The 247,376-nt window shown below is 42.0% G+C and overlaps 4 protein-coding genes across 17 annotated transcripts; 2 read left to right on the top strand and 2 right to left on the bottom strand.

Moving 5' to 3' along the window:
* Positions 1 to 8,229: 8,229 nt before the first annotated feature.
* On the bottom strand, positions 8,230 to 34,308 carry LOC115659129 (alpha-N-acetylgalactosaminidase-like). Of its 7 annotated transcripts, XM_030578958.1 has the most exons (10): positions 34,074 to 34,133; positions 30,342 to 30,420; positions 27,649 to 27,770; positions 26,782 to 26,950; positions 22,834 to 23,008; positions 21,578 to 21,755; positions 18,128 to 18,222; positions 16,956 to 17,117; positions 15,357 to 15,554; positions 8,230 to 10,041 (listed from the first exon to the last, which is right to left on the bottom strand). In XM_030578958.1, exons 4-10 carry the CDS (start codon positions 26,934 to 26,936, stop codon positions 9,772 to 9,774), a joined length of 1,233 nt encoding a protein of 410 aa, XP_030434818.1. In that variant the 5' UTR covers positions 26,937 to 26,950; positions 27,649 to 27,770; positions 30,342 to 30,420; positions 34,074 to 34,133; the 3' UTR covers positions 8,230 to 9,771. The 7 variants fall into 7 exon arrangements, 6 of the variants coding, with proteins under 6 accessions (XP_030434818.1, XP_030434821.1, XP_030434819.1 ...); XM_030578961.1 differs by lacking the exon at positions 27,649 to 27,770 and having other exon boundaries at positions 34,074 to 34,127; XM_030578959.1 differs by lacking the exon at positions 30,342 to 30,420 and having other exon boundaries at positions 34,074 to 34,120.
* Positions 34,309 to 34,416: 108 nt separating this feature from the next.
* ZC3H7A (zinc finger CCCH-type containing 7A) lies at positions 34,417 to 84,594 on the top strand. Of its 3 annotated transcripts, XM_030578955.1 has the most exons (23): positions 34,572 to 34,660; positions 50,349 to 50,452; positions 52,193 to 52,232; positions 53,144 to 53,341; positions 54,643 to 54,801; positions 56,487 to 56,567; positions 56,651 to 56,692; positions 57,554 to 57,587; positions 58,598 to 58,890; positions 60,160 to 60,367; positions 61,503 to 61,558; positions 62,406 to 62,592; positions 64,301 to 64,462; positions 66,134 to 66,330; positions 66,590 to 66,684; positions 74,442 to 74,623; positions 77,854 to 77,930; positions 78,564 to 78,700; positions 79,034 to 79,139; positions 80,162 to 80,270; positions 81,318 to 81,448; positions 82,334 to 82,497; positions 83,660 to 84,594. In XM_030578955.1, exons 2-23 carry the CDS (start codon positions 50,385 to 50,387, stop codon positions 83,847 to 83,849), a joined length of 2,916 nt encoding a protein of 971 aa, XP_030434815.1. In that variant the 5' UTR covers positions 34,572 to 34,660; positions 50,349 to 50,384; the 3' UTR covers positions 83,850 to 84,594. The 3 variants fall into 3 exon arrangements, with proteins under 3 accessions (XP_030434814.1, XP_030434813.1, XP_030434815.1); XM_030578954.1 differs by lacking the exon at positions 50,349 to 50,452 and having other exon boundaries at positions 34,417 to 34,660; positions 58,598 to 58,884; XM_030578953.1 differs by lacking the exon at positions 50,349 to 50,452 and having other exon boundaries at positions 34,417 to 34,660.
* Positions 84,595 to 87,818: 3,224 nt separating this feature from the next.
* On the top strand, positions 87,819 to 201,069 carry TXNDC11 (thioredoxin domain containing 11). 4 transcript variants are annotated; one of them, XM_030579048.1, is made up of 12 exons: positions 87,819 to 88,076; positions 96,617 to 96,833; positions 101,026 to 101,123; positions 103,492 to 103,621; positions 115,835 to 115,928; positions 153,216 to 153,328; positions 170,061 to 170,261; positions 174,877 to 175,666; positions 182,160 to 182,305; positions 184,781 to 184,890; positions 188,503 to 188,583; positions 199,177 to 199,294. In XM_030579048.1, the coding sequence occupies exons 1-12, from the start codon at positions 87,925 to 87,927 to the stop codon at positions 199,235 to 199,237; spliced, it is 2,193 nt and encodes a 730-aa protein (XP_030434908.1). In that variant the 5' UTR covers positions 87,819 to 87,924; the 3' UTR covers positions 199,238 to 199,294. The 4 variants fall into 4 exon arrangements, with proteins under 4 accessions (XP_030434908.1, XP_030434906.1, XP_030434907.1 ...); XM_030579046.1 differs by lacking the exon at positions 199,177 to 199,294 and adding an exon at positions 199,940 to 201,069 and having other exon boundaries at positions 87,832 to 88,076; XM_030579047.1 differs by lacking the exons at positions 87,819 to 88,076; positions 103,492 to 103,621; positions 199,177 to 199,294 and adding an exon at positions 199,940 to 201,069 and having other exon boundaries at positions 96,747 to 96,833.
* SNN (stannin) lies at positions 200,639 to 227,769 on the bottom strand. 3 transcript variants are annotated; one of them, XM_030579051.1, is made up of 3 exons: positions 227,571 to 227,636; positions 212,857 to 212,925; positions 200,639 to 203,704 (listed from the first exon to the last, which is right to left on the bottom strand). In XM_030579051.1, the coding sequence occupies exon 3, from the start codon at positions 203,609 to 203,611 to the stop codon at positions 203,348 to 203,350; it is 264 nt and encodes an 87-aa protein (XP_030434911.1). In that variant the 5' UTR covers positions 203,612 to 203,704; positions 212,857 to 212,925; positions 227,571 to 227,636; the 3' UTR covers positions 200,639 to 203,347. The 3 variants fall into 3 exon arrangements, with proteins under 3 accessions (XP_030434911.1, XP_030434910.1, XP_030434912.1); XM_030579050.1 differs by having other exon boundaries at positions 212,857 to 212,909; XM_030579052.1 differs by lacking the exon at positions 212,857 to 212,925 and having other exon boundaries at positions 227,571 to 227,769.
* Between the last annotated feature and the right edge of the window lie 19,607 nt (positions 227,770 to 247,376).

The following is a 247,376-nucleotide window of genomic DNA, read 5'->3' as shown; positions in this document are numbered from 1 at the left end:
CAAGTGGTAATGTGAATCCTCCAGGTCCCTAGGTAAGTTGTTCCAGTGGTTAATTAGCTTCACTGTTAAAAATATGCAACTTATTTCTAGCCTGAATTTGTCTAGCTTCAGCTTTCAACCACTCGATCACACTATGATTTTTCTGCAAGATTAAAGAGCAATCTAGTATCAGAAATTCCAGCCCCCCACACACAGGTACTTGTAGGCTGATCAAGTCATCCCCCTAACCTTTTCTTGAATTGACCAGATTTACTTTCATAAATCTCTCACTACAGGACATGTTTTCTCAGACCTCAAATAATTCTTGTATCTCTTTTGTAAACCCTTTCCAATTTTTTATTGTTCTTTTTCAAGTGTGGACACCAGAAGGGGATTCAGTATTCCAATTCAATCATTAGAAAAACAAACCAAACCTGTTAATGCAGAGTTCAGGTTGCTTGGTGGTGTCATTCCCTTGCACACATATACCTTTACTCTGCCAGTCCTACAGCTGCTGAAATATACAAACTCTTCACTGCTTTTTGCAATCACTCTCTCACCCATTGAGGCCACATCTACACTACAGCATAAAATCGAAATTATTAAAACCGGTTTTATAAAACTGGTTTTATAAAATCGATTTTACGCATCCACACTAGGGCACATTAATTCGGTGGTGTGCGTCCTTGGTCCTAGGCTACCATCGATTTCCAGAGCAGTGCACTCTGGGTAGCTCAGTAAAAGAATGAGACCAATAACTTCGATTTCTGTCCACACTAACCCTAAATCGATATAGTAATATCAATTTTAGGGTTACTCCTCTCGTTGGGGAGGAGTACAGAAATAGATTTTAAGAGCCCTTAAAATCGATTTAAAGTGCCTTGTACTGTGGACGGTTACAGGGTTAAATCGATTTAACGCTGTTTAAATCAATTTAACGCTGTAGTGTGGACCAGGCCTGAATTTCATCTAACACTATTAAAGGACAAAAAGGAAAAAAAAAAAAGTTGCCCACACCACCTTCCCGCTACTCTTTGAGCAATGCCTAAATTTGCATATAGATTTTTCTCAAATGACCAATCCAAGGCTTGCCTACCACCTGTCCTCATTTCCCAACCTCTCTGGAGCTGCACACCTCTCCTCCCTGTCCCCTCCCGCTGTTCTTCCCTGTCCTCTGGCTCTGGCTCCTCCCCACAGGATATAATACATTTTGACATGCATCTGAGGAAGTGGGTATTCACCCACGAAAGCTCATGCTCCAAAACGTCTGTTAATCTATAAGGTGCCACAGGATTCTTTGCTGCTTTTACAGATCCAGACTAACACCCCTCTGATACTTGAATACATTTTGGTTAGATCATCTGCAGACTATTCTGCTGAGTTCACAGTAAGCCTCCCCCATACAAAAAATCATGTTGTAATTGAGAACTTGGATGAAGCAACATGAATTATTAAATCTTTATCTTCCAGCAAAGTTTGGACTAGAAATGTCAGTAGCAATGTGTTCACCAATGGCAATAGTATTGGCACATTCCCATGAACTACCCAGGCAATCATAAAGTGGCTGCATAGAAATGTTCACTTTTTGTTGTTGTTCTTTATTGCTGCATGCATACTGTAATCTTCCAGATTACATGTCTAAGCAAGCAAAGCAGTGAACATATTCTTAAACATCATTCCCAATTTGGGTCCATCAAAGATTTAGTGCGTGTCATGCTCTACCTGGAGTAAAACTCAACAGATTGAGACCATTTTAACCTTTATCGCATCAATAGTTAGATCTCTAGCTCTGTGCAAAAATCTCCACCTAGAAACTTTTGGGGGGAAGTTTTTTTTTCCCCAGAATTTATATGTTCACAGCCCCATCTCAAATTATCCTAAATACGATGTGACACACTCAGATGTTCTGTGGATCAGAAAAAGAAGACAGACACATAACACAACACTGATCAGTGTATTATTTAGGTCTGGCCTACACTACAGACCGATGTCAGTATAACTATGTTGCTCTGGAGGTGAAAAATCCACACCACTGAGCAATGTAGTTATACTCGCCTGCCTAGATAGTGCTATGTCAGCAGGAGAACTTCTCTCACCAAGATAACTTCCGCCTCTTGGGGAGGTGGATTAACAACTCTGACGGGAGAGCTGTCTCCCATCAGTGTAGAGCATCTTCATTAAAATGCCACAGCGGCACAGCTGCACTGATGCAGCTGCGCTAATGCAGCATTTTAAGTGTAGACTTGCCCTTAAACTCTTCAGAATAGGGACTATCTTTCTCTGTGTTTGGAAAGCACCTCACACCTTTTGGGGTGCTATTGCAATATAAACAATATTTTAAAATAAATTATACACCACCTGTAATTATGAAAGGTCTAGGCCTCTATTTCTTTGCAACACATAAATTTATCACAAATTGTTGGATTAAGGGCATATTTCTGACTTTGAGACTAAGCAAGACAACACTGATAGGAATCCTATTCCTTTAAAAATGATCAGCCATGGATGACAACATGGACATCCTGGACTTTGGTGAGCCTTGGGGGCTCTTTGTAGACTCCTAGCTCAAAATAGCTAAGAAAACAGTGCAATCTAGAGTCACTGGATATGGTGACTTGTCCCCACATATCTTGTAAATATTATGGTACTCGGGACTGATAATTCATAGCACTTACTGTGCACATTAAAGCTTCAAAGAGAGGTACAGACATTGCATAAGATTGCTATTTTGCAGACCAGGAAAACTGTGTCATTTGGTGGACTAAACAGGCACTGGTCATTCTTTGTTCTGTATGCCATACGCATGGTCTGACACAAGTACACACAGGGTTGAAAAGGAAATTGTTCCCAATGGTTCTATGGGATTTGAGTAAAATGGGGAGAAATTTAAGAAAGGTTTAGTCAACTGGGTAGAATATGGGACTGAGTATCTGGCTTCCATTACAAGCTTTTGCCATTGGCTTCTTGTGTGAGTTTGGAAAGTTACTTAACTTCTGTGTGGGGGTAAAATTGGGGTATTATATACTGTTTTAAGTTCACAGAGGTACTGTGAGGCTTCAGTAACATTTGCAAAGTGCTTTATAATCCTTACATGAAAGATCCTTGTGATGTTTTCTTGGGGTGCTTAGGACTGAGAGTCACTTTCTTACCCCGTCTCCACAGAGAGAGACTTGCTGGGCTTAACTGGGTGTCAGCTGCCTGAGAACACCAGCCTGTTAGCTACCCAGTCTTCTCAGGTTCTTGCCAGCCCTCACTTTGCTTTGCAAGTTAACAGTAGGTGGACCCCCGTCCCTAAGATCTTTGATATCCATTCCTGTCACTGGCTACTCTCAGAAATACCAGGTTTCCTCTCCCCAGGCGTACAGTATACACACCAGGTTTGTTTGATTCACCCGAGGATCAGCTCCTGCATAACTCCACAGCACTGACTTCTATTAGAGTGAAAACCAAGGGGTTAAAATTCAAGAGAGAGCAAATAAGGATAATGGAAGCAGAAAAGTTGCCTATGAAACAAAATCAGTACACGCTTGCTAGCCTGTTAAAGTTAAGTTTAGTCTCTATCAGTCTAAAGCAGTCTTCTCTCACCCAAAGCCACCTTGCAGCATTTCCAGCCAAGGTTGGTTGGAGTCCTGTTTTCATTAATGTAATCACACTACCTGATTGCTTCTTGAGGTGTAGGATAAAGGTGTGTCTTTTTGCCCTTCCCTTAGATTCCCCCAAATAATTTTTTGTCCCTAGAGTCAAGGTGACCCTCATGTGGTTTATTCCCTGGTGTGCTGACTCCCTGTAGACTTCACATCCTTATATTGACTTTGTATGCAAACAGGCTTGCACGGTGTTGCTTAATTTACACGTGAACCAAGGCAGACAGGTGAACATACATTCTTTGTCTGGAAAAAAACTTTTGTCCGTCCTGCCCTGATTTAGACTTTAGAAACACATTTATTTTCTCCCTCTCTCTGTCTCTGTGTGTATGTGAATACACACATAATTTCTTCCATGGTATTTGTGTACACATTTCACAACACTATCAGTGACCCAGGCTTTTATTAGATGCTTTGTGGATAAATGTGAAAGCCATGTGTCAGGTGTAGTGAATTTGTCAGTTGCTCTTAAGAATCATGAACCCTTTGCCAGTGAAGAGTTCTTAGGGTCACAGTGCTGTGCAAGTTAAAAATATCCTCTGACTTCTTACTGGCTAGCTTACTTGGCACACAGCTTGTTTTGGTTTCTCAGTGGAGACTATTTAATTAAACATAAGGTGTAAAGATTAGTGGTAATTTATGAGGATTGTTTGTCAGCACTGCTTTCCGATTTAAAAAATGCCAAATACATGTCCCTTGCTGTGGACGAATCAAGTGCGATTTTTAAGTGATACTACCCAGCTATCACTGTCTATTAGATTTTATTAAAGTGAAATTTTTAAGGAAGAATCTTTGTGCTCAATACCATTAAACCTACACCACAGGAGAGAGCATTTTTTAAAAGTAATGTAAGGATAAGGCCTTTTCTTGTAACCATATTGTAAGGCCTTTGTCTGTGGCCATATTAGGAGAGCAGCAGTCAGTAGCCAAGAAGCAGGAAGTCACATCCTGACATTGCATCTCAATTACATTAAAACAATGTAATGAGCTGTTAAGAAGGAGATCCTGTTCTCATAGCACCCACTATCACCAGATAAATAAACAGAGCTTAAAATGATTAAAGAAAACTTAGTTTGGGCGCATTCTGTCTGGCAAGAAATCACTTATCAGTAGTTGTGGTTATGAAATTCTCATTTCTTTATTGTTTTATCTTTATGGTCCCTACTTATCTGTTGTTTGTCTGTATGATCTGTCTGGTTCTTTGATTGTTTGTCTGTTACATAATTAATTTCCTAGGTGTAAATTAATTAAGGTGGTGGGATATGATTGGTCAGAGAACTTTGTTTAATTTGTTAGGATTGGTTAGTAATATTTTAGTAAAATGATTGGTTAAGGTACAGTACAGCTAAGCAGGACTCAAGTTTCACTATATACCAAGTTCTTGGGAACCAACTCCAGGACACAGCCCCAAGATCAGAGCTGCCAGAACTCAACTCTGCCAATGACACTGTGCAGAAACTGGAGTCCCCCAGATGACCTGATCCTGACTGGTTCATCTGTCTTATCGGGAGTGGTGAGCACTGTATGTGTAGCATGTGCATTGTTTTAGTGATCGTTAATAAATAGAGGTTAAGTAGGATATTTCACTGGTAAAAGACCCCGTAAACCCCCAATGGATTAAACTCTGAGACCACAGGGAATGGGCATTTGCCTAGAGAAGTAGAGTCGGAGCCCACGAAGGGGTAAAGTTGGGTGCTTTTTGGAGCCCTAGGAACTGGGAAAAGGGGTGCCTAAATTAACCAGGTTATACCTTGAGCCCTAGAAACTGGGTAGAGGTGGGATGTCCTAGAGTGTGCGAGTAACAGAATTTTGTGCGGGTAACAGTAAATGGCTTTTTGGGGGGTGGAGGGAGTTTAGATCTGCAGAAAGTAAACTTGCTTGTTGCAGATGGAGGTCCCTTCATGACAGGGAAAGAGAAGGGCTTTGCTTCATGTTTGGCAATGATACACCCTTCATTAAATACACTTAATTGCATCATTCACCAGACTGTCCTGTGCATGGATCCTTGGAGGGGAAAAAAAAAAGGGTACTTTGATGAGATTAGTGATCTACATATGCTCAATTTCTGTCTTGCAACATCATCTTGCAGCTTTAACACTTCAGCCATGGCTGTGTTATTTGCTGCTGTTCTCTCCCACTTCATTGTGTAAAGGGGCATAACCTGTCCTTGGTTTTCTGTTTGCTTCTAGTATTCTTGTAAAATGCTTTGTTACCCTTAATACCCTTAGCCAGTCTAATTTTGTTTTGTGCCTTAGCCCAGGGGTCCCCAATGCAGTGCCTGTGGGTGCCATGGCATCTAAGTGCGCCCGCGTACTAGCCGGGGGACGAACATCCGCTGAAATGCCACTGAAATTCAGCAGCATTTCGGCAGTGACACCTCTGGATGATGCTGCTTGTCGGCGGATGCTCGTCTGTCGTCATGGTCCTTGGTGGCTCGTTGTCTGCGCCTGCCAGATGAAGAAGGTTGGGGACCACTAGTCTGTCTAATCTTGTCCTTACATGTTTGACCTAGTTTTCACTTTTCATAGGACTTTCTGCGTTTCCGATTGAATATCTCCTGGTTAAGTCAGAGTGGTCTCTTACCCTACTTCCTATGAAGAAGGTAGCTAGGGGCATAAAGGGTAACAAGAAAACGTTTTATAAATACCACATTCTGCCTACTTGTTCTTTAGTGTATTAAACATTTCAGCTGTTGAGGTAATATTAAAATTAACTAAAAACCAAGTCCCAAAAACCAGTGCACCCAAACATTTGTAACAGGAAAAACATTGATTTGACCATACACAAGAACAAACTGTTCGGACTTTGAGTGAAATAAAATTCTCTTGACAAATTTGTGTTTGCAGAACATAAGAAACGTTGACATTAAAGAATCATACTGTGCCCTCTAAAATTCCCCTTGTAATAGATTAAGGGGGAGGATAATATACACATACTGATCTATACATTACAATTGGGGGATTGCTATTGATAAGATTAAAAGTTGTTAGCTATATTTTTTAATAACTTGTAATTATGAATAGTGAGTAAATATAGCTAAAGTAGCATGCAGGCCAAAGCTTTGCCTGACATGAGTGTTTTTGTTTCTCTCAAATTTGCTGATTTGTTTACTTATCTTGCCAGCAATATTACTTTAACCTGTTGTTTTGGAAGATATAAGCAAGAGATACAAACATGTAATGATAAATACCCTTCTGCCCCTCCCCTCACAAACTCAGAAACAGGATGACCCAGGGCAATGTGATCCAGAAACTACAAATTCAGCAGTAAAAATGTAGATATTGGGTAACTGAAGCTTGTGTACACATAACATGTGGGTTAGGTAAAAATCAATAGTTAATGTGTTGAATGGTGGTTGGAGCAAAATTGTGAATATTAAAAGCTTTAAGAATCCAAGTGAAAAATGAGACCAAAACTGGAGAAATGCTAGATCAGTAACTGAAGTATGGGACTGAAAGACGAGACTAGGAGATGAGGAGAAGTGATGACCATGGAGGAAGGACTTCTTGGCATCCCGGGATACAATAACTTGGGTCCATTTACCTATTCAGTCTTGTCAGTTGTCACTTGTGTCTGGACATACATTTATGCCAGATAAGTAACAATAATTCTATTCTGAAATTGTATTAAAGACGAAAACTTATTAAAACTAAATTGGATGGACTTGGGACTGGGTTTCCCACTCTACGCTCCCAACAGAGGGAGCTATTTATTAGCCTTCTCAATCTCTGTCCTGGGTTTCAGATATGATACAGAATATCAAATTCACCAGCTGAGTATATGGGTAGAGCTCCATTATCTTCCAAGCAGTTGTGACCACTTACATAAGTGCTGTAATTGGCCCTGTAGATTGAATAAACTCAAAGTAAGTGGTCTGAAGCCCAAGTTCTAAAGTTACATCTTCCTCTTTCCTTCTTTAATTCTAGCAACTGGTCTCTGGTATGTGACATTTCCCCAGTAAAGGTAAATCTGTCAATCTCAAACATTTCAACTAAAATCTTTTGGGTGAAGAACATGCCAAAAGCTGAAGTGAATAACTATTGTACTGAAAGTTTTCTCCATATCTGTATGGAGTTAGCAGTTACCCTAACTTTCAATAGTAGATAGCTGATCATTTTGTACAATTAAAACTTTTTCCCCATTTGATTTAATCAGAGACACCATTAGTTTTTTCTTTTTCTATAACAATCTTAATTTAAATAGAAAGCAGTATTTATACTATGCACTCAATAATAAAATACATGAGCTAAGGTTGTGTTTATAAGTGGTTTTAAGAACTCATGCACATTACTGTAAATGTATTTCACACACATTCTGATTGGAAGAATATTTAATTTGCATACATTACACATCACTACTTTAAGTTTAGTGTCTTTCTAAATGAATGAATTCTGAGAAGTGACCTCATTGCTTTAAGAACGTTTTATTTGTTCCATTCAAAATAACTGTGATTATGACTTTTCATTACCAGGTTTGTTGATTTACAGTTGAACAATAAAAAAGGGAGCAAAGAATCCTGTGGCACCTTATAGACTAACAGACGTTTTGCATGCATCTGAGGAAGTGGGTATTCACCCACGAAAGCTCATGCTCCAAAACGTCTGTTAGTCTATAAGGTGCCACAGGATTCTTTGCTGCTTTTACAGATCCAGACTAACACGGCTACCCTCTGATAATAAAAAAGGGGTTTCTTGACGCTAAGTATAACAAGATGAAATGGCATAAAATGAAAATTAAAATATTTAAACTGGCTACTAGTAAAACTTTTAGACATGAGTGAATAGATACAATGAGGAGTAATTACTATAAGCCAGATTCTTCCCTCAGCTAAACCAGTACTATGCTATTAAGTCTGGACTATCTGAAGGGGAAATACATAAAATTAACTTATCAAAAGCCTAAGAGTCAAAACTTTACAGAGAAAGTGCATTTTAATTTACCTGAAAACAAATCAGTCCTCACTACAATCCTGTGAGGTAGGAAAGCATTCAGAACTATATTTTACAGAGGTGGAAACTGAGGCACAGATCAGTTGAGGCCACAAAGCATATCTGGGGGTAAAGCAGGGGTAACAAGTTCCTGGTTCTCAATCCCGTGTTTTCAGACCACTAGAGCATGTTGCCTTTCAGTTTATTATACAGAGAATAATAATGCTGTAATTTTTTTAAAAAGATGCTCATCAAAGTTGATAGGCCCAAAATAGAATGCACAGCCCATCCCACTGCCAAACAACTTGTATTCTAAATACCCTGTTATTAACAAACCTCCATAAATACCAGTGCTCCAGAAAAAGGTCTGCATAATCTTAAACTGCCTGTCAGTCCCTGTGTTTTCTTGGCTCACGAGTATGGAGCTGGCAGGAAGGGAGACTATGGAGGTACAAATGTCACATTTTGTTATTTAAATACATGTTGCAGCAAAACCCTAGCATCTTAGCTTTGTTTTGTTTGGGTCACATGGCACAAAGGCCAAAAGTATAAGGACTATATTCTTCCTTAGGCTGCACATAGGTGGTTCCTATTAAAATGAGAGCCACATATGTTCATTTAGCCCCAGCGGGATTGCAGCCTCAATTATGAAGTACATAATTTCTTCACTTTCTGTTGGGGAACATTCTGAAACAAACTCACTTAAGGAAAAGAAGGTGAGGGGAAAGGAGAGGATATCGTATTTCAGGGCTGACTGCCTTTGTGGTCTCTCTATATAAAGTTATACATACCCTCTATATTTGGGGAGGTCAAAGGAAAGGTCTGTAGCATTCAATGTGTTTTTTTGTAAAAAGAGAAATCTCATTTTCAAAACAAGATGTTTCTGAAAAAACAAAGATCAGCCACTTGGTTTGTACTGCTTTGGAAGTGCTGTTTTTCTTCCTTTCTGCAGGCTCAACCTCAACATACTCCTCCAGGTATACGCGAATATAGAACCCACAGTAGCAGTTCAAACAGCTTCCAGATCTTATTTGTCTAGTGACAGCTGAAAGATGACTGCCATTTCAAATGTATTTTAGATAATACACCTGACACCACATCTCTCTGATACAAAGCTCCTGTACCTTAGCTCCCATCCACAGTGAACTCCATTGTAATTACCCTAGTTAATCTTTTTATTGCAGTTCAAGTGCTTAGGCTCTCAAGATTGGTTTTGTACATTAGGTGAAAGAACACAGAGGCCTGAGGAACAGCAAGACTACACCCGTTGGAGTAACTTGTATGTTAATAGTTCTATTGAGTGCAAAATCTCCTAAGAACGCTTGCTCCAAAACATCATAGATCTTGTATCCCTCCTTGCAATCTAGGATACCTAGTAATGCTAAATTGGTTGCGAAATGTCTTGGCATTCCATCCGTGCCATTGTTCATAACCGCTATGGCAAACTGTCCGTTGAACAGAATTCTCTTCCATACTTCAAAATGATGCCACTGTCAAATAGAAGTATATTGTGGGGATTAATTTTCATTGTTCTTGCATCATCATTTCTGACACTGGATACATGGAAGTCATACACATCCCTTTGTGCTTACAATACTATTCGCAGAAACTGTCACCACTATATTATTAACTTAAAAGTAGCACTATTATTAGTTTGCAATTAAGCTGAATGAAATCCCTGTGAGATAGATATGATGGGGGTACAGACCTGATGCAGATGAACAAAGTATGAGCCATCTCTCCTAGCTATTAATTCCCTCAGAGAATAGAAGTGAGAGGTGCTGCTTTAGGGATTCACTGGATTCCAGATGTTACTTATACTGCAACTAAAAGTATCTGAGGGGATGTCTACACTGCAAAAGAACACCTGGGCGTGGCCCAGGCCAGTTGACTCAGGCTCACAGGACTATCAAATTGCAGGGTAGATGTTTGAGCTCGGGCTAGAGCCCAGGCTCTGGATCCCTCCTCCCTTGTGGGGTCTCAGAGCTCAGGTCCAGCTTAAGCCCAAAAGTCTACACTGCAATTTTACAGCGCTGCAGCCTGAACGCTGCAAGCTTAAGTCAGCTGACAAGGGCAGTGGCTGGAGTTTTATTGGTGCAGACATTCCCTTAGGTACTGTAGACAAGTGCCTACCATGAACGTCTTACAGTAAGTAGCCAAATAAGACTGTCTTAAGAAAATATTACATCTTGCTGTGTTTGGCAGCATAAATCTGCTCCCATTTTTACATCACAACAATGGAAGGTATGCGGGAACCAAAATGCTGACTGTTCCAGGTGTTTTAAAAATGGAAGCAAGCTGTTATCGATATATCTTTTATAATCTTCTGAATTTGTTCTGTGATGGACACTTATGCTTATTAATAAAGAGCATCTTTTGTTTATATTTTGGGGGGGATAATCTATAATTTTCTCCCAGAATAGGTGAAGGTGCAATGTAGTAAAATGAGTAAATGATCTCTGATTCTGACAGACTAGACTTAAAAACTTGAAGCTATGGCCAGATAGCTTTGTGAAAGAACTGAATGGCACACACTGATCTTTATATGTTGTCCAGGTTGACCCAAATGTTCTCCCAATCAGTAGGTGTTCGTGCTGCATGCCTGCATGCGCCAATATTCATTTCTAGTGTTGCTGATTTTGTGCATCTACTATGTTTTGCAACAGCATCAGTGCTGGTTTTGTGCATGTTTTTTGCAACTATCTTACATAATGATCCTGCTTTTTCTACATTTAAAAAGTTTTTTTGCCTTTGTAGAACTAGAAAATTGCTAAAAAGAGGGAAAATAGATTACTTCAATTTGAGTCCCACAAGTAAGTTTTTTACCTGGAAAAAAAAATCCCATTGAACTAGAGCCTGTATCTATTCCAATGCTGTTAAGGGTTACAATTTTTTTTTTGACAATGTGCCAATTGTATGAAGTTCCTTGGTTCTGCTTTGTGCCTGTGCAGCTACATCAGAGATGGGCAAACTACGGCCCGTGGGCCACATCCAGCCTGTGAGACCGTCCTGCCCAGCCGCTCAGCTCCTGGCCTGGGAGGCTAGCTCCAGCCCCTCTCCCGCTCCCCCGCAGCCTCAGGTCACTTGCTCCGCCGCCAGCGCAATGCTCTGAGTGGTGGGGCTGTGAGCTCCTGGGGCAGTGCAGCTGCAGAGCTTGGCCTGACCCGGTGCTCTGTACTGCGTGGTGGGGCGGCGGTGACCTGGTCTAGCTCCAGCCAGGTGGTGCGGCTGTAGCGCCACCAGCCACTGGTGCTCCAAGCAGTGTGGTAAGGGGGCAGGTTGGATAGAGGGCAGGGGAGTTCGGGATGGTGGTCAAGGGGCAGGGGTGTGGATAGGGGTTGGGGGGGTTGGTGAGGGGAACAAGAGGTTGAATGGGGGTAAGGGTATGGGGGGGCAGTCAGGAGGGGGGGAGGGTAGGGCAGCAGGGGGCAGTCAGGGGACAAGGAGAAGGGATGATTGGATGGGGCAGAGGTCCTGGGGGGGGCCGTCAGGAATGAGAGGAAGGGTTGGATGGGGTGGCAGGGGGCAGTCAGGGGCAGGGACAGGGGCAGAGGTTTTGGGGGCAGTTGGGACAGGCAGAAGGGATGGTTGGATGGGTTGGTTAGGGAACCCAAGGGGGCTGTCAGGAATGACAGGAGAGGTTGGATGGGGCAGTGGGGGTCAGGAGCAGGGAGTGGGGGTGTGTGGATGGGGTAGGAGTCCCGGAGGGAGACAGATAGGAGGTGGGGTCCGGGCCACAACCCTCTTCCCTAACTGGCCCTCCATACAATTTACGAAATCTGATGCGGCCCTCAGGCCAAAAAGTTTGTCCACCCCTGAGCTACTTGGTAGATACAATTCTATACTTAATCTGTAAGAATATGTTTATACTTTCACTTCATCCACTGTTGTCAATTATATAATTACCCACTAATCTTTCTAGCAGTTCCAAATAATTTCCATAGTGAGTAAAACAAATCAAAAGTTCCGCTTACTTCTAATCTCTTTCTACACATGGGTCCTATTTATCCAGTGTCTCATTCAAACTATCACATAAGACATGTTTCTTGATGTGATTCTAGGCTCCTAAATTAATTTGCCATTCCAGAAAGTCAGGACCAAACTCTGCCCTATATTCTATTGTACTCTATTGTTAAAGCCCTACATATCTCATCTGATAAGCAGCTAGAGCAGGGGTAGGCAACCTATGGCACGTGTGCGAAAGGCAGCACGCGAGCTGATTTTCAGTGGCACTCACACTGCTCGGGTCCTGGCCACCGGTCTGGGGGGCTCTGCATTTTAATTTAATTTCAAATGAAGCTTCTTAAACATTTGAAAAACCTTATTTACCATACATACAATAGTTTAGTTATATATTATAGACTTATAGACAGAGACCTTCTAAAAATGTTAGAATGTATTACTGGCACGTGAAACCTTAAATCAGAGTGAATAAATGAAGACTTGGCACATCACTTCTGAAAGGTTGCCGACCCCTGAGCTAGAGTGTTGCCTAGATTGTTTGCTGCTGATACTTTTGTTTAGAATGATGAAGGATCCCTAATAGCTAGAAAAAATGACACAACCCAAGAGCCTGCTTTTACCTATGCAAATAAGCAACTCCAAATCTCTGTATATCCTGAAAGCAAAGGTGCTCTATATGAAAAGCTCCAGCAGAATGGCACGCTTACATTTAAATTTAGAAGATGCATTTTATTATTCCTACAGTTCAACCAGGGCATAGATATCTGAGAGTAGCTTGCACTTAGGAAAAGCTCAGCATAGTTCTTACACAGTCAGCAGGACAGATGTGTAACTCTAGTGCAGTTGCACTAGCATAACCATGGGAAGAATTTGGCTTAAATAGTTAGGACTTTGTCTGCTCTTAGGAAGTTTCTCTTCAAACCTCACAGCCTTAGCCTATCATATGCAATATCTGGGGATAGAGAGTGCAGCAGGGTGGAGACATCAGCCTGGGAAGGCCACAAGGTATGACATTGGCTCCAAAGGCCACATGGTCTCACCTTATCATATGAGCCCAAGGCCCATCACCAAAATCTCAGGTCTTTTATTTCTCGGAACCATTCATTTTATTCTCTTAACTGCACTGAAAACCGGCTGCAAGTTGTGATGAATAACCAATACCACAGTTAGGAACTAAATGCATTCCTACTTAACCCACTCTGGCTTGAAGATGCTGCAAGGAAGGCAAAAAACTCTCTGGTCCTCTGCCAATTGACCCATGGGAGAAAAAATTCCTTTCTGATCCCCTAATCAGGTGATCGGCCAGAGCCACAGCATCTGTCAGGCTGGGTTCCCAATCTCATTTTGGATGGCTAGAGTGGGCTGCTGGAATGGAGCTGAAAGAGGCTCCACGTGGTCCCTGCACTGGGCTAAATGGTGGAAGATGAGGAATGCTGGCCAATCAGCACCCCTCTCTCCCAGCTGGTCAATGAGTGCCAGAGACTCCCAATAGGAGGAGCTAACTATTGTTCCTTGGCAAGTGTCTGCCTCTATTGCTATTGAGACTGTCCCCCTTTCATTGTGAGTCCCATCAATTTCTCCCACCCGTTGATGTGGATGGGTGGCATTTTGCAGCAGCTAAAGATTGTGTAATTCCATTCTACTGCAATCATGTAACACCACTGTGTCAACTCTATTAAGCTCAGTGGGATTGTTTACTTAATTGAGAACACCATGTGACAGTGCATCTGGTAAGATCATAGTAAGTTTCCAGATACCTTTTCACCCCTGAAGAGAGAACATGTATGTGTTTAAGGAAATCAACTCTTAAAATTGACAAGGCTAGAATGTACACATATCTTGCTTTGTGCAACTGTCAAGAGATTGAGACATCTCAGTCATGTGGAAATCCTGAAACAACTGTAGTTTTACCATTATGGCAGGATGTATGGGCAGAGACCAACCTAGGCAGAGGTGAAAAGTATTTACCATAGCAGCATTTGCTGATGGTTATGCTATAAAATACTAGTTTTCCCATTTTATGTGTGGCCCTCATGCTGGTTATGATGAGAGTTCAGGCTCTCTACTGGATATGATGGTAAAATGAACTGACCGACTTTCCCCCATCCACCTGTTGAGATTCTTGGGATTTTCCCTAGAGCCCAAGAGCTCTCTAAGCATGTATTGCGATCAACTCGCAGATCTAGAGGAAAGTCAAACAAATAAGGACAAAAGTTACTCGGAAGCAGAGAAACTCAATAAATTGCCACTTGAATTACACTGTTCTTGAATCCAAATTGATACTGAATGAAGTGACGTTCTCAGCCTCCAAGAAAGGAAAACATTATATGAAGCCTAAATGGCTGTATACATTAGCACAGAAACTGATAGAATAAAAAAAATGCTAACAAAATTCAGACTGGATGCAAGCTGGTGCAAATCTTGTGGAAGTGTCTTGACCAAATTCACTAGTGATGTAATTGGCAGTGTAAGTTACTTATGTGTAAACTCATTCATGTGTATCCAGCGAATGTGTAACCTATGTATGCAGAGAGGGAGGGGGAGGAGAGTGTGGCAGGAAAAGTAATTAATAATAGGAATGTGTAGATTAACACATCTTTCCTCAACCTTTCCAGCAACATTAAATAAATGATTAAAAACAAATCGCTACAACTTACGTTACTTACCAAAGGACTGGAAAGGCTGTTTTAAAAATGAAAAATTCTGAAGCTTCCTTTCTTGGGAAAATATAAGATAAAGTGTGAGTTTCTGGCAGAGCTTGGTGATGAGGCATAGCAGAACCATCATTTAAAAATAAAAACAAACAAAAATAGAGAGAGGAGATAACTAGCAAATTGGGTACCTGCATAATGCGCTGTCCCTGAATGCCCAGAGAATCTTGATTTATATAAATCAACAGCTTGTTTTGCAAGATGTACTTGGCATCCTCAGAGATTGTCCTTAAATCACTGGACATAAAGAGAGGGGCTGCCAGGATTGCCCACAATGCCATCTGCACTTTTGACTGCTCATAACTCAGGCCAAAGTTACCAATAATCAGCTGAAATAAATCAGATACTGTTAAATGAAACTGTCTGTATTGTAGTAGTGTCTAGGAACCCTATTCACAAACCAAGATCCCAGTGTCCTGGCACATGCCATGTGACTCTCTTAAAAGAATGATAATGTACACCAAAAGCCAACTACGTTACAATTTAGCGCATGATCCTGCAAACTCTTTATGTGCAGAAATCTTACTGAAGTTAATAGTTGAAAGCTTGCAGAACTGGACTGTTACTTGTATTGTCTTTTATACAACATTTGTCCCAAAATGCTTACAGCATTAATTTGGTTTCAGAATGAACCATATCTTCTCCTTCATGACAAAATCCTGTTTCCATAATACCTCTCTACAGACTTGCAAAATTATCTTAAATTTACCAGCCCGTCAATAAAATGTACTTCTTTCCCTTTAGCGTGAGCAATTCAGATTTTGAAAGGCTACTTAATTGCCTCCCTTTGACTGTAATATGTTTGTTTAAATGTTTACCAAGATTTTTCCGCTAGGCTGTTTTGGAGAGCAGTTTTTGGTAATTATGCGTTAACCACTAGTGTGCTCCCAGCCAGGGTGACAAATAGTTCCATTTTGCCACCCTTCTTCTTAAACGTGTTTGTGTCACAATCTGAAGAGATCATGAAGTATCCTGGACGTTCGTGCCATTGGCACTGTGATTATTGTTAAGGGTAGGATTCTGCCACAGAGATATTTATTTTGAATATAGGTAATGAATCCAAGGGCCCCAGTGAAGAGGCATTATAATTTTAGTAAGAAAAGCTTTTTTACCACATTAATACTTGGCATTCATGTAGAATATCTTTCACTAGATGATCTCAAGGCACTTTACAAACATTAATTCCTAGAAAAAAAGTTAAGGTAGCAAATATGTACCTACTGCTTTAAACCACAAATATTAGAACATTAGTTATTTACAAAATGTTTAATAGGAAATTCTGAGTTAAGGTTAAAAAACCATTTTGGCTTGAGATCCATGTGTAATTTCTGGATGAATTTTTTTTTCCTAAATAGTTTAGTGTGAACACTGTCTATATCAGATTTAAATTCAAAGGCAGTGCAACCTTAACTACTGAGCTGCCACTACTTCTCTATACTCATCTCACGCTATAAATACCTCTAATGGTATTATACCATTTTGAAGATGGTTAAGTTGAGATAAAAAGAATGATGCACTGAGTCAGTGACAGAGGCAGGAGCAGAACCCAAGAGTTCTGACTCTGTCTCCTGCTCCAACTGCCGGACATGTTTTCTATGCACAAGTGCATAGTATCAGTCTTGTCCATTAGCTGTTCACAGCTGTCTTTTAGGAAATCTTGTCAAATTGCCTTTTTATCAGGATCTATTTAAATTTCAACAGAAAATAAAATATTAAAAAGATAACAATACCATATCTGGATCATTCCATCTTCCTGGGCCAGCTGCAGGTTGCAGTTTATCCTGGTTATTTCCATACCACTCAATAATATTTAGAACACTCTCCCAGGAATCCTGGATGTCACCAAAATTTCTCCAGAGGTTACAAATTTCACCAAGTACGGTATAATTTACCTTAATAAAAATATAAGTAATATATTTATATGTATACTACGTATGTGATCATCACATCCACGAAAGAAATTCTTCTATTTCTACAGCCATTGAATAAACTATATTTATTCTGCCCCTTTGTCCTCTGTGCCAGGACTGCTACTACCATTATAAATCTCTGAGCAACTTCGACAGCTCCCATTCTCGGCTGCCTCCTGTTCTCCCTCTTCCCTCCCTTCCTCCTTTACCCTCTTGTTCTGCTGCTTTCCTCCCAACACTAATTGCTGAGTGGTGGGTCTGCAATAGCGGAAGTCAACTCTCCCCATTATGACACAATCATCTGGTACAAAATTAACTGGATCACTAGGCTTCAGAACTGGAACCACTAGGCTGTTAAGTATCACATTATGAGCTCTCAGACAAACAAAAGTAGGTGGGTGAAGGACTATGTATATAGATACTGTTTTGTTACGGTTTATGCTATATTTAAGCGGCATTTTCCATCACCAAATTCACAAAGGTATTGATATAAAACATTTTAAAAAACCAATAAGCTGACATTCTCCAGAAAAGCAAATAGGGTTTCTAAATTTCTAAAGGAGTAAAACGTACCCTAGCACAGAACATTAAGCTGTGTTGTTCTCAAACAATTTTTTCCAAAGGAAAAACAACTGATTTTAAGACAGTGGTTTAGTTGCCATTTGTAAACTGAGAAGAGCAGACACCTTTGCCAGGCTATTTTATTTTCAAATGTCATACCCATAATCTGAATAGGAGAGATTGGTATCTACAATGTACAGCTTTTTCCTATAAGCATCTGAAAATCAGAAGACTTTGGTATTTCATTAGTGCAGTGAGGTTGTTCATCTAACAAGGTGGTGCCTGTATGGAGAAATGAATGGAATAGAATAGGACTAGCCTGGCTGGTGTGCAGTTCATTCAAATAAGTTCCAGCCATTTGTCAAGAGGTCCCAGTTAGCTAAATACTGTCAGCTAAAGAGTAATAAAATAAAATCAGACAGTGGAGATACCTTTGGGGGAAGCCCTCCTTCATAGGCTGGCCAGCTACATGAGTAAGCAATAGGTCTTCCTGTTTTATTCAGAGCAATGCTCATCTTTGGGTAGCCTAAACAAAATTAAGCATTGGGTAGTAATGCAAGGTAATATTAACATATTACATAACAATAGTAGTAATAATCTAGTTTTTTCACTTGCTATTGTTTTACAGAGGTAAGAGTGGAGACTCTTCTTTGGTGAATTATATAGGGAACAGGAATTATATATGGAACATAGCTAATTACAGGTTTCCTTTACAAAGAACGTATAGTTACAATTTATGATCATGCCTGCCCCAAACTGACTGCAGATGTAAGAAAAAACATTTTTTGTATATTCCTGTTTTCAAGTTCTTCAGCAAGAGGCAGATTTTTTCCAAAATAGATGTGGGATTGGAATAACCTTATAGTTCTGAACCAGTGTTTAAGAAAAGAGCTGAATGGCGTAGTAGCATTGTACTGTGTTGCCATTAAGGAAGTCTAGGTTTGGAAAAGAACCAAGGACTCTCCTTCTTTAAACCAGCAGAAAACTGAACATCTTGAAGAGATTATGTTCCTGAAAACCCTTACACAAGTGAATACGTGTTTTGGAAAAGAGGTGCTGCATGTACAGGAGCTTGCCCCCTCAGTATCTTTCATTGCTAAGCACCTACTGCTAAGCACCTACTATGACAGTCTGGGAGCAGAGTCCTCTTTATCCTATCTGAGACTCACCTATTTAAAACAAATCAGAGTCACAATTTTACAGTCTCCATTAGCACTCATTATATACATACAGAACGTAGGTTTCAGAGCAGTTGGCTTTGTAAGACCTATTTTCTTGTGCTTATAAAACTTTATAAAAATGTACTGTTGTAATAATTTGGCCTCCAAACTCACTCTAAATGAGAGCTCAATTGTAAGAAGTGAAAGTTCATAATCTCACAACAACAACATATACAGCAGAACCTCAGAGTTAGGAACACCAGACTTATGAATTGACCAGTCAACCACACACCTCATTTGGAACTGGTAGTACACAATCAGGCAGCTGTGGAGATAACAACAACAAAAAAAGCAAATACAGTACAGTACTGTGTTAAAAGTAAACTACTAATCAAATAAAGGGAAAGTGCATTTTCTTCTACATACTAATGTCTCAAAACTGTATTAAGTCAATGTTCAGTTGTAAACTTTTGAAAGAACAACCATAACATTTTGTTCAGAGTTACGAACATTTCAGAGTTACGAACAACCTCCATTCCTGAGGGGTTTGTAACTCTGAGGTTCTACTGTAACAATAAATGGTGATGGGAAAAGGTGCAAAAGGGAAACAGACAGTGTTAGTTGAAACAAAAATGCTTACACTGATATAATCCAAGGACTGTGTTAAGAACATGCCTCACAAACAAGAGAAGTGTGGAACTGGAAATAAATGGACCAAAACTTGTGTCAGAAATTATGCCTGACTGCTGGACAAAATAATAAGGGGATGGGCTATTTCACCCTTCATTCCCTTTTCAAAAGAAAAGACTTTGGGGGAAAAACTGCCTGCAGGCTAACAACCACTGCTGACTGGTAGATGAGAGGACTGGAAGAAGCAAGCTTTACCATCAAGGCTTTCTCCTGGGACTTACTGTTACACCACTGATCCTTCATTGTCCTAATCCCGAGGGAGCTCATGATGAGACAGGGCCAGAGAGACAGGGACCCAAAGGACATCACCACCTACACTAACTAAATCTTGAGTATCACCTGGGATGTGAGGCTTTGTCACCTCTGCCCATATCCCGTTTCTTCTCTTTCCTAGTCTCTTTCTTTTGCCATCTGTCTAATAAAAGTTTGGCTTAGCTGGCCAAGACCAAATATTTTGCAACACTGCTATAAGCCTGTGACCAAAGAGGCAGATGAAAGCAATGCAGTAAACAGGGTGATGCTGGTACAAGCTTGCCAGGTCACAAAGTAGCTAACTAGACATTTGCCATGCCTGTGTTTCTCTAGGAGTGAGATATGAAGTGAGAGTCAACACCAGGACCAGAAGCTGCATTTTCTGCCTTTCTTGTTCTTTTCTCTCCTCCTTTGTGTGTGTTTGTTTTGTTTTTCAGAAAATGGGATCTGACTTCAACAACAACAGCAACAGCTCTAGCCCATTTCAACTAACTTTTTCTTGTTTCCCTAAAAGGACAGTTTTAACTAAAAGACTTTCAAACTGTTTTTTTTTTCCTTTTAGTAACTCTACAGCTAAAGGGAAAGGGAATAAGGGATATTGTTACAATAAAAGATTTATTTCATAGTTTACATAACTGTGTTCCTTCTTTTTTTAAATCTTTAATAAAAGGTTAAAAAGATTTTATTGGTATGTTTGTCATGGTAGTAGGCAGGCTGAGGTCTCTGTATTCCAAACCCCCAAACTATGTTAACTGTTTATGTTGGACAGTGACAGAGTCATATTAACACCCTTGACACTCTGGACCTCTTTATTCCCTCAAAATTAATACAACAGAACCTTAACAGACAAAAATATTCAATGCTTCATAATTGCCCCCAAACTTTTTTATTTATATTTTTGGAACTCTAGCAAAATCCCTTCATTCATTCTGTGTTATCAGTGAGTGGAAAAAATATATTTTTCTGTTGTCTTTAAAAAAAACAAAAGCCATCGACAACACTTTTTGAACAGGGCTTCAGCACAAAAGGTTGACTTTTACAACTTGGAAAGCAGGCCCTCAGTCTCACTGAGGACTAGTATCTTTGCTTTGTTTGAGAAAGTTGAATTTGGTTGAATAAATTTATGACTATTTTAAAACTTACTAGGCTGCAAGCACTAGAACACTATGCTAAGGCTGCAGATCTGAACTTAAATATAGGGAGATGCACTGCACATCTTTTGAGGATGCTCAGGATCTGTTATGTGGAGTTTTTAAAATCTTTCATCTGAAGCATCATTTATTGGCTGCAATTTCAGGCAAGATACTAGATGTGATGGGCTGACATGACCAATATTCCTATTAAAATGCTATATTGAAAACGAGAAGGAGATGGAGAGGAGAGATGGGGAGGCAGTAGGAAGAAGACTCAGAATGAGAGGGGGCACAATCCTGTTGACTTCCACTGGAAGTTTGAGTGCTCAAGGACTGCAAAACAAGGGCCCTATTTTGAATCCTGTTTCTTGAGTAGTTACTTAAAATGAGCTAAAAGCTGCATTACGGAGCGGATTGGTGGAAACTTCATTTAGATAAAGCAAGATCATGAGACATCACAACTCAATACTGAGCTTAACGAATCTAAATTTAGATGAAAAGCAAACCTACTACTTCACAGAACTTGAAGATTTCACAGGCTTTTTAGAAAATGGATTATCCAAGTTTAAGAAGCTTCATTTAAAAATAAAACAAAACTCTTGAGCCAGTCTTTCCCTTGTTCAAAGATTAATCCTAAGAAACAAACCTATTGCTTTAACAGATGAGTTGGAATAGCAGCCATCAAGCTTCAGCATGTCAACTTCCCATTCTGCAAATGTTTTGGCATCTGTATCAATGGTGTCCAGTGTTGTCCCAGGGTAGCCCTTGCAGGTGTAGTTACCCATGTCACTATAAATTCCAAATTTCAGCCCTTTGGAATGTATCTGGTAAAGCAAATGAAAGTGATTCTGATTAGTTTATGATTCCAGTGTATTTGTCTTCTAATACCCATTGATACTAAATCTCTTGTTTGTTAAACATCTTCTTTACTTTTCTGAAGTTAGATTTCTCTTCGATGCTTTCTTGTGAGGTCTCTGCCTATTTTGGCAATGATGTTCTGAGAGCCTTTGCATATCAGAGTCCTAAAAAGCTGATTGTTGTGCAGTAATGGCTGCTTTGGATTCATGATGAAAAATATCGTTAAAAGGTTAATTACTTGGAGTAATATGTTGCCTTTCATGCAAGGATCTCAAAACAATTCACAAGGATTAGGATATAGGTAAGCATTGTTATACACATTTGGTAGAAACAAACCAGAACTGTTAAGTGACTTACCCTATGTTGCACAGTAAGTGGCACAAATAGGAACAGAAACCAGGAATTGTGGCTCCCAGTTCTCTATGCTAACCATTAGATCCCTGCCTCTCTGCAAAATATGGCTTTCATTCCAAATACACACTATGGCTCCATCCTGCAAACACACACATGCTTATCAGTGACTTCAGTGGAACTACCCAAATGTGTAAACTGGTAAGCACACATGAAACTCTGCAGGACTGGGGCTGTGCTGGGTTCCACTGTACACAACCACATTGTGTAACTGACCAACTGCACAGAATAATGCATCTTTGCTCATTTGTAAATATATCTACCTTCCTTTCAATTCTAACTCATAGCATGTTAATATATTCCTAAGGAATAATGTTGATTAACCCTAAGTGTCCACTGGTCATCATCCATATGTGCAGGCACAATGAAAATCCAATATGTATTTCCCTTAGAGATATGCGTAGAATCATTTACATATATTACAATTAAGCTGTTCCCTGTAATTTTTCCAGCTAAGTAGCTTGACATTTATTAGTTGTCATTTAAGTGAATTTTGCAGTAAGTTTTATATATGCTTTTCTAATAAGTTTCTTTAAATAACTAGGTTCAAGGAAAATTGTAATTTTAGCACCTACATCTGAGATACCACAGTGAGAAACTTGTGTTTAAGTACATGTATTTTACTTAACTTACATAATCAGCAAGGGCTTTAATACCACTTGGAAACCTATCTGGGTCTGGCTGAAGCCTGCCCTGGGAATCCCTTTCCTTTGCAGACCAGCAGTCATCAAGGTTCACATATTCATAACCCAGCTCTTTCCATCCATCTTCTGCCATCTTGTCTGCCATACTTTTGATCAAGTACTCACTGATTAAAAACAGAAGATTGCATTAACAAAATTGTTGAAATGTTACATTTTGCTTATTTGTATGTGTTTGCAGGGACCTCAAAGGGTCAGGACCTCACCTTTACATCTCCTCAGGAAAATGGCAATTCCAACCGAACAATGCCACTTCATACCTTGCTGGCTAGCCACTGATTCAGTCACAAGGAAAATGGCTCAATTCTAGTTCACCAGCACTACTTCCTCCAGCTCCTGAACTTTTCATTAAAGGTATCCCTTTCATGTATTTAGTAACCTGTCCCTCCTTAGTCTATAAGAGTGGTCACCAACCTGCTGATTGAGATCGACTGGTCGATTCTAGAGACTCTCCCAGTCGATCCCGATCTCTGGTGGTGTAGCAGGGCTGCTGCTAAGGCAGGCTCCCTCCCTGCCCCAGCCCCACGTCGCTCCTGGAAGTGGCCAGCGTGATCCCGCAGCCCGTGTGCTGCTCCTGCCTGCAAGCACTGCCCCTGCAGCTCCCATTGGCTGGGAATGGCCAATAGGAGCTGCAGGGGAAGTGCCTGCAGAGAGCAGCAGTGTGCGGAGCCATGTGCCTCTCACCCCCACCCCCCAGGGGCGTATTGGTACTTTCTGGGAGTGGTGTGGGGCTGGGGCAGGCAGGGAGTTTGCCTTAGCTCACTGCACCATCACCTGGGATCCGCTCGAGGTAAGTGTCGCCCAGCAGGAGGCTCCACCCCAACCCCCAATCCTGAGCCCCCTCCCGGAGCCAGCACCCCATACCCCCTCCTGCATCCCAACATTCTGCCCCAGCTCGGAGCCCCCTCCTGCACCCAAACTCCCTCCCAGAGCTTGCACCTCTCATCATCTCCTCCTGCACCTGAACCCCCTGCCCCAGCACTGACTCCTGCTCAGAACCAGCATCGCGTAACTCCTCCTGCACCCCAACCCCTTGCCCCAGCCCAAAGTCCCCTCCTGCACCCAAACTCCCTCCCAGCACTTGCACTCCTCACCCCCTGCTCCAGGCTCAGCCCAGAGCCCCCTCCCACCTTGCAAACCCCTCGGCTCCAGCCCAGAGCCCACACCCCGTCCCAAACCCCAAGCCTATGCTCCAGCCCAGTGAAAGTGAGTGAGTGGGAGAGCAAGCAATGGGGGGGAGGGAATGAAGTGAGTGGGGCTTCAGGGAAGGGGTGAGATAGATCCTCGATTGCCCTTAAATTAAAAAAGTGAACTTGGGTGTAAAAAGGTTGTAGACCACTGGTCTTTGAGATCTGAAGAGGTCAGTCTAACATGGTATGTAAAGGGGATAGAACAGGAATTGATCTTAGACTAGTGCAGTCTACGCAATGTGTAGTTCAGAGTATTTATATTGCTTTTAGATGGACGCCTATCAATAGATGGGATTCTAAGAATAATTTTTAACTTCTCAATAGCTAAAACATCTTTTGAAAGGATTATCCCCAGGATTATCGGGGTGCTTGAAGAAACATTTTGGAAATCAAAAGTTGTATTTAAATTTATATGATATGGTATAGTAATCTCATAGTACCCTGCCTTATAATAATTGGATTTAGAAACCTTTCCATTTTAAAGATCAACCATTGTTTTAATTACTTAACAGGTAGAAAAAATAGGCCTTGGCCAAAAAATTTCCATCTTCAGTTAGGTTCTTTGTCAGGGTTATAGAAGCGGCCAAAATATTTGTCTCCTTGGCTACTGCTGTGCAAACATTACCAAGTTGATCATAAAACATTTCCTGTTCTGTGAATTCTAGGAAAGTACTATGATCTTAACAATGTTAATACACTTAAGTATTTGACATACTTAGCCTTTTTAGTGTCAAGTCTAAAGTTCAGCTTGCTTTGCTTGTATTTATTAATACAAAACAATGAAGAACAGTCTCTCCCTCAGTTAATCTGAAGCAGGCTCTTAACAATAACATTTCTGAGCTATAACAGTAGAGGGAGTTCTCTCAATATTTTCTAGCTGATTCTGTTCTGATTCTAGTTGTGTACATGAACATTATTTCCTTCCTGTTGCAGAAACAGCATTTCCAACTTCCTTTTTTAGACAAATTTAGGCCACCTCCCAAAATGGCAGCAGTGAAACACTATGGTTTTGTCTCAATACTTTCAAAATGGGAAACACAGTGATCTAGCAAAAACAGCGAGGAGTCCTTTTGGTACCTTAGAGACTAACACATTTATTTGGCCATAAGTTTTCGTAGGCTAGAACCCACTTCATCAGATATATGAAGTATAAAATACAGAAGCAGGTATAAATACATGAAAGGATGGGGGTGCTTTACCAAGTGTTAAGTCAGTCTAACAAGATAACATCAACCCAGGAACCAAACCCTGCTACAGACCCCGGTGCCAACTCTGTCCACATATCTATTCAAGGGACACCATCATAGGACCTAACCACATCAGCCACACCATCTGGGGCTCGTTCGCCTGCACATCTACCAATGTGATATATGCCATCATGTGCCAGCAATGCCCCTCTGCCATGTACCTTGGCCAAACCGGACAGTATCTACGCAAAAGAATAAATGGACACAAATCTGATATCAGGAATCGTAACATTCAAAAACCAGTAGGAAAACACTTCTGTCTCTCTGGTCACTCAATAAGAGATCTCTAAGTGGCAATTCTTCAATAAAAAAACTTCAAAAGTGTGAAGCTGCAGAACTGGAATTAATTTGCAAATTAGATACCATGAGATTAGGCCTGAATAAGGACTAGGAGTGGTTGGGTCACTACAAAACCTAACTTAATTTCCCCAATACTAATCTCGCCCTACTGTTGCTCACACCTTCTTGTCAACTGTCTGTAATGGGCCACTCTCTTACCACTTCAAAAGTTATTTTTCCTCCCTTGGTATCCTGCTGTTAATTAATTTATCTCATTAGACTGACTTAAAATGTGGTAAATCACCCCCATTCTTTCATGTATTTATACCTGCTCCTGTATTTTTTACTTTATACATCAGATGAAGTGGGTTCTAGCCCACGAAAGCTTATGCTCAAATAAATTTGTTAGTCTCTAAGGTGCAACAAGAACTCCTTGTTTTTTTTTTCTGATACAGACTAACATGGCTACCACTGAAACCTGTCACAATGATCTAGGAAGTCCATGAAGGCTTCCACAAATGAGATTTTAAAATTAAAGAATAAAAATTGGTATATACAATAGGGACAATAATATAAACATCTCTTCATAAGAGAATGTGGAAGGGGGGAATTCTTTGAACAAAAGACAGATGAAAAAAGGGGAAGAAAAAATATAAAAAACTTTGTAAATTGTGCAGGGACTAGAATTATTGTACTTGAGACCACCTTACAACAGCTATTCAGCCATCCTTTTGAGAAGTAAAGTATTACATTTCTTTTGTAAATAAGCTCATTAAAATAAGTGAATTGTGATTTTTTTTATTCAAAACCTTCTTCTAATCTAGAGTAACTGACTGAACCTGGATTTATTCTTATCCTAAAATCTTACCTAAATCTATGTAGGCATTTATATTACTCCATCACCATGGCATCTAGACACCAACATTCTATGTACTTAATATTATTAGAAGTGTTCCTAAGGAGGCACGACTCTCACAAATGTTGTAATAACATTATATTTGTACCAACACTATGCTTGTGGTCTTCTTTGTCTTTTTTATATGGGGTGAGACAGACAAAACCTGAGCAGTTTGTTCAATAACCTCTTAACGCTAGCACAGTTTGAGAAGTTTCCTAACTGATATTTAGAACTCTTTTACAGCCATTCTTGATCAATTATCTTACCTGATGCAGTTTCCAGGATCAGTTTTGCAATCGGTATTGCATCTAAAACGTTCCCAAGGCAGCCATCCCATTGGTGGAGTCCTCAATAAACCATTATCTAAGGATGAACAGCAGGCAGCCAATCCCAACAGGATGCTCAGAGGAGGCAGCAACATGATTAACAAGACAACTATAAATCAGAAGAATGGATCCAATTAATATTTTCACCTTTAGCACATCTGTTGTTCAAAAATAGTCCTACAATTTGACTTGTTTTTAATTGCTAGTTATCTGTGTCTTAGGTATTTCTGGGGCTTCTAGCAACCAGGTATCTGAAGGACACCAAGGCACAGGAAATACAAAGATTTCAAAGGCTGATCATGATTAAACATGGACAAATCTAGATATACAGGGGGACTTTTCCAAACCTCCGAACAATTATTTATTTGTCTCTTTAATTATCAATAGGAAATTTGCAGCTAAAACCCATTAATCACATTGAGAATATATCATGATAAATATAATTGCACACTTCAAGGATCAAACACTTCTTCCAAATATTAATACATTAAACCCTTCAATATCACTTTTGAGTAAACACTATATTGCCATTTGTTTTCCATTAAAATGCATATAAAGCTTGCATGGGTAGATTTTTTCTACAAGATTTGTCAAAAATGTATATCAGTATACAACATACAGTTTTAATCTTGGCTGCTGGATCTCTCTTTCACCTTACCATTCAGAGACTGACCTGAGGCAATGACCTTACCTTGGGTTGAAGATGCAAAATATGCAACTCCTTTGGGATAAACTATTTTCAGTAACAAATTTGTTTTAATGAAAGTGGCATCAGGCTTAAGAAAGGGATTGATTAAAATATCTCACACTTCTCACTTGCTCCCAGGTCTTCACTGCTTTTGCTATCTCCAGTTTAGATGCTGGTAATGAAATCCTACTCCCGGGGTAGGATTGCCATCATCAGTGATGCTTGAGCATAAATGGAATCACTACAAAGACAGAGTGATAGTCATAGATAATTCCTGGGACTCTGTATATTACAGTATCAGAGGGGTAGCCGTGTTAGTCTGGATCTGTAAAAGCAGCAAAAAATCCTGTGGCACCTTATAGACTAACAGACGTTTTGAAGCATGAGCTTCTGTGGGCGAATACCCACTTCGTCAGATGCATGTAGTGGAAATTTCCAGGGGCAGGTATATATATGCAAGCAAGCTAGAGATAACGAGGTTAGTTCAATCAGGGAGGACAAGGCCCTCTTCTAGCAGTTGAGGTGTGAAAACCAAGGGAGGAGAAACTGCTTTTGTAGTTGGCAAACCATTCACAGTCTGTGTTTAATCCTGAGCTGATGGTGTCAAATTTGCAGATGAACTGAAGCTCAGCAGTTTCTCTTTGAAGTCTGGTCCTGAAGTTTTTTTGCTGCAGGATGGCTACCTTAAGATCTACTATAATGTGGCGAGGGAGGTTGAATATCTGATTTGTGTCCATTTATCCTTTTCCATAGAGACTGTCCAGTTTGGCCGATGTACATAGCAGAGGGGCATTGCTGGACGTGCAGGTGAATGAACCGTTGATGGTGTGGCTGATCTGGTTAGGTCCTGTGATGGTGTTGCTGGTGTATATATGTGGGCAGAGTTGGCATCAAGGTTTGTTGCATGGATTGGATCCACTGGCCATCACATACAGTCCCCAGCTAAAACCCCTCCAATGCATCATCAGAGATCTACAACCCATCCTTCACAATGATCCCAGACTTTCACAGGCCTTGGGTGGCAGGCCAGTCCTCGCCCACAGACCACCTGCCAACACGAAACATATTCTCACCAGTAACTGCACACCATACCATAGTAGCTCTAGCTCAGGAACCAATCCATGGAACAAACCTCGATGCCAACTCTGCCCACATATCTACACCAGCGACACCATCATAGGAGCTAACCAGATCAGCCACACCATCAACGGTTCATTCACCTGCACGTCCACCAATGTAATATCCGCCATCATATACCAGCAATGCCCCTCTGCTATGTACATCAGCCAAACTGGACAGTCTCTATGGAAAAGGATAAATGGACACAAATCAGATATTAGGAATGGCAATATACAAAAACCTAGGAGAACACTTCAACCTCCCTGGCCACACTATAGCAGATCTTAAGGTGGCCATCCTGCAGCAAAAAAACTTCAGGACCAGACTTCAAAGAGAAACTGCTGAGCTCCAGTTCATCTGCAAATTTGACACCATCAGCTCAGGATTAAACAAAGACTGTGAATGGCTTGCCAACTACAAAAGCAGTTTCTCCTCCCTTGGTTTTCACACCTCAACTGCTAGAAGAGGGCCTCATCCTCCCTGATTGAACTAACCTCTTTATCTCTAGCTTGCTTGCATATATATATCTGCCCCTGGAAATTTCCACTACATGCATCTGACGAAGTGGGTATTCACCCATGAAAGCTCATACTCCAAAACGTCTGTTAGTCTGTAAGGTGCCACAGGATTCTTTGCTGCCTGTATATTACAGAACATTTGACTTCCTAGGAGGAAATGGTTGATAAAAAAAATCTTTTTCTAATAACTGTAAGGGTAATTGACATCCTTCTACATCTCTGTGTGTGTTTCTTTTACTCTCTGCCTGCTACTATCAAAACTACATTGCAGTCTTAATTGGATGAGCACTTAAAAACAGATTTTCTTCTCTATTGGGTTATTAAAGGCCCCTACATAACAACACACGTTTCTCCCAATATTCTTGCCTAATTTTTTCCTTAGCCTCGTCTGTTGTGAAGTGTGCTAAACTGATTGATTGAAAGAAACAGCAGAACCTCAGAGTTACGTGCACCAGAGTTATGAATTGACTGGTCACCCACACACCTCATTTGGAACTGGAAGTATGCAATGAGGCAGAAGCAGAGACAAAATAAATAAATAAAGCAAATACAGTACAGTATTGTGTTAAACATAAACTACTAAAAATAAAGGGAAAGTTTGTTTTTTAAAATGATTTGACTAGGTAAAGAAACTGTTTCTGTGCTTGTTTCATTTAAATTAAGGTGGCTAAAAGCATAATTTTTCTTTTGCATAGTAACGTTTCAAAGCTGGATTAAGTCACTGTTCAGCTGTAAACTTGCGAAAGAACAACCATTATGTTTTGTTCAGAGTTATGGACATTTCAGAGTTACAAACAACCTCCTTTCCCGAGGTATTCGCAACTCTGCAGTTCTACTGCAGGTGCATTTCGTATACGTATACACATATAAAACATATAACTTTATCAGCTATACATAGCAAAATGTTATTAATGAGTTACATTGAAGAGCAAGAACTTGTTATAGAAGCGGGCAGCTTACAACTATGTATAACATGCAACAATACAAACTGAAACTTCCTCATTTTGTTCAAAATAAAATTCCTTGCAACATTTTTTTTCTTAACTATGGAAGTTGTTACTCTTGCCACATGAACTATAATTACACAAGACGCAATTTAGAGGCATCAAAAGTGAGAGAGAAAACATAATTACCCAAACGTTATAGAAGAGTTAATGATCAAGTACGTATCTCACCTATATCAAAAGCAGGCAGGCTGACCGATCTGTTCCTGGAGAGATCGTCTTCATTAGAAAAAGAAGACACGTGATCCCCCTTGTTTTAAATGGACATTAAAAAAAATTATTCACAGATCTGTTTTGTATAATTTATTCTTTTGATTTCTCTGGATCACATCTCAGATTATTGTACTAACTAAGTTATATTTAGTGTAATATCTCCCCCCTCTCTGAAGGTACAATAGAACATTCCAACAGCTTTCCATCTGACATATTTGCTCTCCTAGAAGGAAGCAGAAAAGGAGGAAAAATTCTTTTATCAATCTTAGGGGATTCTACAGAGCCCAGCACGATAGTATCTAAGTGCTTCAGCAGTCAAAGATCCAACTGAGCCAGCACCAATGGCTATTGCGCTAACATGTGTGTTGGCCCCAACTGTATCTCTGAAATGGAAACTATTACTAAACACAATAATCTAATTCCAGCTCTCATAGTTGCATTATTTCTCTCTTTTATGGCTGCAGTTGTCTTGGCCTAATGGTACCACAGAGAATGAGGGTCTCAGAGCTGAATGCTGACCCATACCTGGAGGAAAGGAAATCCCTAAACACAGGATAACTGTTACCTTCATATGCACCAGGGTACCTCAAGAAGAGAACTGGTCTATTCAGTGTCTTGTTTTCATATTCAGGATCATTCAGTAAGAGTCAGGAATCTGACCAAATGACAGATTACTGCTATTTCTGCCCATTGTTTCTCTCTTGCCCACCCTCTTTACTGTGTCTCTCCCTGTCTGCATTTCCCTCTCAAAAAGTTCCCATTTTCCATTCCTTCCTGTAGATATTATTTCCTTCCCTCTTACATGTGCTAAAATAATAAGCAATGAAATAATTCTTACATTTAAACTGTTATAAGTAGTTTTAAGCATCAGCACCTAATTAGATTAATCGGGGGTAGGCAGATCACTCCTATAAATCGTTGTTTTGAGCTGTCTGCAGATTCATTGTAATGGTTTATGCTTATGTCCTCTCTACACTATGGAAATTTTATTTGCATCTCTATATTGATGTAGTTATGCCACTGCAAGTCTCTAATGTAGACACACTGGGTTCAGGGCAATTTACTGATGTCAGCCCCAGCTTGTGCTGGTGCAGCATGTCTAAATTAGGGACTTGTAGTGGTATATACCAGGGGTCAGCAACCTTTCAGAAGTCGTGTGCCGAGTTTTCATTTATTCACTCTGATTTAAGGTTTTGCGTGCCAGGAATACATTTGAACCTTTTTAGAAGGTCTCTTTCTATAAGTCTATAATATATAACTAAACTATTGTTGTATGTAAAGTAAATAAGGTTTTTAAAATGTATAAGCTTCATTTAAAATTAAATTAAAATGCAGAGCCCCCCTGAGTGGCGTCCAGGACCCAATATGAGTGCCACTGAAAATCAGCTTGTGTGCCATAGGTTGCCTACCCCTGAACTATACTGATGAGATTTTCCTTAATGTAGATGTTACACTTACAAACCCCAGCCATCAGCAGGCAGGATCGAACGTAGGACCTCTGGAACTAAATACATGAGCCTCTACTGCATGAGCTAAAAGCCAGATGGCTATTAAGCAGACTCATTAATGTTTTCTAAGTGGTCTCAGTGCCACTAGCTAGGACAGCTAGCGTGTTATACATAGTTGTAAGCTGTCCGTTTCTATAACAAGTTCTTGCTCTTCAATGTAACTCATTAATAACATTTTGCTATGTATAGCTGATAAAGTTATATGTTTTATATGTGTATACGTATACGAAATGCACCTGCAGTAGAACTGCAGAGTTGCGAATACCTCGGGAAAGGAGGTTGTTTGTAACTCTGAAATGTCCATAACTCTGAACAAAACATAATGGTTGTGTGGGTGACAGGACCTCAGTTTGTATGTATAAGGTATATTTTAGTATTTGGGATGAGTTTCAGTTGATATGTTTTATTTGCATTTTGATTTTCATAACAAAATCAGAAATGGGAAGAAAAACAGTAGCCACTGGAGTTTGTACATAGTGATGTGCCATCACACAGGAGTATAGCCTTTTATAACCCTGACCCTATGGTATATGACTGAGGCTATGAAATAAAAAAAAATTAGCCTTGCAACAGTGCAGTAGGTATCACGCTCTTATTACTCCCAAGACCAAAGCCAATAGCATCAAAGAAGCATTGGCCTAAGTGCTCGATGTACTCCACTTATATTTAATTGAACATATTATCAATGCTCAGAGTGTGTGGGAGTGAGGTCAAAGATTAAATATGTACAAATCTAGATACACAGGGGGACATTTCCAAACCTTCAAACAATTATTTGTCTCTTCAATTATCAATAGGAAATTTGCAGTTAAAACCCATTAATCACATTGAGAATACATCATGATAAATATAATTGCACACTTCAAGGATCAAATACTAATACATTAAATCCTTCAATATTACTTTTGAGTGAACATTATATTGACATTTGTTTTCCATTTGCGCTTCCTTAACATTTGAGGTCAATGAAAGGCAAAAAGCGCCTCTATTTTTAGTAGTGGATTGCTATCAGGGAGGTGCAGGACTTTCTAGCAGAATCCTGTATGAAAATAAAATGCTCATTTTAAGCTTCAGAAACCTAGGGGGGAAAAATTAAGATAGACTGACTCAAAAAGACTAAAACTGAAATGTATTACTTCCTACATTAGCTCAGACTATTTGTCCATCCAGTCAAGCATCCCACTTCCAGCAGTTATCAAAACAATATTTCAGGGGATGTGAAACTCCCTTGCAGAACAAACAGCCAGTTGTTCAGTACCACAGAATCCTTTCTGAGTGCTGCAAGCAATCACTCTATGCCACAAAAGGTGTTAGTTGGTTTGATTGCACCAGAAGCATGTGTGTGTGTGTATAGCTCTCACTGCATTGTAGGTAACAAGGGGGAATCATGCAGGATATTGCTTTCCAAACAAGTGAGTGTGAGGGCTACTCACTTTGTTTGCAGGATGGAGAGTTATACTTGCCCTTATTTTTAACCTATTCACATACACGAGCGGGTTACCATGCAGGACCACGCATGTGAAATGAAGACGTTATAGTGAAGGCTGCACACTTCAAGCCCAGCATTGTCACTAGCTGTGAGACACCATGGGCACAGTTTGACACTTGTATCTGCCAGTGCCATGCCGTGGGACCGCACAGTGCCCCAGCCCTATCCCTGTGCAAAGCATGGCAAACAGCATCAGGAGCCAATGCCTTGGAGACGTGATGCTGCGGGACGAGACCACCCCAAGCCAGGACAAAGGCCTGACGCCACTTGGGGCCCTCTGGGTGATGTCATAATGACACGTGCCGCATGCTGACCACACCGAGGTATCATGGCGGCAGCCCCACATCCTGACGACACCGTGGCTGCCACGTTTATGCCACAGCACAAGGCAACCTTCCCCCGTCACTGAGGTGCACCCACGGTGGCAGGACACCGTCACGCGGAAGACCGCTCGAGTCTCTTCAGGCCCCACCCACGATCACGTGGTGCAATGGCGTGTGGAAAGCAGAGCGAGAACCCGCGAAAGGGGAAGAACCCCCCCATCCCGCGCACGCGCAGTGCTGTCAGTGTCTAGCGAAACGGCTGCCACCCCCCCACATCACAACGACAACTGGTGGGGTTGGCGACGAGACAGGGCTCGGAGGCGGAAACAGTACCTATTGGGGGGGGTGGCCCAAGCGCACTACTAATTACCGTGTGGTGTGGACACTCTGGCACCCCATGCTGCCGCCCGCTTCCTGAGGGGGCGGTGTGATGGGGAACGTAAGCCAATCGGAGACTCAGAGACTGCAGGCCTAAGCCTATCAGGAGTGGTGTGTCTCCTGGGTGGCAGTTGAGAAGCCAATTGGAGATGGAGATGTTGCCCTCTCCTGTGAAACATTCGCACCCTGGAGGGAGCGATACAGAGACGCATAGTTTGAGTAATCAGCCAATCGAAGGAACGGAGAGGCAGGAGGGGACATATAGAGCCAATCAGAAGCAAAGAATCTGTTGGCTTCAGCCAATCAGAGGAGCTGGTCCTGTCCTAGGAATTGTGGAGCCGATGTGAAAAGCAGAAGAAATATGCCCACAGCTGCTAATCGGGAGGGGCTGTTGTGCTTGAGGCGGCTGATTGTGGCGCTGGCCTCCCAGCGGCCGAGGGCGCAAATACAAGCGGGCCAGGTTTCATCAGTGCAGCTGCCGAGGCAGGAGTGGAGACGCTGCTGTTGTTGTCGTGCTGAGAGCTTGCCGCTGCCTCCACCTTCTTCCTCAGCTGCGCCGTCGCCGGACCTAGCGAGCAGGTAGGCGGGGGGCTCATCGAACGGGGGAGCTGGCGGCTAGATCCCCCACCCCAGTGGGGCAGGCGGTCCGTTGCTCCTCACCGCCCCCGGTGGCGGTGGCGGTAGCGGTGCTCTCGGCCCACTTCCCCCGCCACTCCCTCGCTAGGGAGGGTGCTGAGTGTTGCCCCCTCCCCGGAGTGTCGAGGTTGGGTTTATTCCCCCTAGCAGCCGGGTTACCCTGGTGCCTCCCCCCTCCTCAGCTCCTGTTAATCTTGTGCTTGGCTTGGTGAAGACCCTCGTGGGTGGTTCTGCGGGGGGCTCGTGATGGCTCGGTGACGGGGGGAGGTGAGAACACACGACAGGCAGTGCTAAGTGCCTGTTGCCCTTTGGGGGTGATCCCTCTGTGGTGTGAACGGAGCGTGTGTGGAACCTCTTCCAACCGCTGACAATCCCTGCTGAGGCTGGAGGGCCCCGGTGAGGGTGGGGGGGGAGGTGCTGGGGGACAGGCCGCCTCAGCCTGTCAACCCTTTCAGCCTAATTGTGACTTGACAGAACTTCAAAAGCACCTATCCACTCAGTCTGGTCAGTTTTAAACAATGATTTACAGTAAGGGCAGTCGCTCCCGAGTATGTCAGCTGTTTTTTGTGGTTTTACAACTGCATTTTTCTATGGCTTTTAAAATGGCAGTTTTCTGCCCCTGTTGTTGTGTGATGAGAGTGAGAGAAGAAAAAATTAATTGGCAAAGGAGGCAAGGTGACTATAAGAAACTCATTATTCAGAGTCTGATTGTACGCAAAGTGGTGTCAAATACACCAAGTAATAATAATGATAAAATGCTTTTCAGGTACACCCTAAAGAGTAGTAATGAACCGTCACTAATGTTACACAGTCTGTGGTGTGAGTTACCTTTTCCTTTTGTATATGATATTCTTTATTTCCTGTATGTTAGGAATGAATGTTTGTTTATAATTGGTATGAATTAATTTCTACAAAGTTAAGAAAAACACCTTAATATATGCAAAATGCTATCACATTCACAAATTGAGCAGTCAGGAGAAATACAGATAAATACTTAATCTTTCAGTTATAGTAAATGTTACTTGGAAAGTAATAGGCCAAAAAAGAATACAGAAGTGATTTTAAAGTTGGTATCTCTATAAAGACACATTGTCAGTTGTAGGCATCAGATTTAATTGATTAGTTGGGTGAAACTTCTATTAATATCATTTTCTTTCTTAATACTTTTTCTGTCTAAACAAATATTTTAAGCGTCTTTATTAAAAACGAACCTCAAACACCACCCCTCTAAAACAGTCTGAACTTCTTGGGAGTGAGAAGTAACTTTGCAGTGCTGATATCTTCTGTTCTAAGTTTTCATGGGGCTTTTAAAAATGACAGGGGAAGTGTGACAGCATAAAGGAAAACAAAACATGATTAGTGTCTTGCCTTGTCATAAGTGGAAAGAATCTAAACATGCTGTAACAAAACACTACTGATACACTCATTTTAAAAATTATTTATTATTCAGCACTTGACATTTAGCTTATTTTCTGTTTCACTTATTATATTTAGATGTTTCCTCATAAACACAGTTTAATTTAGTTTCAGTTAACTACAAACTATTGCAAATAAAGTAGGGGAGTTGGGATATTGCAGTTAAGAGGAATTTTATTAAACGACTCGTCATGGCACAGGACAGTTCACTAATGGTTTCTTACTACTAACTTAAATAATCTTAAGCTTAATCACTGTGTTTAAAACTAGTAAATAGAGATTGTATTTTAAATAATGCTAAATGATTTTTTTTCTGCATGGAATGCAGTTTTGATGGTACTGGGAACAGTGGAGACATCCCTGGGTATATGTGGATGAGATCTCAACCTGGAGTAACTAGGACAGTGTTCCATGTGCTTCCCTCTTCACCTTCCATTTGCCGTCAGTGCTTGTGGGGGGTTGGTTCTCTTCCACTCCCCCCGCCCCCCCCGTGCTGCCAGACGTGGGAAGGGTATCGTGTGCTGAATCAGGGCAGTGGGCCTGGCCTGCCCATCACTGGGCTGCTGTTGGTGATGGGGCCTGGTAACGAGACCAAGTGATTGGCTTCTGCCTACAGCAACTGGATAGGGAGAGAGGTTGCTACTCTGTGCTGCCTAGGTGAGTAGACATTTTGGGCTCCCAGTTTCAGCCCCACTCTGAATTGAGTTGCTTGATCTCTTTTGATGCCAGGGGCTAGGCTGATGACCAGTTCTGGGATCTAGATGGGGCTTTTTCTGATATTGCAAAACTGGCAAACTGCCAGCTGGAGATCTGGTTTGGGGGATTTAAATTACAACTGCCACAACTTTGGAAAGTTCCAATGTAATTGGTGGGTTAGAAAGTGCCCACTTGAGGCCCCATTAACTCAGTGATTCTGGACACAGCAATGCACTGTGAAGGGATTTGCCTCTATATCTTTTGCAGCTTGTGGCACCATTCATTTTATCACTTCTACCTCTGGCAGAGCATAGAGGAGGATAGTGGGTTGGGGCTCAGGCTTAAAATCAGGGTCCCATGGGTGGCCTGAGGATGTGGAGGGGCATAGCCTTGACACCCACTTTAAGGTTTATGACACCCAGGCCATTGGTACCAGTGGAGAATGGCACTTGAACAATCCTGCCATGTAGTTTACAGTTTTCCCCGAAATCTAGAAAATCACATACTATTCATTATGATAAGCGTATGTTCTGAGGTTTTCAGCTTTCTAATGTCAGCTGTTTTCACTGTAGTGGTGCATGGAGGGGAGAGAGAGAGAGAGAGAATTGTTTTCACAAAGGGGGAAGGTTAGTGTGTGTAACTGATATAACTGGTTGGAATTTTGTCAAAAATAAGACACCCCCCCAAAATATAAACCCCCATAGTTCTTGGGGCAGACACCAACCTAGAAGATGAACATTTAAGAATTATAATCACACTTTGTACTTGCTTATAATTTTCTTAACCTTTGCAGAAGCAGTCGCTAGAGCTCTAATAATCTGAATGAAAACTGTGTAGCTTTTTAACAATTTTGTTATTCTTCATCATTGAAACTGAAGTACAGAGCAGTCAATTTGAAAATATCTACAAAATTGTTTCCTAAAATCCACTCCAAAAGAGACTTTTTAAGTAATGTTTTTATCTTACAAGGTCATGATGTGAAATTATTTTAGTAAATAAATTATCCTTGCTAGCTACTGCGCATGTAATGCATAGGGCGTGCCATATTATAAGAAGTCTTTTTTACAGTTCTTCACTCATCTATGTCAAGAGAGAGAGATCCCACAGTGCTCTGCAAAGCTAAACCTAGCTTTTGGCATTAGCGAATATAAAACCTGTCAAAGGCAAGATACATTTGTTCTGTGTCCTAGTACAGGTACCTTCGCAGTATCCAAAACAGAAATAAGGAGAAGTACAGAACAGCAAGTTAAGGAACTGATACAAACTGGTGGGTAGGATCTTAGGTGACATAAAATGCTTTATAACTTGTAAGCAATTGTGCTATAAATATAAGTGGTTGGTGGAATAATTCTAAGCACCCCCACTGTGGAACAGCACTGCAAGAAACGCTTCTGAGAAGGATTGATATCTTATTAACTCTTTCCTTTCTGTATTGTACTGCTTTTTTGAGGCTATGTTTGGTTGGTTGATTTCTTAAGCGTTCTTAATAATAAACCTTATGTGTAGTCAACTGGCTACACTTTTAGACAATATTTTGCAGTGTTCTGTTGGGGTCTTTGACAGTTTTATCCTGTTCAAACAATCAAAAATTGAGAGGAAGTTAATAAAGCTAGTCTTATTGTTAGCAACTGTTTTCTTTTAATTGAGGTTTTCGTTAGCTTGACTTAAAATGACTTTTTTAATACTACAGTCTGAGGTTGCATACATAGGTCTTACAGTTTGTGATATGCTAATTCTTGAAACTGGTCAGACCAGCTGAATTGTGGGTATTGCACCTAAATACAGTTTTTTGCAACTCTAGTATCTAACATTTCCATTTTATAATTAATGTTTCTGGCTAACAACAGTTTTCTTGCTTCAAAGAGTCTTTGTGCTAACCTAATTTGTGACATTGGGCAAGTCACTTCACTTCTGTATCAAAATTTCAGTTTCCCCATTTTGCAAAGGGGAGTAATGATACTTACCTTCCTTTGTAAAGTGCTCCAGGATCTCTGGAAGAGAAGTGCTATATAGAAAATGTGTGGTGCTGGTTATTGGTTTTGAGTTTTAGCAGTTGATCAAAGTGATCTACTTTCACTGACATCCGTAATATGGATATCAAAGGTGGCTGCATATTTGGTGATAATGCAGTTCTGTACATTTCATGTGGATGGATTGTACCTTATTCTCATGAAGAATTTCTTTCCTAGATCTTCATGACAGTTTTGTTATTGTTGAGTCCAAATCTCTTGTACCTAAAGAAAAATCTCTGGTACATTCTGGATGTTAGAGCAGACCTTTTAAAATGTTCACTGAGTGCATTGAATATTGCAGAAAATAGAAGAGACTTCTGTCTTGTCCAATGGTGGAGGGAAAGAAAGTGTCCAAGCCTTTTACATCAGGATGAGTCAAATGGGCTATTGAGGGTAAAAAGTGTACTTGCAAAATTTGGTGAGGAAAACAACCACAAAAATTTGGTGACAGCTTGGAATATTTAGTAAAAAAGAAAAATCTGATAGTACAGCTCAGGAAGGAGAGGTTGATGCTGCAAACCTCACATACTACGCTGCCTTCCATTAATGACTTTTAGGCACAAGTTGGCCTCCCTCCAGAAGGGCATTCTACCAGCAAACACAATGGGCATTGTCTAGGTTTTTCATCAGTGGTATAAGGTCTTTTTCTGTAAAACAGGATGAATTCTTGTCCTTCATGGCAAAGATGACCATCTGTTCAAAACAGTTTTGATAGTCAAGATTTAGTAACTGAGGAGTAACTTTTTTTATTTTTTTGCTCACTTTCACAGCAGTAGTTCAGGAATTTTATTCTCTAGTCAGGCAGGGCTTTGGAGCTGTGCTCCAGCTCCAGGCCAAAACCTGCAGCTCCTCTGCTCTGGAACTGCTCCATGCTCCAGCTCCGGGCTCCGCTCCAAAGCCCTGTAGTCAGGTTCCAAGTGGATCTTAAAGTAGTGGTGCTCCAACCTGCAACCTTTACATTTCATCTATTCTTCTTCATTGGATTGCAAGCTCTGGAGAATATTATGGAATATGAAGGCAATGGTTTTTAACCATCTGTGGTTATAAGGTCTTTTCAAACTAACTGTTCACTGGTTCTATGGAAGAGCAACACTGTCCATCACAGCTTTTGGAAATCTGCTCTCTGGAGACATCTTTGTGATGTAGTCCTTAGATAGGGAGATGGAAAAGTTCTGATCTTTGTCAGAAATGGTGTGTGGACTAGCAAAAGTTGTGGGTACCTCTGTTGTCCTCCTCTAGGCCACTTGGATCAATGAACATCTGACCGTGCAAGTCAGACTCAAGGTAACTTTGCTGAATCTCATGGTAATAGTGGATATGAGATTTTGTGCCAGTCTTGAAGATGTCATCTGACTGTACCAGGTGACTTGAATACTTGCTCAATGTTGGGGATTTAATTATTTATTACAGTAACCCGTCGCTTAACACTAGTTATGTTCCTGAAAAATGCTACTTTAAGCGAAATGAAGTTAAGCAAATCCAATTTTCCCATAAGAATTAATGTAAAGAGGGGTGATTAGGTTTCAGGGAACGAACCCACACACACTATACATTTTAAACAAACAATTTAATACTGTGCACAGCAATGATGATTGTGAAGCTTGGTTGAGTGGAGTCAGAGGGTGGAAGAGAGTGGGATATTTGCCAGGGAATGCCTCCCTGCTAAATGATGAACTAGCACTCGACTGAGCCCTCAAGGGCTAACACATTGCTAATGTAGCCTCACACTCTACAAGGCCGCACAAATGAGGGGCGAGGGGGGCGGGGAGACAGCATGGCAGAGAGACAGGCACACACGCCGTGTGTGAGAGAGACGTGCATTGCCTCTTTAAGTATGCTGACCCCTCTCTAAGTACGCTGCCTTTTTAAGTAGATCAGCAAGTTCCCTTGTCCTGAGCCCTGTAGTGTCCCCCCCTGCTCTGTGGAGAAGGGGTGCAGGAGTAGGGGGGCACCCTGACATTAGTACCCCTCTTCTTCTCCCCCCCCACAGCAAGCAGGAGGCTCCGGGGAGTAGCTCCAAGGCAGATGGTAGGAGCAACACACGGCAGTGTGGGGAGGGACAGCTGAACTGCCTGGCAATTAATATTCTGCTGGGTGGTTTCTGCACAGGGAACTTAGGGGAGCTGATGGGGGGCTGCTGGTCCACCATGGTTCCAAGCCCCCGGGAGCAGCTCCAAGGCAGATGGTAGGAGCAACACACGGCAGTGTGGGGAGGGACAGCTGAAAAGCCTGGCAATTAATATTCTGCTGGGTGGTTTCTGCACAGGGAATTTAAGGGAGCTGATGGGGGGCTGCTGGTCCACCATGGTTCCAAGCCCCCAGCAGCTAGCTCCAACGGGCTGCTCTTTCTGCAAGCAGAGGATAAAGCAGATGGCTGCCAAACAACATTATAAGGGAGCATTGTGCAACTCTAAACGAGCATGTTCTCTAATTCAGTGGTCCTCAACCGTTTTGTCTGGCTGGCACCAGACAAAGGACTGTGGTGGCTGTCAAGCATCTGCCAAATTTCTGCAGCATTTCAGTATTTCGGTGGCAATGCTTCTCGATGACATTGCTTGCAGAAATTCGGCGGCATTTCGGCGGGTGCTCGACCCCTGGCCAAGATGCAGGCACATATAGATGCTCCCACGGGCACCATGGTGCCTGCAGGCACCACATTGGGGACCCCTGCTCTAATTGATCAGCAACAAAACAGTGTTAACCAGGATGACTTTAAGTGAGGAGTTGCTGTACTTATTTGTATTATGGTAGGCAGATAGGGGCCTCAGGTGACTGTCTGTCTAAACATGTCAAAGGAAGTGTTCCTTGCCTCAGAGACCTCACAATCTAGGCTTTTGACAAGATATAGTAGGCAAGTGAAACAGACAAACAGGATTAGGGAGGAAATGAAGTAAGTTTTACACACCAGGCAGTAGTCTCAATTCACCACCTGCCTAGTAGTGCCAACTCCAGTGTCCTTTTTCATGGATCAGTGCATCCAGGTTTGGCTGGGGTTGGGGCAATGTTTATGATGGTGCAAAAAGCTCAAGCTTTCACGCATTTCAACCATGCTTGCTGGTGAAACCCCTTCTGACTGGCTGCTTTCCCCAGTGTCATGCTTCCTGGGGAAGAGCAGCCAATTAGCAGGCAGACAGAGTACTCTCTATCTCCCTTCAGGAGCAGACACCATTCTTATAGGAAGAAGTAGGGTGCAGAAATAGCCCAACAGCTCAGGGTGGCTCTTTTCCTTCTGCCTGTCCTGTGAGCAAGTGAATGGTTCATCAGGTGCTTCCCTACTTTACTCTCCTTCACTGCAACACCAGGTCTTAGAGGGGACAGGAGTGGGTGAAGAACTCCAGGTGCTGCCTGCCAGCCAGGAAGGGGAGATGGGAGACCCTGCTGCAGCTCTTCTAGGCCAGGGAGTGGTGAGTGAAGAGCCCCTGAGGTGCAGGAAGAACAGAGATGAGGCTGGGTGGGGCAAGGGATAGAGAATTAATAGGGTAGTGGGTAGACAGAAGGGATGGGCAGATGTGGGGCTGAGAGCTTCTTTAGCGGATACCAAAATCATATTAATAAATTTGGCAGTAGTGGCAACCTTAATTGTCTCTTAAATGCATACTGGGGGTGGATGGATAAAGTCAAGGATTAAAAGATAGACATACCTCAACATATTCTCTGCTTTTAAAAATCTTGGGTTTTTTGGGGGGCCAATCTCATTTTTTAGGGTTCAAATAATTGATTTTTGACTTTTGGGCTGACCACAGTGCTAAATATCTCTGTTCAACAGTGGCTCTGATGCACAACAGCTCTGGCAGTTGTATGGGAGAAGAAAAGCAATCTGGATAATGCTAGGATTTTCATATCAGACTGTTCTGTGGTATACATGCTAGAGAACTCAAGGAGTTCATCCACGGTCAAAGAGTAATACTATTGTCACTCCACCTCCCTTCTTCTCTGTAAGATTGTGATGTACTGAGGAGCCTGGTGGCATGAACTATAACAGAATAAAACTGGTCCTGTCATTTGCCACGGTCTTGATATATGCAGAGTTGTATGTACACCACAGAACAAGGGGTGAGGTGGACAAGATCAATCTGTAAATAATGTTGGTATTGTAAACTGCCGTCGTCATATAAGTTGTCGTGAGCCTGAGTTTTGGGAAGTTACCTCTTTTTGTGGGAAGGTGGTGGCAGGTATGTCCTGCTTGGCTTTGATGTTTCCCTACATGACAGTTTCCTATCTCCTCACACTTACTGTGACTGGAATTTGGAAGTTTAATCCAGGGAGTGGTGAAGATGGGAAGCAGAGATGCTCCATGCCCAGATAGAAGGATTTGCATGCTGCCTTTTGGCATGTGTGCTTGGAATTGCTCACAATTATGCCATGTGCTTCTACTATACAATACTTTACAAAGTTTATTTTGTATCTGTCTTGCCTGTATCTCAAAACACTAGAGAAGTGAGTGATAAAGACATAGAAAAGAAATTTAAATATAAAACGGTGGAGAAAATGTTAAAGTATGTTGTCCTAGACTTTTATCATGTATTTCCTATCCTGGAAAAGGATCATTGAAGGTTGCCTTTGTACCCAAATGAATGAATAAACTTTGAGCAGTTTGTGTCAGTGGCATATTCTTAATCTTAGCTATAATTGACTTTCTATTTTATCTTTTTGGTATCAAGAGCCACAATAGGAAATTCTGTACAGTCAGTGGAACGGAGAACTGAGGTCCTTCCATTAACTTTCTGTGTGACTTCAGGGACTCTTTCAACTATGTGCCTACATTTTAGGCATGGTTAAAATAGGAATAATTCTTATACCTTACAGTGATGATGTAGCTTTTTAAGATCCTTGGATGACAGGCATTAGAAAAATGCAAGGTATTAACAGTAAATGCTTTAGGGTTACTTCTAGATTTTAATAAAGTTGCTCATCGGGAAAATCTACCTTTTTGGCTGAAGTGTCTTGTGACCTGGAATTTTCTCATCCTAGAAGTGTGTGTGTTTAAAGTTTGAACAAATTATCTTCACCTGTTCCACAGGTTGGGTTTATAGGTTGAGCATGGTAAAGGTCAAAAGTGGGTAAATACCAGATGACTGTTTTTTGTTTGTGACTGGTGTCCTTTGGGAACTTCATCAGAGAACAAAATGTTATTCATGGTTGCTTTCTCTTTTTTTCTGAGCAGTCAAGAACATTTGTTTAGGGTAGGAATCCATTTCCACAGTCCTCATTCTCTGTAGAATAGTTCTTCAACTGTCAGCGTGTACAGTTAGAGCTTTTTGGATGAAGCTTTGAATTGGCTCTAAATTTTCATTTGAACTGATTAGTATAGATCCATGCTAGTCTAAGGCCATGTCTACATCTAAAATTTTGCAGCGCTGGTTGTTACAGCTGTATTAGTACAGCTGTATAGGGCCAGCGCTGCAGAGTGGCCACACTTACAGCAACCAGCGCTGCAAGTGGTGTTAGATGTGGCCACACTGCAGCGCTGTTGGGCGGCTTCAAGGGGGGTTCCGGGAACGAGAGCAAACCGGGAAAGGAAACCAGCTTCGCCGCGGTTTGCTCTCGCGTTCACCGAACCACCCTGCAAACCGCAGGGAAGGAGACCTGCTTGCTCGGGGTTCCGGGAACGAGAGAGCAAACCGGGAAAGGAGACCAGCTTCGCCGCGGTTTGCTCTCGCGTTCCCGGAGCCACCCTGCAAACCGCAGGGAAGGAGAACCGCTTGCTCGGCGGTTCGGGGAACGAGAGAGCAAACCGGGAAAGGAGACCAGTTTCGCCGCGGTTTGCTCTCGCGTTCCCGGAGCCACCCTGCAAACCGCAGGGAAGGAGACCTGCTTGCTCGGGGTTCCGGGAACGAGAGAGCAAGCTGGGGAAGGAGACCAGCTTGATTACCAGAGGCTTCCTCCTTCCACGGAGGTCAAGAAAAGCGCTGGTAAGTGTCTACATTGGATTACCAGCGCTGGATCCTCTACACCCGAGACAAAACGGGAGTACGGCCAGCGCTGCAAACAGGGAGTTGCAGCGCTGGTGATGCCCTGCAGATGTGTACACCTTCAAAGTTGCAGCGCTGTAACTCCCTCACCAGCGCTGCAACTTTCTGATGTAGACAAGCCCTAAGATTATTGGCCCAGCCTGAGAGGCTTGCTCCCATGGGCTCCAAAATGCTGTGTAGACATACCCTTAGGCTCCTAAATTAACTCAAATGCTTTTGAAATTTTCTTTAAATGTTACAGTACAGATATCCCAATTACAGGGAAAAAATGCATCCATGCATTAAAGAGGAGTGAGACCAGCTGATAAGGGCATGAGAGAGGCCATACTGGATCAGACCAGTGATCCATCTAGCCCAGTATCCTGTCTTCCAATAGTGCTTTAGCGGGATTGAACAGAATAGGGCAATTATTGCATGATCTATCCCATGTTGTCCAGTCCCAGCCACTGATCTATGGATGCACTTAGCATTTTCCATTGCCACGTTAGACGACTTTTCTAATAGCTGCACACACACTTTATAAACACATCATTATTAAATTCCCAAAATCTCTTTATCATAAAATAAACTTTTGGGGAGAAATATATCCTTTTACAACTATGCTGAGTGAAATAAATAACTTTTTAAACTATGCATTACAAATATCTTAAGTATTTCACTTTCAACCAACCAGTACAAATTACTTCCTTTCCACATTAACACTTGTTGGACAATGTGTTCTTAACTTATCAGAATCCTCCTTTCTTGGTTGTCTGAATATGATTTTTCCTCAGAGCTATCCTTCCGTTATTAGGAACATTTAATTAAATAAAATGGGAAATTGATAGAAATATAGAATCCCTTAATTTATTACATACAGTTTGTAAACTTTATACTTTTTTTTAAAACAAAATAAATTCAGCTCTATTTAAAAGATAAAACAAAAACACTTCCTTTTCCTACAGAAGGAAGCACAGTTTAACTGTAAACTTATATGGTAACTTTCAGCATTGAGCAAGTTCTATTCTAGGAGCAATCTTACTCAAGCATAGTTTGAAGAAATATATCTTGCTGTTAATTCCGTCGTTTCAGAATCAGCATTGCTCTTGCTTTGCAGTTGGAGGGCAGATTAAAATGCATTGGCTATTGGGCCACACTTAGGGCATTTTTGTATTGAAACTGGTGTACTGGATTACTTTTTTTGTCCCTTTTTATATAAGGAGTGACTTGCATTATTTGTGTATTTTTAAGATTGTCAGGAACACCAAGAGCATTGAATGTAGACACTCCTTTATTGTAATGGTGGGGGGATGAGGAGAAATAACTTGATGATCTGAACAAATGATTGATTAATGGTCCTATAGCCATTAGAGTTTAAACAAGATCATAAGATAAATGAGTTAAATTGAATGATTTTAACTAGGGAAATAAATTATTAAATGGTCAAACGGAAAGCATTAGTCCTACCTTTAACCGATTTAAAGGGAGAGGGCCTGGGGCCACTCCAGCCAGGCCAGCCCAGGGCTGGGAATTGAATGATATAATTTTAATAGTTTTAAACATATAACTTTTTAAAATTATATTTACATCCCTAATTTCAACAATACCTCTTGTTTCCTCCAAGGCTTAATCAGATTAATTTGTATTAAAGCTATGACACAAGACAAATATCTACACTTGAACTCTTTCTGGGTTTGTCAAAGCAAAGCCTAACATTGTAATGGGTTTTAATTAATGTGTGTTGATCACAAAACTGAGAGGCTTACTAATTAGAATCCAATTATCTTTTAATTCTGTTAGCAGTTAGGAGATGAAGATACGAAAACATCTCTCTAGATTGTCTTTTTATATGGTATCCTTCATATTATAGAGGGTGTTCCAACATAATTTTCAGTAATACATGAAACAGTATTACAAGTTTATTTCCCCTGCAGGAAATACAAGAACAATTATTGGTGCACAATATTTTGTGAGCATCTGTTGGTAGTTTAGCAGTAGTGCAATGAATTTGTTTTTTGAGAATAGGGTTGAGCATTTGACTGGTCCAAAAATCTCCTGTAAATGTAAACAAACTTGTTTGTCTTAAGTATCAGAGGGGTAGCCGTGTTAGTCTGGATCTGTAAAAGCAGCAAAGAGTCCTGTGGCACCTTATAGACTAACGGACTTATTGGAGCATGAGGTTTCATGGATGAATACCCACTTCGTCGGATGCATGTAGTGGAAATTTCCAGGGGCAGGGGTGTGTGTGTGTGTGTGTGTGTGTGTATATAATATGCAAGCAAGAAGCAGGCTAGAGATAACGAGGTTAGTTCAATCAGGGAGGATGAGGCCCTCTTCTAGCAGTTGAGGTGTGAAAACCAGGGGAGGAGAAACTGCTTTTGTAGTTGGCTAGTCATTCACTATCTTTGTTTAATCCTGAGCTGATGGTGTCAAATTTGCAGATGAACTGGAGCTCAGCAGTTTCTCTTTGAAGTCTGATCCTGAAGTTTTTTTGCTGCAGGATGGTTACCTTTAAATCTGCTATTGTGTGTCCAGGGAGGTTAAAGTGTTCTTCTACAGGTTTTTGTATATTGCCATTCCTAATATCTGATTTGTGTCCATTTATCCTTTTTCCGTAAGGACTGTCCAGTTTGTCCGACGTACATAGCAGAGGGGCATTGCTGGCATATGATGGTGTAGATTACATTGGTGGATGTGCAGGTGAATGAACCTGTGATGGTGTGGCTGATCTGGTTAGGTCTTGTGATGGTGTCACTGGTGTAGATATGTGGGCAGAGTTGGCATCAAGGTTTGTTTCATGGATTGATTCCTGAGCTAGAGTTACTATGGTGCAGGGTGCAGTTACTGATGAGAATATGCTTCAGGTTGGCAGGTTGCCTGTGGGCGAGGACTGGCCTCCCACCCAAGGCCTGTGAAAATGAGGGATCATTGTCCAGGATGGGTTGTAGATCCCTGATGATGCATTGGAGGGGTTTTAGGTAGGGACTGTATGTGATGGCCAGTGGAGTTCTGTTGGTTTCTTTCTTGGGTTTGTCTTGGAGTAGGAGGCTTCTGGGTACATGTCTGGCTCTATTGATCTGTTTTCCTTATTTCCTCATGTGGGTATTGTAGTTCTGGGAATGCTTGGTGAAGATTTTGTAGGTGTTTGGTCTCTGTCTGAGGGGTTGGAGCAGATGTGGTTGTACCTCAGTGCTTGGCTATAGACCAGGGATCGGCAGCCTTTCAGAAGTGGTGTGCCGAGTCTTCATTTATTCACTCTAATTTAAGGTTTTGCGTGCCAATAATACATTTTAACATTTTTAGAAGGTCTTTTTCTAAAAGTCTATAATATATAACTAAATTATTGTTGTATGCAAAGTAAATAAGACTTTTAAAATGTTTAAGAAGCGTCATTTAAAACTAAATTAAAATGCAGAGCCCCCACACTGGTGGCCAGGACTCGGGCAGTGTGAGTGCCACTGAAAATTAGCTCACGTGCCGCCTTCGGCACCCGTGCCATAGGTTGCCTACCCCTGCAGTAGACAATGAATTGTGTGGTGTGCCTGGGATGGAAGCTGGAGGCATGAAGGTAGGCATAGCGGTCAATAGGTTTTTGGTATAGGGTGGTGTTAACATGACCATCACTTATTTGCACCGTGCTGTCTAGGAAGTGGACCTCCTGTGTAGATTGGTCCAGGCTGAGGTTGATGGTGGGGTGGAAGCTGTTGAAATCATGGTGGAATTTTTCCAGAGTCTCCTTCCCATCGGTCCAGATGGTGAAGATGTCATCAGTGTAGCATAGATAGAGAAGGGGCGTGAGTGGACAAGAGCTGAGAAAGCGTTATTGCAGATCAGCCATAAAAATGTTGGCATATTGTGAGGCCATGCAGGTGCCCATAGCGGTGCCACTGATCTGGAAGTATATATTTGTCATCAAATTTGAAATAGTTTTGTGTGTGAGGATAAAGGCACAGAACTCGGCAACCGGTTGTGCTGTTCATCATGAGGGATACTCTTCCTGACAGCTTATATTCCATCTAATCTGTGTGTGGGATGTTTGTGTAGAGCTCCTCTACGTCCCTGGTGGCTTTTAGGATGGTGTTTTCTGGTATTTTTGTCTTAGCAATTGGCTGAACAAGAAGTAGGACTAAGTGGACTTGTAGGCTCTCGAGTTTTACATTGTTTTGTTTTTGAATGCAGTTATGTAAGAAAAAATCCCTAAGTTGCACTATCATGATAGAGATTGCAGTACAGTACACTGTATGAGGGGAATTGAAAAATACTGTTTTGTTTCTCATTTTTACAGTGCAAATATTTCATAAAAATGTGAGCACAGTACACTTTGTATTTTGTGTAGATATATTTGAAAATATGGAAAAACATCCAAAAAATATTTAATAAATGTCAGTTGTTCTATTTTTAGCAGTGCGATTTAATCACAATTAACTTTTTTTTAAATTGATTTAATATTTTTTTTTTTTAGTTTTTTGCCCCAGATCCCTAAATGGCCTCCTTGAGGATTGAACTCGCAACCCTGGGTTTAGCAGGCCAATGCTCAAACCACTGAGCTGTCCCTTCCCCCTCAGAGCCCAGCAGAGGATGCCCCCCTCCCCCCAGCCCAGACACCTTCCCTCAGAGCTCAGCTGTAGGTTCTCCCCAGCCCCTATACTTGCACTCCCTCCTCCCCTAGAGCCCCGAGGGAGTAAAAGCCTGATGCTGGGTACTAGGCTTGTGTGGAGTTTCCTGCACACCGTCTCCTTCCTTCAGAGCATGCCAGGAACTGCAGCTGCTGGGAGTCCTCCATCTCCTTCTCCTCCTCCCATCCCCCTTCCCACCCCGGTGTCTTCTACTCACAAGCTAGGCTCTTCTGGGTCCAGTAGACCCTAGTGGTGGCCAGCATCTCTGTAACCCATTTCTGTGGGAGAAAAAGGAAATCCTGCACTCGCAACATGAATTTCTGCGCAAATTCTGCATCACTGCACATGCAGAATTCCCGCAGGAGTACTTGATGCAATCAAAGAAGTAGCCATAACCTGTGTTAGGGCATTCTTGCTGGAATATTTGACCAGGGTTGAATAAGTGTTCGACTGATGGCTTGCCAAGCTTGTTTGAGACTGTAACATGGTCCTTCTCCATCTAGAGTGGACAAGTCCATAAATAGCCAGAGCACTTACTACTATTTGGTAGTGGTTAGCCTGGCTATTTTTGCAGAGACACTGACACACTTCACTTATAAGTCTATCTAGTCCTTTATGAGTGGAGGAATAACATTCTCAGCAAGTGAAAGGAATAGAAATAGAGATTGGCAGGGAAGTGCTCTTTGAAACTGTTGCATGCAACTCAGGAGGTGCGGGGGAAAGAGAATGTTGGGTTGGACACTCGGCTTATGCCCATCCCGGCTTATGGCAGGAACTTAATTTTAATGCATTGTCTGGAAAAAAGTCTTCTCATTCCTACTTCAGTGCAGTATCAGCATTGTTATTGAACCTCGCCCTGGTGTGAGATTTGACCCTTCTGGTCTGGAGGCAAATATGCTAGTGAGTGGGGCATGTTAAAAGCCTCTGTTTGTTCTTTCAGAAACTGCAGAATTAAAAAGTGGATGTGGAGGGTAACATGTCCAGTGTACCTGAAGTCAGAAGTATCAGACAGCAGGACATCAAGAAAGGATTGCAATTTATACAGTAAGATCTTAGGACAGATGTTCTTATGGGTTTTTTTTGTGTGTGTGCGTGCAATCCTACTTAAAATGTGGTTAGTCCTTCAATTTATACTGTCTTTAAAGAGTGAGATAAGGGTGAGTATTTGGCCAATTCAAACTTCATTATGTATGCACATACTCCTTGTTTTACATGTTTTGGGACTCCAAATTGACCCTCTTTTGCTTTAACAAAAGTAGGAGATATGTCTCCTGTTTTCATGTGGCATTGTGTCACTGGGGTAAGCCAGGTGGAGCACTCTGAAGAGCGAAGACTGTTACTCCAAACTGCGGTTGCCAAATATGGGGAGACAAAGAACACACCTGTATGTTTGAGGAAGCTATGGGTTTAGTGCAGATGGTGAAAGTGTGCTCCAGAGGAGCTCAGCAGGCTATTTGTAGTAACATCTACTGACCTTGAATATTAGAGTTGGTAGGGCAACTCCCACCTTTTCATGTTCTCAGTATGTATATACACCTTTAGCTCAATATAATGTGACCTGATATAACACAAATTCAAATATAGCAGTGCTCCTGGGGGGGCGAGGCTGCGCACTCCGGTGGATCAAAGCAAGTTCGATATAACACGGTAAGATTTTTTTTGGCTCCAAAGGACAACGTTATATCAAGGTAGAGGTGTATATATCTCCTTACTATATGTTCCGTTCTGTGCATGCGATGAAGTGTGCTGTAGCCCACAAAAGCTTATGCTCAAATAAATTTGTTAGTCTCTAAGGTGCCACAAGTACTCCTGTTCTTTTTTTCTTGAATGTAGAGTTCATCGCCCATCTATGTGCCTAAAAGCCCTTTTAATGTAATACTGGAGGAGAAATGGTGAGGGCCTGTGTTTTCCCTTCATACACAGCCCCTTCTCAAAGCGGGATATTTGCCTACTCCACCCTGGAAATGGAGAGGCCTTGTAGAGCAGAAGACACGCAGGCTCTCCTCTCATCACAACATGGCAGTTCAGAAAGGTTGCTGGGAGAAAGAGAGCAGCTCTTTAAACCTTAGAGAGAGGAATGGGGTGCTCCAGTCTGGAAGACTTGTTTCCCTGCAATTGGCCTACTGAACTCCTTAGTCCATTCCAGCTATCACTATTTTCAGGGGAAGGGAAATTCTTTCCTTTCCCACTTATAGACTGCCCCAGATTCTCACTGGAGCAAAAATAAGGTGATCCTTCCTGTGCTCCTCTACCTCCCAATATTGTTTGGCTGCAGTTTGAAGCAGAAATGGTCTTGTTTCTCTTCAGTTCCCGGGGCAGCACTGCTGCCTGAGGCAGTGATTATTCACCCTCTACTGATGTTCAGAATGTATCTGATCAGGGTGTGGGAGTTCTACACTGATAAAATTACAGAAGTGGGAGGGAGTCAGGGCCCCCAAACTTTTTTTTTTCTCTCTTTCTACCTGTCCCGTGTATGTAGGGTTGCATTTTCAAAGACTACATTAAGGTTGCTAAATCAAGCACTTGGAAGTTAGGGAATGCCAGAATTAAGACTGACCATACACCCTTAATTTAGGCTACTGGTCTATAAGCATTACAGTAGTGTGCAATCATGTAACTAACAGCTACTCTTTTTTTCTATGACTCCTGTCTCATAAGTATACAAAATGGATGGTGCTCGGGGAATGAATTAGTGTTTTGTCTATAGCACTCAGAACCCTTAGATTGTTAAAAACAAATATTCAACTTATTCATTTACAAAATTTGCTTATCTTTAATTCCTAGGTCTACTTTGCCCTATCCAGGGACGCAAGAACAGTATGAGGTAATGAAGTTATTCTCTGAAATGTATGATTCTATAATGGGTGGAAATCTCTTCCTTGTAGTGCTCTTTAAAAAAAAAAATAAAAAATTCAGTTTTTCTGAGGGTCTAAGTGACATTTTTTACTAGTTTTTAATAGTGATAAACTACAGTGGTATTTACCTTTCACTAGCTTGTCCCACCTGCTATGTGTATAATACAGTATTTGAATGTACAGAAATAAATAGTAGCTCAGAGAGAATTTTTTGACTGCCAGTTCACTCAACCTTGGCTACAAATTTAGATCCTACAATTTCAAGAATCAAGATCATGTTCTATTTTCAGTAAAGTTAGTTTAGCACCTAATTGCTGATCAGGAGAAGGTAGCTTCACCATGTGAATCTACCAGGCATCTTTCTGCAGTTGTAGATAACTGGTAATTGGTTTTGCAGCTCGCTTTCTGTTGATATTAAAACTCTCCTTTCTCAGTGGCTTGAGTCTTGGACATGAACTGGCAGCTGGTCGGATCCAAACATTTCCCTTCTGAGATTTCAGTGTGAAATACCTGTGGTGGGGGTGTGTGTGTGTGTGTGTATGTATGTATGTGTATATATATGATAATTTGTGTGTGTATTTTATTTCTGCAAAGGATAACTATTTCATACGTCATGCATCTTTCATGAGCTGCTTTGTCAACAGTTGTAGCCCTACATTTATGCCTAGGTTCTTCGGTAATGGGTACCTTTAGAAATGCCTAGATAATACACTACATAAAAGTAGCAAGATAAGTATTTTCTTTTAACCTGGAAACCAAATCTTTGCATTCAATTTTTCCCCCATTAACTTGTTGCGAGAAAATTGTGAGTTGTTATATATTCAGAAGTATGAAGTGTTTGCAGAGAGTTCTTCTGTTCAAGAGTGTTTCTTTGTTCTAGTTATTCATACGAGGGCTTGTTAGAAATCTCTTCAATGAAGGGAATGATGCATACCGAGAAGGTGCTTGGGGAAGGTCACTGAGCCACTATACAGAAGCTTTAAACATATCAGATTATGCCAATTCTGAAGAAATCCACGTTTCCAATGAAATACTAGAGAAGCTGCATGTAAACCGGATAGCATGTTACTCAAATTTGGTAAGTTATTTTTATTTAAGATTTTCTACTTTTCAGGTAGAGTACATAGAAAATTCAGATAAAGGGCTCTTGGTTATGGTTTGAGAATTGTCAAAATGATTCAGAACTTGAAGATTCTCTATCTTCTCTCTTTAAATATGTAGGCATGTGTCTGGATATTTTTAGACAATAATACTAGAAGTATCCTACTAACGTAAAATGGTCATACCAGGCTCAAATGCTGATAAAGCAGTAGGTTCGTCCTTCAGATAAGATTTGTACAGCTAATATACCCACTTCCCTACTGTCTTTTTGCCTGTGGGTGGACATGGTTCTTGGGGGGGGGGCATGGAGGGGGATCTTAATGATGCCCCCTATTTTCACTGGGCTTAACACTAAGGTCACCCTGGTTGAAAAGGGCCACGTGTAACCTATGTAGGGAGCTTAAGTATATATAGTACCAGTGCTGCTCCTTAACTGTCTAGAAAAGTTGCTAATGAATGAGGCCATATACTTCTTCCTTACACAAGTAATCTGTGGTGCCTCTTCTAAAATTTTCCATTAGTCATTTACCATTAGAGTGATCCATTTACTGCTATCAAATATAAAGAATTAATGAACCAAAGGCATCATTACTGTTTCTTTCCTTTCCAACTACATAAAGAAAACCCTGTCTTATTTCCAGAATGAATTCAAAATAAAATCTTAAACTTATACTACTTCTACCTTGGATTTATCTAGAACCTGAACTAACCAGAATATGTACAAGTAATAGAGCTGTTTGTCTTTCTGTGAGCCAGATACACTGCACTTCTGTCAAATAATATAAACTAGGATCATGAGGCTTAGTACAATAAGGCTTTAGTACTTTTGCTGCATGAACTCTCACTTTTGTAAGGTAACTACTCTGCCGTGCTACCTGGTTCAGTGATTTTTTTCATTAAACATAGTAAATAGTATCCTTGAAATAAATACAAACTTTTTTTATTCTGTCAAGATTGAATTATGTTTTAGGTGGACTACAGAGAGGGTTCTAGCATACTTGGGTAAAATACTGTCTTCATTTGTAATCTGACTACATAGCATTCCATGCTGATAGTAAGAACAATAAACAGCTGGTGAATTTTGGGTCAGAGTTACTCACTTTTGTCCAGAAGTAAAACAGTAGGAAAGAATAACATCCTAAGGAGAGACCCTACTTAGGAACTGTACAGTTTTTCAGCACTTTCTTTGATTTTAAATATAGGCTATTTGAATCTACTGCTCTAGTAACAAACTATTTTGTTGAATAAGCCCTTAAACTTTTTTTGCCTTTCTCACAGAGATTGCATGATAAAGTTCTAGAAGATTGTGAAATAGTTTTAAGATTAAATGAAAACAATTTCAGAGCTCTGTATCGGAAATCCAAAGCCTTAAATGAATTGGGAAGGTATAAGAAGGCTTACGATGTTGTAGCAAAATGCTCTCTGGCTGTACCACAGGTAAGTAAATTATATGTTAAGTTTAATTTACAAATAATGTTCTGGAAATAGCTGGTACTTTATGTAGTACAGTGTTTTCTCGAAAACTTATTCATTGTACAATAACTCCTCACTTAAAGTCATCCTGGTTAACCTTGTTTCATTATGTTGCTGATCAAGTAGGGAACATGCTTGTTTAAAGTTGTGCAATGCTCCCTTCTAACGTTGTTTTGGCAGCTGCCTGCTTTGTCCACTGCTTTCAGGAAGAGCAGCCTTTTGGAGCTAGCTGATGGGGGGGCTTGGAACCAAGATAGACCGGCAGCCCCCCATCAGCTTCCCCTGTCAGCTCCCTGCTCCCTTAAGTTCCCTGTGCAGCAGCTGCCAGCAGCCTAGCAATTGCAGCTATCCCTTTCCCCACTGCCATGTGCTGCTCCTGCCCTCTGCCTTGGAGCTGCTCCCCAAGCCGCCTCCTTGCTGTGTGTGTGTGTGTGTGTGTGTGTGGGGGGGGGTGCTAATGTCAGGTTGTTCCCCTCCTCCTTGCTCCTACATCCTGCTTACCCTTTCTCCATATAGATCAGAGTGGGAACACACCGACAGGGGAGAGAGAGCGAGCCTGGGGCAGCAGCTGCTGTCTCAACTTCCTGATCCACTTAAAAAGACAATGCACTTAAGAGTGGTGTAAATATTCCTTATCCCAGTAATGTAATGGCAGGTGTTATTACTAGTTGAATATTCTGTTTGTGATGGATTTTATGCTGTGCTTAAGACCCGTGACTGTTTTATCCTTGGCATTCCCCCTTCTGCCTGGTTTCAGGTGGCTTCTGTCACTGACTAGTCTCCATAATGGATTTTTCTTTTGCTATCTATGCTGTGGAGTGAATGGTTACTTTTTCTCCATTTTATTCTAAATATCGATGAATATATATCTTTAATCTGGCACCCTGTTCAAAATGAATCTTTAGAAGGCATGACTGTGAATTGTAAGACGCTTTTTTTTTTTTTAAATTTATTTTTCAAGACAAAATCTTTGGCAAAGTGGCCAGAAAATTTAAAAGTGCTGGGCACACACGACCACTTCATTTGGCATTTCTCTTCTTAGTACTTCTAAAAACTGGACCACTTAGCTAGGTGTCTAAATTTTCAATTTGAAAGCCTAACTTTCGGTACTCCAGTTTTAATACTTTGGCCCTAAGGTTTAAAGTAGATCTGCCTTGATTCTTCTTGTAACTTTGTTTTCAGAATGTCATACAAACTGTAAATTGTCAAATATTCTAAATGCTGTCATCTAAAATATGAATTAACTAGGACAAAGTGAAATATGACTTTTAACACGATACTTCCAGATACAACAGAATATATTCCCAAAACCAATTTAAATATTCAGTGATGTTCTTTAATAGATGACATGCTAATAGAAGTGTGGCCTTCAGTTTGTAAAACTACAAAAAATACTCAGTGTAGAATCTGTAAATCCCACTTTAAATTGGCGAAGGCCTTTGTCTTTATGGATCTGAACTCATCTTGGGTAAAATGATAGATACCTTGGAACTCAGTTATTGGCAGATGTTTATAGTTTTTATTTAAATGTAGGGTCAGAAGCACACTATAATTCCTGTTTACTTTTCTCATTCCAAACAGTTGTATCACTTTGCCTGAGGGGTGTGTGTGTGTAGAAATATATAGAAATGTATATGCATTCCTTTTAGGATGAAAGTGTGATAAAGCTGACTCAAGAACTTGCTCAGAAACTAGGATTAAAAATAAGAAAAGCATATGTCAGAGCAAAGGTAAGGAAGATTTTTATTTTATTTAACCTCATTCTGAGTTTTTAATGTCAACTATATACTTACAATGACCTCTTTAATTGCAGCCAACTTCCTCAAACTCAGTTTCTGGAGAAGTATTAATTAAGGTAAGGTTCCACATGTTCACAGTATAAATTGATGTTGAAAGAGCTGTTTTCTGTATTCTTACAGTGAAGTGAAACTGTCCAGTTAACATTTGGTTAAAGTTTCTGTATCTTAGGCAACGGTTAGGATTCCTGACTAACGTTATGCTTGGTTTTCCCATGAGTATAAAATGTCTTACTCAATCACATCATAACTTGGATAAAAGTGATCTTTGTCAAAGAACTTCCTTGAATAAAAGATACAGTTAAAAATGCTGTCTTTACTCTGGTCTTATTAATTATTTGCGAGGTCTTGCTGCATTGATAACCATTGCTTTCTGTACTTAATGACAACTTAAGTACTACAGATAGCCAAGTGAGTAATATGGTTCACATAGGTTAAGGATAGCAAGTTGAATGCAACTCAGACACTAGTAAAGATGTACTATGAGATCTGCACAGATGCAAGTCTTTAGAAGTATAAAGTCCACCTGAATTGTAAACCGATGTTAGCTAAAATTGGTAGAACATTACATTAGTAAACAGGAACACTTTTTAAAACTGTTTATTTAAATCTAAACAGTAAATAAAGAACTTAGCTTATTTTACAAAATGAAAATCTATTAAGTTAGTCTCTCTCTTGTTAATTTTGGTTTCTTATGGCTGCAATGCTTGGGTTTAACACAATGCAAGGAATGTTTTGGTTTCTTTTTGTTTGAAAAGCCAGTTTTCTTTTATCTTTAATTGTGGAAATCTCCCGAATTCTCGTAAATTTTACAAAAGCTAAATTTTAGGTCAAACTTAGATTGATAAGGTCAACTTAAAAATGTATGCTTGAATAGTCTTGTTGCACCTCAAGTTAATTGATGTTTTACTTATTTACAGAAGCCAAATTCTTGTGTAGAAGATATTGAGTCAGGTGAGTCTCTTCCTGGACTACAGTATTGTTTTGTTAATGAAAGGAAGCTAGATACAGAGTGCAACACTGATGTGTTTGTCATTGTTAAAAATTTGTAAACTTCTTTTATCTGAATCATGAAATGAGCTCTTCTGAGTTTGACTTCTGTAAAACTGGTATTTTTCTTGGGGGTGTATGTGTGTGTGTGTGAGAGAGAGACATACAAAGAGCATAACAGCCAGGAAAGCTACTTCCAAAGATGACTTCAGCAGTGTTTTTCTCCCACATCACTTGTCATAGATTATAAGTAAACCATAGTGACTTGTAAAGGTGACAGTCTCTACTTCAGAGGGTTAAAAAAATATTTTAAAAAATACAATAGATATAAAGGCCGATTTTAAAAAAAAATTTCTCAAATCAGTCCAAGAAATAACTTCACATCACTTCTTAGAACAGTTTTTAAATTTGACAGCAAACTAAACTTAATAGACGGTGTGTAGGGAGGGTTTTGAGGGATTTGAGTGAATGTTGTTATCCTGTATTCTCTTATGCATATACACACAAGGTGGCTATGCAAACTTTATTTAAATCTCCTGACTTTGTTATTGTTCCCTCTTCTTTTTTTATTTTTTTAATGTGGTGTTCTAATATAACTTCTGTAATTTGGAAAAAATAGGGCTGAGGGGGTAGATGTAGGGAGGCAGGATAAAGCATAGCATGTAATAACTTAGGCCACAAGTCTCTGACTCTTCTTGCTTGCTTAGTATGTCAAAATATGCAACATTCCAATACATATCTGCATATTTCCAATATGCAATACACATCTGCATATTTTCTTTTTAAGTTAATTGGTTAATACAAACCAGTTGTGTGCTTTTCTTAAGCATCTATATCTTAATTAAATTTCTTTAAGGCAAAACATATTTGTGCCTGATTAAAAGTGGTAAAATTTTTTTTAATTTTAATTTTTATTTTTTTTGGCAAAACATTGACTAAAAGTTTTGGTTTCTTTCCCAAATTACCTGTTTCAGATTTATCAGAAGAGAAACAAGAGACACTTTCTACTGTTTCCTCAGCAAACTTTGTCCCGGAAATGTCAAGTGACTTGGCTTCAATACCTGTGCAATCCATATCTTCCATCATGCCTCTTCAAGTGGAAAAGAGTTCTCTGCCTTCTGTAGTGCTGGCAAATGGGGGAAACGTTTCTTTCTCTATGCCAGAAGCATGTTTAGATTGTGGAGATGGAGATGATGATGATATTAGTATTGGGGAAGAACTTGATGAACTACTTGATTCTGTACCTGGCTCAAATGAAAATGTAACAGTAAACTTTTTTGTTTTTAATTTTTTCTGGAGAGGAATCATTTCAATCATTTAGTTTGAGTAAGCAGGCTCACAACTAAGTGTGTAAACTATAGTAATGCCTAGTCTATCAAATTGCACCATGTCTGTTTTGACTCTAATATGAACTTCCCAGAAATGTCATGGTTTTCAGTTTCTTCTTAGAATAGTGACAGCATTATCAGACCAACACTTATCCGGTAATAAAGATGAAGCAGTGTCAGAGATTGAGGTGTTGAGAGGGGGTTCTGGAACAGACAGACAGATTAAATAGCAGATCACTTGGATCAGATGGTGTATATCTGACGGTTCTAAAAGAATTTGAAAATGAACTGCTGAACTAACACAAATATGCAGTCTCTCATAAAATTATTTACTCTCTGATGTCCAGTTGGGGTGGGAGGTGGTAACCTGCCCGTATGTTGACATGTTAACTGTAGCATATAGCATTATTCTTGAAGTAAGGAAATGAGATCATGCTAATTCCTGAGCAGATTGTAACTGTAAAATGAATAATAGTTCCTCCCAAATCAGCGTGAATCTAGTCAAGATAACACTATTGGTATAATTTACTAATGAGGCTATAGGAAATAGATTCTTCATGCAGATTTAGTGGACACAATTTAGAATAAGGTTCAATTTTGAGACGTGTGTGAGATGATTTTCTATCTTAAAGTGCTTTTTAAAGCAACATTATTTAGAAGCCTTACTCTGAATATTTAACTTCCAGTATTTTAAAATAAACTGAGAAATGTAACTGCAATATCTATTTCAGAAATTTAGGAAAAGTAAAGAAGTTTCAGGAAACAATCTACCATGTTAGAATAAGACTTCTTAAAATTCCCCTAGATTTTTTTTTAGGCCTCTTTAATTTCTGCTGCCTCTTTTGTCTATGTATTTAAAGTTACTTAGAAACTAAACTTTCAGGTTCTTGTCCTGCAAAAGTTTTAAACCTGTGCTTAACTTTACGTATTGTGATTAGTTCTGCTGAAGTTAGTAGGACTATACACTGTGTATAAAGTTAAACATGGTTAAGTCTCTGCAGCATCAGGGTCTGAAATAATTTAGCCTGAAGGACTGAAGTTCAATATATTCTTCATTTTACCTTTACCTGTGCAGAGATAGGGTTTCTGTACTAAAACAAAGCAAATTACTGAAAGCTAGACTTGAAGACCACTTAACCTTTTTTTTTTGGGGGGGGGGGGGAATTCTGAATATTGAGTAAAAATATTTCTCTTCTTTTTTTTTCCAGCAAACGACAGTAGTCAGAGGACCCATTCCATCAGCTAGTGTAGCTCCTAATATAGCCTTCTCCACAACTTTGTTAGGAACTTTACCAGTTGGTGCAGGATTTGTTCCAGCAGCCTCATTTTCAGAAATGTATTCACAGCCTCTGGCTTCTTCTTTGGAAAATTTTTGTTCCTCTTTAAATACGTTTCCAATCAGTGACTCAAAAAGAGGTAAGGAATGAGTCTCTGTTTAATCTTACTTTCACAGACTTCTCTCACTCCCTATTAATGACAGCTGACTTCTCACTGCCAATTAGTTTAAACATTAAAGGTTTGTAGTGAAACTTTCAGGCAGTTTGACTTGCCTCTGTTTTAAATGTATCAAATTATATAGTCAATATATACTGTTATCAAGAATTAAAAATAAAGCAACTGTTCATGTGGCATCTACATAAATGTGTTCTGGGTGCCCTCTGCTGGATCATCATGAACTGTTAGATAGGTTTTCCTAAAGTTGTTTTGATCCTATTGGTATCCAGGAACTACTTAAAGGACCTCCCCCCAGCCTAAGGGGAGGATCCACAGGTCTGTGATACCAAATAATTACGTGGGACAACCAATGAAAAAAACAGGATCGGGAGTGAGGTCATAGGGCTAAACCAAGGGAACTAAAATGGTTTTGATGCTGGGCATGTAAAATTAACCTGAGGGGGAAATAAATTTAAACTCCATTTAAAAATCGAGGTGGGGCTGGGGATTTAATATGTGCCTGAGTGAAATGGGAGTAAATAAATGGGACAATTTTTTTTAATCACGAGATTCTTAAATGACTACACAATGGAGCACACACACTGAAAAAAAAAAGCAAAGACCCGTTAAGCAAATTTTTTTAACGCTGAAACTAATTAGGCGTAAGTGATTAATACTGAGATCAGTAATGAGCTAAATAGGAAATATGCAATAAACACCCTTATATCAGTCAAAAATCTTGTAGTTGTACATTCTTTGTAGAAGAATGGCTATTGCAAAATTTTGGTAGACTCTACCTAACCATGTCCACAACCAGGGATTTGAAAGTGAACTGTTGCCTGTTTGCCCACCTTCTACATCTGGACCTCTCTCTCTTCAGTCTGTCCTTACGGTGACTGCCTCAAAACACGTTCTGTGAGGCTGCTATTAAAGGTAATTCACTGATTGAGTAACTCAACATGACTTACCTTGTTTTTCTGTCCAGAGACCACAAGGCACTTGCATATAGTGGGAAAAGACATTGACCCCTGTCACCTCTATAGCAGGTGCAATTCTTACATCAATAAAATGTACTGGGAGGGGAAATAACTGAAATTGTTTCTTAATCACTGTCCAGATCTGTCCAGAGATGGAACACCAACACTTACCAGCAATAATTCCTCTCTTTTACTTGTAAGTATCTTTGTTTTCCTTCATGGATTAAAACTTTTTAGTATTTAGTCACCAGGGCTTAAGGAAGTTTCTATTTTTTTAGTGTTTTAAAAATGCAGAGAGAGCTTCATCCACCATTAAAATGTAGCACCTGGAGTGGGAAAACAGTAGCTGTTGAATAGGACACAGCAACACTCTGAAACAGAAAGTTTAAAAAAAAACAAACCTCAAAACCAAAACTATTTTCTGAAAATCCAGGGGAAATTTTAAATGAGGAAATTGTATTTACTAGTGTCCTATCCAATTTTTTAATTTGGTAAACTTTTTAGCAAAATGCATCATGGAAGCTTAAAATGACCACAAGTGGTCACAACTATCTGAAATGTTATCTTTTGTGAGTTTGCTGTCTAGCCACCTTGCAGTCCAGACAAAATAAGGGGCTGTATGGAGCTGCAGTGGTCCACAAGCAGGGCAGTAACAATATTGTGACTAAGACTCTCAATCTGATCTGTATTGTATTTGCAGCTGAAGCTCATGTATCTTATTTTACCCAAATGCCTACTCTACAGTGGCTGGCTGGTGTATAGGTGGAGTACAGTGGAGCTAGTGATTTGCATACTCTCAGCCCACCAGCTACTGCACTTCTCCCAGTGCCAGTGTGGGGTCTGGCAATGTATACAGCCTGTAATGGGGATATGGGCTCCTTATCTCCCTTATTCCCCTGTGTGGATACACAGCCAGGCTCACAGTTGAGCCCTATATGAAGACAATCTGATGTTATGAGGAAAACTTGCACTAACTAAGTTCTAGTTGTGGAGATATTAAAATGAGGTTGACAGATAAAGTTAAATCTTGTTTCTTCTGGCAGATAAATGGCCCTAATACTTTCTTTGGGACTGAGGATTACATGGGAATTGCAGGTCAAACTAGGAATGACTGTTCACATATTTTTAGCAGTGGAACTGCTAACATAGCTGCATCACTTGTTGGAAGAAACCCGTTGGAAGGTACACATGAACTAAGACAGGCCTGCCAGTTATGTTTTGTCAAAACAGGTAAGGAACACAGGAAAGTCAGTTTGATAATTAAATACATATTTACTATATCAGTGTCATAAATTAAAATGTTGTTGGTTTCTAGAAGTGCTCATTTCTGAGTTGTGTATCATTTACAAACAGAATATGGATCTGAATAATGAGTCACAAAAAATGTTGCAACCATTTTTTCTACCTTTTTTCTTGATTTTTGTGGTCTTGTCCTAATGAGTTCTTAATTTCTAAAACCACCACCAATCACTACATGCTTTCCTCACGCTGAAGGCTTACTGTGTAAGGTCATTCACGTTCTGTATTCACTTTCCTCCCAACCCCCAGGGTACTCTGAAGAATGACACCTTTGCTCAAGACTTAAAAACTTGCAATACTCACTCTGATTGGTCATGGGGAATTGAACTGCAATTCAAAGTACCTGGTAACCTTCACATCCCATCTGTTTTATTGTTCTTTCATACTAATTCTAAATCCATTATCGTGATGCTTCCAAACCTTAGCAATAATTATTAACTTCACTTTATTGACAGAGGGTCTTGACCTATTTTGAGCCATTCAGACAACTAATCTTTGAGGTCTGAGCTGTTGCTGTTACACAGATGTATTCTAGAAGCAACTTTTTTTCATCAAGACTAATCTTAAAATCAAGCACTATTCTTCAGGTTATAGACATTCTGAAATGTTAGAGCAATAAAACATATTACACTGACGTAACTAGGGAATGGTTATTGTAGTTTATTATCTGTAGTTTAAAACTACTTTTTGTTGTGTAAGGAGGATCAGCGGGTGATTTTGAAATGGCACATATACATGATTTTTAATAAAAAGCAGCAGTTTGAAAATGCTGAAGGATGAACTTTAAGATATATCCATTAGACTTTAGCAAAGCATTGGTTTCTTCCCTTGTTTCTCTGCATCCCTGCTTTTCCTACCCATTTCTGAAACCACACAGTTCCACCATGAACTTTTTGCTCAAAGAGAACCGGACAGGAATGCACCAGACTCTATTCTTAGTGGGTTATTGTAACTTCTTTTATTGACTAGTATGGACACTGAGCATTGGAAACTTTTAAATTCCACTTGCTGGTATACATGCATTCTGAGTATTTGTGGCTTTGGAAGCAAAACAGACCTACTTTTGAACCCTGTATTTAGCACATGACAGTTAAAAAAAAACTACCAACTAGACCATGGGGCTGGTATTGTATTCCTACAGAATGCAAAAGTTGACTTTTTACTTGAGGTTGTGTTCTCTCTTTGAATTCACTCTTCGGCTGCTGAAGTTTAATAAAAATTAAATATTTAGTTGACTGAATTTGGGATTTTAGTTGCATGGTTCTCAGTGACTTATTAGAGATGAGCAATTAGAGGCCCAAAACAGATTTATGAAAACTTACCCATTTGTGCCTGCAAAAACAGAAAAATACAGATGGTTATTCCCATGCAGAAGCAAAAGAAGACTGTAAAATCTTCGTAAAATTACCTTCTGTTTTTCTTGTTGAATCTGGTCTTGTAAGTATTTGCATATTTTCCTTCTACTCTTTCTCCCCCCCCCCCCTTTTATTTAAGATTACTTTGGCTCTTCAAATTTATTAGTGCCAGTAAGAATTCTTAGGTCTGTTCACGCATTTCATATTTGGACATGTGCCTGATTACAAGTGCCACAGTTACTTGTAGCTTATGTAAACGATAAACAATTTTTCTGTTATTTTAGGGCCTAAGTTACTGGATTTCACTTACCATCCCAATTTAGAGCATAAGTGTAAAAAGGATATTCTAATTGGTAAAATAAAGAATTCTGAAGATAAATCATGGAAAAAAATACGTCCAAGACCAACAAAGACTCAATATGTAGGACCATATTATATATGTAAAGGTATGTTTTCAATATGGAAGTTATATAGTTTTTACTGAATTAACAAGGAAATTTAACTTGTTTGAATGCAAAATTAATTGCATTACTTTATATTCAGTATAGGTATTAAAATCTTGCGTGTGCATTTTTGTTATAAAATGTAGAATGAAGCTCCATTGTTTTTGCTGATTAACGAAAACAGTTTATAGGTATTTTTAATATTTCCAAAGAGGTTTAATATTTCCATCATGGAAAACTAATGTGATTATTTAGAGCATATTCTTCCTCTAATTATAATTTATTTAAAAAACATGAAAATATATTGGGCTATTTCTAAATAGAGCAGACTCCTAGTATCCTTGTGATCTTGGAGGTTCTGGACACTTAATGTAAAAGTAAGCATTGCTTCATAGATTCTCGGTATGACCCTCTGCTTATGACTTCAGGGAGCTGGTTAGTTTATCACAAATATGCACAAATTAACATTTGTACTCCTAGCTACAGAGAAGAGAGTGGATATCTGTGGAAATATTTTTCTGTTTTTGGCATGAAATACAAAAGGGGCAGCTGGAGGCTGTGAGGATAATTGAGGTATACATACAAGCTCTAATGGACATTCCACATCTTCTGAGGAGTTCTAAATGTAGTAAAGTTATTTTCCAGCTATACTGAAAGGAGGACAGGAGACTCTTGATATGGATTTAATTAGGCCGCAGCTTTATTATTAGATATCTGGGACTACCTGGCAGATAAGTGTACAGTGCAGGCAACGCCATGTTTATTCAAATAACTGCCGGGGGCTTCCAGGTAGTTTCATCCAGGTCCCCCAGCCAATCCACGGCTTGGGCCTTGCCATCTACCCCTGCTTGTAGGAGAATTAAGGTGGGCTTTAAGAAAGGGGTTTGGCTCCTTGCCATACCAATCATAGGAGTTCCTAACTCTCCCTGTTCTGTTCCTTTAACCAGCACCTCCTTTTAAGTCTTTTTTTTTTTTTAACCAGGCCATTTACCTGGTCACTGGGTGCCTTCTTTGTGGAGTTACCTGCACTGGACATCCACCCCACACTTACAAAATGAGTTGCAGTATATAGCCTAACCACCTTTCCTGCACACCAGAAAAGGTCCACCCTGATACCCCTTGTGGAGAATGTAGGGGGGAAAAACACCTCACTCCACTGAAGTTAATATGGGGGTGAGGGAAAAATTCCTTCCCAGTCCCCGTAAAAAGGAGTGATTAGCACAATAGCCACAGCAGGTCCTAACCCAACCTGATATTTGCACCTTTAGGGAAGGGAGGGTGAGTGCTGCCGTGCCTGCTGGGTGAAGAAAAGGCTTCCCACACCCAAGGCTTGCACATTTAAAGCCTTCTGCCCCTTACATTTCCTGGGGGTGAGTCAGCACCACAAAGCTGATGACCACTCACCTTTTTGTGGCAGTTTCTGACCACCTGCCTCCCACCATAATGCACTGCTACCTTAAGCCTACACAATGTTCCCGCTGCTTAAAGGTGTGGTGCGGTCATTCAAAGTGAAGTCTTGCAGAGAGGAGTAAGACCAGAAGACTAGATAGATTCATTTACAACAGAGGTGGCTTTTCATCAGACTTTCTGAAATGGAGAGTTAAGATCTAGTGATGATAAATGTGGCTGTGTAAAAGTGATGTCAGATTTAACTTTGATTTCATGTCATCCTAGATGTTGCTGCTGAAGAAGAGTGTAGGTATCCAGGCCACTGTACATTTGCGTATTGCCAGGAGGAGATAGATGTGTGGACTCTAGAGCGCAAAGGAGCCTTTAATCGAGAAGCTGTCTTTGGAGGAAATGGAAATATCAACTTTACTGTATCCCAACTCCTTCAAGAACACCATGGACTATTTATGTTTCTTTGTGAGGTGCTCCTTTAAAGGCATATTTGACTGCTTGTTTCTTAAAGATATAAAACAATTTTAAACAGTTTTTTTCATTTGACAGCTTTGCTAGATAGTAAGGTGAACTGCTTATGGAATGATTTGATTCATGATTAACTTGTAAGCATTGACGTGCATTTTAGATAAGTTTTCACAGTCTACATCCCTAGTAGAATCTTTAAAGTGATTTCATATAAGAAACATATATTCAACTTTTCTTTAATCCCTTGTTTTTGTATTTCAGAAATGCTTTGATCACAAACCTAGAATAATAAGCAAAAGGAACAAGGATAATTCTTCTTGTTCTCACCCTGCCATGCATGACTTTGAAGATAACAAGTATGTTTGAAATATACTCAATATAAGTTTGATTAAAAGTACAGTAGAACCTCAGAATTACAAAGGTTATTTGTAACTCTGAAATGTTCGTAACTCTGAACAAAACATTGTTTTTTTCAGAAGTTTACAACTGAACATTAACTAAATACAGCTTTGAATCTTTACTATGTGGAAGAGAAATGCTGCTTTTAAACAGTCACAAACGGTTTCCTTACCTTTTTTCAATTTTTTTAAACTTACCTTTTTATTTTTTTAGTAGGTTATTTTACAATAGGACAGTACAGACGACCCCCTAGGTTACACAAACCTGACTTAGGCAAATCTGCACTTATGGAAAAAGTTCCATACGCTAGAAATAGGAGGGTGGGGTTTTTTGAATAATTGTCAGGTATACATTTCTGACTTATGCAAAGTTTGAGTTACGCAAGGCGTTCTGGAATTTTGGTGGATGCTCGTCCGCCGGCCAGTACATTGGGGACCTCTGATTAGACCCTAATTCTGTAATCTGCAAAGTGTGTGGCCCTGTTCAGAGTTCCATTGGTTACAGTGGGGCTTCACCTGGTCTTAAGCATCTACCTGCATCAATGGACTTGCAGGAACAGGACTTGACTTTGGAGAGCACTTCATTCAGATTTCTTTTATTGAATTAAACCCTATAGTATAAAATTATTGACTGAGGGTGTTTCCAGTGGAGTCCTGTAGTGATCAGTTCTTGGCTCAATGCCAGTCAGCATTTTATCTGTGATCTAGGAGAAAATATAAAATATTGCTGGTAAAATTTATAAATGAAACACACAGGTTGGTGAGGTAGTAAATAAAGGCCTGCGTATAGTGAGATTTAAAGTTTTAATTTCTTCCAGTTCTTCTCTGAGTGCTTGCTCATATCGATTCTAATTAGGTGTGCTGCGCCGCGTGCACAATTGTTGGAGAAAGTTTCTACCTAGCAACACCCAGTGGTTCGGCTGTGGAGCCCCCTGGAGTGGCGTCTCCATGGCGCTGGCTACAGGCGAGTCTCATCTTATGTGGGGGTTCCGTTCCGCGGTTAGCACGTAAAGCAAAAACCGTGTATAGTCAAAACTACATTGAGTTGAATGGTGGGTCGAATATAGCCCGCACTACAGAAACAGTATTTAAATTATTATTTTTTGTTTTGTTTTTGTTTTTGCCGACTGTGTAAAACTGAAATTGTGCAATGTTAAATGCGCGTAAGATGCGACAGATCTGTATATACCTCAGCCTGCCCAGCGCCCCCTCAGTTCCTTCTTACCGCCTGTGACTGTCGTTGGAACTGTGGAGCGTGGCTTTGCTGTTTTCCACTTTCCCTAGTGTTCTTTTTTCCCATAGTTTGTATAGTTTATTATAGTTAGTGTAGTTTTTAGTTAGTTATGGTGTACATAGCGTTAGAATAATGGGTTGGAAGGAGCCTTTCCCCTCCTCCCCGCCTGCTGCTTGGGCTCATGCCCAAGGCTCTGGGCTTTAAGCCTTGTTGTCATAGGCTTAGAGCAGGCTGAACGGATGACCCCCACAACTGCTGCTTCAAATGCCTCAGGGTGTCTTACCAGGCTAACAAGTGCAAGATTTGTAAAGGGTTCTGACCCCGGACCAAAAAGGAGCGGGACTTTCTGTTGAAGCAGCTCTTAATGGAGGCAGCTCTTAGCCTGGATCCTCAAGTGGCGTGTTGAGACCCAGCACCGGGTGCTTTGGTGCGCAGCGCCCTAGCAACAGCAGCAGGTACTGCACAATGGATGGACTCTAACAGAGATCTGTGGCACTGGACTTCCCTGGCATCACAACCGGTGCAGTTGGTCCCGTGCCCATCTCTTGCCTGTCCAGAAGCAGCACCACAGGCCAGAGGTGATGGATCCACATCAGCAGTTGTCGGTATCCCTGAGGCCAGCCTTGGAGCCGCATCCAGTTACGGAGCGACAGTGCGCAAGTGCCAACGGTGGCACCATTGACTCCAGCACTGAGGGAGGAGCCTTTGAGTCCGGTGCGCACAGGCTCCCCAATGCATACCAAGCTCAAGGAGTACCATCAGGGACCTCCCATTCAACGCCTTGGGTGCCAGAGGTCACCATAAGCCATCCTGCTCCAGGGGGGTATGGAAACTGCAGCCCCGACCTCTGGACAAGCTCCAGGCCCCGGCATAGAGGATCCTGGGCAGCAGGACCCATCACAACAGAAGATGCCACTGGACCATCTAGGCCCTGTGGTGGCATCCTCGTCTTCGCCAGATGAGGCAGTGGCGGGGATAATCTCTGGTCCTCTTCCAATAGACCTTTGTGCCCATCAGGACCTCCATGTAGGGTGGCACGTAATATGAACCTCCAAGCAGAGGAGGAGGTGGAGCTGGAAGACCCAGTGGTGGACATCCCGATCAGCAGAAGCCCTGTCTCAAGTGGGTTTGCCCCATATACGTATTATCGACACCACTGGCAAAACAATCTGGCAGACGCCTGCTTCCATCCCTCCAACGGCTAGAGGAGTGGAGAGGAAATACTTTTGTTCCCTCCAAGGAGTGTGAGTACCTATACACTCACCCTCAGCCATATTCTCTAGTGGTGGCCTCGGTGAACTAAAGGGAGCGGCCTGGGCAACAGGTCCCGGTGCCCAAATCAAAGGATGCCAAGTGCTTTATTTGTTCAGGCACAAAATTTACTCCTCTGGGGGGCTGCAGCTCAGCGTTGTGAACGAGCAGACACTCCTGAGCTGCTATGACTAGAACTCATGGAACTTCATGTTTAAAATTCAAAGAACTAGTGCCTCCAGAGTCCAGGGACGAGTTTGGAGCCCTAGTGGAGGAAGGCAAAAAGGTGGCTAGGACCTCCTTATAGGCCTCCTTAGATGCTGCAGACATTGCTGCCAGGACCCTTGCATCTGGCATAGTCAAGCACCGCATATTGTGGCTTCAGGTGTCGGGCTTGCTGCTAGAACTGCAGCAAACCCTGCAGGACCTTCCATTTGAAGGGCAAGGTCTTCTCAGACTAAACAGACTAGGCTCCAGAGTCTCAAAGGTTCCAGAGCTATAATGTGCTTCTGAGGAATGCACACATTGGTCACCCAGCATAGACCCTTTAAGGCGCAGCCTCAATGGTCCTACCCTCCTCCTTGGCCAAGGCAGGATTTTTATAGGAGGTGTGGGAGAGGTGGCAGGAAAAAATCCACCAGCCCGGTCAGAACCAAGACCCACCCAAACCACAAGCGGACCCCAAACAAAACTTTTGAAGGTGCGACCAAAGACGATGTACTAGCCACCATCCAGGATCCTTTCCCTCCATTCCAGAATCATCTCTCCTGTTTCCACCGTGCGTGGGCGCTCATAACTATGGACTGTTGGGTTCTTCGCATGGTGAAAAAGGGATCTTCTCTCCAATTTTCTTTCTCCCCTCCCATCCTCCCTCCCTCGTTTTTCAGGGACCCCTCTCACGAGCATCTCCTTATACAGGGGGTCCAAATGCTCTGGACCATGGGAGTGATCAAGGAGGTTCTAAGGGGCAGGGGTTCTTACTCCCATTACTTCCTAATTCCCAAGGCAAAGGATGGGCTTCGCCCTATCTTGGATCTGTGCAGACTCAACAAATTCATGGTAAAGTTGTAGTTCCATATGGTATCACTGGGAACCATTATTCCTTCCTTGGATCCTGGAGACTGGTATGTCACCCTCAACATGAAGGATGCATACTTCCACATAGCGATTCATCTAGTGCACAGCTATGTCCTTCACTTTGTGGTCAACTGTGAACACTACCAGTTCACAGTCCCTTCTTTCGGCCTTTCCATGGCCCCTAGAGTATTCACCCAAAAATATGGCTGTCGTGGCAGCCTTCCTTTGTCGGCAGCGGATCCAAGTATTTCCATATCTCGATGATTGGCTTATCTGGGGTTGCACCAGGGAACAAGTGTAGGTTACATAGACATGTTTCAGGTTACCATAGACATGTTTCGTCAGCTGGGCCTCCTGCTCAACATCGAAAAGTCGACTCTGGAGCCAACCCAGAGAATAGAGTTCATCGGGGCAGTCTGAAATTCCAGACTGCCCTGAGCTCTCCTTCCGGAGGCCCACTTCCAGTCGTTGGCAAACCTCATCTAAAGCCTTCAAAGTTTCCCAGCCTCAATGGTGAAAACATGTCTGAGCCTTCTGGGGCACATGGCCTCTTGCACATATGTGACCAGGCATGCCAGACTGTGGCTCCGCCCACTTCAGGCCTGGCTATCAACAGTATATCTTCCAGGTCTAGACAGCTTGAGTATGGTGGTCACTGTCCCAGAAGTGGTCCTAATCTCTCTGCTGGTGGTTGGTTCTCAGGACTGTATGCAAAGGGGTCCCATTTCATGCCCCTCAACCATTCTTGTCCCTGGTTACAGATGCTTCGTCCCTAGGATGGGGCGCCCACCTAGGGGACCTCCAAAAACAGGGTCTAATGGACCGCAGCCAAGCTATCTCTACACATCAATGTAATGAGAACTGGTGGCAGTGTGCCTGGCATGTCAGGCATTCTGGGAGCATCTACATGAGCATTGCATAGCGGTCCTCACAGACAACACCACAGCCATGTTCTACATCAACAAGCAAAGGGGAGCCTAGTCAGGAAGCCATTTGCCTGTGGGAGTTCTGTATAGCCCACTCTATCCACCTCGTGACATCCTTTCTCCTTTCTCCTGGGGGTCCAGAACACACTGGCAGATTGCCTCAGCAGGTCCTTCTAGTCTCACGAGTGGTTGATTCATCCAGATGTCATCCACTCCATCTTCCTCAGGTGGGGATTTCCCCGGGTCGATCTGTTCGCCTCACTCAGCATTTGAAAGTGCCAGATGTGGTGTTCTCTCCAGTGGATTTCCCGGGTTCACTGTCAGACGCCTTCTTGATCCTGTGGAAGGTCCAGCTGTTCTACACCTTCCCTCCATTCCCACTAGTCCAAAAGGTCCCGCTCAAGGTCTTCAGGGACAGAGTGCGTCTGATTCTGGTCGTCCCAGCATGGCCCAGGCAACACTGGTACACCACGCTGCTGGAGCTATCGGTAGATGCTCTGATTCCACTTCCTCTTTGTCTGGACCTGATCTCACAAGACCATAGCCCCCTCTGTCACCCCGACCTGCAATCCCTCCATCTCACAGGATGGATACTGCATGGCTAACTCAGTCGGACCTACTCTGCTCACACTTGGTGCAGCAGGTTCTGATAGGTAGCAGGAAACCCTCCACCTGAGTCACGTACCTGGCCCAGTGGAAGCGTTTCTCCTGCTGGTGCGCTCAACACCACACTCCCCCCTTTGCAGGCATTGGTGCCTCTCCTCCTAGACTATCTCCTGTCCCTAAAACAGCAGAGTCTGGCAATTTTTTTTATCATCTGTTAGGGTGCACCTGGCAGACAGTTTGGCTTTCCACCCAGGAGAACATGGTCGCTCTGTCTTCTCCAACCTGACAGTAGGTTTCTTAAGGGACTGAACTGTCTCTACCCGCAGGTGCAACAACTGGTCCCGGTGTGGACCTTAACCTGGCCCTTTCCAGACTCATGGGACCCCCGTTTGAGCCGATGGCTATCTGCTCACTTCTCTACCTCTCTTGGAAGACAGACTTCCTTGTTGCCATCACTTCAGCGAGGCGTGTATCTGAGATCAGAGATCTCACGTTGGAACTTTCCATAAAGACAAGGTGCAACTTTTGCCCTCACCCTGCCTTTCTTCCCAAGGTGGTGTCAACTTTTCATGTCAACCAGGACATTTTCTTCCCAGTCTTCTATCTAAAGCTGCACACTACACAGAGGGAGCAATGGCTGCACTCCCTCGACATTCATAGGGCCCTTGCCTTCTATATTGAACGTACGAAGCCGTTCAGAAAGGTGATCCAGCTATTTGTTGCTGTGGCTGACAGGATGAAAGGCCTCCTGGTCTCCTCACAGCGTATCTCCTCTTGGATCATGTCCTGTATCCATGCTTGTTACGACCTGGCTGGCATCCCGGCCATGCACTTCACCATCCATTCCACAAGGGCCCAAGCTTCATCAGCTGCTTTCCTGGCACAGGTTCCAGTTCACGAAATTTGTAGAGCTGCTGCTTGTTCATCAGTGCATACTTTTGCCTCCCACTATGCAATAGTCCAGCAGTCCAAAGACAATACTGCATTTGGTTCAGCAGTTCTGCATTCAGCAATATCTCACTCCGACCCCACTGCCTCGGTAAGGCTTGGGAGTCACCTAATTGGAATCGATATGAGCAAGCACTTGGAGAAGAAAAAACGGTTACTCACCTTAGTAACTGGTTCTTCGAGATGTTTTGCTTATATCCATTCCAAACCTGCCTTCCTTCCCCTCTGTCAGAGTTGCCGGCAAGAAGGAACTGAGGGGGCGCTGGGCTGGCTGGGGTATATATCCAGCGCCCTGAAGGTGCCACTCCAAGGGGCTCCACAGCCGACCACTGGGCATTGCTAGGGTAGAAAATTTCTCCAATGGTGTGCGTGGCGCATGCACACCTAATTGGAATGGATATGAGCAACGCTTCTCGAAGAGCAACAGTTACAAAGGTGAGTAACCGTCTTTTATCAAAGAGTAGGTTAAGAGAGAGCTATTGTGGTCTACATGCACCAGTACAGGGAAAAGATTTCTGATATTGTAGAGTACTCTTGAATTTAGCACACTAAGTGACTGGATGTTGAAGCTAAACTAACTGAAAATGGAAATAAGATGCAAATTTTTTAAATAATGGTAAATAAGCTTCTTCGTACATTTTGTGCTTGTAGTACCTACCACAGTGGTCAATAACTGGGGGGCTTCAAGGAGCAACTGCAACATAAATTATCAGTAACCATTGGAACAACTTTCCTGGTAACATGATGGGTTCTTCATCATTTGGAGACTTTTTAAGGGCATACCTACAAGGAGCAGCAATGAGTGCCTCGGGGGCGTTCTTTGTAAAGTGCACTAATGTGTTTGTGCTCTAACTGCTCGGTATAGACCCTGTTGGCATGAACAGAAAAGTTCTCAAGTGCGTTTCAACAGCTTTGAAACAGCACTATGTTAAAGCAAACCAGGGAACTTTTAGTCTATGCCGGTAGGATCTACGTGGACCAGTTAATGGGCAACATGCTAGTGTGCTTTAGAAATCACCCTCGTGCGCCAACAGTGCACGTTACAGCTATCTGTAGACAAGCCCAGCATAATTTCTCCTTAAGCTAGAGACAGATAAGCTTGATACAAAGGTTACTGGGGTAAAATCCTATAGCCTGTGTTTTATGCAAGAAGTTGGATTAGATGACCTTCTTGGTCTCTTCTAGTCTTAAAAATCGGTTTGTGACAAATGCTGCCCTTAGCTGTACATAATCTACTCACTGACTTCTGTAGGAGTTGTGTGTACACATACATCAGAGGAAGGAGACTGGGTGTCTATATAATTCCATGGCAGTTTCCATGACAGTAGAATCCAGGAGCACAAAGGGCTGTGAATACTGCCCATTTGTTACTTTAAAGCTCAAAGTTACCAGTTTGTAGTGCATACTGATTATATAAACTCACATTTTTCCAAAGTTTTAATTCCTTAAGTGGAAAGACCTCAGTCACACACACACTGAATTTGCTTGTAAATATTACACAAACAGTAGTGATCTAGGATTACTCTGCCTAGCAGTATAGAAGATATTTTAAAGAGCTGTCAAAATTAAAATATATAAGGTGGAAAGAATGGTCAGGTTGTGTGTTTTCCATATGCACAAGGAAGGTCAGACTTTACAGAAAGCTTAAAATATTGATTTCTTTTCAAAAACAGGTGCCTTGTCCACATTCTGCGAGAAACTACAGTAAAGTATTCCAAGATCCGTTCTTTTCATGTTCAGTGTCAGCTTGACCTGTGCAGGCATGAGGTGCGTTATGGCTGTTTAAGAGAAGATGAGTGTTTTTATGCACACAGTCTTGTAGAACTCAAAGTTTGGATAATGCAGAATGAGACAGGTATGTTCAGATTTAAATACTACCCCTACCCTCAGTACAAAAAGATGATAAATGCAATTAATTGACCCACTTGTCAGCGTCTTCTGCTTACAACCTCCTGTAGTCTTCTGTATATCCAATAAACAATTGGTCAGTTTTACTAGCTAGTGGGTATTGAGTAAGATTGCTAGACATATAAAATTAGGAAACTAGCTTTAACTCAAAACTAAGTTTCTTAATCATAGGACTGGAAGGGACCTTAAGGTCATCTAATCCAAGGATTCACAACCTTTTTCTTGCTGAGGCCCCCCTCAACATGCTATTAGAAACTCTAGGGCCACTTGAGAGCAGGTGCGGGGCCCTGTACATCGGCATAGTTTGACTTCTATTTTGCGGGGACAAGGGCTGGTGGGGCTCAGTTCCGCACAGTGGGGTCCAGGGATGAAGCACCACCTCCAACCCCAATTCACCTCAGCAGACCACCCAGGCTGTCTGGGTTGTGGGAGGCCACAGCTAAAACATAGAACTGAAAGTTGGGGGCTCAGTTCAAAAAGTCTGAAAACCGCTCAGGGTGCAGGCAAGGGGTAGATAGGGGCTGTGTGCAGGCAGTGGAGTAGCTCAGGGTGCAAGCAGGGAGTAGCTAGGGGCTGTGTGCGGGTAGCTCAGGTTGCAGGGAGAAGGATATCTAAGGCCATGTGCCAGGAGGGCTCCCTCTGTGGTGGTTGCTCCCTGAGGGCTCTGCCAGAGCTGGGTCCCCACATCTGGGCGGCTCTTACTGGCTGTGTAAGCAGTCAAAGGGGGCTGGGAGCTGAGAAGCAGCAGCAACCCCAGGCACCAGCAGCAGATGGGAGAATGCCATGGCTGCCTGCTCCATGGCACCACCAACCAGAGGAGCAGCTGCCCTGCACTGCCTAGCTCTGGCTTTCCCACCTACAGCCTTACCAGAGGGGTGGGGCTGGGGGAGAGGAGGAGCTAAGGGGGTGGATCTGCCCCCACACTGCCCCACTCTGAGTAAGGCACTGCGGTTTGGGGACTGAGAGGGCCAAACACTTGTGCTCGCACCTTCCAACTCTGCCAATTGGCTCAGGGCTTCTGCCCGCGGGAAGCACCAGGGCTCAGGGCTTTGGGGGAGGAGGGGAAACGCAGGGGCTGCTGGCTTCAGCACTGTGCTACTGCTGGCTTCAGCCCCACAGAAGGCGCTGGGGTTTGGGGCACTGGGTTTCAGCCACAGGGCCCCACGGACCCCTGAAAGGGCTTACAGACCCTGGTTGAGAACCACTGATATAGTCGAGTCTCCTGCACTGATAGCAGGACTAAGTATTATCTATACCATCCCTGACAGGTGTTTGAGGTTTTTAGCTTTCGTGTTTTAGTTTTATTACAAAATTACTTTGACTAGAAATTGAGATATTTACTTTGAAGGCAAAGGAGAATGAAAGACACTGATCAGGTGTATCTTTTTGTTACAGGTCATTGACCCAGTTTTGATTTTTTTTTAACTTGTCTAGTGTGTTTGTTCCTCTAGCTCTAAAATGGCTTAATGTTGCTACAAAATTTCCTTATTGTTAAATTGAGGGCTGCTCCTCTTTGCCTCATTGTGGTAGTCAAGTTTTTTGGTATGGTTTTGGTGGTCCCTCCAACCAACTTGCAGTGGATCTCACTGCTACTCTACCTTGCTGTGAGGGAACACTGCTTTTAATATTAGTTGAGTGATCATCCTAGGTGGCAGCGATGCCCAGAAAAAGGGTAGTGTGAGCATGTGGAGATGATATGGTGTCCCATAGTTGGGTCCCTTTTTTTGCCCAGACTTTCACCATGAATCTGCTGCTTCCGTGGAGAAGGAGCATCAGATCAGCTCCGCTCTCTCTGTCTGGAAGTGTATTGGCCAACTTAGGATGACCCCAGGCCAAGAAAAGTTTCAGAGGAAGACAGTCATGTGGAGGTGTACAGAGTCCCCCCCAGTTTTCTGTTGCTCTAGCCCAGGGATTCTCAAACTGGGGGTTGGGACCCCTCAGGGGGTCGCGAGGTTATTACATGGGAGGGTTGCGAGCTGTCAACCTCCACCCCAAACCCCGCTTTGCATCCAGCATTTCTAATGGTCTTAAATATATAAAGAAGTGTTTGGGCTTTTTTAATTTTATAAGGAGATGGGTTGCACTCATAGGCTTGCTATTTGAAAGGGGTCACTAGTACAAAAGTTTGAGAACCACTGCACTAACCCATTTATCTCTACTTGGCCTTTGAGGATTCCTTTTTGTGGAAGGAAGGACGGCTGCTCTCCTTTCCTTTGCTGCCCCCCAAAATGTCTAGGTTCAAGGGTAGCTGCTATTTCCTCTTAACCCTATAAACTTCCTATTAAAAGGGTTAGGCCATCCCACAAACATGAGTGTCCATGTGAGTTCTTCTCTCCTACATGTGTCCAGACATAGTCAAGGCCCAATTGATAATTTATAGACTCTGAGGGTTGGAGGACCTTAAAGAAGGGGAATGCTCACCTGAATTGGAAGCCCCTTCCTGCCCCTGCTCCAAATCTAGGCACAGACCTATTTTTCTTTTTAAGGACTCTGAAATTCTGATAGTGTTGATGTCTTTAGTCTTCAGCCTCTCCATGGACACTGGGGAGAAGAAACCTTGGTGAGACTTCAATTATATGGAAAGGTGTGCAGTAAAAGTCTGTATCTCTGAGGACTTTGAGATTATTAAAGAGCCTGAGAGGAAAAGTGGTTGCAAGAATGGCTATCATTAAAGGCAATGTGACAGTCTTTTACATCCTGCCTATGAGTCTTGCAAGTCTTTGGGGGAGTCTCTCTCCTGAGTAACGCTGATCTGTACATGGAGGGTTGTTATAGGAGCCTTGTGAACATAAACTGGAGTCTCATTTTTGGAAAAATGATCTGGTTTTCAAGAGGATTGCAGCTAGCTTGCTTGGGGTCATTTGCACCAAGGCCTTAGGCATCTGGCTCCAGGATTTTGAAAATGGGCTGTTTTGGAAGATCCAATTAAACAGAAAACTTAGGCGATACTTTGGTCCATCTGTGAATGTATTTGTGTTTATGTGGACAGTGTAGGATTGGAGGATGTCCTTAACTTGTTTTAAGTGCTTGCTTTTTGTAAATCTTGTGGTAGGTAACACCAGTCTCTTTGGCAACCTCAGTTGTTTTTTGGGGGGATTCAGTAGCACTTGAACATGTATATGAATAAAACTTCCAAATATTCATAATTGTCTAAGACCTTTGTTTTCTCCTCTGTAGGTATCTCACATGATACTATTGCTCAAGAATCAAAGAAATATTGGCAGAATATGGAAGCAAATGCACATGGAGCACAGGTATTTCCAGTCACATCTTTCTCAGGAAGCAAATTTTATGTGGGACTAGTGTGATTGGTGGTGTACTGGTTTTGATGTCAATGTTTATAACATGATTTAACTGTTAGTTTATATCACAAAATGGTTGTCCCGAGTATATGCCCCAAATGATTCCCTTTTGTCCCCCCCCGACCACTTTAAAAAAAGTCTGATTTTTCCTAATTCCAGATTTCTCGTTACACATGTGCAGTTACTTTTTTCCACTTTGCTTATTTTGTCATAAGCAGAATATAAACCTTCAAAAATATATTTCAGATTCTTTCTTCAGCTGAGGATCTAGCATCAACCCTTTTTTAGTAGTTTGTTCTCATTTACATTTTCTTTATACAGCACATTGTATGCCAATTGCCACAAGCTCTGGGTGTATTTATGCAACCTAAACAAAATTAACTAACATGCTGTCATTAACAGAAGCTTCTAGTTTTTAAGATTGCAAATCTAGGTCTTTTTTGATGTACTTATAAGCTCTCTAGTATATAACACATCTAGAAATATTTTATAATCCTTTCTTATCTTCGGGGGTACTTAATGATTTATGTATGGATTTCTCTGCAGATGCAAAACACCATTTTAATTTTTTTGTTTTAATTTAAGATTCTTGGCAACCAAATGAAGCATGGATCTCTAAATTTGAAAATGAAGTTTGTGTGTGCCCAGTGCTGGAGACATGGTCAAGTTAGCGAGCCAGACAAAAACAAAAAATACTGTAGTGCAAAAAAAGCAGGACACCCGTGAGTAACAGAACTTCAAATACATAATGTCTCTCAGTAAACCATTGTGTAAAATCTTTTGGGTGATCTGTACTTGGGCTGAAAGGCTGAAGACTTTAAAGTGTGTTGTTAATCAAGAATTAAAAAATGCATGTTACACACTTCAGTTGGCAGTTTATACTAACTTTATTTTTCCTTTAACTCCCAACCATGGTGAGTGTTTGAGGCTTTAAATAAATTGCATTAAAACATATGGCTTTGGGGCTCTTTAGATCCAATCATTATCTTTACAATTGACAAATAGTATGGTATGTAGATGTATTCTATATATTTGAATGCTTCCGTATTCCTTAGATGGACCAAAGATCGTCGTGTGGTGCTGGTGATGTCTAATGAGCGTAAGAAGTGGATGACCATTCGCCCTCTTCCCACGAAGAAACAAGTGCCTTCGCAGTTTGATGTATTTGTTTATCTAAAATGATCTTTTTAATTAAGACACTTGAGTCACTGGAAAATACTAGTAAAGGGCAATTTCTGCAGCCACTGGGTGTGAAATGTCTGAAATCAGTGGGAGTCACTGGAGCAGCTGCACATCCAGGTGCTAGGAAGGACTGAACTCATTTTTTTTATTGCTGAAGCTCCTCCAAGTCAGTGAAACTTCAGTAATAAAAGTATAGAAGGTATTAATATAAAGTATTAAGTAATCTCATTTGAAGTCTGTAAAATATGTATATAGTTCTCATAAAACCCTAATCAAAAGAGTGCATAATAGTTTGAGAGTGAGACACACTCCATACAATATTGGAAGAGACCTGGAATTTCATTTAATCTTGTGCAGTTGTCAAGATGAGTTTGCAAAATCCTGCTTCCTGAGTTCTGACAACTCATTACCTCAAAAGGACTCTGTTTTCAAAGAGCATTGTCTGATTTATTACAGTGAATGGGAGGCATCCAGCTAATAATGTAATGCGTAAATTTTACATTACATTTTTGGAGTACTGTCAAAAGTAAATAATTTGAATTCCTGTATAATAGAAATACAGCACAAACCTAAAATGTTATGTTCTAATCATGGTGTGATTTCTAAGTCCTAACTGTCTGCATCCAACCTATATTTTCTGCTACCTTTGCAGACTGAAGAGCCCTTCTGTAATGAGTGCTTCATAAGGTGTTTTTAAGACTAGATAAGATCAGTATGTTATATGGGCTGCATCCAATACTACCCGTATGGCCCTGAGGATGTCACATGGTCCACAGCTGTGTGCTGATTGGGCCACAGGCCGCTTGTGGCCCACAGATTGAGAACCACTGACTCCTCTGACAGCTTATTTGGAAGACAGCTATTTATTTGAGTTATAATAGTAGTAGCTTGTCTGCTTATCAGAATGCTAATGTGCCTGAAGTAAAGCTACGAAGATCTTTCATCACCCATCATCACTTAACATATATGCCTAAAATATATATTTTTTTATTCATATCTAGTTGTGCAATCATATTGCTTCAGGCAAGAAATGTCAATATGTTGGAAACTGCTCCTTTGCTCACAGTCCTGAGGAGAGAGAGATGTGGACCTATATGAAAGAGAATAGTAGTAAGTAAAAATGTGTAAGGGTATTAAACACATACATGCTGTAAATCTTGGATTTTCTCTTGTTTTCATCTCTCTTACAATAAATACCTCTGTCAGTTTTCCTCTAGCCTTCTGTAGGCAATCTGGTGGGTAGATTTTTCTTCAAGTAAACCCAACCTGCCTCTCATTATGCAAAATTACTGTCTAATACATAGTAACACCATTTTAATATGGGTTCATATAAATACTAGGTGACCCATTATGTGTCTGAAATTAGTAATTACTGTCAGTGCAGTTTTTAGCTTTGAAGATTTTTGAGTAAGTAGAAGAGTTAGTTGAATGCAAAAGCACCGTTTTCAACCATTTATGAGTGTACCAAATTCTTGTTCAGATCAGCTGTAGTTGTGTTTATCACTTTTGCAAATTGGGTTTTGTTTGTATATAGGGGGCTGGCTGGCTGCAAAAGTACCAGTGTTTCAAATGTAATCAAGAGTATTCACTATTCTTTCTTGGGTTTTACATTTGTCCAATCAGGGAGGTTATTAGGGAGAAATAATACCATGTGACTGATCGCAAAGAACAAAGATTGAATAACTTAACTGATACTAACATTTGTTTGCAAATGAAACGACAGGATAAATATCAGGAAGTGTGTTTTGTAATGCATTTGACGAGCTCTAATAACAGGATTAATGATAAAATCACAGATCAGCATAATGGGGGCCCAATTGCAATTGGGGCCTTGGGTGATAGCTAATATAAATATTTGCTACTCATATTAGGTAAACCTTAATTTCCCCTACCGAGATGTCTTGGAAGAAAGGTGGGTCATGCTAAGAAGCCAAAGATTCACATAGCTCTCATTATTAGCTTCTCTCTCTCTCTCTTGCTCTCTCCCCCCCCTCCCTTCAGGTCTGCAATTTGTTCTTTCTTTTTCTGCTTATACTACATGGGGCCTAAAGAGATCTGTGTGCCTTATTTCCAAATTGTCTGCAAACTCCAAGTTACATATTGTACTCACTCTTGCCTTAATTGCTGAATACTTATTTTAGCGTCTGCTCTTGTTAGTTCAAGACATGGAGCAGTTGTATGAAATGTGGCTAAAGAGTCAAAAACCAGAAAAAGAAGATACAGCTACTCAAGCAAACAAAGAAAATGGGAAGCAAATTCATATGCCAACTGACTATGCTGAAGTTACAGTAAGTAATGCAGGTTTAGTAACGATCCTAAACTCTGGAGTTCTTATTGCAGTTAATACCAAATACTGTGTTCCTTGCTCATACAACAGTCACTGAAATCCTCGTATGCAGTATGGTGGCCATGTCAGTCCCAGGATACTAGAGACGCAAGGTGGGTGAGGTAATATCTTCCATTGGACCAACTTCTGGTTGGTGAGAGAGATGAGCTTACACAGAGCTCTTCCTCCTCCTGAAGAAGAGCTCTGTTAGTGAGAGAGCAGCTTTTGAGCTTACACAGAAGTTGGTCCAATGAAAGATATTACCACACCCATCTTGTGTCTCTGAAATGCTTGTAGTTAGCTAACATGGAGTCATGCTGTGGACCGAGCATTAGTGCTACTCTTCAGAATCTACAGAGCCTAGGGAAGGGGTTAAAAACCTCAGCTGATGACTCCATATAAACAGACTTGAAAATTATTGCTGTATATTAGCCTATAAGAGTATGTCTTCACTACCGGCCGGACCGGCGGGCAGCAATCAATCCAGTGGGGATCGATTTATCACATGTAGGCTAGATGCGATAAATTGATCCCCGAGTGCTCTCCCATCAATTCCTGTACTCCAGCTCGGCGAGAGGCGCAGGCAGAGTCGATGGGGGAGCGGCAGCAGTCAACTCACTGCAGTGAGTAGACACCATGGTAAGTCGATCTAAGTACGTCGACTTCAGCTACGTTATTCACATAGCTAAAGTTACGTAACTTAGATTGATATCCCCCCCACCCCACACCCAGTGTAGACCAGGCCTAATTGTTTCTTTACCTAATCCAATATTAAACTGTGTTAAGGAGCAGTTCTATGCATGAAATATTGATTTTTCTTAAATTTTTTTTAATGTGTGTAAACCAGGTGGACTTCCACTGCTGGATGTGTGGAAAGAACTGTAATAGTGAGAAACAATGGCAAGGTCACATCTCTTCAGAAAAGCATAAGGAGAAGGTATTCCACACTGAGGATGATCAAAATTGTTGGCAGCATCGGTTTCCAACTGGATATTTTAACATTTGTGATAGGTATGTAGCATTTATATTTGAGATGTCAGAATTGCTCACTCACAATTGTACTATAGCAAATATAGGTGGATGCTATAGTTACTGCAGTTACCTAAGATGGTGAACATTGTTGTGTTTTTGTTTTTTTTTGACACCCACTCTATTAGTGTATGCATTCTTGAAATCTTATGCAAAGCAAACTGTTAACTATCAGTATTTTAACAGGAATATCTGAGTGACCAGATATTTAGTGTATTTTAATATGTGGTGAGAAAGTTTGGCTTTGAGTGCCAGATGTGGAGCCATGTGGAAAGGTTCAAGCCTTTTTGTGTTAGGATAAAACTTCATTTAAAGAATAGCATTGGTACAATGTTGTAAGTACACTGTTATAAATATACCTCTCTATTTTCCTTAATGAATTACCTGTAAAATACAAGAAATGTATGCAGTCCCACCCACTATTCTCATGTAGCAAAGTATCTTGAAATTATGGGGGTGTTCTTTGCAAATCAGATATTCACTTGTCAGAGAAAATACTGTCACTGGAAGCTATCTGTGAAATTTAGGTATGTTCCAAAGGGCCCTACAAACCAAACTGGCCTGCTGGCTTTCTCAATGCTGGTTAGTAGACTCTACTAATCTGTCTTGTATTCCAGTTTTGGAGGACAGAGCCTTTGCACACAAGCCACTTGGCCTCAGGTGGACGAGTTAACATGCTTTAAATCAGTGGAGCCAGTCTGGCTGGATTTGGGATATAAGGTTGGAGCTCCAGAGTGCAGGCATTTTCTGTGGCAATATTAAAATCTTCATTTTATTGATAAAGAGAAAAGCTAATGGTTGTCACAGACAGGGATTCTAATGATTTTTGGAACAAACTGAATTTAATTGATAGGTTAATATATTTTTTGGAAGAGGGTGTGTTTGAGCAAAGTGGAGAAATGAGGGATGGAAGGCCAGAGCTCTGGCTTCTGTCCTCCAAAGACTTGTTTTTCCTTACATGGTTCTCAAAGACTATTAAAGAGGGTAAACTTAACTGATGCATCTTCATTTTAGAGAGAAGAACATCTCTCTTAGATAATTTGTGCTAGTAGAAAATATTTAAGACCTTTTAAAATCAGATAGTTAGTTTGTTTGTGATACTTTTGTGAAAACTATAACACACCAATTTAATTTTTTTTAACAGATATATGGCTGGTACTTGCATTGAAGGAAACAGCTGTAAATTTGCACATGGAAATGCGGAGCTCCGTGAATGGGAAGAACGAAGAGATGTTCTAAGAATGAAGCTCAGCAAAGCAAGAAAAGACCATTTGATTGCTCCAAATGATAATGACTTTGGAAAATATAGTTTTTTGTTTAAAGATTTAAACTAATACTAAAATGATGCATTCATGTTACCTTATGGAAGCATAAACCAGAAAATTTTGACAGTAATCAAAAGCACGTGACAGAAAAGCAACAGGTTTTCTGCTTATATTGGCATATATTGTTCCTCCTGAACAGCAAAATATAGTAGATGTAGGGGGATTCAGAAGACCTGTCTGTGCTCTCATGAAACAGAATGGTGAAGTAATAAAAAAATATATATATAAGTATTACATGCTTATTCGCCTTCTGTTGGTCAGAACATTATGAAAGAGGCGAAGGAGGAGGGAGAGGTTATAATATGTAGGAAGCCCCCCTACTGTTGGTCCTTCAGATGAAAACTTTATGGTAAAATTACAAAACACACTGGGTGTTTTGGGCTAAGAAGAAAATTATGGATGAAAATTCTTTAAATGTTTTAATGAAGAGGATTTCTTTAAAACAGAACTTTGCTATTTATCTCTATGTAGGTTGTTAAAGAGGATTTTCTTATTAAAAAGGATTTTAAGCAAAATAACCATTTAACTACAATATACGTTGAATGGGTATTTTTTCTCTATTTGTATATTTCAATATAATTTACTGAAAAGGATCTTGGGAGAAAAATGTATTGATTTATTTTGAAAATCAAGTAGTTAAAATTCTGTTTCTTGGTCTTTGCTGTTTAAAGGATGATTTTGAAAGATTACACTTGTATGTCAGTATTGTGTATTGTATGAACCAATGTTACCTGTAATAAAGATAACTTTACATAAAGCTACTTTCTGCATGTTTCTTCTATTTTGACTTCTATTTTGCATGAAACAGTTACTCGCCTATTAGAAAAACCTTTTGAGCAACTAAAATCTAAACAATTATGTTTAGTCTATCTTCAAGTTATAGCTGATTTCTTGAAATAGTTTGCTTTGGACCTGCTGCTGACAATCCAAAACGGGCAAATGTTAGGAATAGGTTTTCTACACTGTAGACCGAGTGGTCATTTGTACCGCACATTGGGCAACACTGATTTAGGTCAAAGTGCATTTTAAAAATAAAGCAGTAAAGCTTGTGTTAGCAGATTATTTTTAAGTGTCCACCCCCAGAGGAATGGGACAAAGTGCTGTCAAGTTTAGTATTAGAAGCATATGGTTCCCAGCCTCTTGTATTGGAGACTCTCTCTCTTCTCCCTCTTTTTTTCCTCTCCCCTCCCACCCAAGTGAATCATACTTCACAACCCACTTCAGAGATAGGCCCCATCCAGCAGTGAAAGACCAAAAGAGTTATACTTCGCTCTGAAATGTCATTTCTGAACAAGGTTACCCTCTGGGTCACAACTATTAAATCTCTTTTCTTACTGCATTTTGTCTTTACTGCAGATCTGTCTGCCCGCTTCATTCCTGACATTCATTTGTGCTTTTCTTAATCCCACTCCCCCCAAAAAAACCCACTTTCTTTTTAATTTGCTCCTGTCATCTGTTTCTACTGGGAAAGCTTTTAAGAATTATTTCAATGGCTTAAATGTGATTACTGGGATTCAGGCCATAGTTTAGTTCCATACATTTTACATTATGCAAAATCAGCACGTTCATGTACTTGCACACTAAAAACAAGCCTGGATATTGATCTGTCTCTTGTGGTCCATGAAATAAAAGTACAGTGGATTCAGATGATACCTTTAAAAATAGAACATAAGCCCTTGCATGATAAATACACTTTACTCTGTGTCATAGAGAAATTACGATAGGGTATACCAGTAACATAGAATATTTGGCTTGACCCTGAACTACCAGTTGTTGAAACACTAATCTTCATTACACTTGTCTTAGTTTGTTTTAATCAACTTCTAAGACTGAAATAGAACTTCTCTACTGGTCCTGTTCTTTCTATTTGGCAAACATTCCTGCCTCTTTTCTCCTTTCAGTTAACTTACCTACCACCCACATCAACAAGCTGTACTCCTGGTGCTTAATCAGTGCTTAGGCCTCTCCACCCTTTGTACTCCCTGGTGCATACTTCAGGAGGTAAGGATAGCCTTGTTGCCTGTGTCCCAGGTTTACCTCAAGTGGGTCCTGCGGGAGTGTGCTCTCCACCCACCTCAGGTCCTCCGGGTCTCTGCATAGAGTACTTGCTCTATGAGCCCCCTTGGCTTTCCTACCCACATACCGTGATCCAGCAGGGCAACCTGCAGCTGGTTTGCATTTGAACTGCGCCAAGGGCACATCTGTGCATGCTCGTGCTCCATACTCTCCATTTCCTCACCCTTGTGTCCTGCCCCGATACTAAGTAGCAGGACCTATTGCCACATATTGAGGGTGAGGAACCCTGGTGGGCCAGCTTATATTCCACCTTGGTCCCATAGTCCACTGGGCATATTAGTTGACTACTTCTTCAGGTGGCATGGTTCATCCATTCTCGATACTTGTCCCTTTTGCTGGGTGAGGGAGACCCTGGCACATGTTTACCTTGAGTGTGCCAGGCTGAAGCCCCTTTTCCAGCTCCTTCTAGACCTACTGTGGCATTTTTGCCTACACTTCTTTCCCCCCCATCACATATATGCACACCTTATCCGTGGCCCCACAAAGCCATGGAACCTCCTTGTCAACCTCCTCCTAGTGATGGCCAAAGTGGCCGTCTACGATACCAGGGAGAGGATGGTGGCTGAGGGGGTTTTCTGCAACTGTGGGGCCTATTTCCGATCATCCGTTCACGCATCTGGGCAGAGTTCCTCTGAGGGGCATCTGCCAGCTCCCTTGACACCTTGGAGCTCCGTGTCCTCTTCGAGTTTCCTACTTTTGATCTTCTGAACTTCACACTTGTCTCTTTTTCTGTTGTCCCCCATAATTATTTCAGAGTCCTGGGCTCAGTGAATCCTCCCCATAGGCTGGGGAAGGGTCCTTTAGCGGTGAAACCTGATAGGACATCAATAAGCTGTTGTTTCTTTTATTGTAAGTTACCTTGGATAAGAGAAACAACATGAAACAAGGTTGTATAAACAAAACCCCTTTACTGTTAAAAGCCTCCAACTTTCCTTAAACATAGCATGAGTTCATTTTTTGTGGACAGTACTCAACAGGGTAAACACTTCACAGAAGGGTGTGGTTGGATTCTTTTCACTTGTCCTGGATTTATTAAACCTGTAATATACTTACAAGAATGAAACAAAGAGGACTTGAAAATTTAGCAAACATCTACTATGCTGAGACCAGTACAAAAAACCGTGTCCACTTTTCCCACATTGTTGCTCACAGAGGACTAAATAGTGGCTATGGAAAAGGATCAGGCACCAGAGCTGGCTGAAGATTCAGAAGACGCTCAACTTGCCTGTGTACCAATAGGTTTCATGCTTGGGAAGGGTAGTTGCAAAAGCACAGAGGTTAGATGTTTAGCTTATATTTACAAACAATGCAAGAAAACAAGCATTTGGTAAGAGTTTCATGCCACAGCAGGGGAGCTGGAACAATTTTTGTAGCCAGGGTTGCTGAGAGCCATTGACCCAAACTGTAAACCCTTTATAGGATGGAAATCACTTCATGTCAGGGAGTGGTGCAGCACTAGTTCCAACACCTGTGGGCTGCAGTGTCTGGCCGCAAAGTCTGTCCACACACCTCGCAGCTTTCCTGGAGAGTCCGTTGTGTTTTGACCATTGTCAAACGGGAAGGAGGCCTCGCTGGGACCGCGGGCACTGGATAGGACCCTGGGCTCTGCGGCGACGTGCCCCTCATGCAGCCCCCGGCGTGCTCCTAACACCCGACCTTCCCCACCCATTTCTACTGACCGAGGAGGCCTCGGGCGGGGGGGAAGGGCGTGAGGCTCCCTTCCCCGCGCTCTCTCAGCGGTTCAGGCGCAGCCTGCCAGGCTCTGCGCTTGGCTGCGGGCAGGCCTCAGCCAGGCGCTTCCCGCAGCGCGGGGCCGGGCCTGCGTGCGCCTGCTCTGGTGGCCGGGGCGGGCGAGGAGACGTGGCGGCGTTGGGTTCGCTTGTGTGTGGCAGCCGCCCCCAGCCGTCCCGCCCCAGGAGCCCCTGACAGGCCGGGGTAGGGAGACGTGTGCGAGCGCCAGCGGCCCGGCCTCGCCCGTCCGGCCCTCCCCGCCCCGGGCTGGGAGGTGATGTCGTTATGCGGAGGCTCCGGCCACTCCGCTGCCCCTCGGCCTCGGCCCCAGCCCCGTGCTGCCCAGATGTCCCGGAGACCCGAGCTGGTGTGCGGAGCTGCTATCGTGCTGGGCTGCGCCCTCCTGGTCACCCTCAAAGTCACCTCCAGGTAACCCCCCCGGACCTGGAGATTCGCAAGGGGGCTTCATGGGGCGGGCCGTGGGCTTCCGGCACTGGTGTGCACTCCGGGGTGCTATGGGCTCCCCTGGGCGCTGGCGTGCACCCCCGGACGCCTTGCTGGGAGAAGGTGGAGGTGTTGGGGGCACCCTGGGCACTGGCAGTGGCATGCACCCCGGGGAACCTCGCCAGGAGAACATGGGGGTGCTGAGGCTCCTGGGGGCACATGCACCCCACGGGCCTTAGTATGCAGAGTTGGGAGGCTCTGAGCTGTCCTCAGGGGACTGACATATACCTCGAGGCCTTCAATGGAATATATTGAGATTTCTAAGCAGCCTCATTAGTACAGATGTGCACCCAAAGGTATCTAATGGAGGACCTGGGTCATCCCTCAGATCTTGCACTGGAAGGACATTCGAGTTAACTGTGCTAGGATACTGACAGGCACCAATGATTCCTTAATGCAGGGGTTCTCAAACATTTTCCTGCTATATCAATTTAAATATATAAAGTAACGGCAGGGAGGTAATTTTATTATGCTGTTACCAGAAAAGAAAGTGCAAAAAAGTGTTCAAATAATGTAAATGTGACTTCCATTAAAAAAAATTATTTGTGTTTAAATTGATACATGGGAAAGTTGCAGCCTTTACAGTGCCAGAAACTGTAGTGTTCTATGCAGAGAACAGCACAGACAGTGGCACTGTAGAGTATTCCTTACATCTCTCCCAATGTACTTTAAATTTGACCTGGAGGACTCAACATGGACCTCTAAGGTTGAGATGGTAGTTTTTCCATGTCTGTTTACTCTCTTGTTTCTTTTCTAAGAAGTTGCCAGCTGGTACTAACTGTGATCATGGTTTTGACGATGAAGACTTTCAGATCAATAGACAGTGGACTGAGACTTCTAACTTCTTTTTTTACTCAGATGATGAATGCTTTTGCTCACTATTTCTGAGGATTAAAATTGCATGGGGGTAGTATATTTCATGGCCACCACTGTTACCCAGCCTCAGGTTTTTTTTTTATTTTTTTTTAAATTCCCCTATTGGTAGGGCCCTATCAGATTCACAGCCATGAAAAATACGTCACGGACCATGAAATATGGCCCACCATGAAATCTGGTCTTTTGTGTGCTTTTACCCTATACTATACAGATTTCATAGGGGAGACCAGCATTTCTCAAATTGGGGGTTCTGACCCAAAAGGTAATTGCAGGGGGGTCACAAGGTTATTTTAGGGGGGCTGCCCTTACTTCTGCATTGCCTTCAGAGCTGGGTGACTGGAGAGTGGTGGCTGGTGGCTGGAGAGTGGCGGTTGCTGGCCAGGTACTTAGCTGCGAAGATGGTGCCCCACTAGCAGCAGCACAGAAGCAAGGGTGGCAATACCATACCAGGCCACCCTTACTTCTTCACTGCTGCCTTCAGAGCTGGTGGCCGGAGAGTGGAGGCTGGTGGCCGGGTGCCCAGCTCTGAAGGCGGAGCCCCATGTTATCCTTACTTCTGCACTGCTGCTAGCGGTGGCTCTGCCTTCAGAGCTGGGTTCCCGGCCAGAAGCCGCCGTTCTCCAGCTGCCCAGCTCTGATGGCAATGCTGCCAGCACTGCAGAAGTAAGCGTACCAGTACTGCAACCCTCCTACAATAACTTTGTGACCCCCCACAACTCCTTTTTGGGTCAGGACCCCTTCAATTACAACACTGTGAAATTTCAGATTTAAATAGCTGCAATCATGACATTTACCATTTTTAAGTTCTTATGACCAATGGACCAAAATTTACCTTGAATTTGGTAGGGCCCTATCTATAGGAAGTTTTTCTCAAGGAAGGGTGCACAGATGCCTCTTCTGAGGCTTGCCGTAGTGCAGTGGTTCTCAGCCTTGGGGGATCATGGTCTCAAGATAGGTCTCAAAGCTACTTTCTGGAACTACAGATTGTAAACATTTTTTCTCAGAACTTACACTTTCAATTAAAAACAAAAATATTTGTAGCTCTCTGGCTGCAGAGAAAATCTTTGTAAATAGCTGTAGAATTTTAATTTACTGTACAGGAAGCTGGCAGTGACACCTATATTTAAGTTGCTTATCACCTGTCTTGCGACCTTTACCTTCTGAGAATCTTCAGACCTCCATTGTTTGCTGCAGAACTTTGATGTTCAGCAGGCAGATAGCCCTGTGGGTACAGAAGTGCTATTTTTGTCCTTTGAAATTCTGTTAAGCTTTTGTTGAGATATAAACTATTAAAAATAACCATTTATTTTCTCTTGCCCTCTTAGGAAGACTTTGGCAGCATGCCAAAAGAATAACTAAAAAAAATTATTCTAAGCCTGGCCCACCACACACTGTTCTGAAAACATCTGGGAACATCTGGAGCTGCTGTAGCAGGGTAGAGAGAAAGAATGAGCTGGGCTCCTCTTCTCTCCCTCTCACAACCCTTAGCCCAATACATGGCTCATGTTCCCCTCTTGGGGCATTACAAATAGCAGGAACCTCCTACCTCCTCCAGGAGAAGAGTAGAGAGAGAGCTGGATGGACTCCCTCCAACCATTCCTGGACCTGGCACGTGGCTGGGGATGCCACATGGCACAACAGTTTCCCCCACAACCATTGATGTAAAAGGTGGAGGGAGGAGACCTCAGCTAGGCTCCCCTGGAACCAGCACCTGGACACAGCAATCTATCCCCTTCTGCTGGTGCCCACTATAGTATGTGGTCCTGTAGCTCAAGTGGTAGCAATCTGTGCTGCAGCACTGCAGGCACACCTTTCAAATCCTCTTGCTGATGCATAGTGGGGAGATTGTCATAGTTGCACGTGAACTTGTTTTTACCTTTATTCATTTAAAAAACACCCAAGTGCCTCAAACCTAGGAAATCGCAAATGAAAAACTACATTAATAGAATGTTACTTAGGATGCAAAATTAAGCATTCAGAAGTTAGGAAATGTCAGATTTCTGGGTAATCTTGAATCTGTTCCCTTTTGTTGATGTTTTATGGTACAGTCTTTAATTATAGCTTCACATGCTATTTTTTCCACAGGACTGCGTTTCAGTCAGTGCAGCATTTGGGTGTACGAGGATGAATTAAAGTTGCACAGACAAGTATAAATCTGGTATTTCCTAATCTTTGAGTGCTTGACTATGCAACTTAAATAATGTTCTTTTCATGTATTTTTGTATACATGGAATATATATATGTATATACTTGCTTTAGAGAGTATGCAAGTCATGAGATGGTCAGTACTAATGTAGAAATTGTATTTTAAAATATATTATAAAACAACTATACTGAATATGAATGCCAACTTTGGTCATATATGACAAACAAAGATTAAAAATAATGTGTTAGAACATAGTGCTGGTTTTTGTACTGAAACAGTACACATGGCAGTAAAGTTAATCACGTGCTTTTTTTCAGGATTAAAGTCTAAATGTACGACTATAGATATTAGGTGGATAAAATGGACCTTTAAACAAACAGTTTAAACTGATTTTTATGGGCTGATGTTTGTGTAGCAGTTCATCTAATATTCCTCCATATACCTCATGCTTATTATAAATGTATAATCTATGCTTGTTCAGGTCCAACCATTCACTTACCGCCTCACATTGGTACTAACATTTATTGTTATCCTTTTGATGCAGAAATGGTTGTGGATCCTGGCTCTCCTTTTCCCTCTAGTAGTTTGGAAATGGTTAAAATTGAGAGCAAATAGAAGTTACTTTGCTATGTATTCAGAAGCCCATGAAGCATTAGTTAGAAAAAATCAATATAAAAGCTGCCGGACCATAACTTCTTTCATTGACTTTTTTTTTTTTAAATTACTAGTTCTCCCCCACTCTCAGTTGGAGGCTGGTCAAATATTATTCCTTTGTTAGTTAAATTTAAAATTGTCTCACAGTTTAAAACCTTTCCTGCACCCCATTTGAAGAGAGAAATCTTATCAGTTAATATGTTTTTCATAGTAAAGCATCTTCTATTTAGATTCTTATTTGTGGCCATTAATCTGAATTTTGTAAAGTTCTTGTTTAAAATTCCAAAACTTTTGGAATTCTAAAGCCTAAAACTTTCTTTTAAATAAAAATTTAGGATTCCTATAACTTTAGAATATTTTACTGAGGATTATTACTAAATGTTGAACTCCAATACAAATGAGTGAAGAGCCACAGTCTTGTGCAGAAAATTTAGGATCTGTTTCATAAAAGCAAGCAGAACCATTCATACACTTTTGACAAATCAAAGTGAGTGTAGTCTTGAAGTGCTAAAAAAAAAAAAAATCAACATTTTTGCAGAGCAGTTGTGATCATGAAAAGAGTTTTTTTGCATGTTAGTGTGTTGAGGGCAAAATAATTTTATTCCAGGGTTACTAAAATTGTGGCCTGGAGAAACAAAGAACAGCTAGACTTAATTACTAATAATTATTTTTCATCATGATATTAGATGCGCATCCCTCTCCAGGCTCTTACTATAGATTAGAGGATACCATGACTTAGGCAAGAAAGACAACTTTACAGGCCAGGTTCTGATCTCATTTATACCAGTGTAAATCTGTAGTAACTCAATACATTTATTTTGCATTTAAGCCAATGTAAAAGAGAGAGAATCTGACCCTGAGAATTCTTACAGTACAGTAAGAATCTAGGCCACAATCTTGCAAATACTTACAAACGTGCTTCATTTTATGACCGTGAACAGTCTGGGAATGCACAGGAGTAAAGTTGAGCATATGCAGTTTTTGCAGGATCTGGATGCTATATGTGATAGCATTAATAACTACTGTCCAGAAACTATTTATTCTATGAGAAAAACAACAACCTAAAACAGTGTGTTCCGTTCCACTGCTATCTCTTTTGTTATTTCTCTCTTGTGGACAGTTTCTAATAAGAGATTGCATCTCCTACGTGAGTGAGATCAGCTGCCTGTAGAATCATAGAATATCAGAGTTAGAAGGGACCTCAGGTGGTCATCTAGTGCAACCCCCTGCTCAAAGCAGGACCAATCCCCAGACAAATTTTTACCCCAGTTCCCTAAATGGCCCCCTCAAGGATTGAACTCATAACCCTGGGTTTAGCAGGCCAATGCTCAAACCACTGAGCTATCCCTCCCCTCCTGTAGGGAACATTCTTCTCTAGGAAAGCTAAAGCAGAAGTTAATATACCGACAAAACAATAGGACCACCATGTGTATTTATTACAGATAATCCTGATAGTGTGTTGTTGATGGAAAAGAAATATTGTTTAAAGCAGAGGTGAAAGTAACTTAAAGGACTTACCGGTCACCTGAGTGGGAGCGGGGCCTCAACTGGAAGAGGCGTGGCCTCAGCCGGAAGAGATGGGGCCTTTCAAGATTTAAAGGCCCTGGGGCTCTGGCTGGAAGCCCCAGGGCCTTTAAATCACCCTGGAGCTACCAGCTGCAGAGGCGGCTGGGAGCCCTGGGGCTCAGGGGAAAATTAAAGAGCACGGGCCTCTGGCCGCTGCGGAGCCCTGCTCTCTTTAAATCACCTTGAGGCGACAGGGCTCGGGCAAGGATTTCAAGGGCCCGGTGCTCCTGCCACAGCGGGGAGCCCCGGGCCCTTTAAATCGTCTCCGGAGCCCTGCTATTTCTGGGGTAGTGGCGGCAGGGCTACTGCAGGGATTTAAAGAGCCCAGGGTTCTGGCCGCTGCTGGGAGCCTGGGCCCTTTAAATCCCCGCCGGAGCCCGGCTGCAGGGTCCCCGGGGCTCATACTAGCTTACTTTCACCTCTGGTTTAAAGGTAGGTGAATCTTGTTTCTTTTGTCACAGATCAACTAGATCAGTTTATAATAGACAATGGTAAATACTATGAAATTCAGTAACTGAAAGGAGAGCTTTTATTCAATCATTGAAAACAAGCTACTTTAATTTAAAATCTCTTTTAAACCCTCACTTCATTTAATGAGTGATCTGTTACAGGTAGTTAATTAAAATTGAGAACAGATCCTCAATTATAAATCAGCATAGTTCTATTGAAGTCAGTAGAACTATGCTGATTTACATCAACTGAAGACCCAGTCCAAGGATCTTAAATTAAAAGGTTTAGCTTGGTCAGCAATACCAAGAATATGATGTTCAGGTATTCAGAGTTTAACGGAAGAAGCTATTAATAAACATCAAGATCCAACAATATGTCAATACTGAAGTAAAATAAATTTCAGTAATAAAGTTAACCTAAGCCTTGTCAGTGTTTGTGCAACACTGCATGCATCAACTAAAACTTTAGGGTTGGTGATGGAATCTTGCAGGGTTTAATTTTTCTTCCTGGCTTTTGGGTTCTTGCTGTTCCTTGCTGTGGGCTGCAGGTACTGCTGCTTTTGCTCTGAGCATCTTTCATTCTGTAATGCGTTTCTCTCCTTCTTCACTGTGTGTGTTTAGTCCTCTGGTGTGGTGTTTTAGCATCTGTGTTGTAAATTGCAACAGATGTGAAGGCAATTTTTAACCACTTTCTCGAAGTTAAATTGCTCAAAGTTAACACATCTCTTAAGAGATGTTGTTAATCACTTCTTTACTGGTTTATCGCCTTATGTGTTGGACTCAGTCGCTTCTTTGGCTCATGCCTATGTAATAGGATTCATCAGTTCATGTCAACATTTGTAATGCTGTGTCTTGATAAAAATAGCTTTTAAGATCTCTTTGAATATCTAACATTTGTCTTCAGTCCATTTTCTGAATATCAGTTTAGTTCCAAAAATATTTGGGTACTTGAAAGGCTTTTTTGAATGAGTATAAGCATGTAGGTATAGAATCACAGCTGGTTTAAATCAGCATTACTGAGTTATTATTAGTCTAGTATTAAACTAGTCTCTCCAAAATGTGGCTTCTTATATGAAACCATTTTTCAGGACCGTTTTTGCATCTTCTAAGTATGGTGAGTTAGTTGCATTAGAATGGTAATTAATTCCCATGTTAATATAAATATCTGTGTATTCAAGCAGCTTCTGAAGTTTTCAATAACAAAAACTCTAAGGAGATGTAACATAAAATTTTTGGTACTGTGTTTTTAGCTAGAGTATGTCATTTTCTACTTTATAATTCCTTAATACTGTTTTAATGAAGAATGTGTGTTTTTAGAAATGAAACACTTGCAATCAAAAGAATAACTTACAAATCATGAAGGATAACACAAAGTAGTATAAGTATTATGGGATAAATAGAAAAGGTTTTCCGCTTTAGTTAAAGGTATGAGCTGACAGTAAACTCTAGCGTGCTTTTTCTTATCTTTAATATTCTGCTTGTGTGTTTCTTTTTTTTAATTCTTGTAAAAGAAAGGTTTTGCAAATTAATCAAATGCTCAATATAAACTTTATTCTACAATAATTCCCAAATAAGAGAAAGTATAATGTACATTTTAAATAGAGATTTGTCAATATAAGAGGAAGGGATGAGAGAGCCCAGTTATGTGATTAGATTGCTTGGTTGTTTGCTTGAGAGAACTGTTTGCTGTGTATTTTTACTCCATTTAAAATGCTATTTTGGGTCAAACACAGTTCTCTTTAAGAAAGTGAATTTGGCTGTTATTTTCTTTAAATAAGATTTGTGCCCAGACAGTGACGTGTTGACAGTACCTTCACATTTAAAAGGAGATGTGTCTGTTTTGCCCTAAATGAATTTTGGCCTCTTTAATGATTAGTTCTGAGTTTGCAATGAAATAAGCTATAGCAGACATTTTACAAAATACAAAGTTGTAATAAGTAAAACATATTAATTACTCCTTCATAATACAATATAGAATAAAGAAATACTGAACACTTAGAAGACTAGCTAACTGTAATATTTTTACAGACATAGCTTTTATTTTACATCACTAAACTTTGACTAGTGTTTGTTCTCGTATCACCTAAAGTAGAAGAGTTAAAACAGGAGGAGGCCAGGGAAGAATTCCAAATAAACCTCTTATGCTGGCTATTTCTCATGCTAAAGAGAGATACTAAATTTGATAATTTAAGTGTTTGTGTCTATTAGGATTCATTCTGTGCTATATTGGTTTCGTAATTTGATTATTAATTGTGTTTGTGCAATAATTTGGTCAAGTAAGTTATTAATACTAGTTTATACTGTTGTCAGTTCCTTGATGAATTCATCTGATCTCCATTATAACCTCAATTTGATTATTGCATTGTTTAGTGTCTTAGAGAAGTGTAGCAAATTAATTAGCTTTATATTTGCTTGTTTAATTTATCAAAAAATTCATAAAAAGTAACCAAATTTTCTCTCAAGTGTCTGTGAGGTCCAAACAACCTATAAGGATATGAGGCCCACTGACACTCTCCTGAATTATGCTCCATTACCACTACAATATAATGCACAAGAATATGTCTGATAGAGTTTATTTCGTAAGGCCTATGTTTTATGACATGTCATAGAACTAAACCAGGTAATATAAATTTTTGTCATTTGTATCAATTTTGAAGATTTTTGTCATTGCATAACCTTTGCTAGGCTTCAGTAAACGAGTGTTTTGGAATGTTTACATATTTTTTTTGCTGCTGTATTATGTTGTCTAAGTACTGTCTTTTTCTTTCCCTTAGCCGAGCAAAAGATGTAACAATGGCAGCGAAAGTTCCAGTTAATTTCTTCTCCTCAAAATCTCCAGTCCTTGATCTTTTTCGGGGGCAACTGGACTATGCAGATTACATTCGCCAAGATTCTGAAGTTGTACTGTATTTTTTTTATGCCCCATGGTGTGGACAGTCCATTGCAGCAAGGGAAGAAATTGAACAAGTGGCAAGCAGATTGGCAGACCAGGTAATTCCAGTAAAGATGTTAATTAAAAAATGGCTTAGTTGGCCTTCACCCATTTCCAAACACTGCCTTTTTCTGATCATCTCATGGGATGTCAGTGGGACCTGGATGCTTATGTTTAGCCTATCCTCTTTAAATTAAATGCAGAAAAGCCCTGGTCTCCATTCTCTCACATATGTGTTATTCTCATTTGTAGGAGGGGAACTGTGTGAATTTCAAAAAGTAGAATTTTCTCATTATTCCTGAAAGGGGCTGGGGTTGCCTTTGTGCAGAAGTGGCAGCTCCTAACCTCCCAAATGCTTGAATCCTACGGGATCCACTGGCGGGACAGGCATACATATAGAGGTCCCTCTATCTTCACAGTGCTGCCCAGCTTCTGGACACTTCGGCCATGTCTACATCTAAAATTTTGCAGCGCTGGTTGTTACAGCTGTATTAGTACAGCTGTATAGGGCCAGCGCTGCAGAGTGGCCACACTTACAGCAACCAGCGCTGCAAGTGGTGTTAGATGTGGCCACACTGCAGCGCTGTTGGGCGGCTTCAAGGGGGGTTCGGGGAACGCGAGAGCAAACCGGGAAAGGAGACCAGCTTCGCCGCGGTTTGCTCTCGCGTTCCCGGAGCCACCCAGCAAACCGCAGGGAAGGAGACCTGCTTGCTCGGGGTTCCGGGAACGAGAGAGCAAACCGGGAAAGGAGACCAGCTTCGCCGCGGTTTGCTCTCGCGTTCCTGGAGCCACCCAGCAAACCGCAGGGAAGGAGACCTGCTTGCTCGGGGTTCCGGGAACGAGAGAGCAAACCGGGAAAGGAGACCAGCTTCGCCGCGGTTTGCTCTCGCGTTCCTGGAGCCACCCAGCAAACCGCAGGGAAGGAGACCTGCTTGCTCGGGGTTCCGGGAACGAGAGAGCAAACCGGGAAAGGAGACCAGCTTCGCCGCAGTTTGCTCTCGCGTTCCCGGAGCCACCCAGCAAACCGCAGGGAAGGAGACCTGCTTGCTCGGGGTTCCGGGAACGAGAGAGCAAACCGGGAAAGGAGACCAGCTTGATTACCAGAGGCTTCCTCCTTCCACGGAGGTCAAGAAAAGCGCTGGTAAGTGTCTACATTGGATTACCAGCGCTGGATCACCAGCGCTGGATCCTCTACACCCGAGACAAAACGGGAGTACGGCCAGCGCTGCAAACAGGGAGTTGCAGCGCTGGTGGTGCCCTGCAGATGTGTACACCTTCAAAGTTGCAGCGCTGTAACTCCCTCACCAACGCTGCAACTTTCTGATGTAGACAAGCCCTTCATGCCTACAGCTGTCCTAAAACTCCTATCAATGGGTTTCATGCCACAGTATGGGAAATGAGTGCAAATTACTACAGACTTAGGGCTTGTCTACACTAGCACTTTTGTTAGCAAAGCTTTTGTTGGGATTTGAAAAAAACACCCCACTGGCAGACATGAGTTTCACCAACAAAAACGCCAGTGTGGCTAGTGTTATATTGGTGGGAGACGCTCTCTCGCAGACATAGCTACCGCCACTCGTTGTGGGTGGTTTAATTATGCCAGCAGGAGCGCTCTCTCCCGTCAGCATAGATTGACTACACAGAAGAGCTTACAGCAGCACTGCTGAAGTGGTACAGCTGTGCTACTGTAAGGCCTGTCATGTAGAACTGGTAACTTTGGGCTCACGTGCTCCTTAATTTTGTGGGGAAGTGTGAGAGAGTGCTCTAGACTTTTTCTGAAGGGTTTTAATTGTGTGTGTGACTGAATCAATCTCCCAAGTGCATATTTTTCTAGAGGCAACCTCTGTGCCTTCAAGATGATGGAGAGATAGTGTGGTTCTCCTATCCCCTAGAGAAGTCACAAAGGAGGTTTCATTATGAGGAAGGGATTTTGGACATTTGTTTAATCTTTCAGCATACTAAGCCTTGAAAATTTTGAGCTCCAAGAGGTGAATTTTTCCTGAAATGAATATCATATGAAAAGAAAGAAGTGGTTTAAAATGGAACATTGTTTAACCTTAACTGTAGTGAACAGAACCAGGTAAACACGATGAGGGCCTGGTCAGCTTAACTGAAAACCAGTCAGTGATTGTGTTGGTTATCTGCAAAGCACCTTTTAATATGTACTAATGTCTTCTTCCGTATACTTTCCTTCCAGTTGAGTGCTGTTTCTTCTCCTTTTTTTTTTTTAAAGTTTAATTACTACCTTTCTACTTTGCTCAGAATGGTCTAGAAATGAGTCACCATTTCTAAATTTATTTAAACTGAAAACAATATCAATACCTAAAATCCAGTTCTTTCTTGCTTTGGATCATTCCCTTTCTGCCTTTCCAAACACCAAGAAATAGGTTTTTTTAAAAGAGTATATTTCACCTTTTTGGAAACTTCAGTTGGTGCGCCTCTGAATCAGTCAGGTTGTTTGACCAGTTATAGAAGTAAAAAACTAGCACACAGCATTTTTCAGAAAAGAAACAGGAAATCACATACCACATCTGTTTTGGATTTTGGTAATTATGTTTGAAATTTTTATTTGATACAGTTAATTATTATTATTAATAATATTTATTGCAGTAATGCTTAAAGACCAATCAAGAATGGCATAACGTACAAACATAGTGAACAGTCTTTTCCCTGAAGAGCTTACAGTCTAACTCAGTGGTCCCCAACATGGTGCCTGCGGGCACCATGGCGCCCGCCTAGTGCTCAGCAGGGGAAAGAAGCCGCAACTCTGCGGTTGCCAGGGACAGAGAACTCCAGGGCTTCTCTGTCCCCAGCAGGCGCCGGGCTGTGGCTTCTTCCGGCCCTGCGCCTGCCAGGGACAGAGAACTCCAGGGCTGTGGGCTCAGGTGCTCTCTGTCCCCGGCAGGCGCAGGGCCGCACCTTCTCCCCAGCTTCAGAAGCCAGAGAGAAGCTGCGGCCCTGCGCCTGCCATGGACAGAGAACTCCAGGGCTGCGGGCGCCGGTAGTCTCTGTCCCTGGCAGGCGCAGGGCTGCAGCTTCTCTCCGGCTTCAAGAAAAGAAGCCGTGGCCCCGTGCCTGCCAGGCACAGAAAACTCTGGGGCTGCAGAGAAGCTGCGACCCCGTGCCTGCCAGGCACAGAGAACTCTGGGGCTGCAGAGAAGCCGCGGCCTCGTGCCTGCCAGGCACAGAGAACTCTGGGGCTGTAGAGAAGCCGCGGCCTCGTGCCTGCCAGGCACAGAGAACTCTGGGGCTGCAGAGAAGCCGCGGCCTCATGCCTGCCAGGCACAGAGAACTCTGGGGCTGCAGAGAAGCCACGGCCCCGCGCCTGCCAGGCACAGAGAACTCCAGGGCTGCAGGCGCAGGTGTTCTCTGTCCCCGGCAGGCGCGGGGCCCACCCAGTGCCTAGCAGTGGGGAGATGCCAGGCCCCCCCGCCTGCTGGGGACAGAGTACTCCGGGGTTGCAGCCTGCGCAGTTTCTCTCAGGCTTCTCACTTCACTGCCCAGAACTGCCACCAAAAAAACCCCAAAACCAAAACTGCTCCGCCTCTGCAGAATGGACCGAATGTTGCCCCGTAGCATATGCTGACACAGGCACCTGCTTGCTCTACTGGTGCCTGGAGCTGACCCTGTATGTGAGTATTCTTCCTGCGCTGATACTGCTGTTTTCTTGTGCTTTGCAATTTATTATTTTTTTAACATTTTGCTCCAGAATGAGTGGTTCAAATAAGACACAACGTACGTATTGTTTCAACCCAGAGTGGGAAGAATATTAAATATTTTTTTTGTATTATTTAATGTACAAATACAAAATAAGCCTTGAAAAATTGTTGGCACTCGCCACACTCTTCTGAAAATATGAATGTGCTACTGGCCACAAAAAGGTTGGGGACCACTGATCTAACTAGACAAGACAAAGACAGAATGGGAGAAGGGATATAATAAGAGTGAACATATGATGGCAGCAAATGTTATGTCAGTTTCTTGATTTTTATTTTTTATTTTATTTTTGTGTGTGTATGGATTTAGTTAGAAGAAGATAAGATAAATGGAAAGAAAAGTGAAGAGAAAGGGGACATAGCAGGAAAAGGTGAAGGGGAATAGAAAAGAGGGTAAGAGGGGCAGTTGTGGGGTGAACCTGAGATGAAGAGATTTTGGAGGGCAGGGGAGAAAGAGGGTTGTAGCAAACAGCTAATCGGCACAGGATAGAGAAAGTCATGGTGATGTGTTTTGTACCTTTGGTCTGTTCTGCAGGTGCTGTTTGTGGCAGTTAACTGCTGGTGGAACCAGGGGAAATGCAGGAAACAGAAACATTTCTTTTATTTTCCTGTGATATATTTGTACCATCGGAGGTAAGAGTTTCACAAATGTGATTTATCTGCATTTTAGATTGCTGGTAGAAGAATATCATGGAAATATCAAGAATACAGTTTGTAATACCAGGGCTGCAGGATGAAGTTCATCCCTGTGCAGAGGCCCTGTAGAAAACCTGTGAACTATTTACACCCCCACAGGCCCTGAATGGGATTTAAGTGACTCAAAGGCCTTATGCTGCCCTTTGTACTTGGCTGAATTTCACCTCTTGTGAATAGTCACTTAGCCTGTCCATTGTTTTGTCCTTAAGCAAAATTCCCATTGACTTCCATGGGAATTTGCCTCAGATGAGGATTCAAGAATTTGGACCTATATTATTTGTTTTATTTTTAATATTTCCTGCTTGCTTTGGGGGTGGGTAGCATCGTTTGGTCTCAAGTCAGGAAAGCACCCCTACTGGGGACAGCACTTATGTGCTTAAGTCCCACTGAAGTCAGTGGGATTTAAGCATGTACTTAAAATTAAGCAGATGCTTAGGTCTTTTTCTGAATTGGGGCCTGTACAATGTTAAGCTGTGAAAGTTTGGCATCCCTGCTGTCCCTTTACATCTTTTCTTTTTTTGATTTTTGTCTGAACTTGAAAATAAGGCACTGAGCATATAGCCTTACACTAGTTTCAGTGGAGGCAGGTGCTGTGCAGGCTCCCACATACATTTCTACCTGTGCACTTTAGTCCTGCACTGTGGCTCCCTATCTTTTCCAGTCCTGCATTTCTCCCTTGAGTAGTCAGCTAGTCATGTAAACTGTGCAACATTGTTTTATTTGCACATGTTTAGTAATGCTTCAATTCTCAACTCATTTTTTGTAGATGAGGGGAGAATGCTGAAATTTGCTGTCAGCTGAAATGCAGGGCTTGTCTACCTACACAGGTTGCACTGATATAACTTAAAACAGTATAAGAACTGATTTAGTTAAATCAGTGCAAATTCTGATGTTGACACACATCATTGATTTATCTCAAGTCTGTAAATTTTTCAGTACAAACTAAATCAATATAAGCCAAGTTTAAATTGATGTGAGGGTCCATGTAGAAAGTTGCACCAAAATAATGAAAGGTTTCAATTACAACTGATTTACTTATTTCACTTTGTATTTACCAGCCCTCAGATAGTTACATGTTAAGCTCTAAAGCATATTTTTCCACCAGTATGATTTGGATTATTGTGGTCTTTGTGCTTAGGAGGGTGCTAAATTCCTTAATGTAGCAGATTTTTGCTTAGACTCTTCATTTTATGTATAAATGTGTATTTAAAAATAAAATTCCCAAACAAACAACAAACACCACTCTATAGGTCATTATAAACTAGTGTGCTTGAATTGCTTATGCTGTGTAGATGGACTCCTCTACCTCTCCCAAGGTGTTGAACTTCTAAAATTGTATATTGTGCATGCAGAGTAATATTTTTCCATAAATTTTTCTGACCTATGCATTACATAATAATGTTCCTGTGTATTGATATAATGCATGTTGCTAGCAATCCAAAGAGCTGTAATAATACCAGTTGACATGATCCAGTGGAATGCCTCTGAACCAATTTGATCTTTATGAATACATGGTATCTTTTAATGCAGAGTAATATTTTTCTTATAATGTTATATATATTACATATAAATATGTGCAAAACTACATCAAGGTTCTAAGTGACTCCCACAGAGGGAATACGAATGAGAGAGTTAAGACTACACTTTATGCTTTTAATTTGATTTTATGTACTACACCTAACTTTCTTTTGATTGATTTATTTCATTGTGCAGTGTGGTGTTAAATCTAATCAGATGACAGTTAACAGATTCCCACCTGTGAAAGCCTACTTCATTCTTGCATCATTCATGTGTGATGGAGTAGCAGTATTTGCACCTGTCTAGTTTAATTCTTTCTTGTTTTCTTTTTTAATCCTCAAGGATTTTTTAAATCTATATCTTTGCAGTTGTGTGTCTATTGAAGTGTATGGACAAAGCAGAACAGCCTATCGCTCCACATGCTAATTAGACCATTTTGTAATTTTTGCCTGTCTTTTATCACTTTTTTTTAATAAGACTCAGAGGTTGTCTTAATTCCCAGATCCTTACTATCACACACAATCATAGACTCTTTATCAGAGTCTCTGTTATTTCAGTAGGTAAATTCTTAATGGGTCTCCCTTCTAGTCACTTAATACTGATACTCTATCAGTTACAGAAGTTACTCTTATTCAGCATTAGGAACATCCTCTGCTCTCTAGGGACTGAGCATGGTGTCTCTGTATTACTTTCAGCCTCTGCCATCTCAACCAGGGACTCCATTGTTAATTTAGTGGTCGCAGCTTAACCTTCAAATCTTAATGTATTATTATTTTTTTGGTACTAGTTTTGGACCAATTGAATACAAAGGCCCTATGAGTGCTGTTTATATTGAAAAGTTTGTTCGCCGGGTGATGACACCACTACTCTACATCTCGTCTCGATCAAAATTACTAGATTTCCTCTCAAATTATGAGGTACTTGTCTCTCTTGTCTAGTATTACCATTTGTGGTTTTGAAAGGGTTTGATTTGTTTCAGGATTAAATCTGACCTTCTCCAAATCAGTAGGTTCTTTCAGGGTCTCAGAAACCTGCAGTGCATCTCAAGTGTTTTTACAATTATAACACATGTGAAATGACAGACCAATAATACCAGTTCCTAATACACTGGCTACATATTTCCTGCATTATACGAATTTCAATGTTTCCCTAGTTTATGATTATTAATTTGTTTTATAGTAGTGTCTAGAGACCACAACCAAGAATGTGACTCCTCTGTATCAGGTGTTGTATAGTTTCTGCCCCAAAGGATTTACAGTTTAAGTTTGGAATGCAGTCAAAGGATGAATAATAGAATTAATGTTTAAAATAAAAGTCAAAGTAATATTACAAATTTCTAATAAATGAGAATATCAGTCAAGTAAAAGCTCACATTAAATCAAATGAATTACTGGCTTCTAGAGACATACTACAAATAAATACAGGTTATCGAATTTGTTTAACGTCACACTTTTAATCCACATCAAGGGATGTTGCATTGTGTTTGACTAGCTTTCAGTTTCTGGTGTGTACTTACACTGTGGCAGTGCCCAAAATGGGGTAGGTTGCTTTCCAAACACACATTAAAATATGGTCTCTGCTTTGAAGAGTGTGCAATCTAAAAAGAGAGACAAATGAAGGCCAGGGAAAAGAGATACCACATGCAAGCAAAGTTATCTGGGTGCTGATTGGCACATGTCATTTTAGTTGCATTTTTTTGTTTCTGTATATGGAAAGATTGTGGAAGAGATGAGGACTGATAAATAGAGCATAGATTTGATGTGCATAGGAACAAGAGGAATGATGGACAGCAGGGAAGTCTGAGACTTAAGTGTGGGGAGAAAGAGGAAAATGGAGATGGGAAAATAGCGAGTGGGATAGTTTAGATGGGGTGGGGAGCATGGTGGCCAGAAAGTAAGGTCCTAATGCGAAGGGGGTTTGGTCAGAGAGAAGCAAGAGCAAAAAACAGTCAACAAAATGTGAAATTTGACTAGTTCAAATTTGAAGTTTCCAGTGAGATCAGGAGACAGAGGTGTAAGAAGTCCCTGCTAATGCTGCTGTTCCTCCTCTGAATTGCTCTGAAGTGCCTCTGACTAATGTGGAGCCCCCATATGTTTGTTGTGTGTGTGCTGCCACAAAATGGGAGCTGCTGAGCCCCCCTCTCTATTGCAGCTGCCACCTTAGTTTCTCTTGCTCCCAGCAGGATCCAGTTTTTGACTAATAAAAGGCTGCTTGTCCCTGCTCTCCATCCTTGTCTCAGCAGGTACTTGAGGTGTGGCTTAATCTTGTGACCATGATGCCTGTCTTCCCTCACTACCAGTCCACCATTATGGTCAGTGGGTTACAGTAAAACTTAGGGCTACATTCTCTTCTCAGTCCATAGTGGAATGTCATAGGGAAGTTTTGCAGAGATCAGGGTAGTATGTGGCTTTTATGTAATAAGTAAACTTTTAGTTATCATTATTTCTATTTGTTCAGTTCCTTATTGTCACATTTGGTACCACTGAGTGGGGAAAATGTACTCCCCTTTTAGGATTATGACTGCTTCTGCCGTTTGATTATCTTCTTTCCTCATTCTCCTTTTTTCAGTTTCTTTCCCTTTTTCTTTGTGTGTTTCCTTTTGCCTTCCCTCTGTATTTTCTTCTCTGCAGCGACATTTTCCACACTATTTGGGTTTTGCTCCCACAGATGGTCAACAATGAAATGTTTAATGTGGACAGTAACATTTCAGTGAGTTTTAGCACTTGTCTCAATGAAATTAATGGCTGATGGGGATTCACAACTCTCATCCTCATTTTTTCAAGTAGTCCATTGATTCAGGTGGACATAATAGCTTCTGCTACACTTGATTCATGTTTGGAAGATTTTCTTCACAACCATGAGGGCAAGAGGTATTTTTTTTAATTAAATCTTAGATTATTAATATGCCTCTGGTTTCAAGTTTCAGATTTCAGTACGATCAATAAGGATCAAATCCAGTCAGAATTCCTTTTATCACATCAAGTAGTCTCTGAACAATTGAATGCCTTACCCCTTATTCAGGCCAGACTCTAACTGAAGTTAATAAAAGATTGTCCTATGCAGTGAATATGAGAACAATCCCGAAGAGCTTGGAAGACCATGATATCAGTGTATATTGTACATACAATATGGGGTAGGGGGAGGAGAAAATAATGTGGACTAGTACTTTTAACAAGTAGATCTCAAAAATGACAAATTGTGAGAAGTGGTACCTCTTGTGCATACTTTCTTTTATATGGCCATTATGTCTGCGCAGCTGAATAACATACCTTCCAAGATGTGATAATGTACTTTAGCTGGGTCTTGCTGCCTCTGAAAACAGTTCTCAAAGAGAAAGTGGAACAGTGATGCATGGAAGTGTGTGTGTGTGTGTATATTTTCTGGGAAAGATAGTTTTGCCAGAGTCACTTATATCTACAAAAGGAATTAAATTTAGAGTTCAACCTACCCTCTTTCCTTAACTCACTCTGTTGTACTTAGGCCTTTTAGGGGAATGCCAAAAGATTGGACGCAGCTATATATATTGTCTGTTCAGTGTTGCAAAACTTATTTTTCTTGCTGCTATGGGGTGAGTTTGTGATTGCTTGAGGATTGCTTTTTTTGTTTGTTTTTTTGCTGAATTTCCTTGTTTTATTAATTTAAATCCAACTTTTTATACATTTAATTTATTGTAGTCATGTGATTTAACACAGTGGCTCTCAATCTTTACAGTATACTATACCCCTTCTAGGAATCTGATTTGCCTTGCGTCCCCCCAAGTGTCATCTCACTTAAAAACTACTTGCTTACAAAATCAGACATAAAAATATAAAAGTGTCACCGCACACTATCACTGAAAAATTGCTTACTTTCTCATTTTACCATATAATTATAAAATAAATCCACTGGAATATAAATACAGTACTTACATTTCAACGTATACTATATAGAGCAGTATAAACAAGTCATTGCCTGTATGAAAATTTAGTTTGTGCTGACTTCACTAGTGCTTTTTATATAGCCCGTTGTAAAATGAGGCAAATATCTAGATGAGTTGATGTACCCCAGAAGACCTCTGTTTACCCCCAAGAGTATGTGTACCTCTGGTTGAGAACCACTGGTTTACCATATCTCATCTAATATTAAGGACAAGAAGACTTCATGATTTAACAGTCTTTACAATGTAGTAGCATCAGAAATGGATGGAGATTGTGAGTTAAGCCAGTGCTAGTGTAACTCTCACACCGCCTGGGTGTGATGTTCTGTCCCATCTGGTGGCACCAAGAGCACTTAGAGAGAGTTAAATGAGTCTGCTCTCCAGCCTCAGCTCATGCGGTAGAGGCTCTCATGCACTAAGTTCCAAGGGCCCCAGGTTCAATCCCACCCCACGACCAGGGTCTGTTGGTGTTACAGGTGGGGGCTTGTCTGGGATTTGAACTGGGAAGTCTCTGAAGCTCGGGACGCGCTTCCTCAGCTAGGGGAAGTATGTAACCCACAGACCCTGGGTGTGATGTTCTGTACCATCTGGTTGCTCCAAGACCACTTAGAGAGAGAAAATGAGTCTGTTACACTAGCTGCTGTGCATGCATACTAGCAAGAGCTTTCCTTTTTTTATCTCTGAGACATCTTCCTTTTTGGTTAATGAAAGTGATGTAGTACATTCTTGAGGACTGTTGTCACAACTATATAACTAGCAGTTTTTCACAAATATACATCATGAGATATTAAATATATTTAAAGTGAAGCGAACCTGTCAGTAGTATATATTACAAAGGTAGATAAAGCAGTTGCATTTCTTTCATGCAAACGTGTAATTTCATAGCTACTTGACTGATTAAGAAGTGTATCTCTGTTTGTGATGTTTGATTCTTCTTTTGCTTTTTGGGGTTACAACTGGCAAACTTTTCCTTCTAGGTGAGGGCATCCAACATCCTCTTAAGAATAGCTATAAATTGGTAAGGTCTGATAAACGTATGTAATATTCTTTCTAGAAACAAAATGGGCACTTGAGTTCTAGGATACTGATAGATGCTCTTAAAATTGGGCTGTATTTAAAAAATAACTTATTCTATTGAGATATCGTTTGTGATCGTTTCTCTGAAACATAAAAGCAGCCTCAGGTAGCCATTGCTTATATCAAAATGCAAGGTTGTGCCAAATGTGTTCCAAAGTTCAGACAAATACAATTGTCAAATAATTTAGGTGGAGAACAATTTTCTGTTTTGCAATCTGGTATGTATAAGAAAGAAGCTGTATGCTACAAGATTGATTTCTGGGGAAGGATCTTCAGCTGGATGAGTTGAAATTGTATTTTGAAGAATGTTATATCTTCAAAACAAAGAATGATGCAACTTGAAACATGAGGCAAACAAGTTTCAGAGTGGTAGCCGTATTAGTCTGTATCAGCAAAAAGAACAAGGAGTACTTGTGGCACCTTCAGCAGGAGTCCCCAACGCGGTGCCCGTGGGTGCCATAGCGCCCGCGGGGGCATCTAAATGCACCCGTGTCCTGCGGTCGAGCATCCAGAAATTTGGCAGCATTTCGGCGGATACTCGACTGCTGCCACAGTCCTTCGTCTCACGCCTGCCAAACGAAAAGGTTGGGGACCACTGCCTTGGAGACTAACAAATCTTTTGAGCATAAGCTTTTGTGGGCTAAAGCCCACTTCATCAGATGCATACAGTGGAAAATACAGTAGGAAGATATATATGCATCTGATGAAGTGGTCTTTAACTCATGAAAGCTTATGATCAAATAAATTTGTTAGTCTCTAAGGCGCCACAAGTACTTCTTGTTCTTCAAGCAAACAAAGACTTTTGGATTACTTCTGATTTGTGGCACCAGGAGATGTCATGAGGAAGAGCCCAAAGCCTGAGAAAGACAGTGAAAAGGAGGAGGGTCTATATGGTGTCTAGGTCCCATATTGTTTAAGGGATTATACATCAGGAAATAAGGCCCTCATCTTGTAGAGGGATTGCTACAAGCAGATCCACATGTTGACATGAATTCCTTTGCAGAATCTAGGTTTGTAATTTATGGGTTGGTCTAAATGGCAGCCACTGCCAGACATGCAAGGTGGGCATAAGATATTTTCTAATGGTCACTTCTGGTAGCAGACATGCTGTGACATTCTGCACTGGCTGCAAGACATAGGGTTGCATTGTGACAGCCTGGAATAGGGGGAATTGCAGTAGTTAAACTGAAATGAGAAAGCCTTGGGTGGCATTGGTGAGACTGAACTTTGGTGGCAAATTCTTTTCTTCTGTTCTGACAGATATGTTAGTTGCACTTTGTGAAGGATTATTTTCCTTTTAAAAGGACAAACTGCTGTTTTTGAGCTCCAGTTATTGTATACACACAGATTCTTATTTGTCTTTCTCTTTTTTTGAACGTTTTATTTACAGCTTTATGCAGTAAAAATGATAATGCGACAGTGAGAAATGTACATTGATTTTAGCAGACATAGTCTATATAAATGAATAGGGCTATTCTTTTAACTTTTAAAAGGTGATTTATCTTGACTTTTGATTGTGATGACTGAAAAAATTTAAAGAGTTTTTATTTAAAAAGCTTTCCCCCCTTCTCTCTTTTTTTTAAATTTTTTTAGGGCTAATATCGTTTTAGACTTTTATATTCATGCCTAGCAGTGTTGCTTTGTGGTTTGAGCAAAGAAATGATGGTCAGGAGTGACTGACTTCTATTCCTGTTTCTGCCCCTGATTTGCTGTGTCACCCTGGACAACTCTTTTTGTCAATTCTGTCATTTTGAAATGGATACTAATTTTTACCTACCTCCTTATGGCTTCTGGGATTTATTTAATATATGTAAGGTGCTTTGATATTCTCCAATGGAAGAAGCCATAGAAATACAAAGTATTCTTTTTAAAATAATAATATTCAGCAGTTAAACATCATTTATATTTTCAGTGCACATTCAAACTCTTTTTCTCTCCCACTCTTCTATGTCCTTGCAAAGTCAGCAACGTTAATTTTACATCTGGCACATTCTCACATTCTGTTTTTATAGGACAGTCTCTTATATCAGAGAAAACAAATTCTTGTTGGTTCCAGTGTAAAGGGGACCAAAAAATAGGTCTGCTTTGTCTTCCTGCCCTCACTCATTTATGGCTAAATGTATGTTCTCCAAGCGCTATGTCAGCTGTTCCATGACTCCTGCCGGTACTATGGACAACTGTATTATGGTAAAGAAGAGGAAGAGGGGGAAATATCAGCCAACTCCAGAAATCAGAGCACCAGTGAGATTGAAGCTGCCAGCCACAAGTGGGAGAGGCAAGAGTAGAGAAGAAGGGAATTGGGCAGCTGTGCCATAAGTCTAGGTAGTGGGGAGAGAAAAGGACCCAATGGCTGGGCAGCATTTGCAGTGGAGAGGAAACCCAGAACACAAGGAAATGTCCAGGAAAGGAGAGGGTGAGAGAGGAACAGATCAATTAGGAGGGGAAGATAGGTTTAAAAGCAAAAGCAGACAATGTGATTCAAATTTTGCCATATTAAAAAGCAGTAAAATATATATATAATTATTTTTCTAAAATTGCTTTTCCGTGTAAGCCCAGGGACAATGTACAGCTGTGGATGGGAGAGGATGTGGTCCCTGAAATAATTTCTGAATTATGATGATGTTCACTGTGAAAAAGTTGGAGAATCTCTGTCCTGAGGCATAGGTGTTTTGGATTGGAGAACAGGAAACATGAGCAGATTTCTATGAACTTCCTCTCCAACAGTGCACTATTTTTTTGTCTAGCCTCTGATGTTGACCCTCATCTTTTGCATGCTAAAATGATAATATCTTATAGTAAGAAGAAACCAAATATTTACCATGACTGATCAGCAGTCATTTTGATTTCCAGCTTTTTATAGATAGACCAAAACCCTACAGTGTGTACATTGTGATTTCGTGTGTTTGGACCAGGGGAGAGGTCTGTGAAAAGACAGTTTACTGTGAATTATTCTTGTAGTGATTTCACTGATCTTATTTTTGGGATTCTTTGTTTGTGAGAGACATAGGAAAATCTCAGAATACCATTTGGTTTCTTAGAATATTTAAACTATTTCTGAGCAGAATACTTCTATTTTTTCTTATTGTGTCAGGGGACACATTTTGTATGGGACTGAAGTGATATATTTGGGGAAATTAGCAATTCATATTTACAAGTGTCCCTGTTCTTCCTCAGACATTTACGCAGACAAAAAGTACATCAGAAGTGATATTCTTCAAAATTGAATGTACAAAACATTTTTGATCATGTCGGAAAGGATGTAGAGAATTTTGATCAACATTTGACTTCATTTTGACATCTTATCTATCTATTTATATTTCTTAGAATTATTGATGAGTAGAATGTTTCAAATCCTGTAATTTATGTGAAATTTAAGATGAAAATAGCAAATTGATGGGAAAGTGACACACTACTGTATAACAAAAATAGATTAGTAAAGATATTAATAGACTGCAAAGCTATACTTAATGCCACAAGAGGGCCACAAACCCTGTGATAAAATACCTAGTTGAAAAATGTCTTATTTTCTACATTTGAAAGTGCTGATTCTTCTCTCCTTAACACTAGTATAGAACTCTATTGAAGGCAGCAGTGAATGTACATCATTGTAAAAATGGTATGAGATCAGAATTGGAATTGCTTGAGAGATGCAGGAAAAATTGCAGAATAGTATTGGGGGTTTTAGACAACTGCCTCCCCCTTCCAAAAAAGATTTAAATTACTTCAGGAGTAAGATATACTGCTTCTAAGAAAGCTCTGGGTCTGTGTCCAGACTGCCTGTGTTTTTTGAGTTAGAACATCTAACAGTTATTTTAACAAAATGTTAATCTCTGACTCAGTTTTTCAGCTGTTTAACCAGATTATTCAGGAGCAACATCCTCCATCTGAGGTGCTTAAGCAGCAGACTTTTTCCTTCAGTAGTGTGACGTGAGAGGTCTAACTGGCCTAAGAAGAGTAAACAAAAGACACAAAGGTGCACAGCATACTTGCCCTCTCCACATCTAAGGGAGACCTAGCTGGAAGGAGCTCTTCGTAACACCAGCTCCCCCTTTTGCTCCAGCTCCGGGAAAATACCTCCTGATCAGTGCAAGTTGAATGGGTCATTTGTTCACCAGCTGCTTAGGAAGCTGGCTCTCATCTCTGCTACAGCAGTGCCTAGCTTGAGAGCAGTGGTAAGGGAACAATCTCCATCGTAGCCTGTGTCTGTCTAAGGAAAATTGAACTATACACTTCAGGAATTAGTCAGAATTCTCCCTCCTTTTCCTTTCTGCCACGCTAGGTCAGTAGCAGGGAGATGTTCCCACTGGACAACTCAGCTCGCTGTACACACAGGAAAGTGGACAGCCTTCATTTCTGTGAAGCTACCTCACCTCAGTCCTCAGTTCCTTCCTTAACTTTTAAGAGCCTTAGCTGATATAGGACATATAGTGCTTATCATTGGTGATTTTGGGCCCAAAAGATAAATTTCCTCTTTAAAGTGTTCCTCTCCTTAAGAACAATGAGGAGTCTGGTGGCACCATAAAGACTACAAGATTTAATTGGGCATAAGGTTTCATGGGTAAAAAACCCCACTTCTTCAGATGCATTGAGTGAAAATTACAGTGGGGTTTTTTACCCACAAAAGCTTATGCCCAAATAAATCTGTTAGTCTTTAAGATGCCATCGAAGTCCTCATTGTTTTTGTGGATACAGATTGACACGGCTACCCCCTGATACTCCTCTCCTTAAGATGCACCACTGTTCTCCTGAGGGTGCTCCTGGACAGTGCTTAGGAACTTCCATCTTAATGGACAAAACAGTGCTTGCTCTCTCTCTTCCCATCCCCCTAATACTGCCACCTATCTCTGGTACTTACTTCAGGCCTTAAGAAGAAGGATAAATTCAGCCAGAGTGGTGCTAAGTGACTTTGCATATGTCTATGCTTCGACCTAGGACAGCTCAAGGGACATATCCACACTAACTCTGATCATGCTAGTGTGCTAAAAATAGAGAGTAGCTATGGGAGTATGAGGGGTTAGCGGCCCTGAGTGTCTGCCTAGCATCTTGGATGGTAAGTTCTCGGGATGGCTAGCCCCTGGCGCCACTGTGGCTACCCTCTATTTTGAGCATGCTAGCTTGATCAGAGCTAGTGTAGGTATGTCCGCTCAAGATGGAAATCTGACCTTGGAGCTTGAAGTATACACACATCTTTTGATTTTACTAGTCCCAGAAAAGTGAGGTAATCCCTGGTGACTCTGTCTCCCTTTCTCAAGAAGGGAGAAAGAAAGCATCCTTCATCAGACAGCAGTATAGATCCTGTCACTGCTCTAGTGCTGAAGAGAAAAACCCAAGACCATGGAGACATACTTCTTCCTCCCAATGAGATTGGGGGCAGATGGGTGTAAAATAGTTCAAGCAGCAGGACAAGACCAGATTGGAAAAAATCCAGAAGCCCTGAAACAGTCCTCATTCCCCAGTTCTTCCTCATTCACAGAAGAAGGGGAACTTTCAGAATCAAAACCAGCCAGTTTCAGAAGAGAGAGAGAAATCAAGAGGAGTTCCAAAGCAAACTGTCCATTTTACACCACACTAAAAAGAGAACTGAGAGCCCAGGGTAATTCAACCTCTCAAAAAACCTAGAAGAACAAATCTAGTAAAATAAGGCAAAATTAAGAGAACATTTCCCAGTATCTTCTAAGTAGCAGCTGTGTATCCACCTTCATTTGACCCTCCCCAGAATCAGTGAGTGTGTAGTCCATGAATCCCAGAAGTGACCAGAGATCCAGAACTTTTACACACTTCAAAAGAATGTCAGACTTCATGTTTCTTCCCAAAGTGGGAGCAGTGTGACTTCTTTTGTTTAAAGATACAGCTATACCTCTAGGTAACTTCCTTTGTCAAATTATTGGAAAAAGGCTGGAAGCTAGTTTAAGATTTTGTTTTGAAGCCTCCTTTGTGCTTCTTTGATTATCTGTAGCTTCTGAGTAATTTTCCGGAACCATTCTTGTCTTGATGGAGGATGTAGTTTGTTGGTAATATCTCACTATCAGTTGCTATGGAGGATCACAAACTTCATGTAGAAAATAAGGTAGAACATATTTTAGTAAAACTGTGATGGTATTTTATAATCCATATTTGAATAATTTATCATGCAGAGACAAGAAAATCAAAGCCACCTTACGAAGTATCTCACTGGTTGCTTCTCTTGCAGTGGATGCTTCTCTCAGCTGCTTACATTTCATAGTTCCAGCAATGGTGGGCAATATAGTAGTAAGTTGAAATATGTGGCTGGGCTCTTAAAGTATATCTTCTTTGAGATGGGGCAACCAGAACTGCATGCAATATTCACGGTGTGCGTGTACCATGGGTTTATCTAGTGGCATTATGATATTTTCTGTCTTTTATTATCTATCCCTTTCCTGATGGTTCCTAACACTGTTAGCTTTTTGGCTGCTGCTGCACATTGGGCTGGTGTTTTCAGAAAACTATCCACAATGACTCCGAGATCTTTTAGCTAATTTAGATCCCATCATTTTGTATGTATCACTGGGACTGTGTTTTCCAATGTGCATTACTTTGCATTTATCAGCACTGAATTTCATCTGCCATTTTCTTGCCCAGTCATCCAGTTTTGTGAGACCCCTTTGTAACTCTTCACAGGTTGCTTTTCCAGTCATGGGCCTTGTTTGAGTAGAGACTGTCAGGCATGCCAAGTTGTCTAGTGTGGGGTTGTATGCTTGTGTGAGAGAGGGAGAGTATATGTGATTTGGACAAATGTCTGTGTATTTGGGACTTGGACAAGACTACTGAACTCATTTTCAGCTGTACTTTAAGGCAGAATTTGAAATGTGACAAATTTATTTCACTAGGAAAAGTGAATGCAGAGAAATCTTCTTACATCATAGGACAGTGAAAGGAACAGTGAAAGGATAACCATCCACATTTACAACAAATAAAATTCAGTATTTCATGTTAATGTTATCAAGTTGCATTTAGTGTTCATTTTTAAAAGATAGCTTTTAAACCTACTTTCTAGCTCTTTGTCCAGACAGCAGTGCAGTTATCAAGAAAATGAAGTGTGAATAAGAGTCCAACACCTGAGCTCCAGCTCTAGGACTGTTCCTCCTGATCAGTGCAAGTTGAGTGTATGATGAATTACTTGTTTTATCTGCAAATGCAAATATAAATAGTTCAAGGAAGGCTGTCTTACATTCTGATCTGTCTGCTCAAGTATTTAAGTTCTAAGAATCACTGTTGTACCCCTACACTATTATCACATCTTGAATGTCTACAAACCAATTCAAGTCTCATTAACGTAAAATATCCCTAAGTAATTTTTTAAAATAATTGTATATTCATCTCAGTAAAATTCAGGGTTTATCAACCCATTCTCGATGGACAAAAATTTTGTATCTCTTTCTAGAGATCACAGATCCTTTAAATCTCAAATTACCTGGTTGCCCAGGCCAACAAAATAGTATATTTTCTTTTTGTGGAAATGCAAATAGGATCTGTGTTTCTCTCCTTTGTTTTTACAAAATCAGTCTCTCAGTGATTTCTCTTGCAAGAATCTCATATGACTGATAGCTTACCAGTGTGATGTAGACTGGCAGTCATGCAGAGGCTTCAGATATAGATGTGAATCATGCACAGTATAGTAAAAAGTTAAAGAAAGCCAAGTATTTTATCTTGAAAATGGGTTACAGTTGACTTCATTGTACATTGACACATTAAATCCCAAATCTCAGTTTCAAAAGAACCCAGTATGGTGCTATGTAAAAAATCAAGTATTCCATCAACATGGTGGTGCTGAAGCTTGACTCCTGCAATTATTTTAGATTATTACCATTTGCTTAGAGAATAATGTAACAACTAACATGGGAAATATGTAACTGTGAAATTATAACGTTTCTACAGATATACAGATTTGGTGTTGTGCACATTTTCCAAATTATAGTATTGGCTGATTTTCCCCCCCGTTCGTTTAAGATCCGCTTTTCTTGCAGAGTAAAATGGCTAGTTTGTTTTTCTAAAAAAAACAAAACAACCCATCAATGTTTAATCTGTTATGTTTTTTTACTATAGTTAAATAATTGCAGTGTCCCATAAATGTGTACTTTTGTAATAGCTTAGCTAACTCTAAATCTTATTCTTGCAGCCTGGAGTTCTAGGATATTTTGAGTTCAATGCTTCACCTCAGCCTCCTGGTTATTTGATATTCTTCACATCAGCATTACATTCATTAAAGAAAGGTAAAAGCTTAATCTTAAGAATTTAAGGCACCTTTGCAAATAGTTTACATATGTGAACTTCAGTTCTCATCTGAAATATTTTGTAATTTGAGAATTACAGCTCTTAGTATTGGTCTGACGACTAAGTTGTATTCCTTTGTTAATAGACAATGAATGGATTAAGGAGTAAAACGTTTTTGTTTAATTAATTCTTATTTTATATATCTTGTGGACAGGCAGAGTGAAATAAAATACATAGTGCATTTATCCTTTGTCATATTTTCATAGCATAATAAATGTGATCTTCATTTTATATACGGTTTACTGAATATATCAAGCAAGTCTTATTTGCCAAGTCTCTCCACTTTATTGAAGGAACTGCAGTTCATGTTTCATGTCACATTTCATCTACTATTTGGGTGCAGAAGTACTCAAAAGTAAATATAATTTTTGTAGCCAAATGAAAATGAAGCAAAATCACAAGTCTAAGCAGTAAAATTATTGAGTGCATTCCTGTTTTTAGGATCTGATCTTGCAAAAAGTTATGCTTGAGTGGCTTTTCTCACATGAGCAGTCTCTTCAAAAACATAGATTTGAGACTGCTGATTTGCGGAATCCATGGTATGTTTGTCTATTTTTCAGATAAGTTTTGTTTTACAGTGGAGTCAGAAGTCTGGTAGTGCAAGACATAACACTGGGGCTCATCCTCAGGTCTTTCCTGTCACTTTGCTTAATTTAGCTTCTGCTTTTTCACTTTCCTCATTTACTTACTTAATGTTGGGAAACATCTTGTAAATCTCTTCAAGTTGCCTTTTCCACTGAAAGATGCTAAACAAAGAAATATTTACTTCCTTGGGAGTGATTATGGTAAAACCAAGATAGATTCTTCTTACACAGAGCTTAGGTTAGACAACTGCTAACAAAAGAAGATGCGCCTCCCACAGTGGTCACTTAGAATCAAGAAATTTGACCCCCCCGCCAAAAAGGTTATGTATAAAGAAGAACTAAATCTTTCTTCTTTTCTTTTTTTAAGGGGGAAAAGTAAAACTCTGAGAGTGGGCTCAGTTGCTGACTGATGATCATTGGTTTAATTTATGTCTGATTTAATGTCTAGTAGATAGATATTCATGCTGATGGGGGTAGGCTGACTATCTAAGCAAAGGACTTATCTGTATTTTGGAGAGTTTTATTCCAGTTTCCAAATTAAAGGAGAACTAAACTCCAAAATGTTTCATGTTTCAGTGCATAAACATAAAGCATAACATATTTATATGCATTTTGAAAGGTTATTTTAAAATGTAATTGTGTTCCTTTTGTAGCTTTTTTAAGTGCTGAGCATTTTTCCACATTTCCTAGGAGCAGAAGCAATGATGTCATAACTTAAGTGGTTTACACACCACTGAGCTGGCCTCCCCAGTTATGCCATCAGTTTCTTAATTCTGAGTATGTTGCAGAGAAAAGTGCACAAAACGTTCCTGCATTTAAAATGCTTCATCTCTGAAACAAGCACTCGTACACCAAGAATAAATACAGTGTAAAATATAATTACAAAAATATCTTAAAGAACATTTCTTATTTTCATGTTTGCAGCCTGTAAATGTCATAATTTTTTTAGGTGTAATGAACATGGTATCTAGATAATTTCATGCCAAATGTTGCGGAAACACTAAATAATACAACTTGTATACCTTCTTTTATCCAGTTTGTTGCATACATTATATTCATTCTCACAATACTCTTGTGAAAAGAGTAATTATTATTGACCCCATTTCGTAGGTTGGGGACCTGTGGCATAAAGAGATGGAGTAGCTTGCCCAGGATAAGTGAGTCAGTGGCAAAACTTGGCAGAACAGAGTAGTACCCACTTTGAGTTTGATGTATTATTAAATAGTTGTCCTTTGAGACCCAATCCTTATTTTATGTTTTTTATTTTCCTTAGTTATGCAGATTGATAATTTGTTTTAAAATGCTGAGGAAGACAAGTTGTCTTATTTTTGCGGGTTGAGTAATTCTTTTGTCAACTCTCTTATGTGTTTTGTCATATACATTAAAGCAAACTAGATACCTTATAGTTTGCACTAGCTGAGTCTATAAAGGGCAGCTTCAGCACAGCACAGTACATTAGAGCACCTTACAAATTACTCCTTGAATGTGCTTTTCTGTGACATGTAGACAAATGCTTATACCAGGGGTAAGAAACTTATTGCACGCGTGCCAAAGCCGGCACACGAGCTGATTTTCAGTGGCACTCACGCTGCCCAGGTCCTGGCCACCGGTCTGGGGGGCTCTGCATTTTAATTTAATTTTAAATGTAGCTTCTTAAACATTTTAAAAACCTTATTTACTTTACATACAACAATAGTTTAGTTTTATATTATAGACTTAAAGAAAGAGACCTTCTAAAAATGTTAAAATGTATTACTGGCACGCAAAACCTTAAATCAGAGTGAATAAATGAAGACTCGGCACACCACTGCTGAAAGGTTGCTGACCCCTGGCTTATACTCTCAGATTGTTCAGAAGACTTATGCTGCCATCTTTAACACATACTAGCCCAGGAAGATTTAATCTGTAAGGTATTTATTATGATGGGAAAGCAGTGTAGGAGGAAAAAGCTGAGTGTTGCTCTATGGCATGAAATAAGTAAGGAGCTGATTCTAGAAAGTACAGAGCATTGATGTCAGTGGATGCAGGTACTTAGCACCTTGTAGGGTCAGATCATTAGTGAGGTAAATTATGAACAATTGCTTTGTTGTGACATCACATTTTTGTTCAACTGAAAAATGAACTTTGTGAATATTTTTCATTCTCTGAATGTGTAATTGTAGCATTCTTAATTTTTAGTTCCTCTTCATGTAATTGTCCACATGGATTCAACTATTTGTTATTGCGTGTCATGCATCCTGATTCTTTTGGCCAGTAGTGTCTGTTCAGGCTGTGCCTGTACCGTAGCTGTCCTTGCACATCGCCGCCCAAGGGCAATAAGGATGGAATGGGCCCTACTAACCCTCAGTATCTTCTTATTGATCATGCCAGTGAGACTGAACTCCTGAAGTGTTCCCCTTTTTCTGTGTGCACTGTGCTACTGACGTTAGTTAATAATCTTACTATTTAGGTGATTGTTAGTTAATTTATTGTTATAGTTAGATGTTGCCCATTGGGAGGAAACAAAAATCTAATCTTTTCTTCAGTACGTTTCAGCTTTGGTACAAAGTGCTTTGGTGCATGGAGCCTTGGTACCTACCACCTCTGTACCCCTAGTGGACAGTCATCAGTCTGTTGTAATTGGATCCGACCTTTGGACCACATGCCTCCAAGCCAGTTGGATCTGTGCAGTATCCAGTCACTGTTCCTAATTCTGAGCCTCTAAGGCACACTTCAGGGTGCAGACCTCCTGTATGGCCCCTTGGGATGTAGGGCTCTGCAATCCAGCTGCCCTAGATCCTTAAACCAGTATTGTGACCCCCTGCCAAGCCTCCCCATTTGCTTATGCATGCTTTCCTCAGAGTCCATCTCAGTGGGCATTCCAGTTTATAGTTTAGCTCTTTTTGGGGACCACATGGCAGGTAAAGCAAGGAACACAGGCTTCGCACAGGGGTTTCTAAAACCACAGTAACAAAGCATATGAGAGTTACGGATCTTCAGACATAACAACAAAAGCCTGTACACTTTTCCCTTGAGTCTGTGTTCACCCCTTCTGATGAGTCCTTAAGTCCAGTCTGTATGTCAGGCAGGTTGGCCCTTTCAACCCTCTGAACCATGTATTCCTTCTGTTGTTTGGCTGCTGAGAAAGTGAGGAACTGAGCAAACCCTGCTCTTAAAGTTTCTGTCCCCTCTCTCATGTGACTCCCTGACCAACTTCAAAACCCCAGTTAGGTATTTAAAGTCCTAGTTTCCCCTGCAGACAAACTGGAAGAACCAGTTTCCTTTAATCTGGCCGCTCTTTAGCAAACTCAATTGTTCTGACAGTCACCATGGCAACTCTTGTGTTAGTCAGTTCATGGGGGTGACTGGCATTAAAATAAGTTGCCTTGGTCTATCCTTGCAATCTCTAGGCAATCATAGCTACACACTCAAAATGCAAGTCATGTTCTTCAAAATGGTGGTGTCAAGGAAAGGTCACAATTTGATACAGACATGTACAAACATATATCAGTCCATCACACCAACCTTTTCCCCCCAGAGACAAGACAAGACCCAGATAGAATGGCCCATCCCTTAGATGACATTTACTGCTCCTCATCCCCATCTAGAAACATCAGGGAGTCCTCTTCCATTCATCTCCCCTCGGGTGTGGCACAACGGAATCAGGAGGAGACTGAAGGGGCAATTCCATAAGAGGTAGCAGGAAAAGATCTATTACTCATAGGGAACATCCCTCCTGATACCCCCCCTTGGTACTCATATTCCTGCCAACTACAGGCTGTCCATTATATGTGATGATGACATTACAACATCGCATGTGTTCTTGTGGCTGTATAGTCCAACCTGTGAGTAGCAAAGAGACCAGATATGTGAAGCTCAGTCCACACCTTTACAAGACACTATTCTTTGGTAGAATCTTCCAGTTCAGATCCCTGTTTCGGTAGGGCTGTCTTGCTGTCATTGTTCGAGGAGGACTCCTACAACCCACCTTCAAGCAAACTGACAACTGCTTGTTAGTCACCAGCAGTGCTAGACACTCACTTGAAGAAGAAATAACAGTTGCATACCCTGCAGTAATTGTGGTTCTTTGAGATGTGTTGCCCACATGCAGGGCTGGTGCAAGGATATTTTGCGCCCTAGGCAAAACTTCCATCTTGCGCCCCCCCCCCAATCACATACATTATACACAATACACGGTCACAGAGTAACATGTTATAATTTAGAATTTATGTTTCCGCGCTTTAAGTTTAGCAAATTTAGAAACAAGTTCCTCCAAGTCAATGCTGTGAGCAATGTCATGTTCTATTGACAAGGTAGATAGCCCAACAAGTCTTTGTTGCAACATTGATGTTCGCGTATATGTTTTTATCAACTTGAGCTTCGAGAAGCTTCGCTCACCACTGGCCACAGAAACTGGGAGAGTCAAGAGGATGCGAAGAGCAATAACTGTGTTAGGGACACTATCTGTCAGCTTATTTTCCCATATGAAGTTCAATACATCTTGCGGTGATGAACTCCTTTGGACTCATCTTGCAATAGCTTGCAATTCACTGCACAAGTCAAAGGCATCAATATCTTTGGATTCACCATGTTGCAAAGCTTTCTCCAGATTCAAGCAATGTTCCATAATTTGCTTTGGTGTTTTATTTTGCAAACTGTAAACATCATATATGAAGCCAAATACTGAACTAATTTGCTGCATCAATGTGAATCTTTCTTCAACCGAATGTATTGCTGTGTCATTGACTGCAAAGTAAAAGTTCACTTTGAATTTTTCTTTCGGATCATAAATAGGTTCGTCATCTGCTTCATATGTGAACTGCTTCCTCTTCTTTCTAATACGGATTGGATCTGGTTCAAAAAGTGCCGGTACATCCAACTCCTCCGCAAGTTCACCTGCATCTACCAATGTTTTCTCAAAGGCTGCGTCACTTCTGCGGCCCACAAGAAACTTCTTAGTTTCTCCAAGTTGATTAATGGCATCACATATATCAAATTCTTTTCCCTGAAGTTGTTTACTAATTATGTTGATCTCAAACAATATGTCATACCACAAAACAAGAGAAACAAGAAACTTGAAACTAGAAATGGCTTTTGTAAGAGCCTTTGCATCAACTCATGATGTATTGCCAGATGATCCTGTCAGAGTATTGTCTTCATAGATGTCTACCAGAGCATCACAGATGTCACCAATGAAAGCAGGATGGAAAAGCTCCCCCCCAAGAAGACCTAAGACATGATTGATGGATACATAAACAGACACCTGTCCCTCACAGGCACTACCTCATAACATGCCAATTTTGCTCAGGATAGAACATCATAGAGGAATACTATGCATTCAGTGGTCTCTACACTGGCCAAGCAACAGCATGACAACTAACCTAACCAGTCCATCCAACTTTTTTGACTGCTTCTTGGGCACTGGTGAGGGGTAGCGGTGCCAGACTGAGCCCGGTGATGGGTGCAGTACAAATCTACAAACTGAGGCAAGGTGCTGGGCCTAGAGTCCTGCGGAGACTGCTGTCCTGCACCAAGTGGAGCACAGCCTCCATGAGGAGAGAACTCAAACAAATATCACGCTCCTTCTGCATAATTCCCCCAAGCACTTCTTCAGGCAGCTGCTATGGGGGTCACTCACAGGCTTAGGCCTGCCTGTTGCAGGCAAAACACAGCAGCAGGGCTTAAAACTCAGACAGGGCTGCCCAGAGGACTCAGGGGGCCTTGGGCAAAGCAAAATCGGGGGCCCCTTCCATAAAACATTTGCAATATTATAGTAACATGTATTAGGAAATGTAAAAAATAACTAGTGAAATACATTCAAAAATTAATTTGTAATAATTTGAAAATAAACTAAATACATTATTTAAAAACATTAAAAGCTGTAATGGTATGTATACATTTGCAATTACATAATGGGCAGTTGCTGGGTGATTGTGATAGTTGGTACCAATGGGCTGTCGTTGCCTGTGGGTGGTGCTGTTGTTGCCCACGGCTGGGTGGGGAGCTGGGCTCTGCGTTCACGGGTGCCCAGCTCACAGGGGCTGGGCTCAGGGATGTGGGGAGATAGGGTCAGGGGGGTTTCCAGCTCAGAGTGGCTGGGCTCACAGCTGGGGGTCAGGGCTGTTGAGGGGATGGGGTCAGGGGGTTTCCAGCTCAGAAGGACTGGGCTCGGAGCTGGGGGTCAGGGCTGTGGGGGGAATGGGGTCGAGGGGGTTTCCAGCTCAGAGGGACTGGGCTCGGAGCTCGGGGTAAAGGCTGTGGGGGGCTGAGGTCGAGGGGCTTTCCAGCTCAGAAGGACTAGGCTCGGAGCTGGGGGTCAGGGCTGTGGGGGGGATGGGGTCAAGGGGGTGCCTGGGGGCACTGGGGCAGCTCAGCTCTGCAGGCTGCTTTTCTCTCCAGCCGTCCAGGCACAAGGGGAGCAGGAGCAGGGACCAGCCAAGGACCAAGGGGGCAGGAGCACAGGCACCTGAGGCCGACCTGTGGGGAGGCACTTGCATACCTTGCGCAATGCATGAGCGTTGGGGTCCTCTTTCTTCCTCCGCTCCATCAGACCACTGCTGAGGCTCTTTTCTTCTCCGTGCCCCTCGCTGGGGCTGACGTGGAGGCTGAGCCAGGGGGCAGCGCGGCTTTCCTCCAGAAGCGAAGCCCTGGTGTTGTGCCGCTGTCGCAGGGCCCCTGCCACGTGGCCTAAGCAGAGCTGCGCAGCTCTGCCCAGCCGTCGGCACCCCCGCCGGCAACGAGAAAAATTGCAGAAGCTGGAGCCCCTGCCCTGGGAGGGAGAGGGATTCTGAGCCTCTGCCTGCAGCTCAGGGATTCCCCTAGGTCAGCGCAGCCGCCGTCAGCCCGAACCTCTGGGCTGCTGCGGCGGCGTGCTGACCACGGGGGTGCCCTGGGCTGCCGGGCTGCCGCAGCGGCTCCCTGACCCCGGGGGCGCCCTGGGCTGCCTGGCTGCCGCGCCGGCGCCCTGACCCCGGGGGCGCCCTGGGCTGCCAGAGTGGCTCCCTGACCCGGGGGGCGCTGTGGGCTGCTGGGCTGCCGCAGCAGCTCCCTGATCCTGGGGGCGCCCCAGGCTGCTGGGCTGCTGTGGCGGCGGCACGCTTATCCCGGGGGCGCCCTGGGCTGCCACAGCAGCTCCCTGACCCGGGGGGCGCCCTGGGCTGCCGGGCTGCCTTGCCAGCTCCCTGACCCGGGGGGCACCCTGGGTTGCTGGGCTGCCTTGCCGGCGCCCTGACCCTGGGGGCGCCCCGGGCTGCCGGGCTGCCTCGCCGGCACCCTGACCCCGGGGGCACCCCGGGCTGCTGGGCTGCCGCAGCGGCGGCGCGCTGACCCCGGGGGCGCACTGGGCTGTCGGGCTGCTGCAGCGGCTCCCTGACCCGGGGGGTGCCCTGGGCTGCTGGGCTGCCGCAGTGGCTCCCTGACCCCGGGGCGCCCCGGGCTGTCGGGCTGCCGCAGCGGCTCCCTGACCCCGGTGGCGCGCCGGGCTGCTGCAGCGCGCTGACCCCGGGGGCGCCCCGGGCTGCCGTGGCGGCGGCGCGCTGACCCTGGGGGCACCCCGGGCTGCTGGGCTGCCACGCCGGCGCGCTGACCCTGGGGGCGCCCTGGGCTGCCGGTGGCAGGCAGCTCAGACTACCTCTCCAGCAGCAGCAGCTGCCACCATTTAAAAAAATTCTTGGGGGTGCCGCTTTTTGGCGCCCTCAAATCTTGGCACCCTAGGCAACCGCCTAGTTCGCCTAAATGGTTGCACCGGCCCTGCCCACATGGATTGCACAACTTGCCCTCCTTCCTTGCTCCTTTGGCGTTCTCCTCCTCCAGGATTCTTTGTTGGTGAAGGAACTGAGGGATGATTGGATTCACTCCACCCTTTATGCTTTCCGGTAGTGGGTGGGCGAGGACAAGAGGTCAGACTTGATGATCTGGTGGTCGCTTCTGGCCTTAAACTCTGTGATGCCTAAGATGTAGGCATGGGCCCAACAGATTTTGCTGGCCAAAAGAATCTGATCTCATACCCATGGGGCACATATGCACCAAGAGTGGAATTGTGTGGACAACACATCTTGAGGAACAAAAGTTACTGTAAGCTAAGTAACTATTCTATTTGTTTATTAAACAAAAAGCCAGGTATGCTGTAAAAAGGATAACTGGTGTATGTATGTATGTATGTGTATATATATATATATATATATATATATATATATATATATATATATATATATATATATATATATATATATATATATATATATATATATATATATATATATATATATATATATATATATAGCCTCCTCAGACTCTCAGCTTCAAAAGAAGCATTACTCTGCACCATAAAACATTTTACCCATATTGTCCACTGCTGAATGAAACTGTCTACTATCATGAATTCCTACTCTATTCTGTATTATATATTATTTCACGATGTGAGATTACTCTGTGACTCTACATGTTAGCACTAGGTGTCCTGTGACTATCAGGAAAAAAGGCTCCAGTAATGGTGCACCCTGACAGGCACAGTTGTTCACCTATTTCATAAATATTTTTTGTTAATTAATTTTGTTAAACATATCTTTAGTAAAGAACAGTATATTTGCCAAAAATGGCAAGTATTAATTTTTAAAAAGTTGTTACAAGTTATGCTGATGGAAAGATGAGTGCTTGAGAAACCTTGCGAGTGAGTGTTTGCAAAATATTTAAAATGGTTAAGAATTTTGAATTGTTACTTTTTGTCATGTGATATTATGGCAATGAACAGAAACCAGAGATGTCAGAGGCAGCTGTATTTGCAGAGAAATACTCCATCAGAAGCTTGCATATGGATGAAAAGTTACATTTCATGTAATTTAAGCAGTGCAAATGCTGGCCAAGTTGCAGAAGGTCCTTACTTGCTCATCCAGTCAGCCATACTGAGTGGAGTAGGGAATTCTTGTTGGAGAACTTGTGTATTGAAATTAATCTCCCTTTTTAGTTAGAAAATATTTTGGCATTTGTACCACAGGAAAAGAATTATCTTTGTACAAAAGTTTTAGGATGGCTATTTTTTTTGAACTTGTTCTGAATTTCTTAGATTTTTATTATTTCCATTTTTTAAAAAAGTGTTGTTCTGTCTGCCTCTATTTGACTAGTGCTGTGACATTGGCTGGCTTTGTCAACAGCTCTGTGGGTATCTGTTGGTATTTTTGTTATCCTCATGGTTCAATTCCTGAGTGACAGTGAATTCCACTGTATCCTTCTGCAATCTATTGTTTCTTCTTCGAGTGATTGCTCACATCCATTCCAGTTAGGTGTGCGCGCCGCGCGTGCACGTTCGTCGGAAACTTTTTTTTACCCTAGCAACTCCAGTGGGCCGGCAGGTCGCCCCCTAGAGTGGCGCCGCCATGGCGCTCTATATATACCCCTGCCGGCCCGCCCGCTCCTCAGTTCCTTCTTACCGCCGTGTCGGTCGTTGGAACTGTGGAGCGCGGCTTAGCTGTCCTCCACGTCCCTAGCTCTCCTAGTTTTCAATCGCTTATCTCTAGTTCTATATAGTGTTAATTAGTGTTGTTAAGTAAATAGTTTAGTCAATAGTTGTTAAATAGTTCTTGGCCGGGGGCTTAGCCCTTCCCGGCACCCGGCGCCAGGCTCATGCCTGTTTCGCCGGGCTTCAAGCAGTGTGCGGCCTGCAAGAAGCCCATGCCCACCAGCGATCCCCACGAAGCGTGCCTGAAGTGCCTCGGGGAATCGCACAGGTCTGACAAGTGCCGCATCTGTAAGGCTTTCAAGCCGAGGACAAAAAAGGAGAGAGATCAGAGACTCCGAACTCTCCTAATGGAGGCGGCACTTGACCCGTCGACTTCGCGGACCGTGGTCTCGGCACCGGCACCGGATCGCTCCGGCACCGAGAAGACTCCTCGGCACCGACCTTCTCCGGCACCGGAATCACAGCCTAGGCCGTCGAAGTCTGCTACTCCGGCCAGGCAGACCCGGCTTGAGCGCCCGGCCTCGACATCGGCCGCGGCACCGCCGGCACCGTCAGCACCGTTGACTCCGGGCCAGGCGGGTCCGTTGAGTCCGGTGCCGCCGAGCTCCCCCATGAGATCTGGGGTTGAGATAGTGGTCCCGTCAACACCGGAGACCTTCGCCTCGGCTCGGGACCTTATTGCCCTGACGGAGCCCACTCGGCTGCCACCCCCGGTACCTCCGGTGCGGGTCGTGTCCAGGGGCAAGCCCATGATGTCGGCGCCGCCCAGAGACAGTCCTTCGCCATCTAGGTCCCGACGTCTTGGGCGCTCCAGATCCCGACGCCGCTCGCAGTCCCGGCACCGCTCCCCTCAGCGGCACCGGTCGCACTCGCGGCAACGGTCGACCTCCGGACGGTCGCGGTCAAGCTCCAGTCGGCGTCACCGGCACCGCGACTCCAGGAGCAGGTCCCATCGCTACTCGCCGCACCGGTCGACCTCCCGGCACCGAGCTGGTGGCAGGTCCCGGTCTCGGTCGACCTCCCGGCGCCGAGCCGGTGGTAGGTCCCGGTCGACCTCCCGGCACCGAGATGGTGGCAGGTCCCGGTCTCGGTCGACCTCCCGGCGCCGAGCCGGTGGTAGGTCCCGCTACCGAAGCGACACCCGGTACCGATCAGGATCCCGGCACCGTGACAGATCCAGGTCCCGGTCCCGATCCCGGCACCGATACGACTCCCGGCACCGGTCCCCGGCACCGAGACGATCCTCCGTGCCGACCCGCGCCGGCCCGTACCATCCGGGGTCGGCCCCGCCGTGGCCCTCGAGACAGCCGTCCGTATCTTCGCAGGCGGACAGTGCGTATGCGCTCGGCACCGACCGGCAGGCGGCGCTCTTCGGGGATCCGCCGCTGGAAGACCAAGGCCCACCACAGTGGGGATTCTGGACACCCTGGGCATACCATCAGGCCCAGGGCCCCCAGCAGCTCCCTCCCACACCGGCGAATGCGGAGCGTAGGGCCCCTGAAGCCTCCTTGTCTCGCCCCCCTCCCTCCCCGGAGGCGGAGGAAGGGTCCAAACAGCAGGACTCCGCTGTGGCTCCGGAGGTAGAGGCGAGGGCTGAGGAAGACCCTCAGTTGGACACTATCGTGCCTGGGGTCTCCTCATCCTCCTCCCCGGATGAGGCGGTGGCGGGTACCTCCTCCAACAGTCCCCCCCCGCTGGATCTCAGGGCGCACCAGGACCTCCTCAGGCGGGTGGCCCAAAACCTGAGTCTGCAGGCAGAGGAGGTCTCGGAGATAGAGGACCCGATTGTTACCATCCTCTCTTCGGATGCTCCCACCAGGGTCGCCCTGCCCTTTGTACGGACCATTCAGGCCAATGCCAATACTATCTGGCAGTCCCCGGCCTCCATCCCTCCGACAGCGAAAGGAGTCGAGAGAAAGTACATGGCCCCTTCCAAGGGGTATGAATACTTGCACGTTCACCCGACTCCCGGTTCACTGGTGGTGCAGTCGGTGAACGATAGGGAGCGTCACGGCCAGGAGGCTCCGGCCCCCAAATCCAGAGAGGCCAGGCGCATGGACCTCCTTGGCCGTAAGGTATATTCGGCTGGGGCCCTGCAGCTCAGGGTCTCTAATCAGCAGGCCCTGCTGAGCAGGTACGCTTTTAACTCCTGGGTGGCAGTGGACAAATTTAAAGAGCTGCTGCCACAGGATGCTCGCCAGGAGTTTACGGCCATCCTGGACGAGGGCAAAAAGGTCGCGCGCACGGCCTTACAAGCATCCTTGGACGCTGCGGACTCGGCTGCCCGTACCCTCGCGTCGGGAGTTACGATGCGTCGCATCTCCTGGCTGCAGGTTTCCGGCCTTCCGCCAGAGCTCCAGCACACGATACAGGACCTTCCTTTCGAAGGCCAGGGCCTGTTTTCGGAAAAGACAGACCCCAGACTCAAGAGTCTGAAGGACAACCGGGTCATTGCGCGGTCCCTCGGGATGCACACCCCCGTGACGCAGCGTAGACCCTTTAGGCCACAGCAGCAGCCGTACCGTAGGCCGTTTTCCCAGTTCCGCCAGCGGCAGGACCCTTACAGGCGCCGCGGCAGGAACGGCAGGCGCAGGCAGTCTGGGAACCAAGGGGGGCAGAACCAAGGCTCCTCAAAACCCCCGCCTGGTCCTAAGCCTTCATTTTGAAGGTGCGCCCGAGGGCGCTGTAGCAGTTTCCCCTATGGATCCTTTCCCCCCGTTTTCAAACCGCCTTTCGTTTTTCCTCCCGGCGTGGTCCCAAATAACATCGGACCGCTGGGTCTTAAACCTGGTGCAGACGGGATACCGCCTGCAGTTTGTTTCGTTTCCTCCTTCCCGCCCTCCTTCCTCGTCCCTCTTCAGGGACCCCTCTCACGAGCAATTCCTTCGACAGGAGGTGCAGACGCTCCTCAGCAAAGGAGCCATAGAGGCGGTTCCGGAAAACGAGAAAGGCAAGGGGTTTTATTCCCGCTACTTTCTGATCCCCAAGGCCAAGGGGGGCCTCAGGCCTATCCTCGACCTGCGAGAACTCAACAAATACCTCGTGAAGTTGAAGTTCCGCATGGTATCCCTGGGGACCATTATTCCATCCCTGGATCCGGGAGACTGGTACGCCGCCCTCGACATGCAGGACGCGTATTTCATATTGCCATTTGGCCGCGCCACAGACGCTTTCTCCGCTTCGTTGTGGGGGCTCTTCATTATCAGTTTGCAGTCCTCCCTTTCGGCCTGTCCACGGCCCCAAGGGTGTTTACAAAATGCATGGCAGTTGTCGTGGCGCATCTTCGACGCAACCGTGTCCACGTGTTCCCTTATCTGGACGACTGGTTGATTCGGGGCACGTCGGAGCAGCAGGTCAGCAGCCATGTCCGCCTGATCACCGCCGTATTTACAAGTCTGGGCCTCCTGATAAACACAGACAAATCCACTCTGAGGCCCACGCAAAAGGTGGAATTTATCGGGGCGGTCTTGGACGCCACGATGGGCAGGGCCTCGCTGCCTCTGCAACGGTTCCAGACCATGGCGGCGATCGTTCAGCGTTTGCGGTCAGCCCCGTTGACGTCAGTAAGGACATGTCTAACCCTGTTAGGCCACATGGCAGCGTGCACTTTTGTGACCGGCTACGCTCGGCTCCACATGAGGCCTCTCCAGCTGTGGCTTATCAGCCGTTACAGGCCGCAAAGGCAACCTTTAGACATGTTAGTCACAATCCCCCAGAAGGTCTTGGACTCTCTCGGCTGGTGGTTGGACCAGTCCGTGTTATGTGCGGGTCTTCCCTTTCACCCCTCTCAGCCATCGGTATCCCTGACAACGGATGCCTCAGATCTGGGCTGGGGGGCCCACCTGGGGACCCTGCGGACACAGGGCCTGTGGTCCCAGGAGGAGGTGGGGCTCCACATCAACATACGGGAGTTGAGAGCGGTCCGCCTTGCTTGTCAAGCGTTTTGTCATCAGCTTCAGGGTCGTTGTGTCGCCGTGTTTACGGACAACACGACGACGATGTACTATATCAACAAGCAGGGCGGCACCAGGTCCTCCTCCCTGTGCCACGAGGCGATACGTCTCTGGGACTTTTGCGTAGCCCACTCCGTTCACCTCAGGGCTTCCTTCCTCCCTGGAGTACGGAACACTCTGGCAGATCGACTGAGCAGATCCTTCCTGTCGCACGAGTGGTCCCTTCGCCCGGATGTCGCTCTCTCCATTTTCCGGAGGTGGGGTTATCCCCGGGTGGACCTCTTTGCGTCCAGGGGGAACAGGAAGTGCCCAGCATTCTGCTCCTTTCAGGGCAGGGAACCGGGGTCGATAGGGGACGCCTTCCTCATCCGGTGGTCGACCCACCTGTACTATGCATTTCCCCCGTTCCCTCTGGTCCACAAGGTCCTCCTGAAGGTGCGCAGGGACAAGGCGCTCGTGATCATGGTAGCCCCGGCGTGGCCCAGGCAGCACTGGTACACCATGCTGCTGGACTTGGCCATAGCCGACCCAGTTCCCCTGCCCCTTCATCCGGACCTGATTACCCAGGACCACGGGACCCTGTGTCACCCAGACCTGCAGTCGCTGCACCTAGCGGCGTGGCTCCTGCGTGGCTGACTGGCCCAGAGCTGCGATGCTCCACGCCTGTGAGAGAGGTGCTCTTGAGCAGCAGGAAACCGTCCACAAGAGCCACGTATTCAGCGAAATGGAAGCGCTTCTCCTGTTGGTGCGTAGAGAGAAATCTCCGCCCTATGGAAGTTTCGGTTTCCGAAATATTAGACTACGTTTTGTCCCTCAAAGGGCAAGGTCTGGCCTTATCGTCGTTGCGAGTCCACCTAGCTGCTATCTCCACCTTTCACCCGGGTGCGGACGGTCGCTCCGTTTTTTCTCACCCGACGGTGTCGAGATTCCTTAAAGGGCTGGAACGTTTATTCCCTAACGTCCGTCCCCCTGCTCCCACCTGGGATCTTAACCTGGTGTTGTCCCGACTCATGGGGCCCCCCTTTGAGCCGTTAGCTACTTGCTCCCTGCTCTACCTCTCTTGGAAAACTGCCTTTCTAGTGGCTGTCACCTCAGCTAGACGGGTGTCGGAGCTCCGAGCTCTTGTGGTAGACCCCCCATATACGGTCTTCCACAAGGACAAGGTGCAGCTGAGACCACACCCTGCTTTTCTGCCCAAGGTGGTCTCAGCCTTCCATGTCAACCAAGAGATTTTCCTTCCGGTTTTTTTCCCAAAACCTCACTCCTCAGGCAGGGAGCAGCAGCTCCACTCGCTGGATGTCCGTAGGGCTCTCGCGTTCTACATAGACAGGACTAAGCCCTTCCGAAAATCCCCCCAACTTTTCGTGGCGGTAGCAGATCGTATGAAAGGTCTTCCTATCTCCTCCCAGAGGATATCCTCTTGGGTTACGTCCTGTATCAGGACTTGTTATGACTTGGCCCATGTCCCTGCGGGCCGTGTGACTGCGCATTCTACCAGGGCGCAGGCGTCATCGCTGGCTTTCCTAGCCCGTGTGCCCATCCAGGAAATCTGTCGGGCAGCAACCTGGTCATCGGTCCACACTTTTGCTTCCCACTACGCCCTGGTCCAGCAGTCCAGGGAGGATGCGGCCTTCGGAACTGCGGTGCTCCGGGCCGCGACTTCTCACTCCGACCCCACCGCCTAGGTATGGCTTGGGAGTCACCTAACTGGAATGGATGTGAGCAATCACTCGAAGAAGAAAAGACGGTTACTCACCTTTGTAACTGTTGTTCTTCGAGATGTGTTGCTCACATCCATTCCACACCCGCCCTCCTTCCCCACTGTCGGAGTAGCCGGCAAGAAGGAACTGAGGAGCGGGCGGGCCGGCAGGGGTATATATAGAGCGCCATGGCGGCGCCACTCTAGGGGGCGACCTGCCGGCCCACTGGAGTTGCTAGGGTAAAAAAAAGTTTCCGACGAACGTGCACGCGCGGCGCGCACACCTAACTGGAATGGATGTGAGCAACACATCTCGAAGAACAACAGTTACAAAGGTGAGTAACCGTCTTTTCTAGCAACTGCTGTGCCAAGGTGCAGTTGCTACATTCTTGTGCTAGTACCTATTATTTTGATTTCAAGATCTGTCCATTTCTTAAACTTTTGTTCTCTATTTAGTTTGTGCCCTTCTTTTTTCTCTTCTATGCTGCATATGTGTATCTCATCTCTTTTTCTTCCCCACCCCGCTTTTCCCTTGTTCCTATTGTCCCTTCAGGAAGCAGTCAAGAGCAGTTGAAGATGAACAGTGATCTTGCAGCTTACTTGTAAACTGTGTGATATTCTTTTCTAAGAAGAAAAAGAGCAGAAAATGCAGAACGCCTGCCATCATGAGCTTATTTCTAAGCCTTGCTTATTTACTCCGGATCTGATAATTTACCCCTGTGTTTCTGTGGCTTCCCACTAGTATGCCGCTCTCATCGAAGGACTTTTTTCTTGTTGGAAATGTGCATTAGACCGCTCCTTGCAGGACTATGGTTAGTGCCAAACCAATACTTGCAGAGTACAAAATACCAACAACTAGGTCACTGACCTTGGGCATAGTATTTACAGGCCTCAGAAGGGTTAAATTAGTAATACTTGTGTTTTTACATCTTCCATGGAACACACTTTTAGAAGTTTAAAACCATTATTTATTCCCCTTTTTTTTATTACTTATTATTTGTGTTATTGTAGTGTGTAAAGGTTGGGGGCCCATTGTGCTAAGCACTGTTCAAGCACAATACAAAGAGTCCTTGCCTGAAGAGTTTACAATTTAAAAGACAAGGCAGACAGATCTAGATTTATATCTAGATAGATATAGATATAAAATATAAGCAATAATATATTATTTACATTCTTATAATTAAATATTTACTTGTTTATCTCCCCAAAGACATGAGCATCCTTTCATCTTTGAAGTGTTCTGCTAAGCCCTCCAGTAGTTTCTAGTGCACTGGGATGTAGTTCTGTAGAAGGTACTCAAATCTGCATCTTTTTGATATGAATAGATTCAGGCTTCTTTAAAAAATGATGATGAAAGTGAGAGAGTCTGGGTGGGTTGTTGTTGAATAATAGCTGAACTGCTATATATGTTTCCTGTTATAAATAAATAAAGGCAGACATCTCTCTGTCTCCATGACAACAAAAGCAGCCACCTCACAGTACTGCTGAGAAAAGAGATAGAATTCTGTAGAAACAGGTTAGAAAACATACATGGTGATAATGTGCAGCTTTCTATATCTGTTTTTCGGTTGATATGGCATCTATTTAATACTCTAGGTGCTATACATCAGCAAATATAGAAATATAAGTGTATATATATGCATATATATATTAATGTAAAGGTTAGAGACTCAGTCAACTTGATTTTTTTTAAAATGACAAAAACATCATTTTCTGATAGAGCACCCTTTGAATAATACATCCTGATTTTTGTAATTCTTTAGTGTTTTTAATACATATTTTTCTTCTCTCCTGTGCATGCTTGACTATTTTCAATAAGGGAGAAACTGACTTATCAGGGGAAAGAATGATGCTAATTGTAAACAAAGTACTATCAGATGGATGGAGTAAACAAACTGGAAAAATAGAGAAATATTTTTTCCCCACTTCTGTTAGTTATTTTAATCTTACGTGTTACCTTTAGCTGTAGTATGCACAAAGTTTTCAGACAGAAATGTGATTTTTGAAGTTTTGTCCTTAAAAAAAACCAAACAGAACTTGCTTTCATCTGCTCACTCAAAGGAAAACCCTCAGATAATGATATTAGGAACCATAATTTAGGTTCCCTACCCTTCACCCATCAATCCAACATTTAGGATGATAATATAGACTCTTGATTCAGCAAGACATTTAAAGACATGCTTAATTTGAACTTTAACCATTCATTTCAACACCTCTAGTCAAATGCTCTGCACTGTTAGCAACACTGCTGGTCCCATTGGATAAAAGAGGAGGATTCTGCAGTTGGATTTGTGACCCAGGCAGGTAAAACCTTACTGCAGCAGAAACAGTTCAGTTAAACCAAAACTTGAGGTTGGTACGTACAGACGGAGCTCAAAACCGAAGATCTCAGTGAAAAATGAAAGGAAGCAGAGATCTCCAGACATCAAATGCTGACAAGAGGCATTTGTAACAAGAGTAGGCGCATGGAATGTATGAACTTTGTGTAGTATGGGAAAGCTGGCACAAGTTACAAAAATATGAAAAAAATTCCATCTGAACATACTTGGTGTCAGTGCAATGAGAAGGGCCGGGAGTGGCAAGATATCTGGTGGTGCTACAATTTTATACTTAGGAGAAGAAATGCACAAAAGAAGTGTAGGAATTATACAGGATAACATTCCAGCAAAGACTCTGCTGTCTTGAGAACCAGTGAATGGCAGAATAACAGCCTGTCTGCAAACAAGACATGTCAAATATACAATAATCCAAGTGTATGCACCAACAAATTCAGCAGCCAACCCTGAAATGGATGTGTTCTTTGAGCAGGTACAGCACATTTCGGATGATGTGCCTAAGCATGACACCATAGGCACAGCAGTGGAAGGCATCCATGCTGATAATAGCAAACAGCTTTTGATTCTCTGTGGCACAAACCCTCTAAAGATAGGAGACAGTCTCTTCGATCATAAGAGGATTCACAGGCTCACATGGAGATCACCAAAGAATGCAACTGTCAGCCAGATAGACCATGTGTGTATCTCAAGGATGAGCATCATCTTTGAGGAATGTCCCTACCCAGATGTTGGCTTGGATCATGATCTTTTAGTGGCCACGTTACAGTGTAAACTTAAAAAAATCATAGAGGCAGACACAAAGAGTGTTACAGCAATACCAAAGTTCAGTGTCAAAGAAATACAGATCAGATTGCTTTTAGTAACAGTTACACTATTTTACAGGCTCAGGAAAGTCTGGAAGACAAATGGTCAAACTTGAAGACAGTAGTCGAGACAGCTGGGCCTCAAAAAGATGTAAAAGAAAGATGCATGGATTACATCTGGAATATGGGCAGCAATTAACAAGCAGAAAGATCTGAAGGCAAAAAAGAACAGAGCAAGACACAGGCAGAGCTTTTACAGGGAGATACAAGATGTAGAGAAAAAAACAAAAAGAGAAGCAGGCAAGATAGAAATGCCTGGGTTCAGGAGAAGTCTGTAGAGGTACAAGATGTACCACTGAGAGAGACTTCAAACAGCTCTACAGAATAGTGAAGGACCTCTCAGGAAGAACCAGACCATCACGGGTGCTGCCCATCAGGGACTTTTATGGACAGATGTTGAAAACATGTGAAGAACAAGCCAGATGAAGGGGAAAAAAATGTCCATTCCATATTAAACTGTCTAGAGCCGCAGTCATGCACAGGTTGCAGAGGAATGCCTATGTTAAGTTAGAAATAGAAGAGGGACCAATAAATAACACCCAGTGAAATTAAAGCAGCCATCAAAGGCCTCACACAGGGGAAAACCTTTGAAGTTGACAGAATTCAAGCAGAGGTACAGTAACAAGAGGATATTGAATGCGCTGGTATTATCTGGAAAGGCATACCGCGACTAGCGCACACACATAATCAATGCAGGAACTGGATTGGCCAGTGTGCCAGCAGCACAGGAGGGTCTAAAGTTTAAGTCGCGTGCTTCCTGAATGGCACAATAATGCTAATATAAAGTAACTTGATAAACAATTTTTATTTCCTGTTTTTTTGCATTAAGAATCCAAAATGCAAAAGATTGTTCTGATGATTAAATATGCAATGCTTGTAAGGTTGATAAATTAAGATTTGTGTTGGATATTCTAGTTACATTCTGCCTACTGAGGTTTGCTCTATTGCCTTATTTTATTCCTTTTATATTTCACTTGTAATGAGCAAATACAGAATGTTGAACATTGGGGAAATAACCTCGTGTCTTCACTGCATTTACATTATAATATAAAATGCTTCTTATAAACAGCATATGAGACTGTAAGAGAGATTTGTTTTCGCAGTCTCAGTACACAGATAGCTTCTTATAAAAGGTGTATTTCCTGGAGGCAGTATTTTTGTGTATGTGCAAAAAAATCTTGAATTTGGCTGTGTTAGTTTTTGATGTATATAAGAGTTTTCATGGCTTGTTTCTTTGAATAGCTTTTATTTAGGAATGTAATGTGTGTATTAATAATTCCAATGCTTTGTACTTAAAACTTTATTTGAGGACTAAAATAATGTTTGTGGAGTACTTTAAGTCCAACAATATTCCTGTGAGGAAGCAGACATCATTGTACTCATTTTACAGATTAATAAACTGAGGAACAGATTGATGGAGTGACTTACACAATAGGTTTTACTTGAAAGTCATTTATTTTGAGGCAGCTTTCCGTTGCAGTAGTAGTTTTAAAATCCTTGTGTACATGTGGGCAGGCAAGTAAGCATTCTGGAAATAAATGATCTGACATACACTTTTCCCCAAAAGGCAGGCTGGAGAGATTAACAAATACAGTTGTTTGTCTGATTAACTTTAGACTTCACTGATGTATTAAGGCTGTGATTGGATTTTTTTTGAAAGATACAGAATAATTGATGATAAGATAGCAGTATCTGTAATGGTGTTGTTTGTTTCCACCAAGACCTTGCTGTTCAGTATTACATTCCTGAAAGCATACCAATTCTGATGACTTTCTGCCACTTGAGTCTGGCTAGAATTTAAATGTTTTGCTGTTGTAAGTAGCTAACTGTGTGAAATTTGATCCTTGTCTATCTTGAAATGCCTATAATGTATTCCTGTTTTATTTGTTAGGAGAAGTTGACGTTGGGGAGTTGCTTGCAGTTCTTGACACTTTCTTTCTCTGAAAAGAACGCTTTTTAAATTCAGTTTGGTGAGAGTATGTTCTTTTGGCTATTAGAGAAGGGATAAAAAAAATCTCTGTATTTTTGAGAGAGAGACTTTGAGTCTGCTGTACGTTGCTGCTTTGCTTGTTCCAAACATTGCATCAAAACATTAATAATAAAACTAGAAATGTCATAGACATTACTTGTAAAATCTTATTTGTCAGACAGAATTGATTATATAAACTATTTAACATTCTCTTCTTTAATATTTCACTGTAAATTTCTGTGATCTGTAATTTCAGTGTATATACCTATAGGTAGAGCTACGATTTTGTCACGAAAATCACAGAATCTGTGACTTCCAGAGACCTCCGTGACTTGAGCCCGCAGCGCCTGAGAGCTGCAGGGTTCCCCCATTGCCCGTGGTGGCTGGGAACTGTGGGACCCTGAGATCCCAGTCACTCTGGACAGGGGAGGGAGTGCCCCAGGAACTTCCAGCTGCTGTGGGCGGTGAGGGTGCTCAGGGATGCCCCAGAACTTGGAGCTGCGGTGGATGGCCAGGGTGCCCTGGAGCTTGGAGCCACCACAGGTGGCTGGGGTGCCCCACAGCTTCCGGGCTGCTGCGGGTGGCAGGGGTGCCCCACAGCTCCCAGCTGGGACCCCAGGGTTGGTGTGGGGACCTCGCAGCTTCCCATTTTGTCATGGATATTTTTAGTAAAAGTCATGGATAGGTCACGAGCTTCCATGAATTTTTCTTTATTGTTCAAGACCTGTCTGTGATTTTTACTAAAAATATGCATGACAGAATCTTAGCCTTACTCATAGGCCCTAATACTGCTTGCGTTAAAGTCAGGTTCTTAATCTGGTTGTATTTGTATTCAAATTAAAAGTCTGCTCCACTACCTGTTTGTTTTTTTATCATGAGATATGTGTACAATCCAGTGGGTGAGTAGTTTCCTTGATTCACCCTTACAGAATTTCCACTACATTGATGGGAACGAAGCATTGAAGGGGAAGTATATGGCACAATGAATTGTTATATATGTACTCCACTACCTCAGTATAACGCCACCCTATATAACACAAATTTGGATATAATGCGGTAAAGCAGTGTTCCGGGGGGGACGGGTCTGCGCACTCCGGTGGATCAAAGCAAGTTCAATATAACACAGTTTCACTTATAACGCAATAAGGTTTGTTTGGCTCCCAGGAACAGCATTCTATTGAGGTAGAGGTGTATTTTATTTGTCCATTTTATCACAAAGAATGAGTATCAGACAAGAGCTGTAAACCTTCCTTCTGGCAGAGTCCACATGCAGCTAGAACTCTCATAAAAGAAGGTGCTGCTACTGGCAAGGAGAGACCTGATTCACTACCTCGCCTTTGTTGCTTCCACTAGCGGAACTTCATCCTGGCCAAAAGTAAAGCTGTGCTCCCAAAGCCATGCCTCATAGTGTGAATTCCCTGGGAAATCAGAAGGGTCTGTCTGGTTCAGGGAAGTGCATTTTGCAAGGTAACTCTAGCTCTATGGCTGTTGATTTGAGTTAGAGTAGCTAAGCTAATAGCTGAATTTCAGCTTTTTCCTACAGTGTTTAATAAGTGTCTCACTAAGGTGAATAATGTAATGTTAAATCAGTGCTCCAAACCTCTGAGTAAAAAGACACATGATGAAATCATTTGTACTAGCAATATTTGTAATCTCATAGATCGACACAGCTTGTTTTGCTTCATATAAATTGTAGTGTGAATGTTAATGTTATTGCAAAACAGACTGTTACATTCTTTCAACTGTGTACAGTACTTGTTTGGTATGGTCCAGGTTTTGACTGATTTGTCTGTTGTAAAATGTGCAGTTTAAAAGGTTGACTTGGAAATTAGCTCACTTAGGTATCAAGTAATTATATTACAGTCTTAAAATCATGCTCTTGCATTGTCTGTGAATTGAGACTGTTTAATCTGCTGAAACTGGCACACATTAGTGCAAAAAATTAGTAATATTTTACCATAGCACAGATCAAATTATATGTTTTCTCTCTCATTGCTTTTACTCGTTAAATTTACGCCAAATTCTGCTGAGATAGTAATTTGAAATATTCTTGCTCCAAATCTTGGATCATAGAATACAGATGTCATACGAGATGTAATATGCTCAACTGGACTAAATTTTTACTAAACTATTTTCTGCTACTTTTTAAAAAATAATCAACATTTGTTTTTATCAGATTACAGTCTGAAGTTTTTATACGTCAAATTAAGACATCTGTCTCTGTTAGAGTTGTGTGAATATTGCAAACAGCAGATTCACTTTAACAGAATTCAAAATCCTTTTTATTTTCTTTAAGATGTTAATTATTCTCCATGAGTAATTTGCCCATTCCAAGTCTCTGTAAAATATTCCTTGGGTGTGAGATATTTGGGCAGATTCACTACGCTTATGAGTGGGCAAACACCGCTGTGGAATTGTGCCCACTTATAATAGTAGTAAATATGTGTTTATAAAACTGCTTTTAATGTCAGACTTCTTCAAATGCCATTCATACTCCACCTTTATTACACACTGTGCTAGAAATACACAATTTTTTTGAGTCCACAGTAAGCTAATGTAAACAAGTGGCTCTCAGACTTTATTGGTTAACACACTGCGTTCTTAAAAAAATTGTGAACTGGAAGGATGGAACATCAAGCTCATGTACCACAATTAGGGAACCCCTGATCTACACTGCAATCATGTACTTCCCTAAAGGTTGAAATTGCTATCTATGTAGCAGAATGGAATTGTATCATGAGAATCTATAAGGTCACAATATTTATGTGGCTTTTAATTGAGATTTAATCAGGAAAATTTTTCCTGAAAAACTCAAGACTCACTTCTCCTTTTGGAGAGACCTCTTAGCTGAGTGGAATAATATGTATCCCTCTTACCAGAGAGTATGATCGTTGTCATTCCTAGCTTGATTTTATAATTTGAGGGAACTAAAAGGACCCTGGAGGCATATTATGTTTGCTTGCTCTATTCCTGTGTTAGATGTGCTCTGGCAAATTTTCCTTCTTATAAATCTTTGCACATTTTTTTTTCTCCAAATCATCCCATCACTGTTTGTCTTTCATGCACTGTACTGTTTTGTCCATTGCGTTAGTCTTTATACTTTGTCTGGTTTTGGCTTTCCATGATTTATTTGTTTGCTTTTTTTCCTTTTATTTTCTTTATAGTAGTCACCTGCATTGAATTTTCCATTGTTTTATTATATAAAATTGTGTAATTTAAATCTGATGACTCATGTTTTATTTTTATTATAATTCAGTCTAGCATAATATATTTGAAACTACAGTAGAATCTCAGAGTTACCAACACCAGAGTTACAAACCGACCAGTCAACCACACACCTCATTTGGAACCGGAAATACACAATCAGGCAGCAGCAGAAACCAAAAAAAAAAAAAAAAAGGCAAATACAGTACTGTGTTAAACATAAACTATTAAAAAAAAAGGGGGGGAAAGCAGAATTTTTCTTCTGCATAGTAGTTTCAAAACTGTATTAAGTCAATGTTCAGTTGTAAACATTTGAAAGAACAACATAATATTTTGTTCAGCATTATGAACATTTCAGAGTTACGAACAGCCTCCATTCTGGTGGCGTTCATAACTCTGAGATTCTACTATATTGAAAACTGAGTACAGTAAGAACTGTTTTAAGTGAATATGCAAGAGACAAGCCAAAACTGAACATTTAATAAAGGCCATCTTATTCAGTTTGCACACGATATGATGATTTTTTAAAAAAAATGAACTGTAATAAATGTCAGAGTGGGGTGAGAGAAAGGAAGCATGGATGCAGCTAAATCCACACTAAAGGCTGCCTCAGAAGCATAGCCCATATCTCCAGTCTCTGCTTTAAGCTTTATTGAGGTATGCTAATAAAATTTTGCATGATCTTTTAGTTAAATATCAGCACTACTCTCTCTCTCTCTCTCTCTCTCTGTATATATATTTTGCTGGTCACTTGAATTGCTACTAATGACTTGTTTTGTTGTTGTTAAACTAGAAAGAGTGTGAAAAGGAATGAAATAATATGATCAACCTATTTGGGTTGGTTTATTGTTTTTTGTTTCTCAGAGACTGTTCAGGTGACCACAGAAGAACACGTGCATATGATAGATTTCTGGAATAACTGTCCAGATAACTACGATTACTGAAAACGTTTGTTTTTCATTCATTTATTCTTCAGACCTGTTTATCGTTACCTGCAGTACTTAAGTTTTGGATAAGTAAAATGGGTTTACTTCCTTTGACCCAGCTATGGCTGCATCTGAATTCTGTATCCTCTGACGTTGCACTACTAGGGTTGCCAGGTCTCCGGTTTTAGACCAGATCGCCCATTCAAAAAGAGACCCTGGTGTCAATAGCTTATGCAGGGTCACACCAACCAACATTTTCAAATTAATTTCAGGGAGTGTCCTACCCCACCAACACCCCCACTTCTAGCCTCACCTTATGCCCCACACCTGCCTCTGCCTCGTGCTGCCTGGAGTCCGGGCCACCATGTTGGCCCTGCAATTCAAATCTACCCCCACAACCTACAGTTGGTTACCAAAACCACACCTCCTTGCAATACCGAAGCAGAGCAGAGGTCAAGTACATTACCCAGAAACTTGAGTGTCAGCCACACACGCACATTAGTCTCTCTCACTGACTCAGAGAGAGAGGCTGATGCGTGTGATTCTGAATAATATAGATTTTATGCAGGAGATAACATTATTAAAATGGGAGTTGGGAGTTTTCTGTTTGAAATGGAAATCTCCTTGATGTAGCAGGAGACTTGGTCAGTCTGTGCAGGGCAGCAGCAAAATGTGAGATTGCTTTTACTTTTGAATAGTTTCTAAAAATGTTTCCTTTAAAACTTGAAACTTTGCTTATAAGTATTTCAGAAGGGGGACACTTGGTTAATATTTTTTATTTTAATAGAACAAGTAACTCTAAAATATAACAGATACGACATGGTAAATACAGTACAGTTATGATAATTGAAATAATTAGCATTAATATAAGTTAACATAATTGAGGGGAGTTCTCAGTATTGTGGAAACAGGACTAAGATTCACATAGAATCATAGAATATCAGGGTTCGAATGGGCCTCAGGAGGTCATCTAGTGCAACCCCCTGCTCAAAGCAGGACTAATCCCCAACTAAGTCATGGGTAAAGTAATAGATAACCGAAGCTTGGGCAATCAGATTAAAATGCATCAAGGTCAATTGTGACAGATATCGGAACCCCATGCAGTAGTTTTCAGGACCATTGTATAAAATTTATGAATGGTTGATGTATGATTGTGTTCTGCTCCATGCAGGACGGTTACCACAGCTCCTCCAAGAGCTAACAACAAAGAGCAGTGATTTAACGCAAGCGGCTGAGAGTGTAAACAACTCCAGAGAGGTACCACCCTTGGAGGAATTTGCATATACTGAGTCAAACTGGGTTTTCAGAGACAAAGAGAAAAGCTGAGTGAGGAAATTAACATGATTTTTTGTCCAAGTGGGGTGCCAGCCCTTCCTAAAGGGTTAGAAAGTTTGTGTGCCTGCCTGGCTCCTAATGTAGAAGATGGGTGATTACTGGTATATATAGTGTGCGTTTATTGTTTTTATATGTTTTCTCTGTGGTGGGTTGTCCTTAAAATAAATGTACACTTCTGAGAAAGCTGTGTGTTAACTTGTAATTGCTGACATACAGTGGCCATAGCCTTTGGAGAGAGAGCACAGTGCAGGTGCAGGCCTTGAGGCAGACTGGCTTCTTGGGGATATCACAGTGTGTGGCAGGAGGCTGTGCAGTCTTAAAACTTGAGGTCAGAGGGAGTGCGATGTGACAGTCCCTGCCCACAAAGAGGTAATGGCTGAAGGCCTGAGACCTAACTGGACATTCCTGGAGTGGACCATGGAATGTGAATACAGGTATATTTACCTTGATAACAGTGTGTGAATATTAGTTGTCAGGGTCTCAAGAATTTATTCGGTGAATGCTTATGCACTGCTTGCATGTAACAGGTTTTAATTATTTATAAATGTTAATTACCAAGTTCAGCCATGCAGCATGTTTTGCTTCAGCTGTGGTCACTGATTTAAGTATCAGTTTTGTATTGTTGCCACCAAAAGATCCATTAATTTCTTTCCATGAGTTATCCAAACTACTACTACTAAGTATAATTATTTGAAGTTAAAAAGTCACTTGTTGGGTTTCATAATGAAGATAAATATTAAGTTTCAGATCAAAATGTTTTTCCATAATGCAGTGAAATACAGTGGGAAGTTCAGTTTATTGTGTCTTTAGTAGCTTCACAGAACTAGCATTAATCAAAATCTCTTTGACTGGCTTTGTGCTTCTTGGCCTGAATTCAAAGGGTTGTAAATGACATTAAAGTCTTCCAGGAGGAGGAAATGAAACCATTCTGTGTGGTGCTGATGATGTAACATATCCAAAACTGTGGTTATGTTTGTTTCATTGTAGCAAAGTCAATTTTGTAGTGAAATTCAAGTTTTGTACTCACCTGCCTCTTTTGCCTGCTATGGGTCTGATCCTGATTTTTCAGCAATGTATAGCCCTCTGGTAGCATAATTCAGATTTAATGTTTTTAGGTAGGTATAGTTTAGTAAGAAGCTACAATTATAAACGGATTATTTTAGCAAATCGTATATATGGATAGTGGTTATCTATCCTTTAAATTGTGTGTGTGCAGTTTACCAAAGAAGGTATCCTAAATTAAATAACAATTTTACAGTAATTAGCAATTATTTATTATAAGTAACTCTTTCATATAATCTAATATTTTTTCAATGAAGAGTGCTATATACCAGAGCTGCTGTTGAAGTTTTAGGAACACCTTGCACCTCTCAACATTCCATCAATTTTCAAGTATCCCCACAAACTTCATCAACATAACATTCTGAAGAGTGAAACAGGCAACTTAATATGTTTGAAAATTATACTAAATAGTTCAATACATGGGATCCTAATTTACATAATTAGCAAAAATGACAAGGTCCCAATCGGTGTGTGAAGTCCAGATGCCTCAAGTGCCTCAGACTTAGTCACTTAAAAACAAAGCTTCTTTCATTAATTATAACCATAATAGTATGCTTTTCAGATATGTATAAGAATTTTAAATTAGCCCAAGAATCAACTCTGTGACATCTGAGTCTTGTCACCCAAACTCCACATGAATCCTACATACTATGAAACACTGAGTCTATGCAATGGGGTAGTACAGTTGTGGGATCCAGTTAAGTCCTGGAAGCCATTTTGATGAAAGCATTTTTAGGAATATATGCACTTGTATGTAAGGGTATTTGGTGTGTTAAATTTTATGCATTTGTTTGTTTTTCAACATAAGCACCTTGCAAGTAAATTTTTACTTGTAGATATTATGCAAACTAACTTTTAGATCATCCTCTTAATAAGGTATTACCTTTCCATCATCACTCGGATGTGGCTTGGCAATCCTAAAGCCCTACTCAAATTTCAGATTCTAAAGTATGTAGGTTTTCAATTCTTTATCTAAATCTAATGGATTGTTTGTGTGCCTGTGCAATTCTTTCGTGAGATGACCTTTTTAAGAATCTTTAACTCCAGTTTTTCAGCTGTTTCTATAAATTGCTTTTGGTGACTAACAACTGGTGACCCTCACAGTTCCAGATTTGGACTTATATAAGCTGCTTAGGGGGCAATTTTTCTCTCCCTTTTTCTTGCCCTCCACAAACAATTACATTTGACTAGTACAGATATCTTTAAATGCTCTTTTCCTGACTCCTTGCTTGGAAATGACATCTATCTCCGGTGCTGCTGATGATTGTCAGCAGTGACTTTTTCCGTTTGGGTTTTTTTTCAGCTATTCTAAAATCCTAGGTTATTTTATGATTAGTTGTGTAAATTACAGATGTCTTTTTCCTCCAAGAGGTTTCCTCCAAGAGACTGTTTAAAAACTGTAGCACCGATCCTGTGGATCCACGACGGTAATGAAATACGACAGTTATGGCAACTGCACTATTTTGATGGCCACTTTTTGTGACCAAGTGGCTGGAAAAGTACTGCCTTCTGGGAACCGGCTGCTGGAGTTTGGGTCATTTGATCCCCCCTTTTTGATTCAGCAGCATAACTAATAGTTGCTTGACTTCGAGCATGGGAGTGGCCCTGTTGACTTCAGTGGGACTGTTCACATAGTCATAATTATGCTGAATTAGGACTATGATCGTCAAGGGGAGGCTAGGAGAGACATAGTAAACACTGGAATATGTTCTCTTCAGTTTAAACCAAAACATTATCTTTGGAAGTGATATTTGCTTTATGTTTTGGAAGGCTTCAGTGATATATTATTTTTAAAAAGCTGATAAAGCAATTGTCTTGGCAGGAGGGAACTAACTAGTGGATGGAGTCAGTTGAGACCATCAGAAATTCATGATAAAGGCACTGCTATGTGGTTTATCACTCGGTTTAACAGAGATGTCACTTCTGTGTGTTCATAATGTACCTTGTATAATTCTGAGCTGTGATGTTGCAGCAGTGAGTCAAAAGGATCTCGTGGTGCCAGAACTGTGACTCTCACCATTCATAGTTTGTAACAACATTTTATGTGTTCAACATGGTAATAAGATGTTGCTGTATTGGAAAATGTGACTCTGAAATGATGCTATAATACACATTATAGAGTTACATAGGCAGACTTATTTTGTTTGATAAGTCAGACTTCTTCACTGAGACAGATTAAAAGCAATACAAAGCCTTTTGGTTAATCCATAAATCTTTTGAAGGGTACTCCTGAAAGAATTCTGTGCCACTTTGCACGCGCATATGTAATGAGCCCCACAGATGTCTATTTTTTTGTCAGGCCAGGTCAGGAGACAGGGTCTGTGGGATGCTGGAGGATGAGGGGGGTCAGACAGGCTCAGAAGGGCTAGTGGGGGAGGAGAGACTGAGGTAGGGGCTGAATGGGAGTGGAGGCACAGGGCCATGGGAGGAGGGAGATACAGATGCACATGGGGACACGGCTAGGGATGTAGCTGGGTGAGGGCACATAGACACATGGGGCCAGGGCAGATGTATCTGACTGAATGAGAGAGGCTAGGGGTCAGCCAGGGTCTGCATGGGGAAAGCTCCCTAACAATCTCTCCCGTTCCCCCCCCCCCCCAAAAGAAAAACCAAAAACCAAACCCCATGTTCCATACTTTTCCCACCCATACCCAACAGCCCGCTAAAGTTCAGGCTCCTTCCCAGCAATTTGCTTCCTTCCATTATCCCTGACTCCCACAAGCCTTTGCACTGCTTCTGAGGGGTGTAGGAAATATGGTTCTATATTGTAGTTTAAATGAATTATTAACTCAGAGTTCTGTATTAATATGCCTAGTTAGGAATCTATTTGTCAAAATATATTTCCTGAATCTTTTTTATTGTCTGTATTGTTAGACAGACTTGCTGAAAGGTATTTTGAAATAAATGACCAAAAATAATTGAAACTGGTGTAATTATATTGTGTTATTTTGACAAATGAAATATGCAGAATTTTAAAATATTGTGCGCAGAATTTTTATTTTTTTGGCCGCAGAATTCCACCAGGAGTAGAAGGTGAACAGTGGATGAGTTAGTCAATAAATATATTTGTACCTAGCTTATGTAGGTATTATTTAAAGCGGAATGGAAATGTTGGTATGCTTGAGTTGGAGTTACATTTGGGTTAAAATTTTTACGTATTATATATTATAAAACAAATATCACATGACTCTTTTTATTTTTGCCATTTAAGAAAATTGGATATTTAAAATGTTATATTATTTCCCATCAGATTTAGTGGTTTAGGAACACACACTATGTACAAGCCAGTTCTTTTATGCCCAAATCTGACCATGGTTATGCAGGAGATAGTTTTTTCTTCTTCTTTTCTTTCTGTAGTGCTTAGGATTTCCGGAGAGTCACCTCTGTGTCCGGTTGCTGAGAAAAGAACTGGGTTTATTGTTCATCATTGTTAAATGTGTGACAAATTCCCTTATGATAGTTTGTGTTCCTACCCTTCAAATACCCCCTTCCCCACCTCCATTCTGGGCCACTTTCATGAGAGCATTCTCAAACAAGAAGTGGTATCTCTCTTACAGTGAGGAGAGAGAGAGTAGGTTCCTCAGTAGCAAGGGAAGGGTTTTAGTTGACATATTTCCTAGTCCCCAAAAAGAAAGGCAATTAGAGATCCATTCTTTACCTCTGCCATTTCAGCCAATTTATTCACAAGCTCAAGTTTCACATGGTCAGGGTGGCATCTATTATAATTCCATCCCTGGAAAAAGATATGTGGTTTACAGTTCTGAACATGGATACCTATTTTCACGTGGATGTTCACCCCTCACTGACAGTTTCTCAGATTCATAGTTGGCCCTGACCACTTTCAGCACAGCATACTCCCTTTTAGCATTGCTGCCACCCACAAGGTCTTTACTAAGGTGTTCTCTGTTGTAGCAGCCTACAGCAGATGTTTTGGTTTCACCATCTTCCTCTGTCTCGATGATTGGCTCCGTGTTGCCAGGTTCATCACAGCAAGAGCTTACATGCTGAGAAACAGGTGTCAGGCTATGAATGTTGTCATAGACCAGATCATAACCAACACCAGAGTGCCTGTCATGACCCCTCTCTCTCTCTCCTCATGCACTTACATCATACCTTTAGGAAGACTCCACCTTCATTGCCTACAAATGTGACTTTAAACTATGTACTCACCAAACTGACAGTCCATGAGCACCATAACGACTGTTCCCTCCCAAATGATATTGTCCCATCAGGTTTGCATTGGCGTTCCATTCCTCGCTTCCTCACCAGACAGGACAGTTGTTACCAACACATCTCTCTTGAGTTGTGGAGCTCACATAGACAACTGTACAGTGCATGGCACCTGGACATCTTGAGAGTCCAGGATGCACATCTTGAGAGTCCAGGTGCATGGAGCTACGAGCAGTTCAAAGTGCTTGCAGAACCTTTCTCCTATCCCTCATAATGTCAGACAATATTACAACTGTCTTTTACATCAACTAACAGGGAGGCGAGAGATCTGCCTGCCATGTGTTCAGAATCGATCAGCCTGTGGAACTGGTGTGTCAGTAATCAGATTACCCCATTGGCAGTGTACCTCCTAAGAAACCAGATGTACTAGTATACTCTCTCAGCAGACACTTTGATCATGACTGGGAGCTTCCCGCCTCTGTGGTAAATAATTCAGCTCTATGGGGGACTCCCACCAGGGACCTGTTGGTCTCACAAGCAAACAGGAAGTGCAACATATACTGTTCCAGATGAGCTCTGGGTCACTACTCAAAGGGTGATGCTCTACTCCTATCGTGGTCAGATCATTTGAACAATGCCTTCTCTTCACTACCGCTTCTGCCTCAAATTTTGTGCAAGATTTGGCAGGATAATGCACAACTTATTCTCATTGCTCCCCACTGGCGCAGGCAGTTTTGGTTTCTGAACCTCCTATGCATGTTGCCTTAGGCACCAATCATTTCCTGATCTCTAGACTCAGGGGAACAGCAAGATCAGACATCTCAAGCCATTTCTGCTTCATCTCAGCTCCTGGTTTTTGGATGGGTGCCATTCTTAGAGCAATCGTGTTCTGAAGCTGTACAAAACATCCTTTCTAATAGCCAGGAAATGATATCTAGTCAAGTGGAAGTGTTTCACTGTCTGGACACTTCAAAGACTTATTTCTCCAGAAGCCACAGATATTCCTTTCATTGCGGATTATATTCTTTCCTTGAAGACAGCAGGTTTGTGTCTCAGTTCCTTATAAGTGTTCTTGGCAGCAATCAGTACATACCATCCACCTTCATGGGGCTACACAATCTTTGCACCCCTTTTGACCAGCAGATTCTGGAAAGGCCTAATCGGAACCTTTCCTCCTACAAAAAGGCCTACTCCTCATCGAGACTTGAATCTTGTTCTCGCAGTACACACTAAACCTCCTTTAGGTTTTTCTCCATGGCTCTCCTATCCATGAAGGTTGCATTCCTGCTAGCCATCACCTCAGCCAAGGGAATTGGTGGACTTAAGGGCATTGATGGCAAATTCTTCTTACACTATATTCTGTAAAGAACAGGTTTCATTAGCTTTACATTCTAAATTCACCCCTAAAATAGTCTGAGCTTTGCCTGAACCAGTCTATCCACTTGCCTGTGTTCTTCCCAAAACTTCATGCATGCTCAGAAATAAGGAGGCTCCATTCCCTCAACGTTTGGTCAGCCTTAGTCTTTTTCCTGCAGAGAATTAAAACAATCGGGAAACCTCCTATGCAAGCGATTCTCAAACTTCTTTGCACCGTGACCCCCTTTTGACAACAAAGATTACTACACAAACTCTGGAGGGTAGCTGAAGCCTGAGCCCCACTGCACTGAGCAGGGGTAGTGGGTGGAGGCCTGTAACCTAAGCCCCACCACTCAAGACTCAAGCCCTTGGATATAGGCTTCAGTCCTGGGCAGTGGGGCTCAGGTGTCGGCTTCAGCCCCAGGCCCTAGGAAACCTAACATCACCTCTGGTTGCCCCATTAAAATGGGGTCCTGACCCACTTGGGGTCCCAACCCACAGTCTGAGAACCGCTGCTGGCCTAGACTATTTGTCGACATAGCAGAAAGGGTGAGGGGTCAGGCTATATCTTCTCACAGAATCTCAAAATGGATCTTGGGCTGTATTTTGTTCTGCTGTCAGCTGTCTAATCTTCCCCCTCTTCATGGGGTAAGAGCTCATTCTGTAAGAGTGCAAGCAACACATACGGCGTTGCATTGAGGTGCCGTTACTGCTGTTTGTAAGGCAGCTACATGGAGCTCAGGGCACACGTTTGCTAGACACTATGTCTTGGTATAGGACTCCTCTGCTGATGCATCTTTTGGAACAGCAGTCCTTTGTCTCTGCCATCTACAGCCTTGCACCTTCCTCCTATTTGAGTACTACTTGTCAGTTACCCACAGAGGAATACATATAGGGATCAGCACTTGAAGAAGAGAAAGTTACTTACTGTATAGTAACTGTAAGTTCTTTGAGATGTGTGGTCCCTATCTGTATCCACTACCCATCCTCCTTCCCCTTTGCTTTGGATCTTCTGATTCACAGTAGAGAAGAACTGGAGAGGTGATTGGTCCACCCTACCCTTTATCTCCTTGGTCAGAAGTATGAGGTAAGCCATGTGCAGACCAATGGACACTGATTTCAAAATTCTCCAGCTCCAGGTGCATGGAGCATATGAATACCCACAGTGGAATATAGATAAGAATTATAGATTTCAAAGACCCTCCAGTACTATAAAGTGAGTAGCTTTCTTTTATTAGACACTAAGTGCATGAATTTGCACTTGTACTTTTGAATTTCATCCCACTTCTGTCACTCCAATCTTCAATGTCATCCAGAGCTTCCTCACTGTTATGTGAAAGTCTGTTTACCCTAGAGTCTTGGAGTCAGGCCATCTTTCTTCTCAGACCTCTGAGGGTAATTGTTGGAATGATTTATAGTTTAGTGGTAGATGACAGTCTTCAGTGTTGACTTTACTCAACAAATTATGTATCATTTTTAATATTATTCCAACACCCAGCACCTGTTTTTATCTATGAGTGGAGGATTAAAGAATTAATTTTCAATAGGTACTTTCTAGCGTATACCCCCTGTTTCACATTTGGATGTCAGTGCAGCTTTAAAATCCTAAAATGGTTTGAGGGATTTTTCCCCCGAATCATAAGTGACCTCATAAGGAATTCTTTTAGGAAGCTTGAAAGGTCACTTCTTTTTTTTTTTTTTGTTTCACTCCCAGTTTCAAATATTGGCTAGAAACAAACGGTATTCTGATATACAGTAGGTCTCCTGCTTCTCCTAAGGGCACTGTGAAAAGTTAAATAAAATATAAAAGTAAAATATATAGTATAATAACATACAAAATACTTCCAAATGTTTCCAGAGGGTGAAGAAAAGCCATTGAATATGTCTGATTTTGTTTTTTATTCCTGTATTACAGCAGGTCATTTTCAATTACACATGTGCACTAACATAGTTTTGTTGCAGTTAAAGATAAAAAGTTAAATGGAGAACAAATGAAAACCCTACGTTTCAAAGGGTATTGCTTGTTTTTCCAATCCTTATTTTGAAGGTGATGGTCTTCATTTCACCTTCTTATAACACATAGTTATTTTAATATGATACCATGTATTTTTCTGATGTGGAAAAGTGCAGAATATTTTTATGGAATGTTAAAAGTCAAGTAACAAGCATGTAAATTCCTAAATGCTTGTGTCTAAATGTGCCAACTAGAGATATAAGGATAGTACACGTTTCCTTTATATGATTACAGAAGGCCAAGCTGACTTTTTTGTTGTTCTATCTTTCAGTAATAATACAATGTAATTTACAGTGATAATTTGGTGTATAGAAAATATATGGTTGCGTAGGCGCTAAGCACTTTGTATTCATTTTAGAATGAAGCAGAATAGTTATATTTAAATGGATCGCTGATCCCTTTATTTTATATTTATATTCCTTTATTCAATATTTCAAACTCAGGAAGAGGATAATTAGACTCTATGAATGAAGGAGGCTCAGGTAATATGGTGCCTGCTTATGTCTGGATCTCCATGGCATCTGTATAGTACTATGAGTGCGTTTACAGACTAATGAAGTTTTAATCTGGCTGTTCGGCTTTGTGAGACTCAATCAGAATGTTAATTTTATTGTAACAGATTTTTCTCAGAAATGTTGCACGAATGAGCAGAAAGCTTACTTAAATTTAAGATTTGTAAATTTATTAGGGGGAATCATTTTGTATGTATAGTTGGGATTATGTTTTCCAATGTGCATTACTTTGCATTTATCAACATTGGATTTCATCTGCCATTTTCTTACCCAGTCCCCCAGTTTTGTGAGATCCCTTTCCAACTCTTGACCGTCAGCTTTGGACTTACCTATCTTGAGTAATTTTGTATCATCTGCAGATTTTGCCACTTCACTGTTCACCCCCTTTTCCAGATCATTTATGAATAAGTTGGACAGCACAGGTCCCAATACAGATTCATAGGGGCATCCCGCTATTTATCTCTCTTCGTTGTGAAAACTGACTTTATTTTTATCCTTTGTTTTCTATCGTTTAACCAGTTACTGATCAATGACAGGATCTTTTCTCTTATTCCATGACTACCTACTTTGCTTAAGAGCTCTTAGTGTGGGACCTTTTCAAAGGATTTTTGAAAGTCCAAATATACTAGCAACTGGATCACCCTTAACTACATGCTTGCTGACTCCTTCAAAGAACTCTAATAGATTGGTGACACATGATTTCACTTTACAAAAGCCATGTTGACTCTTCCCCAACATATCATGTTTATCTATGTTTCTGATCATTCTGTTCTTATAAACAAATGGAGTAAGCCAATGTAATTCCCTTGTTTCTTGTTTTGTCATGTCTTGCTGTGTGACATGAGGTTAGCCTTCTGCCTCTGTTTCCCTATCTGTACAATGGAGATAATGATAGTTACTCTCCTTAGTAAAGTACTTCATAGAATATCAGGGTTGGAAGGGACCTCAGGAGGTCATCTAGTCCATCCCCCTGCTCAAAGCAGGACCAATCCCCAACTAAATCATCCCAGCCAGGGCTTTGTCAAGTCTGACCTTAAAAACCTCTAAGGAAGGAGATTCCACCACCTCCCTAGATAACCCATTCCAGTGCTTCACCACTCTCCTAGTGAAAACCTTTTACCTAATATTCAACCTGAACCTCCCTCACTGCAACTTGAGACTATTACTCCTTGTTCTGTCATCTGCTACCACTGAGAACAGTCTAGATCCATCCTCTTTGGCTCCCCCTTTCAGGTAGTTGAAAGCAGCTATCAAATCTCCCCCCCCTTTCTCGTCTGCAGACTAAACAATCCCAGTTCCCTCAGTCTCTCCTCATAAGTCACGTGTTCCAGCCCCCTAATCATTTTTGTTGCCCTCCGCTGGACTCTTTCCAATTTTTCCACATCCTTCTTATAGTGTATAGGGCCCAAAATTGGACACAGTACTCCAGATGAGGCCTCACTAATGTCAGATAGAGGGGAATGATCACATCAATCGATCTGCTGGCAGTGCCCCTACTTATACAGCCCAAAATGCCATTAGCCTTCTTGGCAACAAGAGCACACTGTTGACTCATATCCAACTTCTCGTCCACTGTAACACCTAGGTCCTTTCCTGCAGAACTGCTGCCTAGCCATTCAGCCCCTAGTCTGTAGCAGTGCAGTCCCTAGTCTGTAGCAGTACTTAAAGATTTACAGGTGAAAAGCACTACATAGTTACTAAGTATTATTATGATAAAATCATTAATGGTTAAAGGGATATAACAGTATTAACATACTCTTTTTCTTCAGTGTTTCAAAATTTTATTAAAACTGAAAATGTACCCTTTCAGATTACCTTGGAACAATACACTTTGGAGTGATCACGGATAAACAAATTGCAAAGGAGATCTCGTTGACACGCTCGGGAAGTGTGTACCTTCATAGACGTGTCAACACTTCGCTTGTGAGTACTATTATTATTACTTAAGATTTATATTTCAGTAGCAACCAGAGGTCAGCTAGTTTGGACCCATTGTGCTAGGCACTATATAAACAGAGTAGATGACAGTGCTTCAAAGAGCATTCATAAAGCTGTTATGTGCTAGAATGCAGAGTATTAAAGAACTGACATTTCCATAGTGTAGTATTTATTGTCCTTCTGTGGAAGATAAAAGTAAATAATTGTGTTTGGGTTTTGTTAGTTTTAAATAATGGATGCTGTTGTGTTTGTACTGTGTTTTTAAGAGTAACATACCACTCAGTTCCATTCCTGATGCTGGCCTGACAGTTCATAGCAGAAATAAGAATATCCATATTGGATCAGACCAGTGGTCCTTCTAGCCCAATATCATGTTTTCTCACAGTAGCCAGTGCCTGCCAGATGCTTCAGAGGGAATGAACAGAAGAGGACAATTTATCGAGTGATCCATCCCTGTTGTCCAGTCCCAGCTCCTGGCAGTTGGAATTTTAGAGACACCCAGAGCATAGGATTGCGTCCCTCACCATCTTGGTTAATAGCCACTGATGCACCAATTCTCCATGAATTTACCTAATTCTTTTTTTAACCCAGTTATACTTTTGGCCTTCACAACATCCCCTGACAATGAGTTCCACACCCCTATGTGGTGTGTGAAGAAGTACTTCTTTATGTTTGTTTTAAACCTGCAGCCTATTAATGTCTTTGAGTGACCCCTGGTTCTTGTGTTATGTGAAACACATCCCTAATCACTTTCTTCATACCGTTCATGATTTTTATAGACCTGTATCATATCTTTCCTTAGTTGTCTCTGTTTAAGCTGAAAAGTACCAGTCATTTTAATCTCTTCTCATATGTGGAAGCCATTCCATACCCCCTAATCATTTTATTGCCCTTCTCTGTAGCTTTTCCAGGTATAATATATCATTTTTTGTGATGAGGTGCCCAGAACTGCAGGCGCTTTTCAAGGTGTGAGAATTCCATGGATTTCTGTAGTGGTATTATCATATTTTCTGTCTTATTTTTCCTAACTTCGTTAGTGTTTTTGACTGCCACTGCATACTGAGCAGATGTTTTCAGAGGACTGTCCACAATGATTCCAAGATCTTTCTTGAGTGATAACAGCTAATTTGGACTCCCAGACACACTTGGATCCTGGTCACGGAGACCCCCATACAGGGGTCTCCACAGCCCAACAGTGCCCCTCTGAGCACAAGCCAAGGTGTGGAACCACCAGCGCTAAAAGTAAGGAGAGATCCCATCATGACAGCAAGATACACTCTCATGGCACAACAGCAGATCCCTGCAGCAAACTGTTCATAAGGGACATGTTCTCTGCCCAAGCCATGCCAGGTTGGGTGAGATATTGTGCATGGGTCCTATGGAACCAGTGCTAAAACCCCCCGTTTTGGAGGATAAGGCTAAGAAGAAGCGGGAACTGTTAATGTCGCTGGTCACCTTGGTATTGGCACTATTAGAATGTCTGTCTATGAGTGCAGGTTCAGATACTCTGATGATGCTGCCTTGACACTATGTGGATGGACCAAGACTGACTACGGGAACAGCTCCCTCCAGAATCTCCATGGGAACCCCGTGGACTCTGGGATGTACAGAGACTTTCTTGTCTCCAGAGATGTTTCTTCTGTACCTGCAATCCCCACTCCTCTCAGGCCCTTCCATTCTCTGGGACATTCCCACCCCAGAGGATGAACTGCTGCTACTGCTGCAGGAACAGCCCCTTCCCCGTTCGTTGGTCCAGGGCCCTCTGGTACTGGCGGTCCTGCTGTTTCAGTCAGAACTGTCATCCAACTCGGAGGAGTCCCAGGATGTAGACCAGCCAGTTTCACTCCTGCCCCACAAGAGCCCAGGATGTAGGCCAGCCAGTTTCACCTCCTCTCCGCAGGTACCGTTCCTTGCCCAGCTGTGACCCCCTCCCCAGATACTGCTTCCCCTGGGGCCCACCCAAATTGATGGCGCCCACAGTCTGGCCCTACTGGAACCCCTGGGACCCATCCTGTAGGCAGCAGGCACCATCACAAGGGTCCTATCGTTCTTTCCTTGCGCAGTAACCTGCTCCATCAGTTTATGAGGAGGGAGATGTAAAACTGGTACTGCCAGTTCTGACCAGAGCCTCCTTGACACCGGATGAGGCAGTCAGCCTCTTGCCGCTCTCTCGATCGGGTGATTCTCAGCATTATCATGAACTCCTGCAGAGAGTGGCTTACTGACTTACAGATTCCGCTGGAGGAAGTCCAGGACCCCCAGTGCATCCTCCAGTCATGGGGACACTCCAGTGGCTCTCTCTATAAATGAGGCTATCGTGGAACCAACCTGGACAGTGTGGCACACTCCAGCATTGTGTGCCCCTACCCCCAAAAGAGCTGAGAGATGCAGCTTCCTCTTTACCCACCTGGCCCCTAACTCATTAGTTGTCCAGGAGGCCACAGATCAATCCCATCAACACCCTCAAAAGTTCACTCTTCCAAACAAGGGGTCAGAAAGATTGGATCTCCTGGGCAGGAGGGCCTTTTCATCGGCAGGTCTGCAATTCTGCATAGCAAAACTACCAGGCTCTGTTAGCTAAGTACAACTTTAACACATGTGGCAGGCTAGCAGAGTTTAAGGACAAGCTCCCTGTGGAAGACCAGGCCCAGTTCTAGGCCCTAGTTGATGAGGGTACACTAGTTGCGAAGGTGGCCCTCCAGGCAGCAGTGGATGCAGCCGACACTGTTTCCTGCTCTGTAGCCCCCAAACTAGTGATGCTCAGGGATTTGTGGCTTCAGTCATCAGGGTTCCCGCAGTAGATTCAAAACAACATTGAGGACCTCCCTTTCGTTGAAGCCAATCTCTTCAGTGTTAAAACAGATGAATCCCTGCTGTCCTTGAAGAACTCACGCTTCAGTAACCCTCACTATTAGTCTTAGTTGTCTAGATGGGAGCCAAGGGCTGGAATACCTCAAGGGGACTGTGTTGGGTTTCTTGTCAACCAGTGTGGTACTGCAGCAGTTCTTTTATTACTGGTTTGGTGAATCTAATTGTACAATAAACCACCAGTTTTGGGAATTGTCTGCCCTATTTCTTGCTGTCCGCTCTGAGTGTGGCATTCTCATTGTGGCCCATCTAGATACCTGGTCACACTAGGAATCTGTGTAGACGAACATAAGTCTGTTTTGTCATCCAGACGATGATAAATTTTATAGGGGCGAGAATGGACTCGGTAGCTCTATGGGCCTTCCTCCTGACAGAGCACTTTGTGGCGATGAGCACCCACATCGTCCACATCTGCTGTAAACCCCACATGACAGTCTGCCAATGCCTCTCCCTTTTGGGGCACATGGCAGCTTGTATCTATGTGATGTCCTTTGCAAAACTCCACCTGTGATGCCTACAAACCTGGTTCCTCCTGACCTGCAAGCCAAACAGGAACCACATAGACTCCAGAATCAGTTCTCTCAGATGTTTGGACCTCTCTTGCTTGTTAGTCCAATCCGTCCAAGATCATGATTGGGGACCCCCTTCAACTCTCCCACTCCGCAGGCCACCATTGTGACTGATGCTTCCGTTATTGAATGGGGTTCCCACATGGACCACCAGGGCATGTGGATGCCAAGGGAAGCCAGGCTACACATAAATGTACTGTAACTTAGGATAGTCCACCTTGCCTGCAAAGTTTTTCTTCCCATCCTTTGCAATTTCTGCATATAAATTCTTTCAGATAACATTGCCACAGTGGTCTACATCTACAAGCAAAGGGGGATCAGGTGTCACTCCCTCTGCTTGGAGTTGCTCAGATCATGGAATTGGTGCATCTGAAACCAAGTGACCTTACAGACTGCGTATCTGCAATGCACCCAGAATTCCCTGGCAAACGCGCTGAGCAGGACTTTCCACGTGGATCATAACTGGCACTTCATGACACAGTATTGACTGACCTCCTCACACAATGGGGTATCCCCAGCTGGGACCTTTTTGCATCATGTGAATCTCAATCTCCCTTTGTATTGCTCCAGGGGCGCGGTAGTTAGAGACTCTCAAGATAATGCTCTCTTCCCCCATGAATGGGCCACCTCCAATGTGCCTTCTCCTCCATTCCCCTTTTGCATCAGGTTCTCAGGAAGGTGCACTGGGACACAGCCACCATCATCCTCATAGCACCCTGCTGACCATGAGAGTTCTGGTTTACAGATCTCCTGAAGCTCTCTACCCATCCACCAGTAGACTCGGTTGTTCCGGGATCTTCTCATGCAATTCAAGGCATCTCAAACATCCTCACCTAGGTGCACTTAACCTCACAGCCTGGTGTTTGGATGGGCATCTGACATAGACCATTTGTGTTCTGTGCCGATCCAGCAGATCCTTTCCCAGAGCAAAAAAGAATACACCAGAACATGCTATCAAGGAAAGTGATGTTGCTTCTTGGAGTGGGCCTGCTGCCCACCATTCTCCAGACACAGTGACCATTACTATCATCCTAGATTACCTCCTTGACCTGACATCGGGTTTGGCTCTCAGCTCTATCTGTGTGCATCTCGCAGCACTTAGCACCTTCCTTTCCCCGGTGGATGGATGCTCCATTTTTACACCCCTGTGATGGTACTATTCGTGAAAGACCTGCTCAAAATCATCTCACCCGTCACCAAAACCACCCGTCATTGGGACCTTAACTTCGTCCTCTCAGCCCTCATGAGACCACCTTTGAACCTATCGTAACCTGTACTACGACTCACATTTCTATGAAAATGACATTCCTGGTTGCCATCACTTTGGCCAGAAAGGTCAGTGTACTAGTAGCCATGATTGTGACCCTCACCCTACACGATATTCCACAAATACAAGGTTTCCTCGAAACTACACCCTAAATTTCTCCCCAAGATTGTTTCAGAATTTCATCTCAACCAATACATCCACTTGCTTGTGTTCTGCCCGAAACCACACAGCTCCCCTATAGACGAGATGTTTCCTTGACGTCAGGCAGACCCTGGCATTCTGCCTACAAAGGACTAAACCAATAAGGAAGTCTCCAAGACTCTTTGTAGCTATGACAGAGAGATCAAGGGGCCAAGCCACGTCCTCACAGTCTCTGAGAGGGTCTCAAGGTGAATACTGGAATGCTATCAAACTTCCCCCCTCCTGGGGATGTTATAGCTCATTCCATGCAGGCACAGGCCACTTCTTCCACTTCATTGGACATTGCACGGTCAGACATCTGCAAAGCCGCAAGATGGCATTTTGTACACACGTTTACAACTCTCTAAGCCCTGGATCATGAGGCAGCTGTGGACATGGCCATGGGACAAGCTGTACCGCAAATGGTTCTACCATCAAGCTCCTTGCACCCACTGCCACACTGATCACTTCCCATGTGTGGAATATGCATAAAGACGATCACTTGAAGAAGAAGAAGCGGAAGTTCCTTACTATAACTAGAGATTCTTCGAGATGTGTGGTCCCGATCTGTATTCCACTTCCTTCCCTCCTCCTCCTCTGCTTTGAGCTTGACCATACTGTGGTAAGAAGAAGCATGACGAAACATACCGCTTGCGTGGGTCAATGGACACTGCTTAGAAAAAACTTCTGGGCTCAGGCACATGGCATGCATTCTCACCCATGTGTGGAATAGAGATAGGGACCACACATCTCGAAGAACCTCCAGTTACAGTAAGTGACCTCCTCTTTCCTTCCCATTAAGGTTATCCTTAGCATGAGAGAATACCTTTACATCTGGAAGGAGGGTCCCAACCATGGGATCACTTCCCTCTGCTCCAGCTTGATGTTCTTCTTCCCCAAGCCTTTCATCCCCCTGAACAGCACAAAGGCTGTCAGACTGGGGGTAGTACTACTCTGCTTTGTCCCTGAAAGTCTCATCTGTGTACCTCTCTCTCTCTTCCTTAGCTCCTCCTTTTTAGCCACTCTGGCCTCAGGATCCTGTATTCAGTCTCTTGAGGGCGATAAGTTGCTGGCACTGAATGCACGTATAAGCCATCTGCCCAGGAAGCAGGTAATCTTACATGCTGCGTTATGTGCAATAAATTGGATAGCCATCTTTCTGGTTCTGGACTTCTGCCTCCATTATTTTTACTCTTGTAGGGTTTTTGTTTGTTTGTATGTTCTTTGTTTTGCGGGCTTTATTGGCCTAAGTTTAGAGTATCTGCACATGCTTCCTCTGCAAAGGAATCAGACTTATGATTTTTATGGTGTCATGAGTAATGTAAGAAATTGTGTAGTCTTCTATTAACACAGCCATTGCTATGCTGAAGTTGTGGCAGAAACTGCTAAAAACTTTTTAACAGGAAGGACCTGATTTTGTGCCTGTGCAAAGTAGGTGAAAAACATTCTGACTTGATGTTATACATCTGCTTTGCTCAACGACTACACAAAGTGCAAGCAATGGAGAATGAGATCCAAAACTCTTTTCCCTCTCTCACCATTGCAGCACAATTGCTTCAGAAGTTCACACACATGTTTTGTGGTCCCCTAATGTGAAGCTTTAGTATTTCACTTCAAATACTGCATAGTACTTTTTCTTTTAACTGTTTGCTTAGTCAGCTTTAATAAGTTGATTTGTAAATCATTACATACAAGTATCAGAAATACAATATTAATTTCTGGAGACTTATGTCACAGTGTCATTATTACTTAGAAAATAAGTTTTGTGTTTTTGTCTTTAGTACATAAAATGTAGAGACAATAAGTGCCAGATTCTTTGCTGTGGCCAACTGGAGAAGGAGTGTCAGAACCAGTTATGGACCCCCAATTCTTTGTCCAGCTCCATTCCAGGTTAAAGCAACCCCCAGGCTGCTCAGATGTATACCACTTGGCAGGGGTCCCCATACCTCCTCCCAGATGCTCCCCAACACCAGGGATTGGAGAAGAGGGTGTCCTACAAACTGGTTATGTTCTGTGTTCACCGTGCATTCCCACATGCCGTAAGAATCCTCTGTAGAAGAGAGAGGGCCAGATTCTGTCTCCTTTATCCTACCAAAGTAACACAGAATGACAGTGAAGGAGAGGATCTGGGCCTGTAAGGGTCAAATCTAGCATGACTTGAAGTCAAAAGAAAGATTCCTTTTGTCGTCAGTGGGCTTTGAATTGGGTCCTGAGTTCATAAAAACCCCTGATCTCTCAAACATTTGACCTTTTCAAATTGCAAAAAACACCAAACAGCATGGATTATAACAGAAGTGTTGACTCAAATTTATATCATCCTACTAAAATAAATCAGCTTCCAGAAATTTAAAACAATACAAATAAATGGACAAACTCAAGATAGTTTAGGACTCACTATGTATTTTATTATAGGCTTTGCTCAAGCTGGAAGACTGCACAGAGTGTTTCTTTTGTAAGGGGAAAGGAGCATGAGTTTTCATCACAGTTGGTGGCAGTTGTCAGAACCATGATATGGGCTGTCTGGCCCAGCAGGTCAGAACAGGAGACAGATCTGGGAGACAAGCCTGGGGTCAAAAATTGAGTAAAAAACCAGGAGTCAGGCCTAAAGTGGGAACTAGAGTCTAGCCAGTGATCAGAACCAGAATCTGGGGTCAAACCAGGAATCAGAGATGAAGACTAGAGGTGGAGTCTGAAGCAGGGAATGAGAGCGAGGTCTCGTAGCAACAGACTGGGTACTGCTGGGTTGCACAGACAGCTTCCAGGAACTACCTTCCATGCCTTAATAGTGTGTCTGGAGTGTTCAGAGGTCATGGGGAGTGCTACCAGTCGGGTCTTCCATGGGTTGCACTTTCTGTGGTGTGTAGTAATCCCAGGGTTTATAGTGCATGGATTGTAACTCTGCCATGGCTACTGGGTGGCAGCCTGGATGCACCAGTCACCCAGACCCCTACAGACCTCAGTTCCAGTTCTCTAGATCATTATAGTAGTATTGTTTCTCCATTCACAATTCTGTAGTCAAATAATAAATGAGAGATCAACACTTGCGTAACCTCCCACATACTCTACACTCCTTTTCATAGATTCCAGGGCCAGAAGGGACTATTATGATCCACTGGTTTACCTCTTGTATAACACAGGCCATGGAACTTCCCCAAAATAATTCCTAGAGCAGATCTTTTAGAAAAACATCCAATCTTGATTTAAAAATTACCAGTGATGGAGAATCCACCACAACCCTTAGTTCTAATGGTGGTGGTTCTGATGATTTATTATTCTCACTGTTAAAAATGTACACCTTATTTCTAGTCTGAATTAGTCTAGCTTCAACTTCTAGCCTTTGGATTGTGTTGTACCTTTCTCTGCTAGAGTGAAGAGCCCATTACTAAATATTTGTTCTCCATATAGGTACTTACAGATTGTGATCAAGTCACCTTTAACCGTCTCTTTGTTAAAGTCAAGGAGCTCAAACTGGTAAATTTATCACTAAGGCATGTTTTCCGATCCTTTAATATTCTCATGGTGGTTCTCTGAATCCTCTCCAATTTATCAAAGTCCATCAGAAAAGGACACAGTATTACAGCAGAGGGCACACCAGTACCTAATACAGAGGTAAAATAACCTCTCTGTTCTTACATGAGATTCCACTGTTCTTGCATCCATAGATCAAATTAGCTCATTTGGCCACTGAGAGCTTGTTTTCAATTGATTATCCTTCATGGCCCCCAAATCTTTTTCAGAGTCACTCCCTCCTAGGATAGAGTTTCCTCATCCTGTAAGTGTGGCCTACATTCTTTGTTTCTAGATGTATACATTTATATTTAGCCATATTCAAATGCATATTGTTTGCTTGCGTCCAGTTTACCAAGTGATCCAGATCTCTGTGTATCAGTAACCTGTCCTCTTCATTTACCAGTCCCCCAATTTTTGTGTCACCTGCAAACTACATCAGTGATGAGTTCTTCCAGGTCATTGATAAAAATTTTAAATAGCGTAGGGCCAAGAACTGATCTCTCTTCAATGATGTGTCTCCATTTACAGTTACATTTTGAGACCTATGAGTTAGCCAGTTTTTAATCCATTTAATGTGTGCCATGTTAATTTTATATCATTCTAGTTTTTTAATCAAAATGTCATGTGGTCCCAAGTCAAATGCCTTACGGAAGTCTAAGTATGTTGCAACAGCACTGTTACTTTTATCAACCAAACTTGCAATCTCATCAAAAAAGATAGCAAATTAGTATGACAGTCTCTTTTTCCACAGCCTCTTGAAAGTAACTTCTTAACATAGCTTCATGATGTGTTTCTTCATTATTAATCTGGAAGTTTTAAAGATGCTTTGTACAATTATTAAACACGGAGACAATTTGTTAAGCACCCCAAAAGAGGTAGCCTTTTCCATCTTTCTAAAATTAACCTCTTTCATAATGCACTGCCAGTTATTTAAATTCCTTTGACCACATGTGTACAGTGAATATTGAATTAAGGGACATTGCCGGCAATCGCTCGAGGTTGAGGATAATCTCTTTCACAGGTTTTATTTTTCATGGGTCCTTTGGTGACTGAGGAGTCTGATCCTTGAGCCACGGGCTCGTTGGCAGACATTGCAGGTCATATTGGAAGACAGGGTTGGGTCGCAATTGCTGTGTGACCATTGTCTTTCCTTTCTTTTTGGGTGTTTTTCTGCAGTCAGGGCAAGGGCATTTTCCTCAAAAGTGGATGTTCCCTCTCTGACAAGTCTTCGCCAGTTATCCCTATCCTGGGCTGCTGTTTCCCAGTGTGTGTGGTGTCAATGCCACATCTCTTGATGTTTATCTTGAGGATGTCTTTAAAGCATTTATTTTGGCCTCCTCATTTCCTTTCTCCTTTGGTGAGTTGGGCATACAGCAGTTGTTTTGGTAAGTGTACATCAGGCATGTGCACACAATGCCTGCTCCACCCCAGCTGTTTCTGGATAATCAGGGCCTCAACCATGAAGATATTGGCCTCTGTGAGGATACTGACGTTAATGCAATGATCCTCCCACTTTATTTTGAGTATCTTCCAAAAAAAGTGCTGGTGCTGGCATTCCAGGTTTTCCAGGTGTTTTTTATAGGTCACCCAAATCTCACAACCATAGAGGAGAGTGGTGGGATTACCACCACTTTACAAACTAAAAGTCTACTATGTGTTCTGATGATGTGTGTGTTGAACACCCGGCCAAAGGCAAGACTGGCACAGTGAATTCTGTGCTGAATCTTGATGTCTATGTCTGCACTCTGTGAGAGATGGCTGCCAAGATAGGCAAAGTATTCTACATCTGATGAAGTGGGTATTCACCCATGGAAGCTCATGCTCCAATACGTCTGTTAGTCTATAAGGTGCCACAGGACTCTGCTGCTTTTACAGATCCAGACTAGCACGGCTACATTTTCCAGTTATTCTTTGTCTATATACATCTTCCTTGTTAAGTCTGATGTTGACCGGGGACTGGCAGATAGAGAACTTTTGTTTTGCCGAAGTTCAGAGTTAGCCGTAGGCTTTTGTAAGCTTCAGAGAAGCAAATAAGGGCTGTTTGAAGAGTGTGCAACTACAGCATAATCATCTGCGTCCTGGAGTTTTTTTGTTGCCCATATTACTTTAGTTCTGGCATAGAGACGAGAAAGGTTGAAGAGGTTCCCGTCAATCTGATATTGGATACCAATGCCCGTAGTAGACGGTCTTGGGTTAGTGTTTTCATAGCCGCTGAGAAAATGGAGAAAAGAGTGGGTGCCAGTACACAACCTTGTTCTACACCAGTTCGGATGACAAAGGGCTCAGAGGTAGAGCCACTGCACAGGATGGATTGAGTCATCTGGTCATGGAGGAGTCTTACAGTGGTGGTAATTTTGCTTGGGCAGCCAAACTTTGACACGATTTTCCACAGAGCCTCACAGATGACAGAGTAGAAGGCTTTGGTCAGATTGATAAAGGCCATATAGGGCTCTCAGTGGTGTTCTTGACATTTTTTCTGGATCTTCCTGGCTGCGAAAATCATGTTGGTGGTGCCTTGTGACGGTCTGAAGCCGCACTCGGACTCTGGAGTACTTCCTCTGCAAGAGGGAGCCAGCGATTCAGTAAGATTCTAGCAAGAATCTTCCCAGCGATAGAGAGGATGGCAACGCTTCGATAGTTGCCACAATCGGCCCTGTCTCCCTTTTTGAAAATGGTGATGATGTTAGCATTACATAAGTCAGCATGAATTTTTTCAGTGCACCAGATTTTGAGGAGAAGCAAGTGAAGCTTGTCAGTCAGTAGTTCTCCCCCCGCTTTCAATACATCAACTGCTGTGCCATCGGAACCTGGTGCTTTATTGTCCTTCATTTTTTTAATTGTTTACAGACCTTGTCAAGATTTTTTCCCCCACTTTGAACTTTAGAGTACAAATGTGGGGGACCTGCATGGACCCTTCTAAGCTTAATTCCTAGCTTAGATCTGGTACGCTGCCACCAGCCAGAAGTCTGTGTCTGGCACACTTTCTGTTCCCCCAAGACCTTCCCTGGGGAACTCAAGACCCAAACCCCTTGGGTCTTAAGACAAGGAGAAATTAACCATCCCTCTCCTTTTCCCCTCAGACTTTCCCCTCCCTGGGTTGCCTTGAGAGACTTACACAGATCCAAACTCCTTGGATCTTAAAACAAAGAGGAATTAACCATCCCCCTCTTTTTCCCCCACCAATACCTGGTGAGTTTAGACTCAATCCCTTAGATTCTAAAACAAGGAAAAATCAATCAGGTTCTTAAAAAGAAAGCTTTTAATTAAAGAAAGAAAAGGTAAAAATTATCTCTGTAAAATCAGAATGGAAAAGGCTTTACAGGGTACTCAGATTCATATAGACTAGAGGGACCCCGCCAACCCCAGTCTGAGATACAAAGTTACAGCAAACAGAGGTAAAACTCCTTCCAGCAGAAAGACACATTTACAAGTTAAGAAAACAAACATAAGACTAATCTGCCTTGCCTGGCTATTACTATTTTGAAACATGAAAGACTGATTCAGAAAGATTGGGAAAGCCTGGGTGTACGTCTTGTCCCTCTCAGTCCCGAGAGCGAACAACGAACCAAGCAAAAAGCACAAACACAGACTTCCCTCCACCAAGATTTGAAAGTATCTTGTCCTCTGGTCAGGTGTCAGCCAGTTTTACTGAGCTTATTAACCCTTTACAGGTAAAAGAGACATTAACCCTTAACCATCTGTTTATGACAGACCTCCTCGAGTGTTTGGTGGGTTGGCAAGAGTTTCCCAGATTGGGTACTGAGCAGTGGAGTTGAGGGTGTTGTCAGTCACAGTTGATTCTCAATTTAGAAGCTTTTGGTAGTGTTCCTTCCAGCGCTCTTTGATGGATTCGTTAACTTTAAGAAGGGTACTACCATCTTCAGAGCTCCGAGGTGTGAGGCCACATGAGCTTGGTCCATACAGGGTCTTTGTCTCACCAAAAAAAATGTGAGGAGGGAACACCTACATTTACTAAGTATATCAAAATGAACAAAGGTTTAGTGTGAACAACAGTTGATAGAGAGGAGCATGTTGCCCCAGTCCATATTTAATCCATTTATAATGTAAACAATAAATACCATATTATATTGGCTGTCTTTCACAGCTCTTGAGTGGTGCCTTTGTATCAGGGGAAACAAATTTATGTTATCTGGGAGAAATAGATTTGAATAAATATATGATATCAGAATGATGTGAAGGAAAAGCCGGTAGTGGCAACAGAACTTTAGTGGCCAAAAAGTGATGGAATTAGTTTCCCTTATTCTGTCATGGCTGTGAACAAGAAACTTCCACTTCAAAGTTTCATTCCATACATGAAATATCCATGCTGCCAATATATTGGAACTGGTATCAGAGAAGTCATAGGGTGTAATAAGTAGAAAGGTAGGGATTCCGATGATGATCCTTCTTGCAATACACTTCAGTATCTTTGATAGTTCTGCTTGATAAGAACCTAGGAGAAACACAGACCACAATGAACCAAATCCTGCTGGCCTTACAACATAGGTGCGCCAGTAATCATACGTTACAGTTTTCACCCATGTTTTCTATGATTAATTTCTCAGAAAAAACAAACTCGTATACCAGAAACTGCAATTAAGTGAATATTTCTTTGATGAAAAGGAGTACCTTTTTTTTTTTAAAGGGCGGAGAGGGGAAGGGCAGTCAGTATGATACATTGTTCCATTTAAAAATTGTATTGTGACGCATGAAAATACAATATGCATTGAAACACTTGATCCTGAAAAATCCACTGAAGTAAAATATTGTAAGCAAAAGCAAGTGATATTCCCACCTTTCCCTATAGTATACACTTGCATGGTATATAGTCCAAGCCAAACCTCAGGGAGATTGTGTGCATGGGGTAATTTGTAGTAAAAGCAAAACATAAACCTCAGCCTATGTTAGCTGTCTCATTTCTCTTTTCTGCCGAAAACTGGAAATCACAGTAAAGGGGGGAATTTCCAGCCGAGAAAATGAGAACTAGTCAGAAGAGATTAGCAGATTTCCCCGAGAGAGAGGGTGCATCCCAAAAAGAGGTTCTACAGAAAATGAGAGAGCCAAGAACAGTTTCTTAATAATGTAGAACTTCGACAAATTGTTATCTCCCTCCCCTTTTCACCATCTTTTTGAGTTAGCCTTTGCTGTGCATGATTTTGTTTAATGAAGGTGAATGTTTTCATGAAAGTTTTGAGCCTGAAAAGTCATGTAACAGTTTCTCAGAAGAAATTAAAGTCATTTTAAAATAAAATATGAAATTTTCATGCTTCTAAATTGAAAAGATAAGTAACATATTCTTTATCATTCTGGTGTGTTTACATTTGTAATTATTGGTTATTATTTAAATTTCTATTTGATTTTGTTAGATCAAATTTTAGTGACCCAGATTTGTATATCATTTATTCATGCAAACATTCTGTATGTATTTTATCAATTACAATGTAATTAGAAGAATGATAGTATAATTAGAAAAGTACTGTTTTTAATAGTTTCTAATTACAAGAGAAGTAAATGATTATTCCGTAATCTTTGGTTATAATCATCTGTTCACATGATGTGATGATTTAGTTGGGCAAAAGTGGCTGCTGCCATACATAAGCATGCTCTCATTTTCTTTAATAATAAATACATATGTTCAATTGCTTTGATTTTGCAGATATTTACTTGTAGGCTCAGAACTATGTACAGTCCATAAAGGGAGAGGAATTCTAAACAAAGGCAGATTAAATTGTTGTATAACAGTGTTCAAAGTCAAAGTTATTTTCTGAACAGAATTGCCAAAACAGTAGTGTTCTCTTATGCCAAATAATTGTTTTAATACCTCACAATAACCCACAAGGGTTGGTTGCCATCAAATTTGAGGTCAACAAACCTTTGCTTACCAAGGAATGTGAGAGAAGATACCCAAATGTACAGAATTTTGCAGCCTTCAGTGTTAAGAAATGGCACATGGATGGGACATAACTGTTAATGGAAATGTTAATTGTGTTTAATGTATTTTTCCTTAGTAGGAAGCTTTAGTCTGCCCTTTGTTTTGGGAAAAATAAATGCTTTCCTGGTATCATTACAAAAATCCATCTTATTCTGGTGTAAAATATTTCAGAAATGTGAAGACAAAGGGCCTCTAGAAAGCTCAAATGAAAATAAGATGTGCTTTTGCCCTGCCACCCTGAAATATACTTAATGTGCGGTGCTCAGTTTGCTCTAAAAATACCTGATTTATCACACTGAAGTAGAAAAATTATTTAAGTGAGTTAACTCAGAAAGGCTAATCCTAGTGTCAGCTATTTTAGTAGTAGGTGGGAATATTAATTTTTGTTGAAATTGGTGAAGCTGGAGGAGCAAGGAAGGACCTGAAATGCAACTTTCAGAATAGCTGTTTGGTGAAAAGACCTTATCTCTGTGTATGTCCTTGTTAACAGTGGAAATCATATGGAGATAAGGGATGTATTTACAGTTTATTCTACTCAAATCATGAAGAAGGATTTTCATGTATTACATGAAACAATAACTGGTGCCTGTGCAAACCTGTGATAATGGTGCATGATAAACAGCATGCTTTAATTCATGAAAGTGACTCCAGAATTTAAATTCTTTTTTTAGAACACTGAATTAGTTAATCACACTCAGTGATACCAAAGCTATTGAATTGCAGTCACAGCTACGTCAGCTTCTTAAAGGAGATGCATTTAAAGAGAGTCAATGTGATGAAATTAGAGACATAGTAGGGAGGCTTTTCTCGTGTCCCACCATAATAAATCAAGGTGAGTGGCAATATTAATCTGGAAACTGAGGTCTTTCACATTAGTGAAAATAAACACAAGAGGAGATTTGTATCAGGTGTAGAGGAGAAATAAAGAGATCTAAAGTCACTTGAGAAGCATTCTGGAAATAGTTTTGAAATGGATACATATTGATGGCCCAGAGTCTCCACACATTTTTATAGAAATGTACACATTTTCCTGGAGGGAGGGAGAGAGGTCAGGGGGTCTGAGTGTAAGAAAATATAAAAGTAAAAAAAGAACCTACTTGGTAGAGCGTATGTTGTTGACAAGACTAATATGATATTTAAGCAGGTGAGAGTTAAATATAACCTTCCCAAGTCAAAATTCTTTTATCATCTGCAGATAAGATCTAACATGCTAAAGGATTATGATGCAATTATTTATTTCTATTCCAATTTCTCTATTCCAGTCTGTCAAACAAACTTATTGTTGAAAAGGGACAGATGGCATTAATTTCATTAATTTGTTAAGCCCAGCTATGTGCTATCTATAATACAGAAGACATTTTTCTTGCACAAAGAACCTTGCAGTCTAAATAGACCGATAATGGAAAATCCACTTGGAGACCCACAGGGAAGGTTCTGTTTTAATGGTGGTTTGGTTTGGTTTTATAATAGCTGAGACACTGAAATTTTACTGACATGAGTTATCGTCAATGGGCTTTGCAGAGGCCATTATGTTAGGAAAATTCCAGGTGTAGGTGGATGGCAAGGATGCATAAAGATGATGAGAGCATTTATTGTATATATTTATAAGATGTTGAGGGCCATAGGTCTTTAGCATTTGAGAAAAATTAGAAGAGAATGTGGGAATTATATTAGAGAGGAAGAGTAACAAAAATTATCAAAACTTCTATCATATAACAACTGGTACAATTTAATCTTATGAACATAAGGGCATTGCACAGGTAGTCTGTCACCCTGAAAATCCTGTCTGATTATTTATTTATTGATAAAATAACATACACTAGAGATGCAGGGTAAAATCTTAACATTCACTTTGTGGCTGTTTATTTCATAATTCCTTTAGGCAGGGACCTTCTTTTCAGCTCTAAGCACATTATCAGCATTCAGCAAAGAAATAATAATACAATGAGATTGAGGGAGTACTGGGAGTATTAGTTCAAGATGCTATCAGAGCTGCTTGATACAGAGGTAAAAGCATTACCAACATTGAGACAGCTTGGTTGGAAAACAAAAGAATAAGAGAAAACAATAAATTGCTTTAAATTTGCTTTTGACCACCATCTGATAAGTCTTAATTGAATATTGAAAATACAGCAAGCCATACTTCAGTGTGAGATTCTACTTGTGGTACTATGAGTTGGAGAGGAGTAGGAAAGAGTATCTACAGGGAAAGATCTATGGAATGATGACTAAGGTGAGAATGGTTCCTGAATAGTATCAGTAAATAAAAAATGCCAGAGCTGTAACAGCACCAACATAACATGTATAGGACATCTTATGTACCTCATTCATCAGTAAACAGTGTATTTAAATAAATGAGGAGGACTAATTATGATTTTTTCCCCTTTCAAGATCTATCCAAATGAAGTCATGAACTACACAGCTGAGAATATTTGCAAGTGGGCTCTAGAAAACCGAGAGACATTTATACATTGGTTGAGACCACATGGAGGAAAAAGCCTTCTACTAAACAATGAACTGAAGAAGGGACCAGCACTTTTCTTCTTTATACCCTTCAATCCCTTAGCAGAAAGTCATCCTCTTTTAGATGAAGTAAGTGAGATATATTATTATTTCTTTTTATTGTGGTAGAACATGCAGGCCCCAGTCACAGATCAGAGTCCCGTTGTGTTGGAACTATACAAACATAGAAAAAGGTCTATATGAGGAGGGTTGCTTCTACTTTGTGCTCCATAAAAATCTAACTTGAAATTGTATGTATTGATACAGATTGGGTGCCATTTCTGTGTTATTTGATGTCCCAGAATAGTGTACATTTACCGGGTCTGATTCTTCTCCCCCCAACCCCTGCACCGCTCAAAGTTTGTGGCTTGTGAATGCTTAATGAAAACAATTATAGATCCCAATTCTCATGAAAAACAGGGAGAGAGGAATTGTTACTAGTGTATATTTTTTTCATATTGAATTAATTAAGTGAACCTTACGTTGCCATTGAGAAATTGAAAGGATTTATTATGGTGCCTTCCAATGGAAAAACATAATAGTTAAGAACACTGAACCCTATAAATCCTGGGGTGGTCTGAGCTATTATATTTGAAAAACAATATCAGATTATAAAGAAAAATTGATGCAATCAATTTTAATTCATATTCATCTTACTTCTCTGTTCTCACCCTCTTTTTAAAGGGGCCATTTCTGGTCCTTGGAGTGTTTTTTCAATGGGCTGAAGGACAAACCATTTTTATTTATGAAAGAATCTTCATTGTTATGCCACTTGTATTTAAAAAGTTAATTGTGATATTGGTGTTCCCTGCTGTCTTTGTATTGTCCAAAGTCTTAAGGCATTGTTTCATCTGCTTGAACCCAGTTACCTTTGTTTACATGTACTAATTTGATCTTAAGTGGCACTTCCGTAGAATTATTGTAAATTACCAGTTTCAAAGTCAGTTTCAATAATATCTAGTCTCAAACTAGACAAAGTGGGTATTCACCCACGAAAGCTCATGCTCCAAAACGTCTGTTAGTCTATAAGGTGCCACAGGATTCTTTGCTGCTTTTACAGATCCAGACTAACACGGCTACCCCTCTGATACCAGCCTCAGACTGGGCCTCTGACACTAGAAATGGCTTAGTTAATCCAGAGGTGTTTCCTTGAGCTGGCAGAACATGCTTCCTAGTCAAATTTCCTTTTTCTCTTCTCTTTGCTAAAGAAATTAACCAACATCATTCTAAGATTCTTGCTTTACTAGAATCAGTGATGTATAGTGGTCTGAGCATGGGATTGAGAACTTGGAATGGCTCAGCATTAGTATTAATTCAGATGGTTCAGTTTTTCTAATGTAAATAATTTGCAATAATTAGTCTAGTCTATCAAATTTGTGTGGAGAGATGTAAATTTCACTCTAAAATTGAGAATATGGTTTCAGTTGCAGTTCTCATAGTACTTCATTACATAAACAGACATTTGTGAAGAGTGTTGAGTTTAAACCATTTTGACTGCAAAGCAGTCATAGCTAATGTATCAAGGTGAAACTGTACATCAAAACTTTTAGTTATCAGCTGCGTTACCCATGCTTCCACAGGCAAATCCATCTTTGGGGTCATGTCAGAGGTATATCTGAAACGAGGACTCACTCATTGTGATCTTGTTGCCAATACACCATTACTGTTTCTGTCATGAACATATACAAAAGCCCAACATGACAAATTCCACTCCTTCAAGTCTTGCATACATTTGCTTGCAAACTTCTCCGCAGCATGAATCTATTCCATTTTTTATATCTTTACAGTAGCATATTCTGTTTGCACACACAGTGACTGGTAACCCTTGTAATTCTTTGTGTTTACCACAGACTGCAGGATTGCTATAAAGAGGCATCATAGACAGGAATTTCAAGTCCTGTAGGAGGTAGTCAGCATATTTTCCATTCTGCTGGTACTGTTTGTTTTGTGGGGTGCTGGGCTGTGGGTGCATGATATTATGAAAAGTAATGGGCGAAATCCCCTGAAGTTTGGTTCCAGATCCAAACTTTCTCAAAGTTCAGGTGGACTTCAGCTCTGAGGTTCTTGTTTGGGCCAATTAGAGGTGAAGAAAGGTCCAAGCTGCAGAGTTCATGGTTTTCAGATCCAGAGCCCATTAGAGAGAGGGATCTGAGGTGAGAAGTTTTGGTCACGATCACAAATTTTACAGTTTGGGAAGGTTCAAACCTACATTTTTTTTTATTCAGCTCTTTTTCTAGTTGTGGGCCTGTGGGATTTCATCAGGTCACAAAAGGGCCTTATTTTACAACTAATTTAGCTTTTATGGCATCTGTTACTAGTTTTGTCTCTAATGATGTCAGTGATTTTCATATCTCCCGTATTGCTTATGGCACATAGCAGTTACTTTGAGTACAAAATCATTTGCAGAGACTGACTAAGAAGATTGGAAGGGAACTGGAGCAATTCCTATAGCAAACTGTGCTTAGTGTAAAGCAGGCTTAATTCAAACATTTTTCGGCAGATAGTGTACTCTATAATATTAGCCATCATATATTTTGATAAAGTAAAATCAGTACACCATGTGAATATCCAGTTTCTGATTTATCCTAGTTTAAGAGAAATATTTATTTATATCAAAGCATTAAATGAGATACAGGGTCTCCTAGGTACTATAGCATGACAGTGTGTTAAAGTGGGCATAAGAAGCTACAATATATTATGCAACTTGTTTACCACAAGGAGAAATGGTTACTGCAGCCAGCAGCCTTTGTGAATTTCATTTGGCTCTCAAACCATTTGCCTGTAAGGCATTCACACAGTGTGAAGCTGTCAATTGTATGTTAGCAGTGCTCAAAAAACTACAAATTTCTCTGATTAGAGCTGACTGAAATAAGATTTTGTAATGCAAATATGTTTTTTCAGTTTATTAAAAAAAAATTAAAATTCAGGCATCCTCCAAACATCTGTTCACATTCTTTAGAATAGGTTACAACATTAAGGAATGAGCCTTTATAGAACTGAATCTGACATTTTCAGAACTATTACGTATATAAATAGAAAAAGCTATGCCAATGGTTTCTTTAAAAAATAACCAAAAAAACTATCACAGAAGTTGTCATTGTGGACCACATCTGAGAGATGATCATGTGACATGACTTCTCTCATGGTCATAATCTCACAACATCCCTGTGACAACTGCAAGAATTGCTTATATGGAAAAGTACTAGTAGGAAAATGTGCATGTATTTTTAACTACTGCGGGGGGAGAACGGGGGAGAGAATCACACAGTCTCTTTTTGCTGTTCATTTCATTTCTTCATCCTATCTGTTCTGCTACAATAAACTTATTAGGAATTTAAGAATATTCCAATTTGCAGTTATGTCAGAGTGTGCTGGAATATAGGAAAGACAAAAAGAGTAGGTGAAAAAACGCCAGTAACTACTGTAAATGAGGCCCGGCTGCTGTGCATATTCTTAATGGCTGTAAAATAAACTCCTACTAGGACACAAGAATTTTCATAATAGGGAGTGTTAGTATCATAATGAGTATCTCATACTCTGAAAAAAAGTATATAAAAAAGTATAAAAATAACAAATAAAACCCCCCAAAACCAAAAATAAATCTCCACTAATTCTGCAGAAATGGAAACCCTGACTTTAGTATAAACTTAGAATACTGTTTGTGAAGGAGAGAACCTTTCATGCCCATATGTTTTCAATTAAGTGGCAATATTGATATCTTTAGTGAAATGAGGACCCAGTTTAGTGACCAAATCCAGAAGTCCGTCATTCAAGCAAAATTTCTGTTGAACTCAGCAGCAGATAATGTTACTATTGAAATAAATGGGAGTTCTTCCCACAGAAGGATAGGAAGATTTATCCTTATATCAGTAGTTGATTTGACTGGATGATTCTTGTTGTTATGTTCACAATTAGATGTTAAGAATGTCTTGAGCATTTATATATTTTGCTTTAATTTATTTTTCATTTTCTTTAATGTGTCAAATACAGGGGCGGCTCCAGGCCCAGCACGACAAGTGTGTGCTTGGGGCGACATGCTGCGGGGGGCACTCTGCCGGTCGCTGGGAGGGTGGCAGAAAGGCAGCCCTCGGCGGCATGCCTGCGGAGGGTCCGCTGGTCCCGCGGCTCTGGTGGACCGCCTGCAGGCTTGCTTGCGGAGGATCCGCTGGTCCCGTGGCTTCGGTGGAGCCACGGGACCAGTGGACCCTCCGCAGACACGCCTGCGGGAAGTTCACCAGAGCTGCGGGATCGGCAACCAGCAGAGCGCCTCCCGCGGCATGCCGCCGTGCTTGGGGCGGCGAAATGTTTAGAGCCGCTCCTGTTCAAATAAGAGGATTAAGCATCTCAGTAGAATGTTATTAAAGCCTAACAAATATGATATAAAGAGGGTTTTGAGCTGACTGTATAAATGGAAGATCTTTTTAGTGTGGCTCATTGTCACTCATCACTATTCTTAAGCATATACTATATTTGAGATTTTTAAAAAATTTATATTCATAATAAAGCAACAATACATCCTATGGCTTTTGGTAAGAAATTAAAATTGAAGGGTAAGAGTTGGCCCTGTGTCTAAAATTCCAGGATTGTAGATCTAAAACTAAATATATTTTATGTATTTCAAAAAAATTGGGACAAATATTGTCTGTGTTGATACATGAATGATACATAACGGATCACGTTTCTGTGTAATTTGTTTTTTCTATAGATTGCCAAAGTGGCCTTGGAATACAACTACTGTAATAAAAGCCAGGCAGCTGAACCTGTTCTTCAGCACTTCAGAGATGCAAATTCACCAGATTTTGAATCCATTGTTCCACATGCGCGAACACGAGTTGCAGACACATACTCCATAACAAAGTATCCATGCTGCAACACGGTGGTGCTCCCTCAGTGGCACTCGATCTCTAGGACTCACAATGTCTGTGAGCTTTGTGTCAACCAGACAGTTGGGGTCAAACCAAGTAAAGTCAATGTACCACAGTGTAACTTTTTAGAGATAGAAGCAGCTTTGGACTCTTTCTACCTCAAGGAACATACCTTTTTCCAATTTGTATCAAATACCATAGAATGCAACAATTTCCTAAGTTTCTATAGTCCTTTTAGCTACTACACTGCATGTTGCAGGACAGTAAATAGGGGTCTGATAAATTTAATTAGTTCTGAAAAAACCATATTTCAGACCCCTAAAGTAGCATTTTCTTCCAGTGGGAAGAAAGGTAAGGATGATACCCATCATTCTATTCCTCACATTGAGGATAGGAATTATTTTACTTCTGATCTTAGTGTTAATGGCACTCACATTACTGGCCTGAGATGCAGGACCAACAAGACCTTGAATTTCTATCTACTGGATTCAAATTTGTTTTGGATGTATGCGGAGAGACTCGGAGCATCAAGATCTACTCATATGAAGACATTTGCTGCCATTGTTGATCTGAAGGAAGAGGCACACTATATCTTGGATCAGAATCAAACACTTATAAAATCAGCTCTAGGTACGATATACAGCAAACTTGTATTCAAAATTTAAATTAAGTGAATATATTAAATGAAGATAGGATGGAGTTGGCAAAGAATAACAACTTTGAAAAACATGTTATTGACAAAAGCAGGTCAATTTATAAAGTGAACCTATGGAAAGCATTCTGGATCTTCATCTGCTTAATAATTAATCAAACAGTGAAGGGTTGTTCCAGGGTAAGATGAAAGAGTGAATAATTTCACAATCTAGGAATAACTTACTCAGTTCAAGTGGAAATTTTGCCAGCCTCAACCTCATAGTATTTGTCAATGGGTTATCAATAGGTATATCATCAAACTATAGGAATTTCCCATAATGATCAGTCCACAAAACCAGATTACCATCAGATTTAAAGAAGTGTACCATAGCTCAAATTAAATAACTGCTGATGCGTCAGAGAAAATTATTAAGATGACTTTATGACTTTAAGATGTGATTAATTGCGCGATTACTTGCACTGTTAATAATAGAATACTATTTATTTAAATATTTTTGGATCTTTTCTACTATTTCAAATCTATTGATTTCAGCTACAACACCGAATACACAGTGTATAGTGCTCACTTTATATTTATTTTTATTACAAATATTTGCACTGTAAAAAACAAAAGAAATAGTATATTTCAGTTCACCTCATATAAGTACTGTAGTGCAATCTCTTTATCATGAAAGTTGAACTTTCAAATGTAGAATTATATACAAAAAAACCCCACATTCAAAAATAAAACAATGTAAAACTTTTCAGTTGGTATTCTATTGTTTAACTGTGATTAATCACAATTAACTTTTTTAATCGCAGTTAATTTTTTTGAGTTAATCACATGAGTTAACTGCGATTAATCGACAGCCCTAACATAAACCCATCATGGGAAAAGGGGTACTTGTGACACCTTAGAGACTAACAAATTTATTTGAGCATAAGCTTTCGAGAGCTACAGCCCACTTCATTGGATGCATGGAATGGAACATATAGTGAGGAGAGAGATATACACATACAGAGAAGATGAAAAGGTGGGAGTTGTCCTAATTTAGCCTCTTAGAGTTGGTAGGACAACTTCCACCTTTTAATGTTCTCTGTACATGTGTATATATATATCCTCACTATATGTTCCATTCTGTGCATCCGATGAAGTGTGCTGTAGCCCATGAAAGCTTATGCTCAAATAAATTTGTTAGTCTCTAAGGTGCCACAAGTACTCTTGTTCTTTTTGCAGATAGAGACTAACACTGCTGCTACTCTGAAACCTTTAAAAGGGGAATTACCCAAAAACGAGGATGCTTGTTAGTGTGAAATTAAAAGGAGCTGTCACAAGGTTAAATGCCTGCAAGCAGCATGGGGGCTATTTAAAATCACCATAGTAAAAGATCAGACTAAATGTGTACCCTGAATCAGAAAAGACAATAGGAGGACCAAAAAAATGCCACCATGGCTAAACAGAAGAGTAAATGGAAGCCATTTAGAGGCAAAAGGGCATCTTTTAAAATTTGAAAGTCAGAACCTAGTGAAGGTAATAGGAAGGAAACAAACTCTGGCAGGTTAAGTGTAAAAGTATAATAAGGCAGGCCAGTAAAGAATTTGAGAAGCAACTTGCTAAAAGATGCAAAAACTAACAGTAAGAATTTTGTTAAGTATGTCAGAAGCAGGAAGCCTGACAAACAGGAAGTGGGCCACTAGAAGACCAAAGTGTTAAAGGAGCACCCAGGGAAAACAAGGCCACTGAGAGAAGCTAAAGAAATTCTTTACATTGGTCTTCACTGTGGAGGATGTGGGGAAGATATCCACTGCAGAGCTATTCCTTTTGGCTACAAACCTGAAATACTATCACACAAGAGGTTTTAGAACAAATTGATAAATTAAGCCATAATAAGTCCTCAGGACCAGATGGTATTCACTCAAGAGTTCTGAAGGAACTCGGATATGGAATTGCAGAACTACTAACTGTAGTATGTAACCTGTCGCTGAAACAAGCCTCTGTACCAGATGACTGGAAGGTGACTGTAATGTAGCTTTTAAAAAGGCTCCAGAGACTATCCTTGCAATTAGGAGCCAGCGAGCCTAAATTCAGTCCTGGGCAAATTGGTGGAAACTATAGTAAAGAACAGAATGATCAGACACATAGATAAACATGATTTGTTGAGGAAGACTCAACACTGCTTTTGTACAGGGAAGTCATGCCATACCAATCTATTAGAATTATTTGAGGGTGTCAACAAGCATATGGATACAGGTGATTCGGTCAATATGCAGTACTTGGATTTTCAGAGAGTCTTTGACAGGATTCCTCACCAAAAGTTCTTAAGGAAATTAGTCAAGGGATAACAGGGAAGATCCTCTCATGAACTGGTAACTGGTTAAAAGATAGGAAACAAAGGATAGGAATAAATGGTCAGCTTTCACAATGGAAAGAGGTAAGTAGTAGGGTCTCCCAAAGATCTGTGCTGGAACCTGTGCTGTTCAACATATTCATTAATTATCTGGAAAAAGGAGTGAACAGTGAAGTAGCAAAGTTTGCAGATGATACAGAAGTATTTACGATTGCACTTTGTGCCGGCTGTCAAGAGTTCCAGAGGGATCTCAAAAAATTGGGTGACTGGGGAACAAACTGGTAGATGAAATTGATGAATGAATAATCCCAACTACATGTATATAATGATGGACTCTATATTAGCTGTTACCATTGAAGAAAGAGATCTGAGTCATCATGGATAGATTTCTGAAAACTTCAGCTCAGTGTGCAGCAGCAGTCAAGAAGGCTAACAGAGTGTTAGTAGCTATTAGGACAGGTATAAGAAAATAAGACAGAAAATATAATGGCACTATATAAATCCATGGTACACATGCTGTGTCCAGTTCTGGTAGTCCATCTCAGAAAGGATATAGTGGAACTGGAAAAGGTTCAGAGAAGGACAACAGAGATGATTAGGAGTATGGAATGGCTTCCATCCAAGGAGAGTCTAAAAAGATAAGTGATGTTCAGCTTAGAAAAGAGACAATTAAGGGGAGATATGATTGAGGTTTATAAAATCATGAATGGTGTGGGGGAAAAATGAATAGAGAAGTGTCATTTACTCTTTCCCACAATACAAAAACCAGGGGTCACCCAATGAAATGAATAGGCAACAGGTTTAATACAAACAGGAGGAAGTACTTTTTCACACAACCCACAGTTAGCCATGGAACTCATTGCTGTAGAATCTTGTGATGGCCAAAAGAAAAATTGGGTTAAAAAAAGAACTAGAGAAACGAGACAGAGATATGAGGTGTATTTAGTCACCTTATGTTACCTTTGTTTTTCTAACTGTATTTGAAACCATTTCTAAATTAACTTAGTAATTTGGTTTTTTTAGTGCCATTAGATACTTTTTTCCAGACTTGTACATGCTTATTACATGTGTGCAGTCATTTGCTCAGAAGAGCACGTGAATTACATTCCTAACCTCCATGTCCAGTTATTTGAATGGCACACACAAGATATATAAATAGCCTTTTACACATGAAAATACGCTCTTTGCATACCAGTCTTGTTAATTTTTGCAAGAAATTAAGTGCACCTTTTGGGCATGTAATTGCAAGCATACAGTTTTGAAAATCATGCCTTTAATTCAGGCAGTGTTGAAAGGGAAGAGGCAAATTCATGTAAAAATCAGCCTTGTAATGTAGGCAGTTGTGAATGGGAATAGAAGCAAATTCATGTGTGTTCATAATTGAGTATTAAAATAAGTTGCTCAGATAGGTGTATTTACATTGTTCTTGTGTCATTTATTGCCCTGGGCCAGTTGCACAGTCACATTTTGCAGCAGAAATTGAAAAATAGCTTAAGCAAATACCTCAGTGATTAAGATATTTAAAAAAAACGAACAACCCAACTGCCATATTCCTCCCATACTCCTTAAGTAGAATAGCTATTTTTAAACACAAATATTCTTGCAGTTAGATCTATTACTGTAATTAGCGTCTAACTGTTGGCCCAATGAGAAACTTTACAGATTGTTTCTAAAAAAAAAATATCATGAACACTTAATACAGTTAAAAGACAGACCTCATCTTTTTTGTTTCTTAAGTACACCACGGCTAAAAACATCCCATAGTCTTTCAAAATCTAGTTGCTGAAAAAAAACATGGAGCTTTGGTGTCTTGATTTTCATGAATGTTGAGTTGAAATTTTAAAAATAAGGTTGAATTTACTATTATATGCAAATGCACCTGTTCAGGTACGTATAATTTGCTTTCCCTGTTTGCTTTGGTCATTAATTTAATCCTGATTTTGTTTAGTTTTCGTGCTAGTGTTCTCAATATAGAAAATTTCCAAATGACTAAATTATTATTTGAGTATCATCTGGCATTGTATAATGCGAATCTTAGTTCTTGGATGTACTTGGCATCATAAAGTACATAGCAGAATTATGACATGGATCTAAATTGAATAGGAAAAATACAGTTTTGACATTGGAACACGTAATAGAAAATGATGAAGTCTCAAGGCAGTGCAGATGAGTGGTGTTTTATTTTAATGTCTATCTGTGGTGGGTTATTGTTCAGAGTTGTCTGAGAAGAAGTGAGCTTTATGGAAAGAGAGTTGTCTGGGGAATGTGGTCATTTGACACACAAAAGAGAGGAGACTGTTTCAAGCACATAGGCATGAAAGATGACTGAGGGGAAGGATATAAAAGAAGCAATTAGAAAAGGGAGAGTAAGTAGGAAGAAATAAGAGCATAACTATAAGAGGAGTGGAATCGTGCAGAGTCTTAAAGAGGAGCACTGGAAACTTGAACTCGGTGCAGAATGTGAAGGAAAGCCAGTGAAAGGGTTCTAATTGAGACTGACCGTGTGGGTCTGATCACAGAAGAGGAAATTTATATTGCAGCATTTTGGATAGACCAGAGCAGTGGTTCTCAACCGGGGTGGTCCCCTGGAGGTCCATGAGCCCTTTCAGGGAGTCCACGGGGCTGAAACCCAGTGCCCCAAGCCCTGGCATCCCCCTGTGGGGCTGAGGCTGGCGCCCTTCCCGCCCCCCCTCGGAAGCCAGGAGCAGTGCGGAGCTGAAGCCGGCAGTTTCCCCTTGCCCCCAAGGCCGGGAGTGGTGTGGGGCTGAAGCCGGTGGTACAGCCCCTGCTGGGACTGAAGCCAGGAGCCCCAGTGCCCCCACTCCCACTGCCTGAAGCTGGGAACTGTGCAGGACTGAAGCCCTGAGTCCGTGGGCAGAGTTGGGGGGGTACAAGGGTGTTGCCCCCCCAAACTGCAGTGCCTTACCCAGAGTAGGCAGTCCAGGGGCAGCTCCACGCCCTCCCGACCTTCTCCTCTCCTCCAGCCCACCTCAGGCTGAGCTCTCTGGCCACATTGGTGGGAAGCCAGAGCTAGGCAGTGCAGGGCAGCTGCTCCTCTGGTTGGTGGCACCATGGAGCGGGCAGCTGTGGCTTTCCCTCATCTGCTACTGGTGCCCAGGGTTGCAGCTTCTCCTCCTCCTCAGTTCCCAACCCCCTTTGACTGCTCACACAGCTGGTAAAAGTTGTCTGGGTGGGAGGACCCAACTCTGGGGCTTACAGAGCCCTCAGGGAGCAGCTACCGCAGGGGAGCCTTCCTGGCACACAGCCCGTAGCTATCCTTTTCCCTGAGCTACCCCCCTGCATGCACACAGCCCCTAGCTACCCCCTGCCTGCACCCTGAGCTACTCCCCTGCCTGCACACAGTCCTTAACTACCCCCTGCCTACACCCTAAGCTACCCTCTGCCCACATACAGCCCTTAGTTACCCCCTACCTGCACCCAGAGCTTCTCCGCTGCCTGCACACACCCCCTAGCTATCCACTCCCTGAGCTACACCCCTCACTGCACACAGCCCCTAAATATCCCCGCCTGTACCCTGAGCTGTTTTCCAACTTTTTGAGCCGTGTTCCACCCTTGAGTTACAATTTTTAGTTGTGGCTCCCCACAACCCAGACAGGCGGGTGATCTGCTGAGGAGAGTTGGAGTAGAGGTGGCGCTCTCTCCCTGGATTCCGCTGCGTGGAGCTGGCCCAAGGCCTGCCAGCCCTCCGTGCCCCCCCACCCTCCAAAAAAACAAAACAGAAGTCAAACTATGCCTATGCCCAAGAGTCCCGCCTCCCTGGCCCAGAGCCCTGAGTCCTGCTGGGCTCTGGAGTTTTTATAGTATGTTGAGCGGGGCCTCAACAAGAAAAAGGTTGAGAATCCGTCAACTAGAGTAAGAGCAAAGTAAAAAGCAATGACACCAGTGAAGAGAAGATAACCCATGGCAGTTTTCTGCATTCTGTTGCCATGTGAATGATCATTAATCAGAAACTGAGGTAAAACTACAGAAATTATATTTAGGGCTTGTAAACTAGACTTGTATTTTTCTTTTATGCCATAAGTCATTTTGTCTTCTGAAACCCAAAGTAAAAGCAGGCAGCCTAGATATTAGAGATACAGTGAAGCTGGAATAACCTTCTCAATGTCCTCCTTTCATTTTAGAGAACTTCATTCAAAACTTCAGCATTCTATACAGTCCCTTGAAAAGGCATCTTGTTGGTGACTCTTCAGTTCATTTTCCTGCACAGCACATAATCACCGAAGTGACTACTAATACCTTTCGTGATGTGGTGGTTTTGAGTGAAAAGGTACAGCTCATAACTTTAGTTATATTGAGGGATTAATCACATTTTGAAGAATAGGATCACAGAGTTCATTCTTCTGAATTTTCATTGTTTAAAACTAAAGGGTCTCCTCCTCTCCCATCCATGCAGTAACACTAATTGTGTACATAATTTTAAACAAGGGCACTCCATGAAAGTTGTACTTCAGTCATTTAAATTTAGGAGACCACTCTGATGGCACAAAGCAGCCAGAAAATCAGCCAAACCAGCTCCCCGCCCTCTGCCTTCCTGTGCTGTGTGTATTTGCCATAGCTGTTGTTTAGCCTTTTGTATTCTTATTTGCTAAATGTGGTTGAATTATGTATATAATTGTGGGGATGGAGAAGTCCTGCTTTGCCCTTGTTTTCATGGTGGCAATTCTTAACCAATTAAGTAGAGTTTGAGACCCAAGGTCAAGAACAGGTCACAAGCCTACTCAGTCTTGAATGGAATTGGAGATATGTATGATGAACATTGCTTTTATGAACCAGTTAAGGCTGTAGAGATTGTGCTGGTTGCAGAGAGAGCCACTTGCTGTCTTACTGGAACTAAGATACAAAATAGTGAATAAAAGTGATTGGGAAGTAACTATAACAGAGAAGATTGAAGGTTGTAAAACAAAGAAACAAAAATCCCAACAAAAAGTAATACTTTAAAAGCATACATCACAAAAATCCACAGTAAAAAGCTTTTTGATTTCATGATGTGAAATTTTTTGATATATAGTGTAATTTTGAAGGGTGCCTAAAGTACTTTATATAATTTGATTCTTTAAATGTGTGACTGAATTTGGACTAATATTATTTGGCTACTAGGATAGCAGAGAATGAATGCATGTGCAGTATTCAATTTCCAGTGTCCCCAGTGCCTAGTGTGCGAGCTGCAGGAAAATTGCTTAGTTCTCTAGAGTTCCCCAGAGATTTTCTATTTAAAGTGTGCAATGACCATTATTTAAGTGGGAATTAAAGGCTGGTCTTGGAATCTGAGTATCTGTGAATTTGAGAAAACTGGTCCATCTCTTCCTTCATGGGCCCTGGGGTTAACAGGACTGCCAACATTTCCCTCAACATGTTCATAATACTTGCAGGTCTGAATTAAAATAATGATTATAATCAAATCTCATGCTTCAGGGCTTCAGCTAATTGCCTGCCGCAGTCAAGAAGGATTTTTTTCCCCCTCTGCATGATGTATTCATTGGCAGGGAGGGAGATTTTCTTCATTTGAAGCAGCAGAGATTCCCCACAGTAGAGGACAAGACAGTGGACGTGGGGTGGACCAGTATATGCCTGGCTGGTGTATCTTGCTCACATGCTCAGGTCATATTAATTGCCAGATTCGGGATTTAGAAGGAAATTTTCCATAGGTCACATTAGCTGGAACCTTGGGGGTTTTTGCCTTCCGCTCCAGCATGGTCTGGTTCACCTGCTGGAGTCATCTGGGCATAATCAGTTCCCTTCCATTGCTCAGGGCTTGGACACTGGGGACACTTTGACTCTCTTGTTCTCTGCCTGTGGTGCATGGTTTAGTTTCCTGAAGACTGAAGAATTTTAGTGTAACTAAAGTCTTTGAGTTCAGCACATGAGTATCGGAGTGAAATTTAATATCCTGTGATATACAGGAGGTCAGACTAGGTGGTCTAATGGTCCCTTCTGGACTTAAATACTTTGAAACTATGAAAGAACAATCATGAGAACTATAAGATACTTTGATACTCTCTTTGCATTTAGTGGAAACCAAGTAATCCTGTTTGGTCATTTTTCTGGTTTTGAACATAAAGGAAGGATAGATAACTGCTAGATGATATTAAATGAGCACAGAGCCACATATGTTTTGTTGGTGCATCAGTATAACACTATAGAGTGGCTATGTTGTCAGTGCCATCCAAGAGTCAGATTGCTTGTTCCATTTTAGTCATTGGGCCCAATTCACCTCAGTGCTATAGATGATCTTGGTGCAGAGAATGATGAGGGATTAAAGATGGTTTTATGCCACTTTTGTATCTCCCTGATGGTGGGGCCATCATGAGCTGGTTGAGCTCCCAACAGAGGTCGGAGCCCAGAAGGCTTACACCTGGCTGCCAATGGCAACCCAGGCATCAGAATGTTATAGCCATATCTCCTTTTCCAGGCTATGCTATCAACATGCCCCCTGCATCAGGGATTCCTGCTGGGTGTGACACCGAACCATTATATCAACCTTGCACTTGCTGAGGATACCCCTCATGCTGAGAGAATTTCCCCATGGGCCCTACGACAGTTTTCTTTTTCTTTTTGCTTCAGGAGCTGCAGGGCACCAATGAGTTGGGCCCATTGCTTGGTTGACAGGGGGTGTAGAAAGATTAGGTTACATTTTCTTTTGTTTTTAAATAGCTCAAATGTTTCATTTAACCCAGTGATGACTATTTCTGCTTTATGTAAACACACCCCAGTTGCTAACTGAATTTCTCCCCCTCCCCCCCAGAATGTCTTGCTGCTCTATTATGCGCAATGGTGTGGATTCTGTGCTTCTCTTAATCACATCTTTATCCAACTAGCACGACTTCTGCCTCCAAATAACTTCACTGTGGCGAGGTAAAAGAATCTATCCTCATTTTCCACCGTATTTTTAACTATATTGTTGTGACTACTTAGACTTCCAGACATGAATGTATGGATATTTTGTAGCTTGTAAAGTTGACATAGTGCCATTAATTTCTACTAATTTATGTTTAATTTTAAATTAAGATTGCATGTCTGTCAAATTAGATACAAGTCCCATGAACTTGTTATAAGCAGTGTATTATAACATTACATATTAAGTTTAGAATATTACTATTAGATTCCAATTTAGTCTGTTTACTCAAAATTGAGTTGAGTGAACTCATCAGCTCAGAGGAAAAATATATGTAAAGAGAAAGAAAAAATGTATACTGTACTTCGGGTAGATGCTTTCTCTCTCCTTTGTATGTACATTTTGTTTTCATGTAAGTAGTGACTGTTATGCTAAAAGGTTTAGCATAGAGTGGTGGTTGGATTGCTGTCCTGCTAGGTTTTTTTGCACTTTTAAATAAAGTGATTTTTTTAATCTAGTACACAGTTCGTGATAGACTGAAATCCTCAGAACTGATAGACTGCAGAACATAGAACCTGGTAAATCATGGGCGGCAAGAGTGCAAACTTTTTCACACCACTCCTCCAAAAGCCGAAGCAAAACCATGTGCAATATTGTATTTTATTATTTGAGAAATAATATGGGATTATGAATCCAAGGATATATTATGCAAGGAGCTGCACAATGTGTTTAATATATATATATATTATGAATCCAAGGATATATTGTGCAAGGAGCTGCACAATGTGTTTAACAGTGCCACTTTGGCATTTCCTTACTGTCATGTCTTTTACATCAGCACTTGCAAACTCTTCTTGAGTTGCATCTTTTGCCATTTCACTCTGGCTGAAATTCACTTTGACCAAGGGCCAACCTGAGGCCTATTTATCACATAAGCCCTATTTATCACATAAGCCCTATTTATCACATAACCTATCATTTATGCTGGGACAATTTGCACTCTCAATGAGTAATCTAAATCAGGGGTTCGCAAACTTATTTGATTGGGCCCCCCATCTCTGTGTCTGTAGTTGTTTACACACACGTCCCCTCCCACGAGTACATATACTGCCACCCAGCTCTGAAGGCAGAGTAGAGAGCAACGGCTGCTGGCTGGGCACCCAGCTCTGAAGGCAGCACCACGCCAGCAGCAGCACAGTGGCAATGTGAAAAATGATCTTTGAGCTCCAGCTGCCCCCTTTATTTCTGCCTTCCAGGTGTGCATGGCCCTTCTGTGTGAGCCCCAGCCACTTGGGGCTGACAGCCAGACTTCTTTAAAAAAAAAAAAAAAGGGCGTGCAGCTCATGCCTCCCTTGACACACTCCTTTGCCTCCCTTGGAAGGGCTGCCCCATAGATTGAGAACCACTGATCTATACAATACTTCATCCAAGTTTTGCCATTCCCTCTTACTGATCATATTTAACCTGTTGCACCATACATAGCTCAGGCTAATAGTGGAGCAAGAACGTCTTCAGTGGTCTGACAACCAGCTAGCTATATAGTTTTTTTAAGTAACTATAAGATGAATACAGTATTAGAAAAAATCCTTTTATTTAATTTAATTAATCTTATTTTAATGAGCTATTTAAAACAGTCCTAAAACCTGCTTTTCTAAGTAAATTCAAAATTTCACTCTGTCTTGGCACCAGCTTCCCTTGAGCTTTGATTGCTGAATTTCAGTTTTATTGCAGGGCCTATTCTGTTTTTCTTCCCATCTTCTGTCTCATTCCCAGAGGTAGTGGAGTGGTTACTTGTGCTACTCTCCATATTCTTTTCTTTTCCTGCGCAGGAGTCAGATGGTTCTGATTAACTGTAACAGAATCCACCTCCTGGTTTAAGAGGAGGTACGACATAATACAAACATAATATATCACTGTTATTACAGTGCAAGCACACACAAACAAATGGGGGAGGGTTAGAAAGGCAAATAAAGGGATTGGACAGATTTCATTGGGGAGCAAGTTCCGCGTTGTAGGGCCCACTGCCACAAAAACAGTCTCATGCCTCCTGCTATTTAAGCTTCCCAGCAGTCAGTGAAAGGGCTAGTCTACATGCATTTTTTGTACTACTTCAACAATATCAGTTTCGAAACCATTATAGTTAAAATGGTACAAAAACTCCCCAAAGCTCAATGAGTAAATCATCAGTGTAGCCTGGGCCAACACAGTTAAGACTTAAAAAAACAGCACTGCTAATTTAAAGTCAACCTACTGTAATAATAAACAGCTATAGATTATTGACAATCTGTACCCATCTGTAAGATGGTGCTCTCCTTTTATAATGGATGAAACTCAAAAGTCTCAGTATTGTCCAGAGCACACTAAACTTGTGGTGTCCTGGAATAAGTGATACATAGCTGTGTATAAACATACAGCTGCATGAATGCTGTGATGAGCCATATGAGGTGTTTCCTGTTCTGAGGTCTGAAAATCTCTCTCTCATATTGTTGTTTATAATGGGAAATCTGGTTTTCTGGGAACCAAGATAAAGGCTTTTTAAATTAATTTCTGTGTTATTAATTTACCAAATGTCTTCCCATATTTTTCCCAAGACAACATGTAGCTGACACCATACATCCTACACAGTTGCTAAACAAAATTTCTAATGATGGCTTTCTTTCCACTTACATTGTATAAATCAGGGGTTCTCTAACTTATTTGCCCCCCCTTTGTTCCTGTAGTCGTTTACACCCCCCCCCCAAAGTACATATACTGCCACCCAGCTCTGAAGGCAGGGGCAGAGTGGAGAGCAATGGGTGCTGGCTGGGCACCCACCTCTGAAAGCAGCACTGTGCCAGCAGCAGCACAGACGTAACAGAGGCCATGTGAAAAATGATATTTGTCAATATCACTTTTCACAGCAGACTTATCACTCCATTGCCACACTTACTTCTGCGATACTACTGCCACCCTGGGCTAACAGTCGGAGCCCCACTGCCTTCAGGTGACGGATTGGGGTTGAGGATGTGGGGGAAGAGTCTGAGCCTGGGTGTCGGGCTCCAGCTGTCTCCTTTATCCTCACTCCCAGGTATGCACAGCCCTTCTGCAGGGCTGACAGTCAGAGCTCTCTTCCCCCCACCGCCAAAAAAAAGCACACAGCTCGCGCCTCCTTTGATACATTCCCACGCCTCATTTGGGAGTCCTGCCCCATAATTTGAGAACCGCTGGTATAAATGATTGAAATGGCAGCCAATGGTTGTTGGATCAGCATATCTCAAAACAAGAGTTCTTCCCAGTACACATAGTAAGTGGCAATGATTAGTCCAGGTTTAATTCATTTACTGAATAAGAAAATTGTGAATATTTATACTAATTTCATTTTCTGGCAGGAAAATATCAGCTAGAGATCTATGTTATGACAATTTGCTAAACTGGGATTAGTTGTCTTAAGTATTATGTGTAACTCTTCTAATTTGTCTTCACCATGTTTCTTATGTCAGAATGCATTTAGGCATGTTTTCTCTTGTGAGCTCTAATTTCCCTCCAAAATAAACAACAAAACAAAATGGATATTTCAGAAGCAAAAGTAATAGATGGAATGTTCAGCTGCATCATTATCAGTTTATTTTTTCTTTTTGTTTTGTTTTTAACAGAATTGATGTCACTCAAAATGACCTTCCATGGGAATTTATGACGGATCGTCTCCCAACCATTTTGTTTTTCCCTTATAACAGGTAATGTCATTTCTTTCTCTTAAAGTTTGTTTTTTTTTCCTTCCATTTCTTGGAGTTTGAAAAATGAATCTGGTTACATGCCTAAGAGGAGAGGAAAGCCAAACAGCAATTCATTACCATGTATTCATCATTATTACCAATGCACTTTCTAAAACAGACATGCGGACGAATGATGGTTTTCTGAAAGTGAGTTAAATTATAGCCCAAGTGTTGTTATTTTATAGTTTGTCAGTATTTATTTGTAAACAGCAATATGTTTTACTTACCTTATTTCCTCATATAATTTCCCCTCTCATTTGGTTGTGCAGCAGTTCTTTTGGCATTATCAGAATTGACTAGTGAGTGAGAACTGGAGGGAAGGGAGTGACAGAAAAAGAGACATGGTTAAAAAAGAGACTGTGAGAGATGTCAGAGGATCACACAATGGGCTCTTGAAGTAAGAGGCAAGACTTCTTGCCAGTTTTCTATCAGAAAAAGTTAAAATAGGCCTGGGCTGAGGCAAAGGGTCAAGCTCTTTCCGAGTTAAACTAATTCATACGTCTTATCTCTTAATAAGCTAATTTTAAAAAATAAATAAACGAAGTTAAAAATAGGCAAGAATTTAAAAGCTAAATGAAAATAGAAAGTTGTCTTGAACTTATATTAAAAATGCTAACAGGCAAAAGTTAAAAATAAAAGCAATAAAAGTCAAGAAGTTGGAAGTTAAAGGGAAACTCATTGTATCCTCTGTCATAATGGTTTCCTCTGGCCTTAAAACATCTGTGACTCTTTTACCCTACTCCTTGGTGTCAATGATTATATTGTAAGTTGTTTGGGGAAGTTTCTTATGTTTGTAAAGTACATGGAATCTTCCTAAATAGTAACAGTTTAATGTCTGGTGGAATTGAAGGCTTCTCATTTCACCCAGACAGAGCCTTCTGAACCATCATTGGTTAAAATCTCCTTCAGCAAGGAACCATGGTTAAAACTGTTTTGAAATTGTACTGGTCTTTAATATGAGATTGTCATGTTTGCATATGATGAGTCAAATGAGAAACAAGATTTTGCAAATATTAACCATATTCTTGTATTTTTTTTTCTGCAGTGTTTGTTAAAGCTAAGTTTTATTTCAACCTATGAATATATCAAACACTGTGCTACAGGTCAAGGGAAAACCGCATATGTTAACCAAGTTACATCATGTAGTAATTTACGGAGTAAACTATCAGTGGTTGGTGAAAGATTTTCTCATGCAAACTGCATTTAATATTTCACAAAACACTTTGATACAAGTGCAATATTTTTTCAAAGTTTTAAATAATGTTTTGGGGAAATATCAATTACTTCCTTTATCACCAGGATCTTTAATGTTACTGGTTCTGTTTCTCTTTTACCCATAGCAATGAACAATCACACTGCACTGCTCTAACTTACATTGCAGAAAATGTTAGTATTGCAAAGCACCTTTTTTTTCAGTCTGACTCATTAGCAAATCATTGACCTTTCATAAGGGAAGAGCTAACTTCTGAATTAAATGTAACACATCTTCGCTGCATGAAAAGTGGTACTTCTTGATTTAAAAATAAATTTTTAGTAGATTAAGACCTCCATAGCAGAATGATGATAAAATTTCCAAAGCAAAATGTCAGGAAGACTAGGAAATGTAAATATTGATAAGGGGAACTGCTTCTAAAAAAGACTAAAAATACTAGTCTATGGTGGTTTCATTTATCCAGATAGACAAAAAAATAAACCAAAAAACAAACAAACATTGTAGAACCACCAAGAAATGAACAAGGAAAACAACATTTCAGGAAGTATTAGCATAATATAATATGATATACAGAATAATCTTGGGTTCTGTGAAAAAAGAGTGCCACACTTTTGTATGGTTTTTGAGGAAACACAATGAAGAAAATGTGCTTGGTCATTTTTTTCAAGGTTTTCTTCTTATCTTAACTCTTCTGGGTTTGAAGGGATTTATGGTTTGGGTTATCACAAATAGTAAACCTTCTTTCACTTTTAGGAAACGTTATTCTCTTTCATCTTCAGAAATAAAGTTGGGAATCGCTCATTTTATTGAATTTAGACGCTCAGAAAAATATATGTGTAAATTTCAGAGTACACTGTAGATTAGTGGGTTGTTTTTTTTAAACAATGTGTGTATAGGCAGAGATCCTAAAGTTACCTTTAATTGCAATCAAAATTAAAATCAATTTTAAAGTTCTGCTTAGAAGAGTGTGTGGAGGGGGGGGTGTCTTTCACTGTAGCAATCAACCAGTTAAACTTCTGAGTTCATGTCGTATTATACAGAATTGTATGAAAATACAGGGGGTGCGGTGGGGGTTCTGTTACCATTTGAATGACTGTTTCAACAAACGGGGAAAAAAAACCAGAACTTTATGTTCCTAGAATTTGTTATGGCCATGAGTGGACTCCTGTATGAAATTCACTGTGGACAATGGCAAGCAGCTTTAATGTACTGCTTCACTGGTCAGATACTGTAGAAATGGGTATTGCGGAAAAAATTTAAGTGGCCACTGTGTCACAAAAATATATGACATTGTTTCTGTAGATTTTTAAGCAAGTGCTTTAAACTCCGTTCCATGATCAAAAACTAAATATGTACTGTACAGAGCATATTGAGGAACTTTTTTTGGGGGGGGGGGGTGTTTGGTCATATTAGTTTATCACAGTATTAATATTTTTCCTGATATTTGAAACACTTTGGGGGAAACCATGTTTGTATATTGGCTGAGATTTATTACAAGCCAATTAAATTAGTTTTATTTCTGTTGATTTTGAAGACAAATCAATTAAACACTCATTCATTCCTTTCCCAGCAGAGTTTTGCAAACTTGTTTCTGAACAGGTCTCCTGTGTCTAAGTGGCTATAACAGAAAAAGACATTTTAAACAGATGTGCCATTTGGACTTCGATACGTTTGGAGTCTGGGAGGACAAAGACCCGAGAGGATTTATTGCTTTTCTATTGTATTTCATGTTCTTTTTCTATTTGTCTTCTTATTGTAAAGCAATATCCAAAGACACATTTTTCTTTAAGAAAAATAAAGTTCACACTTGGAGTTGAGAGGAAAGTTAACATTTCTTCAAGTAGATTTTAAAAAGAATATTGTCAAGCTTGTTAGACCTAAGAACTGGCTTGCCATGATATTGGGGCAATATTGAAAATTGTGTTCTCTGGATTATTTTAAATTTATTTATTTTTTGCATCAAATATTCCACATTGCCTTGTGTAAAATTTTGCGTGACTCCCATTTTAAGAGTCAGTTTCAGTTTTTTTCATTTTTTTTTAACTTTGCCAAACTAACCATTTGGGCTAAGATTTTACACACTGGCTGTGCAAGTTGGGCTGAATTTTTTTGAAAATTTCAGCTAAAATGGTTTAGCTGTTTCCAGTACTGGGCTAGAGATAAATACGTGGATTGCCTATATTTAAAAAAAAATCTGTCAATCTTTTCTTAAAACAGCTCTAGTGCCCCTCTTCCTTCTTCTCCCCTCCCCAATGCTTGAAGCAGGGACTTGACATTTGATGGGAAGTGGTTTTAGTGTCAGGGATATGCCTTTTGTCATCTTCATGAAAATCTGCATATATTTCTCCAAGCTGTAAACTCAAGTCATAAAAGAGGCAGGGATCCTGTGGCAAAACTAGTATGCGATCATGTGCTTAAAAACTCTTATTATGAATATGCACACAGGAAGTGAATTAAGGTTGCACGGTGCTTGAGTTTGCAACCTTAATATTCTTTTAATGTAGTTTTTTTGTGTGCAATTATTTTAAAAGTAGATTTTTAGACTTTTAGTGAACTTACTCGTGACTTAAATGGTATTGAACCAACCCGTGCCCATGTACTCTGTCATCTGATAGCAATTTCTGTCATAAGGTGTGAGTCTTGTCTTATTTTTCTTTTATCTAGTGTTACTAATCTGCTGCTATGTTTGCCTTCCTGCTCCCTCCCTCTCATTGTTTAATTGCTTGTCTTTCCTCTCTTCTCTCTGCTCTGTTTTCTTCCTAATGCTATTATCTGGTGTGTATTTTTAAAAACCAATCTTAGATGGTTATGTTGGAGCCCATCACCATAATATCTAAGCAGTCCTTTATCTTTTAGGCTCATGGTTTAGTAAAACGTGACTTTTTCCCTCACTGTGTTTCTATCAACAACAGTTTAGCGTTTGTGATGTGCACCGATGGGTGTGTGTTTGTGTGTGTGTAAGGAAATGGTTGTGATGTAATAAATGGTCATTATTATATCTGAGTAAATTTTGTCTTTGTGTAGATTCCATATTTCTGCCAAATCATGACAAGCTGCATTAATTTGTGTGCTCTTGTAGTTAGCAATTGAGAAACACAAGACTACGAGTATAGAAGTGACTTGTCTGATCATGAGACATTTGTAGGGGAAAAGAACCTTATCCATGTCATTACTTGTTTACTCTTTCAAGAATAGCTTAACTTTGAACAGGAACTTCATTTGGCACAGGTTTTTGGACTGTTAGTAAAAGGGGATCATATTGCTTTTCCTACTTGAAATGGAACAAACAGAAGCTGCCATAAATTAAATGAAGTAGACAAACAATGTAATGTAATATGAATGTTCCGTACGTCAATAAATTAGAATATTTTCCAGGATTTCATAGAGAGTATCTTTTGAGGCAGCAGTACACTTAATAGGTCAACATAAGTACATACTCTTCCCTCTTCCCTATGTATAAACAACTAAAGCAGCCCAGGAAGCATTGTTTTAGATTTAGGCCTGGGCTACACTAGCGGGGGGCAGGAGGGGAAGGGTTCGAACTAAGATACGCAACTTCAGCTACGCTATTCACGTAGTTGAAGTCAAAGTATCTTAGTTTGACTTATCTGGCCATCCTCATGGCAGCGAGTTGACTGCTGTGGCTCCCCCATCGACTCCACTTACTCTTCCTGCCGAGGTGGAGTATAGGCATCGATTCGCAGATCGATTTATCGCATCCAGACGAGATGCGATAAATCGATCCCTGATACATTGAACACTACCCACCGATCCGGCGGGTAGTATAGATGTACCCTTAGATGATTTGGAAGGGTGTTTGGAGTTGGTAGTTTTGTCCGTTTTTACAGAAGTGATAGCAGTACCTTTGTGAGGCATTAGGTACTACAGTTAGATCTGTGAATAGGTGGAATATAGGGCATCCCATTCTGACCAGATTTTCTCATTTCCTCTCCAGCCAGGAAACAGTCTAGTGTATTTTTCAACCCTCATCTCATTCTTTTCTTTCTGTGGCTTTTCTGCTCCAGTTTGGAGGTATGTCTTTTAGTCCTTTTGGATAACCTCAGATATTGGTCAACTTTTTAATGGTGTTACTGATTGATCAAGAGTCAGCTACCACTATGATGTACTGATCTGGCTTTGTCCTCTTATCTTCATTGTTTTTCTCAGGTATTATATTGGGAGTAACATACATTCATCCTATGCTTAGCTAATTGGCCTTATTGCTGCATAGAGGATATATAGAGTTTTTGAGCTAAGAGTTCATGTCAATTTTCTCTAGATTTTTTCTCTTAAACAGGAGCCAAAAAGCATAAGCAGCTTTGCTAAGTAAGGGTCAAATTCTCAGTCCTTAATTGAACAGAATACTCACTGAAATAGATAGGAGTCTTGGTAGATGACAGATTTTCGGCCATAATGAATTGTTTTTGTGCTCCATCATCATGATTCTAGAGATTAATTTAGGCATGGAAACTGGCCTCTTTATTTTATTTTTTTTGGACAGCTATGTCTTTGTCACCAGCTTGCATGATCTTGGCATTCAGAACAGTGAATTTTGTGTGCTTCACTGCTGAGTCTTTAAATAAGGAAAGCTGCAGATTTTAGCTTCTGTATTTTATGGTAATAGGACTTTTATCCTTAGTTCATCAAAACTTCCATTAACTTCAGTGGGAACTTTGCTTGATTCACCAAAGTCTAAGCATGATAATGTTTTTGCAGTTTGATTCTTTCATGGATTAGGCAGCTAAATAGAATTAAAAGAGTTTTTCACTGTTTTGTTTCACAGAACTATATAAGGATAATAGTCCTATCATTTAGTCATCTTTTAAACATCCACTTCTGTTGTTTTTATTTCCTAGTCTGAAAGGTATATTGTGCGGGCTGATTCAATACCAGGACTGGGCTACAGTGTTGTATCTATCTTCTTTCAGAATAGTCCATTTTGGGTGCATTCCGCATATAATGCTTTTACCCATCTCACTTTGATTCACTCACAGCCAGGCTCTCCCTCTCAATACTTCCTCAGGGTGATCAATACAAGTTTATCCAGTTTGATGGGTCACACTGTGTGCCTAGTACATGCTGTAAAGCCTGTTACTGATTTGGCAAACAAAGGAACTTTGTAGAAAAGAGTGCAGCTGGTGCTTTTCAACAAATCCCTGAATTTGGACTGAGGGATTATGATCACGGTTGGAGTTGCTGAATATACGAGTTGTTTCTCTATCCAGTGAAGTTCTGCAGCAAAAAATAGCGACTCCCATACCCAGTTCTCCTCAACAACTTTAACATTGTCTCAATAAATCTCAGATTTGTATCTAATAAACAAACAGGAGTTTCCTGGTTAATATATAAAAGTGTTCCCCAGGCTTAACAGTTGTCTTAAACACAGATATTCCTGATTAGAATTGTAGAAATATGACAGTTTCCCACTAATTTCCAGTAGGTGGTAACAAGTTTTTTTAATCTGGAAACTGCATAGGATGAGATCTAGTATAAGGGGGAAAGTACATTTTGGATTGGATGAAGTTTTTCCTTTGTTACCTCACTGAGAGTTGAATTAAGGCAAACTTGTATAAAACCAGTTACCTCTATTCAGAAAAATCATTGTTCTATAGTAAGAGATATTTTATCTTCACCGTATTAAAGGCGAAAAAGCTTGGGGGGAGAGAAGGTGTATATTATTTTTCCATTCAAAAATGTTTCTTTAGATACTAAAACCCACAAATTACTTCAGCATTTTTATTAACTGTGTAAAATTGTAACCTACTATATAACCCTTTAAACTGGGTCTGTTTTGAACTGAACTGTGCCATTTTGTTGGGTACCTGCAATTTAAAAACCCACCCGAGGAAAACGCAGTATGGTTATGATTGTTGTTGAGCATTTGCAAGTGTGGTTTTCTATTAAAATGACATACAGGACTGAATACTGCATATTCTAGTAATCTGCTTAGGGCAAGGACAAGAGTAGGAGAGAATCTTTCTTTCCCGTCAGCTGAAGTGCAATAGCATTTACTTTTAAACAGAAGGTTTTCCCTGCTCATTAACATGGTGGAATAGGGCCTTGCTACATTTCATACACTATGTTTTAAAATAGAAGGTTTGAGTGGTAGCTTCTGTAAATCTGTGGCTGCAGAAAACTAAATAAATAAAGAAACCCTCTTTCTTCATTAATATTGCCCTGCCACAGGATTCTGGCCACGGTCATCAGTGCTTTGGACACCTAGATCTTAAAACTCAAATTCTTAAAAAGCAGAAAAGAAAAATCTCAGATTTTCTTTAGAGGGACATTTAATCTGGTTCCTCCATTATAAAGTAAGGAGTCAGTATTTTATGACTGTTGTTGAACTGGTTTCTTAACACATCAGAGTAACTAAGTTTTCTGCCCTCCTGCATTACCCTCTAAATAAAGGAAAACTTAATTCTTCCTGACATTTAACCCTTTTTTTATGGTACTCTACATATTTGTTTAATATACACCAGAAAAGGATTACTATACAATTGTTTTGTGGTTGAAGGGCATTACACAACCATTTCCTTTACAAAAGCTGGGTTAGCATTTTGTTCCCTTTCATAAATCTGAAAGGGGGAGGGGCTGGCTACTTGTGACTTGTTCTAGAGTTAAGGAAATTAAAACAGCTTTCAAAAAGCTTCCCTATTATTTACCTGTTTAGAACTTTACAAACTGCTCAATCAGGAGAAAATATGATTGTTGTAAACTTAGGCCCAAATTCTGGTCCTCTACCCTCAAATGCAGGCAGATACCCTAGATTTGGATTGTATGCTTCTGAGGCCCAAGTTCTGCTCATTCATACCTGTGCTTTTATTCTAAGCCCCGAAAGGTGCTTAATGTTTCCTTTCAAGAAGAATTTAAATAGGAAGGCACTTACGCTTTCATTCAAAAACAAAATGAGGCACTGAGGGAAGTGTGGAGATAAAAACAGCTCTTCCATGCTGGGTCATTTCCATTCTGAGCGCAACACACACACACAAAATCAAGTTCTTCACTATGAGATAATCAATAAGAGGTTATGATTTTATAAGCTTTTCACTGAACTTATTGAGGTTGCGTCTCGAGGTCGGCTCTTTCAGGGAAACCAGTCAGAAATAGTGCTACAGACCAGCTGTTTATCTGTACCTACCAGTGCTAAGCTTCAAGTTGTGTTTTTCTTGTAGAAGTCAGGCATAGGATAGTACTACAGGAAATCAGAGATGGAGCATCATCTCTGTGTTCCTTGGATTGGCTGTAGTACCACTACATGAGTGAATGTTGGGGAAAAATGTAAAAGCATCAAAGTGAGCAATAAGTTTGAATAGTTTAAGCTGAGCAGCAATGCACACTGAAAAGGGGTAATTCTGATGCACTTAAAGAATCTCCATTTGTTACTGTGCCATGGGGCACTATGTGTCTGCTATCTCACTCACCAGTTAAGTTTTTACTTTGTTAGCGTTCAGTCTTTCAGATTGAATACTGGCTTATACTTCATAGCAGGGTCTCAACCTAAGCCTGAGCTTTAGGAGCATGTTTACCTCTCTCATGGAATGGAAGAGGCAATGATTCATTTTTCTTCCCTATGAATACTCACTTCAGAAACAAGGGTTGGAAGTTTTCTGGTAGCAGGTATACTCCACTTACTGATTTGGCAAATGAACATTGTACTATAATGTTTTCCCTGGAACTGAGTTGTGAAATTGGTGTTTCTGCAGCAGGAAACTTTGACACAAACTGCACAACTTCTGCTGCTTCGGAAGGAGGATTTTAATTTATTACCAATTATGATGCCTTTATTGAGCAGGCAGTTCTCAGTCAGAGTCAGATTTGCTATAGTGCTGTGTGTTTGTAAGCACTAAGCCTTTGGAAATATTGAATCAGAAAAGCCTTGTCCTCTAGAAATAGCTCTATTTGCTGTCTTAGATACAATGGCCTAGTGTATAAATTCAGTTTCCAAAAAAAATTGCAAACACTGATTGTAAACTAAATGTCTAGGGGTGTGCCTTAGGTACAGTGAAACTAAAGGATTTTTTTCCATCTTAGATTTTCATAAATGAAGGACCAAGGACTAGGTTTCACTACTTTGATAACATTGAGCTAGGAGGCTTATACCTCTGTCAGAATTGTTTAAGCACAATGAAGGTTGCCTTTAGATGTAAGATATATTATCAGCTTGTAGGATACTAAGGCTTTTTTTTAACTGCACCTGCAAATTAAATGTCAACACTACTGCCCTTCCCCCTGTACATAAGAGTCACCTCTTCAGCCCCATTTCCTGAGAAGCATGTAGTATTTAAGCCCTACAGTTTACCTTGAGGGTTGTTAAAGTTGGGCTTTTCTGAACTTAAATGGGTAAGCAAAGAGCAAAAGCAAGTTCCAGAGCAGAGAAACATCATTTCCCCCCTCAAACTGGTCTAGGGATTCTTAGTAACCTTAGCTGATCAACTGAGGGGCTAGAGTACAACAAATGAGGTAGCCCCTTTACTATAGGCAGGATTCCAATTACTAGAAAACAGATCAATACTCTCTTGAATTATAGACATGTAATCTGCCTGCCACTGTAGTCCATGGACCAGTTATAAAATGCTCTAGCAATGGTTTGCTTGCTGAATGATCAGCCACTAAGCCATACTGAATTAAGTGATGTCTGAGTGGTGTCGGTGGTGATAGATGCTAGATAAGTAGCTTTCAAAAAAGTGGCCAATTCTGACAGAGTGGGGATAGATCTACTGTAATCCATTATAAGTTTGGGTCTCAACATTTTGAATTAGTGATGGAAAAATTAGTTCCCATCCTGTTGTGTACAGTAAGTCTTAAATTTTGCTTGCAACACTACTGAATCTAAGCTTCCAGAATCGTATGCATGGTATTCTAGTGGTAGGAAGGGCAGGCTGTAGTTTGGGGGGCAGGGAGAGAAGCTGCTTTTGAAGAAATGCCTTTGAGGGAGTAGTAGTCTTGGACAAGAAGTTTTGCATAGTGCAGCATCAGGTAAAACTTAAGACAAGTTTACAAGAGGAAAATGGGCATCAAGTCTGTTTGAAAATCAAGTTTTTTTTACAAGGAAATATTGTGAAGTCAAGCTCTGTCTCATGTATGTACTAAACCAGTTTTAGCCATCTTCCAACCTCCATTTGTTTTCACCAAATAGTAGGATGACAAAATAGAACCTACTGCTTGCTAAAACGACATCGGTTTCTGAAGTATTAGCTGTTAATATAACTATGCTCTAAAGCCATCAGTAGTCGTAGCAGACACTGACAGCTTTAGAATGCTTCTTGCTGAATGAAAGTAGTGTATGGTTCAGAATACTTAATGTAAACTTTTTTCTTCCCCTAATTTAATGGATTTTTCAGTGGTATTGGCATGAGGATGAAGATCAGAACTATAACTGGCTTATCACTGTATTCATGTTAAGATAAGTATCAGAGGGGTAGCTGTGTTAGTCTGGATCTGTAAAGGCAGCAAAGAGTCCTGTGGCACCTTATAGACTAACATGTTTTGGAGCATGAGCTTTGGTCTAGCCTGCTTCTTGCTTGCATATATATACACACATCTGCCCCTGGAAATGTCCACTACATACATCCAACGAAGTGGGTATTCACCCACGAAAGCTCATGCTCCAAAGCATCTGTTAGTCTATAAAGTGCCACAGGACTCTTTGATGTTAAGGTAAAGTACTGTTTAAGTGGGAAAATACAAGTTGCATCTAAAAGTAGTATAGCATTGCAAAAAAACTAAAGATTAAAAAAAACAACAGTCATTGTGATTTATTACCTCTCTGAAGTCAGGAAAGAAACTTAATGAGGTTTATCTAATGAAACTGAAAGCATACAGCTACTAGCAGGCTGTGTCCTAGTGTGGAGAATTATTTTTTGGAAGCATAAAAAAAAAGCCATCTTAATTTGCCCCTCCACAATGAAGGTGTAGGTTATATTATGGAAAAAGGCATAAGAATTCTCTTGCTTAAAATTTTGTGTACAGAATGGTAGTTAAATAGAAGTGACATCAACAAATTTAATATTGATATCTGCTGTTTAAAATTTAAACCAAATTACAGTGTTCAGATAACAGCCAAAGACATTTTAAATGCATTAATCTACCTGTATGTTTTCATAGGAAGGACAAAAGTGTGAAGTTTCCTGAAGATTTTTCAGTTACTCTTCCTAATCTGCTTAAGTTCATTTTACATTACTCAAGTCTACCTTCAGCTGCACCTGACTTAGAGCCCTGTGCCAAAGAATGTCCACAGAAAGAGAGAGAGTTACAGCAAGAGCACATCTCCCACTTAAGGAGTGAGATTCAGAAATTGAGATCAGAAGTCAGTGCACTACACCAGGCTCAAGATCAGCTGGAAGCCCAACTGTCTGAAGCCAGAAGAGAAGAACATAAACTACAGCAGCAGAAGCATACACTGGAAAAGCAGCACAGTGTCCTCCAGCTCCACAGTGAACAATTACAGGCACTATACGAACAGAAGAACAGAGAATTAGAAGAAATGGCTGAGAAGCTTCAAGAATTAGCAGATGCATCAGAAAACCTCCTTACAGAGAATGCTTTACTAAAAGTCCTGCTAGCAGCAATGGAGGGGAAGCTAGAGAACAGAGATGAGACCAAGAAATCCATTCAGTCAGAGGAGACTCTTTCCACCCACAATACTGGGCCAGTTCTAACTGCAATAGACAGATTACGTGAAAGAGAAAGGCTTGATGTTTCCAATATTGATACCACAGTGACGGAGCATAAAGAAAACAGGACAGAGTAATTATTTATGCTATGGGGAGTGGGGAAAAAAAAATAATCAGGAACGACACTGTATTGGGAAGGTATTTATGCAAATTTTATTTGTTGTAAATAAAATATTTTCCAATTGTCTAGAAAAATCAAACCAGAGTATTTCTAATACTTCAAACAATTTACCAGATCTTGAAACCTAAATGGAGATATGGAAAACACTTTCCACTTTACTATTGCACTAATTTGATAGCCATTTTATTAATTTAACCTAGGTTAAAAATAGTAAATTCCCAGGGACAGCAGAGTGAAGCATCTCCTATTAAGGGACCAATTTTTGCACTGGCTTCCTCCCTTGTCTCCCAGAGGAAGTGTTCATTTAGGAACTTTGACAATTTATACTTTTCTAAGAAACAGCTGAAGTTAGCCATGGTCACTGCATTTTGCCTTTGTTTACAGAATTGACTGGAAATGTTGAGTTTGTTTATTTAGTAAAACTTGAATGAAAAGTCAAATGGTTAAAATATTCTGTCATTCCTGTTGTAGGATTTCAGGAACTCTGCATACCACTTTTACATGCTCCGCAATTAACCTATAATTGTCTTAGATGTTTCATTCACTTACAATTCAATGAAAATCTGTTCCTTATGGGGAACAAATGGTGAAATAATCTCATCCAACTAGTGTTCCCTCTGCCTCCCCCCACCCCAAAAAAAGTAGGAGAAGGAGAATAAAGTGTGGCATCTCAAACAAGCAAAATTTACTTACTTATTGCTCAGCATATATGCAGTAAGAATCCAGTGTGCATGTATAGGCCAGTGTCTCAATCCATAGACTGAAAAATTAAAATTGGCCTCTTTGGAGCCAGTAAATATACCACACAGTGTTTGCCTCCTCCCTAGGCAGTTGTATTCCACACCGCACTTAGAGGAAGGAAGCGTTCGTCCATTAGTAGCAATGGATTTGCTTAGCTAAGCTGTGGCTTTTGCAATGAAAGACACTTCATTTTCTAGCCTCAGTTTAATCAGTGCACACAAGAAGAAGAATGCAACTCTGCTAGCTCCCTCCAGGACAAGCTGCTATTTAGTTCATAAGTGGACTATCATTTGCTTGCAGACAAAGTCATCAAGGCCTAGCTAGCTAAGAATAAATAGTGTTGTTATTCCCGATGTATAAGCCATCATTCACACCAGTGTTTAGCATAACTGTTCCCCCCACACACACACGGTGGTGGTCAAACATCTGCATTATCTACTGCTTGTACACCCCCTCCCCCCCTTTGCATCTCAGTTTGCTGGGGAGTTTGACTTAAACTAAAGGAATTTGTTAGCTACATATAAACTGGATTGGGCAAAAGCTGGGTAGTTAGTGGAATATGCAGGCCTAAAAGTTAGGAAATCTAGAACATTTTAGCCATGGCTGAATAATTGTTCAGAACTTATGATACTGTTTACAGTCTATAATTTTTCACTCCAAGTACCTGTTACAGGTTTCTCTTTAGTAAAGGGAAGGGAGAGGTTAGGAAATGTGGGGCCCCTTTGTGTGAAGGTACTTCAGATTGCACCAATTTTTTCTTTTTTTTTTTTTAAAACCTCTACCCCACCCACAAACTATTTTCCCCTCCCTCTATCCCTTCCCCAACACAGCCAAAATTTAGTTAGCTGTTACAAGACAGATTTCTGTCTGCCCTGTAAGTTGAGAATAAAAAAAACCTTACCTACAAAATACATTAACTGTAGACAATTTGGTATCTAGACTAAAAACACAGTTTGCACAGTTGGCTGTTTAGCTTCATGTTTACATATATCCCAACTACGAGGTACACACAAACAGTGGTTATAGGGGAAAAAAAGTTACATTAATGCCAGTTCTAGTGAAAACACCATTTCTGTAATTAACATGCTTGCTAACAGGAGAGAAAGATCTGCTCTACTGCTATTTTTAACTCCACTGGAAACCTTCTGGACCATGCATAAAGTAGCCATCATTAGTTCCCAGACTGGAATCTGCTAAAATGGCAGTTTCCTTGCAGTAGCTACATGGCTAGGACAATCACAAGTATTAGCTGATAACAGCTTAATCTACCCTAAAGGAAGAGAGGTACAGTTCCTTCCTTATAACCCCTATCCTTTCTGCCTCAAACACCTTAATGAGATTATATATACCTGCATTCAGGGAAAGTGTTCTGAATCATTCCCATAAGAGGTTTAAAAACAAAAACTAAAAAGCAACCATTCTGTCTTTATGGTTATTCACTCAGAACTTCATAGCAGAAACAGGCTTTAACTGCAGATTTGGTTTTGAAGGTCTGGCATCTGATCTGTAATCATGTGGCTCAGAAGTCCAAATGTGTGTTACTAAGAATAACTTCATACCACTTCCATATGCTGGATAACAAAAAGCCAGAACTCCTGGCAGCCTATTTACAGTTCACAGTTTTAAGTAGTTCACATTACAGTAGTAGTTCCATCAAAATAGGCTCAGCTAAACATTCAAGTAACAAAAATGCAATTAGTTTTTTCATGCCAGCATATCCCTGCATGTCCATTGCCAGCAATGGACTTTATACCAGAGAAGTCACCTCTTAGCACTAAGGTGTTAAAATACAGGATTGATGGATAGTCTAGTTTTTCAGTGCATGCAGTGACAAACCAACAAAACCATAATTTTGAAGTCTTATCTCAAGGTGTTTTAAGAGAGAGCAATATGTATGTCCAATTTCTTCACAGTATCAGTTCTGCTGATTACAGACATCTTAAGTGTAGTCCAGATACACATCTGTGCTGCTCGAAGTTAGCTATGAATTTCTGTGCCATTAGGAGTCAGCTTTGCTTTTCTCTCTACACAAGGTCCTTTAGCAGAATACTGCACCAAAAGAAAAGGCTCTTTGGTTTCTCCTTCTCCCACAATGCTCTCTTCATCTTCAGACTGGCTGATCCTTTGCAGACGCAGGTAACACCAGCAGCCCAATATCAAGGCACCGAGAGCAGCAATAGCAATCAGAATGACTATTACAGTCACCACTCCAGTGGTAGGGCTGTGATCCATAATAGACATGATCAGTATTTCAGGACAATTATCAGGTCTTAAAGATGGTTCTTCAGTCCTTGCTATCAGTTTTGAGATGTCTGAAGTGGCATCTTGGAACTCCTGAAATATAGAGAAATAAAGTCCTGAAATGCAATCTACAGGGATATTACAGTTTTGCCTTATTCAGTAGCTTTAGTGTTATGTGGCTGGTGCTACAGATTCTGGCAACCCACTCTCTTGCTGATCTGTATAGAAGTTTGCCATTTTTTGGTTTTGCTCATTTGTTTGCTTGGGAACAAAAAAAAGTATGAGCCCTCTTTCATACACAGCCTTTCAATTTGCATGGCTATACATAAGAAACATTAAAAATTTTTATTCAACATCATTTTGCCTTAGCTTAGACTCACTCATAGGTTACATATGGTACATTTCCTAGTAGACGAAAGTAGTGAATGACTCAGAAGAAAATGATCCTGAATGCTTATGGATCAATGTTGAAAGCACAAGATGAGGTATTAGTCAGTGTCTGCTACAGATCACCAAATCACAAGAGTAAACAGAAGGATGACTGCCACCTATCTACAATGAGAATGGAAAAAAGATTAATCAGAGGACTTCAATGTGACTGATATATGCTTGAAGTCTCATGCTGCCAGTACTGAAACATCCTTGGAATTTCTAAACATTATAGATAATTTCCAAACTCAAAGGGTTGCAGCCAACATGGGGGGAATTCTAGATTACACTTTGTCGGAACTGATCACACAACTAAAAGTTAATGGTCATTTCCTGTACTTCTACACAACAACATTTAAAACAAAAAACAAACCACACCCCTTCTGCCATGGAGTCTCAGAGCCAGAGTCCATTGAGTCTGGCTTACAGGACTTGGGCTGCAGGGCTAGGAAGAGCAGAGCAGACATTAGAGCTCAGGGTGGAGGCTGGGTTCCAAGACACTCCTCCTTCACACGAGTTTCAGAGTCCAAAACATCTATATGGCAATTTTTAGCCCTGAGCCAGGTAAATAATGAAAAGCGCAAGTCACTGATTCAGATCTATCTAGATTGCTTACACTAAGTCTACCCAGCACACATGATGCATTTTAATATGGCTACATGGCAACAAAGAATGTAGGCCATACTTACAGGATGGGAGACTCTATCCTGGGATGCAGTGACTTTGAAAAAATTTGGGCATTGTGGATAACCAGGTGAACATGACTTCCCTCTGTGATGCTGTGGCCAAAAGAGCTAAAGCAATCCTGGGATGCATAAACAGGGGAATCTTAAGTAGGAGTAGAGAGGTTATTTTACCTCTCTATTTGGTATGGATATGACTGCAGCTGGAATATTGTGTCTAGTTCTGGTGTCCAAAGGTCAAGAAGAATGTGGATAAATTGGAGAGGGTTTAGAGAAGAGCCACAAGAATGATTAAGGGTTAGAAAACATGCCTTATAGTGAGACTCAAGGTGCTCATCTATTTAGCGAAACAGAGATGGTTAAGGGGTGAGTTGATTAGTCTTAAATGCCTATATGAAGAACAAATATTTAATAATGGGCTCTTCAATCTGCCAGAGAAACCTATACAACATGATTAAGGCTCTACCAGATTCACAGCCATGAAAAAAAAAAAAAAAAAAGTGTCCTGAACTGTGAAATCTAGTCTTGTGTGCTTTTACCCTATACTAGACAGATTTCATAGGAGAGACCAGCATTTCTCAAATTTGGGGTCTTGAACCAAAAGGGAGTTGCTTGGGGGGTCACAAGGTTATTTTGGGACGGGAGGGGGGTCACAGTATTGCCACCCTTACTTCTGCACTGACTTCAGAGCTGGGCAGCCGGAGAGTGGTAGCTGCTGACTGAGGGCCCAGCTCTGCAGGCAGCAGTGCAGAACCATACTATGCCATCCTCGCTTCTGCGCTGCTGCTGGCAGTGGCTCTGCCTTCAGAGCTGGGCTCCTGGCCAGCAGCTGCTGCTTTCCAGCTGCTCAACGCTGAAGGAAGCACCACTGCCAGCAAAGACACCCTCCCAACTCTTTTTGAGTCAGGACCCCTACAATTACAACACTGAAATTTCAAATTTAAATAGCTGAAATCATGAAGTTTACAGTTTTTGAGATCTTATGACCATGAAATTGGTAGGATTCTAAATATGATCCAATGCCTGGAGCTTGAAGCTAGACATTCAGGTGGGAAATCTGGTAAGGTTTTTAAATGGTGAATAATTCGCCTTTGGAACAATTTACCAAGGGTTGTGATGGCTTCTCTTATCAACGGCCATTTTTTAAATTAAGCTTGGATGCATTTCTAAAAGATCTGCTCTAGGAATTATTTTGGGGAAGTTCTGTGACCTGTGCTACACAGGTGGTCAGCATGGATGATCACAATGATCCCTAATGGCCTTGGACTCTGAAGTGTTGGTTACAGCGAGTTCCTGAATGGATTTTATCTGACCTGAAGAGATTATGACCAACACACATTCTCCAATCAGGCACTCAAGTCTAGTCCTCTCTAGAGCCTGCTCATGGCAGTACGTAGTTCTGGATAGGGAAGGGAACTTTACAAATTTATATTTAATCCAACAACTTTAGTGGTTGCACAGTTTTGCCTTAGTTCTAGTCAAAGCCCATTCTGCCAACAGGCTAACACTCATGCCAGAGACATCCTTGCATCTCAGGAAATTCTTTCCTATACAAGTAATGGACACCTATACATTCTAGTGTTATGGGGTTTATAAGATACAGTATAATGCACATGCCAGCTTCAATCATGTAAATTCACAGCAGTTTCATAATCAGGTGCTAATGTCATAGTCTTGCTAAAACATTTAAGTACAAGTATAGATATACTTCAAAAATAGTTTAAGAGGAAACCCTGTGAAAGTAGAACCAAAATTGCACTTTGAAGTCTGGAACAGACACACAGTGATGGTATCAGCACTATCCATGCCCCACCTACTAATGGGAGGCAGAAGCTTGGTCCTGCCAGCAGCCAAGCTCATCCCCGCCCCAGCTCTTCCCCCAGCATGGTACTTTCCTGCCCCTCCTCCTCTCCTTCCCTGTGCTGATCAGCTGATCACCCTTATGAGGGGGAGGGGCAGAAGTGGAGCCCCAGCATGCTCACTGCTCTAGGGAGGAGGCAGAGAAGAGGCAGGGATGGGGCCTTGGGGAAAGAGGGAAATCTAGGCATATCCCCTCCAGCACTCTGCCATGAGCCGCTCATGGATGGGGGCTGGAGCACCCCCATGAGCCAAGCACCCCAGCCCTCTGCCCTGACCCCTGCACCCCCCTGTGGCAGGGCAGGGGTAAAACCCCTTGAATGCCCTGTTAAAATGCTAGCCTGCTTTCAGGCAGAGGCGCCAGGGGCAGAGGCTCAAAGCAGCCAGCAGGGAGCCCAGCGCAAGCCCCACTGAGGGCTGGCTCACTGCAATAGACTAAGCTAAGCAGCGACAGCTGGGCTGAAGGCTGGGAGGGCTATGAAAGCCCTGAACAGAACTCAGTTAGGAGGCTAGTGCTTTGTCTCCTCACCACAGGAAGGGAGCCTCAAAGGCCAAGAGACCCTGAAAGGCAATAACTGTTGGGGGATAACGGGGACTACATGGTGGCAATGTAAAATAAAGCACAAAAGGTGAAACACCGGAAGAAGGTGAGAACTCTTATTTTACCAGCCTAAGCACAGTGCACAGGCTGAGAAGGAGAAAACCTGTGCAGACTCTGTGACACCCCTGCTACACACACACCCCCAGCCCTCTGCCCTGACCCTGCACCTCACACACACGCCCCCGCTGGATGCCAATAGGACCCATCCCACACACACAGCTCTAACTTCTGCACTTCCACACATACCCAGCCATCCCACACCCCATGTCCTGACTCTTGCGCACACATCCCCACCCTGAGCATGAAACAGGAGCTCCTGTATCTCCTACCTCGCCCCGCCACATTCCCACCTGCACCCCTTGCACCAAATGGGAGCTGTCTCTGGTAAATGCTCCACACCCAAACCTCCTGCCCCAACCCTGAGCCCCCTTCCTCATTCTAGCTCCTGGCCAGACACTGCACCCCAACTTCCAGCCTGCTCCTTCACCCCCAGCCCTGTGCTCAGAGCACTCCCACCCTCAGCTCAGTGCAGAGAAAGGGGAAGAGAATGGGCTCGAACCAGGGAGAAGGTAGGTACCCACTGTATGTGGGCAGGGCTGGGACCCCAGACCAGCAGTGGGCTGAGTGGGGCTGGCAGCCAGGACCCCAGCTGGCAGGAGCCGGCAGACAGAACCCCACACCAGCAGTGGGCTGAGCCACTCAGCCCACTGCCGGTCTGGGGTCCCAGCCGCAGGCCCTGCTCAGCCAACTGCTGAATTAGGTGAACAGAACTCCAGGCTGGCAGCAGGTTGAGCGGGCCACCGGCATAAGATCAGCATTTTAATTTAAATTTTAAATGAAGCTTATTAAACATTTTGAAAACCTTGTTTACTTTACATACAGCAATAGTTTAGATATATTTTATAGACTTATAGAAAGAGACTTTCTTAAAAACACTAAAATGTATTACTGGCACGCAAAACCTTAAGTTACAGTGAATAAATGAAGACTCGGCACATCACTTCTGAAAGGTTGCCGACCCTTGCTGTAGAACTTGACAAAACTTCTTTCAAAAGCTCAAGTCAGAAAAAGTAATAGCTGCTTTAACAGTACTTGGCAGAAAGCCAGCAAGTGGGACAATGGTGCACAACAGCATCGCTGGCTATCTACAGCTTGGTTATGTGAGAAGGAGGATGATACCACTATCCAGTTGCCAAATAAATTGTTCTACTTTTCAAGTTACTTCATTCCTTCCATCCTCTGTGCCCCACTGCAGTACCAACAGAAGGTTAATGTTCACCTCTGCCACAACTGGTAAAGGTAGGAAGACTACACAGGGGAGAGTAACTCCTGGCTTCCGCTCCACTAGTTTGAGCTTTGAGAGGAGAGCCTGACTTGTCACCATTTAATAAAGTTACTATGGTCAGGCAATAGTGGCCGTTGTTTGCTTTGTGAGCTTGCTCAATGCAGTGTCACGGAGTCACCGGGCGATGCTCTGGAACTCCTCCCCACCAAGCCAGGCAGGACTTTGGGGAGCCTCCTCTCCCTTGGAGCAGACTTGTTCAGGGCAAGAAGCTCACACAGCTTCACCTCCTGGGTCTCTCCTTGGAGCATTCAGCATCCTCTGCCCCTCCGTGCGCTTCCACCGGGTTCTGCACCCCCACTTTGCAGTCAGACGTAACTCTCAGCCAGCCAGTAAAACAGAGGTTTATTCGATGACAGGAACAGGGTCTAAAACAGAGCTTGTAGATACAGCGAACCGGACCCCTCGGCTGGGTCCATTCTGGGGGGCAGTGAGCCAGACCCCCAGGTCTGCCCTCCACCCTTGACCCCAGCCAGTTCCAGACTAACAACCCCTCCCAGCCCCTTTCCCGGGCCAGGAGGTCACCTGATCCCTTTGTCTCCAACACCTTCAGCTGGCACCTTTGCAGAGGAGGGGCCCAGGCCATCAGTTGCTAGGAGACAGAGTGCCAGGCATTTAGGTGCACTGGCCCTTTGCTCTGCCAGATACTTAAGAACTGCCATGGGGACACTGAGGCACCAACACAGTATTCAGAGAAAACATTAAGAACTTTCCCAGTTCGTCACATCTCTCCCCCCTTCAAGACCGAACTGAGCGAGGTCACTCCAGCCAGTGACCTGGGGAAGTTCGAACCCACCAAGGTTCCCATGGATGCCCCAGCATCTCTCCCATCTCTTGGTGTGAGTTACACCAGGACAGTCCAGTCTCACACCCTCCCTTAGGTCGGGTGTGCTTGATGGCACTTGCAGACCGCATGTGGAAGGTTTATGCAGCCCACACCCTTTGCCACCCCAGTACCCCTGGGGTTCAAGCTGGGATTGGGTCTTTTCCCAGCACTCTGGTCTGTGATTCGGGCTCCCTTGGTTAAGAGCCCCCATCTTGGCCTTTGCCAGCTCTGGGCTTGGGCAGCCGCTTCCCACTTTGTGGCCCATACACAACACCTCTGCCGTCCCCCCTTGCACTTTCCAGCTTTTACCGTCAGTCCCACCTCCTTGAGGCAGCCCAGCCCCCTCTTCACCTGGGACACCTGTTCCTCCCAGGTCTGGCTAAAGATGCACGTTATCAGTGTCTGCCAGGGCCAAGTTCTCCATCCCTCTCAGCTTGTCTAGAATCTCCCCAGGCCTAGGCATGGGGTCGGCATCTGACACTGTGGTGGCTTTAAGCTTCTGATAGCCCCCATAAAACCAGATCATCCTGTCTCGCTTGGGGATCAGCCCCACGGGTGAGGCCCATGGGCTGTAAAATGGCTGGATCCCATCTAAAGCCAGCATGTCCCTGACCTCTCTCTCCAGGTTCTGGGCTGCTTTCCCAGTGACTCTGAACGGGGAACACCTGATGGGGAGATTGTCTCCCACCTCAGGGAAGAGATCCCCCAGGGGGTCTTCCCCCTTCTCCATCCAATCCTCCCCCTTCAGGTCCAGGGGTCCCCTCACTCTCCTCCCATCCAGCAGCTCAAATGGGAAGAACCCTGGGGATTCCTGGGGCACCACCAGCTGCCTCCCAATTCCCCCTAGTTCTACTTCCCCTTGGGGAGCCCATTCCCGGTACAGGAGTCCCTTCTCCTGAAGGACTCTGTCCCTGCAGCCTTCCCCAAGGGGGTTTGCAGCGCTGTGGCCAGCAAGTTCTCTCAGCTACTCCAAGGAGGGATCCCTCTGCAGCTCAGTCTGGGATTCAGCAGCTGGGGCAGGGAGTGGGACCTACTCCCTCTCGCTGGCTGGGCCTGGGGTCACAGCCCCCCTGAGCCCTGTCCCTGGTAGCTCCCTTAACTACAACAAAATAATACAACTGCTTTGGCCACACAGTCATTTATTACTGATATCCAACAGCTGTTTGCTTTAGTAGTGACAACAAAGGCAGTTTTACTTGTATTTTTAGGAAAAAAGCAGCTGATGCTGGCTTTGAGTGAAGTGAGACTTTCCTCCTTGTTATTCTGGCAGGAATGGAAGAGGGTCATTACTTCAAGCTTCCCTCCCCCATCGCTCTAGAAGAGTGAAATAATAAATAAATAAATACAAGTTAAAGCAAGTTGAAAATGAAACTGATGAGGCAGCAGTGTGCAAAGAAAGGGAGGGATGAAAGGTGGGTTACAGATTTTTTGGGTATTACTCTCAAACCTACCCAGACTAATCAACAGTAGCAAGCAGAAAACCCCCTATCCTCCTTTAAGTCAGGACTCCTTATTTAAGAGGATGCTGTTTCACAAAGATCCTTAAAGAAACTTTCTTTACTCATTGTACTGTGCTGTACTATAGGTCTTTTATCTCAGCTGATGTTTAATATTTCTTTAGGCTTCTTACTCTCTGCTGCTATCAGAGCAGAAAAAACCATCAAGGACTTATGATCCTAGAAGCAAGGCTGAGGCCTATTAGGAGATGTCTGTACATCAGCTGGAAGCAAGCCTCCTAGCCCAAGCAGACAGATTAACACTTGCTCTACTCAAACTACAGGACTCAGAAACTGGCTGATGCCTGTGCTGCTGCAGGAAGCTACTAGCTTTGGTTTCAGCAATGAAGTGCAAGCTGTAGTCGATGGTAGGAGGCAAGTGAGAAGCTAACATTTGCAGGGTCACTGGAAAACATCAAGGGCTGAGATGGTCAGGAAAACAAGTCTCTCCCTTCCACTAGAGAAAGCTAGTCTTTGGAGTAGCACTGCCTGGCTGCTTCATAGAGCTCTGGTGTAAGCTCACTGTCTGTGGGAAAGGTGCGCGTACACACACACTCCTGAGAGATGGTTTCCCCACCTATAAACATCATCGCGCCCCCCCCCCCCATCATTCTCTCCCATCTCACCTAAAACAGTGGATTTATGTAGCAAACCTCAAGACTGAGTTGGTTAAAAGTCAGACCCCATCATGTTGCTTATAGGCATGTCAGGAGTCATTGCCCAGAGTCCATCCACTAGCCACCCTTTAGACAAGCATGGACACACACACCCAGGACAACCACTGTTCGCTGTCTTGTTACTCTTGCAGTCTACTCAGGAAAAAAAAGCCATTAAATACACAAGTGATCTTGGGCTCCATGTCTGAAATCCCATTTCAAATGTACTTTATTTACAAATAAAAACAGCTTGTTTTTAAGTACAAGCTCTGCAAATTAGATCTGGGGTTAAAGCCAAAATGGGTTCTTTTCTGAAGCAGTCACCAATACAACAAGTTCTGCAGGCCTAATTCTGCTTTCAGACACTCCTGTGCAACCCAACAGCCTTCGGTTACATTTTGTACAAACCCAGAATAGTTACTAAGTTCCAGTTGCAAATGCACAATTCACCTAATGATACACAAAAAGAAATAGCAGAGTCAGAGTAGCCATTTTTTGTTTGTACACATTGTAAAATAATGGCACCTGCTATTTCCCTTCTGATAAGTATGATCTCTCTCTCACATAGTGCAGTCTTATAATGAAGATTGTAATATCTAAGCCAGTTTTTAAGTAAGGTGATTGAAAGGGGCCTAGATGTCAGATCAGATCCATTAACTGATTGTTAAAACTGTACATCTACCCAGAGCACCAGATGGTTGTATTTATTAACTAAACTGCAATTAAGACTAAATGGCCTGATCCAACAAGCTGACCCACTCAAGACAACACTTGCATCCATACAGATCTGCTAGGACTGTGGCCTAAGCTTATATTTGTGATAAATTTCCCATTTAAAATGGATATTCTTCCCTTTTGTCTAGGGAAGGAGACATTTCTGTCAAGATTCAAAGCAGGGGTGGGGGCGGAGGAAGGCATTTCTTCCTGTCCCATTTGACAGGGGAACTTGAATGTATAGCTGGACTGACAACTCTGTTTCTCACCTCTCCCAGGGTACAGGAGTTTCTTTTTCCAATGACTAGCTCCTTCATGTGGTGTGTGCACATGGGATTTGGATGGGATGTGAAAGAAAACAAAAATAGCAATTCTTTCTAAAAGCAAAATCAGAAAACCTCTACAATGCTCAATTCTTCCCAGGAAATAATTTCTTTACCCTTTTATAGAAGGTTACTTGAGTAGTGCACCCATGTTGCAACTCAAGTGAAGTTGGAAGGCAAAGATTAGCATGTTCCACTAGAAGATTCTTTTCCCTTGCTTTCCCATTTTTCTTCTCTTATATACACAGGGACCAGGACTTAAGCTGGCATCTTTTTCCCAGCTACTAGTGGACATCAGAAAGAATTTTGTTAACCCACCTGTGTCTAATCATGAGTCTCAGCTGCAGCAATTCCCACTCAGCATGGTGCTTCTGAAATACATAAAACCTTGCAGAAGATGCCAAGTTAGGGGAGAATGGGGAGTTTTAAGGAAGGCTGATAGTAGGCTATGAAGAGACTATGATACTTGCAGGTAACTCAGAAACTTTACATTTATTTTGTTTAGATTCTCTTTTTTTTTTTTGCTGATAAGCCTTTTTACCAAGGGAGTTAACCTGGTAACTTTACCCTGTGAGACAGATGCATGAATATATCCTGCAATAATGGGCAGCATAAACAGGTTCTTAAAATGGAACCTATCTCCCTGGTAGAACTGATAGTTAAGTCTTGTTCTTAGTCAAAATATAACCCAGCCCTACTCCTTGTCTGAATGATAATGTCCCAAAAACCTTTGAGGAAACTGTTCTGCTGTAGGCATCCTATGCACTCAAACAAAATAGTGCACGTGTGAGTATGTTCCAAAGACAGTGACTGTAGCATGAGGGGTATTATTGAAACAGATGATTCCTCAGGTCAATGATGATATTTACAGTGAAGATAAAACAGTGACACTTTAAACATATTAGAATAAACTTTTAGTAGTTTGTTTAAGATACACTAACAAAGAATTAAAATGGGCAGAGTGCATAGGAGAACTGCAGAAGTCACATCTAAGGTAGGTTGCATGTGAATAAACTGTTAGAGGTTCCAGTTATTTCTATACATTATTCCACACAATTTATATAACAAGGAAGCACAGGCCAATTGTTTTGGCAACCATCATGGAAGCAAGTCACCATTCACTTTTTTAAAGTCAACAAGAGCCAAGGGAATTCTATGCTATCTAGAGACCGCTAGCTGGATAATGTGGACCATGGTATCTGCTGAAGTCTCATCGTCCCTAATTATCTCATTACAGGATATGGGCAGCTCTCACTGAGGTCCAAAGATGTCACTTGTGTTCTGTGGCAGTAAGATCAGGCTTGTGCAATTTAAGGAGGTCTGGAAGGTTTGTTTTTTTTTGTTTGATGCATATATTTGGTTTCTTAATTCAGGTCTTGTCTATCCTAGAAGTCTCTATAGAGAAACAGTTGTGAAGACATGAGGTCCCAAGGAGCAGGGAGGCAGGTTATTATTCAAATTTCTTCTATGGGATGAAGCAACAAACTGGTATATGGAGTCCTTAAAAAGAGCACCACTGCATCGAAAAAACAGACAAGCCAGGCTTGTGCCCCTTGGCTGGTCACTCAAAGCTTTACAGGAAGCTGATTGGTGCTGTGAGACTTTTCTCAGACTGACAGCTTAATGTCTCTGCAAGGAGTAATTTATGCCAATAATCAACAACCAAGGTAAGAAAATGGCTTAGGGCCTTTAAAGAGCCATTTGAGAGACATCTTCTAGTAGTGTAGTCTGCTGGAATTGTACTAAACTTCCTCATGGTCTAAGTATCCCAAATATCAAGTCACAATACAATTTTAAATAGAATAGAGAACAGTGACTGGCAGTAGCATGGTGTTTGTGAAACTTAATCTTGGATAGTGTGTGACCCTGATGTGAAGGTGTTACAGGGTGACTGGATCCTATAAGGGCAACAGAGCCAGCCATACCTTTGCCATAATTAATTATTTCCCAACCTGAGGGGGTGGGATTAAGGAGGGTCCAGTGATAGCTTCATGGTCATCTGGGCCTTACAACCACTCAAGATGATCTGTTAGTTTATAACCAGAGTGAATGGGGAGGGGCTGAGCCAGGGTCTGCAGGAGACTTAGTACCCCCTACAGGAGCCAGCCTGGGAGCCCAGTGCTCTTTATACAGGGGCAGGGAACACAGCCCAGAAGGGGCAGGCAACAGTACTTCAGGGAAACCAGCCCTGGCGCTGAATGCTCTGTTCCTAGGACCTCTTTAGTCTTTATGTCTCTGGGATGGAGCAAAGAGGGCAGGCTGAAGAGCAGATAAGCCTTTTTGGTCTAGGATTTTTAGTTTGGATTTTGCTACCTCAGAATGGGTTAAGTTCACCACCTGGTCAGAAGGCTTAAGCCACATGAAAGCTGAGGTAGTCAACCTCAAAGTGCCAGGCCAGCAGAGGGCACTGCAGGGTGGCATGACAGGTCAGATAGCTGGCAGCATAATACCAGCAGGAAGCTGAGTTCTGAATACTAGATTCAATTTAATATTTGTTTGAAGGCAGAACAGATTTCCCATTTGGTTAATAAGTGCACACAGACCTATGGCACAAGGCTCCCTTATACTCTTATTAAGTCATGAGTTTAGGGATCTGAACCTGGGCCTAAAAAGTGTCTAAGGCCCCACCCAATCCCGCAACAAGTTGGGTGCAGGAGTCTGCCCCCACACATTCTGAGGTCCACTGCAAAAATGGGATTTGCAAGGACAGCACCTGTGCTTCAATTATTGGCTTTAGGAAAGACTACTTCAACATACCTGCCGTATTCTGGGTTGGCTCTGGAATAATACATCTGCTGCTTAGCTCTCTTGTAGCATAAAACAACTTCAAGTTGCCCTACATATTCTCAATGGCCTAAGCTAAGTATCAGATTATTAAGAGGCAGTGCTTAACAAATTATAAACTACAGATGGCCTGCAAACTGTTTTACAGTCCAAGTGCTATCTCATCATTGCCTTGAAGAGGGTATTGTTAATATTTTAGATGCTTCATCAGTCGCATTAATGATGCTGCAATTGTAGCAATACTCCCTAGGTAATTCATCCCTTCCCAAGTAGGTTGTGGGATTTTGGGACAGGGACGGTATCTTCCAACATATTTGTGCAGCACTTAACCCACCCCTGACTCTAGCTTTTGGTGCTAGAGCAATATGAATAAAATGGTGTCTAGAGTACAACCCAGAGAGGCAAAAAAATTCCATGAACTTCTGTATTTGGAATAACTTTGCTATGGGAAGCCATGCTCCTGGATCACAAGAGAAGTTATGGGGACTGGCCTATCAAGTGCAAAGCAAATTTAAAAAAAACAACCCACACTCCTGAGAGAGTCTATCACCTACCTGACTACAAGGACTAGTTAAGCCACAGCCCCTGCAACTATTCTCCTCATTTAACATTTTTAAAGTTTTCATGGTATATTACTACAGCTCAACTAGGGTTCTTTAAGCTCTTGCATAAAGTGCAAGAAAAGTGAACTGAAGCCAGGAAGTCACAACTGGGTGGTTTTCAGAATACACCGAAGACCACTATTTTACACTTGTAAAAATAACCTCGTCCAAACCCATTCACACACAGCCTATGACTTTCCGTAGCACCGCATACTGACAAGGAATGCATCTGGCTCAAATTCTCTTAAGCAAAGCCTTACTTTGGTAGGTCTCTAGCTTAAGCAATGGTATGACTGCATCCTGTTCTGGAGAAGGTGACTGGACCACATTTATTAACTTTGTGCACTACCCTATACACTATACAAAGGTCCAAATCCTGCTCACCTTAACCACATGAATCAAGCAGACATCAACCAGAAAACAGCAAGATTTGGCCTCACACTGGTCTTGAAATACTTAGATATTCTCTCAAAGTAGCTTTCAAGTCCTTTAACATCTTAAGGCAGTGAATGCGAGCAATTCAGCTACTTGGTAGAAACAGAGCAGACCAACCTTATGTAAAATAACTTTAATGAAGTAAGTTTGCAGATGCTTTGGACCGATACTTAAGTGAGTATGAGCTACTTATGTAGTTTGTTCCTGCATACAGGCTTGCCCCTGTGACTCCATTTGTAATTCTGAAAACTGTACATTCTCAAATGCTACACACAGCTTACCTAACTCTTCTGCATTTTATGCCACTCACTGGTGAGCCTGTTCTTGGGTTGTTCATGCTGCAGGCATATCTGCTGTCTTATTCTGACCATTAGTATTTCTACACAAACCCAATTAATGCTCTGCCAGCATGAATGGTTTTTGTAGATTCTAGCTTGGTAACCTGGAACTACTGACTTACCACCACCCTGCACCACACCACTGGCCACTTAGATTAGTTCTATTATCTTCACTTTGACATTTTAATTTAAATAAACTGATATTTAAGGCAGACTGACAAAGATCAACTTTGCATGGCTGTCACATAACTAATCCTAGTTTTTAATCAGTAGTTATTGCAAGCAGCACTGTAATGTAGTACTGTAACTTAGTTGAAGAGTACCCAGTACACTTGTATTCTGTAAATATAAATAAATACTAGTATGAGCTACCAACAAAGAGGTTCTAGGTCTCCTGCCAGTATCCCTGAAGGGTTCTTCCTTTTCAGATTCCACCTCTTATGTTTTTCAACCATGCAATTCCATTCCCACTCTGAACCAGCAGTCAACTGAAATATTAATCTAGCTCTCTAGAGAGAAGGTTTTGTATGGGGTCTCTGAAGTATTGCCTTAGTGCAGGACCCATTACCTCTTTCCCCACCTTTTCCGTAAGATACTAGTGAGTCACCTTCCTCAACAATGCAAATTCTCAGTGGCTTGGGCTCTTACTTTAAGTCACCTACAACTAGCTCTAGAGACTTGTTCATTCTTATGGTTTCGTGGAATCTGGATGAAAGAGGCTGGAACATTCAGCATTTATAGCAAGAAAATGCTGATTTTAGCTAATTTCTTCATAAGGTATTAAACTCTAGCAGTTCCATAGAAGACCGATAAATTTAAATGCCTGCCAGACTTCCCCCTGCCCCCCAGGAATAGTCAATTGAAGGGAAGATTAAATTCACCAAGTCTCAGTGCAAGGCAGAAAGAAAGTATGTTATCAAGTATTTGGAGTAAATAAACTATCAAAACCTTAACAAGCGAGACAGACTTTGTATATGCTAGACCAGGGGTGGGCAAACTACAGCCTATGGGCTCCAGCTGGGGCACGAGGTCGGGGGCTGCACCACGTGGCTCTCAGAAGCAGCTGCATGGCCACATACCGAGGGTCAGGGGCTGCTCCACCTGTAAGAGCCAGAGAAGGGACATGCAGCTGATTCCGGGAGCTGCTTGAGGTAAGTGACACTCACAGCCTGCACCTCTGAGCCTCTCCCCACACTCCTGCCCCAGCCCTGATCCCCCTCCTGCTCTCCAAATCCTCAATCCCACCCAGAGCACCTTCTTGCACCCCAAACCTCATCTTCCAGCCTGCACCCCAACCCCAATTTTGTGAGCACTCATGGCCTGCCATACAATTTCTATTCCCTGATGTGGTCCTCAGGCCAAAAAGTTTGCCCACCCCTGTGCTCGACAGACTGGATTTTTTTTGTACAACGTTTTAAAATTTACTATCCTCCACATGAAGAAGAGTGGGTTGGAAGAGGGGGGAAAGTAAATGACCCAAAAGGAGAACAGTAGGTCATCCAAGGAGAGGGAGAACACAACTCACTTTTCTTACTCATTCTGTGGTGTAGCTATACCCTAAAGCAGGAGGTGTGACTGCAGCTCATGTAGGCACATATCTGAGCTAGCTTTGATCTAGCTAAATTAAACCTCTAAGTAGATCAAAACTAACTAGTGTATAGCAGTGTGGCTGTGGCAGCAGCATGAGCGAGCCTCCTGAGTACAACTCCAACAGGGACCCTGGGTATAAATGCAAACAGCTGGCCAGTTGCAGAGTTAAACTGCTATTGTGACTTGAGCATTGATCTAGCTGGAGCAAAGCTAGCTAGCTCAGATACATGCCTACACGAGCTGCAGTCATAGCTCCTGATACTAGTATAGGTGTTCTTAGTCATGACAAGTATACTGGGCCTTCCTTCCTAGAATTCAGGAGACAGTATGGGGAGGTCTGAACAATCAGTGTAAGTATTTCTAAAGGATACTGTTAATCAGAGTGACCAGAATGGTATTCAGAAACAAGTCTGCTTTCAGAAGGAACCTGGATTGTCTACACACTATAGTAATAGCAGTCACTACTCCTAGTAGTGATGTACATAATATTTAAAAGACTAAGCAAAGTGCACTGTTCTAGATTACTGGAGTTTAGTTACACAATTTGTAATATTTCAAGTTAGTCCCCAATGCACCCTGGCTCAAGATGTAGCATGCTTCAGACCAGGGCAATCAATTATTTTGTCAAGGTCCAAATTTCTTGGTCAAGATGCAGTCAAGGTCCAGACTCCAGAGAAAATACAAAAAAAGTAAAGATTTCATGGTCCATTCAAAAGCATCTTGATTTGGCCTGTAGTCTGCCTATTTAATTACCCCTGGTTAAGACCCTTCACAGAACATCCAACTTTAAAGCCGCTGGCCATCTTATTCTTGAGCCAATTTCATGATCTCAAACCCAAGTCTCCATCCAAGCCGACACATGTACGATATTCACTCACTATCAAATTAAGTAGAGATTGACTAATATATAAACTTCAAGTGGACACGCCAAGGCTCTTTAGTTTCCTTAAAGAAGTTTCTGTTCTGAACATTCTGCACTAAGAAGTTTCTCTTTGCTATTGGCAAGTGAGAGCTGTCGAGTTTACTGATTAACCTCCCTATTCAGAGGGGTTCCAAAGACCTCAGGCAGCCCTGCTTTATTTTTATAGTGGCCAGGCAGTGTTTGAGATGCTACTAGCTATAAAGTTTTGCTAGCTGTGTCAGCTTTTAGAAAAGCCGGTCTTTTTGAACACCAGGTTCTGCACAGCACATACCCCTGATTATTGTAATTAAGGGAAAGGTGTGGAGAGGCAAGTGAAAAGGAGAAACCAGTCTAACTTAATAAAGATTAATAGAAACAGATTTATTTAGAGACAAGGCTTCTATTCAAGGAAAAACCAGACTTCTGAACATTCTGCTCTTAAACAGAATTAACTGTTAGTACTAAAGTATGCATGTATATTGGGGCTGTAAAAAAAAAAGCTTTTAACACAAATTAAATCTACATTTGTGTATGCCCTACAATACTTACTACTCAACAAACAAAAAGTGGCTGATTTTAATAAGTGCTTATTTTTAATGTGTGCTTTCTATAGCAGAATTTTAGTTAAAGAACTTGGAAAAAGAGGCTTATGCCTCCTAAATATAGCTACTTTGGTATTTTAACATCTGGTTTGGCCATTAACCAAGCTAATGGAATTCTGAGATTAAACCCAATATTTAAAGCAACTGCAAACTAACTACTCAAAACTCGAGAGAGTTTTAGAATGGGGAGCTTTCCTTAATGGGAGCAAGGAGAAGGCAAACTAAAGCCTCTTTTGTACATTCCATTTTTCTTGGTAGTCACATTTATGCAAGTGGCCCACAGTTCATTCCAAATGAATGGTGTTGCAAATTTACATTGCAAAACAACACTAGTACAGGTGATGTGTAGTGAAGAAGCCAGAAAGAGACCAAGGGGAAAATCCATTAGAGTTCCAAGTGTTTCATTTGGACACTAATGTACTGGCATCTTTACTACCCAACCTTCATTTCCTGCATTTTACAGAAATGAAGAATCCATTTCTATCATGCATCAACTATAGGCAAGTACGTATTTCTGTGCCAATACAAGCCATAATTAGAGACAGCTTCACTATTCTCAGTGGCAAAAATATTTATTTACTCCAGAGGAAATTCTATGCCAACTTACAACCCTGCACACTTCTAAAATTCTGCATATTTTGTCAATAAATGTGGAGGCTCCAGCAGGGCACAGGGGAGCAAAGGACACTGGCTGCAAGGCAGTGGGAGACCACCCTGAAACACTGCTGCCACCCTCCTCAGACTCCTCACTGATTACCCTGACACATCATACATCAAAAGCCAACCCAGCCCTGCCCCTCCACTCTAAGCACGCCAAGATAGTCTGCCATGCATGCCCAGTCTTCCCTTGGATCCAGTTGTGTGGGGCTCAGTGGGGGGGGGGGGGAGCAGTGCAGGAGGTATCTGAAGGCCAAGGAGCTCATTGGGGGTTCAGGTACTGGGGAATGGGACTGAGGAGGTCCAAGGTAGTTGGGGCTTGGTAGAGCAGTCTGGACGGAGGGGGTGCAAGTGGCAGTGCAGCTGGCTGAGGCTCAGTGGGGTGGGGAGCTTGTCAGGGTGGTATGGAGTGAGGCTACTCAGGATGGGGGTTTGCGTATAGGAGGCTCAGCAGGGCATGGTCTGGGTGCAAGGGTGGGTGCAGCTACAGATGGAACTGAGGAGGATAACAGATGGGTGAGCAGCTCACTATACAGTAACCCCTCACCCATGGCTGGGGAGCAGTGGGGCAGGAAGTAGGGGTGGAGTGCAGTGTGGGGCTTCCTGCACTTGGGGGTAGGTCTTATCCAGCCCCAGTTGCTCCTTGAAGGGAAAAAGAAGTCCTGTCCTCCCCTGCCCAGACAGGACTAGCAGCTGAGTCTGGTGCAGGGTAGGCGGCACCAGCCAGCTCTTCAGGTGTGAGAAACTGACCACACTGCTGGTGAGGGACACATGCTTGCTCTTGCAGTTTCCCTGTCAAGTTATTTTTTTTCAGAGGAAAGCCAAGAAATCTGTGGAGGGGACATGAATTCTGTATGCACACAGTGATGAAGAATTCACCCTGGAGTAAATATTGTATTCAAACTGACAATAATCCTCATTTGTCTGGACTCTATATCATACAAAGGTAGCACTATCCTTTGGACAGAGGTGCAAGTTTAAGTTAAATAAATTGACAGATTACTATTACATACACTCACTCAAACTGGGCTATTTTGTTAGCCTTGTAATGCCAATATTTTGAAGGGCAACTTTCTGCCAGGAAATTAGCTAGTACATACATACACACACAGAGCTCTTCACTGTCTGTTTCCTGTTGGATAATCTTCAAAAAGAAATAAGTTTAGCTATCAAGTAGCATCTTAAAGTAATATACTTGAATTGCTATTCCTACTCCACACACTTTTCATGTCTACCATATAGCAGCTATCTAGTATCCATTTTGAGTGTCTTAGAGTTAAAATTGGACAGAATTGTCTATTTCTATGATCAATAGACAAAAAGTAGGCAAATGGAGGCCAGTGTTTCTCAAGTGACAGTTTTCCATGTTACTATCCTCATTTAATCATATCTAACATGTTACTAGATTACACACAGTTTTAAGGGGAATTTGCATGAGATACTAAAGGCCTGCTCCCACTGACTTCTGTAGTAAATTTTCTATTTACTACAGTGGCAGCAGGAGCCTAATTTTTAGCTGAAGTCAATACACACGGCATTTATTTACACAAAAATTGTTGCAAAAAGGACCTCAAATTTTGATGGATAGGGATGTGTCTAGTGTCCACCACATTGTGAAGCTCCAATAAGAGGCATACTAAAATTACAATGACCCAGAACACTAATTGTAGAAAGCAAAAACGTGTTCAGCTTCATCCTTTTAATATGTACTGTTAGGCCTGGTCTATGCTACACGTTTAAACTGAATTTAGCAGTGTTAAACTAATTTAACCCTACACCTGTCCACACAACAAGGCCCTTCAGATCGATAAAGGGCTCTTTAAACAGATTTCTGTACTCCTCCCCGATGAGAGGAGCAGCACTGAAATCGGTATTGCCATGTCAGAATAGGGTTAGTGTGGCTGCAAATCGATGGTATTAGCCTCCGGGTGGTATCCCACAGTGCACCATTGTGACCGCTCTGGAAAGCGATCTGAACTCGGATGCACTGGCCAGGTAGACAGGAAAAGCCCTGCGAACTTTTGAATTGCATTTCCTGTTTGCCCAGCATGGAGCTCTGATCAGCACGGGTAGCGATGCAGTCCCAAATCCAAAGAGAGCTCCAGTATGGACCGTACGGGAGATACTGGATCTGATCACTGGATGGGGAGACAAATCTGTTCTATCAGAGCTCCATTACAGAAGACGAAATGACAAAGCATTTGAAAAAATCTCCAGGCTATGATAGACAGAGGCCACAGCACAGTGCTGTGTAACAAGTGTAACGGAAAGCCAAATAATCAAATGGATGCTCATGAAGGGAGGGAGGGGTACTGAGGACTCCAGCTATCCCACAGTCTCCAAAAAGTATTTGCATTCTTGGCTGAGCTCCCAATGCCTGAAGGGTCAAAAACATTTTCCCGGGTGTTTCAGGGTATATGTTGTCAATTTACACCCTTCTTCCCCCCCCACCCACCCAAAAGAAAAGGGAAAAAACGTTTCTCGCCTTTTTTCAATGTCACCCTACGTCTACTGCATGCTGCTGGTAGACAGGGTGCTGCAGTGCTGAACATCAGCATCCCCTTCCTGGTGGCAGACTGTACAATATGACTGCTATGCATCGTCATCATCAGCCCGTGAGTGCTTCTGGCTGTCCTCGGGTGAGATCGGCCAGGGGCGCCTGGGTAAAAATGGGAAGGACTCCCAGTCATTCCCAGTAGATGGTACAGAACTGCTGGTAATAGTCTTCATCATAGCAACTGGAGGCTGAGCTCCATCACACACACACACCCCCACCCCCTTTCATGTCTAAAGAAAAGATTTTGTACTGCCTGGACTATCATAGGAGCGGGAGGCTGGGCTCCTCTCCCCTGCCACCCTTTAATGTCCTGCCTGGATTATCATAGCAGCTGGAGGCTTCCTCCCCCTCATTTTATCTCACTAAAAAGTCAGTGTTTCTTATTCCTGCATTCTTTATTACTTCATCACGCAGATGGGGGGACACTGCCATGGTAGCCCAGGAGGGAAGCAACAGGTGGGGTTGTTGCAGGGACACCCCTTAGAAAGGCATGCAGATCATCATTTCTGTGGGAACTCTGGGGCTCTGACAGGGAGCGGCTGTGCTCCCTGGTTCTCTAATACACTTGCTCCACATTCTAGGCAGGACTGACTATTTTTAGACAACATAAAGAAGAGAATGACCCAGGGAGTCATTCCCATTTTTGTCCATGACCCCCCCGTCCGACCTCAGCAAGGCCAGCCAGGAGCACCCATGACAGCAGCACATAGTACAGAATGACTGATAACCATCATCTCATCGCCAATTTACAATGGCATGGCAGACAGTGCAATAGGGATGGTAATCGTCTTTGCTACCTTGCAAAGGCAAATGAATGCTGCTGTGTAGCACTGCAGTACCACGTCTGTCACCAGCATCCAACACACATACGGTGACAGTGACAAAAGGCAAAACGGGCTCCATGGTTGCCATGCTATGGTGTCTGCCAGGGCAATCCAGGGAAAAAGGGCGCGAAATGATTGTCTGCCGTTGCTTTCATGGAGGAGGGATTGAGTGACGACATTTAGCCGGAATCACCCGCGACATTATTTTTGCATTGGGATCTCAACCCAGAATTCCAATGGGCAGGGGAGACTGCTGGAACTATGGGATAGCTACGGGATAGCTACCCACAGTGCAACGCTCCAGAAAGCGACACTAGCCTCAGTACATGGACGCACACTGCCGAATTAACGTGCTTAGTGTGGCCGCGTGCACTCAACTTTATAAGATCTGTTTTACAAAAGTGGTTTATGTAAAATCAGAATAATCCCATAGTGTAGACATACCCATAGTCAAGTCTTGATGTATTAAGTATGCTGAACTAATACAAGGTAAATTCCAACTGCATGTGTCAGTGGAATACTGAATCCCCCCACAACCAAGCCAGCTACTCCATATCTAAGGGTACACCTACACTACACGTGCTGCTGCAGCAGCAGCACCACCACCACTCTAGTGGTGATTTACTATAGTGACAGAAGGGATTCTCTTCTCCCCCCATTGTAGTAATCAACCTCCCTGAGGCACAAGCTAGCTGAACAGCAGAATTCTTCTGTCAACCCAACTGCATCTACAGGGGGGGGCTAGGCCAAGGGTTCTCAAACTGTGGGTTGGGACCCCTCAGGGGGTTGCAAGGTTATTACATGAGGGGGTCATGAGCTGTCAGCCTCCACCCCAAACCCTGCTTTGTCTCAAGCATTTATAATGGTGATAAATATACAAAAAACTTCCATGTTTGGGGGGAGTCGCACCCAGAGGCTTTCTGTGTGAAAGGGATCACCAGTTAAAAATGTCTGAGAACCCCTGGGTAGGCAGGCCTAAGGATGTCACACAGGATGTGAATTTCCCCCCCCCCACACCATCCCTGAGCAATGTAGCAAGGTCAACCGCGGGGGGGGGGGTGTTAAAGGGACAGACTAGGTCCTACTTAGCACAAAGCCCTTCATTCCAAAAGAACGGCCACGGCAAGGTGTTTCATTGTGAAACACAAACCCACCCACCCCCCGGGCCCCTTAAAAAAAATTGTATCTCTGTAGTTTTGCCAAACAAAGGCTTGATACCCTCACATCACTCTCTAATATTTTAAGTCATTTAAGAGAATGCATTATTAGCTGTTTTATCGAAGAGCTCCATGGATTTCAGCAGTTGAAAAGGTTTACACTCTGTAAGCTACCAAAAATGAATTGCACTGATCTGCAGTAGGTGAATAACCCTGATACACCCAGTTAGTTAAATGCAGTTTGTTGCAGCAGTTGAAGACTGGAGAAGTCCCTCATCAACCTAAGTGCCACCTCTTGATGCAGTGGATTACCTACACTCACAGAAGCCCTTCCTGGCATAGGCAGTGTCTTCACTAAAGCACAACAGAGGTGCAGCTGCACCATTTAAGTATAGACCTGCCCTTGGGTATAAATCCTCTGCCAGTATTTTCCTCCACTATTCAGGGTTGCACTGTATTAGAGATTATGCATAAAAAATTTTGCCCTTAGCTTTTCTGCCTGTGCGCGCTGATATGGTTACATAACTGTCTGGACACACACTGATAGTCCTTGGTATAGAAAGGACAAAACTTGGTCTGGCATTTTGTACGACCTGCAAGCAGGTTCCAAAGGAGTCTGCAGTATGAGGCAGACCAGCGGTTATTAGCTGCGTATAATTCTCCACTGACTTAGGGTACGGCTACACTTGAAACTTCAAAGCGCTGCAGTAGGAGCGCTGCCACGCTTTGAAGTGTGAGTGTGGTCACAGTGCCAGTGCTGCAAGTACTCCACCTCCCCGTGGGGATTAGCTTGCTGGGAGTCGCGCTCCCAGCGCTGCGGCACTGTTTACACTGGCGCTTTGCAGCGTTGTATCTTGCTGTGCTCAGGGGTGTGTTTTTTTCACACCCCGAGTGAGAAAGTTGCAGCCCTGTAAAGCACCAGTGTAGCCAAGGCCTCAAGTATATTCAAAAGCTGTATATAGTTTGTCTACAGATAGTGATGCAGACCTGCCAGGAGAGAAAAGGTGCTAGATAGGACAGCACATATTGTGCAGATGTCAAGATTTTTTTGAATGTGTAGTCATATCTACCATTGCACAGACAATACTAACAGCAAAGATGTGCAGACAAATTAGTTTAATATCAAGACAGTTCAATGAAGTTATAACTAGAACACAAAATAAGTTTCCAGTTGATTTGGAAGGGGGGTTGTCCATTTCCTAAACAATGCAAGCCACTTTATTTTTGTTTAGAAACTAACCCCCTCCTCCTCGTATTTAGCAGCCTTAAATATTTACAAAGTTCCCTGAGTTGAAAACATACTCACTACCCTATACAATAGATTCCACTCTAGAAAGAGTACTGCTATATAGAGGAATCAGGTTTTTTTAAAAAGCTGCAATCCACAATGTGGAGGCAATCAAAAGATGCAATATGGCAACTGTAGTTTTAATATGCCTTAATATTTTTGTACTTCACGCCACATGGGGTGGAGGATGTGGTGAAAGAATTAGAAAGAAAAAAAATTTCCTCTCCCTCTTGAATTTTGCAGTTTTTAAAGATGCAACCTTTCTTCTTCAACTTGGAAAGCAAATATGCTATGTTTGTGACAAATGCACATTGCTGTCTGACAAACCACATCTACTAGGTAAGGAGTGTGTGTGTGTGTATATATATATGCGCGTTCGGATGGAGGGGGCAGTGCTGGGGGCACATGGAGAAAAGCGTGATGTATCGAGACAGATCTGGGGCTCAGCGGGTGGGAATCTCTGCCAGCCCTTCTCTCTAAAAGCCGTTGACTCAGTCACCCTAGTTATTTGCACAACAGGCGAGCCCGTGACCCAGGAGGGGCATTTGAATCACACGACGGGGGTGGCTGCAAAGCGACCGGTACGGACGGTGCAAAGCATTGCAGAACAGGGTACTATGATACATGCTGTGCACTGTTACGGGGTGGGAGGGGTTCAAGGCAGAATCCAGCAGCAACCCCAGTTAACTGCCCGCATCTTGCGAGTGGAGGGGGGCACCCTCCGACTCCCCATCTCTCGCTTCCCCGAGGAAGGGGCGGCTGGCGAATGCCAGACACGATTCCGAATTCGCGAGGGACGCTTCGGCTTCAAGGCCTCTGCCGCCTCCTCCCTTTTTGTTTGTGGGTTGCGCTCGGAGCGCATATCCCCGCCCCCTGGGGGGGGGGGGGAGAATGCAGGGGAGATCCGGGCAGCTCGGCTCGCACCAGACACAAAGAGCTGCGATAGCGCAGCCTCCTGTGCGGGTCTTTCCCTACCCAAGCCCTCCACAGCTTCCCGGGGGGGCGGGGGGGGGAAGCCAGCATCCAGTAAACAGCTTCCCTGCCCCCCCATTCTCCAGGCACTAGCGGGGGAGGGGGCTGCCTTGCAGCCCGACGAGAGACGGGACTAGAAATGGCTGAACCGGGGAATGCAGCGTCCCACCCCCGGGCGCTTGGGACAAAGCGGACCCCCACCCCCAGCGCCCACTGAGCCGGCGCCCCGCTGTGCGGAGACGCAATCCGCCTTTGCTCGCGGCATGCAGAGGAGCGACCCCCTGCCCACCCCCCGCTGGGGCAAGCAGACGTGCGACCCGCCTACCAGGCGCCCTGCTGCAGGCGAAGGACCGGCCCGCTCCTTCAGCCGAGGCAGAGCCGCCGCCGCCGCCGCCTCGCCCCCTGGCTCACGGACGCTGCGCGCTGCACTCCGGCCCGGGCACCCGGCGCAGGCTGCTCGGTGCCCCGGTACACACGGAGTGTGGCCGGCCACGCACCATCCCGAGCGAAGCCACCAGACGCGACCCGGGCAGCGACGGCTCGTTACCCTGCAGCTCCGCCTTATATAGGGGCAGGGGCGGCGCGGGGCGGTGGCCAATCGGCGCGCGGTGCCCGGGCCCTGGCTAGCAACAGCTGACGGGGGCGGAGCGGGGGCGGGGGGCTCGGTGACAGCGGCGAATGGAAGGGATCCAGCCGCGCTGACACGCCGGGGGGCGGGGGGGACACACAGCGACCGGGACAGGGCGAGGCGGCGCCCTCTCACCCTCGAGCGCACGCTGCACCAACCGGGACCCCGCCCATTAAAGACCCCCCCACCAGCCCGAGCCCCCCCCTTCCACTTTATCTTCTCCGCTGGCGATGCCGTTGCTGAATGGGTGGGTCCTCCTACTTCCCAGAGCCACCTGGACCTTGATGCTGGGGCAGGTGAGGGCCCGGCTGCTGGCAGGACAGGGAGCGGGGCCACCTGTGGCACACTCACTCCAACGAGCTTTTAAGAAATGTGGTGGGTGGGGAAGAGGCGTGGCCCTCTTTTCTCCCTCCCCACCCCCGCTCTCCAATGCCTATGGGGTCGCAGAGTTGTCAGGCTTTCCAGGGAGATTGGGTCAGAGGCTTTGCCAGCAATAGCCCATAATCCAGGTTTAACATTTACATGCCTTGGTCACCACTCACCAGGGCCTCTGCACAGATGCCACTTTCAGGCTGTTCTTAGTGTTCTGTTAGCAGAGCTGTTAATCTACCCAGCCCTCCATCCCCAACCACCTCAGACCTTGCCATATAGAGTTAGGGCATGCTGGGAAAAGGCCTGGAAACTAGAAGTGCGGGCTGTGCTGCAGCACCTCCATGTTTTACGTGGGGCTCTCTGCTTCTGGCCCCCAACATGGGGTCCCAGCTACCAACCCAGAGCCCAGTGCTCTGCTTCTGGCCCCACACATGGGATCTCAGTTGCCTGCCCCTCATCTGGGGCTTGGCTCCCCTCCCAGCCCCACACGCAGGCTCCCAGCTTTCCTCGCATCCAGATCTCTGCTCCTGGCCCTGCACATGGGGTCCCGGCTGCCACTCCACATCTGGGGCTCTGCTCCTGGTCCCGCACCCAGGGCTCTGCTCCCAGCCCCAGATGCAGGGTCCTGGCTGCTGTCCCCGTGCCCACCTCCAGCTTCAGCCCCCTTACCCTTGTCCAGGTCATCCCCCCTCCTCTCCTGTAGACACGGACATGCTCCCATCCCCAGCTCACTGGGGACAGGGGGCTGGCTTTTAATATCCCCCCTAGTAAAAGTGTTTCAGCACCACTGATGCTAGGGGTCTGCTACAGCAGCCTGAGATTGGCAAGAGACAGGCATGCAGAAAAATCCCACCTTCAACCCTGCATGGTTAACTGCTGCAAGAACCCCAACAGATATGGCATTCACCATCATTCTGTATACAAGCTTCTGAATGGTTATCTAACCTACATATTGCAGGATAGATTCAATCATATATACATAGAAAGCCGGACAAAGTAATCTAGATTAAACATCTAGTTTACTCTAATTAAATCAGTGCAACAAACTACATGAGTATCGCTTGTCCCCTTAATTTGCTAGTAGCAACTCTATCACAATCAGGGCTCCATTATAATAGGCATTATACAAAAAGATACCTACATTCTTCAAAGCCTTCTAGTGTCAATTTGTGCTTCATTTGTACTGTGGTAGCACCTAGAGGACCAAACCCCAGTAGGCTGGGCACAAAGTGAACAAACATAACTAAGACAGTCATTGCTCCAAAGAGTTTTACAGTTTACATAAATCTCACTAGCGATGTCTATTTCCAGACCTATGTTTAATATTAGTTATTTCCTCCCAAATTTTTGTGATACCTTGTACTCCACCCTTAACCAGTAACCAGATTAAGGGGTTTCTTCAACCTTTCTTTGAAGCATCTGGTACTAGTTGCTGTCAGAAGATACTAGAGTTGAGCAATCACTGTTATGATACAGGATGGCAGTTCCCAACAATACAAAAACTAGCTTGTTCCAAAAATAACCCTTGAAAAGATAGTTTAAGGTTGATAAAATGCTCTAGATAACCCTTCTCTGAGAAAAGTTATAGCATTTTCAGAAAAAGTTAGCTTGTTTTATCATCTCTCATCTTTTTATTTGTTCTCCAGAGCTTACATAACTCCTTGCCTGCTTTTCACAAGCTGCACTTTACTTGTGGTTTACTTTTAATGAGTTGAATAAAACATCTGTGTTAGTCCTGTTCCTGATCAGCTGTGAAGGAAGAGACTAAAAATTGATCACTAAGCACTTTCTGCAAGTTTAAAAATTGCACTTTTTTTTAAAGTGCAAGATCAACTAACTGGTTTCTTTCCTAGTTAATAGCAAGTGGTCTGACTCTTCTGACAATTCAGTTTTTGTCATGATATTCCATCTATTTCTTTTGTCAACTGAACAGATGCAATGGTAGCTTCAGACCACACCATTCAAATGTGGGTACCTTATTAAGATGTATAAATCCTACATTTAGATGGGTAATACAGAGGTGGGTAAATGCCTGTTTAAATACCTAATTGTCAGTGCAAGTGCTAGAGAGACAGAGTGAGGTAATATCTTTTATTAGACCAACTTGAATTGATGAGAGAGACAAGGTTTGGGGTTCTTCTTTATGTCTGCATGGCTCAAAAGTTGTCTCACCAATTCAATAAAAAACATTACCTCTCTCACCTTGGTTGGTTCAATTAAAAAAAAAACCAACTCTCTCACCTTGTCTCTTTAGTATCTTGGGGCCTGCACAGCTACACCTATATTGCAGAGTAAGTACTCTGATGTAGGATATAGATAGGTGTCCTAGTAGTAAAGTACATACTTTTATCAGAGTTGTTAGATCCTTTTGTATGAATGCATTTATGACACAGCTGATCAGTAAGAAAAGTCTGTTCAGTTTATTGGGGGAAAAACACTTCAGTAATAGCACCTTTCTAACCCTAAAGAAAAGTCTAGAAGTCTCTTTTGACACACTTTGAAAACCTGATCCCTTTGTAAAAAATATGCAGTGGTTTTTGCAACATGTATTCAATAAATCACACAGGACAACATTGTTCATATCAGTGTCTCATAGTTGCTAATGGACTTGTTTTCAGTATCCCAGGGGCACTTCTCTAGTAAAAAGATAGGCCTTTCCAGGTGGCGAGCACAAGGTACAACCTTCACCATTTTACAGGAAGTCTGCGAAGGACACTGGCACACTCAGTAGAGACAAGCTGAAACATGCTCTACAGCTGTGCAGCAGATGAGAAACTGTTGAAAATGCTTTCTACAGTGTGACAGATCAGCTAGTTAGTACTGAGAATATTCACACTTTCTCTTTCCAGCAGCCAACACTGAAGGCATGGCTACACTGGAAAGGTTTATTTTTGTTACAGCTGAAGCAATTTTTTTCTCTCAACTTTACACTGGCTGCAGCATCTCCTCTCTTTCAATACCTTCTTCTTTAGCACTCAATACTCCCAGTTCATCCACATATCTGATGGCTTCAATGAGAGTTTTGTGTGCAGAAGAACTGCACATATAAGGCTATAATCATAGACGTTAGAAATGACCAAGACCCAGTCTTTTTGCTAGTTCAGGATTGAGCCTTACAGTAAGTTTCCCAGGGTTTTATCCAGTCCACTTTTAAATAATCTTAGCAATGGAAATGCCATAACTTCCCCTTGGAGATTGTACCACAGGCCAATCAATTGCACTGCCAAGGAGATTTATATTCAGACTACAATTTTAATTTTCTTAATTGTGTCATGTTACTCCTAGATATTCCCCACCAACCTCCACCCTTGTAATGTCCCAAATAGTCTCTCTCCTTGCCTGATGGTTACATCCTTTGGTTATTCATCTTAGCCAAACTGCACCTCTCTTTTGGAGTTTCCTCATATCAACCCTCCCAATCCCCTGATAATTTTTATTACTTTCCTATGAACTCAAACTCTCCAATTTGTCAGTGTCTTGCTAGAAGTGTGGTGGCCAGAAATAGATGAAGGATCAAGTTTGTGTAGCAACATTTATTCTTTATATAACCGTACTATGTATTCCTCAAGCTTCCTTTTGCCCACAGATTTGGAATGGTTTATGAGAATTTGCTCTTTATATTAGAGATACAAGATCTGATACTGCTAGGATTGTAATTGCCAAGACAATATTCCTTTTGGAAGGTTGGTACACTTGCTATCCTTTAGTCTATGGTATGCTACTCTTCTATGGTTTTTCAGAAGTAACTATTACTGGTGCAGTAATTTGTGAATTCCCATATCTCAGAACGTATATAATTCATGCCTGGTTTGCACCTAAAACTAGGTCAACTTAGCTGTGTCACTCATGGATGTGAAAAATTCATGCTCCTGAAAGACATAATTAAGGTGACCTAAACCTTGGGTCAGAAGACAGGATTCTGGTCTAGATGGACCTTTGGTCTGACCCAGTATAGATGTTCTTATGTTCTGATATAGACAGCACTATGTCGACAAAACAATCCTTCTTTGAGCTCCTCACTACCTTGTGAGGGACTAGATCAGGGGTTCCCAAACTGGGGTTCGTGAACTCCTGGGGGTTCACAAAATGTGTTACAGGGGGTTCTCAGGGAAAAATTCCCTAATGGCGGACAGAGCTTCTGTAGAGACCCCAGGCAGCAAGGGACAAGCAGCTAAGCAGATCAAAGCAAGTATATATATCACACTGAGGAGATTTAAACGTCAAGACTCCTTATAAGAAATGGAAAGGGAGGTGGATATTTTTTGCTGTTTTGAAAATTAAATAGGCAGCTAGTATTGTTTTTAAAATTATTGTGAAGAACAAGTTTAAGCTTTGTTGTAACGTGTGTTGTTTGCCTGGACTGCTCAAGCCCTGAATGCTTGCGTAGGAGGAACTCTGAGTTGCCTTCTTAAATATCTTCATGCTGTTTCACATCTGATATGCCTTGACAAAAACATAGGAGCCTTGTCTTATAACAGGCCTATTCAAAGTGATACAAGCTACAAAAGTGAGAAGAATGTTTCCATTTTCATAATGTAATAAAAATATTGTAATGATAAATAATAAGTGTGTAATAAGCATGTCATAAAAACAAATTTTATATTTCCAAGATCACTGCTTTTATACTTTATACCCAGTTAAAGGAGAAAATACCTAGAAATATTCATTTTTGGGAGGGGGTTCGCGAGACTTGACATTTCATTGAAAGGGGTTTACAGGTTATTAAAGTTTGGGAACCACTGGGCTAGATTAACTGCAAAGATGAAAAGTCCCCTTCCATTGCTGTAGCAAGCATCTATGCTATGGCGCTACAGTGGTACAGTGTACTGTAGCGTTTGCAGCATGGACTAGCCCTCAGACAGACTTAATACTTACTGAATTGGGAATGGTTGTTTTGCACGGTGTTCCTTACTCTTTAGCTGTCTGAAGATCTGTTTTTATTCAAAATATATTTTTAGAAGGCCAAAATGTCTCTGTCCTTGTTTGAGGAAGAGGTGAGACAATTCATTTATGAATAGACCCATTGCAGAGCCAACTTGTTATTACAGTAACCTACATATATTGAAGATGTAAAGCCAAAGTCTGACTCTTTGAAACTAACAGTGCGGGTCTATAGATCTGAACATCCATGGCCACACAGTATGTCTTTAATCCAGCTATCTAAAAGCTACACAGGGTTATTACTGATCTAGTACAGCCAGGTTAAGTGTGGACGACTGCATGGGTGCCACTCCCAAGCCATGGGCCGACAACATTCCTTTTTGACTTCAAGTCCAATCTCCAGGGCTTAACATGCAGGGACTAACTATATATGACACTGTGGGCAGGTGATTTCTACCCTCTGTACCTTTATTTTCTCATCTGTAAAAATGGAGATAATACCCAACTTTAAACAGCATTTTCAGATCCTGCAATTGACCAGTTTTATTATAGTTCTGCCAGTTGATGCGTGTACACCCACTCCAATTGACTTTAACATGACTAGTGTATGAAAAACATGTCACCTTAAATTTTAATTTTTTTTATTATTGGTCCCTCTGGCTCAGGGGCATTCTTCCAGTCATATTGCTCTAGGTAGAGTTTTTAATGACACAATATCAATGCAGTTTTATTTTACAAGCCAATAGCCAGATTCCTGCATGGATAATCTGAGAGACTGAAGGCTGAGTAACTAGTCATAGTGAGGGAATCTGATTATTGCTAAGGAAAATAGAAGGATGATCATATAATAAGCTTAATTAATATAGAAATTTCATTTCTCATCAGGTTTAGGAAGTGCACTGTGTTAATCATTAACTATCTGGAGGGTGTGGGCAAGTGAGGCTTCTTGCAATGGTCAGGAAGTTGAGCATGTCTCAGTCATTTTATTGTGGATTAGAGGTATGTCTATACTGCAGTTAAACACTTGTGGCCAGCCTTAAGCTTGTAGAGGGGACATTTGTGCTCTACTCATTTGGGCTTGGCCTGGAGCCTGAGCTCTGGAACCTTCCCCTCTTCTGGGGTCTCAGAGCCTGGATTTCAGCCCAAGCCCAACTGTGTTCACTGCAGTTAAACAGCCCCTTAGCCCAAGTCTTGTGAGCCCAAGTCAGCTGTCATGGGCCAGCTGTGGGTGTTTAACTGAAGTGTAGACATTATAAAATGACATCATTGGCTACTCCTCTTTTTCAAACCTAGATATTTGTTAGCATTAAAATAGCACATACCCAAGATCACACTGTATCTTATTTTCATTCTGTTATAATGACCTGAAAGAACAAAGTGTAAAAGCAATTTTTAAGCTTTTAAAGTGAAGGTGAAGTATCCCACAGTAGTGGAGTTGTTGGAGCTAACTGATTTGTTTTTTGTTGTTGTTGTTACTAATTCCATCTTCACATACACTTTAATAAATATTTACTCAAATAAAACAAAAAGGCAGTTTTTCTTATCCACCAGTAATTTCAAGGCTGAGTTGTCTTACCCTATTCAGTACAGAAGGTACTATTGCATGATAGCAGCAGACTGGGAAATATGTGTAAAACAGCCAAAGAGGATATGGCTAAAACCCATTTGAGCATAAGCTCAGCTGCAGCCTTTGAAGCCCCTTTTGGCATACAATCTGGGAAAGGAACTATCATAGCTTGCATGCTATGGCCTCTGACTTGAAAGAGAAGTTCTTGTTAATTAGAAATGTGGATACAGTATTGTATCTTATATTGGGGTGAGGACTGAGATCACAAGAGTCTAGTCATACTTCTCATTTTTGTCTGATTGCAACACAATTGTCTGTCTCTCATTTTACATCTAACTCCACAAACCTGGTGTTCTCATTGTTTATCTTACATAGTGACACCACAGAGCCCAAATGTTTGGAAAACAAGAAAAAAAGCAAACATTATTCTGGGATGTATTAGCAGGAGTATTGTACGCAAAACATGAGAAGTAATTCTTCCGCTCTACTCCGCACTGATTAGGCCTCAGCTGGAGTATTGTGTCCAGTTCTGGGCACCACATTTCAGGAAAGATGTGAACAAATTGGTGAAAGTCCAGAGAAGAGCAACAAAAGTGTTTAAAGGTCTAGAAAACATAACTTCTGAAGGAAGATTGAAAAAAATGGGTTTGTTTAGTCTGGAGAAGAGAAGACTGAGAGGGGACATAACAGTTTTCAAGTACATAAAAGGTTGTTACAAGGAGGAGGGAGAAAAATTGTTCTTCTTAACCTCTGAAGATAGGACAAGAAGCAATGGACTTAAATTACAGCAAGGGCGGTTTAGGTTGGACATTAGGAAAAACTTCCTAACTGCCAGGGTGGTTAAGCACCGGAATAAATTACCTAGGGAGGTTGTGGAATCTCCATAATTGGGGATTTTTAAGAGCAGATTGGACAAACACCTGTCAGGGATGGTCTAGATAATACTTAGTCCTGCCTTGAATGCAGGGGACTGAACTAGATGACCTCTTGAGGTCACTTCCAGTTCTATGATTCTACGTATGTTAAAGAAACATGACCGAGCTTGCCTTTTTCTTTGTCTGTCCCTACTTTTGGGGGCATCTGTATCCCACACTTTAGAAGCCCTTAACTTGCTGCAACACTGAACTTCAGATATATCACATAACCTCTCTATACCTCAGTTCCTCCTTCAGAGCTGTAAAATGGATACAGTAATATCTGCTTCACAGGGGTTATCACAAGCCAAGAACAAAGGCTTTTGCCTTTCACAAGCTTACTCCATTTCCTGGTACAACTTCACCCTTTTTTGTGCTAGAGGTGTTCTGTCGGTGTGCTCATGTGCATGCCAGCTCTTGTGAGATTTTTTTCTACTTTCTCAGACTCCTGTATCCCTCAAGGCTCTCCCATTAAAACTAATATAAAAGAAATAGAAATCACATAGGTTTTAAACTTCTGATTTCACTTTCTGTGCAGATAGGCATTGCTGCAGAAAGTGTCTTTGGCAGAGCTGGGAGATTGCAGCAAGATTTGGTGACCTAGTGCTACTGCTTTTGCAAAGGGAAAGATTTAAGTCAGTATTACAGGTGACTAAATTTTACTTCATATGAGTCTTGTTTAAAGAAAAAAAACTTTTGGAGAGGGGCCCAAAACTGAAACACATGTTGCAAACTTTGTGACTGGAGCCCATCTTAGTAACAGCCTGAACCAGAACACTGGATACTTCTTGAGTTGTGGAGTAGTTCATATTTTCAGTCCTGCTTCAAACTTAATGAATTAGGATCCCATTTCTAAGGTCCCATTTTCTGCTCTTTGAAGTATTGCAATGATTTTACAAAGCTGTGATTAGGTATCTACTGGCTCGAATTCATAAACCAGGTTTTTTAGTGTTGCCATGTGTAGATTGTATTCTATGGCCATTTTAGTATTTGTGGAGAATTGTGATTAGGTCATGGAAATTAGGATTTCAGGATTATATTCCTGGTTCTGCCATTGACTTGCTGCAATACTGAACTTCAGATGCATCACATAATCTTTCTGTACCTCAGTTCCCCCTTCACAGCTGTAAAATAGATACAGTAATATCCACTTAACAGGGGTTATAAAAATTAACCTACTGTTTTAAAAGTGTGTTGAGATCCTTAAATGAGAGGTGCTATTAAAGTGACAAGGTAATATCTTTTATTAGATTCATTTCTGTTGGTGAGAGAGACAAACTTTCAAGGCACTCGGAGCTCTTCTTTGTGTCTATTAGTGCATTAAAATACAGACTATTGTTGGGGGGGAGAAAGGACTAAATTTTGTTAATTTTAAAACTGCACTGTGAATGATGCCACAGGTAGAGTCATACGAATCCATAATGATTAGTGATTTTGTTGCTTTTGAACTATGCACATTAGGTTTTGAAGTACCAGGTCCTAGATATTACTTATTATGAATACCATAGATTAACAACGTTGAAATGTTTTTTAAATAAATTTTCTGTATTCTGTTTACATAAACTCTGTACTTATCTCAGCTTGAATGATGAGGGACAGGCCAGTTACTTTCTAGTCAGATTTATTTTGAAATTCTTATGTGGTAGCAGCAGTGCTACCATGTTTGGGTTGCAAACATTGCAAGGGAATTATTATTATTATATTTTTAAAAGCTTTGGAATAACAGTCACAAATATTTCTATGTAGTTTTTTTTTAAAACAAACAAGCACCAATCATTTGAGCTAAATTTTTGATCTGACAGGCTTCCCTTGCTTATAAACAATACAGAGTAAGAAAAGACATCTTTTACGCAGAGATGTTATTCAGCCAGATCCTAGACATACTGGTAACAGACTTCAGTACACAGAGATGCCAGCCAGACAAGTGAAACTAATAATCTGTAATTTCTCTAATACTTTCATTCCACTATAACCATCAGTAAAGCGTGCTTCCCAGCAGTGGGGGCCCCCCCCTGGAAAAATGAGCATGCCCCAACCCTCTCCACCTGCCTGTCAGGTGCTCCTGCCGGGGAGTAGGGTCAGGGCACAGGGGCTTGCCCCGCTCCCCCCATCTACCCAGCGCTTCTGCCAGGAAGCAGGGGAAGCCCCCACACCCTGACGTGCTCCTGCTGGGGAGCAGGAGCATGGGGTGGGTGGAGGAAGTGGGACAATCTCCCACATGCCCCAACCCCAGAGGGGTGGGGGAGACTGCAGGGGAAACGGGGGGGAGGGGCCCCCACTTGTTCTGGCCCAGGGCCTCACAAATCCCTAATCCACTCTGCTTCCCAGAAGCTCTAACAAACTGAAGAGCACACATTTGTAACCCCTTCACGTCTTATTTTGAGCAGTTTAAGGTTTTGTTTCTTCAGCTCTGCCACGTAGCTTTTTTTTTTTTAAATATTGAAAAATTGAAGATAACAAAAAAAGCATGTTCAATCTAACTAATATGAAGCATTGCCTTTGAGTTGACAAAGCCCTGTCTGGGATGATTTAGTTGGTGTTGGTCCTGCTTTGAGCAGGGGATGGGACTAGATGGCCTCCTGAGATCTCTTCCAACCCTAATATTTTGATTCCAGAGGTTAGAGACTCAAGTACCTCTAGTATTTTTGATAAGCAGCAGTTTTTGACTGTGAAAGAACATTTCCTGGTAAGTTGGGTGACTCAGTTACTGTACAGGACAGTTGTTTGCTTATTCTGCTACAGAATGGTGAGGAGGTGTGGGGAAATCAAGAGGATTCAAGTCTCCTTTTACTGGGTTAAACTAATTTTGATTTGTCAAAATTGCAAATATTATAAAGGTGACGTACAAATGAAGTAAAATCGTTTTTGTTTTTCTTTTCTAATGTAGTCAAGTGGCTCTAAAGATCAACATTCCCTACCCCATAGCACAAAGTTCAGTTTTTTACCTTAGAAGTGTGAGTCTTGTCTTCCTTGTCTTTTGCTGGAGATTTCCATGGAGAACCAGTAGGAGAGCTTTCTTTGCTCTTAACTGATTGGGGTAGAAGTGTGGGTTTAAAAAAAGTCTTTCCTCAGCTGTTTAAGGCATTTTACTTAAGTAGGTGCTATCACCGCTAAGAAGTCTGACTGTAAATCCCCAGTCCTCTCAATTGCTCAGGTTTTGCTTCTTAGTATTTGTGATATCATAATCCTACTTGGGTACTCCAGTGGTTCATAGAGAGAGCACTGAGTAGACGCGGTCTGAATGTCTAGTATGAAAAACAAGCAAAGAGGGTGAAAAAAACCTGATGTTTAAAATAAGCTGCAGCCACCTGCACTTTTGAAGTCTTTTTCTTATACCAGAAGTTATAAACAAGGTTCCAGCTCCTTTAGTGGTGGCAGGTCATCTTTAAAAGCATGACCAAATAAGACAGCAGGGGTATTCAAGTCATAGAAATGTAACGACTGTCAGACTTAACACCTGAGGAAAAGCTGTCTAGCCCTAGAATCGAGGAACTCTGGGCTACAGTCCACTAAGTTTCACTCTTTATCCATATCGCCTTTTTTTTAAGCCACTCAAAGATTTGTCTTTAAAGGGATCCGATATACGTCTGTTATTCCCACTGATATTAAACCGTGGTGGATTTCTAGACGTAAGGGCTGATGCCTATTAGACATTTCAGACTGGAATTGAGACTTTTATCTTTTAAATTTTAAAAAAAGAATTTACAAGCTTTAGTATCATGGTTTTATAAGTGCAAATGACCAATGTGCAGTAATGTGAGGCGTGCTGTTAAAAACATATTTTAGTTCAAATGGTGTTGGCCTGACAGACATGGAAGATGAAATACCCTCTTTAGATACATAAATTTAGGCTACATACTATGCAAGCTATTCTAGCAACTTCTGCTTCTCTCTGCTTTGTTCTCTTCCATTGTGCTCAATAGAACAAGACATTTAGGCCCAAATCTCAAAGATACTTACGTGCCTAATCACCAGACTTAGGCACCTAAGACTCAGGTTTGGCACCTAAATTCCAGATTTGGCTCCACCGCAATCTACAAAACTCCTGTTGAACCCTCTATGCACCTAAACTCGCGTGTTGCCTATGTTTTCTGGGTAAAAGTTACCTGGGTGCCTAAATTTTGGCCTCTGGGCACATATGCTGCTGCCTCCTTTTAGCTATCTGGATGCCTATGTCCCACCTAAGCCCCAAAGTGGTTCACAAACAAACGGAAGATGGGAGCTAGACAGCCAAATGCCTATCTGAGGCCAAATGTGGTAGGTGCCCTCTAAGCATGGCTGGATCCTGTTGAAAATTCCACTGCTGCAAGAAGAGAAGGTGCCACCACCACCCACCTTATATGTTTTAGCCCATTATTTAGAGCACTCACCTAGAATGTGGGAGATTCAGGTTCAATTCCCCCCTCTTAGGGGAGAAAGGATTTGAACAAGGGTCATTCGCTCTCAGGAGGCTGCCCTACCACTAGGCTAGGAAATATTCTGTAGTGGGGGTTCCCTTAATCTTTCCTGTTACAGCTGTTCCACTGTGGATAAATAATGAAAGAGTGGATGAAACAGAAGACTGGACCCTGGGTCACCCCACTTCCCAGTGGATGCCCTAACCACGAGGCTATAGAGTCACTTGTTCCTATGGTTTTCTAGGTGCCTAAGAATTTGGCATTGTGATATTCAGGATTGTAATGGCAAAGTCCTTCTGTGGATCTAGGCCTTAGCCCCCAGTGTTCTTCCACATCCTGGAGCAATACCCACCACCAGTTAGTAATCCACAGACAAATACATCATTGCTTTGAATTCGGAAAGTCAAAGCTGTCTGCTAAGAATGTCTGGAAAGAAGTTCATTTCAGCAACACAGCATTAACCTTTTAAGAGTGATCTACACTGAGGTTTTAGCCAGTGGTGTAACTACCACAAGTCATGGTTTACAGCAGTGCCTGGCATCATTTTACATCTTCTCTTTACTGGTTTTAGCTGTGGTAAGAAGTAAACCCCTGCATACCCCAGCAATTATGCCAAAACTCCTTTCTTAAAAGGGACATCAGTATTCCCCTACCCTCTACTTCATAACCATATCAACATAAGTAATTTAGGGAAGGATTCCATACCTGAAGTAGCAGACATAGTAGAAAAATGACTAATACACTGCAAATAATACTTTCCAGAAAATCCATATAAAGCATTGTAGCCCAGTAAGAGGGTTTTTCCAATTAAGCTTTGTGATCAGAGTTGTCTGATGTTAGTAAAGAATCCAGAGGCAAATAAAAGACAAGAGGTTAGTTCAGTTACACAAACAGGAGACTTACGAATGTACTGCAAAACTGGAGACCAGAAGAGTCATCACAGAACTCCAATCACAAAACTCTGTCTAGTCTTTTATATTGCTATTGCTCCTATCACCATGCTATCCACGCACACTGCTAAATTAAATATATTCCGGGGAATGTAACTGTTCTCTCTCATCCACTAGGGTATTGATTGACAACACACAGCCAATGAAATGCAAGGTAAGAGCATTACATCAGAACACTTTGTGTGATCAATCAGTAATTCTGGTGGCGGCCTATTGTTGTCTAGTCATTTCAGGGAATTTAACATACAGCGCTTCTGTAGTTTCCTTTGTATCCATGGGTAGGCTAGACTACTCACTCTGGTTCAAACTATTACAGCTGACATCTTAGACAGAATCCAGGAAATTCAGATTTCTTTCTTGCACAGCAGTAATAGTTCAACCATACCGGATGTATATACCAAATACATGGTTTTGCCACTGTGTGAGATTCTTCTCCTTTGCACTTTTTGCCACTTGGACCAATGTTTCTGTATCACTCTGCTTTGCTGACTATTCTAATTTCAAGTCTTGGCTGAAGACCTCTTTTTTTGTCCCTTACTTTATATCTCTTAAGTTTATTTTCTCTCTGAAACATGGTGAAGTATTTGGGACAGAGTTTATATGGAAGCTGTCATAATATAAGTGTGATGTTATAAGTGTAATATAATATCTCACTGAAAGGTGACAGGGCCAGAAAGAGTTAATTAACGCACAGACTGACCTGACCCATGGCTGAACTTTAGACACTGGTTAGAAAGATATGTAAATAAATAGAGCTTTGAAATGCAAGCCTGCATTGTTAGAAGTAGAAGGGTAGGTGTTTGCTCAGGTCTTGTGATGTAAGCAAACAAGTCTTGCCTATTGCTATAGCTTTAATTCAAAGATCAAAAAAGGAGTATTAACATTTAGGAAGACACTTGAGTGAAATAGCATTATTGTTTATATGTCTGTTTAGAGGTTGTGGTGATCTGTATCTGAACTGCTGAATGGATAAATTACCCTGATGTTTGGAAGAAGGAAAGTTAAGCCTATTGTTTTCTCAGGCCAAAAAGCTGCTGGAAATGTATAAGAATCCTGGGACACAATCCTTCTTCATCTCAGATCTGCTTTGGGTTTCAAGAGGGGGAAACCTTAAGTCATAAGGACTGAGATCCCCAGTTACTGACTGGAGTCATCCTGAATATGGACATTGGACTATAACCTATGGACTATATCTAAAAGGACTTTTGGCAAGTACAAGCTCATCTCTGCTATGTATCTGAACCTCAAGAATTGAATTCAAGTCTGTATGTATATTGATCTTTTAACCTACACTCTCTTTTCTTTTATAATAAATTTTAGTTTAGTTAACAGGAATTGACTATAATGTATATTTTGGGTATGTGGCTGATCCTTTGGGATTGGAAGAACCTTTTCTTTTATATGATGAGATAAGATTTTCAGTAATCATCATATGTTTGACAGTTATGGCTGGATCAAGGCCTGAGTCTGGGTACTTTAAGGGAACCGTGTTGTTTGGACTTCTGAGTAACCAGTGGGGTACTACAGAAGCTGTTTTGTGCCGGCTTGGTAAATCTAAGCATTGAAATAACCACCAGCATTTGGGGTTTGTCTGGCGTGTTTTGTTTGCAGTTCACCCTAATTGAGTGACCTCAGCTGGCTCCCAAAGGCAGCATTGTCACAATAAGGTTGCATTGTGTTTCTGTTTAAAAACCCCACCACCACTGCATAGTATTTCTGCAGAATCATAGACATTGGTGGTGATTTACAGATTAAACTAAAAGTATGCTCCCTGCCCCAAGAGGTTTACACTGCAGGTTAAATGTAGCCCAGAATGGGGATAATAGGCAAGGGTAAAGGGAATGATAGAGACATTTGGGAGGGATTGGCTGGAGGATATTAGGGTGGGGTGGCATGGAATCATCTGAGGTGGAAGAGCAGGGGTCAGGATCATCCTGGGTCAGCATTTTCTGGCACTAGTGGAAGGGGGTGCTAGGTGGCAGGCGACACTGGGAGCCAGCAGAGTGGAGCGGGCTGGATCTGGGTCATGCACTGCTGCTGCCACAGGGACTGAGCCCAAGCCTGAGTCCAGGGGGCTGTAGGCAAGAAAAAGAAATAAACACCCAGGATGGTGAGAGTGGGGCACAAGTCTGACCCCTGCTAGTGCCAGGCCCCTTGCTAGGTCCCCAGGCCACTTGGCCCACATGCGTCCCCCTGAAATGCGGGGCCCCCCAAAGCACGGGGCCCGGGACAGTTGCCCGGGTCTGTCCTATGGACAGGATGGCTCTGAGTGTAATCTAGACCTGTTCTGAGCAGGGTTAGACAACATGCTAGCTAACACCCTGGATGCTGGTCTACAGTAATAGTCCCACTAGTAGTAGCATGGTAGATGGTTTTACTAAAAATTTTGTGTAGCCAACATAGAGACAAGACCAGTCCTCATGGCACAGAACTCTGATCGTTAGAATATTGGATGGTGACAGTAGCCATCTCTGGGAGATGAAAATTATGACCAAAGGAGAGGGTCCTAGAGGAATTGCAAAGTGTGGCTTGGAAAGGGCCAAAGAATCTAGAGTGAGAAAGTGTACAGAATTGGCAGAGGAAACTAAGGGAATGTTGGAAAGCCTGGAGGAGCAGGGAGATGCTCAAAGAGGCTAAGGAGCACACAGCATGGCAGGGACCATGACTCTTAGGGAAAACCTTTGGGGTTTGATGAACAGATGTACCAAATCGATGATGATCCCTTTACATTTTAGAAAAGCCAGTTTGATGTAATAATCTGTACTGAGCTCTCTGGATGCAGATGCAGTTAGGGTGTAAGCTACAAGAAGTGAAGAGATTCTGAAGATCGATGGCTAGTAGTAAATAAATTATTCTGGAGCAGAACATCATTTAGGGCTTGTCTACACTACAAAGTTAAGTCGATTTTAAGTTACATCAGCTGCCAAGGACATGTGCAAGAATTTAAATTTGACTGTTTTTGGAAGGTCACATTAAACTCACACAAATGAAAGGTTTGCGTGACCTTCCACCCAGATTTCTCAGGACACCTCTGGCAGGACACCTAACACCTCTGGCAGGGACACCCAGCAACCCACCTGCTGAGGTAAGTCTGCCTCTATCTTCTGAGGCAAAGTGTGGGACTCCAGCAGCAGGAAGGAGAAGCAGAAGCTGTAGAGGTGGGGGAAGGAGGAGTTCAGCTGGCACCCAGCCACCCTGCTACTTCCTCCCTCCCTTGACTGCAGGGGGACACAGAAATTTGTGGGGGGATGCCCCTGCTTGCCCCACTTTGTGCACGCTTCTGGTCATGGCTGTAATTAAACCACTGTTGCATGTCCACACTATGCTCCTTGAGTCAGTGGAGCATATCCACGGAATAGCTCTTGCATTGATGCTGAGAGCAGTGCACCGTGGGTAGCTATCTCACTATGCAAGTCACCGCCATCTACCATGGGGTGTTTTTGGAAGGGTTTGCAATGACTCATGAGGCAGATTCAGCATCCCATGATGCAGTTTCCCCCATCCCATCATTCCATGTGCATGCTAGTACATTTTGTGCTGCTTTTCAACAGCCCCTGTAACCTATGCGCCACCATCTGTCAGAAAGAATGGATCCTGCACTGCTCTCCAGTATTGTGCTGAGCATTATGAACACAACACATCTGATCCTGCAGTATTTCCTGAGCTGTGAATCTGATGACAATGCCTTGGTGTCTGCCTTGCTGTGTACCATGGAAAGAAACAATTCAAGATTGCTGTTGGCATTCGTGGAGCAGCTACACACAGTGGACCACTGGCTCTAGGCTCGAGAATCAAGCACTGACTAGTGGGATTGGAGGTATGGGATGATGAGCAGTGGCTGCAGAACTTTTGGATGTGCAGGGCTACCTTCCTGGAACTATGTTTAAAGGTCACACTAGCCTGCTGTGTAGTGACATCAAAATGAGAGCTGCAGTCATGGTGGAGAAGTGAGTGCTGATTGCTGGGTGGAAGCTGGCAATGCCAGACTGCCACCAATCAGTTGGGAATTAGTATGGAGCTGGGAAATGGGGAAATCCACCATGTGGATTGCTGTGATGCAAGTGTGCAGGGCCATTAATTACCTCTTGCTGTGAAGGACTATGATTCTGGGCAATAGTGCATGGTTTTGCAGCAGTGGAGTTCCTTAACAGTGGTGGGATGATAGATGGTATGCATATCCTATTTTGATCTCAGAGCACCTTGTAACGGAATACATCAAGAGAAAGTGCTACTTTTCTATGGTATTGCAAGTGCTGGTGGATCGTTGGAGTCGTTTCACCAACATCATCGTGGACTGGTCAGGGAAGGTGCATGATGCATGCATCTTTAGGAACACAAGCCTGTACAGAAAGCTGCAAGCAGTGACTTCCTTTCCAGAACAGAAGACTACCATTGTGGATGTGGAAATGCCAATAGTTATCCTGGGAGACCCAGCCTCCCCGCTTGCTCTCGTGGCTCATGAAGCCATACACCAGACACCTTGACAGCAGCAAGGAGTGCTTCAACAACAGGCTCAGCAGATGCAGCATGATTGTTGAATGTGCCTTTGGCTGTTGGAAGGATTGCTGGTACTGTCTCCTCAGGAGATTAGACCTCACTGAGGAGAATATCCCCATGGTCATAGCTGCCTTCTGTGCACTTCATAATATCTGTGAAGTAAAGGGGGAGAAAATTCCCCAAGGATGGAGCTTGGAGGCAGATCAGCTGTCTGCTGATTTTGAGCAGCCAAATGCCAGGGCTATAAGGGCTCAACGGGGGTCTATTTGGCTCAGGGAGGCTTTGAAGGAGCATTTTAATAATGAGCCACAGTAAGGTGTGTTGCTATAATGTGTTGAGCCTGGCATAGTTTTTTTGCACTGTGGTATGAACTCAGTATGATTACAGTTTGTGCCTTATTCTATGACAATGCAAATGCACATATAGCTGTTGTCTATGAATGTTAGCTGCAGCCACCATATGCTGTAGAATAATAAAGATACATTCAGTTTCCATAAGTAGATTTTTTTTTATTCCACTCCCCTGCAAATATACCTATGTAATGCTGAGGTAAACTTCACACATACAGGGGAGAGTATCTTTAAAGAGGAAGAAACAAGGAATTCACAAGCACATACACCCAACTGTTAAAGCAGGGGTGGGAAAACTACAGCCTGCATGCCGGCTACGGCCTGCCAGCCATTTTAATCTGGCCCTCGAGCTCCCACTGGGGAGTGGGGTCTGGGGCTTGCCAGGGAGCAGGCTTGGGGGCTGCTCCGCATGGATCCCAGAAGCGGCGGCATGGCTCCCCTCTGGCTCCTATTTGTAGGGGCAGTCAGGGAGCTCTGCTTTGCATGCTGCCTCCACCCCAAGCGCCTCCCCTGCAGCTCCCATTGACCAGGAACCGTAGTCAAGGGGAGCTGCAGGGGTGGTGCTTGCAGATGGTGCAGCACGCAGCGGAACTGCCTGGCTGCGCCTCCATGTAGGATCCAGAGAGAGAACATGCTGCTGCTTCTGGGAGCCATTTGAGATAAGTGCCACCTGGAGCATGCACCCCTGAGCCTCCCCCCAACCCGCTGCCCCAGCCCTGATCCTCTTCCCACCCTCTGAACCCCTTGATCCCAGTCTGGAGTACCCTCCGCACCCCAAATCCCTCATCCACACCCCCACCCCAGAGCCTTCACCCCCAGCCAGACCTCTCACCTGCCCCTGCACCCTATGCCCCAGCCCAGAGCCTCCTCCCGCACTCTGAACTCCTCATTTCTGGCCTCAACCCAGAGCCCGCACCCCCAGCCAGAGCCCTAACCCCCTCCTAAACCTCAACCTCAATTTTGTGAGCATTCGTGGCCCACCATATAATTTCTATACACAGATGTGGGTGTGGGTTTTTTTTTTTTGCATTGCATAGTGTGTGGTTTCCCATGCAGCTGATTTCTCAAGAGTGATGGCTGAGTGAGTCTGTGTTGGTGCAATGAACAGAAGTTAGTATTTGCATATTTAGTAGCTCTAGGCTATATCTCTTTGCTGGGGGTGAAGCAATGTAGCCAGTTTAGCAGATTTTTTCTTTTTTTTAAAATTCCTTAATGATCTGGACTGCTCTTTCTTCAGTTCTCATGTTAAAGCTATCAGATTACTTTCGGTTGCTCGAAATCATAATGTTGAGCAGCAAACTTTTTTCCAGTGTTGCTCATCCATTCATGCAAGAATGGATTTTAACCTGGCTATGAGTCTTGGTGATGTAATCAATGTCTAAATTAACTATTTTGATGGAGTGGGATTTACAGTACATCAGAATGTGGTAAATATTTGCAGACAACTTTAACAGATCAAGCTGACCTGTTTCCATGGTGCTCTGGTGCAGGAAACATCTTGGTATGTTTTCTGCCTATTCACAGCTACAATCACGACCAAGACATTGCTTACTATACGCACAGAACACCAGTAGT

This window comes from Gopherus evgoodei, chromosome 10, assembly GCF_007399415.2.
Source record: "Gopherus evgoodei ecotype Sinaloan lineage chromosome 10, rGopEvg1_v1.p, whole genome shotgun sequence".
Taxonomy (NCBI): domain Eukaryota; kingdom Metazoa; phylum Chordata; order Testudines; family Testudinidae; genus Gopherus; species Gopherus evgoodei.
This window is presented reverse-complemented; position numbering and strand designations above follow the sequence as displayed.

What these genes read in the sequence shown, in the direction of transcription:
- LOC115659129 (XM_030578956.1), bottom strand. Translation starts at nt 34,293, where the DNA reads ATGCGTCTCTGTATCGCTCCCTCCAGGGTGCGAATGTTTCACAGGAGA. An exon ending in CAGAGTGTCCACACCACACG is followed by an intron (nt 26,951 to 34,073) that starts GTAATTAGTAGT and finishes TCTGATTTATAG; the next exon opens with TTGTCTTGTTAATCATGTTG. An exon ending in GATGGAATGATCCAGATATG is followed by an intron (nt 15,555 to 16,955) that starts GTATTGTTATCT and finishes GATTTATTTCAG; the next exon opens with CTGATTATTGGTAACTTTGG.
- ZC3H7A (XM_030578953.1), top strand. Translation starts at nt 34,443, where the DNA reads ATGCCCACAGCTGCTAATCGGGAGGGGCTGTTGTGCTTGAGGCGGCTG. An exon ending in TCGCCGGACCTAGCGAGCAG is followed by an intron (nt 34,661 to 52,192) that starts GTAGGCGGGGGG and finishes TTTAATTCCTAG; the next exon opens with GTCTACTTTGCCCTATCCAG. An exon ending in GGACGCAAGAACAGTATGAG is followed by an intron (nt 52,233 to 53,143) that starts GTAATGAAGTTA and finishes TCTTTGTTCTAG; the next exon opens with TTATTCATACGAGGGCTTGT.
- TXNDC11 (XM_030579046.1), top strand. Translation starts at nt 87,925, where the DNA reads ATGTCGTTATGCGGAGGCTCCGGCCACTCCGCTGCCCCTCGGCCTCGG. An exon ending in ATTACATTCATTAAAGAAAG is followed by an intron (nt 115,929 to 153,215) that starts GTAAAAGCTTAA and finishes GTACCCTTTCAG; the next exon opens with ATTACCTTGGAACAATACAC. An exon ending in GTCATCCTCTTTTAGATGAA is followed by an intron (nt 170,262 to 174,876) that starts GTAAGTGAGATA and finishes TTTTTTCTATAG; the next exon opens with ATTGCCAAAGTGGCCTTGGA.
- SNN (XM_030579052.1), bottom strand. Translation starts at nt 203,611, where the DNA reads ATGTCTATTATGGATCACAGCCCTACCACTGGAGTGGTGACTGTAATA.